The sequence below is a fragment of the Diabrotica virgifera genome, chromosome 1, assembly GCF_917563875.1.
Source record: "Diabrotica virgifera virgifera chromosome 1, PGI_DIABVI_V3a".
Lineage (NCBI taxonomy): Eukaryota > Metazoa > Arthropoda > Insecta > Coleoptera > Chrysomelidae > Diabrotica > Diabrotica virgifera.
This window is the reverse complement of record NC_065443.1, coordinates 189068627-189356984: the sequence shown is the minus strand read 5'-3', so window position 1 is coordinate 189356984 and position 288358 is coordinate 189068627. Positions and strand designations below refer to the sequence as shown.

Genomic DNA, 288358 nt, shown 5'->3' with positions numbered 1-288358 from the left:
GACTACGAAATTCCTTCGCATTGCTGCAAATGGACAACATCGACGATGGGATAGGAAAGTGGCAGAAATAGAAAACTACTTAAACACCATTCCAAGTACGGTGACAAAAGAGACTCCGGAATATATCATGAAGGGTGTTATGCCAGTACGGCCATGGGAAGAACCTGAGCAGAGGGAATACCAAAGAGTTTTGGAAACTGTGCAGAGGAGGCTGCAGCGCAGTAATGAGAAATATCTCCAAAGACAAAATCATAATAGGAGACGACGACCAGTGACTTTTCAGAAGGGAGAAAAGGTGCTTGTAAGGGCATTACGAGTATCAAATCTCACTGGGGACGTTTGCGCAAAGCTAATGCCTATTTTCGAGGGTCCATACATCGTGCACAATGAAAATTTAATAACCAGTTACGTTCTGAGGCATGTGGAATCAGAAAAGATACGAGGAGTTTACAATATCCATGATGTGTATAAATACCACGAATAAAGACAAATGCATAAAATTTAAGGTAGAGTAAGAGAATTAGGTTAGGATAACATGATAACAAGAGAAAAGTTTTGTTGTCGAGAGAAAATAATTTTTTTTGTTGCACTTAGTGAAAACGATTTTTTCTCAAAACAAGGCGGGGATTTTATTATGTATCACTTTATCAATCAAAGATAGAGTAAAAATTTTAATTTTTTTTATTATAACGCGGGCACATAAATTTGATACACCCTGTATATTGATTTGTAACTATTTAGTAGAAGGTAGCTTTTACGCAGTGGGTCTATTCTAATGAGTTTTTCCCTGAAGACTTAGACATTTGTAAACAAAGTGAAGTGAAAATACAATTTATTTCGGATTATAATTTAAAAAGATTGTTTGTTACGGGAAAGGTAAGATCCACAGGTAGCTGTAATTATTAGTTTTTAGGAAAATAAAGGTAGAGAGATTTGGAATTTTAAGGCTGTTTTGTTTAAGCACCAGAATATTTGTATAATTTCCGGAAAGTGATTAGGATGAGTAGAAGTATTGTTTGAAAGAATACCTGGGTTTTTTTTGAATGAATGTGGAATGAGAAATGTTTCTGATTGGCTTGGCAATTTAGAATGGGGAAAGGGAAGTTTGAATGTGAGACAGTTTGGAAAAGAAAAATCATTGTGTGTCCGGCATCCGAGAAGGGCAGTCGAAAAGTTTTCGCGGATAGTTCAGAAGCAAGTACTAGTGGTTTTGTTAGTGGATAGTAGCTAAAAAGTGGAACGAGAGACAAATCAAATCGAGAAGAAATACCTCTTTGATTCTGTAAAGTCCAAGAGAGTAAGTTACAAGAATTATCGTTATTAAATTTATTTGTGATACCAAGTAAAAAAGATACTTGGGTCTCAGGAGATTATTTTTGAGAGAAAGAGAGGAGAGAGTTTTGGAGTTCATTGAACGAGTACTGGTCAAAAGCGGCCTGGCTTGTGTTTTGGAGAAATAGTTTCTGGTATGCTGCTGGATTGATGCTGAAAACGGAGAGGGCTTTGATTGGTAGCCTAACATAATCAACAAGGAAGAGCTGTTTGGGTCAAGAGGAGACATCATTGTGTGTGAATCAAAAAGGTCAGTCAATAACTTATGTGATAGATTTTCTTTATAATCAAAAGTTAAAATATTTGCCTAAAAGCATATGAATTAAGATTCCATCATTTCAATAATTTAATAGGAAGTATAAGTAGTTTTGCAAATATGTACCTAAATTTGTTTGTTTAGCTTATATTATAAATAGTATCAGGAACAAAGGGGTAAATAATTGTTTAAATTAGAGTAATTATATGGTAAAAGTTTCATTTGGACATTTATGCCCACAGGATTTAATTGATAGATTTTCAGAGCATTCATTTTGATTATTTGTATGTGCTTATTTATGATTTTTCTATTTATTTCCTTTTCCTATTTTATTCCGATAAGGATCAACTAAGAGATACTGAAGCCACGAGAAAGGATAAGTATAACCTAAGATAATTTAGTTATTTTTTATGACAAAAAGGCACACTGAGATTTTTTTAAAATTTTTTTGTATGATTTGCGTCAATTCAGTAATTAATTAAATAAATACTAATTAAAATAAAAGCAATAGAAAGCAGATCATAATAATATATGCCAAAAAATCCTAATTTAAGAATAAAAATCGACCTGCCAGAATTTCTCTTCAAATTTGCCCATTCTCGAGATAATGAATTTATTCTATATAAACTCACTTATACTAGTGTCGCGCCCGCTTGATTAACAATTAAAAGACAAAGGGGTTTTCGATATTGTATTGCAAAAAACTCTTCGGGATTTCATCAATCAATGTTTAAAGAATATCTACCTACCTTGTTAACATTGAAATTTTTAGTTAAATGTCCGATTTGGGGTTAAAAATGGCCGATTTCGCAATTTTCAAAATTTTTAATCGCTTATATAACAAAAACTATTAACCTAAGAGAAAAGTCACTAAAGACCTTTTCCGTTTGGAATGATTCAAAAAACGTAAAAAAACTTTGTTCGATGCAAAAAAAAATAATTTTAGGAAAAACCCCTAATCTTTCCCCTCGCCTGGCAAAGTCTTATGCTCTTCAGAATCGCCTGTCATTGTACACATTTCTTCTAAATGACTTACTCAAACACATACTTAAATTTAAACTTTACAGGAGAATGTTTATTTTTCCCATAAACTATGCACTTTTCGATTCACCTGGTAGATACACGTGCAAGGCTGATGCCTGCCAGGTCATGGTTTTTAGCCTTGGTGTGCCATGAATTATCACTACAAATTTCTAGCCTTACAGGAAGACCGTTAGTCGGATGGTTCACTAGCTCTTAGACTAATTGTATTCTATATTGCAAATTAATTTCTAACCAATGACAAGCTGTAACGACACGAAAAACCCACGAATCGGGCGTCTGAAACTTGAAATCTTGTCATTTTGAAAGCAAATGAACTACATATAGTATGATATGCCAAAATATTATAATTTAAAAACAAAAATCGATCTGTTTCGGGATTTATTTCCAAAATCGCTCATTCATGAAATAATGAATTTATTCCATTTGGCTTTGCCACACTGTAGGTATACTTATCGAATTCAGTCGCTTTAATAAGCTTTTCTACTGGGAAAAGGAAAATTAATAGGCATAATAAATATTGTATTGATGATTTTTATTGACGTCGCTATCAACAGACGCCCACTTTTCGGATCACACAGATAAAACAGTATAATCATAAAAAACAAATGCACAGCGTGCATCAGTCTAAATCATTAGGCACAGTGTATAGAGACAACTTTCAAACATGACATGCCATGTTCAAATTAAAAGATTCAGTACAATTGTTATACTTAAAATTTCTAAGATACTTCATCATATATTAAAGCTGCTTTACAAGTTCTGTATCAGGTTTCAAAAATTTAACTTTTGAATGTATCAAAGACAGAATAATTGTGTCAACGGGCTACTTTTAGGATGAAAACAAAAATATATGCTTACTAAGGAAGTAGGTAAAACTTCACTTGGTAGGTAAATGGTATATAAATTTATTAAAATTTTTATCTAAAATGATCAAATTGGATTGAAGTGGGTACATCTATAGTACAAAAATCACACAAACGTTTTCGGACCAATCAGTCCATCATCAGGTAGAAAACCTAAAATAAGCAAACCACTGCATTAAAAGAGGCCAAGATGAAATTTTGACTGTTTTTAGGAAAAATAAAACATGTGGTTACTTACTTTAGATCCAAAGTAGTTGGAACTAGCTACATAGTTAGGTCAAAAGACCTTAAAATTACAATAATTAGGCCATTTCGGCTACAACAATGTCGACAATAAGTCGATGTTTAAAGAATTTAGAAATGTAGTGGTACTATACTACATTCGCTCTCGCGAGATTCTTTTTGAGACATTCGGAATAGGAAACGTACAACACAAAAATTCCTACCTCACACTATTAACTGCTAAAATCAACTCAAATCAACTTAATCTTTCATTAAAAAAAGAAGAATTATTAGAAATAGTGGGAGTGTCTACTAATCTCATAAAATTTTGTGAAGTTTATTTCTACAAAATATTTTTATTTTGTACAATAAATAATTTTCTCATTTGCTATCAATACATTATAATGGTTTAAATAAATAAATATTGATTGGCGTAAGGTTTATGTTATTTTTATGTCTGTTTACTATTAATAATATTGGATATGAGCAGGTGCGTTGGTTTTGTAGTAATTTCCAGTCACTTCTGACAACTGAATTTTTCAAAAAAGAAATTACTAACGTCTGTGTCAAAAAAAAATCTCGCGAGAGCGAATGTAGTATACAATGTGGTCTTCATCTTGGCTTCAAACTGACAGACTGAAATATGACATTGAACGAATATTGACAAGACGTTCTAGGTAGGGAATTTTATGTGTATGCAGATATTTTGTATTTTAGAAATGCAAAAAATATTTTTTACTTAAATAAATGAATTTAATTAGCTATTAAATAAATGAGTGAGAATAAACAATTTGAATTAATAGTAACATAAAATTATTTATGATAATTTTATGACGATCGAAAGCGAAAATTTTGCCAACAAGGTAATGACGTCACTTCGAAAAGAACAGAAAAAAGAAAAATAAACTAAAGAAAAATAAAAGGAAATTTATTAGATGATAAATATAAGGTAAAAGAATTAGTGAATAAATCTGGAGTTTGACTGTTATGAAATGCAATTTAAGTTAATAATCACAGTGTAGAGTTAAGAGTATAACTGGTTGCCTGAATTCATGTAAATAAGACAGGGATTCATGAATTCAACTCCAGATTTATTCACTAATTCTTTTACCTTATATTTATCATCTAATAAATTTTCTTTTATTTTTCTTTAGTTTATTTTTCTTTTTTCTGTTCTTTTCGAAGTGACGTCATTACCTTGTCGGCAAAATGTTCGCTTTCAATCGTCATAAAATTATCATAAATAATTTTATCTTACTATTAATTCAAATTGTTTATTCTCACTCATTTATTTAATAGCTAATTAAATCATTTATTTAAGTAAAAAATATTTTTTGCATTTCTAAAATACAAAATAACTGCATACACATAAAATTCCCTACCTAGAAGGTCTTGTCAATATTCGTTTAATGTCATATTTCAGTCTGTCAGTTTGAAACCAAGATGAAGACCACATTGTAGTACCACTACATTTCTAAATTCTTTAAACATCGACTTATTGTCGACATTGTTGTAGCCGAAATGGCCTAATATTGTAATTTTAAGGTCTTTTGACCTAACTATGTAGCTAGTTCCAACTACTTTGGATCTAAAGTAAGTAACCACATGTTTTAATTTTCCTAACTTTCAAACAGTCAAAATTTCTTCTTGGCCTCTTTTAATACAGTGGTTTGCTTATTTTAGGTTTCCTACCTGATGATGGACTGATTGGTCCGAAAACGTTTGTGTGATTTTTGTACTATATATGTACCCACTTCAATCCAATTTGGATCATTTTAGATAAAAATTTTAATAAATTTATATACCATTTACCTACAAGTGAAGTTTTACTTCCTTAGTAAGTTTTTTATTATGGTATACAGACAATGAGAGGAATCTTTTCCTTTATAAAAAATATATGCAGTAAAAGTTCGTTAAAACAAAGTCTAAGACCGAGCGCTAGCATTTCGTTCATAATACAGTGATGAGCAATTACCGGTAAAATAACGCAAAAGATTGAAAACATAATACATTGTGAAATAAAAAGAGATGAAACTAGTAGCGGTGGGAAATTATCGTTATAAACCTATCAATATACATTACATTGGGGACCGTTCAATTATTACGTAACGCAGGTTACGCGTTACGTAATACGTAAAATTGCGTTACGCAATAGTTAAATGCCCATTAGAGTGCGTTACGTAGGGGAGGGGTCAAAAATCGCGTTACGTAATACTTGAACGCTCCCTTACGTTATTTCCCACCTTTAGACATTAGCTCTAGTTGGCTACAATCATATGATTACATACGTATGACGTTTAGTAAAATATTTTAATTGAGGTATTTTCATTTTTAGTTTGATTTTTAGCAGTTTGTGACGTGAAACTCGGTTTTTATAAGTATGTATGTCTCATTTAATCATTTCCTATTAAATGGTTGTTTATCGAAATTTTGAAGTACCTATCCTTCTTCTTGGTTTCTTTTGAATATTGCATGTTTTTCTAATCTTGGAGAACTTGACATTTCTAACATTTCTTCGTCCTCTATTTCTTCTGCTAGCAGGTATTCTAACAATAATTGTTTTCTTTTAATAATATCAATTTATAATATTTAATAATATCAATTTACAATTAATAATTAAAAAATGATTTTTTTAAATTCTTTCTTTTAAAATTCTTTCAAAATTTTTTGACCCGGACAGATTTTATTTTAGATTGTTTGGATCATTCGAAACAAAAAAGTATTTTGTAATTTTTCTCTTAAGTTGATCGCTTCCCAGTTATAAACAATTTAAAACTAAATGTATTTGCATTAATGGTAGCCAGACGCACTCTTGGAATTATGTGGGGTTTAAAACCAGATCTGGGGGCTATCATAAGCCCTAATCTGGACTCTAGGCTAGTGTGCGAATACACTTGTCGGAAGAGCATTAGCCATAAAATATTTTGGTCCAGACCCGACCATAGGAATACCATAGGAGTAAAAAGCCTTTTCGGTCCACGACCGAAAAAAGCTTTGATCCTAAGGGAACATAACTTGCACTGGAAAATTACACCCGTCAATCAAGGCAAAATGTAACAGAGGGCCTGAAGCAGTCAACCATATTTTGCACGACTGCGAGGCATTAGATCACAGACTGTAAAGAATTTTTGGCAGACTACCAAGTGACTTCAAAAACATATTTATGGTACCCATCCACTAGACTGGTGCAGGATTCCAAATTTCTGGAATGAATATCAGGAATAAATGGAAGATGTACAATAAGCTTACTGGCAGCAGTACGACCGGATCCCAACAGACGATTATGTAGATGATTTTTTTCCAGTAGATTTACAAGAAAAATCCTACTAAATAGAAGCACAAACTCTAAAATCAGAGAAAACGAAAACATCACATTTAGATACAAATAGCTAAAAAGAGTTAGCAAGTTATCGGAGAAGCCTTATCAACATTTCAAAAACAAAGAGGATGGCAGTTGGAAAGATTAATATAGATCAAGGTCAGCTTTCTCTTGATGGAGAGGAGTTAGAACGGGTAAATCATTTCAAGTACCTTGGCAGCTGGTTAAATGTAAATTGTGACTCTGATGAAGAAATAATAACTAGGATCGAAATACCAGGGAAGGCTTTTATGACCTGGAAACCAGTTTTATGTAACAGAAACCTGTTGATGAATATTAGAAAGAAGGTGCTGAAATGTTATATGTGGTCTATCCTATTGTATGGTTGTGAGACATGGACGTTAAAAACCACAATGCTAAACAAAATATAAGCATTCGAATTGTGGTGCTATCGACGAATTACAAAGATATCGTGGGTTTCGCACACTTCCAATGAAGATGTTCTTCAAATGCTGAATTCAGAACGTCTGCTCATAAGCATCACAAAGAGGAGAAAAACAGAATACTTCGGCCATATAATTAGAGGACCTAAATACCATCTGCTTCGCCTTATAATACAAGGAAAAGTGAAGGGAAAGAGATGGATTGGTCGAAGGAAACTTTCATGGCTGCGTAATATTAGACAATGGTGTGGCTGCACAGTAGAAGAATTATTTCGCGCAGCAGCCGATAGAGGGAGATTTCAGGAAATTGTAAACATGATGACGGCCAACGTCTGACACGGCACCTAAAGAAGAAGAAGCTAAAAACTAAACAATTTATATGGTACGGAAATACAAAGACGATGAAATGTCATTATGCGAGAGTAGAAAACAACGGAAACTAAGAAGTTGATTGGTAGGATCAATAACAATTTGAAATGATAAAGAGATAAATGGAGAGAATAGAATTTTGTGTAATATGAAATTAAATTCCATACACTGAAACACCGAAATTTCTTCTTATTCATTGTCAATTCGTTTTAAGATTAGAAAGTCCTTTAAATAAAATGTGAAGGCATCTTATTTTTCTGTATTGCTCATTGAAATTGTGTGGTTGCTCAATATAAAGTTGAGAAAAATTCCAGTAACTGCCAGGAAGCATATCTTAAAAGAACATCTTTAGCAAGAAATTTAAAATATTAAGTCAAAAACCTATTCATGTAAAACAAACTACTAAAATACATTAGACAATATCTTACCGCTGAAATTGAAAATTCTAATCCATAATTTTTATTGTATTGTAATATTGTTATACACCAGATACGCCTTACAGGTTTCGTTTTACTCAGGCAATTATTTAAAAATTGGTTAAACAATATTATTTTTTAGTCTAATCTTAATTTTTGGGCACAGGATTAAACAATTAGCAAAATGATCTTTAACATTCTACCCTAGCATTACACATATCTAGTAGGTATATGTAATGCTGTCAACTATATTGACAACATAACGAACCAGTAAACATTTTGATATAATACAACGATACAGAAATCTGGGAACGGTCAGATTTTAAAGCAGAGAGATCAACAAAACATTACGATTAAAAAAATAGTTCAGAAAAGTTAAAGAGAATTTATTTCAAAATAAATTATGGGAAGGTCTGCAAGTAATAAATATTTGTATTATTTAGCTGCACCATCTTCTAAAATACATCACATATAAAGGATATAAAACAAGGATTCTGTCAATTCTCCAATTTCTTTAAGATTACTTTTTAACTAGGTTCAAAAATAGGAAAGAAATAGTAAAATTGAAATTAAAGAGTGGGCATGTTTAAATGTTACAGACAAACAAGCTTAAACGACAATGCGAAACCGAATAAATCAAAACAAGTTTTTGGGAATGTAAACGTAAAACATGTTAGATGGATATTAATTTTAAAGTTAAACAACTAAATGCATAAATGTATAGTAGTGAAACAGGCCTACAACAAAAACGACAAAGATGACCTAGAAGATTCCGAAAAAGCACGTAGCCAAGACATATAGAAGATACTACAAAATAGTCAACAACAATACACCGCCCTTGAATAAGACTTTTGTTAATAGAAGTTAATAAATTTAACAATTTTCAAAGCAGTTTATAATCTAGATACTAATTACTCTTGCACAGCAGCCTAAATAAGTGATCTGTTCTGTTATAATACATTTTTACAATTATTTACAATATACACATAATAAAATAAAAACAAACTTTATTCATGTGCCTAAAATTTGATTTAACTTAAAGTAATGAAACGACTTAAATATCAGTTCTGTTAAATTACGTCTAAATCAACAAGTAATTTCATAACAATCTATAAAGAAAAAACTAACAGTGAATGTGTATTAGTTATTTCTTTTCTCCTACTACTTCAATTGATTGTCACGTTGACAAAAATATATCAACAAAGAAATCTATACCAATAATAATGAAATTCATAAATTTAGTATGGTGGAAATGAAAGGAATAAATTCGTTATTTCGTAAACCGGCGACATTAATGAAAAATCCCAAAACAGGTCGATTTTTATTTTTAGATTATGATATTTTAGCATATTTATCACATGCGTGACAGTGACATCATCTGTCTAGGCGTGATGACGTAATAGATAATTTTTTTAAATTAGAATAGGGGTCGTGTGCTAGCTCATTTGAAAGGTTATTCAATTCTCTATTCAGTAATGTAAACATTAACATAATTATTTATACAGGGTGTCCAAAAACAATTTATTTAATTAAATTAATTGACAAAAAAGCATGTGTGGAGTTTATTTAATACAATAGTATATTACATACCTAGCGGGAAAGTACTCTATTTCAGCCGAGCGGCAAGGTAGTTTACCGAGGTGCGAAGCACCGAGGTAAACTACAGACGCGAGGTTAGAATGAGTTCCCGCGAGGTTTGTATACTATTTTACTCACAATCGGTTAGTAGTTTATGGATTTCTAATACTCACAATCTACCAATAATAATTTCGTTTCAAATATCTGTATCCATTTTCATTATGTGATAAGATGAATTATTTTAAGTAACAATAAAAATTGCTAATATGTTGTCTCATGTAGAAAATCCAGAAACGTCGGCGTCATCATCTATTTCTGAAACTCATAATTTTGAGCAACAGGGTCTTACTTTAACCGTTAATAGTAATCATAATTCCAATGTAACTATTAATATTTATAATTCCAAATAGTTTTCTTTTTGTTATTGTTGTTGTTGTTTCTTAATTAAATAAATGTTGAGTGGATTCTATTCTTTCTAAACCATCTTTTAATCAAAAATGACATTGACATTTGCAGGTAGAAAAGTGACAGATGCTAGCCGGGAAAGTACTTTCCCGGCTAGCTGGGAAAGTAAAGTAAGTAATAAGTCGCTTCCTGATTACTTCAAAGGTTAGAAATCCATAAATTACTAACCGATTGTGAGTAAAATACTTTTTACTGTTATCAGAAAACAGAAAAAATGTTTATTTAAAAAATAAACATTGCTTTTCGCTTAAATTCAATGTTCAAGTCAGCTCCCGCTAGGCACCTGCTTTTTGGAAGTTTGAACAATTAATTTAAACAAAAAGCAATGTTAATTTTTCGAATAAACATTTTTTTCCTGTTTTCTGACAGTAGTAAATGTATTTTGAATTAAAGAAATTACATGCATTCTTCTTTTTTTGTTAATTAATTTAATATAAAATATTTTTTGGACACCCTGTATAAATAACGATGTTAATGATTATATTACTGAATAGAGAATTGAATAACCTTTCAAATGAACTAGCACACGACCCCTATTCTCATTAAAAAAAATCATCGATTACGTCATCACGCCCAGATGGATGACGTCACTTGTGTGATATATGCGCCAGAATATCATAATTTAAAAATAAAAATCGACCTGGTGCGGGAGCACGCCAAATAGAATTCTATTTTAGTGACGTCACGTTGCCTAGCAACCGTCGATTCTTCCATTATGAAATTCTATTTTGTGACGTCAGCAAAATAGAATTCTATTTGGCGTGCTCTGGGCTCTGTTTCGGGATTTTTCCGTAAGTCGCCGGTTTACGAAATAACGAATTTATTCCTTTCATTTGCACCATACTGTATATACATTTTGCTGAAAAAATAAAAATATATTTAATGATATTGTTACTTATCTACTCCTCTCTAAATAAAAAATTCTGTTTTTATCGAAGCAAACTTACCAAGATATTTCAATATATTTAATTTTTTAAATACAATACATTTTATATTTGTTCTTTTGGTTATATTCGGAACCACAACAACATGAAATATGTTCCGTTCTTTTTAAATTTTCAATGATCTGCAATATTGTATAATAGTTAATGGAATTAAACAACCAATCAATGACGTACAATTAGAGTTGTAGGAAAAATCATAAATATATAAATTTCGATTCAATGAATTGCCTTATATATTTTAATGTATTCGATCTAAATATTTCTAATTGAAAGCAACCTTATGACAATGATAGTTGTTATCAACTCATTATTACTCTCCAAACGTAGCAAAACATGTAGCAGTTCAGACTCAATAAAAATAAAGCCTATGTTTGTGCTATATATACAAGTAATAGTAATAAAAGCTGGGCGAAAATAATAAAACGAGAAGAGGAATAAATACAGAAAAAAAAGTATTACCAAACAAAAATATATGAATTTACAAAGCAATATTTAAAAGAGAAGACTCGATCTCCATCTTTCATTATGATCACAAGCAGCTGTTTCAGGAGTAAGGTAGTCTGTTGGTTGTGGTATACTCGGTTTGCTGATCCCAGTCCCTACTATCTAGTAACCTCAGTATTTTTTTTGCTGTTGGTTAAATTTAGACCGGCTGGCAGTAAATAGCCAGTGGTCATAACCAATACTTAAATAAAAAATATTCACATGCAGTTTATTTTCACGAAAATTAATGAATATACACGGCCATTATTCTTCTTTTTTCATTCAAAGAAGTATGCAAAAGTAAATTTATTTAAATGATTAATACTGAGACTTATGAATTTTTTTGTTGCATGTTTCCGACGATGAATCTGTCAACATATTCCACGAATATTCCCCTCAGTTAAAGCTGAGAAAACGGACTATAACTTAAATATTCAACGTATACAGAATAAAACGTGAAGTACTGAATTCACATAAAGTGAAACGTATATTCATGTTTCATTTCTGGATATGTGGAGTACGTGAGTTATTGTAACCAACGCTAACCCTGTTCCTGAAGAAGCTACATCCGCGGGCGCCCACATAAAAATTTTCAGGGGGGCCAGACGTGAAGATGTTGCACATTATATTTTGTATACTTTGGATAATCATATATAGTTTAAAGCACCCGAAAAGCCAGGGGGGCCACGCCCCCTACCCATTGGTATGGGCGCTCATGGCTACATTAAATTGTAATAAAATGTTGAAATATACTCATCCAAGTAAGACACATTCCAAACTTGGAACATGAACATTTGATAAGCCATATATGGTAAAGCATGTATCATCACCAAAAATATTAATAAAAACTCATATCATCTAAAATTCAGAACATTGTTGGACTAACCTGTTTTAATTTCCAAGTTTAAATGAAAATTTAAAATTGTTAAATATATATTAGATCATGATATCAGGTAGAAGAAAAAAATATGTTGACAAATAAAAAAGTGGAAAAAAGTGAGGTTATAAGAAAGGCATTAATGTTATATGTATCTAGTTAAATGAATATCAGGTCATGGCCATTACGTTATGGTCCGAGAGCTGTTAGTTACGTTCACTATGGAGACCATCGCATGGTATCCTAGCCTAGAGCATAGTATCCTACTCTTCATATTATTCGTGAATTCTCGCATATAAAATAATGCATACATTTTACCTGGCGGTCGAAACTATATTATCGATCGCTATGTAAAATAAATGCATTATTTTGAATGCCAGAATTCACGAATATGAAAAGTAGGATACTATGCTCTAGGCTAGGATACCATGCGATGGTCTCCGTAGTGAACGTAACTTTAGACATTTTTGAGTAGATATTTTAGGCAATCTGAAAATTTTTCAGGTAACTCTTCCACGATAGCCCAATACAAAAATGCCGGTCTGGCTGAAAGGTAGCGGTTATTTTCCCCAAAAATCCCCTCCAAAGTTTAAAAAAGGGTAAAATGTTGTGCGTCAAAATTAGAGTAATTATTATATATTTTGGATTTCTCAGATATCTTTTTATTAAGTAATTAAAAGAAAATAATACATACTATAAAATAAATTTTGAAAATATGATAGAACAAGATTTTATTACACATAAATAAGCATAAAAGTATAAAAATATAAAATAAATTAATTCTATGTCCGAATCTTGTACTTCTTCATCTGAGTTTTCTTCTTCTTCTTCGTCGGACTTCCCCCGAGACTCGGAGTCCTCTATACTCTATCATCATCATTCTCTTTGCCTTATCCCTATGCGGGGTCGGCTTCCCTAATTGCATTTCTCCACACAATTCTATCTTGGGTCATATCAATGTTAATCCCCTTTACCAACATGTCTTGCCTTATCGTCTCCCCCCAGGTCTTCTTTGGTCTTCCTCTCCTACTCCTTCCAGAAATCTGCACTTCAGCTATTCTTTGTATTGGGTGATTAACGTCTCGACGTTGAACATGACCAAACCATCTTAACCTATGCTCTCTCATTTTGGCATCAATTGGTGCCACACCTAGACTTCCCCTAATATACTCATTTCCGCCACATGCATTCGTTGCTCCTCTTTCTTTTTCACTGCCCAACATTCAGTTCCGTGCATCATAGCCGGTCTCATGGCTGTATTATAGAATTTTCCCTTCAGCTTCATTGGAATTTTTCTGTCACACAACACACCACTCGCTTCTTTCCACTTCATCCATCCAGCCCTAATTCTACTGCATGCATCTCCATCTATTTCTCCATTACTCTGTAATACCGATCCCAGGTACTTAAAACTATTACTTTTCACAATCATTTCACCATCCAAAGATACCATTTTATTTGTAGTAACTCCATCTTTAAATGAACATTCCAAATACTCTGCTTTTGTCCTACTAAGTTTTAAACCTTTTTCCTCCAGAGCTTGTCTCCACTGTTCCAGTTTTTGTTCTAAATCTCTTTCACTGATCTGTAAATAGTTATATGTGTTTATTGAATTAATTAAACATTTATTAATTAAGTTGCTATGTATTATCTGTCCTTTTATATGGAGCCAAAACATGGATAATCACGGGCGCAACTGAAAAAAGTCTTACCATTTTGGAGAAGTTATCGACGAATGTAAAAAATATCATGCACATAAAAAATACTCAATACTATGAAGGAAAGAAAAATGAGCTACTTTGATCACATACTAAGAAATGAAAAACATTAGTTGATGCGATTAGTTATACACCGAAAAGTAGAAGAAAAAAGAGAACCGGGAAGACGATGCATATCCTGGTTGAAAAATTTAAAGTAGTGAAGTGTAAAAACAAAAATAGAACTCTTCAGTACCGTTGCAGACAGAATAAAACGGGACGTGATGATCGCCATTGTCCTGAGAGGATGAGGCACACGAAGAAGAAAAAAATTGAATTAATTCAATAAACACATATAACTATTTAGTGTCGAAGGGGGTCCGACGAAAAAGAAAATGAGTATTTTAGCTCAGATGAAGACTTTGAAGAAGAAGTACAAAATTCGGACACAAGATTAATTTAATTTATATTTTTATACTTTTACACCTTTATATTTATAATAATAAATTTATATTTTTCTATCATATTTGCAGAATCTTTTTTTAATTAATAAAAAGATATCCGAGAAATCTAAAACATATAATAATTACACCAACATTTTGAGGCACAACAACATGGGTATTATCAGGTCACATGATTTTGCTCGAACAAATCGCTGCGAAAGAAGACGCAAACAGCTATTGCTCTGTATCACACCGCAGCTTACCTATAATAGCGCTTTTCATTCACATGCACTTGTAATTTTTTTGATTACCTTACAGGTTCAAAATCTCTGAAAAACCTGTCATTTTTAGAATATATATTTTTATTATTAAAAATACCCTGTCAAAATAGCAATTGCACCCCCCCCCCCGTCCGGAAAGAAAGTACATAGCTATACCTGTATAGTTGTTTATTTTATACTGGTTAATAGTATGTAGATTCAGATGCACCCCCTGAAAATATTCCTGGGGCGCCTATGCAAGCATCTTGCAGAGTTAAATCGCCTGGCTTGTCTATTTTCTTTATATTTGAATATTTAAGTTTACCTTAAAGTTAGCTCAAACATATTATATTTTTGAATAACAAGTTTTACCCTTTTTTTACCTTTGGGGGGATTTTTGTGGAAAATAACCGCTACCCTTCAGCCAGACCGGGATTTTTGTATTAGGCTATCATGGAATAGTTATCAAAAAATTTTCAGATTGCCTAAAATACCTACTCAAAAATGTCTCACAGCTCTCATACTACATATTAGGTACTTAATATATTTAAGGCTAGCCTGATAATTAGTATCCTGCATTTAAGAACAATAACATCGAAATTTGGCTATTTTTTTCAATTTTAAATATGTAGTTATAAACGAGTAAGTTTAAAAATGATTAACGTCAATCAGCAACTAAAATAAAAAAAAAAAAAACACGAAGCAAACTTATGAACTGGACTACGCCGATACCAATTACTCTACACAATTTGTAAATTGGTATTATATAAGAAAGATAATCGAAGATGTTCGATGGAAGCCGAAGGAACATTTAGAATGGCCAACAAGAGAAGTGAAGATACCATGTAACACTTTATAATTACATTCAGATCAATACTAGACATAAATCAATATTTCTACAAGAGAAAACACAATATACAATGACATATTCATTAATAATCACTTAGTTTTTTTTATCGATTCGGTAGTAATTTTATTCCACTTCTTTATTATCCTGTTCTTAACAGACGGTTTGTAATTCTTTTTATTATTTCTGTTATTCTCATTATATGTCCTACCAATTCTAATTGTTTTGCTTTTTCTCTTCAGTATTGTATGTTCATTTCTTTTTTATTCACCGTAGTGATTTCCATTGCATATGTTAATGAGCAGGATATTAGGGTCTTAATAATACTTTTTATGCCCTTGCCAAATTTGCTTTTATTTCTTATTAGTGTCTTAACATAGGCCTACAGGGTATTTCAGACATGCGATTCAGTGTACGAAGGATAGGGCCATGTAAACTAAATGAGAATTTTCTTGACAACGTTGACGCTCTTCACGGCAGCGGCCGTGAAAGGTAGGCAGGTACTTGTGAGGATTATCGCTGTTAACTGCTGTGGAATACAAAAGGAGGATTTATTTATAATTCACAGAATGGGCGAAATATGGCAAATCCACTTGCCATATGGCAAGATATAAGCACACTGACTCTACGTTTGAAACGCAGTATAGTTTCTCTTCACGGTTATTTATTTTACTTATTATTGATAGCTAAAAAGCCCATAAAAAAAGAGCGTGGCACTTAGGGAGTGCCGACAGAAGTGAATACTTCTTATAGCACGTTATTACTATATGTAGGTTAATGACATTTTATGTCTGCTTATGACTGAATTGTCAATATTTTTGGAAATTCAAGATTATATTCGATTTTACTTAATTTAATTATTTTTATTTATTAATTTTTCTTTATTAAAAATGAATAAATAATTTCAAGGAGAGAAAATTAATTTCTATCCTTGTGGGCACAAAATGGTCCCTGGGGACCACAAACGTTCGGATACGATTAGCGTCTTTTTGTAAAGACAACGAAGTCGACTTTACTAAGTAACAAGAAATATTACTCAATACACACAAATACGCATTACTAAAATTGAGGGTGTTTTTCTTCTTTTCTGTGCCTGCTATACGCTGTGAGCTCGTACGTAGAGGGGATATTTAAAAGTTCGTGAGCGCCAGTAATGACAAGTCAGGGAACCTTTCCTGGAAATTTGACATAAATGTCAAAGTAATTAATTTAAAATTGAAATTAAAAACATTAATTAGAAAAAATATTAGTTGGTCAAAGCTGTGGTATATATTTTTACCTTAAATAAACTTACGTTTTAAATACTGAATTTAAGTTTTTTTAATATTCCGTAATATGAAATTAATCTATTAATCTTATCGCCATCTACACGATAGTTATGAAAGTATCCGAAGTAAGAAATTAATATTTCATCAATATAACGTCAAAATGATTAGCAAAATCTTAAAAAAATCGATTACAATTGAATAACTTTTTGCGTTGTAAATATTAAGTGATAACAATTAAGGTGATACAGTAGCGATCAACAGGTAGCCAAAACGCGTTCCAAGATTGCGGCTGTAATTTTGAATATTTTTTCGAGATATTTGGCGCACGTATTTGTAATATAATAAAGAATGGCGGTACAGAGCCCAATTTAAAAAACGAGCCTGTACCGCCATTAAGAAAAATAAAAAAATACACTTTCTTCAAATAAACTTTTTTATCAGATGCCTAGATTTTGTGTCATTTTGGAACTACTAATGAAATAAAAAATTTTAGTAGTTCCAAAATGACACAAAATCTAGGCATCGGATAAAAAATTTTATTTGAAGAAAGTGTATTTTTTTGTTCTTCTAATGGCGGTACATGCTCGTTTTTTTTAATATTGTATTTAATTACAGAGTAATTTCTACATATTAATATATTTTTCAAATTGGGCTCTGTACCGCCATTCTTTATTATATTACGAATACGTGTGCCAAATATCTCGAAAAAATATTCAAAATTACAGCCGCAATCTTGGAACGCGTTTTCGCTACCTGTTGATCGCTACTGTTTCCTCTTAAATAATAAATTTAAAAATTACCGGCGAAAGTTGCATTAGTAATCCGCTAGTGGCGACACCAGCGAAGCTCAGAGCGTATAATGGGGTTTTTAATGTCAAATCGTTGTCAAATTTTGAAGTTTCAAACGCGCGAAAAAACATTCATTGTTTATTTTTACAGTGGCTAATATAAAATTATTAACATGGAATCTTCACGTGTCAATAAAGGTTGACGTCGATGTTGTATAGAAACTTGTAAAAAAATCTGATGACGGAATATAACTGCATTATTGTCCAATTAAAAAAAACGGGATCGAAGCTTGTGGTTTAAGGTAAAATATCAAGTATTTTTATATTTGAAATGACCACTTTAAAAAAGACGATTACATTACCGCAAGTAAGTAATAGGGCTTTTCATTCAGTTATTTGTTTCGAGCTTCTGTCATGTGTCACATAATATTAATATATCTACGTCATACGTTATTGGTATATATCAATGATACAAACTAAAGCCGTATGACGTAGATATATTAATCATGACAGAAGCTCGAAACAAATGACAATCGATGAAAAGCCCTATTTATATTAATGATACTTATCTTTATACTAAGCAGATATGTACACAGTGTACCTATTTAGATCAAAATCCTTTAAATATCTTTAACATCTTGAGGAGTTTTCAGACCAATACAATCATTGCAATAAGTACCTTATTGACAATTATTGATTGTTTCATCTACAATTTCGACAATGTTTGAATAATCTGATTCATTGTTTACAGTCACAGCGGATTCAAAATTACCTAAATCTTCAGACATATTGTATTCAGAATCAACATTTTGATTTTGTTCAATCACAGCGGCTTCAAAACCATGTTAATAATTTTATATTAGCCACTTGTAAAAATAAACAATGAATATTTTTTAGCGCGTTTGAAACTTCAAAATTTGACAACGATTTGACATTAAAAACCCCCATTATAGCAGGCCAATAAAAAGAAAAACACCTTCAATTTTAGTTCCGCCGAAATCCACGAGAAAACGTCATTGTGACTTAACACCTCCAATCCAGTCGTTCCTAAGTGATTTCGGAGGAAATCTGCAAGTCTTCTGCTACCGAAAATATTGGTATGGATACAATCTTTTGGTAAAACGAAATCTCTACATACAATAGCGAGTTTAAGAAGACTAAAATAACAAGCTTTATTCTGAAGTTCTGAATAACAAGTATTTTCTTGTGGCATATTATATTATTTACATTACCACAATTTAAGTTGAAAATGCGTCCATTTTGACGATTCAATTAACTCTTTGCAAATCGTTCTGAAAATACAAAAATTTCCGAAATGGAAACCGAAACAGCAAAATAAACGTATTTTCAACTGCAATTGTGGTTAATTCTCATTAAAGACGGCAAATAATGGGTTAACAAACAATCTAACTACATATTTCGCTACGCTATTATTTGATTAACCAATTGTTTAACCAAAATAAATATATAAATTATTTATTTTAAAAGAATACAATCATGCAGGGATAAAAATTTACAAAGACATGTAAAAATTATGTATTTAATAAAAATACAATATAACAATGTTTTAATAATATTAGATCGATACATAATTAATTCTACTGTAGAATATTTTGACGTTGAATAAACATAATTGAAAGTAAGGTCTCAGTTAAATATTATAATATTATATTTTTCTGGCAAATATCAATTAGAGCTTAAATATAGTATGGGTCGATTTGGCACGGGAAAATTGTGTTAATATATTTTATGCTAATTCACATAATGGTATTTTTGAAGTAATAACACACTAAAATATTTTAAAACTGTATGAAACTACAATTAGTATGACATATTTAATACTGTATGAAAGAAAAAATATCTCTTACAATGATGTAAACAACTTCTAATATATAATGGTATATATTTATTACAAAATTTATATTTTCCAAACGGATTAAAAAAAGTCATAATAACCCTTAGATTACGTATTGAAATTCTTAAATTTTAAAATTCGCCTGTCCGGAAGAAAAATGACGTAACTGCAAAAAGTACAATTCTTCATGAGAGCCAAAAACGATTTTTAAAAATTTAAACTAGGTTGAATGAGAATCTTCAGAGAATCTTCAGGTCAACATTTACAAGTAACTAAATGATTCCGCTACAAAAAGCTCCTTCTAGAGTTTTCAATAACATGATTTATTGCTAAAATTATCCTAATGGGGGTATGATGGGGTAGACAGAAAATGTTGTAAAGGTTAACAAGTATATGGAAAAGTTCTTAAGGGTAGTGTAGTAGTAGTTACATTTTCACTGATGATGGTCTGATAAGACCGAAAAACCTTCTGAAATTTCTAATCCGTTTGGAAAATTCAAATTTTCTAATAAATATACACAACCAAACGTATATGGAATCACATGTATTTCAAACTAATATTTATTTCTTCTGAAAAAACTTGCTATTGTTGCAAAAATAAAGGTTTTTATTGAAAATAAACCAACTGATAAAACAATCAGATAACGCAGGTTAGAGATTATTATAATTTGATCTAGTTGTAAATTGATCGAAAATAAATAAACTAATTTTTACGTTCAAAAACGAAAATATGCCTAATGTGGGTTTAACGGACGTGTAAATGGCAAATATTATTGGTCTTGTAGAGTAAGGAATCTATCAGAGGGGCATAGCTGCAGTGGTAGGCGTAACACAGGGTATTGCGTCAAAAACCTATGCTAGGTATCAGGAATTAGGACAGCTTACAAATAGACCAAGACAAGATCACCAAAAAGTAACAATGGCTCGCCACGATCGTTTCATTGTACACGCAGTTAGAAAAGACCCAACAATTTCCCATCTGCAGCTCCAAAGGTAGATTTTGGGAGCAACAGGTGTAAGTGTTTCAGTGAAAACGATAAAAAAGAGTTCGTGCCCAAGGACTATACAGCAGGAGACAGTAACGGGTTCCTGAGTTATCAAGGCAGTACAAGATTGATCGTTTAAATTGGTGTCTTTAACACCAAAACTGGAACATAGGAAATTGGCAAAATTTGCTATTATAATTAGATGACCGACAAATTCGTGTACGTGGAGGGTGAAGAAGACCAGAAAGAACGGAAACTACCAGATCTGTTCACAGATATAAAGGAGAAAGTGTCAAACTCCTGGGTATTACGATGGGTAAACAAACTAATTTAATTTTCATGCAAACAACTTTAACAGCTGGCAGCTATGTTGATTTGGTTCTAGAACCTATAGTTACATTCTGCAGAGGAGCAATGGGAGAAAATGTAATTTTCATGCATGATAATGCACCTCCATATACCAGCAGAGTGACTACAAACTTTCTTGAAGCAGAAGATATCATTGTTCTGGAGTTGCCTACTTGCTCACCCGACCTTAACCCTACAGAGCATTTGTGTGATATGCTTAAAAGAAAAATTAAAGCCCGCCGGGATAATCAAGACTAAACGACTAGTACAAGCTGCTCTTGAATGGAACAACTTACCACAACAAAATGTTGACAATTTGATTAGGAGCATGCCCACGCAAATCCAAGCTTGCATAAGGCTCAGGGGTGGTAACACTGACTACTAAAAAAGCATAAATAAATAAAAACAATTTAAACATTATTTGTTTGACATTGAAATTTCTCATGCTATGACTTTTGTAGTACAGAACATCAGAAGACAACGCAATACAGGCATAGTCGTAGACGTAGAAGGTCAGATTTTGACTACAATTGAAGATAAATTAAGAAGATGGAAAGAAAATATGCAAGGATTATTCGAAGATGCTGCACGAAGTCCGTATGAAATAGACAATCCCTACGGCCCAGAAATAACAAACGAAGAAGTAACTATGGCCATTAAGAGGATCAAAGATGGGAAATCACCAGGACCTGATGAGGTGCATGGTGAAATTTTAAAGCTATTAGAGGCACACCAAATTACAGCTCTTACGAAGTTATTCACCAACATATATGAGAGTAGTTACTTACCAAAAGACTGGCTACTATCAATATTCATTCCACTTCCCAAAAAAGCCAACGCTCGAAAATGTGAAGAACATAGATTAATTAGTTTGATGAGCCATGTACTTAAAGTACTCCTTACTATTATTCACTCGCGCATATACACCAAATTAGAAGAACAGCTGAGTGAAGTTAAATTTGGATTCAGAGCAGGACTCGGAACGAGGGAAGCACTTTTCAGCTTGCAAGTTCTAATACAGAGAACCAGGGATGTCAACTGCGATGTGTATGCATGTTTCATAGATTTCGAGAAGGCATTTGATAAAGTCCCACATGGAAAACTAATCGATATCCTAAAAACATCAGGACTCGATGGTAAGGATATAAGACTCGTCTCAAACTTATATCTCCAACAAAAAGCAACAGTTCGATTCGAAAATGAACTGTCCGAAATCTTCACAGTCGAAAAAGGAGTCAGACAGGGTTGCATACTGTCACCAGCATTATTTAACATATACTCTGAAAACATCTTTAGAGAGACCTTGGACGAATCAGAAGATGGTATTGCAATAAATGGACAACTTATAAATAATATTAGATATGCAGACGATACAGTATTGCTGGCAGATAGTGCGCAGGGGCTCCAAAGGATCATGGATAATGTTGTAGAAGCATGTAACAAATACGGCCTAAAATTAAACTATAAGAAGACAAAAATAATGACCATTAGTAAAAACACCAACATAAACGCCCAAATTACAGTAAACAATACACCCCTAGAGATAGTACAGAAAATATGCTATCTGGGCTGCAACATTAAGGATACTTGGGATCATAGCTACGAAATAAAAACTCGTATTGAAAAAGCCTCTTTTAACAGTCTTAGGAAGATTCTGTGCAACTTGTCTTTAAGTATCAATATACGCATAAGAATTCTTAGATGTTACGTCTTTAGTGTCCTCTTACATGGAGTTGAAAGCTGGAGTCTGACAGAAGATGCCATAAAACGGTTAGAGGCATTTGAAATGTGGTGCTACCGACATATGTTGAGGGTCTCATATATACACCACACAACTAATATAACTATTCTCCAGAGGCTAAGAAAAGACAAAGAAATAATTAACACCGTAAAGAACAGAAAATTGGCTTACTTCGGTCACATTATGCGTAATGAAAAATACCGACTGCTACAGTTGATTCTACAAGGCAAGATTGAGGGCAGGAGAGGCCGTGGACGTAGACGTATATCCTGGCTGGCCAATCTTATGCTGGCCACTCACTTACGGATATAGAAGAGGCCGAGCGACTGACAGGCGGTTAATTGAAGCCAAAATCACCACATATGCAGTTTTCGTAAAGGCGTTGGCACGCTCTATCACAAAACTGCGTGTGTGTGGCGTCTCAACTGCAGTTCATTAACTTAACTACTCAAATAACGGCCTTCAGTCCTGGCCTGCATGCCATAGCCTCTTCGATATCCGTAAGTGAGTGGCCAGCATTAGAAAGTGGACTGGTCTAACGTCAACTGATCTATTTCGAGCTGCCGTAAATAGAATAAAATGGGTCAATGTGGTCGCCAACATCTCCAGAAGATAGGCACTTTTAGAAGAAGATTGACTTTTGTTATTTCCAGACTTTATTGTTTTCTTTAATTTATATGCATTGGGGATTAAATTGCTTTAAAACAAATATTGATTGACTCATGTTGTTTTTTTTTTTAAATTCGCTTGAAATAATAAGAAATATTAGATGATTCCATAAAGCTTGGGTGTATGTATATACCATTATAAGTTGTGTACTTCCTTGTAAGTTTTTAAACTATGGTATACAGCCAGGCAGTGTGATTCTCCCTTTTATGAGTTAAAAAACTATTTCATTTTAATCTTGACGAATTTTGACATAGTTTAAAAATAAAGATTATTTTACATGTTGTTACATTGTATTATCTTACTGACTGAAAATTATCAAAAAGTTGTCAAAAATAGTGTAAAAACATTTTGTGTTTTGTTTTTTTATTTATTTGTTACATACAAACTTTTTTATCTACAAGACCAATTGGCTGCTCACAAAATTTCCTACCCCAGATCAACCCATATCCCTCCATTGTTTTTAACAAAACATATTTTATGACAAATTGATTTCATATATTATATGTTTTGTAATCAAAAACAGAAGAAAAGTGTAAATATATTTCACCATGTTAGATTCTTGATTGTTTTGCCTTGCAAATGGCAAAAAAACGTTTTTTGGATGGCATTTTGCATACAAAATCTACATTAGATATTTAATTATTTTTGAAAGTTTCAAGTAATATGTAAATACATTCAGATGGTATACGACCTAGAAAGAAAGAAATAGAAAGAAACTTCATATTTAATCACTTTATTATCAATTTACTAGGTTTTCTTAATAATGTATTTTTTTGATACTGGATTTTAAAACTAGTCGGTGAACAAAAACTGTACCGTAATAATTCTGCTCCATGTTGGCAGTTAAAAGATTATTAACACGTTGACGGACAGAACGTTTATAGACGTCTAATTTCCATTGATGTAATGTGACACAACGTCTATAGACAATATTTTTAAAATAACGAGTTGTGACAAAAAATCGATAGATCTACAGATGCATATGAAATGTGACACGACGTCCATGGTCGTCGTACACATGTTTACAAAAAATGTTAAAAAACTAATCGGTTCCATAAACTATAAGCGCTAAAAGAAATTCACTAATTTCCTTATTCTACATTGCAAAATACAGTCACAACACTGGCTTATACATTTGACGCACTGTCCGTCAACGTGTTACGGATCTTGGAAGTAGGTAATATAAGTTGCCGATGCTTACATTGCATTAAAACTCTGAGAAAAGCTCATGTCCGATTTTGTTGAATCTCTATCGATTTTCATGAAAATTGGTAACTCGTTAGAGGATAGAAACAAAAGTGATATGCTGTTAACTTGTGCTATTACCCTGAGGCCGGTTGCCACCCCTTCTCGGGGGGTGAAAATTATTTTATTAAAAATAGATAGAGGGGCAAATTCTAAGCAAAATAGGCTATAACAAGTTATCAAAATAAATCAATACTTTTTGAGTTATTAAAGATAAAAGATTTTAATTTTTCGTGAAAAAATGCACGTTTTAAAGCAGTTTTTCATAAATAACTTAAAAACTATAAGCTTTTACAAAAAAAGTTATTATTAGCAAAATTAAATCTAATAAAAAATCGAGTCAATTCCTTACTTGAGAAAACTTTCAATTTTAATTCAAAGTAAGGTTCAGGCATTCATATGTAATTGAATGTAAATTCTTTTTCGTCGGGTACTCAAATCTAAGTTTTCAAGCTTAAATAATGGGAAAATGATGCATTTTATAATAAAATAAACTTACTAAACACTTCTCAAAGTACTCAGGAATACCTATCAAATGAGCCTCAGAAGAAGTTAATAGCATCAAAATTAAACAAGTTATGATGAAAAAAAGAGTTATCGATTAAAAAAAATGAAAAATAGAATATTTTTATTTTTACGCCCTTTCCATAAAAATTACAATTTATAGTAATCCCTATAAGCCTTTCTTTACTTTAGCATAAGTAATGACCTCTTGAACGGTTTAAGATTCCATCTTAAAAAAAATAGGATTTACAAAAACAGAATATTTTCAAAATTTCATTTTTTTTTTGATAATACATAACTCCAAAATGCTCGATGTACGTAGAAAATGATACAGAACGAAATTTGAGATTTTTTTCATAAAATATTTTTTACCGAGATAGAAACGTTTAAAGCCTACATTTTACTGCGAGAACCATGTAACCATGGCCCTTTCACCTTTTTGTATTAAAAAAATAAGGGATCTAAAAGATTAAATTTAACACGATTTTATAGCCTTTGAAATTACGTTTCAAATGGTTTTTGGGTGAACCTGATATCATAAAAATTAACGGAGTTGTTCTAAAAAAAGCAATAACTATTTTTTTTGGAAAAACTTAAAGCATAAATGTTGAAAAATTTTTGGAGCATAAATTTTGATGCTATCAACTTTTTCTGGAGCTCATTTGATAGGTATTTCTGAGTACCTTGGCAAGTGTTTAGTAATTATATGTTCTAAAATGTATCGTTTTCCTGTTATTTAAGCTAGAATATTTAATATTTGAGTAGTCACCGAAAAAAGTTTCCATTCAATTACCTATAACTTACTTTGAATTACAGTAAAACCATCAATGTGGCGACAGACCGATCCGGATATGAAAAAATCCAGATATAAAGACCACTACTTCTTTTATAGTCTCTGAAACGTTTTCTCCTTCATACATTCCAGTAATCAACGCCGTCAATAACTTTCGTCGATAGACACGTTTTATAGATTCTATAATACATTATTTCGCCATCTTTTAGTTCTTCTTTTAGTGCGTTGTCCAACAGAAGGACTGCCTTTCTCGGTAGATCCGGACGGCGCAGAACCGTCCGGATATGGGGAGGTTCGGATATGACAGGTCCGGATATGGCAGGTTGTACTGTATTAATATTAAAAGGTTTTTCAAGTAAGGAATTTATTTGATTTTTTATTAGCTTCATATTTGGCAATGATAACATTTTTGTAAAAACTTATAGTTTTTGAGCATTTTGTGAAAAAACGGTTTAAAACAAGCATTTTTTTAACGAAAACTAAAATCTTTCATCGTTAATAACTCAAAAAGTATTGATTTATTTTACTAACTTTATATAATAAATTTTGCTTAGAATTTGTCCCTGTACCAATTTATGGGTTTATTGTTAATAAAATAATTTTCAACCCCGAGAAGGGGTTGCATCCACCGCCAAGGTAAAAGCGCAAAGTCGCGCCATGCCACTTATGTTTCTTGAGGTATCCTGTAACTACTCACCAATTTTCATGAAAATCGATAGAGGTTAAATGAAATCGGAGGTAATAGTTGATTTTTACCTTTAGCGACTGCACTATACAGGGTGATTGATTAGTGGGGTAAAGCTCCGTAGATCCGTTATAGTAATAGATAGCGATAAAAGTTAATGACAAAAATTGTATCAATTTTGAGCTTCACATTACAAAATTAGTAGAATGTTATAGGGTGTTCGATAACATAGTGGCAGACCAAACTTATGTTTTTTTAAATGGAACAGCCTGTATTTTATTTAATATTCGAGATTCTGTTAACTTCCTCGTCACAAAAATATAAAGGTTGGGTATGTTATACAGGGTATTTACAAAGTTATAACCAATTTTATATGGAAATCGTAACAAGTTTAACTCCATGTATAAATAAAAATAAGCACAACGGCAATGGTTTATTGATGCCATATTTTTTATTTATTGTCGAAATTTAAAAAAATGATTGATATTGCTAATTTTCTTTATATCTAATACAGGGTGAGTTAAAACGCACGTACATTATTTCCTCAGTAATTTTAAATGGAACATTTTATATCACTATTGAAAAGTAGGTACCAGGTACCATTACCGTACAGTAGAAGCTCTTTATTCGCGGGGTATACGTTCCGTAAATATGCCGCGAATACGGAAACCGTGAATATGGAATGGTAATTTATATGGGATTATAGGGGACACGTTCCTAAGCCACGAAATAAAAAAGAAAATACCTAAAACAAATCAGTTTAATTGAAGTTTTGACCATACAGATTGATTAATTACATATTATCTTCAGCTTTAAGCAATTGTTTAAAGAATTTAGTAAACTCTTACTTGACAGTCTTTAAAAATTGCTTCAATTCAGATTGCTATTCAGCAGTGGCATTAGCATTTTGCCTCTTAAAAATAGGACTTCGTTCCATAAATGAATCAATTTTCATAAAGAGATCACAAAGCTCATTTGTCATTATGGTTCTGGTGTCAAGTCTGGTTTAAACAACTACTGGACGTCACTTGATTGTAACTGTTCGAACCCATCTTGTCCTATCCCACCTACAATTTCATCAATGTTTGCAGTTAAATTTTGAACACAGATTCTTCCTCATTTTCCGCACTTCGAAAAGGCCACAGTTTTTTCCAGCATGATTTCAATGTGTATGGTTTCAGTTCCTGTAATGATTCTTTTATGTTTACGATCAAGCATTTCTATTTTCACTTTAAGTGATAAAACTTATTTTTTTCGGATCGAAACACGTTTTTCATTTTTTTTAGTTAATTATAAATTAGGAAGATAGCGGAAGAAACGTTTACTTAATTACAATTTTTGTAACTTATAAAAAAGTAAAACAATAAACACGCAATGCAGCTCTTGCCAAAGCATGTAAAATGCAATCGCGGTAGAACGTAATGTTTTGAGCAATAGTTTATTTTACTTAAACATTCTCAAAGTTTACAGTCTCAAAAACACCGACGACGGCGACAGCCACTTACCTCAAAGGAACTGCCGATGCCGATAGCTTCTGGAAATTTAATCTAGGTGTAATTGTCAATTTTATTTTTTTATTAGTCGATTTGCCGATTCATTGACAGATGGTACCAAACGCTTTTTATTTACGTATATTATAAAATTCGATCCGCGAATAAAGAAATATTGGGCCGCAAATATAGGAATTGGGTCGCATTTTTTTAATCCGCGAATAGTGAAAACGCGAATAAAGGAAGCGCGAATAAGGAACTTTTACTGTATTTTAATTTGTATACAACATTCCCGATGTCTAAATTTATTAGTTTTCGAGATATTTTCATTTTTCAATGGACCAGTAGCGTGGCCACCCAGATTACCAGAATTTAATAAACTGGACTGATTTCTTTGGGGTTACTTTAAGAATGAAGGTTATAAAATGCCTCCAACAACACAAGAGATGAGATGAAAAATAGAATACAAAGTGTATTTCGAAGTGTTAATTCACAAATGCTTCGTAGTGTAAGTAACTCATTCAATGAGTGTTTTAGGCAAGCATAAATGTGTTTACCGGGCATGCATATTTACCGGCCCGGATAGCTCAGGCGGTAGTATGTCTGACTTTCACGCAGGTAGGCCGGGGTTGCAAACCCAGCGCCGGCGAGAACATCTAGAAATTTTAAAAAATGTCTATGGGCCCCAGGTCGACTCAGCCTGAATAAAAATGAGTACCTTGGGTAAAACCAGGGGTAATAATAGGCGGTTGAAGCGTAGCACTGGCCCTGTTACATTCCTTGTATACCGTAGGCTCTAGATATAGCAGACTACCCTGCTATAATCCCAAACGAGTTAGTGGTATAAAACGGGAGACTATTATAAATGTGTTAGGATGTCATTTTGAACAACTTAAGTAATTAAATATTTAAAATATTTTAAAAGTAGCTTTTAATTTTTTCAAAAATGGTGTATTTTGTGTTTGTTTTTTTTTTTTGTAAAATTTTTTACTGATAAATTATTTTTCGTTCTTTATTTGTTACATTGTTACATTTACATACAAAAGTAGTTTTTAATTGTTTTCACAAAATGTTGTATTGTGTTTGTGTTTTTTTTTGTAAAATTTATTACTAATAAATTATTTTTCTTTCTTTATTTACTACATTGTTACTAGACCGGGCAGTATCGTCGCCCCCGCTAGCGCAATTATTCCGATTCGATTTTTTTGCACAAACTTACTCAAAAAGAGGTCCTTATAACATATCCACAGGGTGCCGGGCGGTGCCGTGGTCGAAAAATTTTTTAAACAATTTTTTTTAAACAAATTCACAAAAATAATTTTTTCATTTCCCACAATTTTTTTTTAGATAATTTGGATCATTGTGAGTAAAAAAGGTCTTTGGTCATTTTTCTCTAAACTTGACTGTTGTCGAGTTATACGCGATTAAAAATTTGAAAAATGCGAAAATGGCAATTTTCAAGGCTTCATAACTCGATTAAAAATTATTATTATGAAATTAAAAAAGTGACAAGATCAAGACTCAAATACCTTCTTCAGCGTCCTGAAGAGATTTTTGTCATTATTTTATTACAAAGCTGTTATTTTTAATTATTAACAATTAGCGGTATAGTCCAACTGTATCGTCGCCCCCGTTAGCGGGACTATTTCGATTCAATTTTTTTGCACAAACTTACTCAAAAAGAGGTCTTTATAACATATCCACAGGGTGCCGGGCGGTGCCGTGGTCAAAAAATGTTTTAAACAATCTTTTTTTAAACAAATTCACAAAAATAATTTTTTCATTTCCGACAATTTTTTTTAGATAATTTGGGTCATTGTGAGTAAAAAAGGTCTCTGGTCATTTTTCTCTAAACTTGACTGTTGTCGAGTTATACGCGATTAAAAATTTGAAAAATGCGAAAATTGCCATTTTCAAGGCTTCATAACTCGATTAAAAATGATTATTATGAAATTCAAAAAGTGACAAAATCAAGATTCAAATATCTTCTTCAACGTCTTGAAGAGATTTTTGGCATTATTTTATTACAAAGCTGTTACTTTTAGTTATTAACAATTAGCGCTATAGTCCAACTGTATCGTCACCCCCGTTAGCGGAACTATTTCGATTAGATTTTTTTTGCACAAACTTACTCAAAAAGAGGTCCTTATAACATATCCACAGGGTGCCGGCCGGTGCCGTGGTCTAAAAATTGTTTAAACAATTTTTCGACCACCGGCCGGCACTCTATGGATATATGTTATAATGACCTATTTTTGAGTAAGTTTGTGCAAAAAAAAATCTAATCGAAATAGTTCCGCTAACGGGGGCGACGATACAGTTGGACTATACCGCTAATTGTTAATAACTAAAAATAACAGCTTTGTAATAAAATAATGACAAAAATCTCTTCAGGACGCTGAAGAACGTATTTCAATCTTGATTTTGTCACTTTTTGAATTTCATAATAATCATTTTTAATCGAGTTATGAAGCCTTGAAACGGCCATTTTCGTATTTTTCAAATTTTTAATCGCATATAATTCGACAACAATCACTTTTAGAGAAAAATTACAAGAGACCTTTTTTGCTCAGAATGACCCAAGTTATCTAAAAAAAATTGTTGGAAATGAAAAAATTATTTTTGTGAATTTGTTTAAAAAAAATTGTTTAAAAAATTTTTCGACCACGGCACCGCAAGGCACCCTGTGGATATGTTATCCTTTTTTGAGTAAGTTTATGCAAAAAAATCTGATCGAAATTGTTCCGCTAACGGGGGCGACGATACAGTTAGACTATACCGCTAATTGTTAATAACTAAAAGTAACAGCTTTGTAATAAAAGAATGCCAAAAATCTCTTCAAGACGTTGAAGAAGGTATTTGAATCTTGATTTTGTCACTTTTTGAATTTCATAATAATCATTTTTGATCGAGTTATGAAGCCTTGAAAATGGCCAGTTTCGCATTTTTCAAATTTTCAATCGCGTATAACTCGACAACAGTCAATTTTAGAGAAAAATGACGAGAGACCTTTTTTGCTCAGAATGACCCAAATTATCTAAAAAAAAATTTTGGAAATAAAAAAATTATTTTTGTGAATTTGTTTAAAAAAATTATTTAAAAAATTTTTCGACCACGGCACCGCCCGGCACCCTGTGGATATGTTATAAGGACCTCTTTTTGAGTAAGTTTGTGCAAAAAAATCGAATCGGAATAATTGCGCTAGCGGGGGGCGACGATACTGCCCGGTCTATACATTTATTACCAGATTAATAATCAGTAATCGTAAATTGTCAGTTTTAGACAATTCAGTCATAGCTTACTTAAAATTTGGAAAGATTTAGATCCGTAATTAATAATTTGCTTTGAAAAATGAGAATATCTCGAAAACTAATACATTTAGACATAGGGAATGTTATATAAAAATTAAAGTACGGTAATGGTACTTTTTGATAGTGAAATAAAATACAGGGTGTTCCATTTAAAATTTCTGAGAAAATAATGTACTTGCGTTTTGACTCACCCTGTATTCTATATAAAGAAAATTGGCAATATCAACCATTCTCAAAAATTTTGACAATCAACAAAAAATATGACAACAATAAACCGTTGCTGTTGTGCTTATTTTTATTTATACAGGGAGCTGAACTTGCTACGATTTTCATAGAAAATTGGTTATAACTTTGTAAATACCCTGTATAACATAAGACATCTTTATATTTTTGTGATGGGGAAGTTAAGAAGATTTCGAATATAAAATAAAATACAGTGTGTTCCATATAAAAAAAGATAAGTTTGGTCTGCCACTATATTATCGAACACCTTGTAACATTCTAACTAATTTTGTAATGTGAAGCTCAAAGTTGGCTACAATTTTTGTAATTAATTTTATTGCTATCTATTACTATAACGGATCTACGGAACTTTACCCCACTAATCAATCACCCTGTAGAGGCGGACTACCCGCCATTAGAAAAAGAACCTAATTACGAAGTCTACGACTTTGCCTCGGCGCATAGAAATAAATAAAACAGCAATTCAAGAAACAAGATGGCCATATACTGGAAATAAAAAGATAAGTAAATCTATCGTTTGTTTTAGCGGTGCCGACTATGTAAAACATGAATTTGTGATCAAAGATGATTTTCCGTTAAAAAAATTATGGATATGATACCCCAACAGGATATTGAGAAGTTTGAGAATAAAGAGCCCTGGTGGTGGACACACGAAGTTCAAGAAAAAATAAGAGAAAATAGTATAGCTATATGGTTATAATTTTTTAAGCTAACAATACGGAAGCTAAATACAAATATTAGCCATTCATACGTATATAAACACTATTACTGAAAAACATATTAAACTTACTACAGTTCAGTGCAAAAAAACTAATTTGTTTTACTTAATTCTAACGGTTGATACTGTCTTGAAGTATAATACAGTCATACGTGCCTTTAATATTGCGAAACACGAATTTATCACAAAAATGCTGGCTTACTTTTTAAAACAAGCCTAGTGTAAATAGACTGTTGAATATTGTAAGGACATAGTAAAAATATATATTTTATTTCAATAGTTTAAATAATACCCTGGTATCAGAGCACTTCTTGGTAAACCGTATAGGTAGTTAAATGTTAAAATGATCAATTTAGAAACAATTTTTGCTCAGTTTTTAGCGTGTCCTAGCAAAATATGCGAAACAACTTTTATTTTTATATTTAAACAATGTATATTACATTTTTAGTCAACCTGGGGCCTAAGAATGCAATATACATTATTTAAATATAAAATACAAGTTGTTTCGCAGGTCAATTCAGCCTAAATGAAATGAGTACCTTGGGTAAAACCAGGGGTAATAATAGGCGGTTGAAGCGTAGCACTGGCCCTGTTACCTTCCTTGTATACCGTAGGCCCTAGATGTAGCAGACTACTCTGCTATAATCCCAAAGCCGCTTCAGCGGTATAAAACGGGAGACTATTATTATAATCAACTATTCTAAATGGGAAATAAGCCAAAATTTAAATAAAAAAATGATTTTTTAACGTTTCGACGTCCAAATCGGATGTCGTTGTCAAAATACAAAATATTTAAGTCAGAATTTGGTATTAGTTTTGAGAGTAAACTAAATGTAAGACCAAATACTTACGATGTCGGGATAGTATCACGAGGTTTTTTCCTGGTTTTCCAACAGAGAATTTTACTGTTACCGTTCCATTTGGTTGTCTTTTTAAAGACAGATCACATGCTATCATTTTTTTTGTGACGGATATTCTTGAGTTGGGGTTGATTTCATGTAATCGAATGAACTATCTTTCAGTAAAGTCGTCCCAGGAACGCAACTGATAAATATTGGCAATATCATTTTAAAGTCTTCTACTTTAAAATGTATAATATATGTCTGAATTGCCGATATAATGAGTCAGATTAAATAAATTATTAGAAGAACTTTTTAACAACATTTTTGTTTATTTTAGTAATACTCTGGGCTAATTAGCAAAATTCATGGAAAAATTATTTACCAGCAATTTTATTGCTGGAATCGAATTATAAGATCCTATATATTAATAATATAGGTATGCAAAGTACGCAGATAGTGTGCTACTTTTTTTATAAACAAAATGGCGCCGACAAATCGTATTTTTTTTTCAATTATTGCTCTATAACTCCGAAGATTTTAACTTTACAACAAAAACACCCAAATAAAAATTCACCGCAATTAAATTCTGCATAGAGATATGTTTTTCACGATTTGCTCCGACGAAAATTTTCCTCGGAAAATGCGGGTTTTCCTAACAAAAACTCTAATTTTCAAATAAAGTTTTAGGTAAGTAATTATTAATCAATAATTAAATAACTTAGTGACATCAAAGCTTTCTTGGTATAGATTGTAATTCCAGAAGCCGGTGAAAATTAAACGAATATTTTAGCAACAATTCAATTGTTAATTAACAATTTACGATCGCAATAATAACCAAAATAATCATGATACATTGATCAAACTTATAAAGATTATAAAGATGAGATGCTTATTTAATATTTTATCGACAAAATATAAATTTTTTTTTTTTGCATAATCTTTAAATTTTGAAAAAAAAATAGTTATACAGTCGAACCCGCTTATTGGAATAGCCTTCGTGCCAAACAAAACTATTTCTATAACAGGGATATTCTAATAACCGAACATTGATAGCTAGTAAAAACGTTTCGGGATCTGAAATTTTTATTCCTTAAACCGGGATATTCTTATAACCGGTATTCTAATAAGCGGGTTCGACTGTAATACGCTGGTCTAATTAGTAAAGTACAAAGAAAGGTTATTTACCAACAATTTTATTGCTGGAATCGAATTATAAGATACTATACAGGGTGTCCAGAAACTCTACCGACAAACGAAGACAGGAGATTCTTCAGATAATTTTAAGATAATTTAACCCAATTCACTTAGTCCGAAAATGCTTCCTAAGGGAGCTAGAGCTCTTTGAAGATGGCGTCTTGTAATTAGTTTTTCTTAAATACCTCCAGAACGCTTCTATTTAGAAAAACAAAAATTGGTACGCGTATTTATCTTCAAGATATAAATCTAATCCATCCATTGCAAATTTCTAGTACCGATCATAGGCGTCCGTTTTGGGTAGGACAACGGTTATTTTATCGCATAACTTTTTTATCTTTAACTTTTATGCATTTCTGATACTGGATTATTAAATTAAGAAGTATTTTAGTACTAAAAGGTACTCTTGTTTTAAATCGATAGGACACACCGTTTTCTAGAAAAATCGATTTAAAAACTTTTCGCTTTTAAAATTAAAAAAAAACTGTTTAGAAAGGTGAAAACTGGTACATTTATTTATATTCCATAGATAAATCGATTTCATTAATTGCGAATTTCTAGTACTGGTCATAGGCGTCCGTTTTGGGTAGGTCAACAGTTATTTTATAGCATAACTTTTTTGTCTTGAATTTTTGAGCATTTTTGACACTAGATTATTAAATTATGAGGTATTCGAGTACTAAAAGTTACTCTTACTTTATGTTGGTAGAATACTTCGTTTTTTGTTGAAAAGTTCTTTCAATTTTTTTTTCAAATTCCAAAAACGAAAAACTTTCAAATCGATTTTTCTAGAAAACGGTGTGTCCTACCGACTTAAAGCAAGAGTACCTTTTAGTACTAGAATTCCTCACAATTTAATAATCCGGTATCAAAAATGCATAAAAGTTAAGGACAAAAAAGTTATGCGATAAAATACCCGTTGCTCTACCCTAAACGCACGCCTATGACCGGTACTAGAAATTTGCAATGGATGGAATCGATTCATCTCTGAAAAGTAAATATGCATACCAATTTTCGTTAAACTAGATAGAAGCGTTCTGGAGGTATTTAAGAAGAACTAATTTCATGACGCCATCTTCAAAGAGCTCTAGCTCCCTTAAGAAGCATTTTCGGACTAGGTGAATTGGGTTAAATTGTCTTAAAATTATCTGAGGAATCTCCTGTCTTCGTTTGTCGGTAGAGTTTCTGGACACCCTGTATATTATTAATATAGGTATAGTCGGTTCGCTAAACTCAGACGCAACTGGCTAGATATTTTAGTCGATAATTTTTTTGTTTTTTGCCAATTTTGCAAAAATTGGCAAAATTACTAACTATTTAGTGATTATTAACTATTTAGTAATTATTTTTTGCCAATTTTACTAAAATTGGCAAAATTACCGACTAAAATATCTAGAAAGTTGCGTCTGAGTTTAGCGAACAGACTATATGCAAAGTCCGCAGATAGTGTGCTACTTTTTTTATAAATAAAATGGCGCCGACAAATCGTATTTTTTTTCAATTATTGCTCTATAACTCCGAAGATTTTAACTTTACACCAAAAACACTCAAATAAAAATTCACCCCAATTTAATTCTACATAGAGGCATGTTTTTCACGATTTGCTCCGACGAAAATTCTCCTCGGAAAATGTGGGTTTTCCCAACAAAATCTCGAATTTTCAAATAAATTTTTTGGGCCAGTAATTATTTATCCATAATTATATAGCTTGGTGAAATAAAAGCTTTCTTGGTATAGATTATAAATTCAGAAGACGATGAAAATGAAACGAATATTTTAGCAACAATTCAATTGTTAACTAACAATTTACAGTCGCAATAACAACCAAAATAATCATGAGACATTGATCAAACTTAGAAAAATTATAAAGGTGTGATGCCTATTTAATATTTTGTAATTATTTATCCATAATTATATAGCTTGGTGAAATAAAAGCTTTCTTGGTATAGATTATAAATTCAGAAGCCGATGAAAATGAAACGAATATTTTAGCAACAATTCAATTGTTAATTAACAATTTACAGTCGCAATAACAACCAAAATAATCATGAGACATTGATCAAACTTAGAAAGATTATAAAGGTGTGATGCCTATTTAATATTTTGTCGACAAAATATAATTTTTTCAATTTTTTGCCTAATCTTTAAATGCTAAAAAAAGATTGTTATAAACAAATTAACATTTCTCAGAAATTGTTTATTATATTCTAATTTTAAAAATACTTAAAATGCGTATTTCATAGGTCTTGAAAATGAATGCTTAAAAAAAATTTTCCAACCATTTGCAAAAAAGTTATGAAACAGCAAAGTAAATATACGATATCTCCGTTGTTTATAATTTGTTTTAATTGTTTCAAAGCTTAAAAGTGAGTCTATGGTACAATCTAATTACTCAAAAAGAATGTCAAAAATTAGTGCAATGGATATATTTTAATCAAAGATTAAAAATACTTTTTTTTTGTAATTTTTAGCGCAAAAGTAGGCCTGATACAGAGTCGGAGCTAAAATGTTCACTCGAAGCGACTGACACGCAGCATACATTATTTATTAAAAGTGTACGTCGCGCGGCCGATCGTCGCTCCGAGTGAAAATTTTAGCTACAGTACTGTATTAGTCTACTTTCGCGCGTGTAAGTCACAAAAAAATATATTTATAATCTTTAATTAAAAATCACCATTAAACTGATAATCGATATTTTTTGGAAATAATTAGCTTGTACTTTAAACTCACTTCTACGCTTTGAAAGAATTAATAAAAAAATATAAACACCGTAGTAATCGTATGTTTACTTTGCTGTTTCATAACTTTTTTGCAAATGGTTGCAAAAAAGTTTGAAAGCATTCACTTTCAAGATATTTGAAATGCGCATTTTAGCTATTTTTTAAAATTATAATATGATAAAAACTTTCTGAGAAACGTTAATTTGTTTATAAATATATTTTTTAAACATTTAAAGATTATGCAAATAAATAAAAAAATTTATATTTTGTCGACAAAATGTTAAATAGGCATCTCATCTTTATAAGATTTCAAAGTTTGATCAGTGTATCATAATTATTTTGGTTATTATTGCGACCGTAAATTATTAATTAACAATGGAATTGTTGCTAAAATATTCGTTTAATTTTCACCAGCTTCTGGAACTATAATCTAAACCAAGAAGGCTTTTAAGTCACTAAATTATTTAATTATTGGTAGATAATTACTTATCTAAAACTTTATTTGAAAATTAAAGATTTTGTTGGGAAAACCCGCATTTTCCGAGGAAAATTTTCGTCGGAGCAGATCTGGAAAAACACGTCTATGCAGAATTTAATCACGGTAAATTTTTATTTGGGTGTTTTTGTTGTAAAGTTAAAATCTTTGGGGTTATAGAGCAATAATTGAAAAAAACACGATTTTCGGGCGCCATTTTGTTTATAAAAAAAAAGTAGTACACTATCAGAGGACTTTGCATACCTATATTATTAATATATAGGATAATAAATTGCTGGTAAATAACTTTTCCCAAAAATGGCCTATTCTCCGATAATCAGCCCAGACTATAATATTTTGTATTTTGACGACATCCGATTTGGGCGTCGAAACGTTAATAAAATATTTTTTTTTAGTTAAATTGTGGCTTATTTCCCATTTAGAATAGTTGATTATAAAAATGTCACAAGGAAACAGCTTCAGCACAACTATTATTATATTACATTCTTAATTTTATTTTAAAATATTTTTCTGCTTTTCGAAATTCGGTCTTTTAAATTTGAGCAACATTGTACAGTCATGAATAATTGATGAATGAGTTCAAACGCGATTAAGTATATATTTTACCTACATTTAAAGGTAAATATATTTGCAATTTACAAAAGTGATTATACATGAGCTTATTTCTATCTTAGTTCTTGGAATCCAGACTACATTTGGTACATAAAAATTCAAAATATTGTAATAAGAACATAGCATGTCTATGGATTAGTAGTCTTATGTTAAACTATTTAATCTCAACAAATATTAAAACAGTGCACACAGTTCATATTATCATATTATATCATCGTCATATCATCACCTACAAGATATTAGAAAATTGAAAAACATTAGTAAAACTGTAACAGATATAAACAAATATGTCGTCAGTGTTCTTTCAACTAAACAATAGCCAATTTATTATTAGTTATAATAGTTCTAAACCTGCGATCACTAATACAGTTCATCGCCCACTGAATGTTGTTTTCGCTTTAAGCGCGACTCTCCAGCACTGTAGAAGGCCGCTCCAAAATTATTTAACATTGGTCCAGGAAATTCAACTACTATTCACGCGTAATTGTATATTACAAATTTAATTTATTAATTAGTCCCGTGTCACTCTGGCACACAAATGAAAACACTGCACTATGTTCTTAGTCTTCTTCTTCTTATCGATCCGAAGAGTGGACAGTTATTGTACAACTACTCTGCTAGAATCCATATACCTTTAGATTTTTATAACCGATATACTTGAAAAGTTTTAAGAGAACCCACACTTATTAAATTCAAAATGGAAAAGGAGGCATCCTTACCGGCTCATCTTATGAAATTTGCAATTTTTAAATGATGCTAACATTCCCAAACCATCCACAAAATATGTACTTATCGCATTCCTTTTTATTTCTTATATATAAACTAATAACATTGTTTTCTATTTTAACAAAAACGTTTAACGAAATAGTGACCCTTGTTGTAAATACCAATCTAGTAATATTAATGATATACAAAATTCCAAACTCGGCTTAACATATAAAATGGTTATATTATGTATTGTAAAAGAAATAACTTTACTCACTAATCTCTATAAATACATTTGAGATTTTACAATTGAATTGGATTTATGACAAATACAAAATTCAATCATTACGTAAGGCGATTTAATAAGTATTTAAGTTGATTAAAATTTAAGAACACATTTTTGGATAACTAAACAAAGACACAGACTTATAGTTTGGATATTTTAGTGGCGTAGATAATAAAAATGACGGATTCGCGCCATTTTGTAAAAATGGCTTCATATGGCAGGTATCACATCATTTAAGTTACACACCAATTATCATATTCCTAATTGTTTGTCTAATTTTGTCACGTCATATCAAAATGGCGACCGTACAATGTTCAACAGCGACAGTTTGGAAAAATATGGACTACCCCAAATGATGTATTTACTCTAATAATAATAATAATATAAACAATAGTTTACAATAATTTCTAATCCGCAGGAAATACCATCATTCCTAGCTCAAAGAACGACTTACTTAATACCGAATGATCAAAAAACATCCAAGATCCAGTCAAATACCGCCCAATTACTTGTCTTCCAACTTTGTATAAATTGATCACATCCTGTGTAGCCCAGCGCATCTACCAACACTGTGCTCTATACAATATCATACAGCCTAATCAGAAAGGATGTGCTAAGGGTTCCATGGAATGCAAGGAACAACTTATCATCGACTCGGTCGTTTGTAACCAGGCATATTCTAAAAAAGTAACCTTTTAATGTCTTCACTGATTACAAGAAGGCCTTTGATTCAGTGCCGCATGAATGGCTTATATATATACTAAGAACATATAAAATCAATGAGAACATATAAAGTCAATATGGTGACCTTTTTAAAGCATATAATTACTGAGTGGAAGACTAAAATCCACCTTCAAATACCTGGTCTAAGCCAACCATACTAAGTCTAATCAAATTACATTCACCAACAGGAACATCGTATGTCCTAGAATCACACTGAACAACATATTACTACCAGTAAAAACAGAAGTCAAATACCTGGGAATGACACTTGACCAAAAGCTCACTTGGAAAGCACACATCTTGGCAAAAAAAATCCAAATCAACATGAAAATACGTCAAATGAATTGGCTAATAGGCCGAAAATCGCAGTTATCCACAGATAATAAACTTCTCTTGTATAAGTGCATAATAAAGCCTATATGGACATATGGAGTGCAATTATGGGGATGTGCCAAGCCTTCTAATACCAAAATCATTCAGAGAATCCAATCCAAAATACTCAGAACGATTTTCAACGCCCCGTGGTACGTTAGTAACAAAACACTGCATGGCGACTCTGGTATACCATTCGTTGAAGACGAAATCAGCAGACTAACAAGAAAATATTTAGAACATCTGCCAGCCCACCCCAACGAGGAAGCAAGATCTCCAACCAGAAGTCAGACGAAGATTGAAAAGACATTGGCCAACGGATTTTATTCTTTAATTTCAATTTTATTTTCAAATTATAATCAAACATTAATTTAATTTGTTAGTGTTAGTATTGGGAGTGTTATCAGTGGATAACTTCTCCTCTCATGTATGTGCAATATTCACATTTACTAATAGCTTTTAATAGCAGATTGTAAATTTGCAAATTTAATAAAAAAAATACCTGGTGAAAATAACACCGAAACTGAAAATATGGCAAAAACATATTGCTAATTTAAGAACTTATTTTCAGATGCAGGCTGAGATGTCTACTCTACATCGCGTTATTTGCGCAGTTGATGATACAACAACGATCAAACTGAGGGAACCAGAAATGCGCCTAAACCACCTTACTAAGGACGAAAAAATGCGCACATGGATGGGTAAACCTCTGCACGGGTGATCGCAATGAGGTCATCCAAGACTAGGTCGATAATACAGCGTCGAACTATTGGTTGACATTAGGAAAGATGTTCCCTGAAACGAAAGGTTCATTACTCGTCATTCAGGGTCAGGTTATACCAACCAAAAATTTCCTGAAATATATCGTTAAATACTCTCACGTTCAAAAATGACAAACGCCGATATGAATGTCAAGCCCAAGAAACCATTAAACATCTTACCAGGGGCTGCCAGGCATTTGCTGCAACTGAGTATAAGCAACGGCAGGACTTGGTAGGAAAGATCATTCATCAAGAGATAGCCATCAAACTGGGACTTCTCCACACAAACCATCTCCCATACTATCAATACACTCTGGAAAGTATGCTTGAGAATGACAACTACAAGCTTTACTTACACCGCCCTGCGCTCACAGACCAAATAGTGGCACATAATAGACCAGATTTCGTATTAGTTAATAAATTAACGAGACAAACAACAATCATTGATGTGGCGATGCCTAACAACAATAACCTGCGTTCTCTAAATACTCTGAAAAGATCGCCAAGTATAGAGATCTGGAAATTCAAATGCGAAGACAATGGAGAATGCAAAGTACCCAGACAATAATACCTATTATAGTCTCTATGACTGGAGCCATCCCGAAGAACCTACTAGAAAACATGGGTCTGAATGAACATCTCTATAAGACTTGTTGCTATGTATATCAAAAAGATAAATATAAGCAGTTGCTTGGAAAATTAAACTGACTGATGATTGCTAACCTCCGTAACGGAGACGGCCCAAGTTGAAGAAAAATAAACGACAATATAATATGACATGTGACAAGTGATGTTCTGTATATCCCTAGAAACACTAATGAGTTATTCTTACACACAGAGTAAATTCAACATACTTAAATTAAATGTAATTAAACATAATTTAACGGTCAACCACTTTAAATAACGGAACAACATCACACAAAATTCTAGAAAGTACTGAGTGAAAAAAGAACTTACAAATGATGTACCACATACCATATATATATATACTGTCATAAGGTGACACACTGAAAAAAACCTGTTCGAGCTTTTCCAATAAAAGCTTCACTACCAAATTATTAGAGATAGCTCATAATTTTTTGTCATTACTGCTAATAACTGTTACCATTGCACATTATAAAGTCGCCATTTTGAAACTGCGCAACAGAATTGCGCAAAAATTAGGAACCTTCCTGAGCGACAGAAGAGATGTGAAAGAATGCATAATATGAACATAAACCATTTAAACTTATACAAATATTAAAAACATATGGAAAGTATGAACAGATGTATTAATTCAGTTGCTTGAAAACCTATTCAGGCAAGTATATGATTTACAAAATAAGTCGGAAAGGAGAGAGTTTAGATGCACGCTGTATAAAGAAAATAATATCATTGTGGTCCCTTATTGTGATATCATTTATTTAATAGCATATTTAAGTATTTAATATTAAAATATTCAAAATTACAGTTACAGGTAAGCTAATTTCAAAAACTCTACAAATAGTAGTTATAATAGTAGCCATGGAATAATTGATTCTTTAAAAGAAATTTAGTTTTTATAGTAAAAGCGAAAAGAAAAAACAACGAAAAGGGCCAAACTGTAACCAGAAAATGAGGTGAAATTCTTCCAAAAAATAAAATGTATTGCAAACCATCAAAGAGAAAGAAGGAAATGTACAAGACTCTGTACATACAGGACAGCGTTTAAAAAAAAGCAAACAATACAAAATATATATCGAAAGTAGAATAAAAATGACAAGCTTGAAAATAACTTCCATGAAAACGAAAGTTACTCTTTATCTATTATTCAATTTGGTTGTTCAGTTCTATTGTATCAACTGGATACATACAATTTAAATTCGCGAAATGAAAAGATTGGGAAGATCTTTGACAGATAGCTATGTGAAATAGTACTGAAAATATCTGAATAGAACATAAATGTTATATAATAAACAAAAAGCTTTTAAAAGATTAGATTCAGGTAGCAAAACTCCACTCAATTAAACCATGTGGGTCACACATTTTTTGAATAATAAATATTGTCTTCCTTTAGTAGCGTGGATTAAATCAGTCAAAATAAAATAGAACAACAAATGTTATTAACAAAAACAATGTAATTTAATTGTAATTTGATTTTAAACTTAAAAAATATATTTTACATATCAATTGGATTTTTTAATTTTCATTTCATTTTTTTTATTATATTAATTTTATCACACATCAATTTATACGTTTTTCATAAATCGAATGTTAGCAACACCAAAAAATAAACATGTAGAAAATTAATAAAAGCAAGAATCATAAGGGCTTCATAATAACAATAAAAAAATGCTGATATCTGCGTCTACTAATCTTCCTAAAAATATGCAATTGAAGAGATACTGCTGTATAAATAATAGATGAAATGGAGATCATTTTCCGGGGTATATTGTATAACATATCGAAAACATTTTCATCACTTTATAAAAGCCATTAACATAAAAAATTAATAATTATTGCATGTCATCAATATAATTCCAAAGGTAACCCGAAGTATTTTGTGTTTAATCGCCATTGTAATGATAAACATTTGTATTTCAAATTGGAAAAGACTGTATTTTTATTTCATACAATCCAAGTCGAAACTAAGTACGAATTAGTTAAGGTTAGGTGGGGTAAGTGTGTAGCAAAATATTAAAAGTTAGTATATTTACATACCGCATTTTGAGACCAAGTAAGCTAATATTTTAATATAATATTTTAATATGTATTAGCTACAACTGCTTCATTTTGTAACTTTCCACGGCAATGACGTCCCCATATTTTAATTTTTTAAAACTATTTCTGTAGTAGTAAAATAGGGGAAGTGTGTATACGATTTATTTTTTAGCCATGAATCAATAGAAATGGAATCTGAGTGTGTACTTTAAAAGTGCAAAAAAAAGTTTTAAAATTTAACACAGAATGCCAATGGTACTTGACCTTGTAAGCATTTGTATTCTTTTTTAACGAATCATAGATGGCGACACTAGTATACAGTGCTAGTCAAAAGTCCGTACCCCCCTCGTATCTTTTGAATGGTTATACCTATAATAGTCAAATTTGGAGGGAGGAAATAAATAGACGTAAGCTTCTCAACTAGTCATGACAGGTGCCGTAATAGAGACAGATATAGCAAGTGATATCTCGTTTGAAAAGTAGTCAAAATACCTATTCAGGCATGCTAATTTTTTTGGGTTTAAGTTGATTATGATTTTGGTGAATAAATTAAATAAATATAATATTGCAGTTTCGCATTTAACTAATAAAAATTCAAAGGTCCGCCTATGGTTTTCTTGTCAAAGAAGTTGACGTTTTTCAATTCTCTAGTAGTTTTTACGTCAACGTCAACCTTTTTGACAAGCTATCATAGGCAGAATTTTGAATATTTATTAATTAAATGCGAAACTACAATTTTATATTTATTTCATTAATGAATCAAAATTAGCTTAAACTCGAACAAAATTAGTATGACTAAATAGGTATTTTTAATACCTTTCAATTTCAAACGAGGTATCACTTGCCATAAGGTCCCATTTAAAATTATCTGTCATAGTGGCGCTGTAAAGTCATCTGTCACTATTACGTCACCTGTCATAACTAGTTAAGAAGCTTACGTCCGTGTATTTCCCATAGAGTTATATATTAGCATAGAGAGAGTGTCATTCAGAGCGAAGTGACGACACCATCTTTTTTATTTGGATTAGTGCTGTTTCACTCTTACGCATAGTAAAGCTGCGACAGTAGTCCTCCCCTTCCGTGCCTATACTCACACTTAATGTCATCTTAGTTTCTCGATAAAATGTGTTAGAAAGAGATGCCACAAACCAGTCTATGAGATCTTGTCGTCAGGAAGCGCGGAAGGTAGGCCCACTCTATGTTAATATATACCTCTATGGTATTTCCTCCCTCCAAATTTCACTATTATAGGTATAACCGTTCAAAAGATACGAGGGGGGGGGTACGGACTTTTGACTAGCACTGCATAACCATATTAAAATATATTTTGACTTTACACACTTACCCCACCTGACCTTACACCATGAGGATAGGGACACTAACCTACAAGGAGGGTTAAAAAGTCAAACAAATAGCCGTGTTATACAGGGTGTTTCATTGGGAAACGGAAATACTTTAATGGTGAATAGAGGTCACCGAGCCGGTTCTAGATATCGTATATTTTTTGCCCTACCGACTTTTATAACCGAGTTACAGGGTGTTTTATCGATTTTGCCCATTTCTTTCCTAAGCCATAACTTTAGAACCACCCTGTATATTTTTTTGATATTTGGTACACATATGTCTCATTCAAAACCCAAACGACCGACATACTAACCATAAGAAAAATCCAGGTCCGGATTAACAAAAAATTATAAAGTAATTGTGACCTTAAAACAACACCCTGTATATTGAAATTTTGAAAATCTGTTTGCATATTTGAAAAGAGCACAAAAAAGTAAGTTTAATGGTTCGCTTCAATTTTTCGGCCAGACAATTTTATGACTTTCATTTTGAAATTATATTGAATTTTTTAAGAACTTTGACATTAAAAAGCAGATATTATTAACTTTTAGTAATAAATTATTAAAGTTAATGAATAAATACTAATTTTTAAAATAATCAATACTTATTTACCACATTGGAACGACCCAATTACTAATGACAAGAAAAATCCAGGTCCGGATTAAGAAAAAAATATGAAGTAATTGTGACCTTTAAACAACACCCTGTATACTGAAATTTTGAAAATTTGTGTATTTTAAAAGAGCATAAAAACTGCGTTAAAAGGTGCATGTCAAATTTTTGCGCAGATAGTTTAATTACGGCAATTTTGAAATCATATTGATTAATTCTGTCAAGGTCACAAGAAGCTGCCAGAAAAATGAAGAACAATCCCAATGTACTTAGAAAATCGATTCGAAATGTTTTAAAACGTGCAAGGAAATGCATTAAACAAAATGGCGGACATTTTAAGCAACTGTTGTAGTTCAAATATTTTTAATTTATGTTAAATTGTTGAATTGTAACGAATTTTTGTTTTATTAGATATAGCAGTTTTTTTAATTCTTTACTAAATCAATAAAATATCCCAATTCTCGCAATTCTAATTTTTAATGATGTGCATACAACTACAAATACAGAGAATCCATGAAGCCAGCGTAGTAAATAAGTATTAAGTATTTTTAAAATAAGTATTGATTCATTAACATTAAATTATTTAAAGTTAATAATACCTGGTTTTTAATTTCAGAGTTCTTTAAAATTTCAATATAATTTCAAAATTTATGTAATTTTAAATCAACGGTGAAAAAATTAAAATAAGCCTTTAATCACAGTTTTTCATGCTCTTTTAATAAAATGCGCAGACAAATTTTTAAAATTTCAATATACAGGATGTTGGTTCAAGGTCACAATTATTTTGTATTTTTTTCTTAATCCGGACCTGGATTTTTCTTGTCATTAATAAATGAGTCGCTCTAATGTGGTAAATAAGTATTGATTATTTTTAAAATGAGTATTTATTCATTAGCTTTAATAATTTATAACTAAAAGTTAATAATATCTGCTTTTATTAAATTAAATTAAATTATTGCTATTATTAAATTATTAAAGTCATAAAATTGTCTGGCCGAAAAAATAAAGCGAACAATTAAACTTACTTTTTTGTGCTCTTTTCAAATATGCAAACAGATTTTCAAAATTTCAATATACAGGGTGTTGTTTTAAGGTCACAATTACTTTATAATTTTTTGTTAATCCGGACCTGGATTTTTCTTATGGTTAGTATGTCGGTCGTTTGGGTTTTGAATGAGACATATGTGTACCAAATATCAAAAAGATATACAGGGTTGTTCTAAAGTTATGGCTTAGGAAAGAAATGGGCAAAATCGATAAAACACCCTGTAACTCGGTTATAAAAGTCGGTAGGGCAAAAAATGTACTATATCTAGAACCGGCTCGATGACCTCTATTCACCATTAAAGTATTTCCGTTTCCCAATGAAACACTCTGTATAGTAAAGGTTTAAAGAAATTTCATTTCAAATAATTTTCTGTCTTAAAACGTAACGAACAAAAATATTTCAGATTGATTGGAAAACATTAATAACCTATTGTACCACTAATATCTATTAGTAGTTCACAATATTAAAAAGTTTTAAAATAATAGTATGATTGTAATAATGTGTCAAATATTATTTATTTGTAATCACAAGTATTTTACAGAATATAGATGGTAAGTCATGTATGTACATCTGTAATATATAGCGCATTGAATTTTTTTGGTATGTTTGATAGTAGGACCCTTACTTATTTGATGTGGTTGTTGATGAACAATACAAAATTTCAGCTTAATTCTTACAACTGGTTAAAAATTAATAATAGTTATGATTACTTAACTACCAGCCAATCTTTGTTACTTTACTTAAAAATTGAAGATTTTATATTCCAATTAATTGATCATCAAAGATAGTGACAAACCATCTGATTTTAAGATGTTACGTAAAACTGAGAAATGATGCAAGGAGGTAATAATTATTGAAAGTCCATATTAACTATTCTACAAGGCGCTTTGGTAACAATAGAACGAAGTAAACAATATTACGAATTTAGTGTTGAAAGGGATTTATGATTTGTTGTTTATTTGGATTTATATGACTGCGGACACTAAATCCATTCGCCAAAATTATGATTTGGTAAGATATGTATATCTTAATAGATTATAACATTAAAAAATAGTCTACAACTGTATGTGACTATCAAAATCTGAAATTTGTTGTCAGAGGCCAAAAGTTTGAACCTCTGTATATAAATAATATTAATCTACATGTACCGGACACGTATAAATAATAATATAATTCATATATAAAAGATGAAAATGTACGAAAAAAATGTTTCAATGTTACAAAATACAATAAAATACCCCGGGAAATGAACAAGGGGTCGATTATTATTTATTAGATGAATGATTTGTCCATAAAAACTGTTAAAAAGCCGATAATAGGAATAACTCTATAGTAAACACAGCAGCCATAAACAATGGTTATGGTGGTTGTGTTTGGTTTATTTTAATATTTCTTCTATACATTAGTTTCTGCTTCCTCCACGGCCACCTCGTCCTCGGTTACTTTCGCGATCCTGTAAAAAAAATCAAAAATGAGTGGCTATATAATGATAAACAATGAGAGTCGTTTTACATACAAATTTTTACTAGTAAAATATGATCATACTATACACTGCGCGTCAGAGAAAACGGGCACCATATACAATGAGTCATTTTTGATGTCTTGAATTAAAACTTGTCCGATTTAAGTGATTCTTTTAATATGCTATAGCCTTATTCTTTAACAATATAGCTGTAATAATATTGTTAGTATATAGATATATTGTCATTGTACAGGGTGATTGATTAGTAGGGTAAAGCTCAATAGCTCCGCTATAGTAATAGATAGCAATAAAAGTTAATAACAAAAATTTTAGCCGCCTTTGAGCTTCACATTACAAAATTAGTTAGAATGTTACAGGGTGTTCGATAACACAGTGGCAAACCAAACTTATGTTTTTTTAAATGGAACACCCTATATTTTATTTTAAATTCGAAATCCTGTTAACTTCTCCATCACAAAAATATAAAGGTTTGTTATGTTATACAGGGTACTTACAAAGTTATAACCAATTTTATATGAAAATCGTAACAAGTTCAACTTGTAACGATTAGTTATTACCATCGTTACTAAAATATTTATTCCAATAGGAACTAGGTATGCAACCAACTTTACAGACAATTGTATTGAAAGTTGCAGTTGATCGACGACAAAATTGGTAACTTTTGAGGAATTCGGAACCTAGAAGTTGGTTTGTGTGTCGATACGGCTTCCGGCTGACGTGATTGTCATTGCAGAAGGGACTATTCGTCACTTCAATCTCGGCTGTTGTTGAAGGCAGACCCATCACACCAGTGGCCATTACAGAGAATATAAAATTTTAGTTGAAATGTTTGAATAGAATATAAGTTTACGTGGGAAGAAGTTGTTTTGTTCTTGGTTGTTAAGTGTTTTGAAAAGAAGAGGTTTTTTGTTTTCCAACACCTTTTTGAAGAGTAATGGGTATGTATTAAAAAAATGATGTTTTTCCTTAAATAAAAAAATAACCCTGTCATTCATTTCAAACATCTTACATATATTATCTTCAAATGAATTGTTATTCTTCAATCATCAGATTTGCAATACTTCAATACCATCGCACTTATTTTTTTTCTACAGAGAAAAGAATTCTTTCTAACTATATACTTCCAGTTCAAAATCAGTTTGGAATCAATGACCATTCTTATTCTCTCATTTATATAACTCCTTAAAGTAATCTTGATTACCAGATTCATATTTACTTGTTCAAATACTTCCTTATATTCGTTTAAAAAGGCTCTTTCCAGTCAAGGATAATCAAGGTCACTGACATTTCAAGCAAGTACATCAAACTTCATTTTTTCTTAGATTTTTTCTCTGTCAAGTTCTGATAAGGTGGTACACCTTTTTGCAGAGGCCCTGTTTCTTGTGTGGTCAAGGCAATCAGCTGATCAAGGTTTGTTTTTTTAGCCACTGGTGGAGATCAAGATTAAGTCAATCTTTTTGGATATGGAATAGACGATCATTTTGGGTTATATTGGCATTGGATGGATTTTATTTTTTTTTGTTTTTTGGAGATATACAGTTTTCCCGGTGCTAGGAAGTACCTCCTTGTCGCACCACATCGTCGTACCTTCTGGTTGGTGAGAAGTACTCCCCCTAAGGTAGAGGAAACCCGGAAGATACCTTACTTGGCTCTCCCGCATCAACTTAACCGGAGTTTGGAGAAGCCACAGGCCTACTGTTTGTAGAAACGACAGGTTTTATTATTAAAATTTACATTTTCAATTCTTTTACATAACATATTTCAACTTTAACATTTTTAATAACATATATCCTCTTAATAATCATATAAATTCATTTTTCTAAAATCAATTAAAGTAATCATAATCAATATTTTTCTTTTCCACAACTTTTATATGTCATTTTCATTATTGTATTTGTATTTTATTTTATTTAAAATAGTCCGGAGACCATAACCTATCTGGTAAGATACTGTGCACACTATCTCGGTTATTATCACAATATATCAGTATTGTCCCGTGTGTCATTCCGATCAGATGTGGGATTGTCAACCAATATTGTAATCCTCCTTAATAATAAGTTTTGTACACACATATTTAGATCCATTAACTGTCTTGGTACAATAAATTCAATATATTTGCTTTTCTCTACTGTAATATCTGTGTAATAGACAGGAGCGTACTAGCCTAGTACGTCAGGTGGTTAGCTAGTTTGTATAAAATTGTATATAGGGGTTATAGGTATTTTTTTTTTCATTAAATTTGTTGGTTGTACATACTTATATGTTTTATTATCCTACCTTTTTAATAGTATTAGTTAGGTACAGCAATATAGGTCACGTGGAGAAGAATATATTCAATTCTTCCCTGGCGCTCAACACTACTTCTGAATATCTTCTTGGTCAATAGTTCTTTTCTTTTCATTACTCCTTATATTAATTTATTTTCTTTATCATTCAAGTATTTCAGTAGGTACCGTCTTACTAGGGCGTGCAAATACGGCCTGATCCTCCCCTGAGCCCTACTGTTTAGTATCTTCAATTTCCAGCTAGCCTAGTTTGAGGAAACTTCCATAAATAAGTAACTACCCTTTAAAGCTATATCTATTCTGCCACAACACAACCTCGTTTTTGGTTACAATTGGCGCCCAACGTGGTGCCCGATTTTCAGTAAGACAGTACCTTTCTTTATTTTGTTGCTTATTGTAAATTTTTCTAGTAAGTATCTTTCTGGTTCATTGTTGTATATTTTGTAATTATATAGAGATACATTTTTGATTCCTTTTGTACGTTATTTGGAAAATACACTAGTGCACTTGTATTGCTGTATTGGTACTATTTTAATTTATTTAAAATAATAATTGTAAATCGTGAGTAGGATAATATTTGAACAGGTATATTGGTTGACATTTCGGTCTGGTCGGTTTGGTGATACCTGGATATTTATTTTGAAAAATTTTGAATGATTTATTTTTTTGATATCTAGGTACATTACTACTTTTGATTTAGGTGCAGCCACAATATACTACAGTTAGCTAAATTTTTGCTTACCATACCTATATATAATTTAGAAAGTTTTCATTTTTTTATATACATTTTCGTTTAAACATTTACTTAAATTATTTTAAATATCTACCCCAAATATATATCTCGGTTATATTTGGTTTGTCGGTTTGTTAGGTCGTTAGTTTAGCAGCTCGTCGGTTGAGCAGCTTGTTTAGTAGATTGTCGGTTAATTGGGTCGTTAGTTTGTTGGGGTGGGTTCGGTTTGTCGTTGTTGGGTTGGGTTTATTGTTACTAATTCTTTCCCTATCACCATGTGTACCTTTCAGCCAGAACATTTGTTAGTTAAGGAGTTAGATTATGAGCTGAGGATAAGGGAAATAGAGGTTGAAGAAGCCGCTAAATGTGATAGAAAATGCAGTCTATTGCGTGGTGCTCTTAAACAGGAGCAAGGAAATAGGAGTTTCCGTCAGATTTCAGCTGCAGCTATTCCTTTCCTGGAACAACAACAGGGAATAAATGAGACACTAGAGGATCTTACGCAAAAGATAAATAATTTTAGAGGGACTGTCCATGATAGCATGTATTCCAGATACATTTCACGTCTTGCTCATATCTCTGGTCGTGTCCACTTATTATGTTGCTCAGATGAGGAGCAACAACTTTACAAACGCTCTATGTCCATTAGGATTCTCAGTCTAGAAGGTGAACTCGATTCTCGAGTAAATCCTCTAGCCACGTCCACTCCTGTTTCTTCAGTTCAAGCCTCTAATTCCTTGTTGCATCCCAAGCCTGTGCAGGTACATAAGTGGGGAGTTTCGTTTTCTGGTGAAGGTCATTATGACCAAGTTATTTCATTTTTAGATAGGGTAGAATGTCTTCGTGTTTCGAGAGGTGTGAGTGAGGAAGATCTTTTTTCGGCTTCTGCCGAATTATTTACAGGCCATGCTTTTACGTGGTTTATGAACAACCGTGGTAGCTTTACCACTTGGACTGATTTGGCTCAGAAACTAAAATCCGATTTTCTGCCTTATTCTTTCCAAACTGATCTCTTAGATGAGATCAAGAACCACAAGCAGAAACCTGGAGAATCAGTGACTATGTTTATTAACACTATGTTGGGTATGTGTAGTCGTTTAGATACTCCTTTAACAGATAATGCAAAAATTAAGATAATTCTAAAATGTTTGCTACCTTTTTACCATGCCCAATTGGCACTTGTTGATATAGCCACTATCGAAGACCTGACAGATAAGTGTAAACGGCTAGAAGAAACTCTATCCTGGTCTTTTCATCCTCCTACAACATCTAATTCTGGTGCTGGATTTACCTCTCACTCCTCGAGAAATCGTTCTTGGCAATCTAGACCCCATACACCGAATGTGTCTGTGACTACTTATTCCTTTTCTTGCTGGAATTGTCAGGGGGGTTGGTCACGCATTTCGGGATTGTACCAGACCCCAAACACGGATTTTCTGTCACGGTTGTGGTAGAGAAAATACGCTTAAACGTAACTGTTTTAAGTGTTCGGGAAACGAGCATGCAGAGGCTCGTACCCTGAGCGTTCCTCAAACAGTAGCCCATCAGGGAATATGACCGCAGCTGTAGACGAAGCTTCAGGTCCAATACCCGCCAGCAGCTCAAACACACCCTCTCAGGAAGGAAGAAACACTTCCAACCGGAGACCAGCACGCCAACCGAAATCAGGGAAAAAGTAATTGTTAGTAACACTTCAGTTGACTCGTACGGTTCGCTTGATCGTAGATTATCCCCTCCAGTCTTAAGCTGGAATTTTAGTAATAAGCATAATCAAGACGAGGAAACAGTTCCAAATTCTATACCAGGTTGTACGTTTGTAAATAATAATAATATGTCTATGTTAATACCAGATAATTTTGAAAATAAATCAGATATTTTGGATTTTGATATAAATTCGTTATTAGTTAGGAAACATAATGATAACCGACCTTATCTTGAAATTGAAATTTTAGGACAATCTTGTTTAGCTCTATTAGATAGTGGCTCTAACATTTCTTTAATAGGTTCGTATTCGCTGAAATTGTTAGAAAACACTGATATTAATGTTATGCCTATTTCTTCTCTGCAAGTCTCTACTGCGGATGGTGCAATCCAGTCAATTACAGGTAAATTTGACACAGAAATCGTAGTTGCCAATATTCGGAAAATGATTACATTTTATGTTATCCCTTCAGTTAAAAATTCTATAATTCTTGGCATGGATTTCTTAAATGCATTTAATAGTACATTAAACTGTTCAGATTTTTCGTTGTTTATATCTTCCTTTAATGTCGCAACTGTAAGTGCCATTCGTGAGTTCTCTAGTTTGTCTAGCTTAGAACAAAACCAGTTAGAGAATATTATCTCTAAATTTTCTTCTATCTCTTCCAAAGATAAATTAGGCCGTACACATTTAATATCTCATACTATCGAAGTGAACACTTCAACTCCGTTTAGACAATATCAATATCCCATACCTCAGGCATGGCAAGCAGATTTAGGAAAAGAAATTGATTCGATGGCGATCAAAGGGTTGATAAGGAGTCCTGGGGGTGGTTAAGGTTGCCGAAGCCTTGGCCACACAAAAAGCCTTGGGAGATGCTCACAGTATCAGGAGAAAAATCAACAAATCCTACTTCCACGTCCTTGTCGTGATTGCTGGGCAATGCATAGCGTACAATGGGTGTGCGTTATGTAGCAGACGGAAGAGGGTGAAAGGCGAATTTCCAGCGCCTGAAAAAATGGAATATCTCGGCTAAGGGAAAAAACCCTAACAGAAAATTCTAGCCCTCCAGGTTGGGGGTTGGGCGATGGGCTAACAACTCATTCCCGTAAAATACTAAAGTTGTTACAAATCCACGCGCTATGCCTCGGATCCAGGATGGAACTTACGGAAAACGAAACAGGCTACGGAAACGGACGATGATTTTCGGAACATGGAATATTCAAGGAATCTCTACAAAACATAATATTTTTGAAGAACTAAAAATGAATCGCATAGATATCTGCGCTCTAACAGAAACAAAAAAGAAAGGAACTGGAATGGAACAAAAGGAAAACTACATTCATATCTACAGCGGAGTGAAGAAGGAGAACAGAGCAAAGTCAGGAGTATCATTTGCAATACGCAAGAAATATAAGAAAAGTATAAAAGATTGGGAATACGTAAATGAACGAATTTTAAGAGTAGGTCTAAAACTCTATAACAGAGAATTAGAAATATTTGTTGTATATGCTCCTACCGATGATTCAAACCAGGATGTAAAAGATAAATTTGAGGAAAGCCTAGCGGACACCATCTCAAAAATCAGCAACCGAAAAGAGATTATCATGATGGGCGACTTCAATGCCAGAACTGGGTCAAAGATCAATGACGACGTTGTGGGAAGATTTGGCGAAGAAACTGTTAACAACAACGGAACAAGACTTGTGGGACTATGTGAAGCGTATTCCTTACGGATAACGAATGGATTTTTTCAACACAGATCCATCCATAAATACACATGGACGCAGCCAACCCGACAATTGAAATCGATTATAGATTACGTCATCATGAAGCAGAAATCATCAATTGTGACGAAAGATGTACGAGTCTATAGAGGTGCAGAATGTGGAACTGACCACTTTTTACTCAGAGCAGATCTATACTTTCCATATATCTTGAACAACAAAATTGAAGAGACCCAGGAAGAGATTACAGAAGAACACCCGCCTCAGTACAAATACAACATCGACGCACTGAAAGATAATTCAATCTCCTTTCTTTTTAAATTAAGACTGAGCCAAAAGATAACCAATACACAGTTTAATACAAGAACAGCAGATGAAAAATATGATCGGCTAAAAAAGTGCTTACATGAAGCTGCATTCGAAGCATTAGGGGAAAAATCCTCAAATAACACTAATCACCCTTGGTTTACAGATTCTTTAAAAGAAAAGACGAGGGAAAAAAAAGAAGCATATCAAAAATGGCTCAGTACCAATTGCTCAGAAGACCGAAAAACCTACGCAAGAATAAGAATGGAAACAAAAAAAGAAGTGATTAAAACCAAAGAAAATATGTGGCTGAAGAAATGTGAAGAAATAGACACTCTTATGGGAGGAACAAAAAGCAGAGAAGCTTGGAGAACAATATCAAATACAAGACAAAACGTACAAGAAAGATGCCAGATATCCCTTATAAGTGTAAACGAGTGGGAAACATACTTTAGAAACCTATTGCAAGAGAATAGACAGGAATATGTAAGGCAAACCATCATCGCCCCAAACAACCTGGAACAACTAGAAGATATAACTATTCGAGAACTAGAACTAACGTTAAGAGAAATGAAAAACAATAAAGCTCCTGGTCCCGGAGGTATTCCAATTGAACTCATTAAGCACAGCACGACACAGGCAAAAGAAATTTTAGTTGAAATATTCAACGGATGCCTTTCAGGCAATAGTGGCGTGCCCTCTGAGTGGAAAAACTCCATAACTACCCCTATATACAAAAAGGGTGGTAGAAAAAATTGTAATAATTACAGAGGCATTAGTGTGACCAGCTCAGTTGGAAGACTGTACGGACGAATAATAAAGAAACGGATAGAAAAGGAGTGGCAAGATTCCGAAGAACAAAGTGGATTTAGGGCAGGTAGATCATGCACAGATAACATTTTCTGCATAAGGCAATTACTAGAAAAACGTTCTGGTAGAAATCTAGAAACTCACATGGTATTTGTAGATTTAAAAAAAGCATACGATACCGTTCCCAGAGGAAAAATGTTTGAGGTATTACAACAAACCACTTTAAATAGAAAATACATCCAAACAATAAAAGATCTCTATGCTAATGCAACAACAGCAATTAAAATTGGAACGAAACTTTCAAATACCTTTGAAACTTCGAAAGGCCTTTTGCAGGGATGCTGTCTGTCGCCCACTTTATTTAAAATTTACCTTACACATGTGTTAAAATATTGGACTAGGAAATGCCAAACAATGGGGATACCAGTAGGAGATTCTTATTTGTATACGTTGCTATTTGCTGACGACCAAGTTGTGATTGCTGCTGATAAAGATGACGCCAGTTACATGATTAGAAAATTGAAAGAGGAGTACCAAAAATGGGGTTTGGAAATGAGCATGGAGAAAACTGAATACCTTGTAGTCGGAGGTGATACTGAAGACTTAGAATTAGAAGGGGAATACATAAAAGGATGTGATGAATTTAAATATCTAGGTTCAATTTTTGACAAAAACTCCACATGCGATCAAGATATAGAATATCGAATAAGCCAAGGAAGAAAAGCTATAAAACAGCTAAATGGCATTTGGTGGAGTACAGGACTGCAAAATCAGACAAAGAAAAAAATCTACCAAACTATCGTGGAAGGAATTGTCCTGTACAACTCGGAAGTGTGGGAAGTAAAAGACCGACAAAATAAAAGACTTCAAGCTTTAGAAATGGACGCGCTTAGAAGAAGCTGCAGAATATCTAAACTGCAGCATATCCCAAACGAAGAAATAAAAGAAAGAATGGAAGTAGAAAAGGATATTATAGACAGAATAGAACAAAAAAGATTAATATGGTACGGGCATGTCCAGAGAATGGGACCAACAAGATGGCCCAAGAAAATGATCCAGTATGTACCACCCGAGAGAAGAAAAAGAGGCAGACCGAAGAGAACATGGATACAAGACGTAGAGAAAGCAATGAACAGTAGACAACTCAACGAGGAAGATATTCGTGACCGAAAAGCATGGCGAATAGGATGCGGGAAACGGCGAATGCTGTAGAACACCCGATATATATAAATTGATTCGATGCTCTCTCTAAACATTATCGAACATTCAAATTCTTCATATTGTTCGCCGTTATGGATGACGAAGAAGAAGGATGGATCATTCCGAGTATGCTTCGATGGTCGCAAACTTAATAGTATCACTACTAATCGAGATGCTTATCCCATCCCTCGGATAGATATAATTCTGAGCAAACTTCAGAATGCCAAATATATCTCTTCGATCGATTTATCCAAAGCCTTCTTACAAATTCCGTTAAGCGAAGAGAGTAAGAAGTATACTGCTTTCGCTGTCAGTGGTAAAGGGTTATTTCAATTTGTCACAATGCCTTTCGGTCTAGTTTCAGCTCCACAAACAATGTGTCGTCTAATGGACTTGGTTATTGGTCCACAACTTGAACCATTTGTATTTTATTACTTAGATGACATTATAGTTGTTACTCCTGATTTTTCTTCACATATTGAAATATTGGAGAAATTATTTTCACGCCTTAAAGAGGCTAATCTCACTGTTAATTTAGAGAAATGTAATTTTTGTCGTCCTAATTTGAAATTTCTAGGATATGTTGTTGATCATCAAGGTTTGAGAACAGACACTGATAAAGTAACCGCTATTAAGGACTTTCCCATTCCTAAAACTACTACACAATTACGTAGGATCTTGGGCATGTGTGGTTACTATCGTCGATTTGTGCCTTCTTATTCTACTTTATTATCACCCCTTACTGACCTCCTTAAGAATAGGAAAAGGGCCAGACTATCACCTGGACTCCTGAAGCTGATGATGCTTTTCATCGCATTAAGGAAGCTCTTACCAGTGCTCCTGTCATGACTTCACCTGATTTCAGTGAACATTTCTACCTCATGACTGATTGTTCAAATACCGCCTCAGGTGGTGTACTCTTTCAGATGAAAGATGGTTCTGAACACCCCATAGCATATACTAGTAAGAAGCTCAATAAGGCCCAGAAAAATTATTCCACTACCGAGCGTGAACTCCTTGCTATTATTCATGGCTTGGAGGCTTTCCGCTACTATTTAGAAGGTCGTAAGGTACCCTTATTACTGATCATAGTTCTTTACTCTGGATGCATTCTATGCGTAACCCCTCCCAACGTTTGTCTCGATGGATTTGTAAGTTGTCAGCCTTTGATTATAATATCGTCCATCGTAAGGCAAATGGTGTTGTCGTAGCAGATGCTTTGTCTCGAACATTTGATGTCAATCTTCTTGACTTATCCACTTTAGTTCCGGATGCATGGTATCAGAAAATGTTGGAAAAGGTTACTCAAACACCTGATCAGTATCCTGATTTTAAAGTAGAAAATAATATCCTTTATAAGCATGTTGTTAGTTCAGTAGAAGCTTTGTCTAATATGTCTGATTGGAAAATTGTCGTCCCAACAGCAAACAGGGATGAAATTCTTCGTACTTTTCATGATAATGTGACATCTGGTCATTTCGGTTCCTATAAAACATTTAGTAGGATAGCAGAATTATATTATTGGCCTGGCATGCGCAACTATATTAAGAAATATATATCTAGATGCAAAGTTTGTGCTACTTGCAAGCCAAGTACCATGCCACAAGCTGGATTAATGGGTACTTTTAGGAACATTGACTTCCCATGGCAGATGATATCCATGGATCTGATTGGACCATATCCTCGTAGTTACAATGGCTATACCTATTGTTTAGTAGTTGTGGACTACTTTACTAAATTTCCACTAGTTTTTCCTCTTCGGAATGCTACTGTCCCTGCCATTGTGAAATATTTGGAGGAACAAGTCTTTTTGTTGTTTGGTGTTCCCCAAATTGTGTCTTGTGACAATGGTCCCCAATTTGTGTCTAAGGCCTTTAAGGATCTTCTAACCAAGTACAAAGTTCAGAAAATCTTTTATAATGCTGCATACCATCCGCAAGCTAATCATAGTGAGCGAGTGAACCGCAGTATTGTAACAGCCCTTAGATCATACACTTATCCAGATCACAGAGCTTGGGACCAGTATATTCACTCAATAGCTCAAGCCATAAGAACTTCGGTCCATGAAGTTACTCAATGTTCCCCAGCTTATTTAAATTTTGGTAGGAATATTGCTTTGTCTGGTGATTATTTTGGTTTAATTTCAGACAATTCCACAAATCTCCCTCAGATCTCTGAGAAACTTCATCGTTTAGATGATGTTCAGACTTTGCCCCCAATATTTGCAGACATCAGGAAGAAGTTAAAATCTTCTTACCTTAAGTCACAGAGTCAATACAATTTGAGGAAAAGAGATTTGCGATTCTTTGTTGGTGATCGGGTATTAAAACGTAATTTTGTTAAGTCAAGCAAAGGTGATGCTATTTCTGCCAAATTTTGTCAGAAATATGTCCCATGTGTTGTCAGTAAAGTAATCTCTCCTTTAATATATGAATTAAAAGATAGTTCGTCCAACAGGAAACTTGGTCGATTTCACATAAAGGACTTACTACCAGATAATACTGTCAACGACTTAGCATCTTCGTCGTCAGAAGAAGATTAACTTAACAATACTGATCAAGTTAATTCCTCTTTCTAAATTTTAGAAATACTCGATTGTTCAATGAATAGGTTAACGATTGGATTTTGATTTTAGTCATCAGATAGGGACTCTATGTTTTATCTATTATAGTAATCTTTCTAGCTTTCCATATTCTATGTATCTGAGATTTCATTAGTTTATTATTGAGATTTAGCTTAATTTGGCTTATTATTGAACTGGTATGGAACTGTTAACACCTTGTATGTGATTATGCTTATATATGTCATCACTTGTAGATTAGTGTATCTACATAATAGGTTTAGATTAGGATTATCTCGTTTTGTATTTGATTTTGTAGTTTCTACTGGAGAGTTATTTCAATGCTTAGCATGATTCCTTGGTACCTTAGCTTATTTTTGTCTAAAGAAGTCATTGTGATATTTGTTTGGGTAAATGCAATTTTAGTATACAGTGTGATTCCAAAGTTATACTTCATGTATCCAAATTTTGATAAAGTTAATTGAGATTAAATTTATGATAAAGACTATGAAACCATTTCATTATTTATTGTAGTGAACATTTCTTAGGAAAGTGGTTTGCCTAGCTTGGCTATGCAAATACGTGGGTTCGAGACTTGTTGCTTATCGACTGTGCACCTGATAGGAAGCAGATTTCATTGCTCATAGTTGCCTAGTTCCAAGCCATACCTCAATTAGTTCAGATGCTGAATCTTTATGATAGAATGTTTAATCATCATTTTAATCATGCACTAGGCATTCTTATTCGATTTTCAGTTTACATTCATTCTGAAGAAACTTAGTCTTAACTTGTATGTTTATCTATCCTTCTTAAGTTTTACTATTTTATTATTCTGATAATGATGGTAACTTCTTTGCTATATTGAAATATTGTAGCTTTTGTATTCACCAAGGGATTATTTTGTTCAAGCATCATCTTTCCGAGGAATTAAATTTTTTTTTGTTCATATGTACCTTAGGGTCAGGATCAATATCCTGTTCTCTGTGAGTAACTAGGGAACATTTTCTTAATCTGCAGTTTCTTTAGAAATTGATTTACTTGTTCTCTAGTATTTCCATAATTGGATTTATTTATAAGAGTTATTAATATGTGACTTCTTGAATTCTTTCATGAGAGATGACTTCGAAATATTGGTTAGCTTCTTCTGGCCATTCTTATCATTCTGTTGTAGCTATAACTATAGTTAGAGAATCCCAGAGTAAGCTAACTTCTGTTAGGTCTACTATTCGATTAGTTACCCTTAGATAGATCTCCCATTGAATCTGATACAAATCTGATGATCGGTTGAGTTAGGGTCATGGTAACAAATATGTAATCATCATTAGTACATTTAGTACTAGGTTGTAGCGTTGCTCAATTAAATCTGCCTGATTGTTCCACCTTGAATATGCTTCAATATAAATCTGTTGTCCAATGTCGGATCAATTTAGGATAAAAGGCTTGCTACAATAATTTCCTTTCTTGTCAATAACTCTTATATTTATTTTGATATACTATGGTCTATGTTGGCTTATTGCGAATTGGCTACGAGATCTACTAATTGTTCACTTTGGATATGCTCTATTTAAATCTGTTGTCCATCGATAGAACGATTTTGTATTACTCGTAATTTAGAAAAGGGTTATAATAAACCTTAAATATGTATGTTGGTACCATATGTGATATATTGTTCATTAGGACAACTCCATTTACATGACTCATAATTTGCGGTTAGGTATAATCGATCGAGTCAAATGTAAGTGTGTATAAGTTAGTCGTTGTATAGGTTATGTTTTGTTTTGCAGTTATGAATATGGTTATTATGGTGTTCTTGTTGACTATAATTTGGGGTTTTATAAAAATCTACTGAATCAACTTGAACACAATTTGGTCTTTATGATGTATGCCACCGAGAACTTGTCCTACGAGTTCTGTGTCGCCAATATAGGTTATTTTAGAGTAGAGTAGTATTCTTAGATTCGTAGTATATTTTAGATATTTGGTTATTCACGCCTGTGTTGGATCCCACAGCGTGTGATTTTTTTTATGGATACTTGTATTGAGTATTTATATATGTATAAAAAAAATTGTTCATTAGATCAATTTTTTTTTCTCCGAGTAACGGGGGAATGTAACGATTAGTTATTACCATCGTTACTAAAATATTTATTCCAATAGGAACTAGGTATGCAACCAACTTTACAGACAATTGTATTGAAAGTTGCAGTTGATCGACGACAAAATTGGTAACTTTTGGGGAATTCGGAACCTAGAAGTTGGTTTGTGTGTCGATACGGCTTCCGGCTGACGTGATTGTCATTGCAGAAGGGACTATTCGTCACTTCAATCTCGGCTGTTGTTGAAGGCAGACCCATCACACCAGTGGCCATTACAGAGAATATAAAATTTTAGTTGAAATGTTTGAATAGAATATAAGTTTACGTGGGAAGAAGTTGTTTTGTTCTTGGTTGTTAAGTGTTTTGAAAAGAAGAGGTTTTTTGTTTTCCAACACCTTTTTGAAGAGTAATGGGTATGTATTAAAAAAATGATGTTTTTCCTTAAATAAAAAAATAACCCTGTCATTCATTTCAAACATCTTACATATATTATCTTCAAATGAATTGTTATTCTTCAATCATCAGATTTGCAATACTTCAATACCATCGCACTTATTTTTTTTCTACAGAGAAAAGAATTCTTTCTAACTATATACTTCCAGTTCAAAATCAGTTTGGAATCAATGACCATTCTTATTCTCTCATTTATATAACTCCTTAAAGTAATCTTGATTACCAGATTCATATTTACTTGTTCAAATACTTCCTTATATTCGTTTAAAAAGGCTCTTTCCAGTCAAGGATAATCAAGGTCACTGACATTTCAAGCAAGTACATCAAACTTCATTTTTTCTTAGATTTTTTCTCTGTCAAGTTCTGATAAGGTGGTACACCTTTTTGCAGAGGCCCTGTTTCTTGTGTGGTCAAGGCAATCAGCTGATCAAGGTTTGTTTTTTTAGCCACTGGTGGAGATCAAGATTAAGTCAATCTTTTTGGATATGGAATAGACGATCATTTTGGGTTATTTGGCATTGGATGGATTTTATTTTTTTTGTTTTTTGGAGATATACAGTTTTCCCGGTGCTAGGAAGTACCTCCTTGTCGCACCACATCGTCGTACCTTCTGGTTGGTGAGAAGTACTCCCCCTAAGGTAGAGGAAACCCGGAAGATACCTTACTTGGCTCTCCCGCATCAACTTAACCGGAGTTTGGAGAAGCCACAGGCCTACTGTTTGTAGAAACGACAGGTTTTATTATTAAAATTTACATTTTCAATTCTTTTACATAACATATTTCAACTTTAACATTTTTAATAACATATATCCTCTTAATAATCATATAAATTCATTTTTCTAAAATCAATTAAAGTAATCATAATCAATATTTTTCTTTTCCACAACTTTTATATGTCATTTTCATTATTGTATTTGTATTTTATTTAAAATAGTCCGGAGACCATAACTTATCTGGTAAGATACTGTGCACACTATCTCGGTTATTATCACAATATATCAGTATTGTCCCGTGTGTCATTCCGATCAGATGTGGGATTGTCAACCAATATTGTAATCCTCCTTAATAATAAGTTTTGTACACACATATTTAGATCCATTAACTGTCTTGGTACAATAAATTCAATATATTTGCTTTTCTCTACTGTAATATCTGTGTAATAGACAGGAGCGTACTAGCCTAGTACGTCAGGTGGTTAGCTAGTTTGTATAAAATTGTATATAGGGGTTATAGGTATTTTTTTTTCATTAAATTTGTTGGTTGTACATACTTATATGTTTTATTATCCTACCTTTTTAATAGTATTAGTTAGGTACAGCAATATAGGTCACGTGGAGAAGAATATATTCAATTCTTCCCTGGCGCTCAACACTACTTCTGAATATCTTCTTGGTCAATAGTTCTTTTCTTTTCATTACTCCTTATATTAATTTATTTTCTTTATCATTCAAGTATTTTAGTAGGTACCGTCTTACTAGGGCGTGCAAATACGGCCTGATCCTCCCCTGAGCCCTACTGTTTAGTATCTTCAATTTCCAGCTAGCCTAGTTTGAGGAAACTTCCATAAATAAGTAACTACCCTTTAAAGCTATATCTATTCTGCCACAACACAACCTCGTTTTTGGTTACAAACTCCCTGTATAAATAAAAATAAGCAAAACAACAATGGTTTATTAATGCCATATTTTTTAACGTATTGTCAAAATTTTCAAGAATGGTCGATATTGCTAATTTTCTTTATATCAAATACAGGGTGAGTCAAAACGCAAGTACATTATTTTCTCAGTAATTTTAAATGGAACACCCTGTATTTTCTATCACTATTGAAAAGTACCATTACCGTACTTTAATTTTTAGATAACATTCCCTATGTCTAAATTTATTAGTTTTCGAGATATTTTCATTTTTCAATGGATCAGTAGCGTGGCCACCCAAATCACCAGAATTTAATAAACTGGAATGATTTTTTTGGGGTTACGTTAATAATGAAGTTTATAAAATACCTCCAACAACAAGGGATGAGATGAAAAATAGAATACAAAGTGTATTTCGATGTGTTAATTCACAAATGCTCCGTAGAGTAAGTAGCTCATTCAATGATCGTTTTTAGGCGTACATAAATGTGTTAGGAGATAATTTTGAACACCTTATGTAATTAAATATTAAAAATATTTTATTAAAAGTAGCTTCTAATTTTTTCAAACATGTTTTTTTGCAAAATGTATTACTGATAAATTATGTTTCGTTCTTTATTTGTTACATTGTTACATTTACATACAAAAGTAGTGTTTAATTGTCTTCACAAAATATTGTATTTTGTGTTTGTTTGTAAAATTTATTACTAATTTTCTTTGTTTATTTGTTGCATTTACATAAAAAGATAGTTTTTAATTGTTTCAAAAATGTTGCATGTATTGGTTGTGTTTTTGTTTGTAAAATGTATTACTAATAAATTATTTTTATTTCTTTATTTGCTACAGTGTTACATTGATTACCGGATTGATAATCGGTAATCTTCAATTGTCGATTCAGTCATGGCTTACTTAAAATTTAGATAAATTTAAACACCTAAAATAATTTACTCTGAAAAATGAAAATATCTCGAAAACTAATAAATTTGGGCATAGGGAATGTTATATAAAAATTAAAGTACGTTAATGTTACTTTTCAATAATGATATAAAATACAGAGTGTTCCATTTAACATTACTGAGAAAATAATGTACTTGCGTTTTGACTCACCCTGTATTTGATATAAAGAAAATGAGCAATATCGACCATTCCTGAAAATATTGACAATACGTTAAAAAATATGGCATTAATAAACCATTGCTGTTGTGCTTACTTTTATTTATACAAGAAGTTGAACTCGTTACGATTTTCATACAAAATTGGTTATAACTTTGTAAATACCCTGTATAAAATTACAAACCTTTATATTTTTGTGATGGAGAAGTTAACAGGATTTCGAATATAAAATAAAATATAGGGTGTTCCATTTAAAAAAACATAAGTTAGGTCTGCCACTGTGTTATCGAACACCCTGTAACATTCTAAGTAATTTTGTAATGTGAAGCTCAAAGGTAGCTAAAATTTTTGTTATTAACTTTTATTGCTATCTATTACTATAGCGGAGCTATTGAGCTTTACCCTACTAATCAATCACCCTGTATACCGGGTGTACCAATCAAAATGTGTTTTTTCTAATAGTTCACCACACCCTCTGGAATATTTTAGCATCTATAAAATAATGTAATTTATACCCAACTATAGCCTCAGGTTTTCTGAACAATCTGTTTTTTTATTCATTCGCTTAGGTTGGATAATAAAACAGTTAGGTACTTTAACAACTAGTCATGTTCTTCATCAATACAGGGTGTTTGTAAATAAGTGCGACAAACTTTAAGGGGTAATTCTGCATGAAAAAATAATGACCGTTTGCTTTATAAACATATGTCCGCAAATGCTTCGTTTCCGAAATACAGGATGTTGAATTTTTTCTTACAAACTGACGATTTATTTGTTGCTCTAAAACTGGTTGAGATATGCAAATGGAATTTGGTAGGTTTTAAGAGGTAGTTATGCGCATTTTTGACATACAATTAAGAACTTAATATTCACCATTGGCGTGCATGCGGGTAATGACCTATATGGGTAATGGTCTGAATTTTTGATAGAAAAAATTAGTGCGCCTCTGAGATATTTCAAATTAAAAATTTTGAATTCCTTGTTCAATTTACATCAAACATTGTTTCTTTAGTCCAAGCTGTGGGTGAAAAATAGGTCGATTTCAGGGTATAATTCAGGAATTTTTGAAACCTATCAGGTGTTGTAAAGGACGATGCAGGAATAACTTCTACTAAAATGTAACCAAAAATTTTATGAGCTTTTTTATTTATGACGTTTTTCATTTGTTAAATTTGCAATTTTTCAAGATTTTTAATTTTGCAGCTTAGGATATTCATTTTAGAGAAAAACTTTTAAATAGAAAATTGTAGTGAATTAAAAAACGTATAATTTGAGCTATAACAAGTTTAATTTCGTTAACTTGTTGCAAAACAGTCTGCGAAAGATACAAAATGGACGTTTTATGCAATTGCATTATTTATTGAAAAAATATTTATTTTTTATTTTTTAAATTTATAAAATGAAGATCATTCAATTCGAAACATAAAACAAATTGTAAATAGTATGATACAGTTGATACAAAACAAAGCATAACCCAGACATCCAAAGTGAAAGTTATTATCCTTTAACACCAAATTATTATATAAGTTCCACATACTGTTCAGTAAAAAGTTACACCATTTTAAGCGTCGGGTTTGGGGGGAATGGGGGAAGAAGTCGGTTAATTTTTTTTACGTTTTTCGTCAATATTTCTAAAACTATGCTAACCTAATTTAACCTAAACTATTACCGTAAACAATGTTCTATACAACAATGTTCTACATTAAATTTTAAACAAAACAGGTCCTATACATAATCCTAAAATGAACGGTTTCAAAGTTACGGAGGTAGTAGGTATAGTATAATTGGTACAAAAAAGGCCTAACCCCGTCATCCCAAATTAAAGTTTTCCTCCAACACCAAATTGTTCTATATGGTCCACATATTGTTCAATAAAAAGTCACACCATTTTGAGCGTCGGGTTTGTGGGGAGGGGAGGGAAAATTCGGTAAATTAGAATTTTTGTACGATTTTCGTCAATATTTCTAAACCTAAGCGATTTAGCGTGAACAATATTCTATACAAAAATGTTTTACATTAAATTTGAAACGAAGAAGATCCTATGTATATTTATTATAAAATCAACGGTTTCGGAGTTGCGGAGGGTGTAAAGTGGAGGTTTTCCATATTTTCTATACTGTTTAAACAAACTATAATACTATTAGTGAAGAACACTTAAAGGACCGTCAGCCCCACCAAGAGGCTTCTACAGGCCTAGGCCATATAAATATCTGGTACCGAGAAACCCAATCTGAACTTTCTATGGACAATGTCGCATGCATGTCTTTCCAACAGTAAAATTTTCGTTTCAAATTTAATGTAATGTAAAAACGTAAAAAACTACTAATTTGCCGACTTCTCCCCTCCACTTCCACCCAAACCCGACGCTCAAAATGGTGTAACCTTTTCCTGAACAATATGTGAACTATATAGAACAATTTGGCGTTGAAGAAAAACTTTTATTTTAGATCACGGGGTTAGGCCTTTTTTGGACCAATTATATTATACTACCTCCGTAACTTTGGAACCGTTCGTGTTAGAAGGATTATGCATAGGACCTTTTCTGTTTTAAATTCAATGTAAAATATTTTTGTATAGAGGGGTGGTCAAGCTTCTTAATAGTCCGAGCCACTTTTCACAAGTTGAAGTTTTTCGCGAGCCACAATAAAATACTTATTCAAAAAGTATCTATGTATAGAAGGTATTTACAATTTTTTTAACAGAACTTTTACTTACTGAAAACCGAAATACAATTACGAAATATTTAAACTTAATTACATTTTTTTTCCTTCTTTTGATAATTCTTTAGAATTTGGTGATTAATATGTGACTTCTCAGTAAATTCTTTTAGATGCTGGTTAGGTAATATTGATCGGTGTTAGGATTTCACGAATTATAAAATGGAATAAAATGGTCCACACAAGTACGTTGTTCCTAATATGGAAATAATTCGACAAGCATTCTTTTTTAGGGTACCTTCTTGGATTCTGGTACAAATTTCCAAAATTCGGTATTCGGCATCGACTTATAGTTTTATTTTCGAGCTTGATCTTCTTGCGTCTCTATTAATTTTAATTCTCCAGATGTTGTTTGGGTCATATATTGGTAATAATAAAAAATTCACCTTATGAACTATGTTCATTTCAAATGAATTCGGAAAAAAATGAAGAGACGATTTAACATATTTTAAGTCTTCAAATCTATTTTGGAGTTCGGTCAATATTCCTTCCGGCTTTTTTATATACCTACTCGTTAAGTTTTTCTAGGAAAAGATGGTAAAAATTTTTTTCTAGGTCGAGTAAAATGACTTAAATGCAAAATGTGTACCTAATACAAATTACATCTGTAGCAAGAGTTATACAAAAATCGGTCTGGATTCGGTTGATTACTGACTTTTACATTGCGCCACTCTTATGTAATGTTTGTTAGCGCAGTTTTCGATGTGTCATATCATTCTTATCTTGGATGGAAATGGAATTTGTTACAAAGTCTTTCATGTTTGTTGTCAGTAAATTAAAAGACATTTTGAAACACATATTATGGAACGATAATAATTTTTTTAAATCATATCTAATACAAAATTGAAAAATAACTCGGGTACAATCGAGAGCCACAAGTAATCCTTCAAAGAGCCGCATGTGGCTCGCGAGCCGCAGTTTGGCCACCCCTGGTATAGAACATTGTTCAGGCTAAACTGCATAGTTTTAGAAATATTGACGAAGAACGTAAAAAACGTAAAAAACTCCTAATTTGCCGACTTCTCCCCAAACCAGACGCTCAAAATAGTCAAACTTTTTAATGCACAATATGTGGACCATATAGAACAATTTGGTGTTGAAGGATAGCTTTCACTTTGGATGTCTGGGTGTAGGTCTAGTTATACCATACTAAAAGCCCGATTGGTGAACTTGTTGCTTATATATTATAAATTGTTTATCCCGAGAGGTCAAATGTCGAAGGCTATAACTTTTTGGAAAAAAAAATCGTAGAGAGTTAATCCTAGATCCACTCTCCTTCTAAAGACTTATATTTTCATATTCTGATGTAAACAAATGTATAAAACATTTCTCGACCCCTTTATTTCGGGTTTGAAAATAAGGGGACAAATTTCGTTATAAACATTTGGAACTGAAGCGGCCCCTATACATCGTATGAGTTTCTAACTTGCAGATTATTGTTGCTGAAGACAAAACGAAGATTCAAAACAAAATAAAAACTTTCTACGACCAACTCAAGCCGAGATAATTGTTTTTGTTTTCTTAAATCGTAGTGGCTTTATTTATAACAATTAAGAAATTATTTCACAGTCATTGACTAAAGAAAGACCTATTTTATCTTAAAATAAAAATTATTTTAAAAGAAATTTACCAGTAATTATTAAAAATGATTTTTAAAGTTGGGTGGAGATTTTTTTTCTTTGCGATTGTGATTTATTGTCTGTGGCCCATAGCAACTTATAGTACATTGAATCACGGTTTTTGCTCCAAATTTTAAAGAACCGCTTGGATTGACACGAAATTCGTCATACACGTAGATAACATGTCAAAGAAGAAAAGTGATATTGGGTCGATGTGTGCTTTTGCCCTGGGGGTTCACCCCTTATGGGAGATGAAAAAATATTTTACGTTCAAAATAAGTCTGGAAATGGATAAACTGACTAATTCTAAGCAACTTTTGTTCCATAGCATTTTTTCACTAACTTAATACTTTTTGAGTTATTTGCAAGTAAATACGTTCATTTTTCAACAAAAATAAACACGTTTTTAGGCAGTTTTTTGCAAATAACTCAAAAAGTAAGTATTTTATCGAAAAAAACATTTTTAGCAAAAATATAGCCCATAAAAAAGGTGAACAAAATGGTGTATGCATGAGATCCCTAGACGCAGTAAAAGAAGAGTTCTAAGTAAAAAAAATAGGTTGATACTCGCCAAATTCTAAATCGAATATTTCAACGTGAAATCACCAAAAAATGAAGCACCTTTTTGAAAAAACTCATTACAACTTTTTTAATTTATTAAAAAAGCTTTATTGCTGTAAAAAAGTTTCTAGTATTAAAAGAAAGGAAGTTACGCACAAAATAAAGTTGGTCCCTTTTCTTGTGGTAAAAAAATCGTGAAAACCACCCATAATTAGCATCCCAAATGAAATTAATCGTTACCATTTCACAATTTTCTTTCCTCGTGTATCTATTGTTTATATGATCTCTAAGTTTCATCGGTTCAAAGTGCTTAGTTTTGAAGGGGCTGTAGTTGAAAGGACTTGAGCTAGTCAATAATCATGAGTGTATGCAAATTTTGAACAGCCACATCTTAACCAATTTTTGCCTTACAGAAAAACAAAAAATCCAAAGTATTCATAAAAGCAAAACCTGCATTTTTGTACTCTGTGATCTTTGGTTACAAATTTTAAGTTATTTTGAAAAAATCATTTTTTTTCAAAATTAAAAATTAATAAAAGTTTACTTTAAAACCATTTTTTTTAAATAAGCCCTTTGAACCGGTGATACTTGCAGATCATATAAATAATACAATAAGTATAGTAATCAACTATTTAGATGGAAAATAAGCCACAATTAAATTGACAAAAAAATAATTTTATTAACGTTTCGACGCCCAAATCGGGTGTCCTTGTCAAAATACAAAATACTACTAAATTAAACAAAAATGTTGTTTTGCTTATTAAAAAATTCTTCTAATAATTTATTTAATCTGACTCATTTATATCGGCAATTCAGACATATATAATACATTTTAAAGTAGAAGACTTTAAAATGATATTGCGAATATTTATGAGTTGCGTTCCGGGGACGACTTTACTGAAAGATAGTTCATTCGATTACATGAAATCAACCCCAACTCAAGAATATCCGCCACAAAAAATCATAGCATGTGATCTGTCTTTAAAAAGACAACCAAATGCAACGGTGACAGTAAAATTCTCGCGTTAGAGATTCCATAGTAAATAAATTCCATTTATTTAGGTGAAACATCAAGACCATTAAACGTTAGAATAAGTGAACATCAGTCTTTTATTAAAAATAGAGAATTTGATAGATCTCAAATATGTCAAGACTCAAGACGCGTGGGATAATTAACATAGAGTTCAGTGGAGAGATTCAAGTAAAGTCCTGAAAGAAACAGATAGTAAAAAGAGAAAAATCAAAAAAGCGGCTCTAATTATGCTAAATGAAACCAAATGTGTCGCAAATTCCTCGGTAGAATGCAGTAGGACATGGTTACCCATACTGAAAGAGGAAGTCAATAGAAAGAACATACCACGATTAGTAAGTCAATAACATATTTAGTTAGTACATATTTTATATTTTAGTATTACTTATACATATATCTATGTATTATTAATATTATTTATAATTTAAACAACATATGTATTAAAGTCAGAATTTGGTATTAGTTTTGAGAGTAAACTAAATGTAAGACCAAATAATTACGATGCCGGGATAGTATCACGAGGTTTTTTCCTGGTTTTCCCTCGTGATTTACTATGGAATCTCTAACGCGAGAATTTTACTGTCACCGTTGCATTTGGTTGTCTTTTTAAAGACAGATGACATGCTGTGATTTTTTGTGTGGCGGATATTCTTGAGTTGGGGTTGATTTAATGTAATCGAATGAATTATCTTTGTTAAGTCGTCCCAGGAACGCAACTCATAAATACTGGCAATATCATTTTAAAGTCTTCTACTTTAAAATGTATAATATATGTCTGAATTGCCGATATAAGTCAGATTAAATAAATTATTAGAATAATTTTTCAATAAGCAACAACATTTTTGTTTAATTTAATAGTATTTTGTATTTTGACAACGACACCCGATTTGGGCATCGAAACGTTAATAAAATTATTTTTTTCAATTTAATTGTGGCTTATTTCCCATCTAAATAGTTAATAATAAAAATGCCACAATGAAATAGCTTCAGAACAACATAAGTAAAGTAACTTGTGAAGCGGTAACGATTAATTTGATTTAATATGGTAACTAGGGTGTGACTTTCCTGAGTTTTTTTTACCAAAATAAAAGAGACCAACTTTATTTTGAGCGTAACTTGCTTACTTTTGATCCTAGAGACTATTTTAAAAAACAAGAATAAAGCTTTTTTTAATAACTTTCAGAAAGTTGTATTGATTTTTCTCAAAAGAGTGCATAATTATTTGGTTATTTCACGTTGAAATATTCACTTTGAAATTTGACGGATATGAACCCATCGTTCATTAGCTACAACTTTGCTTCTACTGCGTCTAGAGAGTTCATATGCCCACCATTTTTTCAGTTTTTTATGAGCTATATTTTTGCTAAAAATGTTTTTTCGATAAAATACTTACATTTTGAGTTATTTGTAAAAACAGCTTAAAAACGTGTTTTTTGTTTGTTGAAAAATTAACGTATTTACTCCCAAATAACTAGAAAAGTATTAACTTAGTGAAAAAATGCTATAGAGCAAAAGTTGCTTAGAATTAGTCAGTTTATCCATTTCTAGACCTATTTTGAACGTATATTTTTCACCCCCATAAGGGGTGAAACTCACCCCCAGGGCAAAAGTACACATCGGCCCAATATCAATTTTCTTCTTTGACATGTTATTTATGTGTACGACAAATTGCATGTCAATCCAAGCAATTGTTTAAAATTTGGAGCAAAAACTGTGATTCAATATACTATAAGTTGCCAAGGGCAGCCGACACAATAACTCACAATCACAAAGAAAAAAAAACCTTCACTCCACTTTAAAAATCATTTTCATTACGTGATATTTTCTTTCAAAATAATTTTTATTTTAAGATAATACAAGTCTTTCTTTAGTCAATTACTGTGAAATAATTTCTTAATTGTTAAAAATAAAGTATCTCGGCTTAAGTTGGTCGTAGAAAATTTTTATTTTGTTTTGAATCTTCGTTTTGTCTTCAGCAACAATAATCTGCAAGTTAGAAACTCATAGGATGTATAGGGGCCGCTTCAGTTCTAAATGTTTATAACGAAATTTGCCCCCTTATTTTCAAACCCGAAATAAAGGGGTTGAGAAATGTTTTACGCATCTGTTTACATCAGAATATGAAATTAGAAGGCGATTTGATCTAGGATTAACTCTCTACGATTTTTTTTTCAAAAAGTTATAGCTTTCGACATTTGACCTCTCGGGATAAACACTTTATAACATCTAAGCAACAAGTTCACCAACCGGGCTTTACAATTTTTTTATGTTTGGAATTGAAATATCTTTATTTCATATCCTTAAAAAATAAAAAAAGTTATTTTTACAATAAATAATGCAATTGCAAAAAACGGCCATTTTGTATCTTTCGCAGGCTGTTTTGCAACAACAGATTAACGAAATTAAATCTGTCAGAGCTCAAATTGTAGGATTTTTAATTTACTACAACTTTCTATTTAAAAGTTTTTCTCAAAAATGAATATCCTGAGCTGCAAAATTAAAAATCTTTAAAAATTGCAAATTTAACAAATGAAAAAGCTCCTAAAATTTTTGGTTACATTTCAGTAGAAGTTATTCCTGGCACCGCACTTCAAAGCACCTGACAGGTTTCAAAAATTCCTGAATTATAACACGTTTTTTCACCCACAGCCTGGGGTACTTGCCTTTTTTCCATATGAGGCGCCGTTTTTTTGCAAAAAAAATAAAACATCTTAACGCTTACAAAGTATTCGAGGTAGTTTCCATATGCATAGAAACTTATTTCAAATACTTTGTACACGTTAAGATGATTTATTTGTTGCATAAAAACGGCGCTTCATATGAAAAAAATGCAATGGAGATGATCCGTATGCGCGCCAATAGAGAATATAAAATTCTTAGTTGTATGTCAAAAAATGCGCAATATCTACCTCATAAAACCTACCAAATTTCATTTTTCAATAAATCGTCAGTTTATAAGAAAAATTCAACATCAGATATTTCGGAAATGGGGCAATTGCGGACATACATTATGTTCATAAAGCAAACGGTCATTATTTTTTCATGCATAATTACCCCTTACAGTTTGTCGCACTTATTTAGAATCACCTTGTATTGATAAATAACATGGCTAGTTCTTAAAGAACCTAACTTTTTTATTATCCAACATAAGCGAATGAATCAAAAAACAAAATGCTAAGAAAATCGGAATACAGTTGGGTTTTAATTTCAGTATTTTATAAATGCTATAATCTTCCACACGGTGTGGTGAACTTTGAGAAGAAAACACAGTTTGATTGGTACACTCGGTAAACAATTACAATTTACCTGTCTAGCAACAATCTTATTACAGCGATATTGTTAAAGAATAAGGCTATAACATATTAAAAAATCACTTAAATCGGACAACAGGTTTAGAAAATTCGAGACATCAAAAATGACCCACTTTGTGGGGTGCCCGTTTTCTCTGACGCGCAGTGTAGTTTCATATGCATGAGGGCAAAAACAATTTCAATATATTAGGTGTCGAACTCCTGACAATTTATACGATTTTAAAGTTTGCGACCAGTATTCTATTGATTCCATATTTTCCGATTTCAATAAAAATTTATATTTTTAACTTTCTCCATAAATGGAGTAATTTTAGAGGTTGAGGTGAAAATTTTGCAATTTAATTAAAAAAAGTGATTCTTCATAAAAAGTTCTGCACCGTCTAAAATTTAAGATCCAACCATCAGATATAAAATTTTGTCAATATTATACGAGGTGTATCAAAAAATATGAATTTCGCTCAAGAGTATAAAGTACCTTTATTTTTCTCAATATTGAAAATTTTTATTATGAAACGTAATAAAAAGTATGTATATCAAACATATAAGGCATATTAAACAAAATACAATAAATATTTAACCACCCTCAGACCTCAGAATGGTTGTAGCTAATTATTAAAAAATATCTCCTTCTATTGCTTTATCCTTTGGGAACGTTGGCTATTAACATTATTCTTCTCCCTGGGTCCACATATCCTTAAAGGATAAGTTGCTGGAGGCGATATTTGGAATCTAGGACAAATAATCCCGGACAAAAAATCCCTACAAATTATCCCTTGACAAAAAATCCCCAGACAAAAAATCCCCGGACAAAAATCCCCACAAAAAAACCCGGACAAATAATCCCCACAATTTTTTTTGGACAAAATATCCCCACAAAAAATCCCGGACAAAATATCGCCAAGCAATATTGCTGCCGAAAGTTCTCTAAAAGTTTTCCCGTGAATGCAATCGACGCAAATGTTTTTCAGCCTCAGTGCATGAGAGTTATAGATAGCAATCGCCATGAAACAGCTTTTCGGCACGAAAATAATGAACAGCAATTAATATTAAGCATGAATTGTAAGTTCGCCATAAAGTTGGCCATGAAAAAATGCTACCTCAATGTTGCTTAATCTTTACGCTGAAACAATTTAAATGAAGTGTTGAAAAATGCAAAAGAGGGCATACTCATTCATGGCGTGTTTATGAACAATATCAGATACGCAGATGATACCTTGTTAGTGACAGGATCAATTGAAAATCTTCAAGCGTTATTGAACGGAATGGTGGCGTTCTGCGCGATATATGGACTCAAACTCAACGCAAGAAAAACAAAGTTTATGGTTATCAGTAAACACGCAGCCGTAACTAATAATAACTATAACGTAACAATTGGTAATGACACAATTGAACGCGTAAGTTATCTTGTATATCTGGGTACTCATATTAATGAAAGCTGGAATCCTAGTGCAGAAATATAAAAAGTAGAATTGCCAAAGCAAGAACAAGTTTTATGAAATTTAAGAAAATCCTGTGCAGTCATGATTTCAATTTGGAACTTCGCATAAGAATGGTTCGATGTTATAATATATTCCCAGTACTACTTTACGGGGTTGAAGCATGGACCTCGACAGAATCGCTTTTAAAAAACCTAGAAGCATTTGAGATGCGGATCTACCGCCGCTGAAGATCAGTTGGGTAGAAAGATTCACAAACGAAAGGATTTTGCAACGTTTAAATAAAAGCTGTGAAGTAGTGAACACGGTTAAAAGGCGTAAATTGAAATACTTTGGTCATATAATGCGTCACCCAGAAAAATTACATACTTCACTTTGTCATGCAAGGCAAAAATAATGGGAAAAATAAGTGTGGGCCGCCGTACAACTTCTTGGCTTAAAAACCTACGCCAATGGTTTGGGATAACTAACACTGAACTATTTCGTGCGGCTGCAAATAATACAATGATTGTTAATATGCTGGGCAACATGAGAGCCAACGATCGACAAGCGGTCTCAGCACTTTAAGAAGAAGATGAATTGTAATTTCGATTACCAAATTTCAGATTCCAATTCCATGTCGAAATCTTCAAATTTTACATGACAAAAGAGTGTGAGTTTTTTAAAAAATCGTGGGGGAGAGTGATATGGGGAATGAGATAAGGCTGTATGAATCATGTGCTAATTATTCGCTTAAATATTTTGCTCACTCTGTTTTAAATAACTATGTTCAAAACATTGCGTATTCGTGATGATAACTGTTGGTCTTTAAAACTATAATCTTGATTGTAATGCAAAAAAATCTGTTCCTTTTTGTAAATTTAACGTCAAAAATATTTAGTCATCATCATCAATGTCGTTATAACTTTTCGAGAGTCTTTGGCGCGTTTACTATTGCCTTCCATGTTTGTCGGTCCTGTGCCACTATTTCCCATTGTCTCACTCCCATTGTCTCCAGATCTTCTCTGACTGCATCTTTCCACCTTTTTCTAGGCCGTCCTATAGACTATAGACCTTCTCCCATCTGGCCCCTCGCCGAGTAGCTATGTCTGGTTTGATTTTTGGATAAATTTTTCGCATGACATATTCTAAGGCAACGTTAAACAAAAATGGGGACAACGGATCTCCCTGCCTCAGTCCAGAATTTACGCAGAAAGCGTCTGACATTTTTCCCAATATTCAAACTTGTGCAAAGGAGTTACATGCATTTGCGTTACAACAGTTAGTTTCTTGGGTACGCCCAGCTCGGCCATTTTGGTCGAGCTGGGCGTACGTAAAAATTGTATTCCATATAGTGTTGGACGATTAATTGAATCTAAGCCTGTTTGGAATCTATAAAGATCGGATGCACGTCTTGATTACACTCCCAATCCTTTCAAGCATTTATCTAATAGTAAATATTTGATCAACAATCGATCTTCCAGGCCTGAAATCACACTGGTAGTCACTCCGGCGTATGGTAGTAATATTTTTAGTTAACCGAAAAATATTTAGTCATCAGTTTCAATTCAATGCAAACAACATTTCAAAAACCTGGTTCAAAAGATTTCAAAAGCTATGTCAAAAACCGGTGTTCTGCGTTTTCATAACAAAACTAACATTCGTAATAGGGCAAAAGTTTTGCATGTATGCACACAGATAATACGCAATGTTTTGAACATAGTTATTCAAAGCAGAGTGAGCAAAAGATTTAAGCGAATAATTACAAATGATTCCCACAGCATCGATTTTTGAAAAACTCACATTTTTTTGTCATGTATGTATGTATGTATGTATGTAGATAGGGGTGATAGGTACACTGCGACCCGTAGGATCTATTGTGTCCCCCTTGCTTGCCATGAGTCTGATGTTTTCTCAGACCTATAGCAGCTCTTCCAGTCCTATTTTCCTAAGAAAGATTAGGACATCGTCGGGCTTCAATTCAGGCAGGTTCTCCTCTTCTATTTCATGTGCCCCTAGGTATCTGACCCTGGAGTTCTGCAATGCAGGACATTCTGAGAGTATGTGTATTGAGGTTTCGTCCTCTTCCTCACAGAATCTGCATTTTGCTTCATCTACCAATCCTAGCTTCTTCATGTGACTTCTTAACCGGCAATGCCCGGTCATTATTCCCGTCAAAATCCGGATCTTCTTTTTACTGAGGTTGAGAAAGCTAAGAGATCTATTCTGGTTATAATTTCCCAGAATTGTCTTGGCTTGTCTCAATCCTTCCAACTGATTCCAGTACTTGGACTTTTCCCTCTCCAATTCTCCTCTTAGTTCTCCTAAGATTGCGCTACTGCTGATCCCACATGATGGTTCTGGTCCCAGATATGGGGTTTCGGCTCCTTTCTTCGCCAGCTGATCTGCTGTTTCGTTCCCTCCAATTCCTATGTGTCCTGGGACCCATAGGAGGGTGACAAGGTTCTTCTGGCCTAGTTTTTTGTCATGTAAAATTTGAAGGTTTCGGCATGAAATTGGAATTTGAAAAAATTTCGAGAAAACTTTTAGAGAACTATTCGCCAGCAAATATTTTTTGGGGATTTTTTGTCCGGGACTTTTCGTGGGGATATTTTGTCTGGCGATTTTTTGTCCAGAAATAATTTGTGGGGATTTTTTGTCCGGACCCAGATATTTGTTATGTGGTTTCAGATGAGCAAAATATTCCAGCTCTCTCTTCCTCCCTGTAAAGTAATTTGTTGCTTGTAGACTCTTCTCAACACTTCTCCATTAGTAAGGTGATCTGTACAGGATATTCCTAAAATTACCAGATTTAAAAATATATAACTTTTTCAGACATAAATAGTTATATTTCAGTAGTTGTTGTGACATGTTACGGTTACAAATTTTTGTAGAAATAAAGAATGGTTACTTTTGGGGAGATATAGTACAGCAACTAAACAAATGAGCAAAATATTTAAACGGCAAAAAAACGACAGAACGAATAAGAATAATAGAAACACACAATAGAATAATAGACCCTACAGCAGAAGTAGTATAATAGTTGAAAGACTGATAAATTTTGTACACACTTGAATTAATGAAGAAAGTGAAAAAAGTATATTAAAGTGTGTAAATGTATTTAATTTCCTTAGCTAAGCGCTTTCGACATATACGTCATCTTCAGAGCTAATGCTACAATAAAAAGTTAAACTAATGAGTAAAAAGATGTCTAAGTATAAAGTTTTTTAACTTACGTCAAAGTATAAAAAAAGTACCACTACTTCGAGTTGTAGGTGTTTGCATATTAAGAAAGTTGGTCTGTTGTGCAACTCCGGATGATGAAAGATTATTTCAATTTTTATTAAAAATTGTAAAATTTGTAAAACAGTAAAAACAACCACTTACGGCCGGTTTCACAAAGTAAAGTTAACTTTTGGTTAAGAGATAACCAGAGGTTACCTCAAAATATGCGTTTTAGTTTCAGGTCAACGGCGAAGTATGGTTAACCCACAGAATTTTTAACCGGAGGTTGGAGTGGGTTGCCCTTACGGGTATACCCAGAAGGGTAACAATTATGAAACTGAAACGCATATTTTGGGGTAATTTTGAGGTTATCTCTTAACAACAAGTTAACTTTACTTTGTGAAACCGGCCATTAGACGTTACAAACATATAAAATTTGCTCATGGTAAGGTATCACCCAACCATTTTCAAGTGATGCGAGCAGTTGACTGACTGATTGATTGGACGTTGGATTTTAAACTAGCTGACCCGGCAGACTTCGTACTGCCTCAATAGATAAAAACAAACTTTTGTATACAATAAACTTAAAAAAAGGGGAGGCTTGGTAATTAATAAACAAAAAATGCTCGATGTGAATGTTTTATTATTATTTTTAATTAATTACACATGATGTTTGAAGTAATAAAATTTAGTTAGAAGTAACAAAATAAAGTGTGTAGTGCAACAGTTACAATCTTAGTTTATCTTATAACGAATATAACAGCTTTATTTTATCTACATTCAAAACAACCCTGTAGTTATAATTGGGTTCGGGGTTGTCCAACTATATAGGTGTTGATTAATCAAAATAAAATTAAATTAAAATTAAAAAACAAAATAAAATAAAATAAACGAAAATAAATAAAATACTTAAATTAAATAAAATTAAACAAAATTAATTAAAATTAAATAGAATTTTATAATTTGCTGCTTGTTCTTTTCGTGTGCTCAGAAATTTCTCCTGCTTGCCGTTCGTCAGAAAAGTTCGGTTTAGAAATATTTTTTGAAAATTTCTAAAACTTAAAAAATTCATATTTTGCCTAATTTAAGTCCAAAAGTTAAACGGTTGCACTTTCTTCGATGAAATTTGTTCCTCGTTCTTCTTCTGTCCTCAGAATATTTCTACGGCTTAAGATATTGTATTTCGGACACCGATTGCGCTAGAGAAAAATTTTTGGACATTTTGGATATTAGTGCACCCTATGTAACGCACAGCTGAATCTTATGTTTGTGCGTCACAGTGTTGCCATGCCATTTCTTTCATAATTTCAATCAATGTTAAATGTACCTACAAGAATAATAGAATAAGAACGTTTACTTCTCCGTCATTATACTAGTTAGAATGACAAATGGGGTGTCAAATGAAAGCTTATAATCCAAGGATAGTAATAAAAGTGAGAAATTAGACCTTGATTGTCTGTCTCTCAAAAAATAAGCGTTATATTGGGGATTTCTAATATCGACATTAAAAGTTGCACTATTTTTTTTTCTATAAAACATTTTGATCTAAAACTTACCAGAAAACTTCTTTGTACTCTCTACTTTCAAATAAGCGTGATTAAGAAGCTGAATTTTAAACTTCGTCACACAACTTTTGCGATTAAACTTTGCAATGCACAAATCCGCACCTTTTTCTTTAAAAAATTCATAACCTTTATCATGATAAGAATAGAAACTTGAAGCAGGTACCTTTGTCTTCAGAAATGTTAGAGTTATATACTGTAAAAGTTTCAGAAAAAAATATTAAAATGGAACAGAGTTGTAGCGAGGTAAACGCAAAAAACGTGATTTAATTTTTGTTTATTTTTAGGTTAAAATTTCGATTTTGACAATGTTCCCCCACGTAAAATTCAAAATAAACCTCATTTTCGTTTTCAGCACCCTCGAAAATATAAAGTATCAATAAAATTAGCCATTCACCCTTCCGTGGTCAGTATCTCGAAAACTAAGCGCTTTTTTGAGTGTCCCGCTCGTGTATAATACCACAAAAAATTGTAACGTGATATATGAAAAAATAGAGGATACGGCAACGGTGTTACAAGTGATGGTCGGATCCAATGCCAAAATCTACAGACATATTAGGGCGCACTAATATCCAAGATGTCCAAAATTTTAGTATGGTTCTGCTCGGAATTCAGCAAGGAGTCAACCTACTTAATTTCGTATTTTTCACCTCATTATGATGAGAGTTATGGCGTCATCAGCAACCCCCCGTGTGACGTACGGGTATGAAATATAGATAACAACCTACACCCAGACAGGTCGAATATACCTGCCAAATTTCATAAAAATCGGTCAAGTGGTTTCGGAGGGTTTCAACACTGTAAAAAGAGCATTTTTATACATATAGATGTAAAATTTTTGGTGCCTACTAAAATGACTATATAAAACCGTATAAACCTTCCCTGAACTTCCACAAATAATTCAACACAAATCGGTCCAGCCATTCTCGAGTTTTAGCGAGACTAATAACAGCAATTGATTTTTATATATAAGATGTAAAATTTTAGATGGCTATTAAAAAATAACGGTTGAAGATAGAAAAGTGAAAATTTAGGGTTGTATTTACCTTTCCCTTCCACATCACACAAAATTACACAAAAATATATTAGGGGTGCGTTATGACGTATGGATATGAAAAATAAATAACAACCTATTCTCAGTCCGGTCGAATATACGTGGAAAATTTCATAAAAATCTATTCAGTCGTTCTCGAGTTATGTGTTGGTAACGACTTTCTTTTGTTTATATAGATGTAAAATATTTAAATATCTATTAAAAAAATAACGGTTAGTGATAGAAAAGTGAAAAATTAGGGTTGTATGTATCGTTACGTTCCACATCATATAAAATTAAAAAAAAAGAGTGTGTCCGAAAAATATAGAAAAAAATATCATGGGGGTAACCCCCTGATGACCCACGGGTATGAAATATAGATAACAACCTACTCCCAGACAGGTCGAATATACCTGCCAAATTTGGCAGCAAAAATGGCAACAAACACTGTAAAAAGAGCATTTTATACATATAGATGTAAAATTTTTGGTGGCTACTAAAATGACTATTCGCGGTGTGCAAGTACTTGGAAGGGAATTGAGAAACGATCGTGCGCGAATAGCGGAGAAATATTGCAACTATCTTAAATAATTCATATTGTCAATTGAAATTGTCAAATTGACGTACATTTCATATCTACTGTCATTTATGTTGTTCTGAAGCTATTTTCTTGCGGCATTTTTACAATTTTAACTATATATAATGGGAAATAAGCCACAATATTATTAAAAAATGATTTTTATTAACGTTTCCATGCCCAAATCGGGTGCCGTTGTCAAAATACAAAATACTACTAACATAAACAAAAAAGCAACAACATTTTTGTTTATGTTAGTAGTATAGAGAACAAGGACCACAGAGAAGCGACACGCCTTTGATCTTTCGTGGCCACGCCGCCAATGACCTTCAAACCAACCTGAACAACCAGCGTACCAATAGTCAGTGGGCATATCACACAATATAAATTCGTAAATAAAATTTAGCATTTATGTTGACTTTCAATAAATATAAAATATTGCACCGAAAAAAAAGTTGCGTGCAGGGCCGACTTTTGTTGGCATTCTTTATAATAATGGAATTATTTTTGACTTACAAAAGGTTGCAAATATATCGCACAATGCAAAGTACAGTGGAACCTCGATAAGTCGGATTAATCTGGACCGCGGTCGATCCGGGTTATCGAAAATCCGGGTTAGCTGGAGAATATGGTAAAAATTAATAAAATACATATAAATAATAAACAAAAATAAACGTTATAGTTGCAAAAATATGAAATACATATGCACAGTTACCTACATCTAAATTACGTACAGTTGTATACAGTATTAATAATATTATAATAATAATAATTATGCAGGGGAAGATAGCAGGAAAATATCCATAGGAAGAAGACGAAACTCCTGGCTAAAGAATCTACGGGAATGGTATAGCTGTAGCAACAACGAATTGTTTGGGTCAGCAGTTTCGAAAATACGTATAGCCCTGATGATCGCCAACCTTCGGAACGAAGATGGCACTTGAAGAAGAAGTGTACAGTATTGTTTATTTCTTGGTAAAAAACCCAGTCAAAGTGGAAAAAAGTTTATTTTGTCTGATGAAAATCGGTCCGGGTTAGCCGGAATTCCGGGTTATCGGAGGCCGACTTGTCGAGGTTCCACTGTAATGGTGAAAATCATATTGATTGGAACCATAAATGAAAATACCTTTTTGTTTATCCTGATTTTGGCATTGAAAGACCAATAATAAAATATACCTATTTCCTACGGTAGGTGTGACATTCACTGATTGTTTTTGGCTTGGGCTGATACAAGATATAATTTGTTCGTCAGGGTATTTCCTAATAAATTATATTTTTTAATATAGGTTATCGAAAAATAACACAGCCATTGTAACTTCCACGGAAATATCACAAACTCTGAAAGTTCCAATTCTCTTTGGGTGACAAATGTTCGTGATCGATAACAAAAAACTTTATGTTGAAATCGAATGTCAATATTGTTATTGTCTTGGAAACCTGTACCTTCTCTGATATATCTTTGAAGCAAAAGAAGTAAGAAGACATTTTACATTTAATTCTCTTTATGTTTCATAATTTGACAATGTTTCTTTAAGTGGAATTTTATCTTTGTAAATATTTTAAATTGGCTCTAAGCAGTACAAATATTGCCGAACGTCAAGAACCTAAAGCTTGTCACGCACGGGAAGCTATACTATAATATACGGTGATGAGTGCGTTAATACCCGAAAAAATAACGCAAAAGACGGAAAACATAATACGTTGTGCAATAAAACACAAGACTACAATATAATATCGATGTATCCACCTTTGTACCTTTGCATCCACAAAAGACATGTTAAACTACAAAACCGTCTATTTTCTTTGTTTCTAAAGATATCAGGTACATTCAAAAAACAAACTATTCAGAAAATAACACTACAATACGATTCCGATGTATACTCCGATCCATATATATAGGTAACCTTTGTTATTTATATTTAAATAATTCAAAGTTGGCAGACAATTTTTGAATACTGCACTGCAAAAGATTTTACTGCAAAAGTATTTAGTTTTTTCATAATTGAATGTAAGTTTGTTTATTTGCAACCGTGTTTTTGCAATTTTGAAGTCTTATTCTGCTATAATTTTAAGATTTTTTCAATTATCGGCCCCAATAGGGAACTTGCACTAAAAATTTTTTTTGCATAAAATTGTTAATTTATGTTTTAACATGTTATATTCAAAATATTACGTCTTAACAATGAATAGTGTACGTACAACATCTAATCAAAGTTTCGCGCCTAAAATTTCCGTTTTAAACAACTTCAAAAGCGAGACTTAAGGGTCTGACGTCACAGGCCACTCGTATCGTTTGCCCGTTCGGGGTGGGCTATTGCATTTAATGTAGTTTGCCCATAGATAAATAATATAGTTGAAATATCTTGTTTTACTCTGTGGCAAAAATGATTTTTTCTGTGACAGGCAAAATATTAACATTTTATCTCTGTTGACATGTATCAAAAAGTTCTTTTTTATGAAATTACTTTTGTCGTTTCTTGTGTTGAAGAACAAAGAAGAAACAAGTAACTTAAAAATAAACAAAACTTTTGGTAATAAAAGTAAGAGTAACTAAAAAGTATTGGTGCTACTATAGTATGCGGTCTACAGTCGGGTTTCTACTATAGCTTGCGGTCTACCGAGGGATGCGGTGTAAGTATAAGCTGAGATGATAAAGATATTAACTTGTAAAATTACAATAATGATTCTTCTTATTTATGCGTATTATTACCTTTGTAAAGAAGGATTTTGTTGGCTATGTACACGTTATATCGGTACGTCTGCTAATCACCATAATCTTTTCTCAGAAGGCTCTGAACACAATAATGAATCCAGTAGGTACTAATAAACATTACAATAAAATATAATCTTTATTATAATGCAAATTACACCGTAATCTTTTCCAGGATATACGAAATCCTTCGATTAGAGGTAGGTAGATCAAACCCACAGGGTAAACCGTATACTATAATTGGTACCAAACTATTGTTATTAACGGTTTAAACATGCTTATTAATAACTCTTACTTATTTGCCTTGACACCTCGCATTTCTCTAATAGAATAGAGCTTTCACTACTTTTTATAAAAGTTGCCACGATGAAGACATCAACGGTAGGTAAGTTAGTCAGATTGACCTATTGAAAAACCCTCGTCCGTCATATTATGCGTTTTAAACTATTTACAAAATAGCACTCAACTTTATCAATTTCAGTTTAAAACTAAGCTGATTGGGGAACTACTTATTACAATATATAAGATGAACATAAATAATACCTAGGAATTTTCCATTAAAGACGATTAAAATGTAATATACCCGTGATACCTACCCTAATTGCGTTGTTTCCGACTAGCTAGCCCGGTTGACGGTAGCCAGTGACGTCGAACCAATAGAAGGACGTTCAAGAGCCTCCTAAGATATTTAAATTTTATAGCATTTTCAAATCGTCGTAATTAGCGTACGGGTTAAAAATATTTGTTTTTTTCGCATGCAAGCGTTTTAAGATCATGTTACCTTATGTTTTTTAATATTATTTTAATATTTAAAAATTTATGCAAGTTCCCTATTATGTTTCCAACAATTTTTGTTTGAATCGTATTTTGTTTTTGTCGTTTAAATCAGAAATTCTCGTGTGTATAACTCTTTATATATTTTTATTTCGTAAAAATAGGATATCTTGGAGTGCGATGACACACGGAAAACATCTGTTGAATTTTTGACCTGGTTGACCCTTCGTAGACTTGCGTCTGACACCAAATTTAATATTTTTATTTTGAAATATTCCTTGCTTGGCAGAGCGAAGTTTAGTTTTTTATGCATTACATAGGGGTAATTAAATTCAAGAAAATGAATCACTTTCGTCATGATTTATTATCAATAATATTTAATCAAGTCAAATTAAGACTATTAGATAAGTAATAACTAATACTTATGTAAAAATTACAAAGCAATAACAATTACCTGTTATTATTCTTAGGAAATCTAAATAAACTTATTCCTCTTCCTGTCGCAGATGAACATCCGTGAAACACATACGAGTAACCAGACATTTATAACTATTATAATTATATAAATGCTCAAACAAACTTTTTAAGTCGAGTATTTACCATACACGCCTACGAACTATCGTAAAACAACCAGGAGGGACAGAATTAGCATGTTGGTGATACTTAAAGCAACTAGGTTCGCGCATGCGTCTTCAAAAACGGTACACGTTTTTAGTGCGGTTGTGTCGTTTCTCTGTGGTCCTTGTTCTCAGGGTAGTATTTTGTATTTTGACAACGGCACCCGATTTGGGCGTCGAAACGTTAATAAAAATCATTTTTTAATAATATTGTGGCTTATTTCCCATTATATATAGTTAAAAAATAATACTGTCATTGAAGAAGAAAAATTATATGTTGCTCCACAATATTGATATGATATGCAATTATTATATAAAGGTAAATTTAATTAATTGTATTTTGCTTGCAGTACTGCATTTTAATAACTAATTTTATTTACTGCATACAATTGTTTACGTTTTAATAACATAACCTGAATCTTATTTTTTCTTCTTATTATTTTTTTGGACTATGGCCTTGACAATTATCCAGTAACCAGGACTAATATATTTGGCCAATATAATTAAAAGTGCGAATAAAATTGCAGAGCGTACAAATAGGTGTCGCTTTGCCGAGCTTGCACGGTCCCAATATAAAACCGTATAAACCTTCCCTGAACTTCCACAAATAATTCAACATCAAAATTAGCCAAATCGGTCCAGCCGTTCTCGAGGTTTAGCGAGACTAACCAACAGCAATTGATTTTTATGTATAAGATAAGCAAAATAATTCTTATTTGACGTTAGTAAAATGTATAAATGTCAAGTTTATTGGTCGCATAGCGTTATTCATAGAATAAACTACTATTTTTCGTTGGTGAAACCGGCCATTAGTGGCTTAAACATATATATGTTACCGTTAAAACCAGATTTTAGTTAAAACCCGAATTTACTAGGAAAAACTAGTTTTAACTATGCCCTTTAGACAATTCTAGTTTTAACTAGTCAAAGCTAGATTTGACTGCTACATTCAGTTAAAACTAGAAATCCCGAACGGATTTCATTTAGAGTAGTTTATACTAGTTCAAAGTAGCTTTTTTTGGAATTACTGGCGAATACCAGTTAAAATTGTTGCAAGAGACAAGTAGGTATGTATTATGGCTTGTTCGGGGTAGTGTTAATGACGAAGGCGGCCGGTCGGTAGCAAAGTAGTGTGTGAAACTGTTGATTGTTTTGCATCGTTTTTATTGGTTATTACACCACTGTGTATTATTCACCATTAGTGATAATATCGAAGATCAGATTGAGAGCAGAGATATAAGAACGTGAAAAGAACGTGTTTTGGAAATGATTTTAAAAATGGAAGAGACAGAGAAGAAAGAAAGTCACTACAATGTTGCGATCAAAAGCATATAGGTATAATAAATTAATGGTCGAGATGCGGAACTGTCTGCCAAGAAAACACCACTGTTGATTTAGAATTGTTGAAGTTGGCGAAATAAAAAAGTTAGTTTCTAAAATTGATCCCATCAAATATTATGTACCCGTCGAAAATATTTTTGGCATAATTGAAGCTGTTGCTATTTTTCATGGAAATCAGGATAGGTTGAAGACTGAAACCGCCAGGATATAGCCAAATATAACTTTTTATTCATATGATCAGTACTTTTATACCAATGTGTGAAACCAGCCAACGGAAGAAGAGTAAAAATATAAAAACGAAGAGAGGTCTTGTGTCCACACCTATATTGCATTCAGAAATGAATAGTCGCTGTCAGGTAAATTTGATCGATATGCAATCACAAGAGAATCGCATATAAACTACTCTAAATGAAATCCGTTCGCGATTTGTAGTTTTGACCGAATTTAGCAGTCAAATCTAGTTTTGACTAGTTAAAATTAGAATTGACTAAAGCGCTTAGTTAAAACTAGTTTTTCCTAGTAAATTCGGGTTTTAACGGTACACGTACATATACACATAAAATAACGGTAACATATAATACATAAAAAGGAAGAAGATAGTTTTAAAATAGATATGAATAAAAATTCAATTTGTTAAACTCTGAATGGTCTTGGTCTTGTTTATTCAAAATCTTCTTTTATCCCTAATATGAATGATTTTAGGTCTTAATTCTTTTTTTATTTTAGATCTTAATCGTTCATATTAGGGATAAAAGAAGATTTTGAATAAACAAAACCATTCAGAGTTTAACAAATTGAATTTTTATTCATATCGATTTTAAAACTATCTTCTTCCTTTTGTCATGACACAGTGTATATATGTTTAATAGATACGTTTAGACAATTAAATTATTATTGTATTTGTACAAGATATCTAAGGGGTATCCCGAATAAAGTATGTGCCTCCTAGTGGCGGGATACGGGCAACAATACATTGGCTTATTCGCGGTGTGCAAGTACTTGGAAAGGGAAACGAGAAACGACCGTGCGCGAGTCGCGTAGAAATATTGCAACTATCTTAAATAATTCATATTGTCAATTGAAATTGTCAAATTGACGTATATTTCATACCTTCTCTCATTGACGCAGAAAAATTATATATTGCTCCACAATATTGATATGATATGCAATTATTATATAAAGGTAAATTTAATTAATTGTATTTTGCTTGCAGTACTGCATTTTAATAACTGATTTTATTTACTACATACAATTGTTTACGTTTGCTAAACATAACCTGCATCTTATTTTTTCTTCTTATTATTTTTTTGGACTATGGTCTTGACAATTATCCAGCAACCAGGACTAATATAATTGGCCAATATAATTAAAAGCGCGAATAAAAGTACAGAGCGTAGAAATAGAGGTCGCTTTGCCGAACTTGCACGGTCCCAATAGGGCAGTCCTTACAGTAGGGATCCTGGCCTATACAGAAAAATGCAGGCGGGTATGGGCTAATACCGCACTTTGGTTGCATTGGTGGTGTATTGGCTAAAGGTGCAGGGCAGGGTATGGTGCTGATAGAAAAGGCATTCAGGCATCAAATATCCAAACAAAATCTTTTCAGGTCATAAAAATGAAAAGACCTTCTCCAAAGATATAAAAACTTATACTGAAATGATGGCATCTCCTGAGGTAAAATATACCGGAAGCAAAATGAGCCTCCGTTCGGATCTCCGGGTGAGGACTATCTCAGGGGGAACACCAAGAGTCTGGAGTTAGTGGATGCGCTCAAACGAAGGAGAGTTCAAATTGCTTGCATTCAAGGGCGGAGAGGTGGAGAGGTCAAAGGGCGAAAGAACTAGGTGAAGGTTACAAATTGTGGTATGCAGGGAGTAGTAACACTAGAAATGGAGTTGGTATAATTGCTGATAGTGAAATGAAAGATAACGTAGTGGAAGTTGTAAGAACGAGAGATAGAATGATGCAGTGAAATTTGTAATTGATAAAGAGGTATTGAATGTTGTGTGTGTGTATGCTCCTCAAACAGGTCTGGGTGAGAATGAAAGAAGAGCTTTATATGACCAATTAGGAGACGTCCTGAGTGATATTCCGTCAGAGGAGAAAGTTATAATAGGAGGTGATTTCAATGCACATGTGGGCCAAACCAAGGCAGGATACGAAGCAATACATGGGGGATTAGGCTTTGGAACTAGAAATGAAGCTGGAGATGACATGCTTGAATTAGCAACAGCATTGGATATGGCGATTGTTAACACATTCTTTAAAAAGAGAGAAACTCAACTTATTACCTACAAAAGTGGACATCAATCCCAAATAGACTACTTCATGATAAGGAAAGAAGACATACGTGAATGCAAGGACTGCAAGGTAATAGTGAGACAGTAAGCCAACAACATAAGCTGCTTGTTCTGGACATCGAAGCAAAAATCGAAACTAAACAAAAATATCGGAGAGGACCACAAAAAATCAAGTGGTGGCTGCTAAAAGATGAGAAAGAAGGTCTTTCAGGAGAAGAATAGTAGAAAAAATATGTTGGAACATGAAAAGAAGCCCTAATACAATTTGAAGAAAAATGCCCAGTAGTATTAGAGAGACTGCTATTGAAATACTTGGGAAAACGTCAGGAAAAAAGTTTGAGGATAAAGAGACTTGGTGGTGTTCAAACGAAGTACAAGGAAAAATAAAAGAGAAGAGAACATTATATAAAAAGTGGCAAGAAACCAGATCCGACACAAATCTTCATAACTATATGGTGGCGAAAAAGGAAGCGAAAGTAGCAGTAGCAAAAGCCAAAGCAGAAGCATATTCAAACCTATACGATCAACTTGATACCAGGGAAGGCGAAAAGAAGATATACAAGGCGTCCCAAAAGTAGCGGAACGGTCGAATATTTCACGAATAGAACATCGGATCAAAAAACTGAAAAATACGCGTGCAATAATTTTCAAAAATCTATCGAATGACACCAAACACGACCCCCCACTCCACCCCTGAAGGTGGGGTTGGGGGTAACATTAAAATCGTATATGGAAATCCCCAGGTTTTATCGCAGATTTAGATTTCTCACGTAAAAGTAAGTAACTTTTATTCGAGATATTTTTTCGAATTATGGGCAGATGGCGCTATAATCGGAAATAACGATATATCATAAAACCATAAGAATATTATAGAAATGGTCTAATATCTCAAGAACTACACTTCCAAATGAAAAATAAACAAATACGTCTTTATTATTTTTCAAAAAGCTATCGAATAAAACCAAAAATGACTTTCCACCCCACCCCCTGGAGGTGGGGTGGGGGGTAACTTTAAAATCTTAAATAGGCACCTTAATTTTTTATTGCAGATTTGGATTCCTCATGAAAAAATAAGTACATTTTTTAGAATTGTTGATAGATGGCGCTATAATCGAAAAAAAAAAACGATTTATTAGCGCCATCTATCAACAATTCTAAAAATGTTTTGAATAAATGTTACTTATTCTTTTATGAGGAATCCAAAACTGCAATATAAAACGGGGGTTCCTATTTATGATTTTAAAGTTACCCCCCACCCCACCTCCAGGGGATGGGAAGTCATTTTTGGTGTTATTCGATAGCTTTTTGAAAATAATAAATACTTATTTTTTGGTTTTTTATTTGGAAGTGTATTTCTCGAGATATTAGACCGTTTCTATAATATACCTAGGGCGTCACGATATATCGTTATTTCCGATTATATCGCCATCTATAGATAACTCGAAAAAATGTCTCGAATAAAAGTTATTAACTTTTACGTGAGGAATCCAAATCTCCAATAAAAACTGGAGGTTTCCATTTAAGATTTTAAAGTTACCTCCCACTTCACTGCAGGGGGTGGAGTGGGGGGTCGTGTTTGGTGTCATTCGATAGATTTTTCAGTTTTACGATCCGATGTTCAGTTCGCGAAATATTCGACCGTTCCACTACTTCTGGGACACCCCATTAGCCAAACAGAGAGCAAAGAAAGCAAAAGATTTTAATCAGATTAGATGTATCCGAGATGAAAATAATAAAATACTAGTTCACGAAAGGGATGTCAAAAAGAGATGGAGAAAGTACTTTGACAGCTTATTAAATGAAGAATTTGATAGACAAGCCTGTAGAGTCAACGGAGACAGTAGCAGCGATGGTCACCAAAATAACAAACAAAGAAGTGGCTCAAGCGCTTCAAAAAATAAAGAAAGGAAAAGCGGTAGGACCAGATGATATTCCTGGGGAAGTATGGAGAGCATTGGGAGAGACAGGAACAAGGTGGCTAGCAGGTCTATTTAATAGAATTATGGAAGTTGAAACACGCTGAAAGTCCTCCGTCTAAATATTTGAAAAATTCCGACTCAGTTTACAGTTGTACACTTTCGCTACACCCTGTATATCGATCTTCCGCAAAGTGCAGAGTATGGCGTTTTTCAATTCTCACGGGATTTGGATGTTTATTTCGGTTTTTGCGATTCTTTGAAATTTGGTGTACAAAGGTGCCCCAAATTGTTTATATCCTACGCATTTAAGAAACGGAATATTTTTCAATAAACCCTTGAATTGTTGTAGTTTACAAGGTAAAAAGGTTTTTATGATATTTACAGTTTTGGTTTGTCGGTTATGTGTTCGTCGGTATATCCAAATAGCTAGAGGAAGAACCCCTGCTATGCTCTAGACTGTTGCAGTCTAGAAGATGAAAGATTTTTATGACTTTCTCAGACACAAATTTATTGAGGGTTGTATTAGAGCAGGAAGGATTAGTCGATTGCTTTTTCAGCTCTTAAATATTGGTTCTAAAAACTAACTGTAATTGTATGAGTGATTCATCGCATTTCGTGTAAACTCGAGAGATTTTGTTATTGCGAAGTTTAAGTACTTGTAATTGGTTGAAGGTAGGACCATCATGGCGTTCGAGGGATGTCTTGAGAGTTTTTTCTGACCATTTGATTGGTAGGGAAATATCTGGTATGATTCCTATTGGTCTAAGTAGGAAGTCACTTTTTTTTGGGAGAGGAACCCAAGTTTTAGAAGGATCGAGTTAGCGGTCCTAGAAAGCAGTTCCGTAGAAGTCACCATCAAGTGAAGTTGAGTGATCAGTTCCACCAGGGCCACCATCGAGTTGAGTTTAGTTTTGGTTCCTTTAGGGCCATCGTCATGGAGAAGAGTTCTCCCAGGGCCATCATCGAGTTAAGTTGAGTTTTGGTTCCCTTAGGGCCATCGTCATGGAGTTGAGTTCCATTAAGTGTTTCGGAATGTAGTTTTCCAGTTTCCCAGCCGGCTAGGTTAATTCCAGCCCGGTGAATGTGATGGTGTATAGTGAACCCCGGCGATTTTCCCGCTGTTTCTAAGCAAATCGTCGTTACCATTTTATACCAATTTTGGTATCCACTAATTTCATTTAAGCAGTCAGAACCAGAAGTAGGAGAGAAGAGTTCAATTTTCTCATTACTATGTTTAACAGTGCAGTTAAAACATGTAGTATGCTCACATACTTTATTTTGGTCAAAGTTAATGAACTTTCAATAATTACGTTCGAGTCTAACTAAATAATTTTATTCGAGTAAAAGTAAAATTTGATCCAGTTTAACGAACTTTTAAACTATTTATGTTCGAGTCTTAACTAAATAATTTTGTTCAAGTAAAAGTAAATTTGATCCAGTTTAACGAACTTTTAAACTATTTATCTTCAAGTGAAAGCTGAATTTTTCTATAGTAATGTTTGTTTATAAACAATGTACTGTTTGCTGTCACTAACGACAGTGAAGTATTTCGCGAGTGCAATAGCGCCTTGGACTTTCGAATCAAGCTACGAGGAATAAGCCAGGACACTAATTGTTAAGGTATAATTTTTATATTTGTAAAACTGTTCGTTTCATCTTTGATTAATTGGTAATCTGGTCTCTAAGTATAACAGAGAGATCAGAGATTAATTTTTTTGTTTTTAATAAATAATGTTTGATTTTCAACATATAATTTATTTTCTTCCCTTCTCTCTTGAATCGTAAGAACGATAAAACATTGACTGAGTATATAATTTTGAGTGTAAAGTAAAGGAGGTAAGTTACATTATAACATTTTGTATATTATGTATATCATTTTATTTGACTATGTTTCTTTGTTTTATTTTAATTTATCTTTCTTTGTTTTATTTCTATTTTTTTTGTATAAAGTTTGGTTTCCCTTAGGTAACCAATGGCGCCCAATATTTTATTTTTTTGTATTTTTCTTTATTTTTTTTTTCACATCCTTATTTCGATTTTTCTATCTTTCTAATTTTTCTAAGCTAATAAGAGTATATCATAACATCTATTAAAGAATCCACTCCCTAAAATCTCTGAGACAGTAGCAACCGAGGTACTTAATAAATTATGTAGCACGAATTTTGTCCACTCTAAGTATATCTTTGTTTATCTAATTAGTCATGTTTCATAAAACAACAGGGGCTATCTATTGTCTTGCATTAAAATGGCCCCATATGACTTCCATTCTTTGTCGTGTTTCATAAAATGACACCCTAGAACGTGGGGGCCGCTACATAAAGTTTGGCTTCCATTCGTGGGGCTGTTTCATAAAATTAATTGTGCTGCATAAAAATGGCGCCGCAACGTTCGAGCTATATTTTTTGTCTAATTCTTATTAGCTTATCTTACATAAAAATGACGCAGCCAACCTGGGACATCTTTTAATTATTAGCATTCTATAGTATTTTCTATCTATTTTTTAGCATATTTGATTCTAGTTACATTTTATTTGCCTTCGTTCGATCGTAGTCCAAACGATCAGCTGTAACCCATATTTTTCCGGCGCGAGAGAATTTTGAACTCTCCGCAGTTAGCGATCCCAGCCGTCAGCCGATGGATGCTCTGGCCGACCGGCGAAAACCTTTTTCGATTACGAGGGTATGACAAACAGTTGTTGAATTTTTACCCCGTTGCATTTGGTATAATTTTGTGTTTACGCTTGATTTATGAAAATAAATACTATTATTTTCAAATTTTATTATTTTTTGTGTTGTAACTTACCTACTCAGCAATGTCTTACGATCAAGAGAAAGGATATTAATTTATTGTTTGTGTTTATGTTTTACAATGTTTTGTAAAAAATGTTTTTTCGTTAAAATAACGAAGAAAACTGTAAAATTTTTTTTGTAATTGATTAAATAGAAACATTCAGCAATTTAAATTTTAGACAATAACCTTTTTTGTCTAAAACAACGTAATTCAAATTAATTTTCATTTTTTGTCGTTAATATTTTCATTTTCGACTTTAGCTTAATTTTAAATAACAATTTTTAAATATTTTCTTATCATTTAACAGATTAACTATTAGGTAAAGCCTATATATTTTGTTTTGCCATTTTGTTTTCGTATTTTTGAATCTGTTGAGATGTTCGACGGATTAAAAATCTGTTAGGTTTGAAAATTATTTTTTTTTTGAGTTATTGTGTGTTACGGTCCGAAATTTTTGTTTATTTTTTCTTATTTTTTTGTAGGAGATCAGCTTGATAAACGTCGTTTTGTCTTTAATAGCGAACTTACCTATAAGTCAACTTTTTTAGTATGGTAGATTGTAGTACTTATTTTAGTTTTTCTTACATCAGTATTTGTGGTCTAAATTTTTCTTTTCTTAAGAGATTTTCTGAAAATTTTCAGGGCTTACAGTCTTTTAAGTATTATTTTCCGATGGTGGGGTAAATACACTCTACACGTTCGGTATATTAGTTTCGATGGTGGACTTTCGAAAGAAGTCTACACGTTCGATATTTTGGTTCGATGCAAGTTCGTCTGACGTTCTTGGCAATCGATTTTGTTTGAGTTGTTATTAGAACAAATTTTTGGGTATGGGCCTATGTTGTGTTTGTTTGTTAGTCAACTCACCTTATGTTTGGACCACATTGTTATTTTTTGTACTACATTAGATTGACTCAGAAAGAACTAATACTGTTCTTTATTTTATTTTACTTTTTTTGAAGTTTTGCCGACGGATGGTAAACATTTTTTTTGCTTTTGGTTTGCTATTGCCTATGGGGCCTATGAGTTCCGATTTTTTTGTTGTTAGGAGTTGTTGTTTGGCAGTGTGAATGACCAGACACTGGGGAAGCTTAGGGTTTTGATTTGGGATAAACTCGGCAGTTGACCCGTCGGAATGAGAAGTCATTCATGGTTGCAATTCAGCAATAGATCCGGTGCTTTTAGGAATTCTTGCGCTCTGTTGGTAAACTTATCACAAGCATGTCTTTGAATCCAACTAGTTTGTGAAAATGTTTTGCTGTTCAGTTATTTTTTGTATGTGTAAAATCACAATTTTTATTTTTGGACAGGACCGTAATCGACTATTTTAAATCTGTTTTGTTGTGAAGAATAGTTCTTAAAGTATTCTTTATTTTCCTTTTAGTTTTTGATTTTATCGTCTCCTTTGACTGCTTGCTTAATTCTTTCGTTTATTTTCTTTTTTATTCTGTTTACGCCTTTGCGTACTTCATCTTCGATATTTTTATTTTGTCCGTGTTAGAGGAAAAGTTACACTTAGATGAACTTTGTCCTATTTATTGTAAATATTTGTATATAGTTTAGTCAGATTTTAGTTCTTGCTACCCCGACCAAACTTTTTGTTGATTTTAAGGGTGTTAGTAAAACTTAGTCTCATTTTAATTTTCTATATCTTTGGTGGAATATGGTTATTTTTTTTTGGTTGTGTATCCCGGAATATTAGACACTACCGATCATGTAACTACCCGATTAAGACTTAACCGAAAATGTACCTATTATTAGGCGTCTGATAACGCGTTAGATATCATTCATTCTGGTTATCACAACTAATCTAAACATCCACCACCCTTTTTGTAAATATCTTTGTCCAGTTGCCAACGATAGTTTAGCTTTGAAGAACTAAAATGGTTCGTAAACTATCGGTAACTCCTTTTTTTGTGTGTATGTGTGTTTGTTTTTTTTGATAACAGCTTATAGCGTTATCAAACTATGTTGTCCCTGGTGTTAGCCGTAAATGAAAGACTTTACGCATCCAAACAACATGGTATTTTTTTTTATGGTGTTAGTCAGGGATGAGATACTCCTATGCATCCATTATATGTTGTTCTTGGTGTTAGTCGTAAATGAAAGACTTTACGCATCCAAAACAACATGGTTTTTTTATGGTATCAGTCAGGGATGAGATACTCCTATGCATCCATAATATGTTGTCCTTGGTGTTAGTCGTAAATGAAAGACTTTACGCATCCAAAACAAGGACAACATGTTATTTTTTTATGGCGTTAATGATGTATATATATCATCATTATTCGTATGTTATTCGTGGTGTTAGTCAAGGTTGAAAGAAACCTCTGCTTCCGAAAAAACGATAACATACCTTGGCTAGATTTTTGTTGATGATGACGCAGAGCGTCGTCGTCGTTTTTTTGTGCGTTATTTTGTTAACGATGACGCGCAGTGCGGTCGTATTGTTCGATAGCGTTTGAGTTTTATTTGCGTTTAGGATGACGCGTTGCGTTATCGCATTTTTTTTAGTTTATTTGAGCTTAAGATGACGTGTAGCGTTATTGTATTTTATGTTTTCGTTTTTGTCGATGAGTTGTGTAGTGTATTTGTTAGCGTGAGCCTAAGGTCTCTGAGCAATTACACGACGAATTAGTTATTTGTGTTTTGGGACAACACTGTCGTGTTGTCATTACTGAAATATTTTAGAGGTCTTTAGAGCCAACGAACCGTCCCTGGAGTCGACTCGTCAAGTCGAATGTCCAGTTTTTTTTTGTTCTGGGATTGCATTAGGTTAATCTTCTTTTTTTTTTGTTTTGACCGTTTCATTTTTTTTTTGGTGTTTGGTTCCGATTTCAAACTGGTTTGCACGACGTTGAAATCGTGGGGGAGGCAGTGAAACACGCTGAAAGTCCTCCGTCTAAATATTTGAAAATTCCGACTCAGTTTACAGTTGTACACTTTCGCTACACCCTGTATATCGATCTTCCGCAAAGTGCAGAGTATGGCGTTTTTCAATTCTCACGGGATTTGGATGTTTATTTCGGTTTTTGCGATTCTTTGAAATTTGGTGTACAAAGGTGCCCCAAATTGTTTATATCCTACGCATTTAAGAAACGGAATATTTTTCAATAAACCCTTGAATTGTTGTAGTTTACAAGGTAAAAAGGTTTTTATGATATTTACAGTTTTGGTTTGTCGGTTATGTGTTCGTCGGTATATCCAAATAGCTAGAGGAAGAACCCCTGCTATGCTCTAGACTGTTGCAGTCTAGAAGATGAAAGATTTTTATGACTTTCTCAGACACAAATTTATTGAGGGTTGTATTAGAGCAGGAAGGATTAGTCGATTGCTTTTTCAGCTCTTAAATATTGGTTCTAAAAACTAACTGTAATTGTATGAGTGATTCATCGCATTTCGTGTAAACTCGAGAGATTTTGTTATTGCGAAGTTTAAGTACTTGTAATTGGTTGAAGGTAGGACCATCATGGCGTTCGAGGGATGCCTTGAGAGTTTTTTCTGACCATTTGATTGGTAGGGAAATATCTGGTATGATTCCTATTGGTCTAAGTAGGAAGTCACTTTTTTTTGGGAGAGGAACCCAAGTTTTAGAAGGATCGAGTTAGCGGTCCTAGAAAGCAGTTCCGTAGAAGTCACCATCAAGTGAAGTTGAGTGATCAGTTCCACCAGGGCCACCATCGAGTTGAGTTTAGTTTTGGTTCCTTTAGGGCCATCGTCATGGAGAAGAGTTCTCCCAGGGCCATCATCGAGTTAAGTTGAGTTTTGGTTCCCTTAGGGCCATCGTCATGGAGTTGAGTTCCATTAAGTGTTTCGGAATGTAGTTTTCCAGTTTCCCAGCCGGCTAGGTTAATTCCAGCCCGGTGAAGGTGATGGTGTATAGTGAACCCCGGCGATTTTCCCGCTGTTTCTAAGCAAATCGTCGTTACCATTTTATACCAATTTTGGTATCCACTAATTTCATTTAAGCAGTCAGAACCAGAAGTAGGAGAGAAGAGTTCAATTTTCTCATTACTATGTTGAACAGTGCAGTTAAAACATGTAGTATGCTCACATACTTTATTTTGGTCAAAGTTAATGAACTTTCAATAATCACGTTCGAGTCTAACTAAATAATTTTATTCGAGTAAAAGTAAAATTTGATCCAGTTTAACGAACTTTTAAACTATTTATGTTCGAGTCTTAACTAAATAATTTTGTTCAAGTAAAAGTAAATTTGATCCAGTTTAACGAACTTTTAAACTATTTATCTTCAAGTGAAAGCTGAATTTTTCTATAGTAATGTTTGTTTATAAACAATGTACTGTTTGCTGTCACTAACGACAGTGAAGTATTTCGCGAGTGCAATAGCGCCTTGGACTTTCGAATCAAGCTACGAGGAAGAAGCCAGGACACTAATTGTTAAGGTATAATTTTTATATTTGTAAAACTGTTCGTTTCATCTTTGATTAATTGGTAATCTGGTCTCTAATTATAACAGAGAGATCAGAGATTAATTTTTTTGTTTTTAATAAATAATGTTTGATTTTCAACATATAATTTATTTTCTTCCCTTCTCTCTTGAATCGTAAGAACGATAAAACATTGACTGAGTATATAATTTTGAGTGTAAAGTAAAGGAGGTAAGTTACATTATAACATTTTGTATATTATGTATATCATTTTATTTGACTATGTTTCTTTGTTTTATTTTAATTTATCTTTCTTTGTTTTATTTCTATTTTTTTTTGTATAAAGTTTGGTTTCCCTTAGGTAACCAATGGCGCCCAATATTTTATTTTTTTGTATTTTTCTTTATTTTTTTTTTCACATCCTTATTTCGATTTTTCTATCTTTCTAATTTTTCTAAGCTAATAAGAGTATATCATAACATCTATTAAAGAATCCACTCCCTAAAATCTCTGAGACAGTAGCAACCGAGGTACTTAATAAATTATGTAGCACGAATTTTGTCCACTCTAAGTATATCTTTGTTTATCTAATTAGTCATGTTTCATAAAACAACAGGGGCTATCTTTTGTCTTGCATTAAAATGGCCCCATATGACTTCCATTCTTTGTCGTGTTTCATAAAATGACACCCTAGAACGTGGGGGCCGCTACATAAAGTTTGGCTTCCATTCGTGGGGCTGTTTCATAAAATTAATTGTGCTACAAAGTTGGACAAATGCCAGACGAATGGAGAAGCAGTATACTGGTACCTGTTTACAAAAACAAGGGAGATATGCAACAATGTACAAACTACAGGGCTACAAAACTGCTTAGCCACACCATGAAAATATGGGAAAGAGTAATTGATAGACGGATACGTGAATAGAGACCGAAATATCCGATAATCAATTTGGCTATATGCAGGGCAGATCAACAACAGATGCAATTTTCATTATAAGGCAGTTGATGGAAAAATAAAGCAGTAAAGAAACAAACGCTCATATGGTATTCATTGATCTTGAGAAAGCATATAGTCCAGAAAGCCACTGCGCATCCGCTAGGAAAAATATTCTAATTCGGATTTTTTGCACAATCTTACTCAAAAAGGACTCCTTTTAACAAATTTGCATGTTGCCAGGACCAAAAGGTGGTCAAAAAATTTTTAAACGTTTTTTTTTGTTTTTTTCCTAAAATTATTTTTTTTGCATGGACAATTTTTTTTTTAGGTTTTTTGGATCATTCCAAACAGAAAAGGTCTTTAGTGACTTTTCTCTAAAAATGATGGTTTTTGACATATAAGCGATTAAAAATTGAAAAATTGCGAAATCGGCCATTTTTAACCCTCAAAAACTATGTGAAAAACTGAAAACTTGAATGTTGCCAAGGTAGGTAGATATTCTTTAGATATAGATTGATGAAATCCCGAAGAGTTTTTTGCAATATAATATTCAAAACTCCTTTGTTTTTAATTTCTAATCACGCGTGCGCGACACTATTTTCCACTGTTGAATGTGTATACAGTATGGTGAAAATGAAAGGAATAAATTCGTTATTTCGTAAACCGGCTACTTTAAGAAAAAAACCCGAAACAGGTCGATTTTTATTTTTAAGTTATGATATTGTGGAATATATGGTATGCTAGTGACGTCATCCGTCTGGGAGTGATGACGTAATAGATTATTTTTTTAAATGATAATAGGGGTCGCGTTGTAGCTAATTTGAAAAGTTCTTCAATTCCCTATTTAGTAATGTAAACATTTACATAATTATTTATACAGGGTGTCCAAAAAATTTTTATTAAATTAAATTATTTGACAAAACAAGAAGTAGAAGGACACCCTGTATAAATAATTATGTAAATGTTTACATTACTGAATACAGAATTGAAGAACCTTTCAAATGAGCTAGCACACGACCCCTATTCTCATTTAAAAAAATCATCGATTACGTCATCACGCCCAGATGGATGACGTCACTAGTATACCATATTATCGTAACATAAAAATACAAATCGACCTGTTTCGGGATTTTTCCTTAAAGTCGCCGGTTTACGAAATAACGAATTTATTCCTTTCATTTGCACCATACTGTCGGTGGAAAATAGTGTCGCACACGCTTGATTATCAATTAAAAAACAAAGGAGTTTTGAATATTATATTGCAAAAAACTCTTCGGGATTTCATCAATCGATGTTTAAAGAATATCTACCTACCTTGGGAACATTCAAATTTTCAGTTTTTCACATAGTTTTTGAGGGTTAAAAATGGCCGATTTCGCAATTTTTCAATTTTTAATCGCTTATATCAGCGTTTCCCAAATAGTGGGTCGCGACCCGGTACCGGGCCACGAAAGCAAAATGCCGGATCGCCTCGTCGTTTCACATCTTGCTGTTTAAGGGCTTGTCCATATGAGGGTGGTTTGCCAACGTCGACTGCGCGGTTTACCTGTTTTACTTGATCTCACCCTAATACCGCCTTTGAAGTTACCAAGGAAAACAGGGGGAAAACAGGTAAACCGCGCAGTCGAGGTTGGCAAACTGCCCTCATATGGACAAGCCCTAAGGCCGTGCTCTGACTGACGCAAGGCTTTTCCGAGGATCAAAGCCGTAGCACAATAATGTGTTTGGGTGCATTGTAGTATCCCAGAGAGGGATTAGCTGTCAAAAAATATGCCACTGTTTTTAACCGAATCTACGCAAGAGTGTGTAAAATTTATAAACTTCATAAAATCTCGCCCACTGAACTCAAGAGTATTCTCTGCTTTGGCTATCAAAAGGGAATGTTGTAAAAATACTTATTCAACTGAAGGAAGGAATTTCAATGTTCTTAGAATAACATCCACCAACGACAAGGGATGCAATATTTCAATTTAAATACGGTTTTCATGATATCAATTGGTTAATCAAGGTAGCCTATATTTGTGATATTTTTGACTTCTTGAACAATTTAAATATGACATTACAAGGTAGCAATGTGACTGTATTTAAAGGACAAGAGAAGGGAAGCTGTAATAAAAAAACTTAATTTGTGGACACGCCGCGCGGAAGTAGGAAATTACAAAGCTAAGAGAACCACAAAAGGAGTATAACGTGAATTCATTGCCGGATGAGATTCCAGCGACTTTCAAGGAACACCTGCTAGGACTGGAGGCAAATCTGAAGAAATATTTTCCCCCCATCCACAGCAACAAATGGATAAGGAATCCATTTACAATGGACGTAGAATCCGAGACATAGGACTTTCGGATTTAGATATTGACTCAGTAAATTGAACTATCATATGTGATAAGAAACTCAAAGACATATTTCATAAAATACTACTGATAGATTTTTGGCTGTCTTTATAAAATTAATATTTTTAAAAGCGATAAAGTTTCCAATTCCTTTTATTACGACCTATAAGTGTTAGTCAGGGTTCTCAACACTGGTTTTCCTCAAAAATAAAAAATAATATAGGAACCATTTGGAAGTCGAACCGGACCTGAGGATAAAATTAACATCTTTTCCTCCAAATGCGAAGGTTTTATTTAACTAGAAACAACTGCATACTTCTCATTAACAAAGTATTTGATTTTTATTTTGTTTTATTACATTTTGGTTTGAGCCAATAATTCTTTATTAAAATATATAAAACTATAATAAATATTTAAATAAATATGTTTTCTTGTACACACACAACAGGGTATGCAAAACAATTAGTTGGTCACGAAGGATAAGAACAAAAATAACCGGGCCACGGAAAAATAAGTTTGGGAAACGCTGGCTTATATGTCAAAAACTATTATTTTTAGAGAAAAGTCACTAAAGACCTTTTCTGTTTGGAATGATCCAAAAAACCTAAAAAAACTTTGTTCCATGCAAAAAAAAAATAATTTTAGGAAAAAAACAAAAAAAAAAAACGTTTAAAAATTTTTTGACCACCTTTTGGTCCTGGCAACATGCAAATTTGTTAAAAGGAGTCCTTTTTGAGTAAGATTGTGCAAAAAATCCGAATTAGAATATTTTTCCTAGCGGATGCGCAGTGGCTTTCTGGACTAATATGATACGAGTTCCTCGAGAGATTCTGTGGTGGGCACTCAATAAGAAAGGAGTCCCTGGTGAATATGTAAAGATTGTGAGGGATATGTATGAGGGAGTAACGACTAGTGTTAGGACAGGTGTGGGAGAGACTGATGAATTTTATGTGAAAGTAGGATTGCACCAAGGCTCTGTGCTTAGTCCGTATTTATTCTCATTAGTTTTGGACAAGATAACAGCGAAACTACAGGGTAACATTCCATGGTGCTTAATGTATGCTGATGATGTCGTGTTAGTAGGAAATAGTGAAAGAGACTTAGAACAAAAACTGGAACAATGGAGGCAAGCTCTGGAGGAAAAAGGTTTAAAACTTAGTAGGACAAAAACAGAGTATTTGGAATGTTCATTTAAAGATAGAGTTACTACAAATAAAATGGTATCTTTGGATGGTGAACTGATTGTAAAAAGCAATAGTTTTAAGCACCTGGGATCGGTATTACAGAGTAATGGAGAAATAGATGGAGATGCATGCAGTAGAATTAGGACTGGATGGATGAAGTGGAAAGAAGCGAGTGGTGTGTTGTGTGACAGTAAAATTCCAATGAAGCTGAAGGGAAAATTCTATAAAACAGCCATAAGACTGGCTATGATGTACGGAACTGAATGTTGGACAGTGAAGAAGAAAGAGGAACAACGAATGGATGTGGCGGAAATGAGAATGCTTAGGTGGATGAGTGGAGTGACAAAGAAGGATAAAATTAGAAATGAGTATATTAGGGGAAGCCTAGGTGTGGCACCAATTGATGCCAAAATGAGAGAGCATAGGTTAAGATGGTTTGGTCATGTTCAACGTCGAGACGTTAATCACCCAATACGAAGAATAGCTGAAGTGCAGATTCCTGGAAGGAGTAGGCGAGGAAGACCAAAGAAGACCTGGAGGGAGACGATAAGGCAGGACATGTTGGTAAAGTTGATTGACATTGATATGACCCAAGATAGAATTGTGTGGAGAAATTCAATTAGGAAAGCCGACACCGCATAGGGATAAGGCAAAGAGAATGATGATGACAAGACATCTAAGGTACATTTTTCTTTACATCAAGTTTTCAATTATTATCCTTGTAAAATAATTTTTCAATAATTTTCATTTGTAATGTCAGCTGTCAGATGTCAACACCGGACAGATGAAACATTTAAAATCCAACGTCCAATCAATCACTGTCAGTCAACTGCTCGCATCACTCTGTTGGGCATCACCCAACCGAAAATGGTTGGGTGATACCTTACCATGACCAAATTTTATATGTTTGTAACGTCTAAGTGGTTGTTTTTACTGTTTTATAATTTTTAAATAAAATTGAAATCTTTCATCATCCGGAGTTGCACAACAGACCAACTTTCGTAATATGCAAACACCTACAACTCGAAGTAGTGGTACTTTTTTTATACTTTGACGTAAGTTAAAAACTTTGTACAGACATCTTTTTACTCATTAGTTTAACTTTTTATTGTAGCATTAGCTCTGAAGATGACATATATGTCGAAAGCGCTTAGCTAAGGAAATTAAATATATTTACACACTTTAATATACTTTTTTCACTTTCTTCAGTAGTATAATAGTCTCCCGTTTTATACCGCTAACGCGGCTTTGGGATTATCGCAGGGTACTCTGCTATCTCTACGGTTTAAGGTATACAAGGAAGGTAACAGGGCCAGTGCTACGATTCAACCGCCTATTATTAGCACTGGTTTTACCCGAGGTACTTATTTTATTCAGTCTGGGTCGACCTGGGGCCTATAGACATTTTTAAAAATGTCTAGATGTTCTCGCCGGCGCTGGGAATCCAACCCCGGCATACCTGCGTGGAAGTCAGACATCTACCGCCAGATCGATCCGGGCCCAACGACAGAAGTAAAAAAATAATACAGACGAAGAATAAGGTGAAATATGTCCACTGACCTAAAATTTAAAGACAGGGAAGCAAGACCAGAGAATAAAGGGAAAATGTCAGAAGGATTGGTACAAAAATATAATATAAATAAAATTTTCCAGGTGTTTTCTTATTTTTCTTCATCATTTACAATGGCATTAAAGTCAAGACAATTTCGCTGTCATAACTGGGGGTTGTTCTATTCTTAAATACAAATCACATGCTACCATTATTTGTCTGACAGGTATTCTCGAGTTGAAGCATATTGCATGTAATCAAATGAACTATCCTCTAATAAAGTTGTCCCAATATCGCACCTCAAAAATAACGACAATGCTTTTTTAAAATGCTACTTTAAAGTCTATAGCATATTTCTGAATTGCCACTAATGACACAGATAAAATTAAATCATCAGTATGTTTTTTTATATTACCAAGTACAACAAAATATGTAAATTACTAATAAATCATTCCGTAACGTAATGTTCTTACCTTATGTCCACCTCCGCCATGATGTTCATTATTCCTATGTCCACCACCACCAGAGCGATGCACTCCCTCTCCACCCTCCCTTTCCCTATCTCTATCGTGATTCCTTCCTCCCCTATGGTCACCCCTTTCTCTATGTTCCCTAATTTGTCCTCCGCCTTCGTGACTACCACTGGCACTTCCCCCACTACCACCTCCCGAATTTTCCTTGGGAGTGGGTTGCCTCCGCATACCCTCTTCTTCCTGCCGCTTTTCATAATGTATAAAATCGTCAAAGATAGAAGTTGAGTGTCGGTAGGCATGCATTATACGGAGAACCTGCACTCCTTTTGAATGGGGTACCTCTTGAGTATCCCTAGAGTTTGTTACTGGTTTGTTGTCATTGTTCTCAAGACGGATATGACGCAACTGGACGTTTGGAACATCTTTAACATATATCCAGCGAACCTATAAAAATAATTTTGCAAAATATATAGTTCTTTTAACTACGCTAACAATAATTAAACATTACAAGTGAAATAGTTTTAAAAATACTTTTTTCAATTAACCTAAAAAAGGTAGTTATAGTATCTAGCTATAAATAGTTGGATTTTTAATTCCTGGATTTTCGGTCTGTTATAAACAAAACGTAATATTTTAAAAAGTTTACAAAATGCACATCATGTTTCTCCAAGATATTGTGAGAAAATTTTAGAGAAACACGATGTGCATTTTGTAAAATTTTTAAAATATGTCATGCGTGTATTGTGTATAAATTACGTTCAATAGTGTAATGTTTAATAATTAAAAGTGCTTATGGCGAACAGCCGAAACGTTTAAGCAAAATAAAATGTTTTATTTATATCAGACCGAAAACCCAGGAATTAAAAAACCATCTATGTATTTAAAAATTCAAGGTTAGAAATTAAACAATAAAGCTATAAACTATATATTTGATATCTATTGTACCAAAAGCCCTCACCAAGAAGCGCTACAATGCAATTTTTGTCATTTTGGGATTACTTTGTGAGTAAAACAGTGTTATTATTTTTGTGTATTTTTATTTAATTAACACCGATTTTGTGTTTTAAAAGAAATATAATATCAATTAGGTAATTATGACATTTAAAAAAAATAATTTCCTAAATCAAATTAAATTTTAATTTAATATTATTTTAATTGAAAACACATGAAAAGAATGAAAGACAACATACCGGTGAAGAAAATATGGGAAGCCAGGATACAAAAGAAAAGAAGTAGAGGAAGACCTAGAGAAGATTGGGATACAGTAGTCGCTAAAATCATCCAAAGGAAGGGGAAAACAATAGCAGAAGCAAGCCGATTAGCATACAATAAGAAACAATGGTCAACATTTGTACACACTAGTCGGAGAGATAGAAGCGGATTATATGCGTGATAAGTAATATGGAAAAACTATAAGGGGATATGTTGAATTAGTTGTGTACATGACTTTCATCAACGGCCGGAAACCAGAGTTGGGGCCGAGGGTAGTTATAAGGGGTCAAAGTCGCGGATTTTATTATTTTTTTTATGACGCTCATGATCGAGGTAGTGCACCAAAATTTGGGAATAAGTAGGTCATGACGTAACTAAGTAAAATCTCTAGGGGCGGAACGCTGCGCGGCCGACAAAGGGGTGGGGGTAGGGGTGCATATAAAAAATATAAAGGGTTTTTTGCGACGTTTGTGATTGAGATAGTGGACCAAAATTTGGGAATAAGTAGATCATGACATTACTAAGTAAAATCCCCAGAGCCGGAAACCAGAGTTGGGGATGAGGGTAGTTATAAGGGGTCAAAGTCGCCGTTTTTATTATTTTTTTTTGTGACGCTCATGATCGAGAAAGTTCACCAAAATTTGGGAATAAGTAGGTCATGACGTAACTAAGTAAAATCTCCAGGGGTGGCACTCTGCGTGGTCGACAAAGGGGTGGGGCAGGGGTGAATACAAAAAATATAAGGGGTTTTTTTGCGACGTTCGTGATTGACAGAGTGCACCAAAATTTGGGAATAAGTAGACCATGACATATCTAAGTAAAATCCTCAGAGCCGGAAACCAGAGTTGGGCATGAGGGTAGTTATAAGGGGTCAAAATCGCCGTTTTTATTGAGATAGTGCACCAAAATTTGGGAATAAGTAGGTCATGAGGTAACTAAGTACAATCTCCAGGGGTGGAACGCTGCGTGGCCGATAAAGGGGTCGGGGTAGGTGTGAATATAAAAAATAAAAGGGGTTTTTTGCGACAAAATTTGGAAATAAGTAGACCATGACTTAGCTAAGTAAAATCCCCAGAGCCGGAAACCAGAGTTGGGGATGAGGGTAGTTTTAAGGGGTCAAAATCGCAGTGTGTATTATTTTTTTTGTGACCCGGCACAACATTTGTCCCCCACGCAGCGTTCCGCCCCTGGAGATTTTACTTAGTAATGTCATGATCTACTTGTTCCCAAATTTTGGTGCACTATCTCGATCACGAACGGCAAAAAAACCCCCATATATTTTTATGCTCACCCCTGCTTACCACCCCTTTGTACCCTAAGCAGCGTTCCGCCCCTGAAGATTTTACTTAGTTACGTCATAACCTACTTACTCCCAAATTTTGGTGCACTATCTCCATCATGAGCGCCACAAAAAAAAAAAATAATAAAAACCGCGAATTTTACCCCTTATAACTACCCTCGTCCGCCACTCTAGTTTCCGCCTCTGGGGATATTACTTAGTTATGTCATGGTCTACTTATTTCCAAATTTTGGTGCACTATCTCAATCACGAACGTCGCGAAAAACCCCTTACATTTTTTTATATTCACCCCTGCCCCACCCCTTTGTCGACCAGGCAGCGTTCCACTCCTGTAGATTTTACTTAGTTACGTCATGACCTACTTATTCCCAAATTTTGGCGCGGTATCTAGATCATGAGCGTCACAAAAAAGAATAATAAAAAACGGAACTTTGACCCCTTATAACTACCTTCCTTTCCCACTCTGGTTTCCGGCTCTGGGGATTTTAATTACTTATGTCATGGTCTACTTATACCCAAATTTTGGTGCATTATCTCAATCACGAACGTCGCAAGAAACCTGTTTTATTTTTTATATTCACCCCTACCCCCACCCCTTTGTCGGCCACGCAGCGTTGAGCCCCTAGAGATTTTCCTTAGCTACGCTATGACCTACTTATTCCCAAATTTTGGTGCACTATCTCGATCATGAGCGTCATAAGAAAAATAATAAAATCCGCGATTTTGACCCCTTATAACTACCCTCGGCCCCAACTCTGGTTTCCGGCCGTTGGTGAAAGTCATGTACGCAACTAATTCAACATATCCCCGTATAGTTTTTCCATATTACTTATCACGCACAAAATCCGCTCCCAGCTCTTAGACTACACGTGAAAGGATGTACCAGTCCCGACACTGAAAAGTAAAAGGGACTCAAAAGACTATATATATATATATATATATATATATATATATATATATATATATATATATATATATATATATATATATATATATATATTATAATTTTAATTTTTAATTGACTGGTACAGAAATTAATTCAAATTTATATTAAAAATTGTTTAATTCAATTTAATTAAAATTTCGTTTAATTCAAATCTTTAATTCAATTTAATATGACTAGTTACACATACTATTTTTTCATAGTAAAAATAATTCATTATTGTTTTCTCAAAGGACCCCGCAGAAACCTTATGGGAAATGGCTCTCTGTCAAATGTTCTGAAAATTTGGGTTCTGGTAGTCCTTGATGTGTAGAACAAAAGACTCAATGGGCGCGTAGCTCCAAAAAATCATGATTTTAATATATAAGCCTCTGAAGTTATGGGTACAGTGAGGACGTTCGAGTTGGAATAAATTCATTTTCTCGAGAATGGGCAAGTCTGGAGGTAAATTACAAATCAGGTCGATTTTTATTTTTAAATTATAATATTTTGGCATATATATTATACCAGTGACGTCATACATCTTGGCGTGATGACGCAATCGATGATTTTTTTAAATAAGAATAGGGGTCGTGTGATAGCTCATTTGAAAGGTTGTTAAATTATCTATTCAATAATATAAACATTAACAATATTATTTATAAAGGGTGCCCAAAAATTTTTTTTAATTAAATTAATTGAGACAAAAAGAAGAATGTATATAATTTATTTAATTCGAAATACATATTACTGTTGTCCGAAAACAGGAAAAATATTTTTTTGATAAATAAATATTGTTTTTCGCTTAAATTCAATATTAAAGCTGCCACCCACCTGCCTCTTAACAGTTTGAACATTTAATTTAAGGGAAAGGGGTCGTGTGATAGCTCATTTGAAAGGTTATTCAATTCTCTATTCACTAATATAAACATTACATAATTAATTATATAGGGTGCCCAATTTTTTTTAATTAAATTAATTGAGGCAAAAAGAAGAATGTATATAATTTATTTCATTTGAAATACATTTTACTGCTGTCAGAAAACAGAAAAAATATTAACTTGAAAAATAAACTTTTTAAAAATAAATAAATTGCTTTTCGCTTAAATTAAATGTTCAAACTGCTAAGAGGCAGGTGCGTGGTAGCTTTAATAATGAGTTTAAGCGAAAAACAATATTTATTTATCAAATAAACATTTTTTCCTGTTTTCGGACAACAGTAAAATGTATTTCGAATTAAATAAATTACAGTCAAAATCGCTTACAACGACACCGGCTATAACATACAATCGGATATAACAAACAAAATAGTAGGTCCCGTAAAATGACATATATAAAAAAAGCATTTACATTGCTTATAACGAACAAATTGGTTAGAGCAAACATATTTCTGGGAACACTAGCAGTTGAAATATTGGTTACAGCATACATATCTGTACCTCGGAGAGATACATAAATTTTTTTTAATTATGACCTTTTTACACACTATATAATAAACAATTATAACAAATGCATGATTTAAATGACAATAGATACAATTTGGCCCAATGGTGTAATTTACATTATTTGGTCTTTTTAAAAATAAATAGTGCATGTATGCCCATATTTTTATAATACAATGATTTTGAGAACCCGTTATATTATGAGTATTGTTTATTGACTACCTTTACTTATTCTAATATCTTCATATTATTATATGTATGTATGTAGATATTTAGATTTAAGTACGTAAGTACAATAAACACATATGTTAAATGTTATGTGTAATATGTTATAACATATTATAAATATACAGGGTGATCAACTTCTGTGACAAAGTCCAATATATCTGTTATTATACAATATATGAAAAAACGTTGTTAATAAAAGTTATAGACACCTTTAATGTACACATTTTAAAATTAGTGAGAAATATACAGGGTCCTCCATAACACGGTGCCAAACCAAAGTTATGTTTTTTTAAATGAAACACCCTGTATTTTATTCAAAATCTGGTTTCTCTACATTTTTCTGATTCTAGAAATATAACACTTGTCTAGGATTATACTGAGTGTTTCAAAGTTACGAGCACTTTTATTAAAAAATCATACTGATTTGATCGCCCTGTATGTTTCTAACGGTGTAATATAAACTTATTTTTTTAATGCTTTTGACTGTCAATATTAAAGTAGTTTTGCAAAAATGTACAATTTTTTTATAACTACACAAATTGTATACAGGGTAAGTCAAAATTTAAATACAAGATTTTCTTCATAATTTTAAATGGAACACCCTATATTTTATATTATTATCGAAAAGTCCTATCACTATACTTACATATCTTTTAAATATTCCCTATACCTAAAGTTATTAGTTTTTGAGATATTTTAGTTTTATTGTTGATAGCAACATGTATTACTTAGTTATTAATAACAATACTTTAATTTATCAAAATTTATTAAAAAAACTAAATTAAATAAAGAAAAATGTTCATCGTACCTCTTATGTTATAAAAGGTGTTCAAAATGACCTCCCATAACGTCTACACAAGCCTGGAGACGAGTTTAAAAAGACCTACAGATGTTTGTAAGCATTTGTTGTGTGACACTTTGAAAGGCGTTTTGAAACCTTACTCTCATATCATCAACTATTGTTGGAGGTGCCCTATAGACTACGTCTTTAATATAACCCCAAAAAAAGAAGTCACCTTCGTTTAATTCTGGTGATCTGGGTGGCCAGTGAACTGGCCCATCTCTTCCTATCCATCTTTCAGGAAATAGTTCATCGTTGAGAAGTGCGTTGTGGTGAGCAGGGGCTCATATGTTGGCGGATGTTTAATGGTACATTTTCAAGTAGAATAGGTAAATGATTCACTAGAAAATTTAAATAAACCTCACCACTTACCGATTCCTCATAGAGAGAAGGACCTATAACGTAATTGCCTCTGATTCCACCCCAAACATTTAAGGACCATCTTGTTTGACTATGTGTCTGAGCACAGTACGGATTGGTTGTGGAATAATAATGAAAATTGTGTCTGTTTACACTACCATTTTTGTGGAATGTTGCCTCGTCTCCAAAAAAAAAGGACAAACTCAAAAAAATCTCTCAGTATCACTATTTGTTTTTGTGACCATTGACAAAATTGTACTCTTTTGTATATGTATGGGTGCTTGTTGTTTTTCTTGACTATGTTCTGGATAGATCCATAACTTATATCTTGCTCTCTTGTAATATTTTGAATACTTGTATGAGGATTTTCTGTAACAGGCAGTAAAACATTTAATTAATTTTCATTCGTAATAATGAATTTTGTTTTTTCCTTTGCTTCATAAACAGAGCCAGTACGATTAAACCTGTCTAATAAGTTGTCAAATGCTATCTTATTTGGTTGCTGACGCTGTGGACACCATTCCTTATAAATTCTTGTGGCAACTAATGAGTTTTTGAAACACTCTCCTAAAAACCATATCATGTCTGTCATTTCTTCACGACTAAAATTCATTGTTGGGTAACAATTATAACAATATGGCAAACAATTATAATCAATAACAAAAGTAAAAACGTACAGATATTTAAATTCTTACATCTGACAGTTCTTGTGTCAATTATTTCAAAGCCACCTTAAACAAAAACTTGCAGCAATTTATAGTTTCCATTTCTTCGCGGAAAATTAATATCATTTTGTCAGTAAATATAAAATTGTCGTTATTGTATATAATTTACCATAAAATTGGAGAAAAAATGAAATGCAGTCTAATTTTAATTATCATTAACAAACTCATTGGAGGTTTCTCATATTATGGGTAATTAATTTGCTGTAATAAACGTATCTATGAGTTATCGACAATAAAACTAAAATATCTCGAAAACTAATAACTTTAGGTATAGGGAATATTTAAAAGATATGCAAGTATAATGAAAGAACTTTTCGATGGTAATATAAAATACAGGGTGTTCTATTTAAAAATATGAAGAAAATCTTTTATTTGCATTTTGACTTACCCTGTATACAATTTGTGTAGTGATAAAAAAATTGCACGTTGTTGCAAAACTACTTTAATATTGACAGTCAACAGCAGTAAAAAAATAAGTTTATATTATACTGTTAGAGTCATACAGGGCGATCAAATCAGTATGATTTTTTGATAAAAGTGCTCATAACTTTGAAACACTCAGTATAACCCTAGACAAGTGTTATATCTTTTTAATCAGAAAAATGTAGAGAAACCAGATTTTGAATAAAATACAGGGTGTTCCATTTAAAAAAACATAACTTTAGTTTGGCACCGTGTTATGGAGGACCCTGTATATTTCTCACTAATTTTAAAATGTGTACATTAAAGGTATCTATAACTTTTATTAACAACTTTTTTTCATATATTTTATAATAACAGATATATTGGACTTTGTCACAGAAGTTGATCACCCTGTAGATTAAGTTACACATTTTTGCATCATAAAGTTACAACGAACTGACTGTTGCTACTAGTGTAATATCGTTTATAGCAACCTGTTTGTTATAACAGATAGAACCGCTTACAGAGTATACTGGCTACAACGTACAAAAACCACCAGTCCCCTGAAGTTTGTTATAAACGGTTTTGACTGTATATAAATTCTTCTTGTCGTCTCAATTAATTTAATTCAAAAATTTTTTTTGCCACCCTGTATAAACAATATTGTTAATGTTTATATTATTGAATAGAGAATTTAAAAACCTTTCAAATGAGCTATCACACGACCCCTATTCTTATTTAAAAAAAATCGTCGATTGCGTCATTACGCCCAGATGGATGACGTCACTAGTATGATATATAGGCCACAAAATTACAATTTTAAAATAAAAATCGACCTGATTTGTAATTTATCTCCAGAGTCACCCATTCTCGAGAAAATGAATTTATGCCAACTCAAACGTCCTCACAGTAAAGTCGGGTCCATCGATATTTCGCCCGTCGGCAAATTCAAAGAGATAATATTTGTATGTTACGAAATTCGAGTAAACCTATGTCCCTTTATCTAGGCACATGCCGGTATTTTTACAACCCGGTTACTCATCGTAAATCAATCAGTTTAGCACTTAAAAATTTATACTTGGGGATTAGTACAGTTAAAATTGTTAGACAATTATACTATTAAGCAATATAATTGAAACTTTTTTCTACTTTGAAGGACAAAAAAGCGAGTTCATTAGCGGAACGTAATTCAAAATTATTCTGCAAATTACATTTGATACAATATTTGATTAAAATATCTCATTTTTGATGGTAAAAAATATATTAAATACATATATTAATTTGTCTGGACTAAAGGTGGTAAAAGATGGTCTGGAGTTATATTTTTGTTTGAATTTGCCGACGGGCGATAGATAGATGGTGTCAATTTTACCTATAAGTTCAAAGGCTTATATCTTAGAACCATGAATTTTTGGAGCTACGCGCCCATTGAGTTTTTTGTTCTACACATCAAGAACTACCAGAACCCAAAATTTCAGAGCATTTGACAGAGAGCCATTTCCCATAAGGTTGCTGCGGGGTTCTTTTATATTATTTCATTTTAATTAAACTAACTTTAATAATAAGAAAATTAAAAAATTATTTTAAAATATAATAATGCGTGTTGCCAATCCCCCATTCAACGAATATTCAATTTAAAATTCAATATCCGCTGGGAGGATTAGCATAGATGGGATATGATATTTAGACAGCGCTTCTCATGGTGGCGTAAATTTTAAACATTGGGGAACGGTTGTACGTACATTATAATAAGTTTTTTTTAAATGCCTTATCATGGTTTTTGTGTCGTTATTGATTGTTAACTCACGTGGAAAAAATAGTGCTACACCCAAAAATAGGTTGGATAAAAAAGAGATAAAGTTTTATTTGTTAACAAAGTACGTCACAGTGTTGCCATATTTTTTTGTATAATGTATACGAATGTTTAACATATAAATATACACTTTCATTAAATTATATTTTTTGTTATGAGAAGCTAAAATTTTTAAAATTGTATAAAACAGCATTCATAAATTATTTTGTTTTACTAATTCTTTTTGGAAATTCACCTTTGACTCACACATTAGCAGATATATTTGGCATTGGATGTGAAAGTATGACAACACTGACATATGTTAAGTTTACATTCAATGTCCAATATATCTTGGATTATGTTCATTGTCCTAAACTAGACACAAGTCAACCTTAAAATGTTCGTGCTCTTCTACATTTAAACTATATTTATGTAATATTTATGTAAACGGCTCAAGATAGAAATATGCGGCTTTCGCTGAACGGTTTTATTTTAGTAAAAGTTTTGTCTGAATGGATTGAGGTTTTTATATCGCTTTCAAGTACGAAAAAAGAAATGGCGGATTTTTGAAAAAAACTTTGTTGACTTTTTTTTTAATGGAACACCCAGTATATTTTTTTGTAAATTGAAAGAACGCTCATTCACCTATCCAGAGATATAAAGTTTTTTAAAATCGGCTGTAAAATGACTGAGCAATTAATTTTTAAAATGAGAGATGCAACGTGGATATCACATAACTAAGTAAATTATTATGTTATGTGTATTTTTTTTAGGTTTTTTGGACCATTCTGGACAAAAAGGGCTCTAAAGCTTATCGTTTTCGAGTTATAAGTAATGGCAACGAAAAATGGCAATTTTCAAGGCTTAGTAACTCTGTTAAAAGTTATTATTATGAAAGTCAGAAAGTGACTAAATCACAGTTTAAAGCACCCCCCCCCCCTTCAAGATCCTGAAGAAATTTTTGTCATTATTTTATTACTAAGCTGTTATTTTTAAGTACCTAATAATAATCAGCGCCATACATGTATTAGGCGGCCGTCAATGGTGAGTGCTAAAGAGATGTCATTCCGGCAGTCCAATGGCGAATCTCACTCGCACTCACATTTACAGCCGCGTCAATACGATCTTACCGCTCATTGTTAATAATTAAAAATAACAGCTTAGTAATAAATTAATGACACAAATTTCTTCAGGATCATATAGGGAGGGCTTTAAAATTTGATTTAGTCACTTTCTGACTTTCATAATATTTTTTAAATGAGTTATTAAGTCTTAAAAGGCCATTGGTCCAGAAATCTAAAAAAAATTGTCCGGACCAAAAATATTGATTTTTGCAATTTATTTTAAAAAAATTGTTAAACAAATGTGGACCACTTTTCGCGTGGGCGACTTCTTGAACCTTATTCTGGGGTGTCTCACGAATGTGATTATGCAAAAAAATCTCACGGGAACATTTTTTCCAACGAACCCGCCGTTTTCGCCTTGTCTATATAAAGCATATACATACGAACGTCCCGCAAATCGCGAGGGAGTACCACGTGACCTATAATAATAGTTACCGCTCCCAGATGATTGAAAAATAAGTCGACGGTGGCAAATTTTTGCAAACACCTCGACACCTCAAAAAAAAAGGATCAAGAAGTCAAGAAAACGATTGTGGTGAAATTTAACATATTTATTCTTGCTAAACAAAAAATAAGCAAAAAAACCCTAGATATATCAAATAATGACTGGCTTTATGTGTTATGTTTGCGCTATTTTGTTTGTGTAATTTGTATCATAGATATGATTGTATAAATTAAATTTTGTATGTAGAGTGTGTCCGTGTATTGTATATTGCATATGTCTGATGTATGAGATTTTTGAGATTTGTTCGTCGATAATTTTATGTTGTATAAATTAAGTATAAAAATAAAATAAAAATTTTATTTTTAATTCAGCTGCAATGCGAAGGCAAAACAATCCTACTTTTCAATTAGAATACGGAGCGCAGTCCAGTCCCTTGAATCGCGATTTTCGGCTCTTATTGGAGCCTTCATCGGAAGGAACGTAGGCTTGTTCTCCATATCCCAATTGATCCGTACTGAGAGGTGTTCCCACCCATTGCAACTGAAGTGAAAATATTAGGTGACTAGCGTCATCTGGCAATTAAAAAATATAATATAAAAAATAATACTTATAAATTAAGTGTTTTTTTTAAGTTTTGTATGTAGAGTGTGTTAGTGTATTATGTGTTGCATACGTATCGTGTACAAGATTGTTGTGATTTGTTCTTCGACTTCCTTTACTCCGCTATTATTGGTATTTTCTTGTTGTTGACTTCTCCTTTTAGTATTGGAAGCCAAAGCCTGCTGCATTTTGCTGATGGGTTTACTACACATTTTTCTTCGTTAAGTAGGATGAGGACTGTTATTTTGACTTTTCTCTTGTTCATGTGTTTCTTTCAGGATTCTTGATGCATCTTTCCATTGCACTCATTTTCCCAGACATGTTTGCATATCTGAGATTTCCCGAAGTCTCTGTTCTTGATGTCTGTTTCATTGCTTGTTTACCCTGACACTTAGTGATCTTGCAAATTCTCCCACGTAGAAATTTTTGCATTCACAGGGCATTTCATAGATAAAATATAAACATAAAACTAAAAACCAATTTATATATCTAGAGCATATCTTTATATTTAGATTTTATCTTCTAGAGTACGTCTTTCCTTAAATAATTTAAATATGTTTCAGCTTTGAAGATGGATTTATATTATGCTTTTCATGATTTGGAAGAGGAAATCGACAAAAACTGCCACCACTTTTACTATTACCACCTACTCTTTTACTATGTTAAGTATATTGTCTAACATTGCTTGGAACAATTGCAACAAAAAATATTCGCCTGTGCAACTATATTTCCATAGGGTGGTCGGAAAGTCCCTTTACATTAATGAATTGCTGTTGTTGTACTACAGAGAAAAAATATAATAACACAATTTTGTTTGTAAGTTATTTATTACTTATTTATTTATCTAAAACATCGGTGCGCATATCTCCATTGTCGCAACACAACTTGATACGAAGTCATGTTCGTATGCTCATCCGTCTTAGCATGGCCAGAGTTAATGACGTAAAAGCTTGGCGAACTCCGTTTCGCAAGTCCTCATTTGATACATATCTGCATTTTTTCTAATCTCCTCTTTAATGAAACCCCAAAGTTCATTGTCCGTTGTTGCAAAATCTGGACTTTTTGGAGGCCAAGGAATTGGGGAACCTCGCCCAGTCAATCGGTCCGGGAAGATTTCATTCAGGCGATTGCGAACAGCGATAGCAAAACATGGTGAAGCGCCATCTTGTCGAAAATAAACAAGGCCTTAGAATAGAATAGAATAGAAATATGCTTTATTGTCACTGAAAATTATACAATTTTATGGACAAAGCTTAACATAGAGCCACAAAAAGATATACATAACAATAACAAATACAATTTTATGAAATTAGATAAATCGTCAATAAAAAAAAAATATAAACAAGTTAAAAAAGTGAAGTAAAAAACAAAACGAAACCAATATATTGCAAAATTACTATAAATTGCAAAATTTAACATACAACATATAATAAAACACAAACAAAGGAACTAAGTTTAAGCTGCTGTATGTGACACCCAAATATAGATAAATACACTTTAGTTACTTGTACATTACTGTGATTTCTTAGTTAGTCATTAAGAAACTCTTCTACTGAATAATATGGTCTTTTAGATAAATGAGCTTTTGTCATTTTACGGAACTTGAGAAAGGATGTTGCAGATTTAAGTTGTAAAGGGAGATGGTTGTATAGTTTTTTTGCGGAATATAGTATACCTTTCTTTACTAACTCAGAAGACGGGATCGGTAAATAGACATCAAAAGTAGAATTTCTGGTGGAGTAGTCATGATGAGGCCTTACTGGAAAGACATGCATGTGTTTACGAATTAAGCAAACAGTTTCTAAAATATACAAAGATGGAAGGGTTAAAATTTCGTGATCTTTAAAGTAACTTCTGCAATGGGTTGTTCTTCTGAGGCCAAACAGATATCTTATTGCTCTCTTTTGTAATTTGAAAATAACATCAAATTGGGCAGCTGTACTAGACCCCCAAAAAGGAAGACCATATCGAAGATGAGACTCGAACAAAGAAAAATATGTTATTTTAGAAGATGCTAAATTGAGTTCCTTCGAAACAGATCTTACGGCATAGCAGGCTGAGGCGAGTTTCTTACTTAACAAATCGATATGAAGGAACCATTTAAGGTTGCTGTCTAAAAGAATACCAAGAAATTTTACAGAATCAACGGTAGAGATCTGGCTGCTATTCACAAGCAGGGTTTGAAGAGCACCTTTATGTGATAATGCTACCGTTTTATCCATGTTAAAGGAGAGTAAATTAGAGTCAGACCAGGTTTTTATCCTAAGAAGATCAGAAGTTATAGTTGCATGAAGAGTTGCAATAGTTGAGTTGTTTCAAGTGATACTGGTATCATCAGCAAAAAGAAAAATTTTCCATCGATTTTTAAATTAGTGATGTCATTTATAAAGATAAGGAAAAGTAGAGGACCCAATACTGAACCTTGTGGTACTCCACATACAATGTTTTTGAGACTAGAGTCAGTATCATTTGCTCTAACCAGTTGTTTCCTATTATCTAAGTAAGATTTGAACCAATTCAAAGAAATACCTCGAATTCCATAGAAATTTAGTTTTTTAATCAAAATGTCGTGATTTACACAATCAAAAGCTTTGGCGTAGTCACAGAAAACAGTGGCAGTATAAAGATTATTGTTTAGTGCTTGGTAAACCTCGTGAAGTACAGAAAACATGGCATCAGTTGTACATTTATTAGTTAAGAAGCCGAACTGATTTTGTGATAAAATATTGTTATTAAAGAGAAAGGACATAAGTCGGGTTTTTATGAGCCTCTCAATAATTTTGGAGAGTACCGGTAGTAAGGCAATAGGTCTATAGTTGCAGGCATTAGATTTTTCGCCACCTTTATGAAGAGGAATAATAATGGCTGTCTTTAGGCACTCTGGAAATTTACCATTTTCAAAGGAATCATTAATTAGTGACACGAGGAGTTCTAATACATTATCTGTGAGATTTGAGAAGATTTTTATGGATAATCTATCAGTACTACAAGATGATTTGCTTTTGATACTATTGATCGTTTGGATCAATTCAGATTTATAGATTGGTCTTATAAAGAATGAATTCGAGACAATTTCTGAATTAGGGAGATAGGAAATGGGATCTTGTTGAGACTGAATAGTTGATGCTATATTTTTACTTACGTTAATGAAGTATTCGTTTAGATTTTCAGGGTTTGGAAGGGCAAATATTTGAGCTGCGTGGGTTTTATTTCAAAGATCGTTTATTATGGACCAAGTTTCTTTTGCAACACTTTTGGAGCTTCCCAGACGATTTTGATAGTAGGCTTTTTTAGCTGATTTGATGAGTTTTAGGTATGTGACTCTGTAATTGGTGATATATTGAGTGACAGAGACGTTGGTAGTAAATTTCTTGATATAAAGTAGTGAACGCATATTTTTTGCTGATATGCGGATACCTTTGGTAGCCCAGGGTTTGCGATGTTTTGGCTTAATCGTAATTAAAGGAAATGCCTTATTGAAGACACAGACAAGCTTCTTTAAAAAATCACTGAAATTATAGTCCACGTCCGTATAAGTAAAATGCCAGTCAGAAGTTAAACATAAATTTTGGAATTTATGAAAATTCCGAGCGGAAAAAATCCTACCTAAACCTCGGGTTTTCGAGGAGGGTTTGCTGAAGATGTTAAATTTCGTATATACTGCTTCATGATCCCATAGTTCCGCATTAATAACTGTAGAGCAGACATCAAGGGGTGAGAAATCGGAGACAATATAATCGATTATGGTAGATGTAGTTTTTGTAATCCTTGTAGGAGAATTAACGTGCATTGAGAGACCATATGATTCAAATATGTTGACCAAGAACATTTGGGTAGCACAAGCAGCAGCATAATTTATGTTGGAAGTTTCCGCATAGAATTTTTTCTGCTTTTGTGAGGCAAGTCATCTAACAAATTTAGCAGGTTCTGAAAAAATAGTTCCACGGAAGAGTCAGGTGATCTATAGATGCAAATAATGTAAAGATTAAGATTTTTATTAAAAACTAAGGAAAACTCAAAGAAGGCTTCATTCAACAGAAAGTCATATTTTGTTATCAGAGAAAAATCATTGTTTGCAGAAAGAATTAGGGTGCCTCCATGAGCTGAGTTTGGACGATCATACCTAGCAATTGTGGTATATGTCTCTACAAAAAAAGGCTCGTTTACTTCAAGCCAGTGTTATGTAACGGCAACTATCTGGGGAAATCCTAATTCCTCTAGAAACAAAAATAATTCGTCAGTTTTATTTCTTATAGAACGAATATTAATCAGAACCATACTAAAGTTGTCATCACTAAAATTATTCGATGTTTCTAGTTCCTCAGAACACGTCGTATTATTTAAAAATTTCGTCTTGGAGAGCCAGCGGAATAATAATTTGGATTGTAAATCCTTTTGCATGTGATCTTGCATTGCTGACCGTGCAATACCAAACTCTGCAGAGCTTTTCGCGTTCAACTTCTTCAGAGAACGTTCAATGAAATCCTCAATGCCGGCACAAGTTTCAGCTTGAGAGCTTGGTCTTCCGCTTCTTGGTGCGTCGAGAACGGTTCTCAATGAAAAAGCCTTCTTCTCTCACGACATCAACGTTGATCTGGATGGTGTTGGTTTTTTAAAACGAACAACAAAATCATTCATAATGTTGGCCGTTGTTTTATTGTTATGAAGACGTTCGTGTATCCACACTGCAGCGACCAAACGCTCTTCAATAGTATACTCACGTGTGTCCGCCATTATGTTTAAATCCCAACTATTGTTATCTGTCTGCGTGACCAGACAGATGCCCTTGACGATGCGCATGCGCCGGAACGCCAACAAATATTGGCGCGTTGTTGAAAGATTATTATTTTTAGTGTAAAGGGACATTCCGGCCACCCTATAGTTAAGAGAAACTAAAAAAAAATCGTTTCATTTACAGACAGAAAATATGCGCACGTTTAATGCGAATATAATATAAATTTGAATATAATTAGATTGCCCAATGTCCGAACTTCTCGATCGAAGATGTGAAATAATTATTGTTGAAGTCATGATGAAAAACGATTTATGCGTAGTTAATACATAAGTGCACTCGACCATTGATTATAAATATTCCTCTAGATAGCTCACCTCTTGGTAACCGAAAGACGTATCAACAACTAGATGGCGCTACTCGAAAACCGTATCGAGATTTCTCATTCCCTCTCTGACTTGCGAGGAGGTAGGAGTAGTGTCAGGGCCGAACTTACCCTATAGGTGTATTATCTGTGACAAGTTATAGCAAAATTAAAAAAAAGGACTCACATTTTAGATAAAATGGCCTCTGTAACGTATAAGTGTGTTTACGCGGGATGTTTTGAAAGAAACGATAGAACAAATAATAATATATCTTTCTTTAAATTTCCCCTGAAAGACGTATAGTCCATTCTTTCACGGTTTTTGGTCTAAATTTTAAAGAACCGCTTGGATTGACATGAAATTTGGCATACGTATAGCTTACATGTCAAAGAGAAAAAGTGATATTGTGCCGATGTGTGCTTTTTCCCCGGGGGTGACTTTCACCCCCTCTTTTGGGTGAAAGGATATATGTCCAAAATAAGTCCGGAAATGGGTAAACTGACTAATTTTAAGTAACTTTTGTTCTATAGAGCTTTATTCTTCTATTAGTTCTATTAGAGAATTATGACAGGTGATAAATAGCAGTCTGATTTTTGCATGAGAGTTTAATCTCTGTTCGGAGAGTTTAAGTCTGTTCTGTCGGACAAAATAAATGTGCCGTTTTCGTGGTCTGATCGTTCCAAATTTTTAAGCTATTCCACAATTAAAACTGCCCCTGTTCCAGTGTTCCCATATATCAAAGTTTGTCCGACTAGACACCCTTAAGCTATTAACAAATTTTCAGCTTGCTATTAATCAACTTTTTTTCATACGCGGGATCCAGACCTATTCGCGGTGTGCAAGTACTTGGAAGGGGAAACGAGAAACGACCCTGCGCGAGTCGCGGAGAAATATTGCAACTATCTTAAATAATTCATATTGTCAATTGAAATTGTTAAATTGACGTATATTTCATACCTTCTGTCAATGAAGCAGAAAAATTATATATTGCTCCACAATATTGATATGATATGCAATTATTATATAAAGGTAAATTTAATTAATTTTATTTTGCTTGCTGTACTGCATTTTAATAACTAATTGTATTTACTACATACAATTGTTGACGTTTTCATAACATCACCTGAATCTTATTTTTTCTTCTTATTATTTTTTTGGACTATAGCCTTGACAATTATCCAGTAACCAGGACTAATATAATTGGCCAATATAATTAAAAGTGCGAATTTTAGTATAGAGCGTAGAAATAGGGGTCGCTTTGCCGAACTTGCACGGTCCCAATAAGTATTTTGTCGAAAAAAACGTTCTTAGCAAAAATATAGCCTATAAAAAAGTAAAAAAAAAATGTTGTACGCGTTAGGTCTCTGGATCTCGTAGAACCAGAGTTATAGCCAATGAAAAATAGATTCATATTCACCAAATTTCAAATAGAATATTTCGACGAGAAATATCCAAAAAGTTAAGCACTTTTTGGGGAAAACCCACTATAACTTTTTTAAAGTGTTTAAAAGAAGCTTTATTTTTGGTTTTACAAAAAGTTTCGAACATTAAATTTAAGCAAGTTACGCTCAAAATAAAGTTGGTCCCTTGTGTTTTTGCAAAAAAAAATCGGGAAGACCACCCCCTAATTAGCAACTTAAATGAAATTAATCGTCACCGCTCCAAAAATTATTTTACTTATGTTGTGTTTATATGATCTGTAAAGTAAAATTTTTAAAAATTTAAATTTTGAAAAATATGCTTTTTTTTAAAATAACTTAAATTGTTAGAGATACCAAAAATCTCGAAAAACAAAAATAGTCAGATTTGCTTTTCTGAATATCATGTATTTTTTTGTTTTACTGTTAGACAAAAATTGATTAAGATTTGGTGTTTCTAAATTTGCATACATTCGTGATCAGTGACTCGTTCAACCCCTTTTAACTACAGCCTTTTCAATAATAAGGACTTTGAACCGATGAAACTTACAGATCATATAAACAATATATACACAGGTCAAGAAACTTGTGAAGTCGTAACGATTAAGTTCATTTAAGATGCTAATTAGGGGGTGATTTTCTCGATTTTTTTTACCAAAACCAAAAGGGACTAACTTTATTTTGAGCCTAACTTGTTTAATTTTGATGCTACAATTTTTTTTTATAAAGCAAAAATGAAGATTTTTAAACACTTTAAATAAGTTGTAATGAGTTTTCCCCGAAATATGCTTAATTTTTGGTTATTTCATGTTAAAATATTCCATTTGGAATTTGACGAATATGAACCTATTTTTCATTAGCTATAACTCTGCTTGTACTAGGTGTAGAGACGTGATATATACACCATTTTTTAAAATTTTTTACAGGCTATATTTTTGCTAAGAATGTTTTTTCGACAAAATACTTACTATTTGAGTTATTTGCGAAAAACCGTCTAAAAGCGTGCGATTATTTTGTTGAAAAAATGAACAGTCACTGCCAAATAACTCCAAAAGTATTGACTTAGTGAAAAAACTCTATAGAACAAAAGTTACTTAAAATTAGCCAGTTTATCCATTTCCTGACTTTCTTTGGACGAATATTTTTTCACCCATAAGAGGGGGTGAAAACCACCCCCAGGGCAAAAGCACATATCGGCACAATATCACTTTTTTTCTTTGACTTGTTAGCTATGTGTATGCCAAATTTCATGTCAATCCAAGCGGTTCTTTAAAATTTAGAGGTTTTGCAATATTTTACCGTTAAAGAACGGACTAGTAGAGCGCACAAAAATTTGGCAAAAAAACTGCGGAAATATTGATATTATATTGATGGATATCAGTGACCTGAAACAGAGGGTAATTTGCCAGCATCATTATGCAGTGGAACATATTTACCAAAGTGGCCAAACAAAGTTATTAAGGAAAAATGCTGTTCCTCTAAAATTTGCACAGTTAGCAACTGATTTAGGTGAGTACTCAACTTTGGAAATATTTTTATGTTTGCCTAATGCGCTTTGTCAATGAGAATAATACTATTAAAATATATTTTATATAAAATCAGTTGATATTGAGTGATTTATATATTTTTTATACAATTAAATCAAAAGAGATTTTTTTTAAATATGAATGCGTTGTTAGTATCACTCCAGAAATAACGAAGATGCTTGTTTTGCTTTAATTAAAATTATTACACATACATTTCAATCATTACCTATTTTAGGTGATATCCCACCAGTATTATGCTCGACATACGTTTATTGCGGTACGAAACGTAAAAAATCTACAAGTGGCGATTGTATGGTTAGGTCAACTCCATCGCCTAAGAGATCAAGTAGTAGTCTCAGTGATATTTCCAGTTTTGATATTAATTTGCCCACAAAACTTGAAACTGAATTGACGGAGAAGGTAAAAAAAATTGGAGTATCAAGTAAATGCTTTAAAGAAGAAATGCCGTCAGAAGAACAGTCAGCGTTGTAGAAGAACAACAAAAAACAGAAAATCGGCAACCAAATTCATGATAGAGGTACTGTTAGAAAATAAAAGCATATACGTGCACACTTTTGTTAATATGCAGTTTTCACACAAAACTCATTCACAATGGAGTCACAATGAAAAGGATTTAGCTCTGGCCATTTATTATAAGTCTCCTAGTTGTTAAAAATTTGTAATTAGATCTCTTAACTTAATCTTACCTTCACTAAAAACAATTCAAACTTGGTTGCGTGTCATAAAATTAAGAACTGGTTTAAACATTTCCTTAATTGACAAGTTGAAGAAAAAAGTAGAGACAATGGATGAGTGGGAAAAAATTTGTGTGTTAATGTTTGATGAAATTTCTTTGAAAAAACAATTGGAGTACAATAAATTAGATGACATTATAGAAGGGTTTCAAGATTTAGGTGCTTTAGGAAGAACAGAACAAACAAACTTGCCAACACAGGTCTGGTTTTCATGATGCGCAGCTTGCTACATAAGGCTACGCGGCTTGCTACAGGTGGTCCAATACATAGCGACAACTTAAAAAACAATGTAGTTGAAGTTGTTTCAAAATTACAAAATATTGGGTATATACCAAAAGTGTTGTGTGATCAAGCATCTAATAATAGATGCTTTATTTAAGCTGTTAGGCGCATGTAAGGATCAGCCTGAAATAGGAATAGGAAATCAGAGGATTTTCACTGTGTTCGATACACCCCACTTATTAAAAAGTCTAAGAAATAATTTTCTTAACAAAAAGTTGACGTTTTTTGCCGATTCTAAACAAATATCGTGGCAAGATATTGAATACACATACAACATCGATAGAACCAGTGTGAGAGCACAATGCATGGTGAAAATGACAAGCGTTCATATAAACCCTAATAATTTTCAAAAAATGCGTGTAAAATTAGCAGCACAAATTTTTTCCAACTCAATTGAATCAGCAATATCAACAGCAATATCTGTAGGGCAGTTACACACCAAAACGGCTTCTCTTACTGCCGAATTTTTGAAAATTATAAATAATATTTTTGATGGTCTTAACAGCAAATATTGTAGTGATAGTAATCCAAACAGAAAGCCAATGTCAACTATAAGCAAGTCAACTGAAAACTTAAAAGCAAGTTTAGAATATTTTAAAAAAATTAAAGTTTTTGAAAATCAAAAAGAGAGAAATAATATTCACTGTCTACACGGCTTTCAGTGGACCATTTTGTCAGTTTTATGTTTGTAGGAGGAACTTAAAAAATAATATAATGTGTCATATCTTTTAACATCTTTTCTGAACCAAAATCCTCTAGAAATTTTTTCTCTATTGTGCGCAATAGAGTTAGTCTAGTGCGTTCATAAAAAAACATGTGTTTTTACTTAATAACAGGCGGTTGCTGGTTTGTCTTTAGTTTCATGCGTGGAAGAGAATGATGCTAGATCAAAAGTATGTGTTTTATCTCGTCAGGTATTAATGACGCACGGGTAAATAATCGTGGACTCAACTGAATGTTAAACTACACTATTAGCTTTAGTTTATATATACAGTAGATATTAACAAGTATTTTATAATATCAGGAAAACAATGTCAGTATGTCTTAAAACCTTGGAATCATATGGAAACGTTTTTATTCAGTTTAGGGAAAAATGTATTATTGATAAAAACTTGCACGTCCTAAAACTCAAAATGAAAGAATCAGATGTCAAATATTATGAGTCGTATACCAAGTTTGTTAAAAAATATTAATTCTTCTCAAGAGTAATATACCTTCATTTTTAAAGTACTTTCATATAAACATGAACGTGGTTTTTAATTGTTCTCGAGTTTTAATAATAAAATGTTTCGATATTGTCAACAATGAAAGTACTTCTTGAGAACAAGAAATAATAAATATCTTTTTTTCCTAAAATTTTAATTTTACTATCTTAGTTTGAAAAGAATTAACATTCAAATATACTTATTTACTTTGTTTTGAAATATGATCTAATTAGTGATGTTTTAAACTTTCTAATCCTGTCCGTTTATCAGCTTTTACCTATTGTTCCTAGGCAGATGGCCCTCAACTATTTATATGTTGGAAATTCCCTGTCATTTTATCAAGATATATGTATACCAAATTTCATGCCAATCCAATGGATTCTTTAAAATTCGGAGGTTTTGCAATATTTTACCTGGGGTGAATGGGTAAGATCTGGAAAGAAATTCTGTATATCAACTTCAAATAGTTTATTTCGCATTAGTTCTGAAAATATCATTCTTTTACAAATTGCAAAAAATTGTTTACATGTGAATTATCACTGCTAATTTTATTACAGTCGGAAAAATGAAAGAATACCCATGAACGAACATATAAAACACGCTGTATTTTCCTGTCACCGTGTCACACAAAAAATTGGCCAGCGCAAGTACATGTAATAATTATTATTACATGTACTTGCGCTGGGCAATTTTCTTTGTGACACGGTGACAGGAAAATACAGCGTGTTTTATATGTTCGTTCATGGGTATTCTTTCATTTTTCCGACTGTATGTATTTTCTATTTTGTTGTTTTTTTGTAGTGTATTAATAATTAAATAATTTTTAACCCTGCTGTCCCGTTCGAGTCAACTACACAAATGTACTGTTCGGGTCAATATGACCCAACTAGAGTTTACGCTCCTTAATCGAAATAAAATATACTAATGGTGATAAATAAAACTTTATTAACAAGAAATTATGGTTAATTAAACAAAAATTATGTTGTTAATGCAAATTAAACCTTAATAACAAAAATAAAAGGTATGTTTTTCTTTCAAAAATGCCTAGTAACAAATATCTACAAAAATTTAATTCAGTTTAAAACTGGGACCGTAATAAAAATAATGAACTTTAAAAATATGCTTATGATATATACAACATAATAATTAGTCTTGTTATCGTTTTTCGGGCAAGTTTACTTGTTAGATTGCCGATAGACGGTTCACTAGCATTTTCATCTTGTCTACTTATTTCTGATCGTATCCTTTTTACCAGTTCGTGAGAGCCCTTAGATATTGGTATATTTTTTCTGGAAATGATGACTGGTTTCATTAGTTTTTTCCAAATTCCTCAAGAAAAATTCGCCGTTTTGCCAGTTTATTGGCATTCCATTCAAAAGCTCCCATATAAAATAAAACTCCTTGGGGGGGGGGGGGGGGCAGACGTAAAGATATTGCACATTATATTTTGTATACTTAGGATCACCATATATAATTTAAAGCACCCGAAAAGCCGGGGGGGGCACGGCCCCCCTCTCCATGAGTATGGGCTCCTATGAGTATCGGCGCCTATGAGTATGGGCGCCCAAATTGGATATTTATTGATGCTCATAACACGAACGCGTTGTAGGCAGAAATGTCCAGCAGATTATAAAAAACAATAATTGGCCAGCGATTTATCTCTTCTCACATGTATAATACGTGCCAACAAGTAATCTGGAGTACACTGCTCCCTTGTTGGAAGTGTAATATAAAATAATTTGGGGCTTTTTCATTTGATGAAAGTGATACATGATGCATCGATTCATGATGCAAAGTACTCATAAGAACAACATTTTTAAGAATATTGTCAACAACAGTGGTATCTTGCGTGAAGCAAAAAAGACGAGCTATAAACTTCTTTATCCGCGATTTTTGCTGAAAGCTCCGGTTTATTTTACTTATAGTTCCCGGCATTGTATCTACTTTGTTTTAGAAGAAATTGTCCTAAATTTTACACGCTACACGTTACAAGCTTTTACACGTAATATTGTGGCCTTCCAAATTACTACTCAAGACACACATCACACGCATTAGTGTATAGATCTGCAATTTTAGCGAATAAGAAGTTTTACTGTTGGACTGTACCATTTGAAGGGAGAGCGGCCTCTAAAGGCAACTAGTTGCTTATCCACGGTAACATTTTCATCAGGGTTTAAAAATTTGGTACATTTTCTACCTATGTTTCCTTTTCACGTATTTTAGTAAGTTTATCAAAACGTTTCCTATCTTGTCTAGTAGTTTTGTTATCAAAACGTATTACTTGCAAACTTCTTGTAAATATACCAAGCGACATTGTTGATTGAAATATACTACGACCCGTTTCTTCATTCCACAAACTTTTAGTTGATTCACCATGGGACTTATAGACTCGAGCTAAAAATAAAAGACCAATGTATGCTTGGAAACCAACTTTATTCATGCCTTTCCAGTTGGTTCCAAAGACATGCTGTCCGTCCATGTTGGTGATATTTATAATTTGGTTTTCAACATCGCCCAGCTATATACTACAGTTTATTTTACAAGTTCTAGCTTGCAGAAACCTGTTTTTATTTACAGACGTATCTGGCTCACAAACACACAGGTACTGCCAATATAGAATACTGCCAACTAAACACACATATACAGGTAATTTTTCACGGTTTAAATACGCGGGTCATATTGACCCGAACGTGCCCTAGGTAACAATTTAATTTTTATCAAAAATATCAGGAACTTGATTATTTACCTCATATGCAATTGAAAGACCTCATATTAGGTAATAAAGTCACGAAACACCAAATCGTTACACCGCGTAATAATTTGTAAAATAAGAAATAAATTATTTTTTGGGTCAAATAGACCCGAACAGGACAGCAGGGTTAAGAAACCTCTTCACTATTTTTATTAATCAATTTTTAGCGTTTTATCTGAAGTAAAATCGGAATTCCAAAATAGAGATTACAATCGCGTTAAAATTATTTGTTAAAATGCTGAATACTACCCTTATATCGTTGTCTATTACGCCAGCCAAGCGACTCAAATTTATTTTTCAATCTTGGCAAAAATTTCAATAAATGTCGCCACCGTCCGTCCAGCCAGTTAGTACTTAGACTTGAGGGGCAAAGAGGTGTAACTGGGCGGAGTTTAACACTGAATTCGGTTATACCTAAAGGTGAGGTATCTATGTACTTATTAATCAATGACTCGACATATCTAATTAGACTAGGAACTCACAAGGGTGCGAACTCTTATTTATAAGCTCACAAATAAACTACAATGTAACAAAAGGTTATTATCTAGTTTCGTTTTTTACTTCAATATCTAACACAAGCAACTTGTGTTGTTAGCTTAGTGTCTCACTAACTATTAAGTTGCATTCCTTACATTCACGTATACAGGGTGAGTGGGGAAGAACGCGCCAAACTTTAAGGCTGCATAATATACGTAAAAATAATCAAAAATAACTCGCATGTTGTTATTCGATTTTCATTTGTTTTCGAGATATGGGGTGTTAAAATTTTTCTTACAAACTGATGATTTATCTATTGCTCTAAAACCGGTTGAGGTGTGCAAATGAAATTTGGTGTTTTAAGACATAGTTATTGCGCATATTTTGACATACAATTAAGAATTTTATATTCACCATTGGCGCGCATAGGGATAAGGGTCTGGAATTTTTTAAAGAAAAAAAAATAGTACGCCACTGAGATGTTTCAAATTAAAAATTATTTTTGAATTCCCTGTTCATCTTCACGTTTGTTCATATGACGCTTCGTTTTCATGCAAAAAATAAAATAGCTTAACGCTTACAAAGTATTCGAAATAAGTCTCTACACATTCATATAGAAACTTCGTCGAAAACTTTGTAAGCGTTAAGATGTTTTATTTTTTGCATGAAAACTAAGCGTCGCATGAAAAATGGGAAGATAGATTTTTTGTCACAAATTGAACGAGGAATTCAAGAAAAATTTACAATTTGAAATATTTTAGTGGCGTACCATTTTTATCTTTAAAAAAATTTCAGACTATTACCCGTACGCGCGCCAATGGTAAATATAAAATTCTTAATTGTGTGTCAAAACATACGCAATAACTATGTCTTAAAACCCACCAAATTTCATTTGCACACCTCAACCGGTTTTAGAGCAATAAATAAATCGTCAGTTTGTAATAAACATTTTAACACCCCGTATCTCGGAAACAAATGAAAATCAAATAACAACATATGAGTTATTTTTGATTATTTTTATGTATATTATACAGTCTTAAAGTTTGGCGCGTTCCTCCCCACTCACCCTGTATATTCTTTTCTTCTCATGAAATAATCTATTTAAGAGCGTAGGCGCAAAATTCGGGCTAATACTTTTTAAATGCATTCATTTTTTTCGAATCCTGAGAAAACTAATAAGTATTTTTGAAAAATTTAAACGCACAATGAAAGATTACATTATTACTGAAAATATGAAGTTATAAATAACTAGTGTTATACAGTTATAAATAACTAGTTATGGTCTATCAAACAATTATGGGATATATCAGATTTTTATAACATTCTAAATGATCTAAACTTTGTTGCAAACACACACTAAACACATTTGCTCGAAATGACAGTGTAGTTTACCTACGAGGCCAAGAGTTATAAAGTTAAATCATATAGGACGGACTGGGGACCCCTACTTAACAATATAAAGTTTGAACTCAAACCAGCTCCTGGACATTAATGTTTACTTCATGATTTATCAAAGAAATGCATGATTTGTAGATAGATGAGAGGTCAACGCTTAAAATTACACATACGTAAAGATCTAGCAACAAATTATGTAATGGGGCCCAAAAGGATCCCGTTCAGTCCTATGAAGATTAAATTTTGTTTCTACAAAACAGTTTTAATATAAAACTGCAATTACTTACCTTAAATTGACCTTTCCATTTATCCTGAGACCAAACAGAACTATTTGCATTGTAATCAACAGGTGTCACCATTTGGGCCATACCACAGAAGTGACCTGAACCATTCACAGAAAAGAATAGATAAATATTACCACGTTCCCTATATGCATTATCTAGTCGTTTATTTCCGTGTTCTGTACTACACCATATTTCGTATTTGATACTCCTAAAATAAAAAAAATAGTATTAGTAAAGGGAAAATAGTATGGTGTCAAAACTAACTCAAAAATTAATTACGAATAAATTGTTGGTTTAGTATTAGGCAACCTATTATAAAATATATTTAAACACAATCATTTCTGGTATGAGCTGGGTACAACAAAGTGGTTGTTGATCTTACCAGCTTTTACATAAGAGTATCAGTCCTTACAAAGTGGATTCCACAATGGAAAAAATTATGATGGTAATATTTGATATAGATTTAAATAAAATAATTCACGTTTATTCACTCATTCGCCGAAAAAAATTTTTTTCGTTATCGACAAAATTTATTAAAAATCGATAAATGTAAACAGTATTCTGTACAAAACGTAAGAAGAAAATTGTTTGTAAATGAAATAATAATTGAGAAAGAACTGTTCCCATATGGGACCAGTAGGCGCGAACCCGATAAGTGGGTGATACACACGCAATAAAGTACGCGAACTTATGGCTCGCGACCTTTTTCGCGCGTGTATCACTGCAAGTACGCGTACTTTAAGTCCGCCGAGTAAGTACGCCGTCGATCCAACAAGTTTGAAATCTTACTCGTAACCCGTACGTGTATCACGGCCGCGAGCCACGAGCCTCGAGCCATCATGTTATTGCGTTTAAAATTACACTTATATTTTCACTAATTAAGCAAATTGCCTAGAAATAATGCAATCGTTGATTGTTGAAAGGAGACAAGTTACATTTTATAAGTTTTGAGAAAACCGTAAAACACTATTTTAAGCTATACTAAATTATTTTTGATTATTTGTTTTTGAATAAACCTAATTATTTATAGGCTGTTTTATCCTCCTGATGAAAATATTACCATCTTATCTATGATATTTTGTTTGTTTATGCCTACCTTGTATTAAATTAAAATAGATCAAAAACAAGTGCTATACTTCACATGATGATTTTGACAGCTTACCACACTTATAAAAAATAAATTATTCTTCTATTTAACAAAACCTGATCAAAAAGATAATCAAACTCTACTAAAAAACATCATTCAGCAAAATTAGGTATACAGAAAATAAAAAATTTAACCACGAGGACACTTTCTAAATTTTTTGCTAAACACACTTCTCACACCAGGCTACGATATAGACGGAGAGCTAGAGACGAAAAATCATCGTCATAAGTAATATGGAGTTTTTCCTGTGAAATGTGTCCATTGTATATTGACAATTATGACCCCTTTCAGGCTGACACCTCAGTGGATACAGGAAGTAGCAATAAGGGATGAAAGGGGAAAGTTAGTGCAATCATTAAAGGTTTTCACCTCCTATTTTGTTAAACCTCCATCGATTTGCATGAAAATTGGTGACTAGTTAGAGCATACCTCAAGAAATAAAACTGATTTGGTGCCAACTTGCACTTTTACCCTCTTGGTGAATACCACCCCTTCCCGCGGGTGAAAACAATTTTATTAAAAATAACCCCACAAATCGATAGAGGGACAAATTTTAAGTAAAATTTGTTATATCACGTTATTAAAATAAATCAATACTTTTTGAGTTATTAAAGATCAAAGATTTGTCTATTTAAGAGCATATGCGTGAAGTTACGGATGATAAATAGAACATATTAATTAATTGTATGTTAGTAAAATATTATTTTTATATTATTTCGATATTTATTTGAATTTTTTCTATCAATATAAACTGAATATGTCCAGAAACTGGGGGTGTCCAATAATGGGTACATTTGACATATTCGAATACACTTTTGCTAAATTTATAATATCGAAATAATATAAAAATAATATTTTAGTAACATACAATTAATTAATTTGTTCTTTTTATCATCCGTAATTTCACGCATGTGCTCTTAAACAGACAAATATTTGATCTTTAATAACTCAAAAAGTATTGATTTATTTTGATAACATGATATGTAAATGTATATAACATGAAAATGTACCTAAAGGTTCATTTTTATGAAACGTTGGTACTGAAAATCCCGACAATATGGATTATTAGTCTGCCGTGTCGGCGACCGCGATCTTTAAAACCGCGTACTTTAAGTCTGCCGTGTATCACCGACGGCGAGCCGAGTAAGTCCGCGATCTTTAAACCCGCGTACTTAAAGATTGCGTGTGTATCAGCCACTATAGAAGTTCGTTAAGAGTTACTTGGTATGAAAATTGCGAGAATAGTCAATACAAAAGCCATATCAGATTTGCAGCACATTGTTCTCCCCCGGCTTAAAAATCCATTTCGTGCGCATTTTCTTGTTTAGAAACCACAAAATGATTTAATCCTTCGTACCGAATATCTCTAATTCGAGAGTCACTTCTTGCAGCTGCGGACATTCTTCCTGATGCTTTCAGCGGGTTTTTATATCTTATTAGATACGTTTGGGTAATGTTACGACCAGATTTCTATACAATGTCCATGCATTTTGCATGTTGGCGTCCACTAGATATGTATATGTAATAGGCCAATAGCATTTTTTGGAACGGATTCCAATTCGATAGCAAGACACATTGCTATCCATCAAATTAGTACCACCCATAATATTATTGTATATATTTTAAAACAATATTTTTGGCCTAGGAACAACAATGTTTTTTTTTCTCCTAAAAAGTTCTGTAGGGCTTGAACCAGCATACTTTGAGTAATCAGACTCTGCAAAATAATACACGGTAGGAACCAAATCCCCTTCCTAGCAAAAAGACTTCTTCTTTTAGCATTTGCAACCAGAGCTTGCTACATTCTGCTGATGGGTTTGCTATACATTTCTCTTCATTAAGTAAGATGAGAGGTGCTTCTTTGATTCTTTCTTTTTGATGTCAGTTTCTTTCATGCCTTTTGATGCATCTTTCCATTCTACTGTGTGCTCATTGTCTCAGTCATATAATAGTCTCAGATACATAGAAACGCCAATGTTAACAAACAAAGGCCGCCTTGGATGACTTATACAGGGTGTAAAAAAAGGCAGGGCCTAGATTCCGTGCACTGTAGATATCTACAGTCGCTTTCTATCGATGGCAATTGTCATGAAAATATTTGAATTTTTAGTTTTAATTCAAATATTTTCTTGTTTTACTAAGTGTCACTTCAGCATCAGTTAGAGTATAACCTAGCAAAACTAGAAAATAATTCAATTAAAGCTAAAAATTCAAATATTTTCATGACAATTGACATCGATAGAAAGCGACTGTAGATATCTACAGTGCACGGAATCCAGGCCCTGGTCATAAATTAAATCACATATTCTGGAACCAAAATAGTTCGATGGATCCTAACTTAATGTTGTTCTGAAGCTATTTTCTTGTGGCATTTTTATAATTAACTATTTTGATTGGGAAATAAGCCACAATTAAATTGAAAAAATAATTTTATTAACGTTTCGACGCCCAAATCGGATGTCGTTGTCAAAATACAAAATATTACTAAATTAAACAAAAATGTTGTTGCTTAGTATCTAGTTGCTTAGCAGTTGTATCTGACTCATTTATATAGGCAATTTAGACAATATTATATATTTTAAAGTACCTAGAAGACTTTGCCAGGAAACTAACTTACAATACCTTAGTACAAATGTGCGCATAAAAAGTTACAGCCCTTTGAAGTAACAAAATAAAAACCGATTTTTTCCAAAATATCGAAAACTATTAGATATTTTTTATTGAAAATAAACATATGGCATTCTTATGGCAGGAACATCTTAACAAAAAAAAACAAGTGAAATTTGTGCACCCCATAAAAATTATATGTGAGTTTTGTTCCCTTAATCCCCTCTGAATGCTTGTGTACGCTACAATTAAATCATTATTGTGGTACCACTAGTTAAACACACAATGTTTTTAAAACTTTTTTGCCTCAGTAGTTTTTCGATAAGCAAGTTTTTATCGAGATATTTTGAACATTAGTAAAAGGCACCACATATTTGTGAGATCATTGTCTATGGTCGTTTAGCTACAACTCCTGAGTTAGTTGAGTTTTGTACGGGTACATGCCTAAGACACGACGCAAAATTCGTTAAGTTGTAAGCTACGAAAGGCCGTGTTCTTGTGACCGACTGTCTCGGATTCTTCTGCACTCTCAAGGATCTTCCGTTTCTTCGACGTACGCATGTTGATTGATCGTTTTCTGAACGAGTGTGTAGTTTAGCGAAAGTGGCTGAATAAATGACAGCCAATGTAACAGATTAGTTTTAACAACAGCCGCTACCAACTGTGGAAGTTCGGAAGTCCCCATTGAAAGATCCTTCATAAAGATTATGTGGAACAGGAAGGTCACAAGTTGTATCATAATAATGGTCGGATCGAAAGACGAGAATTTTAGACGCCTACCTTTTACAAATATCACAATATCCGTATAAATGTATATTAAAATTATTAAAATTACCTATGAATATCGTCTTCAGAATAGGACTTAATAACAAAAAACCGTGCATTAGGCGCAGTTAAATCGAAGTCTGTTGGATTATAGTTATTTTTTCCTTTTAATTCATCTAAAACAGGATGTGTGAGAGCTGCTGTGGTTGTTTGTGGTGGAGTTTGCACCATCATTGGAGGCATTGGAGGAGGCATCATTCCCTACAAATACATTTTTCAGAACCATACACATATATACAAACTCACGTCTTTAAAATTTTCATACCTGTATGTGCCCAGGCGTTATACTGACTTGTGGTGGCAAGTGGGGGGGCATCATACCTTGTGGCTGGTAGGTAGGCATTGGATGTTGAGGGCGATTTGGCACTGGTGGAGCTTGCCTATTGTTCGGAGGACCTGTCCAACCAGGCCTAACTGCAACAGCTGATGCAACTATGCTTTTAGGAGGATTTGTGACCACAGGTGGCAACTGAGGTGGAGTCTTGTTTGTGTCCCAAGTGCCGATATCCATATTGTGCTTGCCGGGAACTATAGGACCTGGAGGCATACCTGGACCTTTCTTTTTCAATCCTTGGTTTTGAATAGGCAACTGAGGTTTAGCAGGTTGACTGGCTATGCTTGCCCATGTCGTCTTCTTTGGCTGGCCAAGGGATTCTTTTGAGTCTATAGATGCTTTTAGATCTATGCGATGCAAGAAAAAATTAATTTAAAGTAAAAACATGGACTATAAAAGTTTTACTTTTATATTCACGATGTTAAGTCACAATGACGACCTCTCGTGGATTTCGGCTGAACTAGCTTCGAGGGTGTTTTTAATGTCACACGCTGAGCGCACATGCATGAACAAGTAGGTAATATTCATGATTTATTTTAACATGTTGTTTTACAAATTTTATATACAACACCGACGCCAACTTTTATTGAAACATGAAGATTCCATGTTAATCATTTTATATTGCTCAATAATTAATTTACAACATTTAAAAATAAATGATGAATATTACCTACTTGTTTCAAATGCATGTGCGCTCAGCGTTTGACATTAAAACCCCCTTGAAGCTAGTTCAGCCGAAAACAACGAGAGGTCGTCATTGTGACTTAACACCGCGAATTCAAAGAACGGATATATAGAAGTAACCAACAGTCAAATTGACATTTGTATCTATAAAAAGAAATACATATTTACATCTCTATATTATCCCATTATAATTTTCTTAACACATTGCGTGCCACGTTGCTCATATATGTGAGACACTGATATTTTGCCAGGGGCCACGTCGCTCATTTTTGATATACACGTACGACTGACTTTGACTTTCATTGCCGTGGATATGGAGTGGCCCCCAAGAGTAGCATCCCGATTAGGGCGTGGCACACAATGTGCTAAATGATGATATAACATGTCTTAAGAGAATCTGATAGAAGTGTTCAAGATAGAAGTTAGTACAGAAAACTAGGCAAGGTCTATGTGCTTATACAGCAGACATGATGGCATTTATGTATTTAATAGAACAAAAATATACTAACCCAAATTTTGCATGGCCTGTTCTACACTTTTCAGACTGGAATCAGGCATAGCCTGTGTATACATATTTGGGTGATCCCTATAATAATCATCGTACTTCCGTTGTCCCCCTAACTGACTCCCCCAAGTGTTGAAGTCTCCGTTGCTGTGAAAATAGTTGAAGGAGGACGGTTGACCGGCGAATGCCGTAGGAGTGGAAAATGTTGTTGATGGACCGAACATACCTGTAAATTAAAATTTATATATCGCACCTCTGCTCAAAGAGTGTCATAACTCAAAAAAATTTAAAACCGGTTTTATTGCACCAACAGTTTAATAAAACTATAAACTCCTATCTCACAAAGTGAAACGTCTATGGGTCAAGTATTTATCGTTAGGTGACGACCTAGTGTCATTATACGTATATTACATGATTCTGGCGATTGTTGCGTATTTATGGGCGGTTGTACCCAATAGGTTCTAAATATTGTACTTCAAAAAGAAAATGTATTAGTAATCAATAAATTCAAAAGTCCTTTATTAATAACATATATAACATTTTAAAAAATATGCGCTTAAAATAAAATTTTCGAATTTCTTTCGGCCATATTGGATCCGCCATTTTGTTTTTCAAAAAAATAATGTTAGAATTGTAATCACTAATCAGCGACCTTAAACTTTAAGTTAAGTTTAAGTTAAACTACCAAATTTGACAAAAAATTTTGCGTTTTGATAGATATTTTCAATTTCTTTCCGCCATTTGCATATGCTTTTAAAGGTTCATGACCACCTTTTCGGCATTTGGAACCACAGTGCGGGTGTAACAATCATACTGTTTTTTTTTTCTGTGTTTTTTCTTAAAGTTCGGAACACCCTGCAGAATATTCTAGCATATATAAAATATTGAAATTAAAATTTAATTGTAGCCTTAGGCTTTTTTAACATTTTCTTTTTTGATTCATTTGCTATGTTGGATAATAAAAAAGTGAGATACGTTAACAATTAGCCATGTTTTTCATCAATAAATCCTCATTTTCTGCTTAGTTTAATAAACAAGCCTAAAGTAGGGATATGAGAAATTAACAATTTAATGGATGTCAAATTGTTAACAGTCAAAAAGTGTCTGGTTTGTTGTGAAAATTTGTAGATTTATTATTTAAAGTTTCAATTAAGTCCGTATTTTTGTTGTTGTTTGGTAGAAATTGAACGCGCTACAAGGAATTTGACCTGCGATGAGTACGTTCAAGCATTGATCTTACACATTGAAGGACTTAGCTACCATGCTATCTGCTCCTTATATTGGTAACAATTTTTTGCTAATGCACTATAATGCAAGACCTCACGTTCACGAACTGTAACCGAATATTTACAACAGGTAAATTTTCGGACTTTGAATTGGTCCAGATCTTAACGAGATCGACCATTTGTGGGCAATAATTGGCAGAAGACTACGACAGTGTTTGCCACCTCCTAGAACCTTACAAGGGGTAGAAACAGTAGCTCTCAAGATTTGGAATGATATTGATCAAGACCAAAAAATAGCATACCTCATTTGTATGTAATACAAAAATACATGGATGCTTCAGAAGTCAAACGGTGTAAGTCACATTCTCCCTAAAAATGACTTTTGAGATGTAACACATATTATTATACAGAGTGGGCCAAATAAAAGTGTCCACCTCGATATTTGGCAGTATTTATTAGATTTTAAGAAAATGACGAAACAGGTCGATTTTGATCTAAGGGGGACACATTTTTACGGTACATAAATCTGTCATTTGTCAACCCCCCCTTCCACATTCCACACCCCTTATTTTTAAATAGGGAATAGGGGTCGTGTGTTAGCTCATTTGAAAGGTTATTCAATTCTCTATTCAGTAATATTAACATTTGCATAATTATTTGTACAGGGTGTCCAAGAAAAATTATTTTAAATTAAATTAAATGGCACAAAAAGAAGAATGTATGTAATTTATTTAACTCAAAATACGCTGACAGAAAACACAAAAAAAATGTTTATTTGATAAATAAATATTGTTTGTTGCTTAAATTCAATATTCAACCTACCAAGAGTCAGATGGGTGGCAGCTTGACCATTTAAATTAAGCAAAAAGCAATGTTTATTTATCAAAAAACATTTTTTTCTGTTTTGTGACAGCAGTAGAATGTATTTTGAATCAAATAAATTACATACATTCTTCTTTTTGTATCAATTAATTTAATTTAAAAATTTTTTTCTCGGACACCCTGTTTAAAAAATTATGTTAATGTTTATATTACTGAATAGAGAATTGAGTAACCTTTCAAATGAGCTAGAACACAACCCCTATTCCCTATTTAAAAATAAGGGGTGGGGGATGTGGAAGGGAGGGGGTTGACAAATGACAGATGTATGTACCGTAAAAATGTGTCCCCCTTAGATCAAAAATAAATACTGCCAAATATCGAGGTGGACACTTTTATTTGGCACACTCTGTATAATACATTATTGTAATTTCCTTGTTTGTATTTATGAATACATAACCCATATTATAATAAATAAATACGGTTTATTTGTTTCTAATATCTACTTTTATTTCTCGAACTACTTTCAGAAACATCTTAGTATCTCATTTTAAACACTTATTGACTTCCACCGATTGGCTTCTGAGGCATCGACATATCTCTTTTCTTTTATTATCGAACATAAGCGAATGAATAAAAAAATGTTAAGAAAGCCTAAGACTACAATTGAGTTTTACTTTAAATAGAGACATCTAACGTGTATAATTCATCGAGTGACCCGATTTTTTTGCTCGCAAGTGTATTTCTTTATATAAATATCCACAACTGCATGAGCCATACAAAATTTTTAATTTAAGTAAGCTAGGTATCTTACTTTGGTATCTTACAGGTATCTTACAGGTCTTTGAGATGTGGTGTTATCAAAGAATTGGAAAATATCATGGGCACAACACGTAACAAATACAGAAACATTAAAAAAGATGAAAAAGGAAAAAGAAATACTCAACACAATGAAGGAAAGAAAATGAGCTACTTTGATCATACACGAAATGAAACATATGAGTTAATGCGATTAGTTATACAAAGAAACGTGGAAGGAAAAAAGGACCGGGGAGTCGACGCACGTCCTGGGTGAAAAATTTAAAGCAATGGCGTGGAAAAACAACAATAGAACTCTTCAGGATCGCGGAAAACAGAGTAAAATGGGCCGGGATGATTGCTAATTACCTTGAAAAATAAGGCACACGAAAAATAAAAAGACACTTGTACCTTATCCTTCCTACAGGGTGTCTCAAACTTAGGATAAGAAAAACATTTTCTTTATTCACCCGGTATAAGCCCCAAGGGAAGTTTAAGTAAACATGTACTCAACAGAGTAAAAATCTAAGGAATAATCTACAATAAAAAAATAGAGGAATCTGTTAATCCGTTCACGGGAAAATCAAAATGAGCATAATTTTTAGGGGTGAAAAACTTTTGCGTTAAAGTGTATGTACCAAAGAGGGGAAAAACCGCTTAGCGCAACCTACTCGTGTTCAGAGCACTTGAAGCATAATCACATGTTCCCACTGGACACTGCTACTCCGATATCATATTATACGCTCTGAGCTTCGCTGGTGTCGCTCCTAGCGGTTACTAATTCAACTTTCACCGGTAATTTTTAAATGTATTATTTAATTGTTATCGCTTAATATTTACAACGCTAAAAAGTAATTAAATTGTAATAGATTTTTTAAGATTTTGCTAATCATTTTGACGTTCTATTGATGAAATATTAATTTCTTACTTCGGATACTTTCACAATTATCATGTAGATGGCGCCAAGATTAATTTATAATTACATATTACAGAACATTAAAAAACGCAAATTCAGTATTTAAAACGTAAGTATATTTAAGGTAAAAATATAAACCACAGCTTTGATCAACTAATATTTTTTATAATTAATGTTTTTAATTTTAATTTAAAATTAATCACTTTGACATTTATGTCAAATTTCCGGTAAACGTTTACAGACTTGTCACTACTGGCGCTCAGGAATTTATAAATATCCCCTCTACGTACGAGCTCACAGCGTATAGGTCACATGGACAAAGTGATCAGAGAGCACCATTCAGATTCTGCGAATCTGTAGAGGAAACGGCGGAACCGAATTCTTGTCAGCAACTGCAGCGTAATTGTTCACCAACGCCTAAAATACCACCAATAGGTGTTTTTAGAACTTGACCAGGTAACGCGACCAGGTCCGCGTTCCTCCGAAACGGATAATAGGATTTCTTAGAAGTCTAGATCTGTTGTACTAAACATAGATGTAGGATTTTTCAGAAAAGATCTTTCATGTGGCACTATGAATAGGTGTACGAGTCCAAAGTACGTCGTTGAAATCTGAAATCTAAAATCTACAACAGGTTTTTTCAAATTGTATTGTTGTTATCACTGTCTGTTTCATTTGAAAACAAGGCATTCAATACCATGGTAAATGACATATTCCCACTTCTTCGCATTTCCATGCTGTATAGCGATAAAAATGAGTAATAATTTTGCAAAACAAGAACAGTAGTATTAAAATCAAGAATAAAAGTGTAGTTTGGCAAATGGGTTCATTTCCCGCAGTCATCTCAAAAGAAGGAAAATAAACGGTAGCAAAGTATATTTTCAAGTGCTCTAATGAAACTGGAAGTTTAGTAAAATGATATCAGTAGAAATCATATTTAAATTTAATCAAAATTTTAATAAAATCTTGCAATTACTTTTTACTAAATACTTTTGTTTTACAAGTCAAGTTAAAGTTTTCAATTTAATCAAATATAAAATGATATTAAATTAAAAACCTTATTGGGACCATTTTTCTGGTAACACCTCCGTGGCTTTTAAAAATGCGCAAGCCAAGCGGATGTCGGAGCAAAAGAAGATGAGGGAATTCTATGATTTGCAATTCACATGAGGAAAAATTTCAACGAAAAATGGACCCTAAATCCTCAGATAGGAGTAATACTAACAGAAATAAAAATGAATACTACCCAATTTCATTTCGTTGCAACAAGAAGCCAAAGCCGTTTTATATTTCAGTTCGCTTAGAGAGCGCTACCAGCAGTCTGAACGGTTTCAAAACTCATTAGTTTTTCATCAGAGAATGCATATGTAAGCTATCTCTAAACCAAACTGAAATAATCGAGATGACTGGCCTCGAAATGTAACTGACTAAATGTCCTGAGTGTCATAGCGTCATCTGCTGGATACAAGTCAAAGTTTTCAATTTAATAAAATATAAAATGATATTAAATTAAAAACCTTATTGGGACATTTTTCTGGTTACACCTCCGTGGCTGCTAAAAATGCAAGCCAAGCGGATGCTGGAGCAAAAGAAGATGAAGAAATTCTATGAGGATTTTAATTTAATATTTTTATTAAATTGAAAACTTTTACTTGTATCTAGCAGATGTCGCTATGACACCCAGGCCATTTCGTTAGTTGCAATCCGAGGCTAACCGTCTGGATTATTTCAGTGTGTTTTAGACATACCTACTATACATTCTCTGATGAAAAACTAACGAGCAGGGTTGCCAGATGATTTTTTTAATTCCCTAGAATTTTTGTCAAAATTTCCCTAGATTTTTCTAACAACTTGATAACCATTTTTACCCTAGAATTCCCTATATATTTTCAATATACGCATGCGCAATACAAAACTGGACATTGGATAAGGTCGACTTTTTCCATCTGAACAGCTAATGCGCAGGCGTACTGCCTCTGGGTAATTTCAGGATGTCCTCCGCGAGTAGACCCAGTATTTTTTTGTATATGTTACGAGCAAAGCCCGAAATTGGACAATCCTAGCATTGTGTGGAAAATATTGTACACTTCTAGTATTGTACTCACAAACTGTAAAATGTCCGAAATGGTCAAAATTAAAAGTGATCGAAACACTGATCGATTCGAATCGATTATTGTTGACAAGCGACACACCAAATCAAAAATCAAACATTTATGGTTATCTAATAATCTAGTAATATTTTTATGGTTAATGGTAAAACCCAATCCCAGAGAACTCTCTTCGTGAATTTTATATATTATGGATAATAATTTAATCCTACAACCCAGAAATCAGAAAGCCTGATTAATTATAGATTTATAACATAACCTTATTATGTTTGTTTGCCCTTGATAACAAATGAGGAATAATCGATAATCGTAAAAATCGATATCTGTCATATTCTCTTCACTTCTAAACTTTGACGCATCGCTGGGATTCCCCGAATTCGCGAATAAAACGATTTTCATGTAGATAAAATAGGTTTGTTCCAACTCGATACAAAACCGTTCTTGAATCGTTATGCGCATGCGCAATAACGAATAATTATGCGCAGTAACACATTTTTCGTTACTCCGCATACTCGTAATCGTCCAGGAATTGTATCGAGTTGGAACAAACCTTATATGTGCAATTTTATAAAGCTTATAAAATCAAACAGATTTTTTAAAATCGTCTTACAAATATTAAGAACTCCCTAGATTTTTCATAGAATTGAATAAAATTCCCTTTTTCCCTAAGCTAGCTCAAAATTCCCTAGGTTTAGGGAAAATTCCCTAGGTCTGGTAACCCTGCTAACGAGTTTTGAAACCGTTCGGTCAGAGTGCTTGTAGCGCTCGCTAAGCAAACTGAAATATAAGATGGCTTTGGCTTCGTGTTGCAACGAAGTTAAAATGATTATTCATTTTTATTTTTTATTTTTGTTTTACTTTGATAGCTAAATATATGTTTTATTAAACCATAAAGACAAAATAAAATTAATACATACCATCCATCGAGTACGAATCGTGGGGATAACCACTCAAAAAAGTCATTGGATCGGTTCCATTGGACCAAGTTCCATCTCCTACACCATAAGCTTGATAAGGATATGTCCCTCCACTTCCATAGTAGCCTTTTAGAAAGTAAAATAATTTAATATAAGAAAATAATAAATCATTTTAATATAACTGGATACCTCTTAAACTAATAAATAATGTTAAGTGATATGATTACATACTTTCTATAGTCCATCTCACCTTGACTTTACAGTATAAGGAACATAGGCAATGCAGTCCTTATGAGAGTTTTTAGCGCGGTGATGACGATTTTATCAAAAATAATTTGTAATTGAACATTAGAGAGATTAAATTAAAACTGTTTTAGAAAGGCAATCTACAATTTTAGGATTCATATGCGCTTAAATTTTAAGTTTTAATTTTAATCTCTCAAATAATTATAAATTATATTTGATAAAATCGGCATAATCGCGGTAAAAACTCTCATAATGACTGCATTGCCTATGTTCCTCATACTGTAAAGTCAAGGTGAGACGGACTATAGATTCAAGGCGGTTTAATACAGCCCACATAACTATAATAATACAACCCATAACTAATAAAGGGGTTGCTTAATATTCATTTGTAAAAAGATATTCACATAAACTTTTAAACTTAAATAGCCAATACGTTTATATTTTTGCTAACTATACTTTTTAATTTGGTTTCTAATAAACAATGACATGGCATTAAGGTTATATAGCTGTACTATAAATATTATAATTTGAATAAGAATATTAAGAACAAATCTAGTTATCCAGTGTTCATAAGCTTATAAACTTGCATTGAGTCATAAGCTTATAAACTAGAAGCAAAGGTGTTTACTATGTAGCCAAATATAAATAAATAGTATGTCTTTTTTTTACAAACAACAGATATATCTCTATGTGTATGTGTGTATTGGGTATATATTTTTTTTATAATTTGATAACCTATATTTATAATTTATTTTTGACTATTAATATAATATATTTATACCTGCTGTACTCATATTGTAAATATCTGTTGCACTTGAAATTGGGACAGATGCACCATAAGCAGTGTGAGCTGTGGTATTTTGTTGCTGATTCCTCCATGGTTCAAATTCCTCAGACCCTACTGCTCCTTCTCCCACACCTAACTGTTCCTTAGGGCCATTGGACACTAAATAGTAATTATAATTAATATATCAGAACAAATACGTATTATTTGAATATACAGCGAGGTCGTTTGAGTTGGAATAAATTCATTTTCTCGAGAATGGTCAACTCTGGAGATAAATCCCAGACAGGTCGTTTTTATTTTTAAATTATAATTTTTTGGCACATATATCACACTAGCGACGTCATCCATCTGGGCGTGACGACGTAATTGATGATTTTTTTAAATGAGAATAGGGCTCGTGTGATAGCTCATTTGAAAGGTTATTCAATTATCTATTCACTAATATAAACACTAACATAATTATTTATACAGGGTGCCCAAATTTTTTTTTAAATTAAACAAATTGAGACAAAAAGAAAAATGTATGTAATTTATTTAATGCTGCCAGAAAACAGAAAAAATCTTAATTTAAAAAAATAAACATTGCTTTTTGATTTTTATTTTAAATGTTCAAACTGCTAAGAGGCAGGTGGGTGGCAGCTTTAATATTGAATTTAAGCGAAAAACATTATTTATTTATCAAATAAATATTTTTTCCTGTTTTTGGACAACAGTAAAATGAAGTTTGAATTAAATAAATTAGGTATACAATCTTCTTTTTGTCTCAATTAATTTAATTCAAAAAACTTTTTTTTGGGCACCCTGTACAAAAAATTATGTTAATGTTTATATTAGTGAATAGAGCATTGAATAACCTTTCGAATGAGCTGTCACATGAACCCTATTCTCATTTAAAAAAATCATCGATTACATCATCACGCCCAGAAGGATAAGGTCACTAGTATGATATATATGCCAAAAAATTGTAATTTAAAAATAACAAGCTGAAAATGCGAGCATTATCATAACGAAAACTTTGTTTATTTACGAATTTAAATTTAAATTATGGAAAATTTCTATTATGAAAATAAGTTTAGTATTAAAAGCTATGTTTTAATATGCAATTATTATATCCTTCTAATTTAAATATTGTGAACTATAAAGGTACTTTACTCTCGAGCGAAATTCATATTTTTTGACATAGCTCGAATAAAATTGATAAAATGTGATATATGATGATTGCATCTTAGATTTTAGACCATGCAGATCTTTTTACGAAGAATAACTTGGTTGCATCATAAATCTTAGACCATGAAGAGCTTTTTATGTTGATGAAAATGATGATTTCAATTAAACCTTATTTTCGTTTTCAGCACCATCAAAACCTTAGGTTAGACGAAAATTAGCCATTCACCACACCGTGGTCAGTATCTTGAGAAATAAGCGTTGTTTTAAGAGTGCCACTCGACTATAAAGTCACATAACTTTTTTCTTATTGCATACTTTGACTTGAAATTTTCCAAAAAACTTCTTCATGAATTATATTTTATTCCTGTGTTGGTGAAAATTATAAACAAAAAAGTTTGTCACTCAACTTTTCCAAGTAAACATGAAACTAACCAAATCTGACGACAAAATGTTTAAAAATTAACAACTCCTCTTTTCATTTGTTTAAACGGTTTGAATACAGCACATTGTTATTTAAATACTTCAAAGATGACACAGTAAAATTTTCAAAAGGAAATATTTACAGCGACCAAAGATACAGCGAGGTAAATTTGAAAAATCATTAAAATTGATATTTCGCATTTTTGCATAAAATTTTATTTTTTAACATGTACCACCAAGTCTAGATAAAAATAAACTTCATATTCAGATTCAGCGGTATCGAAAATATAAAGAATCACCAAAATTGGTCATTCATCTTAAAGTTGATTTTCATGGTCGGTATAACGTAATTTTAGGAGTTGCTACCGCTCGCCTAAAAATGGAACAGTCTATTTATCATTAAAGGGGAGGCCGTATACTCGTACAAACCTTTGTTGTTAAAATATATTATTGCTTTCAAAATATACTCAAATTGTATTTTTAAACATCTTATTTATTTTATATAATAATTAAATTCACTAAAAATGTCATATATATTTTATTAATAACTAATTTATTTAATTAATTAATTATATTATTTTGTAACCTATGAATGTTCGAAAAAAAAATTATATAAAAAAAAGATTAAAAAAAAATAATAAAAAAAGATTAAAAAAAATAATAAAAAAAATATACAGTATGTCCCTGTAAGTTGTATCCATATGGAAAATTTTTTTATTATTTATTTTACGAAAAAAAGTTATTCTTTATAAAAAACTCTGCATGGTCCAAAACCTAAGATTTAACCAACAAATATCAAATTTTTTGAATATTATACGAGGTATGTCAAAAAGTTTGAATTTCACTCAAGAGTAAAGTAGCTTTATCTTTCACAATATTGGAAATTGCTATTACGAAAAGTTGTTTGGAATTAAAAACTGTATTCTAATATACAATTACATCCTTTTAATTGCCAATTTTTTTTTTGAAAAATTATGGATAGCTAACATTATTTTCAGTTATTTTAATTCAGATAACTCTTTAATTATTAATTTTACGAAAAAACGTGATTCTTAATAAAAAGTTCTGCATGGTCTAAAATCTAAAATACAACCATTTTTTGTCAGATTTTATTAATTTTATACGAGGTATCTCAAAAAATATGAATTTCGCTCAAGAGTAAAATACGTTTATTTTTCACAATATCGAAAATTGTTATTATGAAAAGTTATTTAGAATTAAAACTATGTTTCAGTATGTAATTACATCCTTCTAATTGAAATATTCTGAACTATAAAGGTACTTTACTTTTGATTTAAATTTATCTTTTTTGACATACCTCGTATAAAATTGAGAAAATTTGGTATAAGATAGTTGTATTTTAAGTTTTAGACCATCCAGAACTTTTTATTAAGAATCACTTTTTTTCGTAAAATTAATAATAAAAGAGTTATCAGAATTGAAATAACTGAAAAAATAATGATAGTTGTCCATAATTTCTCAATTTTTTTTTTTTAATTAGAAGGATGTAATTGCATATTACAATATAGTTTTTAATCCCAAACAACTTTTCATAATAGCAATTTCCAATATTACGAAAAATAAAGCTACTCTACTCTTGAGTGAAATTCAAACTTTTTGACATACCTCGTACAATATTCACAAAATTTGATATTTGGTGGTTAATTCTTAGGTTTTGGACCATGCAGAGCTTTTTATAAAGAATAACTTTTTTTCGTAAAATTAATAATAAAAAAGTTTTCCATATGGATACAACTTACAGGGACATACTGTACCTATATATAAAAAAAAAATAAAAAAAATATTAAAAAAAAAATCACTAAGAGGTTCTAAATCTCCGAGAGGATGAATCGGATTTAGTTCCTACCGTAGTGAAGAAAAAAAAATAGCATAGTTGTATTTATTAACATAGTAAGTAGACATTGTTATTTGTAAGCTTTATTTTTTATTATTCTTTATTTTTAAGTGTATACTGGACAATTTTGTACTTTTTTTCTCTCTCTGATTCTGGCTTTGGTTTAGAACTAGAACCTTTAGCCACGTAATTGTATAACTTATCACTACGTCAGGGGAGTAATGTGTAGTGTGTGTGTTGAGTAAGTGTCTTGTTACTTTGCAAAGTCGACGTCATTGTCTTTGCAAAGAGACGCTAATTGTTTCCGAACGTCTGCGGTCCCTCCGGTGAGTACCGATCCCACAAGGACAGAAACTATTTTTCATTTATTAATTTATAATAAATGAAAAATTTCTGCCCCTGGTAGGATTCGAACTCCCGACCTTTCGTTTCAAAGGTAGGCGCTCTTACCACTGCGCCACAGAGGGGGTAATTTTGTACAATTTTGTACTTATGAAGGAATAATAATTTTATATGTAATTACGTGGCTAAAGGTTCTAAACCAAGGCCAGAATCAAAACAAAAAAAAAACTAATTTAAAATTTAGTTTGACATCCACGAAGTGTCAAACTTAAATGTAAATGCGAAATATCGTATGCTTTGCTTAACAAATTCAGATTAAAACTAGCCTACTTACTAATAGCAACGATTTCAGATGACGTTTAGTGTGTCGGAAGAAAATAGGATTTTGACGTCACATTTTAGACTTTGAAGTCGGTTATCTCGAAGATGGTTAGAGATATCGCAATGCCGTTTTCAGATTTGAATTCAGAAGACAAAACTTCAGAAGAAAAAAGTTTTCGTTGAAAAAGTTATAAATGAAAAAGATGTTGGTATCCGATTTGAGAAAAAATTTAAAATATTTTTTTTTCATTAGAAGGATGTACGAGTAATTGCATATATTATGAGAACATAGTTTTTAACTCCATGATACGTAGGGTGTTCACGGAAACAATTAAATGAAATTAAAAGTAAATGTAAACACAACAAACTGTCTGTCAATAATATTTTTATTTATTTTGGTAAAAAACGTGTTTTGCTTATATCTCGTAAGGGTATGTTGTTGACCTATTCCGACGAGCACTGGGTTGTGTGTCTGCACGGGGTGCCTGCTGTGAATCGACTGACTAGACCAGCGGTTCTCAACCACCGTGTCGCGACACACTGGTGTGCCGGAAGAACCTATCAGGTGTGTCGCGAGATTTACGAATACGATATTTTTTCAACCATTTTTTTAACTATTAGGTATATACCACGTTATAAGAATCAATAAAATGCCAATCCGTAATTGTTTCCTCTCTAACTGTTTTTTAAATTTAACCTGTTAATCGATATTCACAGTAATGTTAGGGAAGTATTGACAAATACACAATTTGCTCTACAACTGGACGAAAGCACGGACATTTCGGGAAGGGCCCAATTGATATCTTTCGTAAAATTTGTGTACGGACCGGAAATTATTGAACAGTTCCTATTATGTCGTGAATTGGAAACAACAACCACTATATATTTCTACTGCTGATATATTTTCTACTGTTGACACCTTCTTTCAGGATCACGGACTAAAGTGGACAGATTGTATTGCGATATGTACAGATGGTGCTGCTGCAATGACGGGAAATGTCAAAGGATTTTTAAATTTCGCACTAAAGAAAAACCAGTTGATAATAATTACTCAGTGCTTTTTACATCGAGAAGCTCTGGTAGTAAAAACTACGGATGGAAGCCAACTGGGTGAAGTTATTCATACTGTTGTTTCTATGATCAACTATATCAAAACTCGTCCGGTGAAATCAAGGGTGTTTGAGAAACTTTGTAAAGACATGGGCGCAGATCATAAAGTCTTGTTACTTCATAGTAAAATTCGTTGGCTGTTTTTCTCAGCCAAAGTGATTTTTGTAAAAATCTTAAAAACCCTCTTTGGTGTGCTAAGTTGGCTTACCTTTCTGACATTTTTAATAAGCTAAATTCTTTGAATCCAACTATGCAAGGACGAAAGGAAACCATAATATCATCAACTGATAAAATAAGTGCGTTCTCCAAAAAACTTACATTCTGGAACTTGGTTATAGAAAAAAACGATTTGACTGCTTTTCCCGAAACCTTTATAACTTTAATTAATTTGAAATCTGAAGAACAGACTCTACTAAAGGAGAGCATGAAAGAACACTTATGTAAGTTGCAAGAAGGGATAACTAAATACTTTCCCTCTGTCTTGAGTGCTAACTGTGAATGGTTGATTGCATTTGACGAGAACAACGTAAGCAAGGCAGAATTAACCTGTTCTGAAAAGAAACAACTTACTGAAGTGTATTCTGACACAGTTTTAAAATCAAAATTTAGAGAAGTAGCTCCGGATGGTTTTTGGATTTCAGTTAAGAATGAATACCCAGAATTAGCAAAGAAAGCAGTATCCCTTTTACTGCCGTTTTGGACCTCGTACTTATGTGAATCTGCATTTTCTGCGATGAAAAATATAAAATCTAGCTACCTGTCTCGACTCCTTGATGTGGATAGCGAGCTGAGAGTGTGTCTGTCTACAATTCGTCCTCGGATAGATATACTTTGCAAAAGTCATCAGGGTCAAATTTAACACTAATTTTATGTATTCTTTCTGTTTTGTTTTTTGCTTGTTATGTTCTTACGAAATAAAAAATAATATGCTTAATATATTCATCTGTACTTACCTACCACTAGCAAAAATTTGTACATATAAGGGTGTCGCGAATCTGTAAAGAGTACGTTAGTGCGTCGCTGAGTAAAAAAGGTTGAGAACCGCTGGACTAGACCACAAACACTAATCTGCCATTTTGTGGTCCATATGGCCAGGCAGGCGACAATTTATTAGATCAATATTATAAAAATAAAGATACATTAATCTTGATCGAACTTAATCTTTTTTTACATACCTCGTATAATATAGATAATATTTGATATCTGATGGTTGAATATTCGGTTTTAGACCATACAGAACTTTTTATGAAGAATAACATTTTTCGTAAAATTAAAAATAAAAAAGTTTCCCATAATATGTGTTCAACTTAAGTAGACACTCTGTATCGTTCAAATCGACCTGTTTCACGATTTATCTCCAGAGTCGTAGTCCATTCTTTCACGGTTTTTGCTCTAAATTTTAAAGAACCGCTTGGATTGACATGAAATTTGGCATACTTATAGCTTACATGTCAAAGAAAAAAAGAGATATTGTGCCGATGTGTGCTTTTGCCCTGGGGGTGACTTTCACCCCCTCTTATGGGTGAAAAAATATATGTTCAAAATAAGTCCGGAAATGGATAAACTGACTAATTTTAAGTAACTTTTGTTCTATAGAGCTTTTTCGCCAAGTCAACACTTTTCGAGTTATTTGCGAGTGAATATGTTCATTTTTCAACAAAATAACCACATTTTTAGATGGTTTTTTGCAAATAACTCAAAAAGTAAGTATTTTGTCGAAAAAAAAGTTCTTAGCAAAAATATAGCCTATAAAAAAGTAAAAAAAAATTGTGTACGCGTTAGGTCTCTGGATCTCGTAGAACCAGAGTTATAGCCAATGAAAAATATATTCATATTTACCAAATTTCAAATAGAATAATTCGAAGTGAAATATCCAAAAAAGTAAGCACTTTTTGGCGAAAACCCATTATATCTTATTGAAAGTGTTTAAAAAAGCTTTATTTGTGTTTTTACAAAAAGTTTCTAGTATTAAATTTAAGCAAGTTACGCTCAAAATAAAGTTGGTCCTTTTTGTTTTTGCAAAAAAAAAAATCGGGAAGACCACCCCCTAATTAGCAACTTAAATGAAATTAATCATTACCGCTCCACAAATTATTTTACTTATGTTGTGTGTATATGACCTGTAAGTTGCATCGATTCAAAGTGCTTATTTTTGAAAAAAATTGGTTTCAAATTAAAATTTTTAAAAATTTAAATTTTGAAAAATATGCTTTTTTTCAAAATAACTTAAAAATTGTTAAGATACCAAAAATCTCGAAAAACAAAAAAGTCAGATTTGCTTTTCTGAATATCATGTATTTTTTTGTTTTTGTGTTAGACAAAAATTGATTAAGATTTGGTGTTTCTAAATTTGCATACATTCGTGATCAGTGACTCGTTCAACCCTTTTTAACTACAGCCCTTTCAATAATAAGGACTTTGAACCGATGAAACTTACAGATCATATAAACAATATATACACGAGTCAAGAAACTTGTGAAGTCGTAACGATTAAGTTCTTTTAAGATACTAATTAGGGGGGATTTTCCCGATTTTTTTACCAAAACCAAAAGGGACTAACTTTATTTTGAGTGTAACTTGTTTAATTTTGATGCTAGAAATTTTTTTTATAAAACAAAAATAAAGCTTTTTTTAAACACTTTAAATAAGTTGTAATGATTTTGCCTCGAAATGTGCTTCATTTTTGGTTATTTCACGTTAAAGTATTCCATTTGGAATTTGACGAATATGAACCTATTTTTCATTAGCTATAACTCTACTTCTACTAGGTGTAGAGACGAGATATTGTATACACCATTTTTTTTAAATTTTTTACAGGCTATATTTCTGTTAAGAATGTTTTTTCGACAAAATTGTTACTATTTGAGTTATTTGCAAAAAACCGTCTAAAAGCGTGGTTATTTTGTTGAAAAAATGAACATATTCACTGCCAAATAACTCGAAAAGTATTGACTTAGTGAAAAAACTCTATAGAACAAAAGTTACTTAAAATTAGCCAGTTTATCCATTTCCTGACTTTCTTTGGACGAATATTTTTTACCCCCAAAAGGGGGTGAAAACCACCCCCAGGGCAAAAGCACATATCGGCACAATATCACTTTTTTTCTTTGACTTATTAGCTATGTGTATGCCAAATGTCATGTCAATCCAAGCGGTTCTTTAAAATTTAGAGGTTTTACAATATTTTACCGTTAAAGAACGGACTATCGCACATTCTCGAGAAAATGAATTTATTCCAACTCAAACGTCCTCACTGTATGTTAACTACATTACATTTACACCTCTTAAAATTAACCTTATTTAATATATTTTATATTTAATAAATTACATACAGTGGAACCCCGATAAGTCGACCCCCGATAACCCGGAAGTCCGGCTAACCCGGACCGATTTTCATCAGATAAACATTTTGATTTTCAGTATTTTGTATTTTTACGACACCCGATTTGGGCTGAGTTATAAAGTATAAGTTATGAGGTATAAGTCTGAGTTATATATCAGTTGCTTAAGAATTTTACTTGGATAGCCGTTGTTCAAGAATATGTTATAGAGTGTTTTTAAATTCTTTTGTGTGAACAGGTCATTGCTGATGTGTAAAATTCTGTTTTTCATTGCCACAACCGTGTTGTGTTTTTGGCTTTTCGAGTGCTGAGAGAAATAATTTATATATCTTCCAGAGTCAGTTGGTTTCTGATACCAATCCAAAATTATCTTGTTCTCTGTGGTTCTTATCACCTTAGTGTCTAAAAAGGGCACACTTTGTTCTTTCTCCTCCTCAACGGTAAATTGTAGGTGTTTGTGAAATCCATTGAAGAGGTCCAGTGTAGTTTGAATAGAGTCCTCGGGGATCGCACTTATCACATCATCCACATATTTGTATATGAACGGTAACTTGAACGGTAGTCGTGGAATTACTATATTAAATAGATGATCTAAAACTATGGTGGCTAGAATGGGGCTGATAGGAGAGCCCATGGGAGTGCCAAGGATTTGTGAGTAAAAAGTTCCACCGAAAGAAAAGTAAACATTAGAAAAAATAAAATCGATTAGTTTGAAGAAGTTTTAGAAATTTTAGAGCAAAATTGGCACTTAATAGAACCCAACACCACACTAAGTAAGAATAACTTCTTCAAACTAATCGATTTTATTTTTTCTAATGTTTACTTTTCTTTCGGTGGAACTTTTTACTCACAAATCTTTGGCACTCCCATGGGCTCTCCTATCAGCCCCATTCTAGCCACCATAGTTTTAGATCATCTATTTAATATAGTAATTCCACGACTACCGTTCAAGTTACCGTTCATATACAAATATGTGGATGATGTGATAAGTGCGATCCCCGAGGACTCTATTCAAACTACACTGGACCTCTTCAATGGATTTCACAAACACCTACAATTTACCGTTGAGGAGGAGAAAGAACAAAGTGTGCCCTTTTTAGACACTAAGGTGATAAGAACCACAGAGAACAAGATAATTTTGGATTGGTATCAGAAACCAACTGACTCTGGAAGATATATAAATTATTTCTCTCAGCACTCGAAAAGCCAAAAGCACAACACTGTTGTGGCAATGAAAAACAGAATTTTACACATCAGCAATGACCTGTTCACACAAAAGAATTTAAAAACACTCTATAACATATTCTTGAACAACGGCTATCCAAGTACAATTCTTAAGCAACTGATATATAACTCAGACTTATACGACGGGCAACGTGACAACAGACCATCAGATCCCGTGATTTACAAAAAGTTGCCCTTCATAAATGGCTTAACCAACAATATAATCAAGCTGCTGAACGGAATTCCTAAAATCAAAATAGCGAAATACAATAGCATATCCAACTATAGCTTATTCTCGAAGCTTAAAGACCAGACACCGCTTCTAAATCAGAGTCATATCATCTATCAACTTTCTTGTCTCGAATGTAATGGGCAGTATATAGGACAAACATCGCAATGGTTGAAACAAAGAATAACGCAGCACAAAAGTGATTGTAAAACACACAAAAATACTTGTGCAGCAGCACACCATTCCATAACAACAGGACACCAATTTAATTTGTCAGATATCAAGATCTTAGATTCAGAAAGCAATTATAAAAAAATATTGTTTCTCGAGATGTACCACATAAACAGTAATAAACGTTCAATTAATTACAAATCAGACACAAGTAGATTAAGCGAAATTTACTGCAATGTTTTAAAATTCGAAAAATAGCAGAATATTAAACAGATGGCTCGATATTGGAACTTTTGACCCTTAACACATGTGAGAAAAGATACCTGACTCAGTGCCGCCCTCGACGTTCTCATGAAACGACATGCATAGCTTTAAGTTAAATTGCTTTATATAACATAACTACAACAATTCGTAAGTTATATCATTGTAATATTATGTTTGTACCTAACTGTTAGTTAATTTTGTAGTTTGTTCCTGATGAAGATGAAAAGTTAATAAATACTCATCGAAATATCGAATTCAACAGAATTAAATGTAGTTTCAATCTAAGCCACAGACCGCAATTCCCGATAATTTCAACACTGTTTTATAGTGTTACAGAATATACTTGCACGGTCGATAAATACATCGGATTTCGAATTTAGTTCTGTATATATATATATATATATATATATATATATATATATATATATATATATATATATATAGATACAAGTTTTTATTGAGGTTGCAGTCAGTGTAAGGGGCAGGATGAGAGAAACTCTTTGTTACAATCGAGCTTTCGCAAAATTTATTTGCTTCGTCAAGATTATTATTATTATTATTCATCCTGCCCCTTACACTGACTGCAACCTCAATAAAAACTTGTATCTACATATTGTCAGTCAATAATACCAAACTACTTTATATATATATATATATATATATATATATATATATATATATTGTTATTTCAATTCTAACGGAGTTTATCTGTAAGTATACCGTATTTTATTAATTTTTACCATATTCTCCGGCTAACCCGGATTTTTGATAACCTGCATCGGCCGCGGTCCCGATTAATCCGAGTTATCGAGGTTCCACTGTACTCCTTGTTGTGTTCTGGTTGTATCTCCAGATCCAACTATAATTAATGATTCGAATCTTTGTGTCCTTTAATAGATTAGAAATTCGTAATATCGTCCCTACCATTTCCAACTATCGAATGTGAAAAATCGGGTTTTTCAGATTCGATACCTTGCCCTCGCATTATACCTACGTGATACATCTTGTGGCAAATTCTCGTTATTATTTGTACAACACTAAATGTCGAATGTGTCACATTCGTTAGTTTGTATTGTAATTTATTGAACAGTTATTCAATTATAATCTGTAAACTGTCGAGAATGCTAAACTGCTAGAATAAAATGCAAGTGTTTAAAATTTGTGCAAATTTTGTTTCAGTATCGCTTCCAAAAAGAAGTCTAAAAAATGTTTAAAAAAAGTCATTAACAAAATGTACTGTTAAAGTGGATCTGTGAATTTCTGGTCCAAATCTTGGTTTGTACTTATTGTAAACATTAGAAAAAATAAAATCGATTAGTTTGAAGAAGTTTTAGAAATTTTAGAGCAAAATTGGCACTTAATAGAACCCAACACCACACTAAGTAAGAATAAGTTCTTCAAACTAATCGATTTTATTTTTTCTAATGTTTACTTTTCTTTCGGTGGAACTTTTTACTCACAAATCTTTGGCACTCCCATGGGCTCTCCTATCAGCCCCATTCTAGCCACCATAGTTTTAGATCATCTATTTAATATAGTAATTCCACGACTACCGTTCAAGTTACCGTTCATATACAAATATGTGGATGATGTGATAAGTGCGATCCCCGAGGACTCTATTCAAACTACACTGGACCTCTTCAATGGATTTCACAAACACCTACAATTTACCGTTGAGGAGGAGAAAGAACAAAGTGTGCCCTTTTTAGACACTAAGGTGATAAGAACCACAGAGAACAAGATAATTTTGGATTGGTATCAGAAACCAACTGACTCTGGAAGATATATAAATTATTTCTTTCAGCACTCGAAAAGCCAAAAGCACAACACTGTTGTGGCAATGAAAAACAGAATTTTACACATCAGCAATGACCTGTTCACACAAAAGAATTTAAAAACACTCTATAACATATTCTTGAACAACGGCTATCCAAGTACAATTCTTAAGCAACTGATATATAACTCAGACTTATACGACGGGCAACGTGACAACAGACCATCAGATCCCGTGATTTACAAAAAGTTGCCCTTCATAAATGGCTTAACCAACAATATAATCAAGCTGCTGAACGGAATTCCTAAAATCAAAATAGCGAAATACAATAGCATATCCAACTATAGCTTATTCTTGAAGCTTAAAGACCAGACACCGCTTCTAAATCAGAGTCATATCATCCATCAACTTTCTTGTCTCGAATGTAATGGGCAGTATATAGGACAAACATCGCAATGGTTGAAACAAAGAATAACGCAGCACAAAAGTGATTGTAAAACACACAAAAATACTTGTGCAGCAGCACACCATTCCATAACAACAGGACACCAATTTAATTTGTCAGATATCAAGATCTTAGATTCAGAAAGCAATTATAAGAAAAGATTGTTTCTCGAGATGTACCACATAAACAGTAATAAACGTTCAATTAATTACAAATCAGACACAAGTAGATTAAGCGAAATTTACTGCAATGTTTTAAAATTCGAAAAATAGCAGAATATTAAACAGATGGCTCGATATTGGAACTTTTGACCCTTAACACATGTGAGAAAAGATACCTGACTCAGTGCCGCCCTCGACGTTCTCGTGAAACGACATGCATAGCTTTAAGTTAAATTGCTTTATATAACATACCTACAACAATTCGTAAGTTATATCATTGTAATATTATGTTTGTACCTAACTGTTAGTTAATTTTGTAGTTTGTTCCTGATGAAGATGAAAAGTTAATAAATACTCATCGAAATATCGAATTCAACAGAATTAAATGTAGTTTCAATCTAAGCCACAGACCGCAATTCCCGATAATTTCAACACTGTTTTATAGTGTTACAGAATATACTTGCACGGTCGATAAATACATCGGATTTCGAATCCAGTTCTGTATATATATATCATGTTATTTCAATTCTAACGGAGTTTATCTGTAAGTATACCGTATTTTATTAATTTTTACCCTTATTCTCCGGCTAACCCGGATTTTTGATAACCTGCATCGGCCGCGGTCCCGATTAATCCGAGTTATCGAGGTTCCACTGTACTCCTTGTTAGTCTAAGAGCTAGTGAACCTTTTGACTAACGGTCGTCCTGTAAGGCTAAAAATTTGTGGAGTGATAATTCATAGCACACCAAAGCTAAAAACCATGACCTTGCAGGCCTCAGCGGTGCACGTGTATCTACCAGGTGAATCGAAAAGTGCAAATTTAGGGGGTAAAATAAACTTTCTCCTGTAAGGTTTAAATTTAAGTATGTGTTTGAGTAAGTCATTTAGAAGAAATGTGTACAATGACAGGCGATTCTGAAGAGCATAAGACCTTGCCAGGCGAGGGAAAAGATTAGGGGTTTTTATTAAAATTATTCTTTTTGCATCGAACAAATTTTTTTTAGGCTTTTTGAATCATTCCAAACAGAAAAGGTCCTTAGTTATTTTTCTCTTAAGTTAATAGTTTTTGTTATATAAGCGATTGAAAATTTTGAAAATTGCGAAATCGGCCATTTTTAACCCAAATCGGACATTTATCTAAAAATTTCAATATTGGCAAGGTACGCAGATATTCCTTAAACATTGATTGATGAAATCCCGAAGAGTTTTTTGCAATAAAATAACGAAAACCGCTTTGTTTTTTTAATTGCTAATCAAGCGGGCGCTACACTGTAGTATAATTGAGGACGTTTGAGCTTGCATAAATTCATTATCTCGAGAATGGGCAAATTTGAAGAGAAATCCTCAGACAGGTCGATTTTTATTTTTGAATTAGGACTTTTTGGTATATATATAATACTAGTGACGTCATCCATCTGGGCGTGATGACGTAATCGATTATTTTTTTAAATAAGAGTAGGTGTTGTGTGATAGCTCATTTGAAAGGTTATTTAATTCTCTATTCAGTAATATAAACATTAACATAATTATTTATACAGGGTGTACAAAAAAAATTTTTTCTTCTATTTGTCAAATTTAATCAAAGTTAATTTAATAAAAAAAATTTTTTTGTACACCCTGTATAAATAATTATGTTATTGTTTATATTAGTGAATAGAGAATTAAATAACCTTTCAAATGAGCTATCACACAACCCCTACTCTCATTTAAAAAAATCATCGATTACGTCATCACGCTCAGATGGATGACGTCACTAGTATTATATATATGCCAAAAAGTCCTAATTTAAAAATAAAAATCGACCTGTCTGAAGATTGCTCTTGAAATTTGCCAATCCTCGAGATAATGAATTTATGCCAACTCAAACGTCCTCACTTATACTACAGTGAAGCGTCCGCTTGATTAGCAATTAAAAAACAAAGGGGTTTCCGATATTGTATTGCAAAAAACTCTTTGGGATTTCATCAATCAATGTTTAAAGAATATCTACCTACCTTGGCAACTTTGAGATTTTTAGATAAATATCCGATTTGGGGTTAAAAATGGTCGATTTCGCAATTTTCAAAATTTTCAATCGCTTATATAACAAAAACTATTAACTTAAGAGAAAAATCACCAAAGACCTTTTCTGTTTGGAATGATTCAAAAAACTTAAATTTGTTCGATGCAAAAAAAATAAATTTAGGAAAAACCCCTAATCTTTCCCCTCGCCTGGCAAGGTCTTATGCTCTTCAGAATCGCCTGTCATTTTACACATTTCTTTTAAATGACTTACTCAAACACATACTTAAATTTAAACCTTACAGGAGAAAGTTTATTTTACCCCCTAAATTTGCACTTTTCGATTCACCTGGTAGATACACGTGCACCGCTGAGGCCTGCCAGGTCATGGTTTTTAGCTTTGGTGTGCTATGAATTATCACTCTACAAATTTCTAGCCTTACAGGACGACCGTTAGTCAAAAGGTTCACTAGCTCTTAGACTATGTTGTGTTCTGGTTGTATCTCCAGATCCAACTATAATTAATGATTCGAATCTTTGTGTCCTTTAATAGATTAGAAATTCGTAATATCGTCCCTACCATTTCCAACTATCGAATGTGAAAAATCGGGTTTTTCAGATTCGATACCTTGCCCTCGCATTATACCTACGTGATACATCTTGTGGCAAATTCTCGTTATTATTTATACAACACTAAATGTCGAATGTGTCACATTCGTTAGTTTGTATTGTAATTTATTGAACAGTTATTCAATTATAATCTGTAAACTGTCGAGAATGCTAAACTGCTAGAATAAAATGCAAGTGTTTAAAATTTGTGCAAATTTTGTTTCAGTATCGCTTCCAAAAAAAAGTCTAAAAAATGTTTAAAAAAAGTCATTAACAATATGTACTGTTAAAGTGGATCTGTGAATTTCTGGTCCAAATCTTGGTTTGTACTTATAATTAAAAATTGTGTTTGATGTCAGCGTGTAGCCAGCTAAATTTGCCATCTGTTGAATGTACTAATTATTGGCTGTTTAATCTAAAGTGCACTGTTAGTCCAGGGTAATAAGGTTTTTTCCATGACACTTGAACAGCCAGGGTACTGAAGCGTTTTTTCGACAGGTAATACATATAAGAGCAAATTGTAACTATTTCCTGCGTAGGATCTGGCGGCCATTTTTATTTATAAACAATTAAGTGTCAAAAATGGCATTTTTCACTTTTTTTTTCAAATCAATGGAAAACAGGGAAACTTATGGTGTTTTTAGTACAAATATCTTCGAGATTATGGAAAAAGCTTTAAAATGACATATTACAAAGCTTGAATACTCATTTATTGTTAATATAATTGCGAAAAAAGGTCGGAATTGCAAAAAAAATATTTTCGCAACAACTGTTGTAAAAATTAGTGTACAGCTTTGAAATTTTTGTCAAATAAGGGTTCTTTGGTGCTTAATATGTGATAAAAATTTCAAAGCGATTCATTCAATTGTTTAAATTTTATTCAAATTGTTTATACCAGAGAGCATTTTTTTGCAATCAATAACATAAGTCAGAAAAAAATGACGTTAGAACCATTCCACAGGTGTCAAATTAAAGAGCATGAGCTATATTTTCAACTTGGTTTAAAAAAAGTGAATAAAAAATGCATTTATTAGTAATAAATAATTATGCAAAGTATCGTAGATCTTTCCTTATAAACTTTTTATTTTGTTATATAAGAAGTTATACATATTTATTATAATTTTTTCTCAATTATGATATAAATAACATTACTTGGTAGTGGTGCACTTAAAACAGGGTAAAAAAGTTATTTTTTTTTGGACAAAGTTATTCAAAAAGTTTATAAAGAAAAATTGACGATCTTTTGCATAATTATTTATTACTAATAAATGCATTTTTTTATTCACTTTTTTAAACCATGTTGAAAATGTAGCTCATGCTCTTTCATTTGATACCTGTGGAATGGTTCTAACGTCATTTTTTTCTGACTTATGTTATTGCAAAAAAATGCTCTCTGGGATAAACAATTTGAATAAAATTTAAAGAATTGAATGAATCGCTTTGAAATTTTTATCATACATTAAGCACCAAAGAACCCTCATTTGACAAAAATTTCAAAGCTGTACACTAATTTTTACAACAGTTATTGAGAAAATATTTTTTTTGCAATTCCGACTTTTTTTCGCAATTATATTAACAATAAATGAGTATATCAAACTTTGTAATACGTAATTTTAAAGCTTTTTCCATAATCTCGAAGATATTTGTATTAAAAAAATCATAAGTTTCACTGTTTTCCGTTGATTTGAAAAAAAGGGGAAAATGCCATTTTTGACAGTTGTTTATAAATAAAAATGGCCGCCAGATCCTACGCAGGAAATAGCAGGAAACAGCAGCCCTGGCTGCTGAAGTGTCACGAACAGGGTATATTTTTGTCTTATTACCCTGGCCTATCTTGTTTCATCAATAATCAACTTTTGTGTGTTTAAAAGTTTGACAACAAAAAATTGAGCAAAAAACTATCAACATCTAGTAGCTAATTGTTCCTTTTATGTGATTCTGAAAATAAATAGTCCAGTCAATATAGGTACAGAAACATTTTTAATTGTATCAAGATCAACTTAAAATATGTTGCCTTAAATGTGGTAAAACTGATAATAATAATCCGTTGGTTTTGTGTGATTATTGCTCGAATAAATTATTTAAGAGTGTGCTTAGTTGACTTCAACCGAGTCTCGCGCTGTAGCTTTAAAAAAGAGGAGTCCCTCAATTGCCTATAAATGTCATGGCTGTCTCTCTGGTGCAGATTCAGGTGTTAATGTTAAACATGTTATTGATAATTTGTTTAAAAAATATCTCGGAAGACTAGAAGATAAGATTGATTCTTCTCTTAAAGCTAAAATACCCTCTCTGAATACTTCATTTCTTGCTGATCATGCAAAGAAACTGGATAACCTAGAGAGTAAGTGTAACTCGCTGGGTGATGAGTTGATTTTGTTGAGAGAAAGCAATATTCAACTGGTTCATATGCTTGCTAATTTTCCTCATAATGTGGGCGAGACTTCTGATGTCTTTGGTAGTTTGCCAACCAATTGTGATAGTAACAGGGCCAAAACTGCTAACAGGATTTTACCAACTGTGAATGTTCATAAGGATAGGCTGCCTATTTCTAATCTTACAGCAACTTCTGCAGCTACTGCGGGGGGCAACATCACGCCAACCCTCCTGCTTCTTTTAGACTGCCTAATGGAACACCTGTGAGCACCAATAACGCTGATACTCGTCACACTAGGAAATCGCCCAGATTTACTAAGGGAAAGACTGACATGGTCGGTTCTGATGACAATGCTGAATTTAGTGGAGTAGAAAGGATGAGATTTTTGCATGTTAATACCGTTTCTCCCGGTGTAACTCCCGAATATGTTAAAGCCTATATACTTAAGAAAAATAGTCTCAAAGGGCTGGATGTATTGGAAAAGTGTAACGGTCTGATAAGTTACGGAATCACTTTTGAATTCTTCAAATATTTTTATAATTATTTTCTCTTGATCTATTAATTAATTTCTCTAATTTTCGCGTAATTAACTATTTCTAATTATTATCTTCTATATTTAAAATTTCTTGCAACGATGCCACACCTAATTATGTTGGTATCACTGGTTGAGTTGTGATATACGCCACCTAGCGAGAAATATTCTTTCGTGTTCCGAGTCTTAGTTTTGAGGTACAGAGAAATCTTGTGTCACTCTTGGTTGGAGATTCAACGAGTATGAGTGGTGTGTGGCCAATTTAGGTCTTGGAGGTTAGACCTCGTTTTATTTTAAAATATGTTAATTTCGAAATACGGATCACCAAACCTTATCAGTATTTGAGAGAAATAAGTAATCCATCCAATGGGGTTTTCTGCATAGAATCATCGCCACATGGTAAAGCATTAATTTTTTTATAATTGTCAGCAGCCATTTCATTGTGACATATAATTTTCCAATTAAATCTTATGTGTAAAGTTATTCAGTGAATTTAGTAGGTATCTTTTAATTATTCCAATATCTTATAAGTAATATTCATTCAGAGAAAATCCTAACCATAATTTTTAGCTATTTAGCTGTATCTTTGATATCTGTATATTTTATTCCAACATCTAATAAGTAGCCTATAATTATTTTAAAGGAATCAATATCTATTCTGTATTTAAATCCTAAATCCACATGTCTATAATGAGAACTTATCACATAAATTCTTGTCAAGATCAAGTTTTGTCAAGACTTCAATAATTCAGTAAATTTTTTGTGTTTAACTAATGGCCTTTTTTTTACATTACTATGTATCCAAAAAACACTTTCCTCGTTTTTCTTCTTTCTTTCCTTTGATTACACTTAAGGAATTGAAGTAAATGGAAATTGTTTTTTGTAGCCACTCAGGTGAAAACTTAAAAACACCTCAAACCACCGAGAGGCCAATCTCCAACCACTAATCAATCTGGGAGTATGTCATTGGGAGCAAGCTTTGGGAGCGTTCCAGCTCAATTTTCGTCTGGACACCTGGGCCTACAGGAGGCCTAATTTGGCACCATCCTGTTGCTCATTTTCGAGTATGCAGCAGCAACCTTTAAGGAGTCGTTTGGATTTGTTTGGGAACAATCAGTTTGGTGATAAATATTAGTAACTATTGTGTTTTTATATCTCAGACATTTTGGTTTAATGCACTGTGTTTATTAATTACTTTTTTCAGATTTAGCTTACCTTTGTTTTTTATATGACATATTTGTATATTAATGTATTAGGTTCCCAAACTTATTTACGATCTACGGTAAGTTCTTGTGCACAGGAATAAGCCTAGAAAATTAGGTTTTATACTTTATTATCGGTTTGATATTTATTGTGTAATATTACTTGCCTGTTTCCCAAATATTTTATTATTTATTCACTTTATTCCATTTGTTCGGTTAATCTAGGTCGTTGTTTAGGTATTTATCGTAACTTCAATTTATTTCACATTCATTGGTATATTTAACTTTGCTTAATTCATTTATTATTTTCTCTTAGTCAGGCTTATGCCTATTTATTTATCATTATTTCATATTTGTCGGTTTAATTTAGTTGTACGTAGCAAGCACACTATAACCATTTGGTAATAGTCTCATGTGAGTTGTACCCTATAATATGTAAGTATATATAATGTTCTTGAACTCCTAAGTGGAGCATAGAGCTTCAGTGAAAACGCGCCATCGGGTTCTATTTTGCGCTAGGGCCTTCACCTCATTCCAAGACTTTCCTTGACTTCTTATCTCGTCCATGATGGATCTTCTCCAAGTTTGTGCTGGGCGACCTCTTTTTCTCTTTCCTTGGGGATTCCACTCTAGGGCATTTTTTGCAATACTGGAACTATCTTTTCGGAGTGTGTGACCTATCCACCCCCACTTTCTGTATTTTATTTCATTTTCTACCCTCTTTTGTTGGGTCAGGTGTAGCAGATCTTCGTTTCTGATGGTGTTTGGCCAGAAAATACGAACAATTCTTCGTAGACATTTGTTAACAAAGACCTGCAATTTGTCTGTAAGGTAACATGTATAATAATATGTAAGTAACAGGTACTTATATAATTTTGTAACCGGTAACATTATTGTTGTTATATTAGATATAACTTTGTATAACTTTGTCATTTTAGAGTCACATTTTATTCAATTTGATTTAACTCAGAGATTGTTAAAAATCTGGTAGTTAATTTTAATAAATGTTTATTTATTTTGTATATAATTTATTCTTATTTCCTTTATATTTACATTTACTTATATAAGTAATATACTTAATATATTTAATATTTGACAGCAGTGTAAGATACCTGGGATCAGTGTTGCCAATCGGCGGATAATTATCCGATTTGCGTACCTTTTGTAGAGTTGTCGTATCTTCTTCGTACCTTTAAATAAATCGGATATTTGCGGATATTTTTCAGTGTATCTACCATCCACTAAAACTTTCTCATCCATATATTCCCAACACCAACAACACATTAATTTTGTTTGGATCCACCCAAATTTTTATAAATAGCCTATACTGGATGAATGTTAGTGACATCAGATACTTTTCATCTTTTGACAAAAGGGACATGTGCCGATTCTTTTGTTTAGAATTTAAATGCACAAGTGCATCTACTTAAGGCATACTAATCCAATTCAAATTTCAAAAACCGTTATACAGTGTGAAAGGGACTTATGGAATAAAATTATTTGTGTCCTTGTTTTAAAGAATTATAAAAAGCGCTGGGACCCGTCGATTTTAATATATATAAATGTGCATTTTTTAAATATAAATTTAAATCTACAGGGTGATTGACGCAAGCCTGGCAGAGTCCATATGTTTTATTTTTATTGTAACACCCTCTATATTTTTATATTTTTAAAAGCTGCTTAACAACCAATTTTAACGAAATATAATTAACAATAATACAGGGTGAAATTTTGAAAATTAGAAAGTATGGGAACTACTTATGAAATAAAATTGTTTGTGTACTTATTTTAGAAAATTATTAAAAAATGCTGTGACCCGTTAACTTTTAAATTCAAATGGGCGCTTTATAAACATATATTTAAATATACAGGGTGCGTCACGAAAGTCTAGCATAGTTCATGATCTTTAGTTTTAATGAACCACCCAGTATATTTTTGTGTTATTAGAAGCTAATGATATACCTAATTATATTTATTATGTTTTTGAGGAATGTAATGGTACTATGCAGAAAAGAACTTTCCGGCACAGAGACGTCACTTCTCTGCACACTACTGTCAGTTATTCCGTGAGAAAATATTAAGTTTGTTAACATAAAATTGTGCAGAAAAATGCATTTGGAACAGTGGTTGTAGAAAAATCTACTTATTTGAAACTAGTAATATCTAGATATCTACTAATTAACTCAAAAATCCTTCAAATTTTCTGCCTATAAAAATTATTTAGTCGGGCATTAACGTTGAACGAACCACGGGTATTATGGATAATAACTTTGATACCTTAATAACTTCAAGACTGTCAAATACATTTCTATTGTTTTAGTTGTAATAAGTCTTTAGTTGCTAAAAGAGCATAGGCGCAAAATTTCGGACCAATAATCTTTAAACTTATTAATTTTTTTCGAATCCGGAGAAAACTAATCAATATTTTTGAAAAATTTGAACGCAGAATGAATGACTACATTATTATCGAGGGCTGAAAGTCCCTTAGAACAAACAAAATGTTTCTTTTGAATGAGATATTTGAAATTAATAATCACACTCAATATTCTCTTTTCCTTTTACCCCTGTAACATATTAGAATAAAAATTATAGAAGTCTTCAGAGACTATTTTGGCCCTCGGTAATAATGTAATCTTTCATTCTGCGTTTAAATTTTTAAATAATACTTATTAGCTGTCTCAGGACTGAAAAAATATTGCATTTTAAAAGCATTGACCAGAAATTTTGCGCCTATGCTATTAATGTAGCTGTAGTTTATTTTGTATTGATTTATTTATTATTTATTTTTCCAGTACCTAGTTTTAGGTAGTTATTACGTTTTAATAAAATAATATTTAAAAGTGTTTTTTTTTACTTAAATTATTATAATAAATTAATATAACGATCCAAATAATGAAATATTTAGATTTATTTATTTGTAGTAAAGAAAAGAGAGACGAATTTATTTTACAACTGACGACCGGTTTCGCTGTCTACAATATTCACAGCATCTTCAGGTCACGGTAAAAGTAAAATTAAATGCTACAAATAACAAAAAACCAGAGTTAGTTAAGTGGTCTGGTTGAAATCAAAAGGGTAATGATCAAGCCAATATTAAAGTATATATATTTATGCATACATATAAATACTAACATGTACGTAAATATGGTTTACAACCCTCATACTCACATACATGCACGCATTCAAATATAGTGGTAACAAAAGTATGTTAAGTATAAGTAAAAAATATACACTTACTTTCCGGTATAAGGGAAGAATATAGTAGTATTCAATATCATACTTTTTCTCTATATTATTTATTTATTTAGAATTTAACACTTACGATAATACAAAATACGAATAATATAATAATAGTAAGTAAATAGTATTTACATACATGAATTAGGTAATAGTCAGCTAGGATACGAGATTTTCATCTATAAACGAAAACTTTTAAACTTTGAAATAGAAAATCCAGTAGATTAAAGGGCCGGTTGCGGTTGTTCGAACGCTAATCAGAAATGTAATCAACTGATCATTATCAAATATTTAATTACTGTCAATGTTAACTTTGATTGTGTTGCTGAAAACATAATTGATTACAATTATTAGATTAGATTAATTAATCAATTATGTTAATAATTGTTACGTTAATTGATAATTAATAATTAATTAATCAATTAATTATGTTAATTATCATAATGATAATTGATTACAATCAACTGATTGGCGTACTAACAACGGATTTTGTTATTTGATGGTTGTTAAGGGGACTAAAAGAATAACATTGGCAACATTGATTTTAATAACAGAATAATTTTTGACCTAGCGTACCTTTTCGTGACAAATCGGATATTTTTCGAGCGATTATCGGATAATCTAGAGAAATGCGATTGGCAACACTGCCTGGGAAAGTGATCGAAGATCATTTTTCTTGGCGCCCATGATTTGAGAGTTTTATTTAATTTGTTCTTCTTTAGCAATTATTCATCTTTATTCAGGTTCAGTACATTATTCTTATCTTAATATTTCCATTCTTAGTCATTATCACTATCTACTTAGAGCTACCGTCTTCGACAGGCATGCAAATGAGCCGTATTCATCATTGAGTGTCAAGTTGTCGTTCTCTTGCATCTCTTGCTAGTCAACTCCATTCAATTTGCCTCTGTCTTTCTATACTTCTATTATCATCTCACTCTTTTCAATTTTTATCTTATCATTTCCCCTCTACAAATACCATTGCAAAGTAGTATTTTCTTTCTATCTTAGTAATTTTCCTACTTCAGCTTCTCAACGTAGAAGCCACCTCACTCTCTCTCTTCATTCTTGTTCCACTAGTTATCTGCATTTTTCTTACTTCTGTTGGAGTTTATGGTCCTCTTTACTTTCACTCCAACAGAAGTTCTTCTTTTTTGTTTCAAAAGCAGCTGACTGCCAATGATTACTATAGCTCCTTTAGAGTTGGGTTCGTGAAAGCACGTTTGATGGTATGTTGAGTTCGTCATCTTGTCCTAGCATGGTCAGGGTTAGGGAATTTACCAGCAATCCCTCACGTCGATCCAGAAACACTAAGAACCACCTAGAAAATAAAAGTGGAGACAATTTTTTATAAAATCCAAGAAACAACTCTCTCTATATTACCAGAATGTGTGACGGCTTAGGACTAAACTAAATATATTGTGTAATCATGCTGCTTCTAACGGATACGATATTATCATTTTGGTGGAAACGTGGCTGTGCCAGGAAATTGTTGACGCTGAATAGAGACTTTGCTGCTACTGGCAAAACAAGTGGTGGGGGCATTGTAATTGCGGTGAGGAGCTGCTTTCACTCATCACTGATTGACATTCCTAATACCCGGAATGGGACGTTTCGGCGTCGCCGTTTCGGCGTGGCCATTTCGGCGTGGCCGTTTGGGCGTAGAGCCGTTTCGGCGTAGGCCGTTTCGGCGTCGGCCATTTCGGCGTCAGAAATTTTATTTTAGTTGACTAAATACCTACATTGAGGTTTATTGGTCAGGCAATTTTTTGGAAAAAAATCTTTTAATATAGTTATTTAAATACATTGGAGTTCATTGGTCACACAATTTTAACATTAATGGTCAAGTAGAAAAATAAACTAAATATATTTCTTTTATAAACATTTTGTTATATTTTATTCTGCAAATACCTATATTGGATTTTTTATTAATGCATATTAATAATAATTGCTGTTCTCTTAATTGTCCCAGAGCTAATTAGATGATAACTGACATTTTTCAACTTTAATTAGACATACATTATATGGTATATAGACGGAGAATTTTAATATTGTTAAAATATCTTTTTTAAGCAAAAATATTTGCAGAATGTATATTTTTATAACCCTACATGGGGATGGCCCGTTTCGGCGCCGGCGATTCGGCGCCAGCGATTCGGCGTCGGCGTTTCGGCGCCTGCCGGTTCGGCGCCCGCCGATTCGGCGCCCGCCGATTCGGCGCCCGCCGATTCGGCGCCGGCTGATTCGGCGACAGATACTTTGGCAAAGTGAGAGAGAAAAAAAATAGTTGTTAATGTATGATAGTCTGAAATTTTCTTTAACAAAAAATGTAGAGTCAGGAGAACAATTTTCGACATTTTAATTTTAGAAGATGTAAAATAATACCCGAAAGTTAGGTTTGGACCGAAGGGTTAGGTCTTCCTCCTTTGAAAATTGTACTGTATAATATATAATATATATAATATATTAATTTTTTAATTAATTATGTGCAATTAAATAGCTTACATTTACAAAAGTTGGAAAAAATAACATTTAATATATTTTTTTAGTGTGGTATAGATATAAATCAAGAGCCTCTTAAATTTCTAAAAAAGTAACGTAGGTATAATCTAATGTCTTACTAATAGACTCCAATGTAGGTATTTAGTCAACTAAAATAAAATCTCTGACGCCGAAATGGCCGACGCCGAAACGGCCTACGCCGAAACGGCTCTACGCCCAAACGGCCACGCCGAAATGGCCACGCCGAAACGGCGACGCCGAAATGTCCTAGACCCCCTAATACCGCTGTTTACTGTGAACAACTGTGCAGAATCAATTTTGCATTGGCAGAGTTTACATTCCTCCTGGCTCTGGGACGGAGGTATATGAAGCTCATTGTTTATCACTGTAATATGTGTGTGACACGTTTCCTGATAATATTATATACTGTGTGGGTGACTACAACTTGCCTGGCATTTCCTGGACTAATGAGATTGATGGAGTGACCATTGTTGGTGGTGGTTCATCAGCCAATGTTATTGTTGAGTATTTTTCACTATTTAATTTTTACCAATTAAACACAATACCGAATTTTTATAATGAAATGTTAGACTTAGTTTTCAGTAATAGCTTTCTTTATAATTTTTTTTATTTATTTATTTATCAACGGGCAATCACCCAATTAAAATACAGTATAAACATTAATCACAGGAGATTTATAACCTATCCTAAACTAAATTTAAAAATTTTAATCATACAAACTAAGAACATTCAATAAATACCAAACATTAACAAAAAATGTACAAAACACAAGTTTTTAAGCTGAGCTTTAAATTCATTTGGAAAACTATAACAATCTAAACCCTCCGAATATTGGTTAGCAAACCTAGGTGTTCTGGACATGAAGGAGTTGTGTCCGCAGTTAGTGCGATGGGGTCTAATGTAAAAAGGTTGATTTAGCCTCGTTTATCTACTGGGAACATGGAGGCTAATTTTCTCCAATAGTTGACGACCAAAATTATTGGAGTGTAGTATATTATAAAACATTGTGAGATCCTTATGCATGCGTCGGATTTGGAGAGAGGTTATGTTGAGAGACTTTTCTATATTAATAGTGTGGAGACCAAACACATGAACAGTAATCTAGGTAAGGTATCTCTGTATCTCTGAACAGTAATCTGAGAAGAGGTGGATAAAGGGGCTAGACAAGAACATGAAGAAGCCCTTCTAATCAAAACTGGAGGGAAGAAATATACCGACGTCTTACCAAAATGAACCAAAAGATCGATATAGGAAAAATAGGAATTAAAGTAGACAGGATGAAGAAGACAGACGGGGGGGGGGGGACATACTCGTAAAATTAAAGGGGAAGGAAGCTGCTGAAAAGCTAAGGAAGGAAATGGATACTAGGATGTCCGGCATGAATATGGCAATTAGGAGGAAGGAGCATAATTTCACGATTACTAAACTGCACCCAGGGGTCACAGAAGAAATATTGCATGATACCATTAAGGTCTATACGGGAATACTCAAAGAAGAGGTAAGTATAAAAATGCTAAGAACCAATGGACAAGGGGGGCAGGTTGCCACCATAGCCGTGCGCCCTACAAAAGCGGAGGAACTACGCAAATATAATGCGATAGTGATAGGCTGGGTGGCATGCCCTATAATGGAAAGGTACACCCCCACAAGGTGTTACAAGTGTCTTCACTATGGACACAACACCTACGAATGTAAAGGGGAGAGCAGGGTAGCGTGCTGCTACAACTGCTTTAAAACGGGACATACTGCGGTACAGTGTAGCAGTGCGGCATACTGTCTAACCTGTAAAGAAGAGGGACACAGGATGGACCGTATGCAATGCCCAGCCTATAGGGCGTGGGTGTACGGCAGGGGAAGAGATGGGGAACTCCAGAAGGGTGCGTAATGAGAAGAAAAATAGAAAGAAAAGTGAAACGGTGAGAAGTTGCTTTCTGGAGAAGGGAGTGGCCCCCTATACAGTCCACCTGTGAAACAGGAATCCATCTCTCACATAGTTTCGCAAAGAATAGACTGTATTGAAAATCAAACACCCCATTATTTTCTCTATACAAATTTTGTTTATATATTTCGTTTATTTATTTTATTTATTTAATTTTATTTATTCTATTTACCTATTTATATAATTTATTTATTGAATAATTTTATTTATACAAATTTTAACTATTTTACCAACTTATTTATTTTATTTATATATATTTATTTATTTATTTTAGTTTGTAGGAATTTTAATTCAGTAGAAAGACGCGAATCCGTTGCAGATACGACCTCAGGGAACTGAACCAAAGTGGACCTCAAGGATCAACCTGGTATACGGCTTTTGCAGGTAAACGTCCTTGTCACGACCTTGTCCTCGCAAAAGCCTGCAAGCTAGACATATACCTGCTCATCGTCTCCGAACCAAACACAAAAATTACGTCGGGCGGTGGTTGGGTTCAAGATAATGGAAAGAACGTGGCGGTGTTCATTAGAAATAGGGATGTGGGAGTGCAGAGCATTGTCAGGGGGGAATAATATCCTCATCAGGTTGAAGGGTTTCAGCCTCCTGGCATGCTACATATCTTCGAACATCCCTATGATGAGATACGAAGCCATCGTTGATGAAATAATGAGCACCGCCATAAGCGAAAAAGAAATATTGATCGCCGGGGACATTAATGCGAAGTCCAGATTATGGGGTTCCCCCATAAACGACAAAAAGGGGGAACTATGGAATGAATGGATAGCCCAGGCTGGTCTCCAAGTATTAAACAACGACAAACCTACATTCGTAAGGGGGGCCAGCAAATCACATATTGACGTCACGTTCGCAAGCGAAGGGCTATCCAGAAAGGTGCACGGATGGGACGTCCTCGACGATCAATTATTTACCTACCACCGTTACATACAATATGAAGGTTAAAGGGGGATTAAAACGGACGACAGGTCACACAGAATCATACTTCAATAAAAGCAAGTACCTATCGGAGGTCATAAAAATAAGCGAAGAAGAGATTTCTGACCTTGACCAACTGAGAAGAGCTTTACAGAATGCAGCAAAGTTGGCCACCGTTAAGAATAAAAATAATAAAAAATCCCCCTACTGGTGGACGGATGAGATAGAAAGTTTACGGGAGAGATGCCTCAGAGCTAGAAGGAATTACACGAGAAGCCAGGGCAATCTCGAGCTCAAAGCAATATATAAAGACTTAAAGAAAACATTAAATAATAAAATAAAACGAGAGAAATAGGAAAAGTGGCAGACCCTGATAAAAGCACTGAACGAGGATATATGGGACGACGCATACAGGATTACAATGAAAACCTTGAAGATAATGGCCCCATATAGACTCGACGAAGACCAGCGGATGGAATCAGCTGAGCTCCTCTTCCCCACTAAAGAACCACAAAATTTTATTAAGGTATTTCCTACCATGGTCGAGGAGTTCACGGAAGAGGAAATAAAAACCGCTGGTCAGGAAATGAAGACAGGGAAAGCTCCCGGCCCTGACGGGCTGCCACCAAAGGCAATAAAGATTATAGCAACGGAGAAACCAGGTTTGATCAGAAGAATATGTAATGAGCTACTGCAGAAACAAGAGTTTCCCAGGGACTTAAAGGAAGCGAACTTGGTTCTATTCCTAAAGCCTGGGAAACCCCCTGATTAACCAACTTCTTATCGGCCAATATGCCTCCTGGACTGCCTTGGTAAGTTCTATGAAGGACTTATCAAGAGAGGCTGGAAAGGATGTTGGAAGATGAGAGAGTTCTATCTAGTCAACAATATGGGTTTAGAAAAGGTAGATCGACAGTCGATGCCGCTACCTGGATAAGGGATGCGGCTAAGGAAAGCAAGAAAAGATGGGTGGTCCTTGTTCTGTTGGACATAAAAAACGCTTTTAATTCAGCAAACTGGGGCCTCATAGTAAACCGAATAGGCGAATGTGGGGCTCCGGAATATTTGTCCCACATAAGTAAGGACTATCTATCTGAAAGATCCGTATGCATATCGAAGAAGAAAAAAAAAACAAATGACCGCGGGAGTACTCCAGGGGTCAGTCCTGGGACCTTACTTTGGAATATATTATATACCGGGGTACTCGAAATTCACAAGAGAACAGGAGTTAGAGCGATAGCATACGCGGACGATCTAGCCTTACTGGTGGAAGATGATATGAGTCGGGGTATAACGGAAAAAGTAAATAAAGCGATAGAAAAGACCGCGGCGTGGATAAAGAAAAACGATTTAAAGTTAGCAGTAGACAAGACAGAAATAATAATCTTGAGGGGACCAAGAAAACGAGATGATACAGTTTTCAGATATCAAGGCTCCGAAATAAGACCCCAACGGACAGTAAGGTATTTAGGCATAACTTTGGACGAGAGATTGACAGTTGGACAACATGTGATAGAAGAATGTCGAAAGGCGGAGGAGAGGACCTCAACGCTGAATAAACTAATGCCAAATATAGGGGTCTCGGATCCCAGAAGAGGCTAATGATGTTACATTCAATACTATCCATAATATTATACGGGGCCCCAGTGTGGCATGAGGTCCTTCGGATGAAAAAGTATAAAGACATGCTTCTGAGGGCTCAAAGGAAATCCCTGATCAGAGTGTGCAGCGCGTACAGGACTGTATCAACCATTGCCTTACAGTTGGTGGCTGGTTCTCTGCCGGTGCACATCCTGGCCAGGGAGAGAGTCCAAATGTACCGAAGGGGCAACGGGGCGATACACTGCGGTGAACAGGGCCACTGGAGAGAGCTAGAAGTTTAGAGACATGGCAAAGGGAATGGGCAGCCGAAGTCGGAAGGGCCGCCTGGACGAGATCCCTGATCCCGGATGTAGTGAGGTGGTACGGATGTCGGCATCGGCGCGTCAACTACTACTTTACACAGTTTCTGACGGGCATGGATCGTTTCGACAATATACCCACCGTATTGGGAAAACTAGGGACGATGTATGTCCCGAGTGTGGTGTGGTGGATGACGCGCGGCATGTCGTGTTCGTATACCCTGCGTATCGCGCGGGGCGTACCGAGCTGCAGCTGGGCCTGGGATCTCCCCTAGGCGAGCCTCATGAGCTGATCGATAGAGCTATCGACAGCAAATGAGACTGTGAGCTGATCATTGCCTTCGTCACAAAGACAATAAAGCACAAAGAAGAAAAAGAGAGGCGGCTGCAAGCGGGATGACCGCTTTATATTTATTTTTCTTAAAATGTGTTTGTGTTGTGATCGGGCAGCCAGCGGGGGTGGACCCGTCGGCTGGAGAAAAGAGGAGGTGGGTTTAGTCAGTAGGCGGCCCGTGACACAGATAGGACGGACCGAATCCGACACACCTGGGACACCTTCCCAGACGGTCTTGCGAAGATTCCCAACTTCCAAAAAAAAAGTGAGGTTTTACAAGTGAACAATACAATACTTTTATGGATGGGATATTTAAAAAGTCTTTTGCACAACTTTTGATAAACCCTAAAAGTTGAAAGGATTTTGAGAAAATAGATGAGATATGGGGGATGTAGGATAAGCTGGAATCGAGCACAACACCTAGGTCTTTTATCTGAGATACAGAGTCTAAAGGACAATCCTTAATAGTATAGATATGATTTGTAGGAGTTCTATTCCGACCAAAAACCATTAAGTGACACTTTTTAACATTAAGTTCCATTCCGTTGCTATCACACCAATAGCTCAACCGATCCAAGTCAGATTGTAATTTTTGATAGTCACCATCATTCTCGATTTTCAAATATAATTTTAAATCGTCAGCAAACATTAGGAAAAAAGCAAAGTGGAAACAGGAGGCAATATCATTAACATAGATATTGAATAAAAGGGGTCCAAGATGTGACCCTTGTGGCACTCCCGAAGGTACCTTAATTTCAAACGATTGAAAACCCTGAACACGTACTACTTGTATTCTTTCAGATAGGTAGGATAATAACCATTCTAAAAGTTCACCCTGGATACCCAGACCTCTCAACTTATTGATTAAAATCTTGTGATTTACCCGGTCAAACGCCTTTGTAAAGTCTGTGTATACAGCATGAACCTGGAAGCCACCTTCAAGAGATTCCACAAGGAAGTCGGTAAATGTCAATAAATTAAGTTCAGTGGAGCGGCTAGAGAGAAATCCAAATTGCTGGTCGATAAAACAGCATTTTAAACTTGCTGACAAATAGTCACAAACAAGACTCTCAAAAACTTTGTGAGTAAAACTCAGAATGCTAATCGGACGATAATAAGGAACTTGCACATTTTTTTATTACATAATAATGTTCAGTTTTGTTTAAAAATGAGATTTCCAAAATTTCACGCTTCAAAAACTCGTAATAATTTAGAAATACATATGTAAAGTCTTCTGCGGTATACCTAAAATAGTTCAAACGACCCGTGACGTCACATAGTTTTACATTAGTTATTATTATGGTTATATTTCGCTGTGTATAGGTACACGCTAACGTGTACGCAAATAGAAAAGTTAGGTACACGCGAATTAAACTTCATCAAGCCAGTGACATCATTATTTAGCGTGCGCAGTGACTGTATATTTTGGTACATACATACTATTTTGATATGTTTAGTGTTTGTTTGATAGAAAAATATTTGTTAAGGGAAGGGAAGCAGAACTATTCAGATGTTTCAAACTTAATTGAAATAAATCAATGTACTATATATAAAAGTATATATTTAGGTTAGCAAAATCCTTGATGTTCAAGTTAGATAAACAATGCTCCATATACTCTGCAGAAATGTTCGCGATTTATCAAGCTCTAGAATGGGCTGTCAACAAAAAAATTTCTAACAAGCAAGTTGTAATTATGTCAGATTCCAAGTCTAGTATGGTATAGTTAGAACCAAACCCAGACATCCAAAGTGAAAGTTATCCTCCAACACCAAATTGTTCTATATGGTCCATATAATGTTCAGAAAAAAGTCACACCATTTTGAGCGCCGGGTTTGGGGGGAGAGGGGGGAGAAATCTGTAAATTCGTAGTTTTTTGTCAATATTTCTACAACTATGCGGTTTAGCATGAACAACCATCTATACAAAATTGTTCTACATTAAATTTGAAATAAAAAAGTCCTGTGCATAACACTTCTAAAATGAACGGTTCCAAAGTTACGGAGGTAGTATAATATAATTGGTCCAAAAAAGGCCTAACTCAGACATCCAAAGTAAAAGTTTTCCTTCAACACCACATTGTTCTATATGGTCCATATATTGTTTAGTAAAAAGTTACACCATTTTGAGCGTCCGGTTTGGGGGGGAGATGGGGGAGAAGTCGGTAAATTAGTAGTTTTTTTACGTTTTTCGTCAATATTTCTAAAATTATGCTTTAGCGTAAAGAATGTTCTATAGAAAAATATTCTACATAAAATTTAAAACAAAAAAGGTTCTATACATAATTGTTATAAAATCAACGGTTCCAGAATTACGGAGGGTTGAAAGTGGAGGTTTTCGATACTTTTTATATTTACCGATTTCTTCCCTCTCACCCCCCAAACCCGACGCTCAAAATGGTGTGACTTTTTTTCTAAACATTATGTGGACCATATAGAACAATTTGGTGTTGGAGGATAACTTTCACTTTGGATGTCTGGGTTTTTGGTATAGTTATACCATACATTGCCCAAAAAATATAAAAAGTATCGAAAACCTCGACTTTTCACCCTCCGTAACGCTGAAACCGTTGATGTTATAACAATTATGTATACAAGATTTTTTGTTTTAAATTTCATGTAGAACATTTTTGTATATAACATTGGTTACGCTAAAGCATAGTTTTAGAAATATTGACAAAAAACGTAAAAAAACTACTAATTTACCGACTTCTCCCCCATCTGCCCCCCAAACCGGACGCTCAAAATGGTGTAACTTTTTACTGAACAATATGTGGACCATACAGAACAATTTGGTGTTGGAGGAAAACTTTTACTTTGGATGTTTGGGTTGGGCATTTTTTTGTACCAGTTATACTATACTACCTCCGTAACTTTGGAACCATGAATTTTAGAAAGATTATGCATAGAGCCTTTTTTATTTCAAATTTAATGTAGAACAATCTTGTATAGAGGGTTGTTCATGCTAAACCGCATAGTTTTAGAAATATTGACGAAAAACGTAAAAAACTACGAATTTACCGATTTCTCCCCCCTCTCCCACCCAAACCCGACGCTCAAAATGGTGTGACTTTTTTCTGGACATTGTGTGGACCATATAGAACAATTTGGTGTAAAAGGATAACTTTCACTTTGGATGTCTGGGTTATGCCATCTTTTGGATCAACTATACTATACTAGTCCTCGTTATTAGCTCTAGAAAACACACGTAAACATTTATTTAAAAATAGCCTTGTCGTCAAAATTTTAGAAAACCAACTAAGGCTACTGGAAAACCAGACTTCTGTAACTTTCGCCTGGGTAAAGGGACACATTGGTATTTCCGGTAACATGAAAGCAGATTTTTTTGCTAAAGAGGCAATCTTAAAAGGATCGGAAATAACTTGGCTAGATAGAAGCGATCTAACAGCTACTCGCAAGAAAAGTCTGAAACAAAATTGGGATATTGAGTGGTACGCTTTCTGCAATCGAAGCAACAATTTATACACCAAAATTCATCCTATTTTACCTACTGAGCCTTTTGCGTTCAGAAGTTATCCCAATAGGAATATATATTCCATGTTTATTAGATGTCTCTTTAATCATGCCACTGTCAAGACATACCTCTATAGATTTAACCTATCCGAATCGGATATTTGCGATTGCAATGGATATGTTGATGATATTAATCATTTTTTGTTTGAATGCAAACATAATGATGATGCAGTTAAGTATTTGATCCACAATCTGATTCAAGAACAAATACCTTTTCCACAAAATAATGCTTCTCTTTTATACAGGGTGAGTCATGAGGAACTGTACATACTCCTACCTCGTATAGAGGCTTCTATGGGGAATAACAAATGACCATTAAAAAGTGTCTGCTCCCATTGTTTAATAATATACAGGGCGAGTTTCCCATTTTGACAGAAATTTGTATTCGTCATAATTTTTGAACGGTCAGATCGATGTGTCTCTTATTTTGGTCAATCGTTACACTATTACCACCTAATCAACTGATTTATTCAAACTTGAAAAAAATCAGGTCCGGCTTCAAAAAAATTAGTTCGTTTGGGTCTTAAAAAAAATTTCACCCTGTATACGCTTTTTGAAAACTATAATATGAATTTTACAAATTAGACAAATAAGCAATTAAAATGACATATTTATTTTTTCCCCACACGATTACTTAATTTTTTATAAAAAAATTAAATTTGACTATGAATTAAAAGTTTGGTAAAGTGGACCATAGATTTAAAAAAATAACTTTTATTACAAAAATTAATTTTTTTTGAACAAATATTTATTTTATGATACCACCCAATCAACTGATTTATACAAACTAGCAAAAAATCAGGCCCGGATTTAAAAAATTAGTTCGTTTTAGTCTTAGAAAAAATTTCACCCTGTATACGCTTTTTGAAAACTCTAATATGAATTTTACAAATTAGACAAACAGGCAATTAAAATTGCATATTTATTTTTTCCCCACACGATTACTGAATTTTTTATAAAAAAAAATCAAATTTGACTATGAATAATTAAAAGTTTGGTAAAGTGAACCATATTTACTAGAAACCAGATTTAAAAAAATTAACTTTGATTACAAAAATTATTTTTTTTTGAACAAATATTTAATTTATGTTACCATCCAATCAACTGATTTATTCAAACTAGAAAAAAATCAGGCCCGGATTTAAAAAATTAGTTCGTTTTGGTTTTAGAAAAAATTTCACCCTGTATACGCTTTCTGAAATGTCTAATATGAATTTTCCAAATGAGACAAATAGGCAATTAAAATGGCATATTTATTTTTTCCCCACGCGATTACTTAATTTTTTTATTAAAAAATCAAATTTGTCAAAATCGGAATTTTAACCTAAAAATAAAAAAAAAAAATGAAATCACGGTTTAACTTGCTACAACTCTGTTCAATTTTAATATATTTTTTTTAATTTTTACAGCACATATGTCTTACCATTGTGAATACTATGAAAATTATTGTAGACTTTCAGTATTCTTCTCATAAAAGTTATAAATTTTTAAAAATAAAAGGTGCAGATTCGTGAATTGCAAAGTTAAATCGCAAAAATTAAGTGAAAAAATTTAAAATTTATCTATTTGATCACGTCTATGTTAAACTATAGAGTCCAAAAAGAAGTATTATGGGTTTTAGATCTAGACGTGGTATAGAAAAAAAATGGTGAAGCTTTTAATTTTAAGAAAAACGTTGTTTAATTTTTTTATTTTTATGGTAAAATTCCGATTTTGACAAATTTGATTTTTTAATAAAAAATTAAGTAATAGTGTGGGGAAAAAATTAATACGCCATTTTAATTGCCTATTTGTCTAATTTGTAAAATTCATACTAGAGTTTTCAAAAAGCGTATACAGGGTGAAATTTTTTCTAAGACCAAAACGAACAAATTTTTTAAATCCGGGCCTGATTTTTCTCTAGTTTGAATAAATCAGTTGATTGGGTGGTAACATAAATTAAATATTTGTTCAAAAAAAATTAATTTTTGTAATAAAAGTTAATATTTTTAAATCTGGTTTGTAGTAAATATGGTTTACTTTACCAAACTTTTAATTATTCATAGTCAAATTTGATTTTTTTATAAAAAATTAAGCAATCGTGTGGGAAAAAAATAAATATGCCATTTTATTTGCCGATTTGTCAAATTTGTAAAATTCATATTAGAGTTTTCAAAAAGCGTATACAGGATGAAATTTTTTCTAAGACCCAAACGAACTAATTTTTTAAATCCGGGCCTGATTTTTTTCTAGTTTGTATAAATCAGTTGATTGGTTTGTAAGATAAATTAAATATTTGTTTAAAAAAAATTAATTTTTGTAATAAAAGTTATCTTTTTTGAATCTATGGTTCACTTTACCAAACTTTTAATTCATAGTCAAATTTGATTTTTTTATAAAAAATTAAGTAATCGTGTGGGGAAAAAAATAAATATGTAATTTTATTTGCTTATTTGTCTAATTTGTAAAATTCATATCACAGTTTTCAAAAAGCGTATACAGGGTGAAATTTTTTCTAAGACCCAAACGAACTAATTTTTTTGAAGCCGGACCTGATTTTTTTCAAGTGTGAATAAATCAGTTGGTTAGGTGGTAATAGTGTAACAATTGACCACAATAAGAGACACATCGATCTGACCGTTCAAAAATTATGACGAATATAAATTTCTGTCAAAATGCGAAACTCGCCCTGTATATTATTAAACAGTGGGAGCAGACACTTTTTAATGGTCATTTGTTATTCCCCATAGGAGCCTCTATACGAGGTAGGAGTATGTACAGTTCCTCATGACTCACCCTGTATTTGTCTCGTCGAAATTCTAAAATTAAACAAATCATCTGGGAGTTTTTAAAAAGGACTAAGAGGAAAATTTAACTTGCACTCGAATGAGTCTGACTGAATATGTTTAGCAACAATTATTGTTTGTTTTATGTTTATACTTTTGTAATATTGTCTACCTGTGAAATTTTATTAAGTAAATTTTACGGGGAGGTAATAAGAATAAAATTGTATAAAAATTTATATTGAAAAAATAAAAAAAAAATTAAAAAAAAACAAGTAAAAAGAAAACAAACAAAAAATAACAAAAGAAAAAAAAAAACAAAAAAAAGTATAATTAATTATAAAATTAAAAAGAGAAAAAGATTAAAAACACAAACAAGGTCTAAACCTCCGCGGTGTCGAACTGGGTTGAAGCCTTAGCGCTGTGTTAAAAAAAACATATATTGATTAGCATTTAGTATTAGTATTAAGTATTAGCATTTAGTTTTTTTGTCAATTTCATTATTTGTAAATTAATTTAAGTTGGTTAGGGCCATGAATGTAGAGTATACCTGCCGGTCAATTTAATGTTTCCACCTCCTTTTTGTTTTTTTTTTCTTTGCTTTTTATTGATTTCAGTATCTACCTATGTATGTTTGTGCGTGCTTAAGTATTATGTATGTACGTAATCTTATTATATTTGGAATATTGTAACAAACAGTAATTTAGTATCTATCGTGGCTGAATGGATCAAGTAATCCAAAGCCAATTAAAAAAAAGGTTAGCAAAATAAATATATGTATTTAGTTGACATGACACGTACAAAATATTGTTAAAATAATTTTTATACGTAAGTTAATTAATTATTATAATCAACTATTCTAAGTGGGAAATAAGCCACAATTTAACTAAAAAAATGATTTTATTAACGTTTCGACGTCCAAATCGGATGTTATTGTCAAAATACAAAAATTAGTCAAGATTAAATAAATTATTAGAAAAAATTTTTTACTAAGCAATAACATTTTTGTTTAATTTAATAATATTTTGTATTTTCATAACGACGTCCGATTTAGACGTCGAAACGTTAATAAAATCATTTTTTTAGTTAAATTGTGGCTTAGTTCCCATTTAGAATAGTTGATTACAAAAATGCCGCAAGGAAATACCTTCAGAACAAGTTAATTATTATTGTGAAAGCTTTAGGTCTTCCCTTTATTTTAATTTTGGACGGTAATACTATTTCACTTATAACTAAAAAAATATATATTAATTCATAGTCTCTTAACTTTTTCATACTGTTTTAAAATGTTGTTAAACTCATTAAAATAACTAAATAATTGTCCACACTGCATAGTTAATTTAAAAACAAACACTAAACAAATAAAAAATAAGAAATCTCTTTACTAATCAATATTAAAATTAAAGTGTAAACACAACGCGATTAAACAAATTCCAACACTATGACACTCAACTTTTTTATTTGCGCACACGTTAGCGTGTACCTAGACACAGCGTTATATTTAGGTATATTCTTCTTCTTCTTCTTTGGTTTACTGGCCTCCACCTACTTGGGTATTTGGCCAGCTCGTCGTCAAGGAATAAAGGAAAAATATTTATATTTTTGTTGATACAGTTTTTGAAGGAAAGGAAAGAAGGTTTACTATTGAAAATAAAACCATTTTGTAAAAGTACAAATTTTCTATGAATAGTTCAAACGATCAAAAACACTTTTAACGTTACATAACTGTATTTTTTACTGACGTTTATAATGTCTAATTTAAAATTATATATACAATTGGTGTAGAATGTAAACATACAACGGCGTGACGTCACGACACGTTTTGGGGTGGCTGGTATAAGTTTAATTTTTAGTCGTCTTTAGGGGCCAAACGAAAGACAAACAAAACTTTTTTTATCTTTGATACAGGTTCTAAATTATGTTCTGTTGTGATTTATAACATTTTTTTCGAATTTAAAATTTTATGCAAGTTCCCTATTGTTCACTTGAGACTTATCTCCAGATTTTAGTATTGGGGTAATAAAGCTAGTTTTCCAGTAGGCTGGGAACATCCCTGTCTTTAATGAGGTTAAAAATGTGAAAAAGAGGTCTAGAAAGTAAAAAGCTTAAGTGTAAAAAGCTTAAGTGCTTAAGCGTAATAATGTTAACCCGCGAGTAGTCGCGTCGTTAGATAGAATCTCACATTTTATCCTTTTTCGCGATAGCTTGATGAAAAATTTTGCAATTTTAAAAAAATTTCGTAAGTGCCTCGAGGAAGGGTGTAGTAATGCGTAGGAAGTTTTTTAATTTTTGTTTTCTTCTTCTTCTTTTTGTGGAATTTATGGCTTTGGGGGGAGCCAATTAGCATTAATAATTGTTAGAAATAATATTTCTAACATAACACGTAAATAAAAATACTATAAAATAAAAATTTGTTGTAAATTCGTATTTAATTCGTATTGTGAGATAGAATCTAACACGCGGCTATTCACGTTACAGAAGTGAGCGCGACTACTACCGGGTTAAAGTTGCGGATGATGTTCTGGTTCCATGTGATCCCTATCATCCTTCACTTACTATAAAAATGTCTCTGGATGCACCTGATTTTATGAGTGGGAGTGAGGTGAGATACGATCTCTTACATGCCGAGTATGAGAGTTTGAACAGCGTGTTTCTATCGATGAACTTCGATTACATATTTTCGAACTTGAATGCGGAAGAATGTGTGGATGCCTTGTATCATGTTATGTATGGTTGTATAAACCAGTATGTTCCTTCAATCACTGTCAGGAATAGCACATTCCCTATATGGTTTGATGGCGAATTTAAGCATCTTGTCTCATTGAAAAAATCCTATCACGCCAGATTTAAAAAGACAAGTTGTTGTGATGATTATGACGGTTTCTGTACTCTGAGAGCTTTGTGTAAGCAGAGAAGTAGAGATTGTTATGCGGAGTTTGTTGAAAGTAGTGAGGAATTAGGTACTTAATGAAAATATAAATTCGTTTTGGAGGTTGGTTAATTCTATGCGGAGTAATTTTGATATTCCTGGTTGTATGAAGTTGAATGATTCTGTCTATGGTGAGCCTCAGTCAATTGTTGATGCTTTTGCCACCTTCTTCAGCACTGTCTATAATACTTTCACATCTTACCCTGATGACTGGGTTGATCCATCTGATAGCAATCGCTGCCTTATTCACTCTTTTACTGTTAAAATAACTGAAGTTTTGGACTGCTTGGATAATCTTGATACTAGTAAAGGCCCTAGCCTTGATATGATATCGAACTTGTTTTTAAGGAATTGTTCATTTTCTTTGTGTAGACCATTATGGCTTATTTTTAACAGATCCCTGGCAGAGGGCCATTTTCCATCACAGTTTAAGAAAGCCTATGTGAAACCCATACACAAATCTGGTGATAAGTCATTTGCTTGTAATTATCGTTCCATAACAATTCTTTTTGGCATTCCTAAGATTTTTGAAGCCCTGGTAACTGATTTCTTGACAGATAATTTGGCGGACAATAAGGTAGATCATTGCCTGTTATTGCATAAATTGGAATGTTTTGGTGTGAGTGGTTTTTTTCTTTGCTGGTTGAAAACTTACTTGCGGGACAGGTCTTTATGTGTCAAACTGAATGGTTTCACTTCTAATGAGTATTTTCTACTCTCAGAAGTGCCTCAGGGGTCCCACTTGGGACCTTTATTGTTTGCAATTTTTATTGACGATGCTATTAAATCATTGACTGACTGCGAAGTGTTGGCATATGCCAATGACATAAAGTTGTTTTGTTCTGTTCCGGATTACTCTGATTGTGCTAGGCTAAGGAAATTTCTCGACTTATTTGCGAATTGGTGTGAAAATAACAGATTAGTCATTAATCGTGACAAGTGTCAGGTAATCCAGTTTCATAGATCAGTGGAAATGGTAGATTTTGATTACAATTTGGATGGTTTTTTGGTTGAGAGAGTCTCTAGCGTCAAGGATCTTGGTGTCATTTTTCAGAGAGACTTATCCTTTAATTTGCATACATATTGATTTTATTTGTAATAAGGCTCTTAGGCAGCTAGGGTTTATTAAGAGGCATACAAGGGATTTTCATAACATTTCTTCGCTGAGAATTGTATACTTTTCTCTGGTCCGATCTCAACTTGAAAATTCCACTATAATCTGGTCTCCTTTTGTCCAATTCTCTGTTCAAAAGTTGGAGAGAGTGCAAAGATGGTTCTTTATGCACTGTGCCTTTAAATTACACAGACCTTATTCATATTCTGATATGATGAGATACCTAGAACTTGATCCTTTGTCTACTAGACGAGTTAATTTCGATCTCATCTTCATTTTTAAATTGGTTAACTGAATGATACATTCACCTGAACTGCTTCAATTGGTTTGTTTCCACATTCCTTCCCGCGTCCGTGAGAATACACTATTTCATTTCATTTTCGTTGAACTAATTATTCTGTGAATATAGGTCTGGTCCGACTTCTTGTTCATGCTAATCGGTTGCCTCATTGACAGATTTTTTTAATGTGTCCTTAAGTGCCTTAAACAATCTCTGAAGCGTTAAATTTAATTGTAATTCTACATACATATTTATTTTATGATTTTGTATTTTACTTAGTATTTGTTTGTAATGTTTATAAATGTTGCTTAATTGTACATTTTTTGTCAATGGGCTTGCCCCGTTTATTAACAATAAATAAATAAGTAAATAAGAAATTCTTGTGAGGCAGTTTATGATTTAATTTTAACAGATTTTCATTATTTGATTATAAAGTTATTCCCTATTATACATTCGCTACTTTGAATCATCGGACCGAAACAAATCTTTGATTAATACAAAAATCAAAGTAACAAATGTGATTTTTTGAAAAGAAAAAAATGATAAGCAGTTCAAATTTGTTATCAGTCTAACAAGGATTAAACATTACATACAAAAAATATAAAAATTTTCCCATTTGTCAATGCGCTGATTTAGGAGTCTCTAAAAAAATAGTTATTTTGCTCTCCTGAAAAGTACCACTTTTCACATACGATAGTTGGAAATGACAGGGACGATATGTATGATATGATATTTAATGGGTTAAGATGTCACAAGAAAATAGCTTCAGAAGCTTAAATATAATGTAATGTACCTTTAAAATATAACCAAAAATAGCTTTTAAAACATTACAGTTTGAAAAGTATGTGTCTGTTTAGAATGTTTTTAAAATTTTATTTGTGAATATGTCTTGAAATATTTTTGGATGTCATGCACAGAACTTGTTTTAACCTTGTGGATCTTAAATAGTATCATGGGGTGTACCAAAACCCTGCGCGCATATTTTTCTGCTGTTTCTCTGGCAACACTGCACTTAGGTAATCTTTATTTCGGTTGTGTTCAATCAGAATGAGAAAGCATGTTTCTGTTGGAGCTCAAAGGTGAGTGATAAGTTAGTATTGGGGTGTTTCATAACCCCACTATACAATCTGCATCGCATGTATGTTCACATAACTTAGTTACACATTTACCTGGACTAGAGGCCAAGCTGAGGAAAATAAACCTAATACACCTTGTGAAGCATGGTCTATACTTTCTACTGAGAATATTTTATGAATTATTTTGGAACACACAAACGCCAAAATTACCAAACTCAGTACAGGATATGGAAATAATGCAACTTTCCTCAATCATGTAGATAAAATTGAACTCAAAGAATTCTTGGAACTGTTATTGTTATCAGGTGTGTTTAAGTCAGGCTATGAAGATACTGCTTCACTGTTCGCAACCGATGGTACTGGAAGAGACATTTCCAGGGCTACAATGTGTCTCACACGATTTCTGCTTTTATTGACAGCTAATCGGTTAGATGACCAGATTACTAGACAATAACTTATAAGTGATGGCGATAAACTAGCAGCAATATCAAAAATATTTTATGCCTGGATCCCGTGTACCAAAAAAAAAGTTGATTAATAGCAAGCTGAAAATCTGTTGATAGCTCACGGCTTATACATGTACGGGAACACTAAAACAGGAAAGTTTTAATTGTGGAACAGGTTAAAAATTTGGAACGTCAGACTACGAAAACGTTCCAAATATGTATTTTGTTTGACAGAACTTCCAATTGATTTGTTACCCTTTCATTAAAGTCTCATGCAAAAATCAGACTGCTATTTATCACCTGTCATTTAACATGTTCTACGTGTGGGACTTATTAAAATGCCCAGTTGGTAATAAATACCAGTCTGATTTTTGCATGAGAGTTTAATGAAAGGGTAACAAATCAATTAGAAGTTCTGTCTGACGAAATACATGGGACCATGGGACGTTTTTATAGTCTGACGTTCCAAATTTTTTTTATTTATTAACGGACAATCACCCAATTAAAATACAGTGTAAACATTAATCACAGGAGATTTATAACCTAATCTAAAGTAAATTAGGAAATAACAAACATTAAAAAAAATGTACAAATCACAAGGATATCAAGTTATCACATACAGTTTTTAAGCTGAGCTTTAAATTCATTTGGAAAACTATAACAATCTAAACTCTCCGAATATTGGTTAGCAAACCTAGGTGTTCTGGACATGAAGGAGTTGTTTCCGTAGTTAGTGCGATGGGGTCTAATGTAAAAAGGTTGATTTAGCCTCGTTTGTCTACTGGGAACATGGAGGTTAATTTTCTCCAATAGTTGAGGACCAAAATTATTGGAGTGTAGTATATTATAAAACATTGTGAAATCCTTATGCATGCGTCGGATTTGGAGAGAGGTTATGTTGAAAGACTTTTCTATATTAGAATAGGTAATTTCATCAACCCTATGGTTTTGTTTAAATGCAACAAATCTTAAGAACTTGTGCTGAACTCTCTCAATAGCTAGAATATGGGTGTTATAGTGTGGAGACCAAACACATGAACAGTAATCTAGGTGAGGTCTCACAAGTGAACAATACAATACTTTTATGGATGGGATATTTAGAAAGTCTTTTGCACAACTTTTGATAGACCCTAAAAGTTGAAAGGATTTTGAGACAATAGATGAGATATGGGGGATGTAGGATGAGCTGGAATCGAGCACAACACCTAGGTCTTTTATCTGAGATACAGAGTCTAAAGGACAATCCTTAATAGTATAGATATGATTTGTAGGAGTTCTATCTCGACCAAAAACCATTAAGAGACACTTTTTAACATTAAGTTCCATTCCGTTGCTATCACACCAATAGCTCAACGGAATCTAAGTCAGATTGTAATTTTTGATAGTCACCATCATTCTCGATTTTCAAATATAATTTTAAATCGTCAGCAAACATTAGGAAAAAAGCAAAGTGGAAACAGGAGGCAATATCACTAACATAGATATTGAATAGAAGGGGTCCAAGATGTGACCCTTGTGGCACATTTTTAACCTGTTCCACAATTAAAACTTCCCCTGTTCCAGTGTTCCCATACATCAAAGTTTGTCTGACGAGACACCGTTAAGCTATTATCAAATTTTCAGCTTGCATTAATCAACTTTTTTTTGGTACTTGGGATCCAGGCCTAGTTGATATGGATATTTTTAGAAAATTGTGCTCAAAATTTTATTTGCAGTGAATATGCCACAGTTGATGAAATGTTAGTAGGATTTCGAGGTAGATGTTCTTTTAGTTTAGACATGAAAAGTAAACCATGAAAATATGGTATTAAAATTATATGCCTTTGTAAAGACTCATTATTTACTAAACGCTTTTGTTTATGTGGGTAATGAACTCAACAATCTGAATTTGGAAAAGCTTTTTGTACCAGTTCAACATGTTTTAAGATACAAAAGGAACTTGGATATCATTATCATATTTTTGAAGTGCACAATCGAAATAAGATGCTAGTAGATTATCTTTTTAACTTATTTTAGAGGGTAATTGCTGTGTTGTTCAGGTTGTTATATATAATTCTTGAGATTAACTGATACAATAGTGTTACACTTAGATAAACTATAAGAAAGCAATAAATAATAGGTATGATCCTTTGTTTTCTAGTGTAACACTTTTGACTGTAGGCTAAAGTGACCAAACACCAAATTGTTTGTTTTATTATCAGAATGACATTGTTATTGCTTTGGAAAACAAGTTACAAGTAGATTCCATCTATACTGACTTTTCTAAAGCATTCGATAGGGTCAATCATAATATCTTACTTGCGAAACTTACAGCAAATATGGTATTTCTGGAAGTCTCTTTGATTGAATGCAAAGTTACCTGACTAATCGAAGTTTAAGTGTAAAAATAGGATGTTTTCTTTCTAATGCTTTTACAGCTACATCTGGAGTACCGCAAGGTTCCCACTGTGGCCCCCTTTTATTTAATTTGTTCTTGAATGATGTTCACTCTATTTTTAAGGAAGTTAACTTTTTAATGTTTGCTGATGATGTTAAAATATATAAGACTGTCAAAAATGAGGAAAACATTTCTCAGCTTCAGTCACAAGTAAGTTTATGAGTGGTGTGGTAGAAATGATATGGAACTTAATACAGTGGAACCCCGATAAGTCGGCCCCAGATAACCCGGAAGTTAGGCTAACCCGGACCGATTTTTATCAGAAAAACATTTCAACAATAAAAATGTATGTAATATAATATTTGAGAGATAATGGGTATTTGTCTAATTTGAACTACATATACGATAGTAAAAATGACTCATGGCACACGACGTTCATTGTCGTGCTATCGGAAACAACAGGCACCTGTACCTGTAGTATCTTTCATTTATTTTAACTGTCTTAGCATTGTTTAAAAAAGACTATTATTTTTTAAACGATGGCCTTAGTCTTCACTGTTATTAAATAACATAACATCGTTCTGAGTGGATTGAGACCGTATTGTGTGTAGTACAGTCGTATTGTTCGCTTCTGTTCTGTAATCGTTTGTGAATCTATTCAGATTTTGTATTTGCATTTTTTTTTTGTCTACGTAATGGCAACAAAACGTAAAAATGTTGTAGTGACAATGGAAAAGAAACTAGAAGCATTAGGTAGAATTGATAAAGGCAAATCTTTAAAAACAATTGCAGCATCATATGGTGTCGGTACATCTACAGTATCGGATTGGAAGAAAAGTAGAACTAAAATCGAAGAATTTAGTTTCAAAATGATAACAAAAGACAGTTTGTACAATAGGTGCAAAGCTAATAAAGCTAAAAATGAGACTCTCGACGACGCTTTCTATGTGTGGTTACGTGCAGAACGCAATTAATCCGAGTTAACGAGGTTCCACCGTATTAATAAATGCTTTTTAATAACTTTTGCTAGATCCCATTCGCCTATTCAGCATCAATATTTTATTAATAATACTCCTGTCACACGTGTGAAATTCGGGATTTAGGTATAATATTTGATTGTAAATTAACATTTTACTCTCACATTGACCATACTGTTTTGAAGGCATTTAAGATGTTGGGTTTTGTATTACGTTCATCAAAAGATTTGTCAATTCACACAATAAAAATCTTATATTGCAGTATCGTGAGATCAATTACTGAATATGGTTCTGTTGTCTGGTCACCTAGTTATGCATATCAAATCCTAAATATTGAAAAGGTTCAAAACAAATTTTTACGTTTTGCAGCTTTTAAGATGGGTTTAACAGTTAGAAATTATACTTATGACAATATATTAATGAGATTAAATTTACAACCTCTTGAACTCATAAGAGTCATGTTGGATATTTGTTATCTTCGCAAAATTATCTCTGGTGTTATTAACTCCGAAGAATTGATAAGTCTTGTGTGCTTTAATATACCTGCTAGATTGACACGAAATCCACAAATATTCAAGGAACTACGGCATGCTACAAATTATGGTCAATATGCACCAATTAGTAGATTGACCCTGTATGGAAAACAAGTTTAGTCATTTAATAGATCTGTTTGGTTCTTCAATTTCCTCTATTATACAAGAATTAGGCGGTCTTGAATTTTGAATTTGAAAAAATTAAATAGATTTAACTGTTGTAATTGAATCAGTTGTTTTCATCATTTGAAAATAATTTATATTCTTTTTTATTTTTTATGTTTGTGTTTTATAGTTGTAGTTTTACGTGTACCTGATTTTTATATTTTCATTATTATGACGAAAGCTCTGCTTTATTGTATTTTGTATGTATTGGGTTTATCCCGTTAATAGGTAAATACCTTTTATCTTTCTCTTTGTGAAGACAGAGAAATCAACTCAATCACCCATATGCACGTGGTATTGTCATATGATGCTTTGAGGTATATCTTGTTTAAATTTCACCCAACGCCAGGGTTTAATATATAGCACGCCAATGTTAGACTTTTGGTCGGCATTTTAAGGGTTTTAACCCATGTATTTTTGGTGGCTTAGCATGTAGAGTTTGCTTAGAACACTGATGATGCTCTCTTTAGAGCGAAAACATTCTGTTTTTTAATGTAGCCCTTTATTGGGGTTTTAAATAAATAAATAAAATAAATACTGTATACAACTGTATGTAATTTAGATGTACTGTGCATATGTATTTCATGTTTTTGCAATAATTATAATGGAGTTTATCTGTAAGTATAGTATTTTAGTAATTTTTACCATATTCTCCGGCTAACCCAGATTTTCGATAACCCAGATTGGCTGCAGTCCCGATTAACCCAACTTATCAAGGTTCCACTATACTAGGAATAGAAAGGCTCAGACAATGGTTATAGCAGAAAAATAGGAACCAGAAAAAAAAAAGTAGATCTCTAGTAGGGACTAGTTTTCCTTTATCAATAGTCACATTCATACATACACACTGTGCACAGATTCTAAAGGTGCCAGTGGGAGATGGAGTCAATGTGCAGTATTATAGTCGATATATGAGAGAGAAAGTATGTATTAACCCTCCGTTACTCGCACACGGTGTGTGAGACCGGCCCGATAAATAACTTCATGTAACTCTGATTGTAGTGGAGATTTTGAATTGCTGCTGCATATACCTCTTTAGTTGTCAGTCAACTATGGGTGAATCCACGTGCAGTGTAAAAAAGAGTATTGTACTTTTATTACTAGGCAAACACAGTACGCCACACCGTGTGCAAGTATTTGTGCACAAATTTTTGTGTTTAATCAGACATCAATAGTTTTAATTAGTAAGGTAATTTGAGATCTTTTTCTTATTTTCAATGTGTATATATTTGTTTATTTATATTTTGATATGATTACGAGAAGGAGAAGCAAAGATTATTAAAATTATTTGAGGAAGTATTGACTGACGAGAAAACACATGAATATGATGATGAACAAAGTTACTTTTGATTAAAGTAATATAATGTTGACTCAAACTCATCCACAAAATTATATGATCATATTGTTTTGTTTTGTTTTTTTATTTCCACGGGACAAGCCCAATACAGTTACAATTTTTTACAAATTTTGGAACAATTTAGTATACTAAATATAAGTCATATATATAACACATAAAATATAATAGTTAATAAAATAGTTAAAATAAATAAATTACATAAAGAACAAATTAGAAACAGACTGGTAAAGGTGGACATAACAAAACAATTAATAGGCAATATTAATTTGTTGCAAGTCGCGTATAAATTGGTTGGGTGTGGAACTAAAATTAAGCCTCAGTATTTAGATTTGCTAGACATAACATTCTAGTTATAGGTTCATTGAGGCCATAATTACATCGATGAAATGGTACATGAAAAGTGGTTTCAACTGCATTTCGAGTACTGTATGAAGGAACTCTAAAACCAACCTTAGACAATAAATAATGACTATTTGCTGTACCATTTAACAAACTATACAGAATTTTCAAATCATGGTGATATCGATGTTCTTCCAGGGTATTGATATTTATAAATGCTCTAATTTCATCATAACTGTAAAACCTGTTACTCCCATTAATAGCTCTAATTTTAAATCCCAAAAACCTAAGGCAGCAGTGCTCAAAGGGTCGATCGCAATTGACCGGTCGATCGCCAAAGTTTTTGAAGTCGATCACGATTCACGGAAAAAATACATATTAATGGAAAAACGGTGACAAAAAAAAATTTCGCAGAGAATATACAACGTATACAACGTTTTTATAAATTATGTAAAACAATAAGAGCTACCGATGTACAAACTAGTGCGTATTACAACAGATGGTACCCTATCCATAACTGGCGTTAACGATAAATTTGTTGCATTATGTCAAACTAACTGTGACTTTCCATCGTTTTTTCGTTTCATTAGATCATTCACCAGCAAGTTTTGTATTCAAAAATTTTAAATATGAACGACGTCATGAAGATGACAACAAAAATTGTGAATTCAATCAGAGGGCTAGGCTTGCAACATATTTTTAAAGCGCAATTGGAAGCTAACTACTCTGCGGGACACACTGGTTTACTTCTATACACATACAAGTGTCAGGTGGTTGAGCCGTGGAAAATTTTTAGATAGGATATAGTCCTGCCGCCAGGGGGGGTACAACGGCTTCCTTAATTCAGATGGACTTACCCAAGTCTTTTTTATGTATTTTGACCCGTAGAACACGAATTTTTTGGGTAACAGTTGATCCGGATGTCGATAAGATCGTTATAAACAAAGAACTTGAGGAATTACATAACAGCGATTTTTCGCAAAACAAAACATTTTTTTTGTATTTTTTGGATGATTCTCAGCAAAAAATGGTCTTACAAGTCTTTTCGTAGGATGCATAGTTTTTGAGATAAACGCGGTTGAACTTTCAAAAAATCGAAAAAGTGCAATTTTTGAACCCCAATAACTTTTGATTAAAAAATAAAATAGCAATTCTGCTTACTGCACTTGAAAGTTCAAGTCAAATTCTATCGGTTTTGATTATTTGCGTTTCTAAAAATTAAGTTTTTATTACAGACAAAGCCATAAACACATTGTGTTTCCCGTGCCCAATGCATGCATTTTAATGTACGTAATCTACGTAGAAATTGACTGTATGCGTGCCTACTCGTTCGATTTCAAATGAGACATGCATTGAAAACATCATTCAATCACTATGTGTTTACAGTTTTGTTTAACAATAAAAAAATTAATTTTTAGCAATAAAAGTAATTAAAACCGATAGAATTTGACTTGAACTTTCAAATGCGGTAAGCAGAATTGCCATTTTATTTTTCAATCAAAGGTTAGTCGGGTTCAAAAATTGCAATTTTTCAATTTTTTGAAAGTTCAACCGTGTTTATGTCGAAAACTATGCATCCTACGAAAAAACTTGTAAAAACATTTTTTGCTTAGCATGACCCAAAAAATACAAAACAATGTTTTATTTTGCGAAAAATCGCTGTTATGTGATTCCTCAAGTTCTTTGTTTATAACAATCTTATCGACATCCAGATCGACTGTTACACAAAAAATTCGTGTACTACGGATCAAAATACATAAAAAAAACTTGGGTAAGTCCATCTGAATTAAGGAGGCCGTTGTACCCCAACTGGCGACAGGACTAATAATTAATCTCCGGAAATAATGTCTTTTCTAATGTCTACTTTGAAACGAAAAATAGATCAGTGATCTGGCTTTTGTATCAGATTTTACAAATCGTTTGAACCTCCATAATTTGAAACTACAGGGTAAAAATAAAACAATAATTATCGATATGATGAGTGCAATACATTTTTCTGTCAACAAATTTAAATTATTGATTAATCAAATGAACAGAAAGGATTTAAATAACTTTCAATCGTTAAAAAAAAGTAACCGCTCATCTGAATTATGTTTATTATGAAACGGAGCTACAAGCAGTTCCTAACGAGTTTCAAAGGTGCTTCGCCAATTTAAAAAAAAACTGACAGATATTGTAACATTCATGTTTAATCATTTTCTTGTGAAGATGTGGAAAAATTGCCACTGAAATATCCAATCCATTCAATATGGAGATCAATTCCATCCAAAACGATGCACTGAAAATAATTTCAGATATATACCTTAAGTCCAGAGCGACCAATACAAAATTTTGGTCTTTCATATCGTCTGACAAATATCCGTCTTTGAAGCAAGTAGCTCTGCAGCTCACAGCATTCTTTGCATCAACTTACTTGTGTGAGTCTGCATTTTCCCAAACGAAGGTAGTGAAATCAAAGTATCATAATTGGCACACTGACGAATATCTCTCATCATGCTTTCGGTTGGCCCTCGTAATTATTTACATCATATGATGATATGAATAATTGTGGATGTGATATGATAATATGACTTGTGGATGATAGGCAGTGCCATTCACTCTCTACTCTCTGTAGATACTACTTTTTATCAAATAGAAATGTGAACTTTTTATTTTCCAATTTTTTTTACTAGCAGTCGATCTCTGGACGCTTGCAGTTTATGTGGTAGGTTCCACGCAGTGTAAGTCTGAGCACCACTGACCTAAGGAATTTATTTTGAACTTTTTCAATTTTTTCTGCGTAAACATTATAGTAAGGTGACCAAATACTACAACAGTATTCCAAGTGAGGTCTAACAAGAGAACAGTATAACAATTTTAGGGTATTGGGACTTTTAAAATCATAGCAGTTTCGTTTCATGAAGCCAAGCATCTGTAATGCTTTGAAATAATAGAATCGATATGATCTGCGAATTTTAGCGATTTGTCAAACAGTATTCCAAGATCTCTTATTGTATTAACACAATCTAGTGGTGTGTTATCAAGTTTATATTCAAACGGAATATACGTTCTACCTTGATAAAAACTAATTTTCTGACACTTTTTGACATTTAGCTCCATTTCATTTTCTTTACACCAATTCTGTATTTTATTTAATTGACATTGAAGATTTTCGGAATCGTCAGGACTAGTTATTTTCGAAAAGATTTTTAAATCATCCGCACACAAAAGCTTATCACAGTTTAGATCTATAATATCATTTATAAATATAATAAATAATAGCAGACCCAGATGTGAACCCTGAGGGACACCAGAACTGACAACTACATCCTGAGATAGACAATCCTGGATCCTTACTTATTATTATTATTATTATTCATTAAATAATATATTTGCACAAAATTTTGCAAAAATTTTTTGTTAAATATTGCTGATTCATATTTTTGGACCCGGTCTTCTGCACTGTGCGCGAGTATTTGATCACAAAAAATTGGTGCGAGTAACGGAAGGTTAAAAATAATGAAATAACGGATTTAATATGATTTGTTATTTATTGTTTCAAATACTTTCTCTAAGAAGCACTAGAAATAAACAAACCAAGACACATTTAATGTTACGAGGAGCAATCTAAAATCATGATTTACAATGTAAAAACTTTGTTAATCATGATTTGAGATTTTCAATGTAGTTACATTGCAAATCATGATTTGGGAGTGCTCCTTGTAACATTAAATGTGTTTTGGTTTGTTTATTTCTAGTGCATCTTTATTGTGATTTTAGTATGGAATTATCCAACATAATAGAAGAGTTCCTTCCTTTCCAGAACTTTGTCCTAATTCAGTGATACACAATTGCCATATGATGCACAAATGTATCAGACTTAAAAATGTTATCACATCTTTCTTGTATCCATACAACAGACAACTATGTATTTATCTCAAATATTCTATATTTTATTTAATCAGATAAAAAGTATGGAATAAAGATAACATTATAAAAACATACCTTGATTTCCCTGTCCTTTCATCCGCTGATGATTCCATTTATGTAAAAGAAAATAGGAACGTTTTAGAATTACTCAGAAAAGCACTTCAAATTTAATTTTATCCTAAAATGTTTCTGTCAAATGATATTTTGATTTTTACCTGATCTGACACGCCTGCTGACATTGACTAGTCTTTGTAATAATTTCACTTCTTTAAAATAGTTAGAACCACTATCACTATTGCACTAAAAATTGCCAAGCACTTACACTGAAACTCCTCTTGTGTCCATTAATAAACAAAATTATTTAACAAAATAAAGAACAGTCTTAATTCAACAATGGCGTTTAGTTAACCTGTCTATCTGTCTGTACCGCTAACTTCGATCATGTCTTTTGTCATCTGTCAAAATGCCGCAATACTGATTACGGATTAAATCTTACTTCTTAAATCCTTAAAAGTCAGTTACCGTCCGAAAGCCTGTTACGCACGGAGAGCTAAACTAGAATTTTATTTGCGCAGCATTCCCCGAAGCAGGCGTTCTACCTCTAGTACACTTTTGTTCCAACACGACCGAGAACCGTCACGAAACGGTAACGCTTCTGCGCAGTAAACAAACTCCGTTCCAACAAAAATATGATCGTCATCGGATCGTCCTTCCCACTGTTCCAACAAGAATTGTGATCTTTCGGTGACGGTTTCGTGATGATCATTTCAGTAATCGGGCAAATGCATAATGTGCTGGTTGGACTGACTTGCGCACTAGGATTTAATTCTTTAAAGTTTTTGAGCCTTTGATCGACTAAAAGCACACAAGCTGTCACCAACAAAAATGACAAATATATGATTACCGTCATGGGACGATAACTGGGCGATACAATTACGAACATGCGCACAACAAACGGTACAAGTAGTTTCGTGACGGTTTCTGGACCGTCCAAAAGTTCATGTTGGAACAAACCTTTTGACGTACTAAAGTTATAAAAGTAGGTACCCTTCCAATAAGTGAAGCAAAGAAAAAACGGATTTGATGAAGATATGCCCAAAAATATTTTTCCAGAAGACGTGCATGCTTGAATAACAAATTTAAAAACGGGTAATAATATCGTAGATTCAATTCCAGACGTAACGATGGAAGAAGAAACATTTTACCTTTTAATTTTCTAAAAAGAATGTAGATTATTTGTTTTGTTGGGATAATATACAGTTAAATTTTATTTTATAATTAACAAAATCAGAAATAAAAACCAATAAAATAAAATTTTATATTCATTCAACTAGGTAAAACCTGATAAATATCACGTTTTATTTTTTTGTAAATACGTTTTTATAAATACGTTTTTATAAATTAAACTTAAAATAAATTATTCTAACTAAATATTAACTTTTCTACCATTTGGCAATCTCTACAAATGTTTGATAAAACTTCCTATGATGATTTTAAATCTTCTTCAAATTTCCTAAAATCTTTAATCGCGATTAACTCCAAACAATGGTTTTGTAATCGGGTTTTCCGCTCGAACCCCTCGATTTGGTGACAAGCTTCCCCGTGCGTAGCAAGCTTTACAGGACAGAACTATTACAAAACACGACTCAAATGACGTTTATCCAAACGTCATTTGTATGTGGTTCTATTCCATAGGGCAGAGAGGAGAACCAGGAGAACCAAGAATCAAGGGTAGAACGTAGAACCATGGAACGATGGAACCACAGTAGAACATAGTTCCTGGTTCCAGTTTATTCCACTTATTTTAAAATCAAATAAATTAAATTATCCGATTTTATTTCTGTGAAGATGACTTTAAATTGGCATACTTTAAATTGGTTTAAATCTGAGTCTGCTATAATTGATCATCCTTTGTTAGTTCATTACTTTTCTATCTATCCTTGTCAGATTCATTTCATATTTTGCTGTTTTAGATTAGTTTACATAGAACAAATTTTTTTAAGTTTAACTGTAAATTGTAAAAAAGTGATGGCGGTTCTTCTTGATGTCATTTAAATATTTTTGACACGTTGTAATCCAGATAATTAAAAAAAAAGTAAAATGGGCCAAAAATTTCAATACGATGAAAGTGGTGGAACATTTTTCTATTTCTTACTATCATTTTTAGCACTAATTTTGATTCCCGCAACATTTTACTATTGGCCGAAAAAGAAAAAGAGAGGTTGGAATAAGAAAATATTAATCTTTACTATATTTTATTGCTTACTTTAGTTTTGTGAATAGATATTGAGTTAAATTACATGTAATTTAATGTTACATGCGTGTATAATTAATTTAGTTGTATGTTTAGGCGATCAGTGTAAAATTTACTTTTAGGTTATTTTTGTATGTATTTTTATATCATGTTTTTCTAATATTTTAGATGTTCAAGAAGAAATCAAGGAATGTACATGCACAGGATGCATTTTGAAGAGGGAACATTTAAAAAAATCAGAACCATGGAGGGGCCCTAAAAATTTTTTAATCAAATTAATAATAGTTGTTGGATGGGTGATACTATTCTTATTAGCTTATAAAGTATCCCAATTTGACTATGAGATGTCAAATTTTGATCCCTATGAAATATTAGGGATACCACTTGGTGCTAGTCAAGGAGAAATTAAAAAGGCTTATAGAAAACTGTCACTAATTCTCCACCCTGATAAAGACACTGGTAATGAAAAAGAGTTTATGAAACTAACAAAAGCGTACCAGGTAAATAGTTTTTGCAAAGTTAATGTTACTTCTGTATTGTCTGTTTTTAAAATGAGAATTAAAGTGTTTCTTATAATGTAGGCTTTAACTGATGATGAAGCCAGGAGAAATTGGGAGAAGTATGGTAATCCAGATGGACCTGGAGCTATGAGTTTTGGAATAGCTTTACCATCATGGATTGTTGAAAAAGAAAATAGTGTTTGGGTATTAGGTCTTTATGCCCTCGTTTTTATGGTAGCTTTACCAATAATAGTAAGTAGTAATATTTATTTTTAATATTTTAAATTATATCATAAGTTCCCAAGAAAAACACGCTTGTAACTACTACCTTAGCTGTAATTACCACAAAATCTAATAATATCTGACTTGACCCATGACCAGATTGCTGTGAGATGTACTTGCAGAAAATATTATTTTATCAATTGTCGCTGATTTGCAAAAACGGGCTAAGTAACATTTTTATATTTTTACTAAGTGGAACATTAGCTCCTTTTTACACAACCAGTTTAAAACAAAATGTTACTTGGCACCAAAAAATTATGAGACTATCTCAACAACAATAAGTAATACACTTGATCCCTTTTTACAGAATAGGTAGAACCTTCTTACCTATCATTTTTGCACATAACCCCTCTTTTGAATAAAATGTCACTTGGCACCTTTTTGCCAATCAGCGTCGCAATATAAAATAATATAGTAATAATGAGTAGATGAGGATGCCAAAAACCTCCTAAAAACGTGTTCATGGAAAAGAGCAGCAGTAAATCGGGATGATCGAAGAAGCTTGCTGAAGGAGGCTAAGGCCTTGTTTGGGCTGTAGTTCCATTGGATGGAATATAAAATAATATACGATGAGCTTTTAATAGAACAGTTTATTGATATCTATGGACATGCCGACAGTATTACAGGTTTGAATATTACTGATACAAAATATTCTAAATTACAAAAATGCCTAACAAATATTGAGAGTGGAGGGGTAATCATTCCTAAAATCTAAAGGTATACCTACACCTGATATGACTAACATTGTAACTCCACTTAAAATGTTTTTCAACAAAGGCTTAAATCACATCTATAAACGATACCTTTATTTTGGTCTAAAAACTTCGATCCTATCTTATATAAAGTTATTTAACAAAATAACCCCATTGTAAGTGCACATTTTGAATCACTTAGTTGAAAAAACATTGTATCCAACGTTACAATATTGTATATTTTTATTATTGATGAAAACATATTATGTTTTTATAAAAGCATTGTAACATATACAGGGTGTCCAGAAACACTACCGACAAACGAAGACTGGAGATACCTCAGATAATTTGAAGATAATTTAACCCAATTAATTTAATCTAGTCCGAAAATGCTTCGTAAGGGAGCTAGAGCTCTTTAAAGATGGTGTCTTGTAATTACGTTTTTTTTTAAATTAAAAACTGAACAGCATTACCTCTAGAAACTCGTAAGCTAATAAAATTTTTTGAATTTACCTATTGTTTCACATAATCCAATGATGAGTTCTGATGTACACCGCAAAATCCATTGTTTTTTGAGGTATCTCTAAAAATTTGCCACCGTTGGCTTATTTTTCAATATTTTAGCTTGAATTTTTTTTTGAATATTCTCTGAATTGTACTGAATATGTTTATTTCATTTAAAAATAATTCTACCATTCTTAAAAAATTCACAAAATGTACCTAAAATGTTGATTTCAAAACCTACGACCCCCTCCCCCCCTAACTCCTTAAGGATAGCTGACAATATTTTGGTAGGCAACCTATGCAAATCTTTGTCTATGTATGAAATTTATTAAAAAAATGTTTCATCCGGTAAATTGATGGGAGAAGGTCAACCTAGATTCGGATCTTAGACTGTTATGTTTGACGTTTTGATCTCTCTCTGGAAATTGGTCTCAAAAAAGATTATTCTAAAAAATTCTGGAAGGATTTTATAACCTAGATTTAACCTAGTGTCTTTTCTATAGCCATATAATACATAGACTGAGCACTGCAATTTAAAACTGTCCCCAGTGCGACAGAAAATTGTTTGTAAACAGGGTAAGCATTGCTTTTTAATCAGTGGCGTTTATCGACTATGTGACTTTTCCACTGCCGCTGATTTGATAAATACGGCCCCAGTTGATTTTGATATTTTCAGTTTCGATATTGTTTTCATGAACTATTTGAGTGTTAATTTTATTATTCCAATATTTTTTTTATTTATGTAGATAAGGACACACCATTAAACTTGATAAAAATAATAAACTTAAAGATAAAACCCATAACTAAATTAAAATTCATGGTGACGTTTCAATTATTACTTTAATCATTGTCAGAATAATAAGTTTCTTGAGCGGATGCTTTAAAATAATTTAAAAGGAACAAACAATAATTAATGAAAACGTAAAAATGACATTGACAATCATTGGGTTAAGTCAATAATTTCAAACACGCCATGTCTTGTTGCGTGTTTAAGGGTGGCTTCAAAAGAAATATGGATAATGCCTCCCATTCCGTTGGAGAACTTGCATGACCAATGATTGAGAAGTCCTTACGACTAATAGGGTGGTCAGAATCAGTCATATGTTGGAATACTGCTGAATTTGGAATTGTTCTTGATCATCGTCCTAAGTGAGGAGTGACACCTAAGTGTTCGCAACATCTGACATTAAAGTGACGTCGAGTCTTCCCGATGTAAATTAAAGGTTTAATCTTTAAGTTTATTATTTTTATCAAATTTTTTTTATTATTTATCTAGTTACGGGCCTTACCCATTATTACAAAATAATTTAAAAGCTAAAATATACATTATAACCTCAAAATAAATTATAAAAATATGTACCTAAATACACTTAATTAAATCACAAAATGATGACATCACAGACAATATTAAACATTAACAAATATTTGGCCACTTAACACTAAATCACCTAGCTACCTATAAATATACTTATAAATTTATAAATTAGTGTTCTACCCTAAGCGTTATAATCCTTAATAAAGCACATAAAGCGTCTTTACACTGAAATCAATGTTTGGAGATAAGTTATTGGCTGTCCTTACAGACCTTGAAATAAAATTATTATGCTTTACATTAGTTCTACATAAAGATTGATGAAACATTAGGTGAAATCTAGTAATCCTTGACAGAACTACCAAACCAATAGAGTACAGTAGATCTGGGCAGTCAGCAGTACCATTAAAAATTTTGTAAAGATTCTGTAAGTGTCCTCCATTGTCTACAAATCTGAAGAGGAGAGAGATAAAATCTCTAGTGAAGTGAATCATAGTTGTAATGTTAGTTATCAGGGGGATCCAATCCAGCCTTAAAGGCCAAGTACCGCAAAAATCTTCTTTGCACTTGTTCTAATTTGTGTACATGGCATGTATAGAGAGGATTCCAGATGCATATTCCAAAAGGGGTCTGACCAATGAACAATACAATAGCCAGATTGCTTAGAGATTTGTGGAATCTCTTGACAAAGACAACCATTTTAAGGGCTCTAGAAACAATCTCTGAGATGTGAAATTTGAAGGATAGAGCATTGTCAAAAAAGACTCCAAGATCCTTAGTAGCTGACATATTGATCAAGATGGTGTTAGAAATTGCATAGCAAAAAGCCAAGGGGAAACGCCTTTTAGAGAAATACATAGTAAGGGGTTTATTTGGGTTTAAATCCATGCAATTTCTTTCACACCAGTCCACAAGTCTGGACAAATCTCACTGCAAGTTGATACAATCAGTAGTAGAAGAGACAGCCTTAAAGCATTTCAGGTCATCAGCAAAACATAGAAATTCGGAATATTGAAAGCAGCTGTGGATGTCATTTATAACGATGTTAAATAACAAGGGTCCCAAATGAGACCCTTGAGGCACACCAGAAGGTACTTTTATCTCCTTAGATTTAAAGCCTTTGACCTTTACTATTTGAGATCTATCAAACAAATACCTGCCGATCCAGCAAAACAAATCACCACCCAAACCTGCTATCCTCAGCTTATCCAATAAAATTATATGATTTACCCTGTCAAATGCCTTAGAAAAGTCAGTATATATACTGTGTACCTCACCACCACCATAAAAGACATTTGACAGAAACTCACTGTAAACCAGTAAATTCAGCTCAGTAGACCTTTAATTTAGAAATCCATACTGCTGGGGTATTATTGTTGATGTTAATACTGATGTGAGATATTTTGTTTCTATTTTTTCAAATAGTTTTGGAATTACATTTAAATTGCAAACTGGCCTATAATTGCACACATAAGCTCTATTCCCTGATTTATATACGGGGGTCAAGAAGCTAGTCTTCCAAAACTCAGGAAAATAACCAGACTTTAAAGAAAAGTTGAATATTATATAGAGAGGACGAGAAAGTACAATACTACATGCTTTTACACAGTTGTCTATCAAGTCTCTTAGTGATTAGACGTGTTTGATTTAAAAGTCGATTCACTAATTGCCGCAAAAAATACACAGTTTGTTTACCTTTTACTCATTTATTTGGTTAAGTTTTTTGGATTTCTACAAGTAAGTCGATTCATTACTTAATTTATCCTGGGAAATTATACTTAAAAATCCGACTTCTGTCTGGGACGGATGTCGGGAACTTCACCTGGCGGCGGGAAGCCGCCGCGGTCTTCAAATATAAGAATCGAGGATATCAGGGTTCTGGATGGCATGGAACTCGACGATTCAAATGTAAATATTAATCAAGATGGTTTTCGCGGATTTACAGAAGCCGATAAGAATAATATTGCAACAGGGGACAAAAATCAAGTTTTTCCAGCAGATAATGATAACAATAAAAGCTCATTAACAACAACAGCAAGTAATTTAGACCAGCCAAACCAGTCTTTCAAACGCGATATTTCCATTAATAATCGATTTACGTCAAGAGATACAGGTCCGTACTTAATTTTTGTGGAACACGAAGTTTTGAATGTGGGAAGATTGCATCCAATGAGACTTGGTGAAAAACTGTTAGCACTTTCGGAATACGAAAAATCGATCTTAGAAATTAGTAGCGTGGGTCGTAATAGACTTAAAATTGAAGTTAATTCAGGGTTAGTTGCGAACAAATTAGTGGAAAATTCGGTATTCAAAGACAAATAAACTGATAGCTTATATCCCCTCACATTTAACCGAAAAAAAAAGGTATTGTGAGATCGGTCGATACATATCTGACTGAAAATGATCTTGTTAAAGTTATAAAATCAGAGTGTTCTGTTCGTAAGGTGCAAAGAATGTTTCGAAAAGTAATAAAAGACGGAGTGATTGAAAAAATCCCCCGTCAAATGATAATTGTCACATTTGCAGGGAACAAAATTCCCCAATTTATTTATATAAATAAAGTGAGATGTCCTGTAGACACGTACGTTCATCCTGTTATGCAGTGTTACAATTGTCTTCGTTACGGTCACTCTGCATCTCAATGTAAAGGAAAAAAGAAATGCCGAAACTGCGGCAAAGAAAATGATAACGAATGCACTCAATGTGATAACTTCTGCATTTTTTGTAACTCTAATTCACACAACTCGACAAATCGAGATTGTTCAGAGTATAAAAAACAAAAACGAACTAAGGAAGCAATGGCACACCTTAATATTTCTTTCAAAGAGGCCGAAAAAGTTATTGACAATCCTGCCTACACTAGTATTGTTCAAAAAAACAGATTTGCTCCGTTACTGTCATCCACTACTGAATTCCCTTCATTAGTTTCCAGGCCAAATACCTATTCCAATATTGCTCAAAGCTCATCAAAACATTTGCCTTCCATTGCAAATATTTCAAATACTGCAGCTTCTACTAGAAAAATACGAAAAATACACCCATCGTCTCCTACGCTTATTACCGCTCCAAGCGAATTTAGCTTTTGTGCTAGCCCCGTATTCCAGTTCGGAAACTATAATAAAAATGTATCTAAAAATAACGATGAACATCTTAAAAATGAATTCGCTACTACTTTGAAGGATTCAATCAATAATTTCTTTTCAGACATTCCTGCTCGAAACCCTGCGATTAATAGTTCAGTTCCCTCTATACAAGATGTAGAAAATATAATTAACAGCGTGATTAAACATTTCTTTACCTGATATGGCCGGTTTAAAAATTGTCCAGTGGAACGCTAGATCAGCGTACTCTAATAAAAACTCTATTACGCAACTTTTTACAGAAGAACACTTTGATATAGCTCTTATTTCGGAAACTTGGTACAAACCTAAGTATGAAATGTCCTTACAGGGATTTAATATTGTTAGAAAAGATAGACGTAATAAACGAGGTGGAGGTGTTAGCATAATTATCTCTAATAATATTAAATACAATAATATAGTATTCAACCAAACATTTAATAAAAATATTGAAGTTTGTGGCATTGATATTGATGTCAATGGCACCAAAATATCTGTGGTTAGTATTTATCGTCCAGGTAGCATTGCAGTCACAGTGAACGACTATGTTTCTCTTTTTCAACAAATTCCGCATAATTTTATTATTGGTGGCGACTTTAACGCCCATCATGGAGCCTGGGGCTCTATAAACAATGATCATAGCGGTAACATACTCATGGAAGCTTTAGAATACTTCGACAACTTTATCATTGCAAATGACGGATCTCCTACCAGAGTATCTGCCCCTGGCTCTCCTCCATCATGTGTTGATCTTACCCTCATTTCGTCCAACTTAGCTCACAATTCTCTTGGTCTGTTAAAGCAGATACGTATGGCTCTGACCATTATGCTATCACATTTGTGTTACAACAACTCAGAATTGATAATATTAATATTACCCCCATTCATAAATGGTCTATGCGAGAAGCTGATTGGGCATTGTTTCAAACAAAAATTGATAAAGATTTCTCCGAGATTCCGCTTTTCAACAATACTAACGAAATGATTAACTTTATCACCAATTCAATGACATCCTCGGCGGATTCAGCTCTTAAAAAACTTACCCCTTCTCTCCTAAAAAGGCTCCTCATCCCCCTTGGTGGGATGAGGAATGTCAACAGTTAGTTACCCAAAGGAAGGAAGCTTACAAAACGTACAAGCGCAATATGATAACTTCAAATTATATCAATGTAAAAAAAATAGATGCGCTCTGCAAAAGAACCTTCAAATTGAAAGCCAAACAGGCTTGGGCAGACTATTGTACTCAACTCAATAGGAATTCAAATCCCTCGGAAATTTGGCGCCGGATTAATAGATTTCAAAAGAAGAAAAATGATATCCAACCATGTGAAGAAGATGAGGCGGAAATACTTTTTCATAAATTAGCTCCAAGTTTTGTTAGTCCTTACATTCACTACACACCCACCAGTAATCATGATCATTCTCTTCTAGCCCCAGTTACACTAAAAGAGTTAGAACTTAATATCAAATCGTCAAAACTTACTGCTCCAGGCTTAGATGGCATCAATTATATGATGATTAAAAAGCTCCCTGACTCGGCGAAACACTTTCTTTGCAAAATATATAACAATATACTTTCAGGAAATACGGATTACCCCTAACTAAAACAGTGTCTAATTATTCCTATTCCTAAGGTCAGTGACAACAAAGCTCTGCGACCCATTTCTCTAATGTCTTGTGTATTAAAAACTTTGGAAAGAATTATCAAACTCAGATTAGAATGGTGGTTAGAAAATAATAACATCCTCCCCCAATCCCAGTTTGGTTTTCGGCGAGGTAAAGGTACTCTCGACTGTGCAGCCAATCTTGCAACGGAAATTCAGTTCGCTTTTTCAGAAAACCATTATTCAGCTGCCTTATTTTTAGATATCTCTAGTGCTTATGAAAGCGTGCTGTTGGATTGTTTATATGAAAAGTTAACATACATCCATATACCACCACAATTTGCATTTGTTCTTATTAATATGTTCCTCAGACGACAGATCTTTATAAAATGCAATACAAATACTCTAGGTCCTAGAGAGGTTAACTCGGGTCTGCCACAGGGGTCGGTGTTGAGCCCGCTTCTATTTAATATCTATACCCTCGATGTTCACAACCTTGGTATGAACGCAAGAATTTTACAATATGCTGACGATTTTTCTATATACACTACTCATAAAAACTACACTCAATGTGTTAGTAATCTTAAGTATATAGTGCATTGCTGCTTTAAATACTTTCCTGAACAGGGATTTGAAATATCACCTCATAAATCTGCTATTGTATTTTTTACCAGACACCAATTGCCAGAACTTAATAGCCTTACAATTCAAAATCACACTATACCTGTTTGCAAAACATACACATATTTGGGTATCACATTTGATTGCAAACTGACCTGGTCTGATCACATATCAAGATGCATTAAGAAAAGTGAAAAAAGTCTTAATATCCTAAGAGCAATTAACAGATATCATTGGGGCGCTGACCCTAACATTAACTTGATTTTCTACCGAGCGTACACTCGATCTATCCTAGATTATGGTTGTTTCTTGTATGGATCAGCCACTAATTCCAGACTTTCACAAATAGATAGGGTACAGTTCAAGACTCTACGCATTGTTCTTGGTGCATTTAAATCCACTCCCACAGCTGCTCTCCTTGCAGAGTGTGGCGAACCCCCCATGCAACTTCGACGACAGTTACTAGCTGAAAAATTCGTCGTTACACAAAAACGATTTACACACAACGACCTTATTAAAAATTTAGGCATCTTAACTGCTAGCTACACTAATAAATACTGGCACAACAGAAACTGTCCCCCTCTAGCTGATGCATTTGCAACAGTCTCAAACATCGAACTACGTGATGATTCTGGTTTGCCATTCTTCACGGCTAAATTCGATATATGTCTTACACAACCAAATATTATTTTTCCAGAATATAATGATAACCCAGCAATTAATAACATATCTATGCAAATAGAATTAGAGAAATTAGGTAATGTACATAAATTTTTTACAGACGGATCCAAATCCCCTACTGGAACAGGATGTGCAGTGTACAGGGAAAACACAAACGAAAGTTTGTTGTTTAAACTAAACAAAAACTCTACAATCTTTACAGCAGAGGCACTTGCTATATTTAAGGCTTTGGATTGGGCAAACAATTCACTGCTACCCTTGTCAAACTTGGCTATAATATCGGATTCGAAAACTGTTTTATCAGCTCTGGTGTACCCGGTTACCTCCATATACAATAACTCAATAATCGTGGAAATTTTGACAACCTTAAGAGCCTTAGATTATAAACAGATAAATACATTCTTCATATGGGCCAAAGGGCATTCCTCCATAACGGGAAACGAAACAGCTGACAAACTGGCAAAAAGAGCTATCACTGATGGCAAACAAGCCCCCGAATTAACGCTACAAGACGCATTATCTATATGTAAGCAAAACTTAAGAACTAAATGGGCAGACAAATGGACAACAATTAGATCTAACAATGCATTTCAGTACTGCACGCTTTTTCCAACACTTCCTTCTACAAAGCTTGCTAAAAGAAGCCATCCCAATAGAAAAATTAACACCAAATACATTAGGTGCCTCTTTGGACACGGAGCAGTCAACTCCAAGCTTTATAAGATGAAATTGGCCACATCCCCCCTCTGTGACTGCAGTGACAGTTTTGACGACTTTAATCACTGGATTTTTCAATGCAGTCATAATTCTAATGCCACCTCTTACCTTATTACGGAACTAACTAAACTAAAAATCCCGTTTCCTCAAAATTATCTTTCCATTATGCTGGAGTGCATCCATAAACCCGAAGTAAGAGCTATTATTTGTAACTTTTTGGGTCGTACGAGGAGACGCTTATAATTTCCTCAACTTTTAGGTCTGTATCAACCAATCCAAACTGTATTCAGTTAGGTATTAAATATATATGTATAGATTTGTAAAAACTGTATTTGTACCAAATAATTGTATTCAGTTACTGTATTTATATGTACAGATTTGTAAAAATTGTATTTGTACCAAATTGTGTTCAGTTATATGTATAGACTTTTAAATGTTATAAATTTTCGTGGCAAAACGGGTTCTTCCCAAAGCCAATGAACCAAAAAAAAATACATGCTTTTAGAATAATGGGGGTATTCCATCTGGCCCTGTAGCCTCGTTAGTTTTTAGATTACAAATCTCTTCATAAATTGTTGATATACTGTTATATGATAATGAATATGTCATTATAATATAACCATGTTATTATTCACTACATATGAGTATTCTTAATATATCTGTGAGCCATACATCTGTCACTGAGTCAAACCCTTTGTTGTAATCAAAAATATTATTATTAAGTCTCTTAAGTATAAATTATTAAGACCACTTTAATCCTGGATTTCTCTTACAGGTGTGATAAAAAGTTCATAACTCTACAGGCCAATCAACTATACATGATTTTACTATATAAATGATTTTAATATATTTTTTGTTTTAGGTTGGTACTTGGTGGTATAGAAGTATCAAATATACTGGAGATCAAGTACTATTAGACACAACACAGCTATATTACTATTTTTTTAATAAAACACCAAATATGGCTCTAAAACGGGTGATTATGATTTTAGCTGCTAGTTTAGAATTCGATAAAAAACATAACTCTGAAATTGTGGAAAGACAGTCTGATAACGAAGAAGTCCCACAGGTAAGTTTATTCATTGGCATCTTTGTTATTTTCCATGGTGTCATGTGTCAGCGGTATCAAGATCTTTACCATTTGAGTCAAATCAATATTAATTGCCTTAACCAACTGACTCCTGTGCCTTTATAAATATCATAATATACATATAATGTTTTTAATTGCAAATTTAATTGACTGGAGCAAACCTAAAGTTTTTGGATGTCAACGATTTCTCTTACTTTATTTATTTCATCCTAACTCATGCCGTTATTTCTCTGAAATGTCCTCTCTGAGATACCATAAGCATCACATGTGTGTTTCTGAACTGCCATAACAGATGTCAATGGACCCATATTATTTTTTTCCAAATTAAAATAACATTGTTCTGTAGCCATTTCCTTGTGGCATCTTATGCAATTTACTATTTTATTTGGGAATCTTCTTCTTCATGTGCCGTGCTCGATTATCGAGCGTTGGCTATCAAATTGGCTATAGTAATTTTGTTGACGGCAGCTCGGAAAACTATTTGGGAGTTATTTGGGGGCAGCTATTTGGGAATAAAGCCACAATTTAAACTTTTTTCTTCCACTTCGAAATTTGCAAAGTGGAATTGTAGCTTGATTCCCAAATACAATAGTAAATTAAAATAACTTTCCACTTTCAGAACTACATGCCATTCTTCTGCAGATAACAATCATGTTTCAACTGTTTTTTATTTTCTTCAAATTGCTCATTTTACTTTACTAATTATTCGTCTTTGTATACAACTTCATTATTTTAAGAAGTTTCATTTGCCCATAATGGTTTTTTGCTTTAGTTCAATTGTGGACCTAGGAAGTAAACACCATGTCGACATGGTGTTGTTTTGAATAAGTTTTTTTAATCCACTTATTTTATTAGTTGGATTATACAAATTGTTTATGTATTTTCAGTAGTAATTGCACAAGAGCTCTAAAATTATCGAATTTTTCCCGAGTGACACTTTGACAGTTTTAATTTCACGACCCAAAGGGGAGTGAAATTATGTCAAAGTGTCACGAGGGCAACAATTCGATAATAATTTTAGAGATCGAGTGCAATTTGCTGCGATTATTTCATGAATAAAACTGTTCAAAACCAAAATTTTATTGTAATTTATTTACACTCGGAAAAATGAAAGAATGCCCATGAACGATCACATCAATCACTTATTTTTTATTGGCTGCCTTTTCTAACAAACGTTTGTTATTTATAGAAAAAGACAGCAAATCCAAAATAAGTGATTGATGTGATCGTTCATGGGTATTCTTTCATTTTTCCGACTGTATGTAAGTACAAATTAATACAATTAAACACACAGTTGTTATAAATATTTGACGGTTGAAAGTCATCACTTTTATAACTTTTAATTGTCATTAATGTCACTGAATGTATTTTTTCGTAGCAACTTAGGGCATCTGACGTAATATACTTGACGACGGGATATTATCAAAAATTATCACTTTAATTTTTATTTCTCTAACTTTCTTTTGGTCAGAATCTCCTATGAATGAAATAATCGTATATATTATCATAAGAGAGAAAATTTTGCCGGCAATATTTTCGACTGGTATGAAAGTTTGTTGGCTGGCAATTAAATTTTGACAGTTAAATCACAAGACAGTTGATAGATATAATAAGAGTAAGCCATAGGGTATGCCCTTAGAGTTAAGTATTTGTTATTAAGGGAGCGTTCAAGTATTACGTAACGCGATTTTTGAAGATTTTTAACCCCCCCCCCCACGTAACGCTTTCTTATAGGAGTTTAACTATTGCGTAACGCAATTTTTGAAGATTTTTGACCCCCCCCCCCCCCAACCTGCGTTACGTAATACTTGAACGGTCCCTAAGTTAGGCCAGAGAATAACTGATAATTGGTCATTTGTGACTAGATAGTAGTATGCATACATCGTACAGGTGTTATAATAAAAAAAAAAAATGACTGACGAGACGTCAGTCGAGTGATTTTGTCAAAATTTCATAAGCGAAAAATGCCAAAAGGCAACAAACTTTAATAAAACCAGAAGAAAATTTTGCCGGTAAATAATTTTCTCCCGAATGATATTCGACAAGACTATTTCACGAGACAATTAATGCACCATATCAACTAAACATAATCTTTATTTATTTGTTAACAATATTAAATGTACAATTATTATAAGCTATATTAGTTTGCCCATTCTTTTCTACCAAAGCATGATTTTGTGTATTATTGACCTGTAGCATTTGGAAACTCGAAGGTCCAGCTTCATTTTGTTGTTCTGAGATTTTCGATCAACTTCTGGTGGTGACTGGAATCCAGCTGCAGATATGGTAAATACTAATAAAATACAGTATACTTACAGATAAACTCCAATTGCAAAAACATGAAATACATTATGCACAGTACATCTAAATTACGTACAGTTGTATACAGTATTGTTCATTTCTTGCTAAAAACTCAGTCAAACTGAAAAAATGATTGTATTGTCTGATGAAAATCGGTCCGGGTTAGCCGGACTTCCGCGTTATTGGAGGCCGGGTTATCGGTGTTCCACTGTAATTTCAAAAATAATCTAACTGGGCATAAATCTTCGTTTGATGAATTTATTACCAGCCATTTGCTGCTTGCCAAACTTTTCGAATCGACTGCCCCCACGTTACGCTTTTTTGCTCAGTATGCCTTGTCTATCGTTAACATGTCTCTGGTTTTGTCAGTAGGAAACGTGGCGTTGCTATGACGTTTTATCAGTTAAAAATAGTCTAGTGAAATAGTCATTAAAATATGGTCACATTGTCCTTCGAACAATTATGGGCTATATCAGGTTTATTTATGGGATATATCAGATTTTTATGACATTCAAAGTGCTCTAATTCACAGTTGCTCGAAATGACATAGTGTAGTTGACCTCCGAGGTCCAGAATTAATTTTTACAGCACTATGTTTCTTAACAATAATTTATTTATAGTTTAGTTTAGGTAGTACAGTTTATGTAAACATTAATACTTTTACTTTTTTGCAGTTGATTAAAAAACTTCCGAATTTGAGTGAGAAAAATAAAGAGCGTCCATTGTGTTACTTATATAGCATAAAAGCTAGAGCGATCATACATGCTCATTTAAGTAGGATACCATTAAATAATTTTACGTTAGAACAAGATAGGAGGTACATAGTTGGCAAATGCCCATTTTTGGTTAATGAGCAAGTCAACTGCGTGAATCAACTCATAATTATGGCTTATACTAGACGAAGTAAGTGTTATATAGTTATATTTGTAGTGTAAATAAATTGCAAAATAGACATTGCAATCAATATTACGAAAACATATTTCAGTAATAATATATTTCATACCTCCAAACAAATCATAAATTTAATTCGAAGTCATTACGTTACGTCATTAGCTATAGATTTGTTCATTAAACATGACCCACCACATATACAAACTCAAAATACACTTCCACAAATGCTCATCATGCGATGCAATGTACTAATCACTCACTCGAATCACAAGGTGTAACACGATTATGCCCAAGAGATTCATGGCAGCCGGAGATAATTATTGCCTAACCAGACATTCAGACAATCACATGGTTACTAAACTTAAAATTTTTAGTGGATAGCACATTAAAAAAATTAAAAAAACGAAAACCTAATACTTCTGTCGTCAGGGGGGGGGGGTACAACGGCCTCCTTTATTCAGATGATGACTTACCCAAGTTTTTTATGTATTTTGACCCGTAGAACACGAATTTTTTGGGTAACAGTTGATCCGTATATCGATAAGATTGTTATAAACAAAGAACTTGAGGAATTACATAACAGTGATTTTTCGCAAAACAAAACATTTTTTTTTGTATTTTTTGGGTTCTTCTAAGCAAAAAATGTTCTTACAAGTTTTTTCGTAGGATGCCTAGTTTTCGAGATGAACGCGGATGAACTTTCAAAAAATCGAAAGATTGCAATTTTTGAACCCGAATAACTTTTGATTAAAAAATAAAATAGCAATTCTGCTTACCGCATTTGAAAGTTCAAGTCAAATTCTATCGGTTTTGATTATTTGCGTTGCTAAAAATTAATTTTTTTATTGCTAAACAAAGCTATAAACACATAGTGCTTGAGTGATGTCTTCAATGCATCTCTCATTTAAAATCGAACGAGTAGGCGCGCCTACAAACAGGCAATTTCTACGTAGCATGCGTTAAAACGCATGCATTTGGCGCAGGAAACACTATTTGTTTATAGCTTTGTTTTACAATAAAAAAAAATTAATTTTTAGCAATGCAAATAATCAAAATTTGCCTCGAACTTTCAAATGCGGTAAGCAGAATTGCTATTTTATTTTTTAATCAAAAGTTATTCGGATTCAAAAATTGCAATTTTTCGATTTTTTGAAAGTTTAACCGCGTTAATCTGGAAAACTATGCATCATACGAAAAAACTTGTAGGAACATTTTTTGCTTAGAATGACCCAAAAAATACAAAAAAATGTTTTGTTTTGCAATAAATCCCTGTTATGTAATTCCTCAAGTTCTTTGTTTATAACAATCTTATCGACATCCGGATCAACTGTTACCCAAAAAATTCGTGTTCTATGGGTCAACATACATAAAAAAACTTGAGTAAGTCCATCTGAATAAAGGATGCCGATGTACCCCCTCTGACGACAGGACTATAAACTGATCTGGCTGAAATTCTAATTTATTCTTTTTGTCAAGATTAGCCTGTAGACTAAATTTTATTAAAATAAAATAATTTATAATGGTTTTTCAGATTTCTACTATTCAGCAATATTTTTACTGCAACATGTGGCTGCAACATAGTAGGAATAAAAGTACTAATAATTGTCTGATGAAAGGATTCTAAAATTTATTAACCAAAAACATTTACGCCCAGGGTTTTGAAAATGTGAATGTGGTAAACCAGTGAAATGGTTTCCTTTCGATGCAATATAGTTTATTTTTTATTTGACAATCTTGAACAGTTTTTACCACATTGCATGTGGATGTCAGATCCTAAGACTTATACTCTGATCGGCCAAAAAAAAACACATATTAAAAATGTGTATAATCAATGGCATACATGCGTGCCGTCCGCACACTGGTGAATGCATCATGTGGTTCACATATAAGCTATCTGTACAGAACGTGTTAGTTTATCAAGACTTGCTTCTAGACTTTTGTTATCTAAAGTTTTGGTAATTCTGCCTGTTAAAGTAAGGTCGGATCTACAATCTTTTTTTTTTCTTTAAAATTTAAAGACATTTAAACATTTAATGTTCTTTTAACACAACATAACCCACTGCGACGAGTATTATTTTGTCATCCATTATTTGAGATGTATAGGGTGGAAGGCACTTATGAAATTATTTCTGTCCTTGTTTTAAAAAATTATAAAATACGCCAAAACCCGTCGATTTTTATATATAAATATGCGCGTTCTAAACAAAAATCTAAATGTACAGGGTGCATTTAGATATGCAGTGTCATATCCTGTATATTATTATATTTTTAGAAGCTGCTTAACAACATTTCAACGAACTGTATCATGTAGGATGTATTATGAATAATACAGGGTGATATTTTGAAATATTATGAAGTATAAATCACTTATGGAATAAAATTGTTTGTGTCCGTACTTTAGAAAACTATAAAAAACGCTAGAAAAAGTCAACTTTTAAATTCAAATGAGTGCTTATAAACATAAATTTAAATATACAGTGTGATTCACGCAAGTATAGCATAGGCATAGTCCATGGTCCATGATCTTTAGTTCTAATGAAATGCTTTAATATTTGAATGTTTTTAAAAGCTACTTAACAACCTCATCACAAAAAAGTGTCTATTATGAATAGGGTCTATTATGAATAATACAAAATGAAATTTTGAAATTATGTATGCATAATTTTCGTCAAGACATTACGTACATAAAATTTTGAAATTAATAATTTATCGCACTTTAAATAAGGGTATTATTTTTTAAACTAGCTAAATAACGGTATCAATTATCTTAACTAAGTATCAATATATAGGGTTTTGTATTTAATATCTTGACGCAATTTATAAATAATTTCAAAATTTCATCTTGTATATTAATAATAGCCCCTACGTAATAATAGTTTCTTAAAATCAGGTTGTGAAAGAGCTTTTAAAACCACCAAAATATACAGGGTGTTTCATTAAAAATAAAGATGATGGACTATGTTAGACTTCGTGAACCACCCTGTACATTTTTTAAATTTACGTTTAAATAGCTTCAGAATAATATTTATGTTTAAAAGCGAACATTTAAATTTAAAAGTTGACGTGTACCAGCGTTTTCTATTATTTTCTAAAATAAGGACACAAACAATTATTTTATTCCATAAGTGGTTTCCACAGTGTATAATTTTAAAATGTCACCCTGTAATATTCATAATAGATCCTACATGATATGGTTCGTTGAGGAGCTTTTAAAAATATAAAAATATACGGGTTCCATTAAAAATAAAGGTTATGGACTATGCTAGGCTTGCGTGAATAACCCTGTAAATTTAAATTTATTTTTAAAAGCTCACATTTATTTCCTTCCACACTGATATTGCCGAGCCATCTGCTGCATTAAATCTTGTCATAAATTGCTAGGCCATTGTTATCTGTATTCGAACCACTTATTGCAGTAAAAATAGTGCTCGTATAGTATACGAGTTGAGCATGTACACATTATTTAATACTTTACTTTTAAGCAAAATGTTTCGTGTAATAATATCGTATGGCATTTTTTCCGGGGAGATCCTTTCGGACAGTTCTGGCGACATTTATATCTTTAACCTTGTTTCAAGTAACTAGTGCCGATGTACACTAACCCAGAGGGACCGACGACTTAACGTGCTCTCCGAGGCACGGTGAGACGGCTCGTGCCATTATTGGAAATGAAAATGGTTTGTCTTTGGCAGGGCTCGAACCCACGTGCACTGGCGTATGAGGCCGGCGATTATGCCGTTACTCCACGGCCGCTCACAAAATGTTTCGTGAGTGACAATTAAACTGCTCGTCAAAAGTTAGGGATATAGAAAATTCTGCTGAATTTTTATAGTACATTTTTTTGTGAACAGATTAACGGATTCCGCTAATTTTTTTTATTATTTTAGACTTTTCTTTAGTATTTACACAGTTATGTGTCGGTTTACTCAAACTTTTTTTTTGTATTTATACCGGGTGGAAGAAAAGAAATGTTTTTCTTATGTTAAGTTTGAGACGCCCTGTAGGGAGGACGAGGTACAAATGGGAGTATATATCGAAATCGTATTGTAGTCTTATGTTTTGTGAACATTTTGTTTTTGAATATCCCTGATATCTTTAGAAATAAAAAATAGACGGTTTTGTAATTTAACATGTGTTTTAACCGAAACAAAAGTTTGAGACACCTTGTAGGGAGAAAAAGGCACAAAGGTGAGTATACCTCCATATTTTATTGTAGTCTCATATTTTGTGAATATTTTATTTTTTTAATTTCATTGATATCTTTAATAACAAAGAAACTAGACGATATTACTCTTTAATATGGGTTTTAACTGACGACATGCGTCACATCCACATCACACATGTGTAATATAGAAAAACATATTAAAGAGTAATATCGTCTAGTTTCGTTGTTATTAAAGATATCAGAAAAATTAAAAAAATAAAATATTCAAAAAATATAAGACTACAACATAATATCGGGGTATACTCACCTTTGTGCCTTTTTCTCCCTACAGGGTGTCTCACACTTTTGTTTCGGTTAAAACACATGTTAAATTACAAAACCGTCTATTTTTTTTGTTTCTTAAGATATTAGGGACATTCAAACAACAGCATGTTCACAAAACATAAGACTACAATATTATTCTGATGTATACTCACATTTGTACCTCGTTCTCCCTACAGGGTGTCTCAAACTTAACACAAGAAAAACATATTTGTTTCTTCCACCCGGTATAAGTACAAAAAATAAGTTTGAGTAAACCTTTGCACAACTGTGTAAATACTAAAGAAAAGGCTAAAATAAAAGAAAAGAGCGGAATCCGTCTGTTCGCGAAAAAATTAACTATGAAAATCAGCAGAATTTTCTATATCTCTAACTTTTGACGAACAGTTTATTATTTAGTTTAGATGTTTGTTCGACTGCTGGTACTTTTAATTATTCAATGTGATATGAAATAAAATAATTTTTGGCGTTCTTTTATATATGTAGCTAAAAAAGCTCGGATAGGTCAATGTGACTTAAAAAAGAGAATGACATGTTTCGACGCATCTGCAGCGGCAGGGTTAAATGAATCACCTGTATATTTTTAATTTTGTTTTTATTCTATTTTTGATCATACGAAATGTTATTTTAAGAAGTACTTTTTGGTGAATTAAAATTCAACCATAAGTCTGAGATTGTTTGAAAATTTTCTAAGGAAACGTCAAAAATAATTTTATCTAGTAACACGTTGTAGGAAACATTTGTGGTACTGCTATATAAATTTCATTTTGTGATCTTAATATTCCCCTGTCTTAGGTTTATTACACTAATGACTTTAATTTAACATAATCACTTCTTCTAAAGGAGATCTATAATAAATAATAATATGTTTCAGTCCCCAAATTGCCTCCTATAGAAACAATAGAAAATTGTATGAAATTATCACCTATGATAGTCCAAGGATTATGGGAATTCAAATCTCCCCTTTTACAGCTACCTTACATAAACGATGATAACTTAAAGTACTTCATGTCAAAAAAACGCCAGATTAAGACATTACAGCAATATGCACAGCTGAAAGGTGAAGAAAGGAGAAACTTGCTTCGAAATCTAACCGATGATGAGTATGAAAACGTTATGAAAGTATTAGGAGCAATGCCTTATGTTGATTTCCAAATTCAAGTTGAAGGTAATCACTATTCGATTTAAGTATGAAAAATTTTAATCCTTGTTTTTTTTAGTTATGGATGATGAAAATCCAAATGAAGTAACTGCTGGTGCTATAGTTACAGTTACTGTGACTCTAATCAGACAAGATATGAGCATTTTGTTTGGAGATGAGTCTGCCAAAGATGCAACAGAGATTACCGAAAACGGTACGGAAGAAGTAAAAGAAGGCACAGGAGACGAGAACGTCGTAAAAAGGCCAGCGTGGCTTAAACAGAAGAAGAGTAAGTATGCAATAATTACTGTGATTTTTTTTATAGTCCATTGGATATAGAGATAAAAGCTTTAAATTCCTTTTATATTATTTTATAACGAGTAAAGATTAAAACCTTGTATAAATTTTCAAAAAAATTATTGATGTGATTAAGAAAGCGCACCTTTCTTAAGCGAATTATTGTATTATGTATACTATTTATAAATGGCGAAGACATTTAGAGAGTATAGAAGTATTTGTATTAAGTTAGTCATTAAAATTGCCGTTGAGAATTATATGGTTTTAAAGACTAAGTTTTCAATCTAATAGCACATAAAATAATACTAAAAATATTACTCTACATCCCACCAGATTGAAAACAATGACAACCTTCTCTGGTTACACCTCCGAGGCTTCTACAATTCAGCCATAACGGATGCTGAGACTAAAGAAGATGAGGGAATTTTACAATTTATAATTCACGTCCCATCTGCTCAGCGCGGTAAAGTTCCAACGAGAATGGTTCTCTTCATACTCCAATCAGAGTAAACATGTGAATAAAAAATGAATAACCATTTTCAATTTCGTTGCAACACGAAACTACAGCCGCATTATATTCTAGTTCAATCAAAGAGTGTAGCAAGCACCTCTACCGGTTTCGAAACGTATTAGTCTCTCATCAGGAGGCACATATGCTGCTCTCTCTGACCCAACCAGGACAAACCCCGGCGTGCAGTTACGGATTACAACGAACGAAATGGCAGGGATGCCCTAGCGGCAACTGCTAGCAAAAGTCTAAGTTTTAAATCTAATAGCACATAAAATAATACTAAAAATATTACTCTACATCCCACCAGATTGAAAACAATGGGAACCTTCTCTGGTTACACCTCCGAGGCTTCTAAAATTTGCAAGCCATAACGGATGCTGAGACTGTTTTGAATGAATTATGGTTCAAACTGTGTGGAAGAGAATAGAAAAAAAAAGTTGTTAAAAAGGTATGGTTGGTTGCATATGTTTGAGGAAACCAACTAATGTAAATGAATCAGTATAGTAAATTATAGTAGAGATATTTAGTTGCTAAAAACTAATAAAATCTGTAAAAGTTGTGTAAGAAATTTGAATGAAATAAATACTGATAGTAACTGAGGAAAGTGAAAATTGATAGGAAATACAGAGTTCTAAACCAGAGGAAGTTGAGTGCAAAGACTTGAAACTGTAAAGCTTGTCGCTCACTTATGCGCTGCACTGCGAAGCGAAGCGCGGAGAAAAAGGTTGCTGTGAATTCTCTTCATGTAGTTAAATATACCCGCGCGTATCTGTGCGAAGCACACTCCTTTTATAAATCCTCTTCTCCGCGCTTCGCTTTGCCGTGCAGCGCATAAGTGAGCGACAAGCTTTAAACATTTTTAACTAAATATTGAGCTATTGAAAAGTGAAATTTGATTATTGTATGGTCTTCATTTCAGGTGATCATGTCTCAGCTAATCGTCACCTTTTATTCAAAATCAATCAAATCTATCCCAATATTAAATTCACTATGGAACTAGAATCATCCAATCTAATGCCATGAATTTCCTAGACTTATCTATTACCAGACTCAACAACCAGTTCAACTTTGGTATTTACCGCAAACCTATCCAAACTGACCATGTTCTTCATTCTTCATATAACCATTAGGCTATTGATCATGTTCAAAATAAGAGAGCTAAAAGGAACTACAACGTTAACGGGATTTTATTGTCTCATATAGTCAATGGACCTCTAAATTTGACAAAATCGCGGAGTGCTACCATTTAAATTTGTGCGTTTTTGAGAAATGGGTGAATTATTCCCTAGGCACAGGTTGAATTAGGGTGCGTGCTATGCACTTTTGGTACAATAACGTCTACAGGAAAATTGTTCCAGGTTAAATTTACTATCGAAATATTACATTTTAAAGTCAAAAATATTTTTATTTACAAAAATATATTCAAAAGAAAAGCAAAAAAACAACACGAAAGAAAGCAATTTTGTTTTTTGCCCAATAACTTTATTCCAAGGGGATATAGGTATAGACATTGCTTCAGCAAAAAATAACTTACATTCTTTGTCTTTAAAAAGACGTTTAGTAGAAGTCTCTAGGATTTATATTTTCCGAAATAGTATTTTTCAAAATTCGCCGCTCACAGCATTTTTGGGCAATTTTCCCCATTCTTTCGCAAACATTGTTCTGTAACTTTTTTTACGCATTTCTAGGTATATGCAATGAATTGCATATACATTTATGAATGAACATTTATTAGAAAGAGGAATCAATTACCTTTAAAGTGGTCTATTGTATTCGCGGTGTGCAAGTACTTGGAAGGGAAACGAGAAACGACCGTGCGCGAGTCACGGAGAAATATTGCAACTATCTTAAATAATTCATATTGTCAATTGAAATTGTCAAATTGACATATATTTCATACCTTCTGTCATTGAAGCAGAAAAAATATATATTGCTCCACAATATTGATATGATATGCAATTATTATATAAAGGTAAATTTAATCAATTGTATTTTGCTTGCAGTACTGCATTTTAATAACTAATTTTATTTACTACATACAATTGTTTACGTTTGCATAACATAACCTGCATCTTATTTTTTCTTCTTATTATTTTTTTGGACTATGGCCTTGACAATTATCCAGCAACCAGGACTAATATAATTGGCCAATATAATTAAAAGTGCGAATAAAAGTACAGAGCGTAGAAATATAGGTCGCTTTGCCGAACTTGCACGGTCCCAATAAGGTTGCTGGACTATTTTGAAGCAAGTTCTGCTTTTTCAAGGTTATAAACTTTTAATGATTTTTGATATTTTTTATGATTATTTTTTAAATTTCTCATTCTGACTTTTTTTCTTGTACATTTAGGGATATACATTGTATAAAAGAAAACAGCATATTTTCTTTACTTTAAAATGATGTATTCCAAAAAATCGAGTACTATTTTTAAACAAGATATCCGTAGGATATCCAAGAGTATCCGTAATTTGAAAAAATTTTAAAATTTTTTATTTTTTTTTCAATTAGAAGAATATAATTGCATATTATAATTTTTAATTCCAAATAATTTTTCTAATAACACTTTTCGATATTGTGAAATATAAAGGTACTTAACTCCTGAGCAAATTCATATTTTTTAACATACTTCGTACACTATTTTATATCTGATGATTGCATTTTAGGTTTCAGACTAGGCAGAGCATTTTATACAGAATAACTTTTCTTCATAAAATTAATACTAAAAAACATTTCCATATGGTTCCAACTATTGCATGTGTATATGTCGTTTTGAAAAAGCATATCTTGTTTAAAAATAGTCCTAGAATTTTTTACAGTACACCATTTTAAAGTAAAGAAAATGAGTTTTCCTTTTTATTACACAATGTATATACCCAAATATACAATAAGAAAAAGTTATAATGAGAAATTTAAAAATAATCGTAAAATATATCAAAAATCATTAATAGTATAAAATTTTGAAAAACCATGTCTTGCTTAAATATAGTCACACGGCCTTCTACTATAGAACATTTTAAAGGTAATTGTCTTCTCTTTCTACTAAATGTACTATTGCGTATACCTAAAAATGCGTAGAAAAAAGTTACAGAACAATGTTTGCGAAGTAACAAGGAAAATATCCCGAAATCGCTATGAGTGGCGAAATTTGAAAAATCATGTTTTGGAAATCGTAAATCACAGGGACTTCTACCAAATGCCACTTTAAAGAGGAAGGATGGAAGTTTTTTTCTGTGAAGCAATGCCTATACCCATACCTCCGTGGAAAAAAAGTTATGGGGCAAAAAACAAAATTGTTATCTTTCATGCTTTTTTCTTGCTTTTCTTTTGGATATATTTTTGTAAAAAACATGTTTTTGACTTTAAAATGTGATATTTCGATAGTAAATTTAACCTGAAACAATTTTCCTATAGACGTGTTTGCACTAAATGTGTATAGAACTCACCCTAATTCGCCCTGTGCCTAAGGACTAATTCACCCCTTTCTCAAAAACGCACCCATTTAAATGGTAGCACTCCGCGGTTTTTCCAAATATAGAGGTCCAATGACTATATGAAACAATAAAACCCTGTTAACGTTGTAGTTCCTTTCTAAAATACATAATCAATAGCCTACATCCACTTTCACATAAATATTCCGCTTTTAGAAGTTTCATCCATTCATGTACCTACATACAACAGAAGTGTTTACTTCATTCTACGTTGTCTCATCGAAGGTATTGTGACGTGATTTTGTCACGCGACTGTTTTCAGCTCCTTGCCTATTTATTTATTGTGAGAGGTTGTTTACATAATTTGATTTATGACCGAGACCTTTTTAACAGGTATATTAACCTCGATATTTCTTTCTAGAAAATGCTTATTTGATATTTGTGTAAATAACCCTTCGATTGTTGTTCTAGAATGGGATGGGCTCTTCCGTGTTAGTCTTTCTTATTCTGGAACATTGTAATAAAATATATAAATAGGGGATTTGAAATTAGTGAGTCAGTTACTAATTTCGACGCGATATTATATTGTTACGTTTTTGTGAACGGGTTTGAAATGTATTTTTAAAGTAGATAAATAAATATTTGCAAATTAATTAAATAAGTTAGTATGTAAGTGTAAAATACATTAGATATATTGTTGTAAAATTAAGTGTTAAATTGTAAGTGTTATAAATGAAACAATTTCAAGTAAGTCTTTTATTTATTTAATAATAATTAAAAGTCAATTCGCGTAATAGTTCACAAATAAATAAATCAGTACAGTAATAACCCAACAACTGGTGATCAGAAGTGGATAAAATCAACATAAATTTTCGACTTAAATATAGTGTTGAATCTTTTAAAAATAAATAAAATATAAATCGTAATAAATAAAGTGTGTGATCATGTCTACCTTGTGTAAGCTAAAAATTGCAGACCTGAGACTTGAATTGGAAGAAAGGGACCTGAGTTCTACTGGGAAAAAGGCTGATCTAGTCGAACGTCTAAAGAACGCTCTTCAAGAAGAGGGTCAAGATCCAGAAACCTATTTGTTTGAAGACAAGCATGCTGCTTTGATTTCGTCAATTACGTCGTTAGAGAACAAAGTTTCTAGTGAAATCTCCCAAGTTTCCTCGGATGTTTTGAAAGTTTCGACAGACATTACATCGCTAGAGAACAAAGTTTCGACAGACATTACATCGCTAGAGAACAAAGTTTCGACAGACATTACATCGTTAGAGAAAAAGGTTTCTAGTGAAATTTCCCAAGTTTCCTCGGATGTTTTGAAAGTTTCGACAGACATTGCATCGTTAGAGAAGAAAGTTTCGGGTGATATTTCATCTCTTGACAGCAAAATGACTAACGAGATCTCTAAAGTCACTTCGGATTTTGACGACAAGATATCGTCCATAAAATCTACTTTTGAAGAAAAGATCAAGGAAATAGAAAAGAAAATGGAGGAAACGGAAAAGGGATGGAACCCATCTTAACAGACATTAAAGATGATGAAACCAAATACAAATCGGGGCCACGGCCGATAACTGAAGGCAGTGTAAGTTCTGCTCGAGTCAAAATTCCAACTTTCGACGGAAAGTCTTCCTGGAACAGTTATGTGAAACAGTTCGAAGCAGGTGCAAGAGCGAACGGATGGTCTGAAAAAGACAAAGCTGTAAACCTGGTTATTGCTCTTCGAGGAGAGGCTTTAGATGTACTTGAGACCATAGCAGTAGAGGAAACTAATGATTATGAACAACTTATGAAGAGACTAAACATGCGCTATGGGCAGGAACATTTGGAGTATGTCTATCAGCCGCGGCTTAAAAACCGACGGCAAAAGAAAGATGAAGCTCTTCAAGAATATGAGCTAGATATTGCCAGGCTAGTGCGATTTGCTTATCCAACAGCTCCCGAAGACATTATGGAAATGTTGGCCGTGCAAACATTTACCGATGGTCTTCGTGATTTTGAGATGCAGAGAACACTGCGATTAGCTCGTCACAAGACGCTGGTCGATGTATTGTCCGCGGCCCTCGAGTTCGAATCAGCTACGCAGGCCTCTGGTGAGTACAGTGCAGTTCGAACTGTGAAAGAAGAAGAGGATGAAGACAAACTTGATCAGCTGCTAAATATGATGAAAGGCTTTACATCGAAGAAAACGAAGACCATGAATCGCTGCAATTGTGGTGAAAAGGGGCACGCATGGAGTTTAAGGAAGAACGCAAATCAAGAAACTCGCCAGCAGCAAATAAGAGAACGCACAGACCCTAGGGGGGCAGCCTCGACTCAGAACTACTCTAAAGACCATCTCATACTAATAGCTTCTTTGAAATGTCGTGAAGATAGTGTATATGTGGATGGAGAAATAAATGGTAAAAAGTATACATTGTTGGTGGATACCGGAGCGACCAGGACCATTATACGACCGTCAGTTTTAAACAGCCGTAAGAAACTCTTACCAACGAGGTTGCGACTGCGGACTGCCACAGGTGAAAACGCCAACACCCATGGAGAAATCCAGATACAATTAGGGATTGGAACAGAAAAGTTTGTCCATACTGTCATAGTTGCAGACATCGAAGATGTTATATTAGGAATGGACGTAATGAATTTGCATGGATTTCAATTGGATTTTAAGAATAGGGTAATCAAAGTTGGCAACGAGTTGGTATTTCTTCATCCACATGATGACAGAACTGTGCTAGCAGCCATTAAAGAAGATACAGTTGTGCCTGCGAGGAGTGAAACTATCATCGTAGCGCGGCTACAGGGAACTGTAGAAGAAGGAACGCCTGTTATGATGGAGCCATGGAACCACGACGAGGAGGTTGGCCGAGGAATCATAATTGGAAAGGAATTGGTTACTTCTGCTAAAGAAATTCCCGTGAGATTGATTAATGTCAATGACTACCCAGTGACCATCAAGAAGGGGACAAAAGTAAGAACTTTTGTACCCGTGACGTCCATAATCCGTCAGACGACAACATCAGATAATTCCAACGATAAGTTCGACCAAATGGTTGCAGTTGCAGGCCAATCTCTAAATCAAATGGAAAAAAGGAAATTAAGGGCATTTCTTAAGCAATATTATGACATATTCGTACCGAAAGGAGGAAAGACAGGAAGAACGACAGTTGTCAAACATAAAATTGACACTGGTACCGCTAGGCCAATTCGTCAATCAGCTCGACGATTACCACAGGCGAAGAGAGAGGAAGCTGAAAGGATTGTTCAAGAAATGAAGAAAGACGGGGTGATAGAAACTTCTACTACGAGCCCATGGGTCTCTCCGGTGGTCCTGGTCAAGAAGAAAGATGGAACTACGAGGTTCTGTGTGGACTACCGTTTGTTGAACAATGTTACCAAGAAAGATAGTTATCCTCTGCCTCGGATCGACGACACGTTGGACACATTGGCTGGAAGTAAATTGTTTTCTACGTTGGACTTGAAGTCTGGATATTGGCAGGTAGAAATGGATCCAGTGGACAAAGAGAAGACGGCCTTTACGACAGGATCTGGATTATGGGAATTCAACGTTATGCCGTTTGGACTCTGTAACGCTCCTGCGACATTTGAGAGGCTTATGGAAAATGTGTTGAGAGGGTTATCTTGGAAAACGTGCCTGGTGTATTTAGACGACATAATCGTTTTGGGAGAGACGTTTGAAGACCACCTGAAGAATTTAGAAGACGTTTTTAATCGACTTAAAGCTGCCCAGTTAATGTTAAATCCCAAGAAATGCCAGTTATTTCAAAGTAAAGTCAATTATTTAGGCCATATAGTCAGCAAAGAAGGAGTGGCCGTGGATAAAGGAAAAATCGATTCCATTAAGGAATGGCCTGAACCAACTGATAAACATCAAGTGAGAAGTTTTCTGGGACTATGTACATACTACCGGAGATTCATTAAGAAGTTTGCAGATATTGCTAAGCCATTAACGCGACTTACAGAGGAAGCAAGGGATTATTGTTGGGATGGAGACTGCCAAACGGCCTTTGAAACTTTGAAGAGGCATTTAATTACAGCGCCAATATTAGGGTATCCACTGCCAGAAGGAGAGTTCATCTTAGATACGGATGCAAGCAATGTGGGAATTGGAGGAGTGCTGTCGCAGATCCAAGGAGGACAGGAACGAGTCCTTGGATATTTTAGTAAAGTGCTTTCAAAACCTGAACGAAATTATTGCATCACGAGAAGAGAACTTCTAGCAGTAGTAAAATCAGTGGAACACTTCTATCAATACCTCTACGGAAGGAAGTTTCTAATCCGAACCGACCATGCCGCCCTTAAATGGTTAATGCAGTTTAAGAATCCAAAGGGTCAGATAGCCAGATGGATTGAACGACTTCAAGAATATGATTTCAAGATCGAGCATCGGGCCGGAGTTAGCCACAGGAATGCTGATTCTCTATCTAGAAGACCTTGCCCAGCAGAGTGTTCCCATTGTAACAAAACGGAGTCAAAGGAAGCAGCAGTGCTAAGAACAACAGTGGTCAACGACGAGTGGACGCCTACCAAGATCAAGGAAGAACAATACCCCAGGCTGTGGGTGAAAACACGTGATATAATTCAGGAATTTTTGAAACCTATCAGGTGTTGTAAAGGACGATGCCAGGAATAACCTCTACTAAAATGTAACCAAAAATATTGTGCGCTTTTTTTTATATTGCGATTTTCATTTGTTAAATTTGCAATTTTTAAGGATTTTTAATTTTGCAGCTTAGGATATTGATTTTAGAGAAAAACTTTTTAATAGAAAGTTGTAGTGAATTAAAAAACCTACAATTTGAGCTATGGTAAGTTTAATTTCGTTTATTGGTTATTGCAAAACAGCCTGCGAAAGGCCCAAAACGGCCGTTTTTTACAATTGCATTATTTATTGTACAAATCATTTTTTTATATTTTTTAAAGATTTAAAATGAAGATCTTTCAATTCCAAACATAAAAAAAAATTGTAAAGCCAGATTAACGAATTTGTTGCTTAGATATGATATAAATTGTTTATCCCAACAGGTCAAATGTCAAAGGCTATAACTTTAAAAAAAAATCGTAGAGAGTTGGTGAAACATCCAATCTCCTTCTAAAGAGTTATATTCTCATATTCTGATGTAAATAAATGCGTAAAACATTTTTAAACCTCTAATTTTTGGGTTTGAAAATAAAGGTGCAAATTTCGTTATAAACATTTAGAGCTGAAGCGGCCCTGTACATCCTATGAGTTTTTAACTTGCAGATTATTGTTGCTGAAAACAAAACAAAGATTTATAAAAAAATGAAAAAATTCTACGACCAACTGAAGCCGAGATAATTTTTGGGTTTAAAAATTAATGGGCAAATTTCGTTATAAACATTTAGAGCTGAAGCGGCCCTGTACATCCTATGAGTTTCTAACTTACAGATTAAAGTTGCTGAAGACTAAACGAAGATTTATATACATTTTCTACAACCAACTGAAGCCTAGATAATTGTTTTTTTTTCTTAAATCGTAGTGCCTTTATTTATAACAATTAAGAAATTATTCTACAGTCATTGACTAAAGGAAAATTATTAGTCATTAAAAATTATTTTTAAATTCGGTGCTTTTGCGAGCGGCCGAATTTTGCAAATCGCCCGGCTCGCTTCAAATCCGCGCGCTCGGAAAATTTTTACGTAACTTGTATTTACGTAACTTATATTAAATTTTGACAGAAAACAATTTAATAATATTACCATTATAATATACAGTCTGTTTACCACTGTATTTGTTTTTCTTGATAAACTTTTATATGTGAAATCTCATTTCTGAAGAAATAATATTACAAAAATGATACATATACATTCAATATGAAATATATAACTATATTTTTAATTTTTTTATGGTTATATAAATATAATAATAATAATGTTACTTCTTATTATACAATACAAAACTTTTTCTTCTCGTAGTGACTATCCGTTTTGGATGTTGGTGAACATCCAAAACGGATAGTCACTACAAGAAGAAAAATTTTATATTGAATAAGAATAATATTCTTATTCAAACATCCAACATCCAAAACGGATAGTCACTACAAGAAGAAACATTTTATATTGTATGATATTCTTATTATAAAATATAAAAGTTTTTCTTCTTGAAAATGTTCGCCAACATCCAAAACGGATAGTCACTACAAGAAGAGAAAGTTTTATATTGTATAATAAAAAGTAACATTATTATTATTATATTTATATAACACCGAAAAAATTAAAAATATAGTTATATATTTCATATATTATTATATGTATCATTTTTGTAATATTATTTCTTCAGAAATGAGATTTCACATATAAAAGTTTATCAAGAAAAACAAATACAGTGGTAAACAGACTGTATATTATAATGGTAATATTATTAAATTGTTTTCCGAGCGGCGGATTTGAAGCGAGCCGGGCGATTTGCAAAATTCGGCCGCTCGCAAAAGCACCGAGTTTAAAAATAATTTTTAATAATTAAATATAATTCTATTTTATAATAATTTTTATTTTAAGATAATATAAGTCTTTCTTTAGTCAATGACTAAAATAATTTCTTAATTGTTATAAATAAAGGCACTACGATTTAAGAAAAAAAAAAAAACAATTATCTCGGCTTCAGTTGGTCGTAGAAAATTTTTATGTTTTATAAATCTTCGTTTCGTCTTCAGCAACTTTAATCTGTAAGTTAGAAACTCATAGGATGTAAGGGCCGCTTCAGCTCTAAATGTTTATAACGAAATTTGCCCCCTTATTTCCAAACACAAAAATTATCTCGGCTTCAGTTGGTCGTAGAAATTTTTAATTTTTTCAAAAATTTTCGTTTCGTCTTCGGCAACAGTAATCTGTAAGTTAAAAACTTATAGGATGTACAGGGCCGCTTCAGCTCTAAACGTTTATAACGAAATTTGCCCCCTTATTTTCAAACCCGAAAATTAGAGGTTTAAAAATGTTTTACGCATTTATTTACATCAGAATATGAAAATATTACTCTTTAGAAGGAGATTGGATGTTTCACCAACTCTCTACGATTTTTTTTTTAAAACTTATAGCCTTTGACATTTGACCTCTTGGGATAAACAATTTATAATATCTAAGCAACAAATTCGTTAATCTTTCTTTACAATTTTTTTTATGTTTGGAATTGAAAGATCTTCATTTTAAAACTTTAAAAAATATAAAAAAATGATTTGTACAATAAATAATGCAATTGCAAAAACTGGCCATTTTGGACCTTTCGCAGGCTGTTTTGCAATAACCAATAAACTAAATTAAACTTGCCGTAGCTCAAATTGTAGATTTTTTAATTTATTACAACTTTCTATTAAAAAGTTTTTCTCTAAAATCAATATCCTAAGCTGCAAAATTAAAAATCTTTAAAAATTGCAAATTTAACAAATGAAAATCGCAATATAAAAAAAAGCGCACAATATTTTTGGTTACATTTTAGTAGAAGTTATTCCTGGCATCGTCCTTTACAACACCTGATAGGTTTCAAAAATTCCTGAATTATATCCCGAAATCGACCTATTTTTCACCCACAGCCTGGGGTACAAGAAAAAGATCCAGTTTTACAGAAGATTCGAAAATGGAAAGAAGAAAATCGTCGACCATCTTGGCAAGAAATATCAAGCCTAGGCTCAGTAGTTAAGACGTATTGGGCCCAGTGGGACTCATTTATCTTGGAAGACAGCTTGCTTAAACGAGTAATAGAAAATGATGATGGTTCAGTGAGGAGAACACAGTTGGTGATTCCAAAGAGCAGAGTAGCCGAAGTACTTCGTCAGTTACACGACAGTCCATCAGGAGGGCATTTTGGTGTAAAGAAGACCCTTCAGAGAATTCGGGAACGATTTTATTGGATGAATAGTTCCGACGATGTGAAGAACTGGTGTAAGAAATGTACTACCTGTGCTACAAGTAACGGACCCTACCGGAAAAGAAAGGCTCCTATGAGACAGTACAATGTTGGAAGTCCGTTTGAAAGAATAGCTTTGGATATTGCCGGGCCATTTCCAGAAAGTGACAATGGATGCAAATACATGTTGGTGGTAATGGATTACTTCACGAAGTGGGTTAAGATCCACGCAATTCCAGACCAGAAGGCCGCCACTATTGCAGATGTGTTAATCAAAAACTGCATCAGCCGATTTGGAGTGCCTCTGGAGATCCATAGTGACCAAGGGAGGAACTTTGAGAGCGATCTATTTCAGGGAATCTGTGATAAACTAGGCATGAAGAAGACAAGAACCACGTCCTATCACCCGCAATCGGATGGAATGGTGGAGCGTATGAATAAGACAGTCGGCAAGTATTTGACAAAGATGGTGTCCAATCATCAACGAGACTGGGACCAGTACCTTCCGTTCTTCGCAATGGCCTATAGATCTGCTGTTAATGAATCAGCTGGCCAAACACCAGCAAAAGTCCTATTTGGACGTGAGATGCGTCTACCCTGTGATCTAGAGTTTGGATGTCGACCTGGAGAAGATGTTGCTGGTGAGGATTACGTGAATGAATTACGAAGAAGAATGGACGATATACATGAGTTGGTCCGTTCTAATCTTCAGATCGCTAGCGACCGAATGAAGAAACGATACGATACCCAAGCCGAGAGGGGATGTTTCAAGGAGAACGACAAAGTCTGGCTTTTCAATCCAAAGAAGCGAACAGGTTGTTCTCCCAAGTTGCAGCAGTTCTGGGAAGGTCCGTACCTCATTGTCAAGAAAATTAATGACGTTATCTACCGAATAAGTAAGATTCCTAGGGGAAAGCCGATGATAGTCCACCATAACCGGTTGGCGCCGTACGAGGGAGACCACGACGTAGATGAAGAAGTGGAAGTCAACCAAATTCGAGGAATACCTGACCTTACCTTTGAAGAGTTCATGGGGGCCTATGGAGGTACCGGTAAAGGAAGACATGGTGTTACTACTGAAGAAAAGCGAGATCTTCTCGCACTTCCCGATGACTATTCGCTGGCCCATACCATCCCGGCCAGTATCAAAGACGCACGAGGGTTGGCATCCGCCTTCCGAAGGAAGTTTGGTCGAGTTGCAGAACTTCAATTCCAACTGCCAGCTCCTGGCAAAGCATTGAAACTCCAAGATGCATCACGTTACCTATTCTATCTGGTAACAAAAGACACTGTCCATGACCAACCTACCTACCAAGATGTATGGGATGCCTTAATTCAATTGAGAGAGCACGTGTTGGAGTCCGACGTGCAAAAGTTAGCCATGCCAAAGTTAGAATGCCGCCAACTAGACTGGAGAGTTGTCCGCAATATGGTGGAAGAAATTTTTAAAGACACCGATGTCCAGGTTTTAGTCTGTTGCAATCCGCATAGTTACTGGTGCGGAGCGAAGACCGTCCCTTGCCACTTTTATACAACTGGGAGTTGTAGAAGAGGGTCCAGTTGCAGATACCGGCATCCAGTTCGAGTTCCGCCAGGGTTCCAGGAGGAACCTTCTTTTAAGGAGGGGGCAATGTGACGTGATTTTGTCACGCGACTGTTTTCAGCTCCTTGCCTATTTATTTATTGTGAGAGGTTGTTTACATAATTTGATTTATGACCGAGACCTTTTTAACAGGTATATTAACCTCGATATTTCTTTCTAGAAAATGCTTATTTGATATTTGTGTAAATAACCCTTCGATTGTTGTTCTAGAATGGGATGGGCTCTTCCGTGTTAGTCTTTCTTATTCTGGAACATTGTAATAAAATATATAAATAGGGGATTTGAAATTAGTGAGTCAGTTACTAATTTCGACGCGATATTATATTGTTACGTTTTTGTGAACGGGTTTGAAATGTATTTTTAAAGTAGATAAATAAATATTTGCAAATTAATTAAATAAGTTAGTATGTAAGTGTAAAATAAATTAGATATATTGTTGTAAAATTAAGTGTTAAATTGTAAGTGTTATAAATTAAACAATTTCAAGTAAGTCTTTTATTTATTTAATAATAATTAAAAGTCAATTCGCGTAATAGTTCACAAATAAATAAATCAGTACAGTAATAACCCAACAGTATACAGCCAACTACAGGGTTTACCCTTTTTAAAGGAAAATATTGTGAACAGAATAATTTTTATTGCAATGATACCAATAATTATAAAGGTAGTAATTAAAGAACAAAGACAACTTAATATTGCATGTGGCGGCATTGCATTTCATTTCAATTCGAACACGGCCTAGTGCTCTTGATCAGTGTTTTATTGCAGAATGCCAACCCTCACTTCCTCCAAGATCTATTACCAACTATTAAGAATCTTAAATAACATAAATTTTTATTGTAGGTGGTAAAAAAACGAAGAAATCAAAACCAGTCAATAAGACGAGCATTACATCAAAACCAAAGACTGAAGATTCTCCCAAACCAGCAGCCCCAGTTAAGAAGAAAGATACTTCCAAAGTTAAGAAAGAACTGGACGATGAAGAGACTGATGAAACAGATGAAAGCGATACTGAGAACATCGAAAATGATAAATCTTCCGGAGAAGATGAAGTAGAAAATACCAAATCAAATGATGATGATGAGGTAAGTTATCTATTACAGTAGGATAAGCAAAAGCTGATCTTCGTTGTCGCAAAAATGGGAAAGAAACTTTTATGATCAAAATGAAAAAAGTGTTATTTGGGATTTTTTTGAGTGCCACACAAAAATTTCGCATTACACTGCACGGCAAAATGAACGCCTAATTTATAATTTCAAAATTATAATTTCGATCGTAATGAAACAATTTTTATCTCCAAGCTTGCTTTTAGAACATCTGAAATAAAAAAGACTTTGTTTTTTTACGAATGATGTATTGTAATCTACCTAATATCATTAATAAGTGAGGGAATTGAAAGTTTTAAAGTTCAAAAAAATGAAACTAGTAGATAATATGGCCTTTCTTGCCATTTATTACTGCTTGACAACGATTTCTTATGCTGAGAATTACCGTTCATATTTGATCTTGATCAATTTGATCCAAAATTTCAACTCATTTCACTCTAAAACCTTTTGTTTGCCTTCTTTAGTGATGCAGATATTTTGTATGTTATGTTGTTCGGACTGTACTTTAGTTTCAGGAGTGTAATGGCAGAACCCAGTTTCATAAATGATTTGATTGATGAACTGACAATTTTATTGAAAGATGAAAGATAAACTATAAAAAAAAATATGAAAAAAATATTTTTAAGAAACGCTTTTCTTTAGTTATGAGTGACTAAAATTAAATATATTATAAAAAAATCAACTAAAAAGCAAAAAATAAAAAAAAAATTGAAAAAATCGAACACATTCGTCAAAGAAAAGCGTGGCGCGTCTTCATCGAATAAACGGCTTTCGCACCACGCTTTTCTTTAACGAATGTGTTAGATTTTTTGATTTTTTTTTTATTTTTTGCTTTTTGGTTGATTTTTTTTATATGTTTAATTTTAGTCACTCGTAACTAAAGAAAAGCGTTTCTTGAAAATATTTTTTTCATATTTTTTTATTTTTTACTTTTTAGTCTTACACTTTTCAAACATTAAAATATATCGTCATGTTTCTTAAAATATGTATAAAACATATGATGTACAAACATGAAAAGTAGTCGGAATCGGCAAAAAATTTGAAACTTTAGTGTTTATTTATGAAGCATAACGTAAACAATTAACGTAAAAAGTGAAATTATGTATAGTTCATATAGTTAGCTACAATCTGTAAAAGTTTCAAGTTTCTTCATTGTAAAAAACAAGAGAATTTAAGCATTTTCCGTTAAAATCGTTTTTTTTTATTTAAACAATTAATAAACAAAAAAAAAAATTTATTGACTATTCGTGTATTGTTCCCGCGAATGCATATGTCTGCGCAAATTTTTAGTCATTTGCATTGAAGAAAAGGCAGTCAAATTAACTTCCAAAGATTTGACCCAAACGATTGAACTAAAGAAAAGCGTTTAATTAATTAATACGACAAAATGAATTCTAATGTTAATAGCACAAAACGTCTCTTCCGGTGGTTTTTCTAAGACTACGATAAAAACACGAATTTTTTGAATTCGAGTTTTGGTTGAAGTTTTGTTTCGTATCGTATTGAAATTTGACACGATTAAACGCCGATTTATATACAAGGTGTCCCAAAAGTAGTGGAACGGTCGAATATTTCCCGAACTGAACATCGGATCGAAAAACTGAAAAATACGTGTTCAATCATTTTCAAAAATCTATCCAATGACACCAAACACCAACCCCCACTACACCCCCTGGAGGTGGGGTGGGGTAACTTTAAAATCTCAAATGGAAACCTCCAGTTTTTCTTGCAGATTTTAATTCGTTACGTAAAAGTAAGCAACTTTTATTCAAGACATTTTTTCGAACTGTGGATAGATGGCGTTATAATTGGGAAAAACGATTTATCCTGATACCATAGGTAAATTATAGAAACGGTCTAATATCTCACGAAATACACTTTTAAATAAGAAACTAAAAAACAAATTTTTAATCTTTTTTGAAAAGCTATCGAATAAAACCAAACGTGACCCTCCAACCCATCCATGGAGGTGGGATGGGGGGTAACTCTAAAATCTTAAATAGCAACCCCCACTTTTTATTACAGATGATTCGGATCCGTCACGAAAAATTAAGCAACATTTATTCGAAACATTTTTTAGAATTGTTAATAGATGGCGCTTTAATTGAAAAAATACGATTTATTAGCGCCATCTATCAGCAATTTTAAAAAATGATTCGAATAAATGTTGCTTAATTTTTTATGACGAATCCGAACCTGCAATAAAAAGTGGGGGTTGCAATTTAAGATTTTAAAGCCACCCCCCACCCCACCTTCAAGGGGTGGATTGGAGGGTCATGTTTGGTGTTATTCGATAGGTTTTCGAAAAAGATTAAAAATCTGTTTTTTGGTGTCTCATTTACAAGTGTATTTCATGAGATATTAGACCGTTTCTATAATTTACCTATGGTATCAGGATAAATCGTTTTTCCCAATTATAGCGCCATCTATCCACAGTTCGAAAAAATGTCTTGAATAAAAGTTGCCTACTTTTACGTAACGAATCCAAATTTGCAAGAAAAACTGGGGGTTTCCATTTGAGATTTTAAAGTTACCCCCACCCCACCTCCAGGGGGTGTAGTGGGGATTGGTGTTTGATGTCATTCAATAGATTTTTGAAAATTATTAAAAACGTATTTTTCAGTTTTTCGATCCGATGTTTAGTTCGCGAAATATTCGACCGTTCCGCTACTTTTGAGACACCCTATATAAACAAATATATGGGCGTTCAAAATTTGAAACTTTATTGTTTATTTATGAAGCATAATGTAAAAATTAACGTAAAAAGTGAAATTATGTATAGTTCATATCATTAGCTACAATCTGTAAAAGTTTCAAGTATCTACATTGTAAAAAACAAGAGAATTTAAGCATTTTCCATTAAAATCGTTTTTTTATTTAAACAATTATTAATAAACATAAAATTTTTTATTGATTATTCGTGTATTGTTCCCGCGAATGCATATGTCTGCAAATTTTCATGCATTTACATTAAAGAAAAGTCAGTCAAATTAACGTCCAAAGATTTGATGCAAACTATTGAACTAAAGAAAAGCCTTTAAAAAAAAACAATGATACCATTTACGATTGGCGACTGTTAAACAAACATCAAATAACCTTTAATCGAATATATTGTAAATTATTCTGATCACGTATTGCAATGTGTTCAGTTGCTTTTGATTTACTGCTTATTGATATTCTATACTATTTATTGGTTCTAGGAATGGGAGAAATTCCAGAAAATCCACGACAGAGAAAAATCTCTAGAAGGTAAATCAAAGACTTCGCATAGTGTACATTGCCCCTATTATCCTTATGACAAACAGGAATATTGGTGGACCTACATATGCGATAGAAAATCTAGAACCCTTCTTACAGCGCCTTATCATATAACTAGTCTTGTAGATAGAGAAGTTATTCATCTAAAGGTAAGTAACTTATATATATCGTCGAAAATAAATATTAATACACAGTATGGTCCAAATGAAAGGAATCAATTCGTTATTTCGTAAGCCGGCGACTTTAAGGGAAAATTCCGAAACAAATCGATTTTTAAAAGATGAAGTAGTTTTCAATCCTAATAACAAAATTAATAATATTGAAAATATTAAAAACATTACTAAAAGATTTTTAAATTGAAAACTTATTGGTACAGTTTCCTGGTGACACCTCCAAGGCTTCTACAATTTGCAAGCACATGGATGCGGCAGTGAAGACAAAGGGAAGGAATTATACACTATGCAATTCACATCCCCCGTCTGCAGCTTGGTAAAGTTCCAACGGAAAATGCACCTGGTTACTCTACGGAGTAATACAACTATAAAATAAAAATGTATACCATTTTTATTCAGTTGCAATGCGAAGGCAAAACAATCTTACTTTTCAACTAGAATACGGAGCGCAGTCCAGTCCTCTGAATCGCGATTTTCGGCTCTTATTGGAGCCTCATCGGAGAGAACGTAGGCACTGTTCTCCATATCCTAAATGACCAGCATCGAGAGTTTTTCCCACCCATTGCAACCGAAGTGAAGGTATTAGGTGACTAGCGTCATCTGGCAATTGAAAGATGAAGTAGTTTTCAATCCTAATAACAAAATTAATAATATTGAAAATATTAAAAACATTACTAAAAGATTTTTAAATTGAAAACTTATTGGTACACTTTCCTGGTGACACCTCCAAGGCTTCTACAATTTGCAAGCACATGGATGCTGCAGTGAAGACAAAGGGAAGGAATTCTACACTATGCAATTCACATCCCCCGTCTGCAGCTTGGCAAAGTTCCAACGGAAAATGCACCTGGTTACTCTACGGAGTAATACGACTATAAAATAAAAATGTGTACCATTTTTATTCAGTTGCAATGCGAAGGTAAAACAATCTTACTTTTCAACTAGAATACGGAGCGCAGTCCAGTCCAGTTTCAATTGCCAGATGACGCTAGTCACCTAATACCTTCACTTCGGTTGCAATGGGTGGGAAAAACTCCCGATGCTGGTCATTTAGGATATGGAGAACAGTGCCTACGTTCTCTCCGAAGAGGCTCCAATAAGAGCCGAAAATCGCGATTCAGAGGACTGGACTGCGCTCCGTATTCTAGTTGAAAAGTAAGATTGTTTTGCCTTCGCATTGCAACTGAATAAAAATGGTATACATTTTTATTTTATAGTCGTATTACTCCGTAGAGTAACCAGGTGCATTTTCCGTTGGAACTTTACCAAGCTGCAGACGGGGGATGTGAATTGCATAGTGTAGAATTCCTTCCCTTTGTCTTCACTGCAGCATCCATGTGCTTGCAAATTGTAGAAGCCTTGGAGGTGTCACCAGGAAAGTGTACCAATAAGTTTTCAATTTAAAAATCTTTTAGTAATGTTTTTAATATTTTCAATGTTACTAATTTTGTTATTAGGATTGAAAACTACTTCATCTTTCAATTGCCAGATGACGCTAGTCACCTAATACCTTCACTTCGGTTGCAATGGGTGGGAAAAACTCTCGATGCTGGTCATTTAGGATATGGAGAACAGTGCCTATGTTCTCTCCGATGAGGCTCCAATAAGAGCCGAAAATCGCGATTCAGCTGACTGGACTGCGCTCCGTATTCTAGTTGAAAAGTAAGATTGTTTTGCCTTCTCTTGCAACTGAATAAAAATGGTATACATTTTTATTTTTAAATCGATTTTTCTTTTTAAATCATAATTTTTTGGCATATATTTCATACTATAATAGTGACGTCATCCATCTGGTCGTGATGATCTAATTGATTTTTTTAAATGAGAATAGAGCTCGTGGACTAGCCCATTTGAACGGTTATTCAATACTATATTCAGCAATATAAACATTAACATAATTATTTATACAGGGTGTCCAAACAATTTTTTTTTGAATTGAATTCATTGACTCAAAAAAAATGCATGTAATTTATTTACGTCAAAATACATTTTACTGCTCTCATAAAACAGAAAAAAATGTTTTATCATTATAAAAACTTCGCTTTTCCCTTCAATTCAATGTTAAAGCTGCCGCCCACCTGCCTCTTGGCAGTTTGAACATTTAATTTAAGCGAAAATCAATGTTTAATTGTGAAATAAACATTCTGTCTGTTTTCTGACAGCAGTAAAATGCATTTTTAATTAAATATGAAAAAATGAATTTATTCCAACCGTTACGTGCTCACTGTATATAATTTAACAATTTTAAAACTCATTACTCCAATACAAAACAACTTAGCATTTTAACCTTTGATATTTTCAGTTCACTGCTCCCAACTGGCCAGCAGTTTATACTTTCACCGTCTGTCTTCGATCTGACTCATACATAGGCTTTGATCAACAGAAAGACATCAAGTTAGATGTTAAAGAAGCTCCAGCAGAAATCAAAGAGCATCCGCAGTGGGAGTTCGAGGACTCCGAAGAAGAGGATCCAGCAGAAACGAATGACAGAGAATCGGAGTATGCCACTGACGAGGACTTACCCGATGATTAAGCGATAATATTTTTTTATATTTTATATTGTTTTTGCTTTACTTAAGGATCAACTTTCTGAAAAAAAAACAGTTTATGTATTATTTGAAAATATAAGAAGCTATTACAAGTGTAGTTTTTATTTATTTTATATTTTTCTTTTATTTTTGATCATTGTCAGACCACTTAAGTCAGCGCACACAGTGAAGGCGGTTTCCGCTTACGGTTAAACCGCGCGGACCCGCTTATAAACGTTTTCAAAATGAATGCACGTCTTTAAATGTACACGAACATAGTAAAAGCAGGTCCGCGCGGGCCAACCGCTTTAACCCGCCTGACCGCTTTTACTAGAATGAGAATTTAGTTTTTTCCGCGCGGTTTTAATGTTTACTCGAATGAGAATTTAGTTTATTACCTCGTTTATAATACGAATTAATAGTTCTCCATGGATTAATTTTGTAAATTGTACATTGTAATAAACAAAAGTAATAAACTCAATCTTATTGAAACCGTAATTTTGTGTGACTTAGGTATTTCTAAAATCATTCCTTTGTTTGTTTACCGCAGCGCGGAACAGTTCAGTGGTAGTGGTGTTATACCACTTTCGTAAATTTTGAAGCCAGGAAATGCGTCTTCTTCCCGGTCCGCTTTTACCATTTACCTTCCCTTGGAGAATCAGTTGGAGAAGGCCGTAACGTTCTTGATTTCTCATTACATGTCCTAGATATTCTAATTTTTTTGTTTTGATGGTTATGAGAATTTCACACTCTTTCCATATTCTACGCAGGAATTCCACATTAGTAATTCGGTCAACACAGGATATACGTAAGATGCGCCTATAACACCACATTTCGAAAGCTTCGAGCCGATTCATAGATGCAAAAGTTGGTGTCCACGCTTCCATTCCGTAGAGCAGAACTGTGAATATGTAGCATTTCAACAGACGGTATTTTGTTTTTAATGATATGTCTCGACTGTTGAAAATGGGTCTCATTCTAACGTATGCTGCTTTCGCTTTTATTATTCGCTGTTTAATTTCTGTTGAGCAGTCCCATTGGCTATTTAAATTCGTACCTAGATATGTATTGTTATGATCTGCTTTCTATTACTTTTATATTAATTATTATTTACTTGATCAATTATTTAAGTAACGCAAATCATACATAAAAATTAAGAAAGAATCTCAGGGTGCCTTTTTATAATATAAAAAAATGTTTTTAATTCTTCTTGAAAAAAGTCATTAAGGAGAAACCATTTTGCGTTGAAAGCTAACTTCTAATAAATATTTACAAATCAATATACAGGGTGTATCAAATTTATGTGCCCGCGTTATATTAAAAAAATTTAAATTTTTATTCTATCTTTGATTGATAAATTTAAACACAATAACATCCCCGCCTTGTTTTGAGATAAAATCGGTATTAATAAATGCAACAAAAAAAAAATGATTTTCTCTCGACAACAACACTTTTCTATTGTGTCAAAATATTGAGTCCCGCCTGAAAAACAATTGCTTCCTTTTTCCCAGTATCTGTAATTAGGTGGGATAGGGTAAGATTTCGATCGAAAATTTCCTAAGTCTTTAACCTCAAATGAATGTTCATACTTTTTGGCTACTCTGTTTTCTTCATTTATTAAATTTTCATACTCCCTCAATATTCCACGCAGTTCCTTCTCCTTTTCTTCTCCACATATCAATTTTCTTTCGTTTTCTTCCGATTCTTTACACATGTTTATTGTGTATTCTGCCTCCTCCATTTTGCATACTTCTTCTTTAAATACCACAGTTTCAATGGTATCTCTTTCGCCTTCTTTTTCCATTCTGATCTCTTCTTCTTCTGGGCTCATCTCTTCTTTTGAGGAATTCCAAGCTTCATTTTCTTGTGTCAATCTTTTTTCTGCTTTTTCTTCTTCTGGGCTCATCTCTTCTTTTGAGGAATCCCAAGCTTCATTTTCTTTCGTCAATCTTTTTTCTTCTTCTTTTTCTTCTTCTGGGCTCATCTCTTCTTTTGAGGAATCCCGAGCTTCATTTTCTTTTGTCACTCTTTTTTCTTCTTTTTCTTCTTCTGTGCTCATCTCTTTTTTCGAGGAATCCCAGGCTTCCTTGTCCTTACTTATCTTCTGCTGCTTTCTCCTCTTCTCTGTCCTTGCTTCATTGCCAAATTCATTTCCACCGTTTGTTTTTTGTCTACATTATCCTTTTTCCGTTTCTCATGTTCCTTGTCCATTACCAGAATGTCCTGTTCTTCTTTTTCCTCTGTTATTTTCATCGTATTATTTTTGAAATCTATCACCACATGTTTTTCTGACAATTCATCCACTCCTACGATCATATCATGTATCATGTTCGGCATTATGACACATTGTAGTGCATAAAATTTCTTGCCCAATCGTATCCTTATTCGTATTCCTTCATTTATAGTTGCCAAAGTCCGTTTATTTGTGCCCACTAAATTTACCCTGGGAATTTTGTAAATTAAATTCGTTAAATCAACCTCTTCTATTAATTTCCTGTTAATCAATGTAATTTCCGAACCAGTATCAATCATAATTTTAATCGGTTTCTCATTGATAAAACCATCTACAAATTTTAAATTTACTCCACTTCTTTTATCATTATTTCCTGCTAATTTAATAAATTCCTTCGGGTGACAAAAAATTCCTGTTTGTTCTTTTGTGTTTAGTGAGCGCCTTCGTGAAAAAACGCTTGCTGTTCTTCTTCGCTTCTTCTTTCGTCGCTTTGTCTCTCATCCTCATATTCGCCTATTTGCGTATTGTTTACCGCTCTTCTATCTTCTCTCGGTCTGTTGGACCCGTATCGGTTTCCACGATTTTCCTGTTCATTCCTTCTATTATCATTTCTGTCTTCTTGATATGTGCGGGTGTTACTTCTATTTTGATTTTCTCGATATCTGTCTTCGTTCCATTGCTGATTTCTTTGTTTATAGTTTCCTCTTCCATTGTCTCTATTTTCGTTTTCACTTCTCGGAATAAATTCTCTTCTTGTATAATCTCTCCTAAAGTTTTGTCTTCTATCTCTATAGTCTTTATTTTCGCGTTGTCTATAATTTTCTTGCGATCTTCTTATTTCTCTTTCTCTCATTCTTGCTTTTCGTATTTGTAAGAATTGGCACAAACTGTCGATATCTTTGTAGTTTTGTAAAGTTATGTGATCTTCTAAGGTATCTTCAAAACGTCTGGCTATCAGTTCTACTAGCTGTTCGGACGAATAATTGTATTGTAGGTGTTTTGCATTGTTGTATAATTGTAGTGCATATGTTTTTTCTGAAATACCCATTCTATCATGGTACCTCCCATTTTGCAACTCCTTGTTTATTTCTAGCTGTTGTATTTTTCCCCAGAAATAACTCAGGAACTTTTGTTCGAATTTATGCCAATTGTCCAATTCTTCTTCTTTGCTATCAAACCATAAACTCGCCTCATCTTTAAGATGGTTCCTTATCGTTTCTTTGGCTGTTTCGAAGTTACCGATGTATTGTACTTTCTTTTTTAAATTATTTATGAAAATTACTGGGTGTAATTTTTTTTACATCCCCGCCAAATCTTATTTTCACATCCTCTGTACTATGGATAATCGTTTCCCTTCTTTCTCCGACATTCTGTTGCGTCTTGTTTTCGGTGACATGTTTTTCTATTTCTGTTATTCTTTTTTCCACTTCTTCTCTGTCTACTTGAATAGCATTTTCCAACTTATTTTCCAAATTTTCTAGTTCCTTTTTTTGGCAATTTGTTAACTCCTCCATTTTATTTTGAATTTTCATTTCTTGTTCTTTCATGTGATCCTTCATTCTCATTTCTTGTTCTTGCATGTGATCTTTAATTTTCATTTCTTGTTGTTCTATCTCGTTTTTCATTGTTGTCAAACATCCTTTTATTTCCTTTTCATACTTTTCTATGCGTTCCTCTATTTTCTTATTGTTCTCTTCTATTGCTTGTTTTGTTTCCTGTTGATTGTCATCCATTTTTTGTGTTTCCTTCGCTCGTTTTGTTTCTTCCTGATTTTTATCCATTTTATTTGATGTTTCTTCCTGATTTTTATCCATTGCCCTTTTTGCTTCATCCATTGCTTGTTTTGTTTCTCTTTGATTTTCTTCCATTTTTGTGACTGGAGTTGCATCAGTTGTAATAATTTATCTATTCCTGATAATTCCTGTTTTTCTGATGCCATGATTGTTGTTTCGAAAATGTCTTTTTGTTCTATATGTTCTTCTTGTTCCAAATGTTCTTCTTGTTTTTTTGGTTTCTTTGCTTTTGCTTCTGGTGGTCGGCATGTAGTTAAAATTTTCTCCCCGCCTGATACGAAATTCGAAAGTACCTTGTATGCTGTAAAGACGAAAATTTTTCTCTCCCCAAATATGATCAATTTATCACACAAATTTTCAAATTTATCAAAATTCAAATCAATCAAAATAAAATAAATAATATGTAAAATTGTACCTAGATAAAAAAACAACTCGAACAAAATATTTCATAAATTGTAAATATATCAACTTTTTCCGACGGGCAAATAAATTTTCCTTCACCTGTTTTTCCGTTTCCTATCCTTTCAAATTCACAACCAGAGATACTTTAATGCCTTACGTTGGTTCGCCATGTTGTTATGATCTGCTTTCTATTACTTTTATATTAATTATTATTTACTTGATCAATTATTTAATTAACGCAAATCATACCAAAAAATTAAGAAAGAATCTCAGGGTGCCTTTTTATAATATAAAAAAATGTTTTTAATTCTTCTTGGAAAAATTCATTAAGGAGAAACCATTTTGCGTTGAAAGCTAACTTCTAATAAATATTTACAAATCAATATACAGGGTGTATCAAATTTATGTGCCCGCGTTATATTAAAAAAATTAAAATTTTTATTCTATCTTTGATTGATAAATTGAAACACAATAGTATATTGCTCAACTCTTTCGATATTCTGTTGGTTGACTGTAAGTTGAGCGTTTAATATTGTTTTTAACGATACTCCACTTTCTTCAAACTATATTTAAAAGTCTCTTGAGTCATTCTCATATACTGGAAGAATCGTTCATTATCTTTTAATTTTTGAAATAGATGATGATATTCTCCATAAATTAATCTTCCTCGATTAATAGGATGTACATCAACTCTCTTTCTTTTCAGTTTAGTCAAAACAGAATCTAAAGCAATTATATCGTCATCGGAAGACAACATTTTGCTACAAGTAGTAGACGCAACTGACAAATTTGAACGATCTCTCTCGCTTTTACCCGTCTTCACTGTATTACCATAACCGCGCGCGAGAACCGCGCGGTTTGCCCGTAAGCGGAAATCGCTTCCACTATGTGTGCCGCCTAACTCCAATACCAAATATAAAACTGCTTCCAAGAATCAATCTTCTTTATTTTCTAATTAATATGATTAGTCGTGTGTCAAACCTATACGATCAACTTGATACCAGGGAAGGCGAAACGAAGATGTATAAAATAGCCAAACGGAGAGCAAAGAAAGCAAAAGATTTTAATCAGATTAGATGTATCCGAGATGAAAATAATAAAATACTAGTTCACGAAAGGGATGTCAAAAAGACATGGAGAAAGTACTTTGACAGCTTATTGAATGAAGAATTTGACAGACAGCCTGTAGAGTCAACGGAGACAGTAGCAGCAATGGTCACCAAAATAACAAACAAGGAAGTGGCTCAAGCGCTTCAAAAAATAAAGAAAGGAAAAGCGGTAGGACAAGATGATATTCCTGGGGAAGTATGGAAAGCATTGGGAGAGACAGGAACAAGGTGGCTAGCAGGTCTATTTAATAGAATTATGGAAGTTGGACAAATGCCAGACGAATGGAGAAGCAGTATACTGGTACCTGTTTACAAAAACAAGGGAGATATACAACAATGTACAAACTACAGGGCTATAAAACTGCTTAGCCACACCATGAAAATCTGGGAAAGAGTAATTGATAGACGGATACGTGAAGAGACCGAAATATCCGAGAATCAATTTGGCTTTATGCAGGGCAGATCAACAACAGATGCAATTTTCGTTATAAGGCAGTTGATGAGAAAATACAGGAATAAAGAAACAAACGCTCATATGGTATTCATTGATCTAGAGAAAGCATATGATAGAGTTCCTCGAGAGATTCTGTGGTGGGCACTCAATAATAAAGGAGTCCCTGGTGAATATGTAAAGATTGTGAGGGATATGTATGAGGAAGTAACGACTAGTGTTAGGACAGCTGTGGGAGAGACTGATAAATTTCATGTGAAAGTAGGATTGCACCAAGGCTCTGTGCTTAGTCCGTATCTATTCTCATTAGTTTTGGACCAGATAACAGCGAAACTACAGGGTAACATTCCATGGTGCTTAATGTATGCTGATGATGTCGTGTTAGTAGGAAATAGTGAAAAAGACTTAGAACAAAAACTGGAACAGTGGAGGAAAGCTCTGGAGGAAAAATGTTTAAAACTTAGTAGGACAAAAACAGAGTATTTGGAATGTTGAATCAAAGATGGAGTTACTACAAATAAAATAGTATCTTTGGATGGTGAACTGATTGTAAAAAGCAATAGTTTTAAGTATCTGGGATCGGTATTACAGAGTAATGGAGAAATAGATGGAGATGCATGCAGTAGAATTAGGGCTGGATGGATGAAGTTGAAAGAAGCGAGTGTTGTGTGACAGAAAAATTCCAATGAAGCTGAAGGGAAAATTCTATAAAACAGCCATAAGACCGGCTATGATGTACGGAACTGAATGTTGGGCAGTGAAAAAGAAAGAGGAACAACGAATGCATGTGGCGGAAATGAGAATGCTTAGGATGGATGAGTGGAGTGACAAAAAAGATAAAATTAGAAATGAAAATATTAGGGGAAGTCTAGGCGTGGCACCAATTGATGCCAAAATGAGAGAGCATAGGTTATAAGATGGTTTGGTCATGTTCAACGTCGAGACGTTAATCACCCAATACGAAGAATAGCTGAAGTGCAGATTCCTGGAAGGTGTAGGAGAGGAAGACCTAGGGGGAGACGATAAGGCAGGACATGTTGGTAAAGGGGATTAACATTGATATAACCAAAGATAGAATTGTGTGGAGAAATGCAATTAGGGAAGCCGACCCCGCATAGGGATAAGGCAAAGAGAATGATGATGATGAGTCGTATGTATAGCGTTAACAGGCCTTTTAGGGCTATGGCTGGATGGATAATTTCTATTGTTTTCTGTTCTTAGCTGTCAACTTCCAATTTCTTATTCCCAACTCACTGACGTATTCCATTACTGCATCTCTCCATTTCCTCCTTGGTCTTCCTCTCTTTTTTTGCACTCCGGTGCCCTCCAACCAATATTATTGACGTGTCTGTGGCTTTGATCAACAGAAACACATAAAGTTAGATGTTAAATAAGCTCCTGCAGAATGCAAAGAGCATCCGCAATGGGAGTTCGAGGACTCCGAAGAGGATCCGGCAGAATAGCCCAATAAATGACCGTTTTGGAGTGTAATTTCCAGGGGCAACTCCGAATTGCATGAAAATTTGGATTTAGGTTCTACTTACCCTCCACTTCAAAGTTGAATTTGTGCCGTTGGTTGCTTTTACTTGGGGGTGACATTTACCCCTTCTCGGGGGTGAAAAACGCGTGTTTAAAATAAGGCCGGAAATGGATAAATTGACTTATTTTAAGCACGTTTTGTTCTATAAAGTTTTTTACGTAAGTCAATACTTTTCGAGTTATTCGAGATTTAAAATGTTGATTTTTCGACAAAAAAACTACATTTTCAGACCGTTTTTTCCAAATAACTCAAGAAGTAAATATTTTATCGAAAAAAATATTTTTAGCAAAAGGGTAGCCTATAAAACAACGAAAAAATGGTGCACCAGTGTTGCACCTACAAATTGAGTAGAAGCAAAGTTGTAGCTCATGAAAAATACGTTCTTATTCGTCTAATTCCAAATCGAATAATTCAACGCGAAATCACCGAAGAAAGAAGCGTTTTTCGGGAAAACCTTATTAACATTTTTAAAGCATCGAAAAAAAGCTTATTATTTGTTTTTTACAAAAGTTTACAGCATCAAAAATAAACGAGTTACACTGAAAAAAAAGTTAGCCCCTTTTTTGGTAAAAAAAATCGTGAAAACCTCCGTCTATTTAGCACCCTAAATGAAATTAATCGTTTGGCTTTACCATTTACTTTAACTGTATGTGTATTGTTTATATGATCTGTCAGTTTGATTGGTTTGAAGTGCTTATTTTTGAAAACATTTGGTTTTATAGTAAAAAAAAATTTTCTAAACATTTTTGAAAAATTTAATTTTTTCAGAATAACTTAAAAAGTATTAGTCATAAGAAAAATCTTAAAAAGTAAAAAAAATGTAGGTTTTGCTATTATAAATATGCTAGTTTCATTTTGTTCCTCCGTAAGACAAAAATTGGTTAAGATATGGGTGTTCAAAATTTGCATACACTCGTGATTAGTGACCCATTCAAGCTTTCTCAATTATAACCCTTTCAAAAATAAACACTTATTAAACCGGCGAGACTGACAGATCATATAAAAAATAGATAGGTAAGTAAATTGCTTGTAAAGCGGTAGCAATTAATTTCATTTGGGGAGCTAAACACGGTGAGATTTTCATGATTTTTTACAAAAAAAAGAGGGCCAACTTTATTTTGAGCGTAACTCGCTTATTTTTAATGCTAAAAGTGTTGTTAACAATTAAAACAAAGCTCTTTATAAACACTTTAAAAAAGTTTAAATGGGTTTTTCCCGAAAAGTGCTTAATTTTTCGGTGATTTCACCCTGAAATATTCGATTTGGAATTAGACGAATAAGAACGTATTTTTCATGAGCTACAACTTTGTTTTTACTCGATTGATAGACTTTACTAATACACCATTTTTTTCGCTTCTTTCTAAGCTACACTTTTACTAAGGATATTTTTTTCGATAAAATATTTACTTTTTAAAGTTATTTGCGAAAAAACGTCTGAAAACGTAGTTTTTTTGTCGAAAAATCAACATCTTCAATGGCAAATAACTCGAAAAGTATTGACTTACGTAAAAAACTCTATAGAACAAAAGTTGCTTAAAATCAGTCAATTTATCCATTTCCGGTCTTATCTTTGTTTTTTCACCCCCGAGAAGGGGTGACTGTCACCCCCCAAGTAGAAGCAACCAACGGCACAATTTCAACTTTGAAGTGGAGGGTAAGTAGAACCTAAATCCAAATTTTCATGCAATTCGGAGTTGCCCCTGAAAATTACACGGTATCGCCGAGCTTCCCGTTCATTACTGGGCTAGAAACGAATGACAGAGAATCGGAGTATGCCACTGACGAGGACTTACCCGATGATTAAGCGATAATATTTTTTTATATTTCATACTGTTTTGCTTTACTTAAGGATCAACTTTCTGAAAAAAAAAACAGTTTATGTATTATTAGAAAATATAAGAAGCTATGGTAGGGGAGCCCAAGCGGGGATTTTGCAGTTACTCGAGCGCGTCAGATTAGCATATGGGGAGAAACCTGGTACCCTGCAGATGTACCTCTACCATATATTGGCTCTTAACACAGGGGAGTTCGTTAAAAGGGGCCCGAAAAAAAAATCTATCCTTAAAAAAACTCGAAATTGTCAGATTAAGATAAGGTAAGTTAAGTGCATGCAAAAGAGTGTATATTTCAAAAATCTGACTATTTGAACCGGGCGTAAGGAAATGGGTGAGTCCCAAAGTTTCACGAGAAAATAGCGAATATTTCACGAAATGAATGACAGATCGAAAAACTAAAAAATATATGCTCAATATTTTTTAAAAATCTATCGAATGATACCAAACACGACTTCCCAAGGAGAGGGGTGGGGGGAAAATTAAATATTTTTAATACGAATCCCGCGATATTTCGTGAAATGAACATCAGATCGAAAAACTGTAAAATACACTTATTCAATATTTTTGAAAAATCTATCGAATGGCATCAAACACGACCCCCCACGGAGGTGGGGTGGGGGGTTACTTTAAAATCTTAAATAGGAGCCCTCAATTTTTATTACAGATTTGGATTTCTTACGTAAAAATAAGTAACTTTTATTCGAAACATTTTTTCGAATTATGGATAGATGGCGTTATAATCGGAAAAAACGATTGTTGGAAATGGAAAATTAAATAAAAAAATGGCAAGCGCCCACTAAAATGGAAAACTTTACTTAACTTTTTTTGATTTTAGGACCTACTCTTTACAACCCAATAGGTCCCCAAAGCGCTCGAGTGACTGCACATTTAGCATACTTTGCTCCCCTACCACTATTACAAGTGTAGTTTTTACTTATTTTATATTTTTCTTTTATTTTTGATCATTGTCAGACCACTTAACTTCAATACCGAATATAAAACTGCTTCCAAGAATCAACCTTCTTTATTTTCTTATTAATGTAATTATTCGTATGTATAGCGTTGACAGACCTTTTAGGCCGATGGCTGGATGGATAATTTCCATCGTTTTCTGTTCTTATGTGTCAGCTTCCAATCTCTTATTCCCAACTCACTGACGTCTTCCATTACTGCATCTCTCCATTTCCTTCTTGGTCTTTCTCTGTTTTTTTGCCCTCCAATGCTCTCCTACCAAAGATAAAGACAAAATATGTGTCTAACATTTGCCAGGAAGTTGAAATCCACTTACATCGAAATGAAACAAGAGATCTCTTTCAGAAAGTAAAGTTACTGGCTCGGGAATTCAAACCCAGAAATTACGCTATAGAGGATGAGACAGGTAATATGGTAAGCGCTATGGATGCGGTTCTGGAGACTTGGAAGAAATACTGCACAGAACTCGATAAAGCTGAAACCTCTAACATTAATCATATAAAAGCACTGCAAGTCTCAACAACAACCCTAGAACCCTAGATATTCTAAGGTCTGAAGTCGATGAAGCCATAAAACACCTTAAAAGAAATAAATCACCTGGTTGCGATGACATCACGGCAGAACTTTTACAGAACATGGGTCTCTAATTAATGTGGAGACTGCAATCATGTATGGAAAATCGGCAAATAGCCCAGTGATTGGTCTACCGCACTATTTACTCCCATTCATAAGAAAGGCATAACCACAAAATGTAGTAACTACCGAACCATCTCACTAATTTCACACCCAAGTAAAATTCTGTTGAGAATCATCAAGTGTCGCATGCAGACATACCTGGATAGACAAATACCACAAGAACAGGCAGGCTTCGTGAAGGGTAAAGGCACAAGGGAGCAAATTTTTAAATGCGACAACTCATTAAGAAAGCACGAGAATTCAAAATTCCGATGATCGTCTGCTTTCTGGATTATCAGAAGGCATTTGACTGTGTAGACTGGACAGTTTTGTGGAAAGTTCTACATGAGATGGGGGTTACTGATCATCTGTCAGCTCTGGTGAAAAGCCTATATGAGAACAGTGAAACCAGAATAAGAATTGAAAACCTTAAGTCCGATCCTTTTAAAATAGGTAGAGGAGTCCGACAAGGATGTATTCTATCTCCAAGTCTTTTTAATTTCTATGGGGAATATATAATGAGAAAAGCACTCGACAAATGGAATGGCGGTATTTCTATCGCAGGAAAGAAGATCTCAAATCTCAGATATGCAGATGATACAACATTAACAACTGCATCCGAAGAAGAAATGTCCAGCCTGCTGCAGCTAGTGGAAGCCGAAAGCAATAGATGTGGTCTCAAGATCAATAAACAAAAATTATGATAGTAGATTGTTCAAATTCACTTCAGACAACAGGAGCCTTAGACCAGTTTGAAGTGGTTAACGAGTTCAATTATCTAGGATCCTACATCAGTAATACAGGATCTTGTGAAACAGAAATACGTAGGAGAGTGGGCATGGCCAAAAACGCTATGAGTCGATTATCGATAATCTGGAAAGATCGCTCCTTGTCGAAGAACACCAAAATAAGATTAGTACGTGCCTTAATTTTTCCCATATTTAATTACGGATCCGAAACATGGACAATGAAATCAGACGACAGAAAAAGGATTGACGCCTTTGAAATGTGGTGCTGGAGAAAAATGCTTCGGATCTCATGGACGGAACACAGAACAAATCACTCAATCCTCCAAGTGCTTAATATTCAGACTCGACTTTCCTCTATTTGCCTCTCCACCGTCTTAAAATTTTTCGGGCATATTGCAAGAAGAAGTGATGATAATCTTGAGAGACTTATAATTTCGGGAAACGTTGAAGGGCGCAGAAGTAGAGGTCGCTCACCTACTCGATGGACGGATCAAGTACAGGAAGCCAGTGGAAAAACATTCTCTGAATCCATGAGGGAAGCTCAGGACAGAAGCCGATGGAAAGAGATAGTTGCTCGTATTATAGGGAATGACGACACTCAGCAATGAGGAAACGACTGAGGAGGAGAGCTCACCAACCAATATTCTTGACTTGTCTGCCCCCTGTATTCTTTCTAGATGACCCAGCATTTCTTGTCTGCATTTTCTCACTATTTTTGATATCGCCGGGTTAGCACACAGTGTCCTGCTCAATAAATGTGCTCATGCAAAGAAATCTAGACATAATCCAAGACAGGTACACATGCTTTATTGATTTTGAAAACGCATTTGACAATGTACAGCACGATAAACTAATTAATATTTTAAAACTGAAAAATATCGACAGCCGCGACATCAGAGTAATTTCAAACCTCTACTGGAACCAGAAAAATCAAAATTGAGGACCATTGAGGATCAAATGTCGGAAAATATAGAAATTCTTCGGGGTGTAAGCCAGCGCTGTATATTGTCACCACTGCTGTTTAATATACAGTTTAATATACCGAAGCCGTCTTCCAAGATGGTAAGGATGGGATTGAAATGTGGTGTTACAGAAGGATGCTTAGAATAGCATGGACACAGAAGAAAACGAACACGAAAGTATTGCGAGAAATGGGCAAATAATGCGAACGAATAAACACAATAAAAATAAGAAAGTTACAATATCTGGGACACGTAATGAGGGGACAGCGATATGCTTAGCATTTCATTGAAATGGTCTTCTTCTTCTCTTTATATAGACATTACTCTGTTTGTTTTTCAATGTGCCTCCAGTAAGTTGTTATTCCATCTTTTTCGTGGTCTTCCCACTGATCGTCTTCCTATTGGGAAACCGTCTCTCGCGTCCTTACTACTCTATTTGCTGTCATTCGGCTTATGTGGTCGGTCCATTCTACTCTTCTACTTTTCACCCATTTATTAATGTTGTCCAACTTGCATCTCCTTCGTATATCTGCACTTCTAGCTCTATCCCACAGCGTCTTACCATCGATTTTTCGCAATGTTTTCATCTCTGCTGTTTCTAGCATTCTTTTTGCCCTTTCTGTATCAGGTCGTGTTTTTGCCGCGTATGTCATTATTGGTCTGATGACTGTTTTGTAAATTCTGCCTTTCACTTCTTTTCCGATGTTTTTATTTCTCCATATTGTTTCATTCAGGCAACCTGCGGTTCTTTTTGCTTTATTCACCTGATCTCCCACTTCTGTTTCGAGCTTTCCGTAGCTGCATATAGTGTGATGCCTAGATATTTAAACTCCATGACTTGTTCTATTATGTGACCCTCCTGCTCTAATTTACATCTTATTAGATCTGCTGTTATAACCATGCATTTAGTCTTTTTTGGGGAAATTAACATGTTAAATTTTCTAGCGGTTATATTAAATTCGTGCAGCATACGTTGTAAATCATCTTCACTTTGAGAGATTAGTATTGCGTCGTCTGCATAGCAGATTATTTTAAGTTGTTTTTCTCCCATTTGGTATCCTTTTTTTGTTCTTGTATGTATGTATCGGTTTTAGAACGTCTTTCGACGTTGTCTGATGCCTAACTTCCACGTCCTTCTATCATCCCATTGGCCATCTCTAAGATCCCTTGTACTCATTGTTTTGGTTACCCCTTCTTTCCATGTCTTTTTGGGTCTTCCTCGTTTTTTGCGGTTTGGTGGTACCCACTCCAAGATCTTTTTGGGCAATCTTTTGTCTTCCATTCTTTGAACATGACCATACCAAATCAACTGTTTCCTCTCAATGTCTGTTGTTAAGTAACCATCTATTACAATTCGTCGTCTTACTTCCTCATTTCGAATTCTTTCCCTACGGGATATACCTAACGATCTTCTAAACACATCCATTTCTACAGCTTCAAATTTTTTCCTGTTGTTCTCGGTTATTCTCCAAGTTTCTGCTACGTAAAGTAGGCTGCTTTTAATAAGTGTTTCATAGATGTTGTATTTTCGCTGTATTCCTATTTCGGAGCTCCAAAGTATTCCATTTAGGCATCCAATTGTTCTTCTAGCTTGTGTTACCCTTTTCTTTATTTCCTCATCGTCTTTTCCCGTTCTATCGAAGATTACTCCCAGGTACGTGTATTCACTACAGGATGTGATTTGTTCATTAGTTCGATATTGGATAACTCAGCTCCTATGGGTAGGTATTTAGTTTTTTCCACATTAATTTCCAAGCCCCACTGTTCATATTCCTCCTTCAGTTTTCTTGCCATACACTGTAGGTCATCTTTATCATTAGCTATGATGACTTGGTCATCAGCAAATTGTAAGGTATACAAAAAAACCTCTCCGAGGTCTATACCCATACCGTGGCATTTACGTTTTCACTGGTTTAGTGCTTTTGCAACATATATCTTGAACAAAGTGGTGAAATACAGCAGCCCTGGCGTAGACCCTTGTTAACTATGAACGTTTTAGATAGTGTGTTGCCAATTTTTACTTGTGATGTAGAATTTTCATATAGATTTTTTAAGGCTTTGACTAGAGTGTAGCTGATGTTAGTTTCTTGTAGTGATTTCCATAATTTAGTCACAGGAACGCTGTCGTATGTTTTACGGAGGTCAACAAACATGAGATGGGTCTCTTGATTGGTTGCTGGTTTTTTTTAATTAATTGTTTTAGGCAGAAGACATTATCTGTGCAAGTCCTTCCAGCGCGGAAACCAGCCTGTTCTTCTTCTTCTTGTTCCCTATACTCCATCTCAATGAGATTTCTAAGAATGCGCCCGTACACCCGGCTTAGTGTACTAGTTACCGATATTCCTCTGTAATTTGAGCAATCCAACTTATTTCCTTTTTTATGAATTGAAGAAATATAAGCTACTTTCCATAAACTGGGTGGTGTGACACCGTTTATATATTTGTTCATACACCAAGTAAGTGCTTGAAAGAGTTTATCTGTGCCACATTTTATTAATTCGGCAGGAATATTTTCGGGCCCTGGAGCTCTACCATTTTTAGTTCATTTACAGCTTTCTTCACCATATCAACTCCCACTACAATCTCTTCGCCTTCAACAAATACTTCTGTTGGTGATTGTGTGGTATATTCGGCTCTACTTTCTGTTAGCAAACTCTCGTAGTATTCTTTCCATTTTTCTGTTGATATTAACTGAATAGAAGTAGTATTTCTTTCTGTGTTCTTTATTTTGTTTAAAAATTTCCATGTCTCTGAACACTTCCTTCCGCCTATGTAAGTGTTGATCTTTTGGCATTTCCTATCCCACATTTCTTTTTTTGCTGCTGTTACTGCTCTTCTTGTTGTTCTGCGTAGGTCCAAATATTTGTCTTTGTCTACTGGATGTTTAGTACTTAGCCACCGTGCGTACGCTTTCCTTTTCTCCATTATTAAGTTTTGTATGTCTTCGGTCCACCATAGCTTTTTACTGTGGCGTTCGGATTTTAAACCAAGCGCTTCTTTTGCGGCTGTTTGTATACTCTCTATTATATTTTTGTACACTTCTTGCACGGATACATTTTGGATTACATCTTCTAATTTTTCATTTAGTCTTCGTTGATATAGTGTTCTCGTACTTTCATGTTGTAAGCTGTCTAGGTTGTAATTTGTTGTGTTAAAAATTTTTGTGGCTTCAGGTGGTTCTTTTGTTTTCTTGGATCTAAACGGAAAAACTATTTCGGACTTTACCATAAAGTGATCCGAATCACATGATATTCCTCTATATACTCTTGTATCCATTACTTGTAATCTTGTATTTTGTTTTGTAATCACATAATCTATGATCGATTTTAAATTTCTGGTTACCTGAATCCATGTATATTTGTGTATTTCCTTGTGTTTAAAAAACCCGTTTGTTATTTTTAGCTGATGGTTTTCGCATATTTGAATTAATCTTTCACCATTGTCATTTTGGGTTATTTCTCCATGTGGACCTATCACTTTGTTGTTTACCTTCTGTCCGACTCTACTCTTTTTTTGTTCTTACTTTTTTTATTATTTCGTCCATGATCAGGTTGAACAACACAGGACTCAGGGAATCTCCCTGTCTTATCCCATTGCCAGCTTCAATTGAAATGGTAAGACTGATAATACATGGAAAGATAAGCGGAAGGAGTATAGGAAGAAGGAGAGTGTCATGGTTGAAGAATTTAAGGGACTGGTTTAAATGCAGTTGTATAGAAGTCTTCGGAGCAGCGAGCAACGGTAGATATATAGTAGGTAAAGATAGTGATGATGATATCCAACCTCCGATTAGGAGACGGCACTTAAAGAAGAAGAAGGATGAGATGATCATACATGGTGAAATCCTTAACAATATAAGATATACCGATACCACTGTCATATTCACTTCAACTCTACAAAGTCTGACAAACATATTGTAACGGCTGAACGAAAAGTGTACCATATAAATATGGTAATAAAATGAACTTAGAGAAAATAAAATTCATGGTCATTACAAATCATCCAAAAGACAGTAAGACACTCCATATTAATAATATCTAGATGGAAAGGGTCTTCTTCTTTAGGTACCGTCTCCTGTAAGGAGGTTGGCAATCATCACAGCTATTTTCACTTTTGAGATTGCAGCTCTGAACAAGTCGATGGAAATGCAATAATTATACCACTTTCTCAGATTGTTGAGCCAGGAGATGCGTCTTCTTCCAATACTTCATTTTCCCTGTATTTTTCCTTGCATTATAGTTTGTAGCAACACATATTTATCTGCTCTCATAACGTGGCCGAGATACTGTAACTTTGTTATCTTAATCGTATTCATAATTTCCTTATCCTTTTTCATCTTTCTGAGGACCTCAACATTTGTTATTCTATCTACCCAACTTATTTTTAATATTCTTCGGTAGGTCCACATCTCGAATGGTTCAAGTCGATCGCTTATTTCTTTCTTTAAGGTCCAGGCAGGGCCGTAACTACCATTGGGGCAACCGGGGATGTGCCCCGGCTCCCCCGGCCAAGGGGGTCCTCGCAGATGCCCCTTTTTGACCGTGCATAGATTTTAACGAGGAAAATAAAAATATGGATTTTAAATGCCGATCCCAACAAAATATTTTCAAATGACACAATTTTAAAAAGACCTTACAGGGCACCCTAGACCTCAACATAAAGTTTTATTTTTTCACTGAGGAAATTAGTATTTGGAACAGAACCCTCAGAAGGGGCCCTTGAGGCCTGAACTAAGCTGGGGCTCCCGAGCCCTTAACATAAACATTTAAATTATTACTTAGGAAATTAGTTATTTCGGCGTAACAAAACCTAAAATGCCATTGGAAGAGGGGCCCGGGCTATGCTGGGGCCCCCGAAACCTATCGTTAAGATATAAATTGTTATTTAATGAGAAAATTAGTTATTTTGGCAAAATAAAAACTAAAATGCAATCGGAATACGGACCGCCGCGCCGGTCCCAGCTACTTTGTCTTAACCAATTTACCCCAGACCACATCTTGGCACTTGAACGGAACCACATAGAACCACGTATTGAAAATAAAGGTAAGGCTAAGATGGAATGAGTACATTGGAATCAGCCCCACCAGTACCACAGCATAATAAATATAACAGCAGTGACGGTACTCGCCTTCGAGACTTTCACTGCTGAAGGTACCGGATATCGTTTTCTAATATTCTCGTCAAATAGGATTCAGCTCTCATTACTTAGAGCTGTATATAATTACTTCCCGACGGTCTCCTCCTTTTTGACATTTTCCTATCCTATCTCCTTCAATTTTTCTTCCACTTTTTCCATATCGAATTTTACCGCATTCTTGAATTTTTCTTCCACCTTTTCAATTTTCTGTATCTCCTCAGCAATCTTGTTTCCGTCTTCCTGCATTTTCTCTAAATAAACCTTCATATCTTCATATTTTTCTATTCCGTTTTGAAGTTTCAAGAAATTTTCTTTTTATTGATTCATTATATTATCTCATTTTGTTTTACTATCTGTTTATTTTGTTGTTTTTCTTTTTAATTATTTAAAGCGAATACAAAATATGGTGATTTCAATTTTTTTTGTGTTGGTCAACTAAAATGGCAATATGTAGATCGTAAGTACAAGAATAAACCATATTCAATAATAGAATGCATTAACATGCGTTTTCAAGGGGTTAAATATCGAACATTTTTCCATACCCCGCCTTCCGCTGCGCGGCCCCCAGATAACATTTGCCCCGGGGCCCCTAACATCGTAGTTACGGCCCTGGGTCCAGGTCTCCACCCCATACAGCAGCATCGAAAACACATATGAACGTAGTATTCGCATTTTGAGTTGCAAACTAAGGTCTCTACTGCATAATACTCTTCTCATCTTGTTAAATGTTGCTCTAGCTTGTCCAATTCTCATTTTTATTTTTTTCTGTATACTCGTTATTCTCATTAATAATTGTACCAAGATATCTGTATTTTTTTACTTTTTCTATTGGCACCCCTCTTACGTTTAAAATGTCTTGTTGTGTTTTGGAAATTGTCATAAATTTTGTTTTATTAGCGTTAAGCGTTAGTCCGCTTTCCTCACTAGCATCCTCACTAGAGGTTCCATGACATCTCGTAACGTGACAGTTCGTAACCGGACAATTGGTAACGGAAAGTTCGTAACGGCGACAGTTGGTAACTATAAAAGTTCGTAACGGACAATTCGTAACGTCCAAATTAAATTCTGCTGTTTATTTTTGTTAACGTGGAAACTACTGTTATTACAGTTGTTGTAAATTAAATTAGATATGCTTATCAATTTAACGAATCAGTATCAGGATAAACATTTTAAGGCATTTCATAGTTTGTGTTTCAGAATATAATAAAAGTATTTAAACACGCAAATAAAAATTATTAAAATAATTTTACTTAGAAAAATGTTTACTTAGGAAGTTAGGAATGTCTAAAAATAGTTGTCGGCTTAAAGATTTCACGAATTACTTCATTATTCCTTTGTCTAAGTAGGTACCTATATATGCAAATATAAGGAACAATAAGAGGGATAAACTTTTAAAAATATTGTTAAAAGTTTGTATGTATTTAAATATTTAAAGTTTGTATGTGTTTAAAGACCTTTAATATATTTAGACAAGGCGAAAACGGCCGGTTCGTTGTTCCCATGAGATTTTTTCCATAACCACATTCGTGAGACACCCCAGAATTAGGTTCAAGAAGTCGCCCACGTGAAAAGTGGTCCAAATTTTTTTTAACAATTTTTTTAATGAAATTGTAAAAATCAATATTTTTGGCCTGGACAAATTTCTTTAGGCTTTTTGGACCATTCTGGTTACGCTGTTACGCTGTTACGAACTGTCGCTGTTACGAGTTGTCCGTTACCAATTGTCCGGTTACGAACTGTCGCGTTACGAGATGTCTGGTCACGGCATTTACTACATTATCTAAGAGTACCTGTAGGTCTTGTATATTCTCTGCAAGTAGTATAGTATCGTCGGCATATCTGATATTGTTAATGGGTCTGCCGTTGACTTTTATTCCAATTGTTACATTTTCGAGTGATTTTTTAATTATTTCTTCCGAGTATAGATTGAACAATAAGGGGGGGGGGGGAGTATGAGTATGCAACCTTGTCTTACGCGTCTTTTTATCTCTACTTCCTCCTAAGTTCTTTAACTACTCTGACTTTTGCTGTTTGGTTAAAGTACAGATGAGTTATTATTCTTAAGTCTATTTTATCAATGTGTTTATCTTTAAGCAACTGTATAAGATGGTTGTGTCGGACCTTATCGAACGCCTTATTGTAATCAATAAAACAAACATTAGAGTGGTTGATTTACATCCATACATCTTTGCATGAGGACGTTAAATCCAAATAATGCCTCTCGTGTACCCATGGCATTCCTAAACTAAAATTGGGTTTCAGTGATGTCTTGTTCCACTTTTCTGAAAATAAAAAGTGTAGATAAATACAAATATCTAGGAACATTGGTTAGTCAAAACGCAGATTAAACACTAGAGACTAAAAGCCGTATAGAAATAGCAAGGGCAAAATTTGTGAAAATGAAACATATATTATGTACTAGGTAGAGTCCTAAAAATGGATCTAAGAATAACGTTGCGCTGCTAAGTTTTTACAACTTTGCTCTACGGATCTGAGGCCTGGACATTGAAGTAATTAGAGACTAAGAAATTGGAAGCTTTTGAACGTTGGTGTTATCGAAGGGTATAATCTACGAATATCATGGGTAGACAAAATTAGCAATATTGAAGTCCTTGATAGGGTTAATAAGGGGGAAGAAATTATACAGACAATTAAGAGGCGAAAGCTTAAATATTTTGGTTATATAGTAAGAGATCCCCGTTATAATCTGGTCCATTTGATTATAAAGGGCAAAATAAAAGGTAAAAGAGATGTAGGAAGAAGACGAACCTCCTAGTTACGAAATCTAAGAAAATGGTTCAGTCTGAGCTCGAACCAACTATTTAAAGCTGCTGTAAGCAAAATAAGAATTACCATGTTGATATCCAACCTTATATAGAAGATGGAACCTTAAGAAGAATATAGTCTCTGGAAGATAAATGTATGCAGAAGAATATATGTTGTGAATGATGCTCTGACTGAACGCTGGACTGCGAGTGACGCTACTCAACGCTTTTACTTTGAAGTAAAACAGACGGAACTAAGTGAGGCGAAACATGATGTAGCTAAGCTGAAGAAAATAGTCCAGTAGTGTGTAGGGGAGACCGGGGCAAAACGAGGCTCGGGGCAGAACGGGAAATGCATCGGTGTGCATAACTTACAGTCGTCATAATATCTTCAATGGCGCCATTCGAACGAACGTGGGTTGACTCACTTCAGTCATTAGAAAGAAACTTTTAATCACGTAGTTTGCTTCTTCACAGACATAAAATCCGTTTTCTTTTGTTTTGTTAAAAATTTTGGTGATATTTATAAAAGTGAGATAAGATGAGTAATCAAGTTTTATCACGTTTTTCATTCAAATATGATAGATATATTACTGAATTTTAATACTGCGTGCTGCGAACCGTTTTATAGCTTTTACGTTAGAAATTACTAATTTTATTTGAAATAATATCTGTTGGGGCAAAGCGGTCGGGGCAAGACGGGATATTATCCCATCTTGCCCCGCTCTTCTAAATTGCCACTATTTTACAGCATTAAAACTTTGTATGAAGAATCTGACTAGAACTGAAACTAATAAAAAAATCAAAGAAAACTAAAGAAGAAAACGAGATGGACACTGACTCATCAGAAGATGGTGAAGATTGTGGTTGCATCTACTGTGGATACTTATATTTCCAGTCAACTGAAGGATGGGTAGTGTGTAGTGTCATGTGCCATGGATGGGCTCACAAATTCTGCGCATATGTTGAGGATGAAGACAAACCCACATAACAATTTCATGTTCTTAGTAGATTCATAGAACATACTTTTCAGAAAAAGTATATACTGAGAATATGCGTAATAACCATTGCGAATGTGCAGAGCACATACTGAGTATATACTACATTACAGTACTTAAACGTTCTATGTATATACTTAGAATGTACTACCGCACTTCTTTTCAGTATATACCAAGAATGTTCTTTTTAGAACATTCCAAGGACGTGCTATAAACCTTCTATGTGTATACTTAGAACATACTACCGCACATCTTTTTAGTTTATACCAAGAAGGTACTTTTTAGAATATTCCAAGGAAGTGCTATAAACCTTCTATTTATATACTTAGAACGTACCTACTACCGCACATCTTTGAATGGGAAGAATATATATTTTTAAGAATATTCTAAGAAAGTGCTATATTGCTTAGAAGTATGTTTTCAGCATCACCTAATCTCATCTTAGGTTCTACTGGTTCTACCAAATACTTATTATATTTACATATTTTAATTGCAAATGAGAATGTAGTTAGTACCTACATTCTACAATATTACTTAAAAAGTAAGTACATATTTATAAATTTTAGTTATTTATATAAATCATTATATATTTAGCTAAACTAAACTATGCATAAGTAACTAAAATTTATATAATACTTATATGTACTTACCTATTTAATGAGTTACCAAAATAGATTATATTTTATGTATTTTGAAGCACCGCAAACAAAATAAAGATATTAAAAAAAAAGCTATTGTATGTATGTTCTTTAGTCCTAGTACTACATCATTCGTCTTCATCCTCAACACTACATAGATCCATAGATGATACAAATAATGAAATAATGCCTGTTTTTCTTTTTCATATTTTACGGTTTTTTCCTATCCTTGATCCATTCAGGTAAGAAATGGTCAGATGGGGGATATGAATGTATGAATATTGTGGAATAACATCGGTGGTCAGTGTTGCCAAACGGAGAGAAATTTCCCTTTCTGCGGGAATTTTCAACATAAAAGGTGATAAAGGGAAAAAGTTAACTCAAAAGGTACATAACTTATCCATTCCAAATTGTAAAATATTAAGAAAAAATCAAAATATTTGAAAATAATTAAACATATCTTCTCCGATTTTGAAAACAGGAGGAAAGTTTTTTTTATAAAAGTGGGAATTTTTAAGGTAAGTTGACGGAAAAAGCTTACTCGACGGTTGGCAACGCCAAAGCCTTTGGTTGTGCAGTTTGGCACGTTTTGGTTCTGCGAAATGGTCCATTTTGAATTGAATGTACCTAAATTCAAATTCCAAGGATATAAAAATACTCATGATTCATGATAAACTCGAAATGGTAAAGTCATTTCAATTATGAAAACGAATTTTTAATAGTATCTATGTAAACGTTAATACAATTAATGTTTAAACTTTTTTACCATACAACAATTTTGAAATGAAATTCGTCTAATACTACATACATACATAAATTTTATTAATTATTCTAAAATATAACGAAGTTGATAAGGCTAATATTATTCATACTTCCTATATTATACATACATATTATTTTTAAGATATTTTAAAAGTATCTACTTATAAGTATGTGTTAAGAATGTACTTATAAGTATGTGCTAAGAATATTCGATAAAGGTATATTCTAAGAATAAACTTTTACGAATATTCCGATATACTACGTACACGAATGTACTCAGTATATTCGGTACGAGAATATACTTTAAAGTATATGCAAAGAACATCAAATTTAGAATGTTTTTTAAGGTACATGCTATGCTTGTACTACGCATATACTAAACAGAATATACTCCGACGAATGTTGGTAGTATATGCTTAGAACATGATACGAACATCATTGTTATGTGGGAAGATGCTCATATTTGTGAACTCTGTCAGCTTGACTAAAATACATTCCCATTTTGCTCCGTAGCATTTTCCATTTTACCCCGTAACCGGGGCAAAATGGGAATTTCTCACTGATAAGTTAAGTTCTTTATAACCAAATAACTAAGCAATTTGGATTATAAATAAAGTCATTTCTACGAACCTTAATAGCAAGTGATCCTGTCTGACATTGTTATTTTTTAATACACAGTTTAGTTTTATTTCTCTATTTTTTCTTTTTTAAGTATCCCGTTTTGCCCCGGTCTCCCCTACAGCACAGGCAAATATAAGTAACCACTGGATCGTCGAACTCAGAAACATATGGGCAAGCCTTCAATATGCAGGTCTCCTTCATAGTGATTTGATCAAATAAATAATCACAGGACTCTCCTTTCCGGAAGTATCTCACAAAGCTCAGAATGGAGTTAAATGGTCAATCATACTTAATCAATAAAACATTATGATGTCATTATATCCTTGAGTAGGAGAAGAGATCTACTATACCTGACCGAACAAAAGAGGGTAAAAAATGAAATGAAGTCCAGAAAGTGGGGTTCGATCTTTACAAACTCCGAAAAAATAGCTCCAGTATGGCAAAGACTGCCGTAGAGTGGAATATCCAAGGAACAAGAAAAAGAGGTTGCCCAGCAAAAACTTGGAGAAGATCCATCGGGGACGAGATGAAAGGTTAGGGAAAGTCTTGGAATGAGTTGAAGGCCTTAGCGCAAAATAGAACCCGATGCGATGGTGCGTTTTCACTGAAGCTCTAAGCTCCACTTAGGAGTTCAAACTATGTTAGAAACTCTAACATATTTTAGGCAACCTAGGGCGCGATAACACAGGAGGAGCCTCCAGAGTTCATTCCCTTCGATACAGCAGATATCTGAAATGAGTAAATTTTCATCATAGAAAATAATTAGCCGCATGGCCTACAAGTGGATAATAATAATAAATAGTTTGCGAAGATATGGATTTTTTTAAAGGAAAACAATTATTTAATAAATTATAAAAACTCAAGACATCTCAATTTTTAAACAAATATTTATTTTAATTAGTTTCTCGTAACTATTATTTCTTACAGGCTTTCTGGTAGTTACATTTGATTCTTTTTATATTGAGTCTTTTTTTATATCTAAAAGATCTTGATTATTAATTTCACACATTTTTCTAAATGAAAAATTACTTTTAGTTTTCTCTTTACTTCCAGTATTATTAACATCTTTGCTTCTTATTTCTTTTTTAGCCATAACATAACTGGACAACTGAACTTTAGTCATCATTCTAAGTATAGCTTCCTTTATAGCACTGACTGCTATCTTACATACATTATCATCTTCGTAATCCATGTTGAATTTAAGATTTCGTACATCGCACTGAAATATTATTCTGTTAAACAATATTACTTGTAACATGTTAAGAAGATCTATTTTATAGACTTGTACGACATAGCCTTCTTCATTTAAAGCTTCTAAAAATAATAAAACCAAATATTATTCCAAAGAAATTAATATGACTGGATATTTATTGCATTTAAATTAATACTTTGTAAATAAAACATTGTGACGTTTTGGTGAAGTTTAAATCCACTTTAATAATTATTAATGTATAATAATATAAACTCATAATTCGCAAATGTTGATAGCCTCAGGTGACCATTAAAGAGTCGTGGCCGCCATATACAGTGCCCTGGAATAAGTGTTACCCCCCATATTAACTCATTTATTTTTAGCACATAAGCAAAACGCTCGAACAGGCAGATTTTTAAAATAATCATAGTATATTATAGCATCAATGTTTCGAACTTTACGCGATCCCTCTTCAGGTGACCGTCATAACTTTGATTTTTTTAAATGGGAAACTACATCATTTGACTCCTCATTTAAAAGCTTTTGAAATACTGATTACAAAAATGTATAATAATTTAATACCTTTAAAAGAGCGTAGGCGCAAAATTTCCGTTCTAATCTTTTTTAAATGCAATCATTTTTTTTTCAATTCCTGAGAAAACTAATAAGTATTTTTGAAAAATTTAAACGCAGAATGAAAGATTACAGTATGAAAGATTATCGAGGGTTAAAAGTCCCTTAAAACTTCTATAACTTTATTTGAATAAGTTACAGGGGTAAAAAGAGAGAAAATTTAGTGTGATTTTTAATTTAAAATATTTCATTCTAAAGAAACTTTTTGGTTATTCTTAGGGATTTTGGCCCTCGGTAATAATGTAATCTTTCATTCTGCTTTTAAATTTTTCAAAAATACCTATTATCTTTCTCGGGATTCGAAAAAAAAATGAATGCATTTAAAAATAATTCGACCAAAATTTTACGCCTACGATGTCAAACAGGATTAAAGTATTCTACATTTTTGTAATCAGTATTTCAAAAGCTTTAATTTAGGTGTCACATAATGCACTTTCCTATTAAAAAAAATCAAAGTTATGCCTGCCACCTGAAGAGGGATCGCGTAAAGTTCGAAACATTGATGCTGTAATATACTATGATTATTTTAAAAATCGACCTGTCTGAGCGTTTTGCTTATGTGCTAAACATAAATAAGTTAATAGGGAGGGGTAACACTTATTCCAGCGCACTGTATGTATATTCTCCCTTAGCCCTTTTGCAACCATTCTGCCTAAAATTTGTTTTTCATAAAATCAAGAGTATCCTGCCATTCTATGGATATGGCAGGACTCAGAAACTAATCGCAGCCCCCCATTTTTTCATGGAAAATCTAATTTTCACAGGAAAATGTCACAGGAAACACGTGGATTTTTCCACAAATTGTAGATACGTTCAAAATTATTCTGGATGTATTTTAAAATTATCTTTCACTTTTTGAACCCTTGTTCCCAATGATCAATGTACTTATAATACAAGAATAAAAATCCGCTAAACGCAGTAAAAATGAGTGGCGCATACAATCTTCCAGCTACAAAAGATCTGATATGAAAATTACGTGGCGCGGAAATGTATTTTCATTTTGATGCAAAACAAAATTCTAGTTTTATTTTAAAATATTTTTCCATAATATTTGCTAAATTTGAAGTAAAGGCGCCACAAAAGAGTAAATTTGATACAGATTGAATTTTGAAACTCTTTTGTGGCGCGTTTACTTCAAATTTAGCAAATATTACGGAAAAATCTTTTAAAATAAAACTAGAATTTTGTTTTGCATCAAAATGAAAATACATTTTCGCGCCACAAAATTTTCATATCAGATCTTTTGTAGCTGGAATATTGTATGCGCCACTCATTTTTACGGCGTTTAGCGGTTTTTTATTCTTGTATCAGGAGTTTTTCAAGTTATATACAAATTAAATGTATGAAGTTGAATGCAATTTTTCTCGATTACACGTTAAGCTTTATAAATGGTCACTTTTGTCGCATTATCTCCCAAATGATCTAGTGTCCATCGAATGTACACTAGATTTTTTTTCTGGTCGAAATAGATTGAATAAAAATATTGCGATGGCCGGTAAATGAACTCGGATTGCCCGTTGCAGATCAAATTTAGCGTCGTAACCACTACAACTACATAAACCATTTCGGGAATAATCGTTAATTGGATTATACTTTTGTAGCTTAATAACTTCTAAACGGCTTAACCGATTTTGATCACTAAACATGAGTTTGAAACGTATTGACAAGTAGTATCTGATGCATCTGAGGTCAAGTATCAAAACTAAAGCTGTTACAGAAATTATTGAGCTTGAAAAACCGTTTTTCCCCATAGGAAATAGATTTGATCATACTTATGAAGCGTATAACTTAAAATTTCGAATTTTCCCGGATATGAGGTAAACAACGTTACATTCGACTAGAGTCCTTCTACAAACGCTCAGTTATTAGCGCAATTCGTAGGTTGAAATTTTGAGTAATTGTCGAAAAACAAAAATTTTCAAAGTTTAGTTTTTCAATTTTTCGGCTATACTGAGCCGTGTGTATGTCTGAGCTTAATCGCTTAGGCACCATTTGAAAGCTTAACTCAACCCTATTCATGTGGTGTATTTGCGATTTTCCTGTCTCTCCTTGAACCTAAGATATATACGCCCAAAAAATTTGCCATTTTGTATCTACCTAGCCCTATAGCTGGCTTACGGGTAGTCAGAAGTCATAAATTACACCGGTTCTGAATCGGCCTTCACACCCTCTTGAAACTCAGAAAAAAATTCAGATCGGTGTAACTTTTCCACATACATACATACATACATACATATCCACAAACATTTTCCCCCTTTTTAAATAAAAATTGAGTTCTAATTCTGAGCTCGGTAACTTTTGAAGGGTACAACCGATTTTCAAAATTAAACATGCGTTGGAAAGTTAATGATATGTGCTATCAGAAGCCGCAAAGGTCGAACTTAAGTTTTTGAAATTTTTGGGAGTTTCAGGGACGAGAACGAAAAACAGACCCTAAATGGGAAGGGCCGTAAAATCCACAGCCTTGGACCAAAATGGAGAAGTAATATATGGATGGACGAGTCTTTTCCTAAACTTTAAGATGGGATTTGGCTCAATTTTCCATTCAGTCAGGTTTAGAAAATCGAAAATTTCGTGTATACTGGTTTAGGATAAAGAATGGAACCAAGCAAATATCTTTAAAATGAAAAGAATAATATTTATGGAACTTTGCATGCAAGTACAGTGACGCAAAAGGCATCTGATGCCATATTTTCTGTTACTACTCTACTTCCGGTTTCACCGGAAATGCCCTTAACTTATTTAATTTAAATGGGACACCCTGTATATTTTTGCAGATTTTAAAAGAACTTATTATTTTTAATTCATGCATACCATATATGAAAGAAAAAATTTGTTAAAAAGTGTCTGTAGATAATTTTTTGTATTAATACAACGTAGTAGGAAGTAAATTGTTTACGTGCACTGTATGACTTATTTGAATTTAGTATAGTAGGTAAAACCATTACTAAACTAATTGACAGAAATAACTTGTATTAAAAATAGTTCATTTAAGTGAAAAAGATCGTATTGAAATATTAATAATAAATCGATTATGGTGAATTTTAATTTTTTGGAGATGAATTTTCTAAATCATTTGATTGGGCGTAGAGGATTCATAGAGTGGCCCGCTCGTTCTCCGGACCTCAACTCGTTAGATTTTTTTCTTTGGGGTTATCTAAAATCACGTGTTTACGTTAGGCGACCAACATGCTTGCAGGATTTGAGACAAAGAATAATTGATGAATGTGAACTAATACGTGGAGAAATCTTGCAAAAAGATACTCACGAATTTATTTATAGGCTTGCACGTTGTCAGGAGGTGAACGGCAAGCATTTTCAATATTTGAAAGTACTTTTTTTATTTATAATATCATTGGTCTAACGTATAAATTAACCTATTTTTTAAATGCAAAGAGATTTATTTCTTGTTTTAATATTTTTTTCTTCCAAATTTGGTATGAATGAATTAAAAATATCAAGTTCTTTTAAAATCTGCAAAAATATACAGGGTGTCTCATTTAAAGTAAATAAGTTAAGGGTATTTTCGGTGAAACCGGAAGTGGAGTAGTAACAAAAAATATGGCATCAGATGCCTTTTGCGTCACTGTACTTGCATGCAAAGTTTCATAAATATTGTTCTTTTCGTTTCAAAGATTTTTGCTTGGTTCCATACTTTATCCCAACTCTGTATATAGTGTCGCATGTGGGGGTGTTGTGCGCCACTGGCGAGAACTGCCGTTCTCTGGTAATTTTCAAAATTAGATGTGCGTTGGAAAGGTAATGATCAGTGCTACTCTTGTTCTCATGATCATTTTTCAGTGCGTCATTAATTATGACGTCACATACTGTATTGGGTGTGTCGAGACTTATTTCATGTAATTATTGACGAATCTGACAGATGCCAGAATCGTACTTCGCCATAGGTGAAAAGCTTGTGGAATTAAACTAATTAGTAATTTAGTAGATTTGATTTTTACACAATATGTTAACATGTAGGTATTTTTTATAAAGGGGAATAAAATTAAAAAGTAAACAATATTGTTAATTAAATTTATAAATATGGAAACATTAAAAAATGACACAAATCTTTATTTTTGAAACCGCGGCTCTAAATAATTCATTGTTATTACATCCAAACCAGTTCCTAAGGTTCTTCAGCCATGAGTTACGTCTCCTTACTATGGATCGGATCTTTTTTTTGCATAATGACCTGGAGTATTAGATATACATCTCTCATCACATGTCCCATATATCTCAGTTTTCTTCTTATTTGTTAGTTCTTCTCGTTCCCTATGCGTAAGTCTCATTACCTCCACGTTGGCTATTCTATCTACTCATGAGATTTTTAGCACTCTTCGGTACATCTCGAATGTCTCTAGTCTCCTCACGCCAATGACTAACTTTTAACGAACTAAATTCTAAACCAAAACACAAAATAATGCACAAAAACGTTGTGAAACACAAGGGAAGTCGAATTCGAATTTCAAAATGACAGGTACACAAAATACTGACCTGAATAGGGGAAGTGCGGGTATTGCCGCCCACTTAAGCAATTTATTGAATTAATCAAAAACTACAGGTCTTGAAAAAAAATGTCAACTGTCAAAATAGAGTCATTTTATCCACTTCTAATTATTTAAGCCTAAAAGTATTCATTTATTTTATTTTGCGGAGTATGACATTTATTTTCACAAACCTACACTTGGGCGGAATTATCAGACTATGCGGATAATAGCGCCCACTGATGGTATAATACCGCCCAGGGTTTACATTGTATAAAAATCAAACACAAAATAATTATTTACGCACAAACAACATCTATATATTTTTTATATAAAAAAACATATTAAAAGAAATACTTAAGTAAAAAAACATTTCAAACTACACTTTATTTGCAATAATCGCATATAAAACTTTTGTGATTATCGTAACCACTACATTCTTTATGCGCCCATTTATGGCAAACTCCGCATCTGTACCACATTTCCGATTTTCCATATTCGCCACAATAGATGCACTCTTCTTCTACGTCGCTGCTGGGATCATCGGAACTGTGGTCATTACAAATCTCCATTTCATCGTGTAGGGATGAACCGCTTGAAGAACTATCATCGAAGACTTTCCTCGTAACACGTTTAATTTTTTTATTAACGTGTTTTACATTTTTTGAAAGTTTTTGCTTTTCTTTCTTTTGTATTTTTCTATTTTCTTTTTGCTCCAGTTCTATTTTTTCTGGAGTCGCCGTCAAAATCTTTGAAATGCCTAATTTTCTACCCCTCTTTTTTAATTTATTTTCAGTTATGACGCACAACGGTGTCATTTCTTCAATCGATATATCTCCTTGTCTTTCATTTGCAAGGCCTGATTTTGATGTTGAAGGAGTGACATCTGCATGAGCTTCGTTGGCTTTTGATGTACTTGGAATAACATTAGGTTCATTTGTTTCCAAGACTGCATCTTTTGAAGGCACTCGATTTGTTTCTGAGGTACAGGGAGTAAGTTCATCTTCAGGAAGTTGTAGTTCAACAGCGGGAATATTAGAAAGGGTAGAAGGCAAAAAATCTTCGTCCGTGAAAATATTTGGTCTATATGGAACAATACCGCTTATTTCAAAGCCTTTTTGAGCTTTTTCCATGGTAGCTACATGGACGAATGCTCGATTCAAAATTTCAGATACATCAAATGGTGTTATTTTTTTGTGAACATTTCGTCTCATATAAAGTGAACATTCATTTGAATACGCAGATTTTAGCGGCCCATAAAATGTCAAATCTAGTGGCTGTAGCTTATTAGACGTGTGGGGCGGAAACGATAACATAATGATCCCATTTTCACGGCAAAATTCATAAGCAGATAAAGAACAATGACTGCTGTGATTATCTAGCAACAGCAATGCTGGGTTGTCGTTCGAAGTAGATGCGTGTTTCTTAAAATGTTTAAGCCAAATCAAGAATAATTCTACAGTCATCCAGCCTTTGGCCGAGCATTCATAGATGGCACCTACCGGTCCATTGCGTTTGAGCTGTTCCGACATTCGGATTCTAGGATAAATAAACATCGGAGGTATATATATCCCTGATGCACTTACTGAGCAGCACAGAGTTATATTTCGACCTCTCTCCCAACTTACAGCTTTTCCCAGTTGTTTGACACCTTTTGGAGCTATAATTTTGGATGGAACCTGCACCGTGGTAATGCCTGTCTCGTCAACATTAAATATGCGGCAGGCTTGAAAGTTATATTTTGTTAAAACTATATTTAAATTTTTGAAAAAAAGGCCTACACTTTCAGCATTAAAACCCGAAATTCTCCCTAAACTGGTTGCCTCGGGTTTTCTCAAACTAAGATTTGGATGTCGTTTTAAGAATGCTTGAAGCCAGTCTTTACCGGCCATTTTTTTGTCATCGTTGAAGCAGTGTTTGATATTATTTTTAACCGCAAACTCGTAGACGATTTTTCGTAAATCAGTGGCCGTTAGACCATAGAACATCTTTGCCAAATAGATGCAGCGATCAGCCACTTGCTTTTCTTGTTCAGTGGAAAATATAGGATGACGACCTAGTTGTGCTGCACAAGCATTGTTTGTATTTAACCTATCTTTTAATGTAGAATATGGGATACCTGAAAAAAAGAAAATTAGAAAATGGATTAAAAAATAAAGATCATATATTACCAAACTCTCTTGCACTGTGCCTTTTCCCCTTTCCGCTTCTAACTGCATTTATAGCTTCCTGAAGCTGTTCTGCGCTCCATGTTGCCTTTTTCCGCGAATTCATCATTGTCTTTGGCATTCTTTATCCTAAATTAAAAATGTATAAATCAATGTATAATACCGCCCACTGGAGGGTAATACCGCCCAAGTTGGGCGAAATTACCCGCCATCGCCATATTACAAACAAAACAATTGTTAATCGTTATTTCTCAAAATATTGAAAGAAACTGTTTCGATTCATATATATAAGAGGACCGGTTACTAATTAATAAAAAAATCAGTATATTAAGTATAAAAATAAGTTACTCACAAATTATTTTCGAACTCCTAAAAATTATAGTGGCACCACACAAAACACGTTGACTTCTCTGAAACAACTAAATATGCTTATGGACGGCGACCTTGTTGCATGGTTCTCTCAGTAGTATCGTGGCGTCACTTCGACGTTGCCAAAGTTACTATTTCTCTATATTTAAGATATTTTATAGAGTGGGCGGTATTTGCCGCTGGGCGGTAATACCCGCAGTTCCCCTAATAACCGTCACTTGACTCTTTGACACTTCTAAAAAATGGCCAAAATGGACGAAGTTTTCGTCAAATGTTCGTAATACGAGTATTTGATTGGCTAGAAAAAACGCGCTTTCTAAATATCAACGAATCAAACGTAGGTTAGGAATAGACATCTTATGTATATAACCATTGTAATGCTGCATTATTTTTGTGTTTAATCACGGAGCTACCGCTTTTTCCGTCTCATCTAACTTAATGCATTAGAGAGAAATCGAAAAACTGTGACGCACTGAAAAATGATCATGAGAACAAGAATATCAGAAGCCGCAAAGGTTGAACTTATATTTTTGAAATTTTTGGTAGTTTTGAGAACGAGAAAGAAAAACAGACCCTAAATAGCAATAGACGTAAAATCCACACCCTATGACCAAAATGAAATGTTCACATATCGATGGGCGAGTCTTTTCCTAAACTTTAATTTTTTAATTCAATCAGATTCAGAAAATCGAAAATTTCGTGTATATGTTATAGTCAAAGCCCGAATTTCAGGCACTCCTAGGTTTGACTAGGCAATCCTCAGGTCTGACTGACGGTCTTAGTCAAAGCCCGAAATAAATTACAGTTTCGGCCCTTGACTAGTCAAACCTAGGAGAGACTACGTTGTTTAGTCAAAGGTCGAAATTTAATTTTATGAAATCGGGGTTTGACTAGTCAAACCCCGATCAGCTATTAAAATGTCGTAATTTGTTAGATTAGGTTTAATAGAACGTCATTTTTTAATTGTAATTATTCTTATATTGTCGTAATTAAAATAAAAAAAATAGTGTTTATTCTCGCATGTTGAGGCATTATGGCATTTAGAGTTGCACAATACGTTAGACCTTTTACACTTACATGGTTTTGAAGAGCACTTCTTATTGCAGTGGTATTTTATAAATCCTTGTCCTCCAGTTAGAGACAGCTTAACGTCTGGAACATCTTCGAAATTAGGAAAATTATCTTTGCATTCTCTTATTTGATTTCTTAAAAAAAGTGTGTTTATTGTTGCGTATTTTGTATTAACTCTATATAAACCGTCAATTATTGTTTTATCTTGTATAATACCCAAAATATTTCGATCATTTCCTTTTCATGCGTTCGAGCATGCGTTGTGCTGAGACAGAAAAGATTAAAATAAATAAAGGAAATGCGATTGAAGGTCTTCATGCCCAGGCTAGTGCTATGAAACAATTAGGTGCAAAAAAATGTCCTCCAATTTCGACCGGAAAAACTGTAACAATCCCTATCCCCAGCTTTGATAGAGCCAAAGAGGATGTTCGAAATATTTTGAGTAGCATAAACAAGATAAAACAATTGACGGTTTATATAGAGTTGGTACGAGATACGGACCAATAAACAGACTTTTTTCAAGAAATCGAATAAGAGAATGCAAAGAGAAATTTCCTAATTTCGAAGATGTTCCAGACGTTAATCTGTCTCTGTCTCTAAGAGAAATTAGTACAAAAGATTCTAAATTTGGAGGACAAAGATTTATAAAATGCTACTGCAATAAGAAATTCTCTTTCAAATTACGTATGTGTAAAAGGTCTAACGTATTGTGCAACTCTAAATGCCATAATAAATGCCTCAACATGGTAGAATAAACACAATTTTTTTTATTTTCATTACGACAATATAAAAATAATAAACATTAAAATCAAAAAATGACGTTTTATTAAACCTAATCTAACAAATTACGACATTTTAATAGCTGATCGGGGTTTGACTAGTCAAACCCCGATTTCATAAAATTAAATTTCGACCTTTGCCTGACCAACTTAGTCTCTCCTAGGTTTGACTAATCAAAGGCCGAAACTTTAAATTATTTCGGGCTTTGACTAAGACCGTCAGTCAGACCTGAGGATTGCCTAGTCAAACCTAGGAGTGCCTGAAATTCGGGCTTTGACTATAACATATATATAGTGTCGCATGTAGAGGGGTTGTGCGCCACTAGCGAGAATTGCCGTTTTCTGGGGTCGCCTTGGTCGCATTCTCTCCCAAATGATCTAGTACTTACGACACCAGTGATAGGACAATCCGAGTTCATATCCCAGCCATCCTAATAATTATGTAATTATGGCCGGCAAATGAACTCAGATTGGCCAATCAAACTTAGCATTGTAACCACTACAGGTACATAAACCATGATTGATTAATAACATTGATTTTTTCGATATAAACTAAGTTTCGATAACAAATAAATCGAAAACTATTAATTTTATCAAAAAAATATAAAACATTTTTTGCTTACAGTTAATGTTTTTACCAACATTTGCGGTCAAAATATAATAAAAAATTTCCACCCTCGAGATGGGGTGGCAACCACCCCATGGTAAAAGCGTCTTTCGACATCATATAGTTTTGATACTTGGACTATCCACTACTTATTGTCAAATTTTCAAGCCAATCGATCCATTCTGTAAAAATTGCGAAGTGAAAAGTTTCAGTTCCTGGACTAATTATACTTTTGGAGCTCTATAACTTCTGAACGGCTGAACTGATGTTGATCACTAAACATGAGTTTAAAACGTATTGACAAGTAGTATCTGATGCATCCAAAATCAAGTATGATAACTGAACGTATTACAGGAATTATTGAGCTTGAAAAAGGGTTTTTCCCATAAGAAATAGATTTGATCATATTTATAAAGCCTATAACTAAAAAATTAGAATTTTGTCAGATACGAGATGTACACCGTTAGACGCGTCCTGAGTCCTCCTACAAACGCTCAGTTATTGGCGCAATTCATAGGTTGAAATTTTGAGTAATTGTCGAAAAACCAAAATTTTCAAAGTTTCATTTTTCAGTTTTTCGGCTATGGTGAGCAGTGTGTATATTTCAGGTTGATCAATTAAGCACCATTTCAAAGCTTAACTCAACCCTATTGATTTGGTGTATTTGCAGTTATCCTGTCTCTCCTTGAAGTTAAGATATACATCTACCTAGTCCTCTAGCTGGCTTACGGGTAGTCAGAAGTCAAAAATTATACAGGTTCTAAATCGGCCCTCACACCCTCTTGAAACACAGAAAAAAAAATTCAGATCGGTGTAACTTTTCCACACACATACATACATACATACATACATACATACATACATACAAACATTTTCCCTTTTTTAAATAAAAATTGAGTCATACTTCTGAGCTCGATAACTTTTGAATGGTATAACCGATTTTCAAAATTAAACATGCGTTGGAAAGGTAATGATCTGTGCTATCAGAAGCCGCAAAGGTCAAGCTTAAGTTTTTGAAATTTTTGGGAGTTTTGGGTACGAGAACGAAAAACAGACTCTAAATGGGAAGGGCCGTAAAATCCACACCCTTGGACCAAAATGGAGATGTAACATATGGATGGACGAGTCTTTTCCTATACTTTAAGATGGGATTTGGCCCAATTTTCAATTCAGTCAGGTTTAGAAAATCGAAAATTTCGTGTATATATAGTGTCGCTTGTAGGGGTGTTGTGCGCCACTGGTGAGAACTGCCGTTCTCTGTGGATAAAGTAGGGATCAACGCTGTGATTGTTAACCGTCGAGCAGTCGCGCTGTTAGAAAAAATTTAACATTTTATTCTTTTTCGTGATAACTTGATGAACAATTTTGCAACATAACTTTCCACTCGTAAGTGCCTCGAGGAAGGGTGTAGCAATGCGTAGGTTTATTTTTTTTATTTTTTTTCTTCTTCGTCTTCTTTTTTGGAATTTATTGCTTTGGTGAGAAAAAATTGATTTAATAATTGTTAGAAATAATATTTCTAACATTACAAGTAAATAAAAATACTATAGCTAAATTCGTATTCTTAGACAAAATTTAACGCGCGACCGATTACGTGACAGAATAGAGCGCGACTGTTCCCGGGTTAATGCCAATTTAATAGTTTTGCAAACTAGGATAAAATTAGTAGGTAGATAGTAATAGGAAAAACTGAAAATAGAACTTGAATAAACAGTTATATGCTTACTTAAAAGACCTCTAATCTTCTGAATTCTGTGGGACATAACTCCAAAAGCGTCAAAAGGCCCATAACAAATTCTTAAAATTGCGACCATATTTAAAAAGTGTTTTGTTGAATCTAGTAAATTTAAAATTTTTTAAAATTGACTGTTTAAGTGTCACTGTCTAAAAAATATATAACAGTAAGTTTTTTAAAATACATATTAAATACTGTTAAGGCCAATACGGTGACGTCAAGCTGTGATTTTTAACATGTATCTTAAATTCTAAGAACTAAATTTTCTATATTATTTGCACAGAATATGATTTCAATTTTTTTTGTGATTGTGTAATATCGACATAATTTTTTTTGGATAAAGGTCGGGCATGAAAATAACAAGTTTATAACAAGTAAAGTCAGCTTCATTGTCTTTACAAAAAATCACTTATGTATATTGAAGAGAACACCTTGCATAAGTACCGATCTTATATGAAAGATATTTTCCACCTACCTCTATCCAAAGTATACATTCCTTGGTGTCATTGTAGGAAGAAAGTCGTACTTTTTCTCCCTAGGGAGACATAATACATTACCAGATATTTTGGAATAAATTAATGTAACAGTAGTCTTTAATACCCCAAAAATCCAAAGTAAAGTACGAAAAACAGTATTTACATTTTAACCAATGGGCCGAAGAAAACCATATTCAGAAAATGTTATTTTGGGGTATTTTTCGAAACTAGAAATTATTAGAAATCTTCTTCTTCATGTTCCGTGTCCTTTCAGAACGTTGGTTACCATCATAGCTATCTTAATTTTATTCACTGCCACCCTAAATAGCATGCTTGTATCAACACCATACCAATCTTATAAGTTTTTCAACCATGAGGTTCTTCTTTGTCCTGGACTGCATTTCTCTGCTATTTCTCCTTGCATAATATTTTGTAGCAACCTCTATTTGGGACCTCTCATTACATGTCCGAAATACTCCAGCTTTCTCTGCTTGATGCTTTTTATTATCTTATTAGTCTTGCTGAGACGTTCTAGTATTGTGGAGTTTCTAATCTTCTCTATCCAGGAAACTTTTAAAATTCTTCTATAGCACCACATTTCGACAGCCTCAAGGCGATTTAAATCGATTTTATTCACAGTCCAGGAGTCGACACCATAAAATAAGACCGAGAAGACGTAGCAGCGAAGTAGGCGGATCCTCAATGCCAATTTTAGGCCTCTGTGACATAACACCTTGGCCGCTTTTAAAAGCGGCTCTATCCTAGATCTAATTTCGCCGTGACTTTCTGCGTTACAATTTAATTGCTGTCCAAGGTAAACGATTTTATCAACTTGCTCAAGTTTGGTATTATTTACATATATTTTAGTGCTTCGTTGCTTCGCCTATATAGACGGTTTTATATGCTGTTGTTTAATTATTACGAGTATTTTGGTTTTCCGTGTGTTCAAATCCAGACCTGCCTCCCTACAACTCTCAACGACACTATCAAGTAGTGTTTGCAGATCTTCTTGACTAGAAGCTAGGAGTACTGTATCGTCCGCATATCGTAAATTATTGATGACTTCACCGTTCACAAGTATTCCTTCTTGTTTTTCAGAAAGTGCATTGCTGAAAATTCTTTCGGAGTAAACGTTGAAAAGTAAATTAATTATTTAATTCCATAAGAAGGTAATCGCTGAACAATTTTTGGCGGTGTTGCCAAATCTGAAAAAGCACGGAGAAATAGGGAAGGAAGAAATAAATACCTTTTTAAATAGGCCAGTATAAGAAGGGCAAAAATCTCCACGAAGTCGATTCGGTTTTTTTTGCACTTACCGCAGACAGCCAAATTATTTGTGTGTAGAAATATACTTTAGTATCTAATTGACTACGATTGAATACCCAGAGTCGGTTCTAGGAGGATACGAAAAAATAAAAGAAAAAGAGAGAACGAAGCAAGTCAAGCCAGCTCCCGTACGGGCTGAGGGCTGAATTGCAGTAGGTTTTCGGCGGTAACCGTGCGGGAGACGCAAACTTTGTGGAAATTCTCCCTAAACCCACAGTCAAATAGTAACAACATGGAAGAATTCATAAAGGATTTGCGAGAAAAATTGGACAGAATGGAAGCAAGGGATACGAGAATAGAGCAAAAATTGGATGGAATCCAAGAAGAGCTTAAAGAATTAAGAAATCAAAACCAGGAGCTCAAAAAAGAAAATATGCTACTAAAGCAAGAAATAAACCAACAGAGAAATAGAATGGAGAAAATCGAGAGAGAGATGAAGAGAAAAAACTTAATTATATACGGTCTTGAAGAAACAGAAAATGAAGATACCCAAATGTTGTCAAACAAAGTGCAGGAAGTCATGAACAAAATGGAAGTACATTGCAGAGCAGACCAAGAGACAACAGAAATTAGAAGATTAGGCGGTAAAACTAACAACTCGGAAAGACCGGTCCTTGTTGAGCCAACAAGTGGAAGTAAAAAAATGGAAATCCTAAAGGCAAGCGGGAAATTAAAAGGAACAAAATGGTTCGTGAATGAGGATTACCCAAAAACCATCTTGGAACAAAGAAAAATACTTTTAAAGCACATGAAAGAAGCAAGAACAAAAGGATATAATGCGAAGATTAAATATGACAAGCTAATAATAAACGGAGATGAATACGGAATAGAAGAAGTCAAAACATGGCCAACGGATGAACAAAGAAAGGAAAATATTGCAGAAACTCCCATAGATAAAACTAGAGCCAGAACAATGAGTGATAGATCTCCACACAGCGAAAATGACCAAAGAGAAAAAATGATGAAAGTAACCCATCCAGCAAAAAACTAAGATTAAAACCAGAACAACAAACGGAGACAACATCGCGCGAAATGGATATGAGTATGGTTTTGCAAACAGACAAGGTGGGGAGAAATAGGGTAAATAGCAAGAAAAAAAGAAATAGAAACAAAACTTGGAAATCAATAGAAGGAGAAATTGATACAAGGGAAAACATATTTATAGGTTGTTGGAATGTACGAACAATGGCGGAAATAAGTAAAGCACATCAGATAGCAACAGAAATGGGTAGATACAACATAAGCATACTAGGGATCAGTGAAACTAGATGGAATGGGTCAGGACGAATCCAATTACAGTGTGGAACTACTGTCATCTATTCTGGCAAAGATATAAACTCAGACAAAGAAAAAGGGGTGGCATTAATGTTAAATAAAGCATCGGCCCAAGCATTGGTGGAGTGGGAGAATGTCTCTGAGAGAATTATATGGGGAAGATTTCAAAGCAAATCTAGAAACTTAATAATAATTAATGTGTATGCTCCAACAAATCAACAAGAAGATGAAACAAAGGAAGAGTTCTACGACCAGATGTATATGTTGCTAGCAAAAATACAAAAAACATATAAACGGGATATAAAAATCGTTTTTGGGGGATTGGAATGCCAAAGTAGGATCTAATAATAATGGAAAGGAACATGTAATGGGGATTCATGGCATGGGAGAAAGGAATGACAATGGCACGAGATTAATAGAACTTTGCTCGATAAACGATATGATGATTGGGGGAACATTATTCCAACATAAACATATCCATAAAACAACATGGACGTCACCAGGAGGAAAATTTAAAAACCAAATTGACCACATTCTCATTGAAAAGAAGTGGAAAAATTCCTTACAAGATGTGAGAGCAATGAGAGGAGCCGACTGTGCATCAGACCACGAATTAGTGAGAGCAAAAATAAAAATTAGCCTCAAGGCAAATTATAAATCAAACAAAAAACATAGAAAATTCAATACAAATAAATTAAGAGACTCTAGCATAACAAACAAATACCAACAAATGTTGGAGAGGCATGTGGGGAACTTGGAACAAGTAGGAAAATCTAACATTGAAGGTATATGGGAAATATATAAAAACGCGTACATGGGAGCAGGGAAAGAAATATTAGGGTGCAAGGAGAAAGCTGATCGACCATGGATAACGCTGGACACTAAAACAAAAATCAAGGAAAGAAAAGCAATCAAAACTGAATTGATCAAAACAACAAACCCGATAAAACAAAAAGAAATGCAGGAAAAATACACAGAAAAAAATAAAGAAGTTAAAAAACAAGCCAGAACAGATAAAAGGCTGTATATGGAACAAATGGCAGAAAAAGCAGAGGAAGCAGCGATAATGCATGACACAAGGGCACTTTACGCAATAACCAAAGAAATTAAAGGGGGCAAGAGCCAGCAAAGAACGAAACTAATGGGGAAAGAAGGAGAAACACTCACAAGTCAAAAAGAAATTGCACAAAGATGGACACAATTCTTCGCAGAACTCTATGAAGAAGGAATTGAATCACAAATAGAGATGGAAGAAACTGAGAGAAACGAAACATTAATCATAAGAAACGACGAATTTACGAAGGACGAAATAAGGTATGCTATAAACCTTTTAAAAAACGACAAAGCGGCTGGTGTTGATGGAATTCCCGCAGAACTGATAAAATCACACTTAAACTTCTCAGTGGATATGTACTACTTACTATTTAAAAAAATTTGGATCGAGGAAAAGATACCAAAAGATTGGGGTGAAGGAGTTATAATAAAGCTACCAAAGAAAGGAAATCTCACACTATGCGAAAACTGGAGACCAATCACTCTTCTCACTGTAGCTACCAAAATAATGGCCAGAATAATATTGGAGAGAATTAAAGATCCCATAAATGAAAAATTAAGAATTAACCAAATAGGATTCAGACCGAACAGTTCCTGTATTGACCATATAAATACCCTAAGAATCATCCTGGAACAATCAGCAGAAATGAATCAGGAAGTTTATATCAACTTTGTAGACTTCGAAAAAGCGTTTGATTCAATAGATCGTAATATGCTGTGGAGGATATTAAAACTCTATGGAATACCAGACAAATATATAAGAGTAATAAGGCTTTTCTATGACGAATGTTTTGCCAGAGTTGAACATGAAGGGGAACTATCCCAACAAATAAGCATCAAAAAAGGAGTAAGACAGGGCTGTGTCTTGTCACCGACATTGTTTATAATAGTCATAGATTGGATAATGAAACAAACTGAAGATAAAAAAACAGGTATACAATGGTAACCATTTACAAAACTAGAGGATCTAGAGTTCGCTGACGACATATGTCTCATAACATCAAACAGACAACACATGCAAAACAAAATCACCAGATTGAACAACATAGCAAAAACAACCGGTTTAAAAATAAATCCGAAAAAAACGAAAATACTATCAAATGGGGAAACGAACGGAAACAATATATATTTGGAAGGGAAACAAATAGAAGAAGTAAAAGATTTCTGTTATTTGGGCAGTCTGCTAAACACAACAGGAGGCACAGAAAAGGACATAACACAAAGAATAAGCTTCGCACAAAACGCTTTCAACTCTTTGCGCAAGATATGGGCCTCGACAAACATCAGCAGAAGAACAAAGTTACGATTATTTGAAACTAATGTAAAGTCTGTCCTGTTATATGGAGCAGAAACATGGAAACACCATAAAAAATTCTTTCAGAAAATACAATCCTTCATTAACAGGTGCCTACGTATTATACTGAGAATATTTTGGCCAAACAAAATTACTAATGACGAATTGTGGAGAATAACAAATGAAGAAAGGATAGAACATACAATAAAAAAACGGAAATGGAAGTGGATAGGACACACCTTAAGAAAACCAGCAACAAATATTGCTAGACAAGCTCTACATTACAATGCTCAAGGCAAAAAAAGAATGGGTAGACCATCTTATACGTGGAAAAGAACAATAGAGAAAGAACTCAAAGAAAATAATTTAACATGGAACGATGCAAAAAAGATAGCAAAAAACAGAAGAGAATGGAGAAAACTAGTAAACAAAATTGGACGGAACTCAACAGATGATGCGTGGGACTAGCAACCTCACCATCATTCCTCATGCTACTTGAAACACCGCAAGGTGCCCTTTGCTCCACTTGGAGATGTATGATATATGATGATGAAACGTTGAAAAGCAGGGGGACAAGAGGCATGCCTACCGTACTCCTCTTTTAATATTAAGAGCCTGTAATTCCACACCATCTACTAAAACTGATGTTGTTTGATTCCAATATAAATTTGCAATTATTCGAACATTTCTCCCGTCCAAGCTAATGTCTTTTAGAGCTTCGCTCAATACGGAGTGCTTAACACTATCAAATGCCTTTTGGAAGTCAATAAAACAACAGTATATGTCTACAGATATATCTCGACATCTTTGAGCAAGTACGTTCATCCCAAACAATGTCTCTCTCGTTCCAAACCCGTTACGGAAACCAAACTGTGTGTCATCCAGGTATTCCTCGCATTTATTGTAGGTACGACCATGTATTACCTTCAGAAAAATTTTCAATAAATGGTTTTAGATGTATTAGATATATAATTATTCATTATTATTTTGAAATAAAAGAAAATGTGGATATTAAATACCTACCCAAAATTGACTACTTTCTTGAAAAGACAAAACCAGGGATATAAAGCTAAAGCAAAAAACTTCTCTTGAGAGGAAGTAAATAATTTTTTTCTACGGCCGTATTAAAAGAGCCACTTTTACATTTCGTTTCTGAAAGTTGCACTTTCCCGCACGGCGTGCGTGAAAGTAAATTTTCCCGCACGGCGTGCGGGAAAGTAAAATACCTTGTAATATGGCATTATAATATATTATAATACATGCAATAAACTAATAATTAGATAATATTTACTAATTTATTTCAAATTTATCTTATTGTGTTCATGTTTTAATGAAATTAGCGCGATTATTTCATTCATAGGAGATTCTGACCAATAGAAAGCTACAGAAATCTAAATTAAATCGATAATTTTTGATTATTTCATTCATAGGAGATTCTGACCAATAGAAAGCTAAAGAAATGCAAATTAAGGTGATAATTTTTGATAATATCCCGTCGTCAAGTATACGTCTGATGCCCTTCGTTGCTACGAAAAAATACATTCAGTGACATTAATGACAATTAATGTTTTAAAAGTTATAAAAGTGATGTCTTTCAACCGTAAAATATTTTATAACAACTGTGTGTTTAACAGTACTAATTTGTACTTACATAAATAAATTACAATAAAATTTTGGTTTTGAACAGTTTTATTCATGAAATAATCGCAACAAATTGCACTCGATCTCTAAAATTAATATAGAATTTTTGCCCTCGTGACACTTTGACATAATTTCACTCGCCTTCGGCTCGTGAAATTAAAACTGTCAAAGTGTCACTCGGGAAAAATTCAATAATTTTAGAGCTCTTGTGCAATTACTACTGATTATTTCATTCATAGGAGATTCTGACCAATAGAAAGCTACAGAAATCTGAATTAAATCGATAATTTTTGATAATTGCCCGTCGTTAAGTATATTACGTCAGATGCCCTTCGTTGCTACGAAAAAATACATTCAGTGACATTAATGCCAATTAATGTTTTAAAAATTATAAAAGTGATGACTTTCAATCGTCAAATATTTATAAAAAATTTGTGTTTAATTGTACTAATTTGTACTTACATAAATAAATTACAATAAAATGTTGGTTTTGAATAGTTTTATTCATGAAATAATCGCAACAAATTGCACTCGATCTCTAAAATTAATATATAATTTTTGCCCTCGTGACACTTTGACATAATTTCAATCGCCTTCGGCTCGTGAAATTAAAACTGTCAAAGTGTCACTCGGGAAAAATTCAATAATTTTAGAGCTCTTGTGCAATTACTACTGATTATTTCATTCATAGGAGATTCTGACCAATAGAAAGCTACAGAAATCTGAATTAAATCGATAATTTTTGATAATCTCCCGTCGTTAAGTATATTACGTCAGATGCTCTTCGTTGCTACGAAAAAATACATTCAGTGACATTAATGACAATTAATGTTTTAAAATTTATAAAAGTGATGACTTTCAACCGTAAAATATTTTATATCAACTGTGTGTTTAACAGTATTAATTTGTACTTACATAAATAAATTACAATAAAATTTTGGTTTTGAACAGTTTTATTCATGAAATAATCGCAACAAATTGCACTCGATCTCTAAAATTAATATAGAATTTTTGCCCTCGTGACACTTTGACATAATTTCACTCGCCTTCGGCTCGTGAAATTAAAACTGTCAAAGTGTCACTCGGGAAAAATTCAATAATTTCAGAGCTCTTGTGCAATTACTACTGATTATTTCATTCATAGGAGATTCTTACCAATAGAAAGCTACAGAAATGCAAATTAAGGTGATAATTTTTGATAATATCCCGTCGTTAAGTATATTACGTCAGATGGCCTTCGTTGCTACAAAAAAATACATTCAGAGACATTAATGACAATTAATGTTTTAAAATTTATAAAAGTGATGACTTTCAACCGTAAAATATTTTATATCAACTGTGTGTTTAACAGTATTAATTTGTACTTACATAAATAAATTACAATAAAATTTTGGTTTTGAACAGTTTTATTCATGAAATAATCGCAACAAATTGCACTCGATCTCTAAAATTAATATAGAATTTTTGCCCTCGTGACACTTTGACATAATTTCACTCGCCTTCGGCTCGTGAAATTAAAACTGTCAAAGTGTCACTCGGGAAAAATTCAATAATTTTAGAGCTCTTGTGCAATTACTACTGATTATTTCATTCATAGGAGATTCTGACCAATAGAAAGCTACAGAAATCTGAATTAAATCGATAATTTTTGATAATTGCCCGTCGTTAAGTATATTACGTCAGATGCCCTTCGTTGCTACGAAAAAATACATTCAGTGACATTAATGCCAATTAATGTTTTAAAAATTATAAAAGTGATGACTTTCAATCGTCAAATATTTATAAAAACTTTGTGTTTAATTGTACTAATTTGTACTTACATAAATAAATTACAATAAAATGTTGGTTTTGAATAGTTTTATTCATGAAATAATCGCAACAAATTGCACTCGATCTCTAAAATTAATATAGAATTCTTGCCCTCGTGACACTTTGACATAATTTCACTCGCCTTCGGCTCGTGAAATTAAAACTGTCAAAGTGTCACTCGGGAAAAATTCAATAATTTTAGAGCTCTTGTGCAATTACTACTGATTATTTCATTCATAGGAGATTCTGACCAATAGAAAGCTACAGAAATCTGAATTAAATCGATAATTTTTGATAATCTCCCGTCGTTAAGTATATTACGTCAGATGCCCTTCGTTGCTACGAAAAAATACATTCAGTGACATTAATGACAATTAATGTTTTAAAAATTATAAAAGTGATGACTTTCAATCGTCAAATATTTATAAAAACTGTGTGTTTAATGGTACTTACATAAATAAATTACAATAAAATTTTGGTTTTGAACAGTTTTATTAATGAAATAATCGCAACAAATTGCACTCGACCTCTGAAATTGATATATAATTTTTGCTCTCGTGACACTTTGACATAATTTCACTCGCCTTCGGCTCGTGAAATTAAAACTGTCAAAGTGTAACTCGGGAAAAATTCAATAATTTCAGAGCTCTTGTGCAATTACTACTGATTATTTCATTCATAGGAGATTCTGACCAATAGAAAGCTACGGAAATGCAAATTAAGGTGATAATTTTTGATAATATCCCGTCGTTAAGTATATTACGTCAGATGGCCTTCGTTGCTACGAAAAAATACATTCAGTGACATTAATGACAATTAATGTTTTAAAATTTATAAAAGTGATGACTTTCAACCGTAAAATATTTTATATCAACTGTGTGTTTAACAGTATTAATTTGTACTTACATAAATAAATTACAATAAAATTTTGGTTTTGAACAGTTTTATTCATGAAATAATCGCAACAAATTGCACTCGATCTCTAAAATTAATATAGAATTTATGCCCTCGTGACACTTTGACATAATTTCACTCGCCTTCGGCTCGTGAAATTAAAACTGTCAAAGTGTCACTCGGGAAAAATTCAATAATTTTAGAGCTCTTGTGCAATTACTACTGATAATTTCCCGTCGTCAAGTATATTACGTCAGATGCCCTTCGTTGCTACGAAAAAATACATTCAGTTACATTAATGACAATTAATGTTTTAAAAATTATAAAAGTGATGACTTTCAACCGTCAAATTAATATTTATAACAACTGTTTGTTTAATTATACTAATTTGTACTTACATAAATAAATTACAATAAAATTTTGGTTTTGAACAGTTTTATTCATGAAATAATCGCAACAAATTGCACTCGATCTCTAAAATTAATATAGAATTTTAGAGCTCTTGTGCAATTACTACTGATAATTCGATGAAATAAAATTATTTTGACTTATTTCTTTTATTTAAATTTATGTGTCTCGGCTGCAATGGCCATTGACACAAACAATATTAAATCAAAACGGGAACTGGTGTATGTTTTCGAAGACTGATAGTATGTAAATAAATTTATTAAAATCAGCTAAGTACTTTCAGCATTTTTAATGCCATCATCAAAGCTATCGTCTTATAATTGTAACTACCTCAAATGAAGAGAAAACTTTGAACAAACACATTCTACTATTAAAAATTAACCCAGGCATCTAACTACTGGTCAGGGTAAAAACCCTTAAATATATAAAATTATCACATTTAA

The 288358-nt window shown here is 33.3% G+C and overlaps 3 protein-coding genes and 1 long non-coding RNA gene across 6 annotated transcripts; 1 reads left to right on the top strand and 3 right to left on the bottom strand.

Moving 5' to 3' along the window:
- Nucleotides 1–3143: 3143 nt before the first annotated feature.
- LOC126878997 (uncharacterized) lies at nucleotides 3144–4971 on the bottom strand. The gene is made up of 2 exons (XR_007695929.1): nucleotides 3734–4971; nucleotides 3144–3648 (listed from the first exon to the last, which is right to left on the bottom strand). It is a non-coding gene; the product is annotated as an uncharacterized LOC126878997 (long non-coding RNA).
- A 42421-nt stretch (nucleotides 4972–47392) lies between these two features.
- Nucleotides 47393–198515, bottom strand: LOC114329227 (YTH domain-containing family protein 3). 3 transcript variants are annotated; one of them, XM_028278271.2, is made up of 10 exons: nucleotides 198290–198515; nucleotides 198150–198174; nucleotides 145864–146028; nucleotides 144837–144962; nucleotides 138057–138278; nucleotides 136795–137210; nucleotides 136540–136730; nucleotides 131954–132158; nucleotides 105367–105810; nucleotides 47393–48349 (listed from the first exon to the last, which is right to left on the bottom strand). In XM_028278271.2, exons 1-10 carry the CDS (start codon nucleotides 198311–198313, stop codon nucleotides 48299–48301), a joined length of 1869 nt encoding a protein of 622 aa, XP_028134072.1. In that variant the 5' UTR covers nucleotides 198314–198515; the 3' UTR covers nucleotides 47393–48298. The 3 variants fall into 3 exon arrangements, with proteins under 3 accessions (XP_028134072.1, XP_050497823.1, XP_050497822.1); XM_050641865.1 differs by lacking the exon at nucleotides 47393–48349 and adding an exon at nucleotides 74695–78448 and having other exon boundaries at nucleotides 198290–198508; XM_050641866.1 differs by lacking the exon at nucleotides 198150–198174 and having other exon boundaries at nucleotides 198290–198508.
- Nucleotides 198516–199841: 1326 nt separating this feature from the next.
- On the top strand, nucleotides 199842–241177 carry LOC114329226 (translocation protein SEC63 homolog). The gene is made up of 10 exons (XM_050641864.1): nucleotides 199842–200295; nucleotides 200497–200828; nucleotides 200910–201080; nucleotides 211223–211429; nucleotides 214426–214654; nucleotides 220003–220296; nucleotides 220349–220558; nucleotides 234838–235079; nucleotides 238301–238507; nucleotides 240834–241177. Exons 1-10 carry the CDS (start codon nucleotides 200175–200177, stop codon nucleotides 241062–241064), a joined length of 2244 nt encoding a protein of 747 aa, XP_050497821.1. The 5' UTR covers nucleotides 199842–200174; the 3' UTR covers nucleotides 241065–241177.
- Nucleotides 241178–265570: 24393 nt separating this feature from the next.
- Nucleotides 265571–277879, bottom strand: LOC114329224 (UPF0728 protein C10orf53 homolog). The gene is made up of 2 exons (XM_028278266.2): nucleotides 277731–277879; nucleotides 265571–266015 (listed from the first exon to the last, which is right to left on the bottom strand). The coding sequence occupies exons 1-2, from the start codon at nucleotides 277816–277818 to the stop codon at nucleotides 265657–265659; spliced, it is 447 nt and encodes a 148-aa protein (XP_028134067.1). The 5' UTR covers nucleotides 277819–277879; the 3' UTR covers nucleotides 265571–265656.
- Nucleotides 277880–288358: the final 10479 nt, after the last annotated feature.

Excerpts from the sequence above, each read along its gene's own strand:
- LOC114329227 (XM_028278271.2), bottom strand. The coding sequence starts at position 198,313 with ATGTCAGCAGGCGTGTCAGATCAG. Across the intron at positions 138,279-144,836 it reads CGATTCGTACTCGATGGATG|GTATGTTCGGTCCATCAACA; the intron begins GTATGTATTAAT and ends TTTAATTTACAG. Across the intron at positions 48,350-105,366 it reads ATGGCGGAGGTGGACATAAG|GATCGCGAAAGTAACCGAGG; the intron begins GTAAGAACATTA and ends TTTTTTTTACAG.
- LOC114329226 (XM_050641864.1), top strand. The coding sequence starts at position 200,175 with ATGGGCCAAAAATTTCAATACGATGAAAGTGGTGGAACATTTTTCTAT. Across the intron at positions 214,655-220,002 it reads TATGGCTTATACTAGACGAA|TCCCCAAATTGCCTCCTATA; the intron begins GTAAGTGTTATA and ends AATATGTTTCAG. Across the intron at positions 235,080-238,300 it reads AATCAAATGATGATGATGAG|GAATGGGAGAAATTCCAGAA; the intron begins GTAAGTTATCTA and ends TATTGGTTCTAG.
- LOC114329224 (XM_028278266.2), bottom strand. The coding sequence starts at position 277,818 with ATGGTCGCAATTTTAAGAATTTGTTATGGGCCTTTTGACGCTTTTGGA. Across the intron at positions 266,016-277,730 it reads GAAGATTAGAGGTCTTTTAA|AAGCTTTAAATGAAGAAGGC; the intron begins GTAAGCATATAA and ends TATTATTTTTAG.